The sequence below is a fragment of the Eretmochelys imbricata genome, chromosome 3, assembly GCF_965152235.1.
Source record: "Eretmochelys imbricata isolate rEreImb1 chromosome 3, rEreImb1.hap1, whole genome shotgun sequence".
In the NCBI taxonomy this organism is placed as follows: Eukaryota; Metazoa; Chordata; order Testudines; family Cheloniidae; genus Eretmochelys; species Eretmochelys imbricata.
In genome coordinates, this window is record NC_135574.1 from 167,911,371 (window position 1) to 168,199,728 (window position 288,358).

At 42.8% G+C, this 288,358-nt stretch overlaps 1 protein-coding gene across 1 annotated transcript; it reads right to left on the reverse strand.

Moving 5' to 3' along the window:
• Positions 1-2,640: 2,640 nt before the first annotated feature.
• HHAT (hedgehog acyltransferase) lies at positions 2,641-219,593 on the reverse strand. The gene is made up of 11 exons (XM_077812196.1): positions 219,492-219,593; positions 213,649-213,716; positions 203,889-204,002; positions 197,770-197,964; positions 193,554-193,766; positions 182,557-182,728; positions 160,168-160,318; positions 131,913-131,948; positions 22,889-23,090; positions 5,226-5,370; positions 2,641-2,939 (listed from the first exon to the last, which is right to left on the reverse strand). Exons 1-11 carry the CDS (start codon positions 219,580-219,582, stop codon positions 2,641-2,643), a joined length of 1,686 nt encoding a protein of 561 aa, XP_077668322.1. The 5' UTR covers positions 219,583-219,593.
• Between the last annotated feature and the right edge of the window lie 68,765 nt (positions 219,594-288,358).

Below are 288,358 nucleotides of genomic sequence, written 5' to 3' on the forward strand. Positions count from 1 at the left end.
GCGACCGGTCTCCTCAGTTCCTTCTCTACAACGGAGGCTACCCCAACTCCGAAGTAGAGGGGAGGAGAGGCATAAGAGGGAGCAAGTGGCTAGGAGCTCGAATGGTTGTTGAGTTAAGCAGGATAATACTAAATGAAGGTCCCATGGAGGGGTAGGAGGTTTAATGTCCAGGTATAGGGATTGGAGCCCATTGAGAAAACACTTGGCGATTGGACGAGCAAAAACAGAGGTATGGTCTATCTTGTCATGAAAAGTTGTAATAGCAGCTAAGTGGACCTTGATGGAGGTGAAAGAAAGGCCAGATTGCTTAAGATCTAATAGATAGTCAAGTATGGGCGGAAGAGGTGCAGAAGTAGGAGGAAGTTGTTTAGTTGAACACCATTGTGTGAATCACTTCCACTTTCTGAGATAGGTGATGTGAGTAGATTGTGTTCTGCTATGTAGCAGCACTCTTTGAACCTGCTCAGAGCACGCTAGTTCATTTTGGGAGAACCATGTAGGAACCAAGTTTTGAGGTGAAGCATGGACAGGCTGGGGTGAAGAAATCGGCCGTATTGCTGCGATAGGAGTTTCGGAGTGAGGGGCAACGAAATCGGTGAGTGAATTGACATTCTGGTGAGGAATGCAACCCACAGCTGTCTGGGCCACGATGGGGCAATCAGAATTACAGTGGCACAATCTGTTCATATCTTTGTCAGAACTCTGCAGAGAACTGGTATTGGGGGAAAAGCATACATTAAGTGTTGAGCCCATGAGATCAGGAATGCATCTCCTAAGGAATGGTTGCCCAATCCCACTCTGGAGCAAAATTTGGGACATTTCTTGTTCTTCACAGTCGCAAAGAGGTCCAGGGTTGGATAGTCCCAAACACGGAATATATTGCGTATGATTGTGTCATTTATCTCCCATTCGTGATCCCAGGGAAAACAACTGCTTAGTTTGTCCACAGTGGTATTCAGGGCCCTGGGAAGATAGGCGGCTGATATCCGGATGTTGTTTGTGAGGCACCAGTTCCAGAGCTTCATGGCTTCTGTGCAAAGCGAGTGAGATCAAGACCCTCCCTGCCTGTTGACATAGAACATGCATGCGATGTTGTCTGTCATTATCCGAACATGTTGGTTCTGAATAGATGGGAGGAAGTGACGGCCGGCATTGTGTATGGCTCCCAGTTCTAGGACATTTATGTGTAGGGAGGCTTCAGTGGAAGACCATAGCTCCTGGGCTATGTGGTGAGACATGTGCTCTCCCCATCCCATAAGGGATGCATCGGTAGTCATTGTGAGTGATGTGGAGTCCTGGAGAAAAGGGACTCCTGAGCAGAGGTTGGAGGGAACTGTCCACCATCGGAGGGAGTCTTTGACTCTGAAGGGTATGGACAGAGGCTTGTTTAGAGCGTGTACATTTGGTTTGTAAACTGTGGCCAACCAAGCTTGGAAGCACCTCATGTACAGGCGTGCATTTTTGACCACAAAAGTACACGAGGCCATGTGGCCTAATACTTGCAGGCAGTCTCGTGCAGTGACCTGGGGATTGTTGCGAAGTTTTGTAACCAGGAGTTTTATAGTGTTGAAACAATCAAACGGGAGAGATGTTATTCCCGTTTGGGAATCAAGGTGCACTCCTATGAACTCCAGTTTTTGGGTAGGAGATAAGGTGGGTTTGTTTTTGTTTATTTGCAGACCAAGGGAAAGGAAGCAAGCGACAGTAGCTGCATGGATCGAAGAGCTTCGTCGAGTGTTGAGGCTTTGAGGAGATAATCGCTGAGGTAAGGAAATATTACAACCCCGTTTCCTGAGGTGGGCAGTAACCACAGCTAGGAGTTTGGAAAAAACTCAGGGGGGTTCGATAGGCCGAAGGGCAACACTCTGTATTGAAAATGTGTCGAACCAATGGTAAAACGAAGAAAATGTCTGTGGGCTGGGTGAATATTCACATGAAAATAGGCGTCCTGTAGGTCGAGGGCTGAAAACCAATTGCTCTGCTCCAGTGCTGGGATTATGGTGGTGAGGGTAACCATTTTGAACTTTTGCTTTTTGATATGTTTGTTTAGCTGCCTGAGGTCGAGGATCGGTCACCATCTCCCGGTTTTCTTTTCTGTTAAGAAGTAATGGGAGTAGAAAACTTTCCCTCTGTGTTGTTCGGGTACGATTTCCACTGCCCTCAACTGAAGATGTTGTACTTCTTGGAGGAGCAGTTGCTCGTGAGAGGGGTCCCTGAAGAGGGACGAGGAGGGTGGGTGGGAGGGAGGCAGGGAGACGAAAGGGATAGAATCGCCAACTGTGACGACCTTTAAAGCCCACTTTTCGATGGTAATATCACGCCATTGATGGGAGAATGGGCGTAGGCGGTGACCAAAAATAGGGCAGGTGGTGTAAGCGCTGAAGTGGAAATATTGTTTTCTATACCCTCGACCAAGGCTTCAAATTTGCTTATTGGTTGGAGGGGGTTGAGACGCTGCCGAGGAGTTGGGGCGGCGGCTTTGGTACCTGGATCTCTGGCGTTGCTGTTGTTCGTGAGATCTATGGAATTGCTGGGTGTATGTGGGGTAGTGTGGACACTGGTAAGGCTGATATCTATATTGTCGTCTTCTGGTCATAGGAGTTTGAATTCCTAGAGACCGCAGAGTTGCCCTGGAGTCCTTCATGCAATTCTAGAAGAAGAAGAGGGCTGCAGGATGTCAGTTAGCTCATGCTGCTGTTCAGGAATTTCCTCCAGATTAATTCGTAGGTCATTGGCAGCTCTTTTAAACAGGTCTTGAAATTTTGAGAAGTCGTCCGAAGATGTCGGGGGAGGAGGAAGAAATGCTTCATCAGGCGGAACTGGTTCTAGCGGGTTAGAGGCAGGCCGTGCTTGCTCTTGTGGTTGTGACAGGACTGCCTGGTGTCTGGAGTCAATGGCAGGGTCATCAGCTGGTGCTACCGAGCAGGTCTCACGCCTGGCTGCATTGGTATAATGAGTGTGCTCCTGAGTATAAGGAGCCCATGGAGCCCAATATTGCCACTGTGGTGGTAAGGGCATGGGTGGTGCCATCCAGGGGTTCACGCACCATGGGGAAGGACCCTTGGAGTAGGATGAGGCAGCTTTTCTATGACCTCTCTTGACTGGGGTCTGTGGATGGGAGATCTGATAAGGTGAAAATTCTCCCTGCCGCCCAGATTCCTCATCACTGGAGGAAAGTGGTGTGGACCTTGCCTGAGGGTCCAGAGAGAAGCAGGTGTTAAGTAGGGGTGACTGCAAGATAGGGGACACCAGGAGGTCCCTTGAGTGTGTGAAAGGCGGTGCCGCAGTGCCTCTGTGAGGGGAGGGCTGAGCGAGAGGAATTGGTTGCGAGGAGGGATTCCTCTGCACCGGTGCCCCAAGTGTTCTGTCACTGCTGGCTAGTTCAAAGGCTGATGGTGCCAGGAGAGTGAGAGGAGTCTGTGGGGGGGTCAGGCAGGCTAGTATGCGTCGGCACCGCTTCCGTTGCGGTGCTGAACAGTGCCATGTGAGAGGTAGGCAACTGAAAGCCTGAAGCCTCGGCACCAGAGGTTAGTGTGACCGCCGCAGCCGCAGGTGACTTCCACATGGCGCCGGAGGAATCCAGGGCATCAAAGGAACTCATCCGGGGGAGCACAGGGAGGGAAGAAGCCTCGGAGAAGGCTTGTCCCTGCGAATACCTTTTGCGGGTGAGAGAGACTGATGTTTTTTTGAAGTTTTCTTCAGTCTCTTTGAAGCAGGGGGGCTGCAGTGTACAGCAGAGTCAGAGCCCGGGTCTGAGGCTGGTCCGAGAGATTTTTGCAGCAGCAGCCATTTTAGCCGCAGCTCCCTGTCTTTGCGTGCCCTGGATTTCAACATGCTGCAGTGGGCACATTTTTGGGGAAGGTGGGACTCCCCCAAACATTTAATACATTTAGAATGGCCAACTGAAAGAGGGATGGCATCATTACAGTTAGAGCAGTGCTTAAAACCTGGAGAAGGCATGTCAGAAGAGGCTGCGCTGACAGGAACAAAGTTTTGTTTTTTTTTAAAAAGAGAAGAGAAAGGGAAAAGGGAACCTAACTATTACTGGTAAGCTAAACGAAGTGGGGAAAAAAGTTGAACAAGGGAGAGAAGAAATTCTCTAACGAGTCTGCTGAGCATTCAGACTCGAGGCCTAATCATTATGGGCCAAATCCTGAAGTCCTTATACTCAGGCTGGGGATGGTAGAGAAGGAACTGAGGAGACCAGTCATGCACGTGTACTATTAAGGTACACTCAGAGCCGGGGGGCAGGCTCTGCGCGTGCGTGCCCGGTACGAGTATTGCTGTAAAAATCTCTGAGTGAAGGCACAGGGACGCACCAACACCTGGAGTGGAGCACCCACAGGGACACTCATCTCAAAGAAGAAATTTACCTATCTTCATGCAATTTGATTGAGTTTAAGCTTTGTGGATTAATTTCTTTTTTGGTTGCCTTTATAGAGAGACATTCACTGAACATCATAGAACCCCTGAAAACGTTCATTCTGTTAGGATGATTCCTAAGTGGGCTCTTTGAACTAAGCTGGGCCCTAAGCTAAGGTAAAAGAAGGGCAGGAGAAAACAGCACAGGGAGAAGCCATTTTGTACAAGTTCCAGAGAAGCAGGAGACATCAATGGTCTCACTGAGGAGCTTATGAGTGTAGGAACCTGTGGATACTTCCCTCACAAGAAGAATTATCCCTTTGTAAATATCAGCAGGACACCCAGCCAGGCAGATCTACCACAGAGGCATCTGATTATCACTGCTCAGCTCTGACTGTCTGGTAGCACTAGCTGGCTACAGAGCCTTGATCTCACTTTGTTCATGGGGTTCCTTTCATAGAGAGCATGCCCTGCACTGGATTTGGTTGGATAGTGTTTGTACTGATGTATGTGATATGTTAATGTTAAAGTTGGGGAAAAAAACTTCCAGCCTGGCCAAATGATCATGCCCTGCCTATTTGTTCATTAGTGTCAATTCACTTCTAGGCAAGCCTGGCACCCGGATAGGGGAACTATCTCCTTCAACCCCTGATGGTCGAGGAGGACTGATACCCTACGTGAAGGAGAACAACTACCAATCCACTTATGTTATTTAGATTCAGTGGGCCAGATTCTGATCTCTGTTACACTGACAAGAGAATTACTTCAGCTTTTCACAGGGGAATTGAGATGACAATCTGGCCTTGCAATCCCAAAGAAACATTTGAAAGCCTTATCACCTACAGCATGTCAAAATAACTTGCCTTCCACAAAGATCCTGTTCCAGTAGATTTTCCCAACTTGATTTCCTCCGAGAAACACTAGATTGGATAAAATCAACATTGAAGTGGAAACAGCTGCCAGGGCAGCGTGAAGTCGACGACAAATTCTCGGTGAGAAAAAACGATCCTGACAAGAAATGAAAAGAAAGACAAGGTTAACACAGAGTTAACACTCCAAAAATACAGAGAAGCTGTTGTTGCAGTAACATTTTTACAACTCACACTGAAAAATGCAATGTAATGATGGCAGATAAGCATTCAGACTCGAGGCCTAATCATTATGGGCCAAATCCTGAAGTCCTTATACTCTGGCAAAACTTCCACTGAGCTGATTGGTAGTTTTAACTGAGTAACAAATTCAGGATTGGCCCTACAGCTTTAACAATTATTTCAATGTAATAGATCATTTTTAATTTTCACTATCTTCCTTGAGGCATTTTGCTAGTGAGTTGAGCAGCAAACACACCTTCCTATATGGCCAATGGTAACCAACAGGTTCTAATAACCAATTGATTTCAAAGGACTAAAGTGATTCTGTCCAAATATAAAGGATTTAAAGAGCCACTTTTGATTAGGTAATAGCAAGTTCACTTTTGATTAGTTAATAAACATTCACTCAAAGATGCCTCAGTTAAATCAGAATTGTTTAGTACAATAAGTTCCCTTATAAAAATTACAAATAGTTTGATTGGAAAGTGAATTAAACTGTAAGTTGTGACATCACTGTTCATATTCATTTCAGAGGTGAACCTAGGTATTCTATAATTACTTACATTGGCAAGACAATTTTTGCCATTGGTGTTAATGAAGCATATAAGTCAAGTTAACCACCACAATAACCTTGGAGCAGACTACCGCACTGTAAATTAATACTGGCTGGACAATTTTAAAAAGTTTTGTCCTCCTTTAGGTTTCATGAATGACAAAGATCGCATTATGGTAAATCAGATTAAGAAAGCATACCGTATAGTTACAGTGTTGTATAAGGAACAACATATATTGTACACCACATTTTCAGGTTCCAAAAGTGTCTATTTGTTAGTCTCTAAGGTGCCACAAGTACTCCTTTTCTTTTTATTTAGGGACTCATCCTCTCAGAATCTGAATGCTTCTTGCAAAGTAGTGAACACTCCGAACTCCCATGGGAGTTAAGGAAACTATCCAAGAAGGGTTCAGTCTCTCACAGCTATTCAGATCAGGTCAGGATGTTGTGGCATAGGATGTTGAGTCTTTTATTGCTGTAGCACCAATAAAGAGCATTAATTTATTTATCTGTGATGGCTGTACTGGACCAGAATTAGTGCGCAGACACCAGAAACATGGAACTTGTACAAAATGGTCCTACAGATTTTACTAGGGAGGGAAGTAGCCTGCTGGCTTTAAAAACATCAGAACAGACATCTGCGGATGACTGAAAATGAAGGCCCAGAAATTTAAATAAATAAACAGGCCTAAAAATGTCATTACAATGAATTTCTGAACAGTAACTCTTTTGTAAACTGCATGTTTACCAACCTAACGTATGTCAGCACTATTCAACAAAGAAATGTTGGCATATATTCACCTGAAAAAAAGTGAATCAATACAGCACACACACAACAATGGAACAATGAGATGCAGTGTGAAATGTAAGCGATAATGGTGAATCTCCCACACAACTCCGGGGAAAATATGCACTGAATATAAAGGCTGGGATTTTCCTTTGAAAAGCTGAGCCCAAAATGAAGTAATCACAGAGGAAAGTGTGTGGACTACAACAATAACCCCAATCTGTGAGTTATTTAATAAAATAATATTTTAGGGCTGTTAATAATAGAATATCATTATTTAAATATTTTTGGATGATTTCTACATTTTCAAATATATTGATTTCAATTACAACACAGAATACAAAGTATACAGTGCTCACTTTATATTATTTTTTATTACAAATATTTGCACTTGTAAAAAACAAAAGAAATAGTATTTTTCAATTTACCTAATACAAGTACTGTAGTGCAATCTCTTTGTCGTGAAAGTTGAACTTACAAATGTAGAATTATGTACAAAAAATAACTGCATTCAAAAATAAAACAATGTAAAACTTTAGAGCCTACAAGACCGCTCAGTCCTACTTCTTGTACAGCCAGTCACCCAGAAAAACAAGTTTGTTTACATTTGTAGGAGATAATGCAGCCCGCTTCTTGTTTACAATGGCACCTGAAAGTGAGAACAGGCTTTCGCATGGCACTTTTGTATCCAGCATTGCAAGGTATTTACGTGTCAGATATACTAAACATTTGTATGCCCCTTCACGCTTCGTCCACCATTCTAGAGGACATGCTTCCATGCTGATGACACTAGTTAAAAAAACACTGAGTTAATTAAATTTGTGACTAAATGCCTTGGGGGAGAATTGTATGTCTCCTGCTCTGTTTTACCCGCATTGTGCCACAATATTTCATGTTACAGCAGTCTCAGATGATGACCCAGCACATGTTGTTCGTTTTAAGAATACTTTCACTGCAGATTTGACAAAACGCAAAGAAGGTACCAATGTGAGATTTCTAAAAATAGCTAAAGCACTCGACCCAAGGTTTAAGAATCTGAAGTGTCGTACAAAATCTGAGAGGGACGAGGTGTGGAGCATGCTTTCAGAAATCTTAAAAGAGCAATACTCCGATGTGGAAACTACAGAACCCGAACCACCAAAAAAGAAAATCAACCTTCTGCTGGTGGCATCTGACTCAGATAATGAAAGTGAACGTGCATCAGTCCTCTCTGCTTTGGATCATTATCAAGCAGAACCCATCATCAACATGAACGCATGTCCTCCGGAGTGGTGACTGAAGCAAGAAGGGACATATGAATCTTTAGCGCATCTGGCATATAAATATCTTGTGAGTTGGGGTGAGGAGGGAGGGCTCAGGGCTGGGGACTGGGGTGCGGGGCGGTGTTTACAAGGGGGGCTCTTCGGAAGAGGAACAGGAACTCCCCCCCTTCTGCTCCTAGCTCCACGTGCTGCCTCTGCCTGCAGGCACCGCCCCCATAGCCAATGGGAGCTGCAGAACGGGGACTTGGGGCGGAGCGGAGGCAGACGTGGAGCTAGGAGCTGGAGGTCGCCATTTCCCTTGAGTCGGATAGGGAACCTGCCCCAGCTCTACCAACCCTCCTCAACCTCAGCACCCGTGGTGCCCTCAGGGACGTCCCCCTGAGCTGCCCCCCCACCCCAAGTTTTAGTCAGAGGTATATAGTAAAAGTCATGAACAGATCACGGACTGTGAATTTTTCTTTACTGTCCATGACCTGTCCATGACTTTTACTAAAAATACCTGTGACTAAAACATAGCCTTAACCATGACTCCTACATTATGCTCTCCCTTCCTCCCTCTCTCTATCATTCTGCCCTCCACCATCAAGGGTGAAAAAATGCCAGTGGCTCAACAGCATACAGCAACCATGAACAGTAGTTTAGCGTGGGAAGCCAAGAAGTGTAATAGATCCTGATAAAACTGTAGGGAGACTTGAGGTAGGCAAAATAACACCCAAATTGGAATTTGGCCAAGGCTCTCACCGAAGTAATGCTCAGGCCCACTGCTGCCTAGCTTATGAGATCTGATAGGTTCACAACCCAAAGTGGCATGACTTTCACATGCATAACAACCTTCCTTAATTAAAACAAACATACAATTATAGGTTTGAGTTTATTTATAAATAGAAATGGATTAGCCTTACAGAAAGGAAAAATCAATAGTGCTATATGTACTACAGACAGCTTGTACTGTTTAAATATGTGTCTTTGGTCATTTACAAGATATAAGAGCATTTCAGCACAGAAACAGTTGCTTCATTGAACTCTCTGAGGGCTATGCTGTAGCTAATTTTCATTATTTTGCTAGGAATTGATCCACAAAGCAGTAAGATTTTCTTGGGAGCATTTCAACTTTCTACACATCTGTAACAAAATAGAAAAATCGAACTGTTTTTTTAAAATGTCTCATGTCATCCAGAAAAATTCAATTATGAAAGTACCTGAGCAGCTACTGTGTCCAAATTAACCTAGTGGAAGCAGTAATTTACCAGTGAGAAAGGACTGAGGTGAGTCTTGATTAACACCAATATTTGTGATTTAAATATTTATCACTTTGTTGATTGTTCTCAAGATCTGACAGTTTGTCTCCATGAAAGCTATTTCAAAAGCTCTTCTCTGTGCTGTTTCGCTCTATTCCACTGCTGCAAGAAAAATGCCAGCAGTTGCTGTAAGTTCTGACTTGAGCTGTATAGTTTCTTTGGAAGCTGGTGTTCAGTTGTGAAATCCTCATCTCCCCCTTTTTCCTGCTGCCAAGAAAAGTGGCATTTAATGAATTGTTTGATGTTTAAGTTACAAAACAGTTGTGGCTACTTGACCAAAAATCTTATATTTGCCTCCATGGTCATTGGCCTCTTTCATTCACAGTCTGGAGTCTATCACTGCCTGCCCTTACATTTGATTTATTTATCTATTTTTCCAATCTGTAAAGATAAACCTACTATGGTGTCTAGGCACATATACAAAAAACTACAATCCCACACCACTCAGATCCTCTGATGGGGCCCAGAAACACAAAGTGCAACATAGGAGAAGTGTGTACAAATGTTGCTTTAAGCGACATCTGCACTTCTGCAGATCCTCAGCAGTCTGTACTCCAGTCCCCAGTGTAAATAAGTGCAGCCTAAACCTCTATCTCAGCCAGTCACTGGGAAAGATGAACTACCACTGCACTCTGCTGTGTTAAAGTAATCTAAGGACAGCAGCTATTGCTAGATTTGGCTCAGCATAACTAGAGTTGCCAGGTGTCCGATTTTCAACCGGAACACCTGGTTGAAAACGGACCCTGGCAGCTCCGGTCAGCACTGCCAACCAGTTCATTAAAAGTCCAGTCAGCAACACAGTGGGGCTAACGCAGGCTCCTTGCCTGCCATGGCTCCACGTGGCTCCTGGTAGCAGTGGCATGTCTGTTCTCCAGTTCCTATGTGTAGGGGCAGCCAGGGGGCTCCGCACGCTCCCGCACCCCAAGCGCCGGCCCTGCAGCTCCCATTTGCAGGAAACCATAGCCAATGGGAGCTGCGAGGGTGGCGCCTGTGGACAGGGCACTGTGTGGAGCCACCTGGCTGTTCCTCCACTTAGGAGCCAGAGGTGGCACATGTTGCTGCTTCCAGGAGATGCTTGAGGTAAGCACCGCCCGGAGCCTGCACTCCTGACACACACACCCTCCGCCCCAACCCCCTGTCCCAGCCCTGATCCCCCTCCCACCCTCTGAACCCCTCAGTCCCAGCCCAGAGCACCCTCCTGCACCCCAAACCCCTCATCCCACACCCCAACCACCTGCCCCAGCCCTGATCCCCCTCCTGCTCTCTGAACTCCTTGGTCCCAACCTGGAGCAGCCTTCTGCACCCCAAATCCCTCATCCCCACACCAGAGCCCTCACACCTGCACCTGAATCCCCTGCCCCATCATGGAGCCCCCTCCCGCACCTTGTACCCCTCATTTCTGGCCCCACCCCAGAACCCACATCCCCAGCCCAGAGCCCTCATCCCCTCCCCATGTGCCAGCCCGGTGAAAATGAGGGAGTGAGTGAGGGTGAGGAGAGTGAGCGACAGAGGGAGGGGGATGGAGTGGACAGGGCCTCAGATAAGGATGGGGCAGGGCCTCGGAGGAGGGGCAGGGCAAGGGTGTTCAGTTTTGTGCAAGTAAAAAACTGGCAATCCTAAGCATAACCTTCTCAATAATCTTCCCTCCAAAAGGAAGGCTTATAAAGACAAATGATGAGCATCACAGTCCACCTCATTTAAAAGTCTGTGCTGGGAGAGGCTACAGCAAACTTCCATGTCAATCCAATATTGCTATTGAGATTGTTGAGGTGGTTAGAATGCTTTAATCAGGGCCTATTCCACAGGCATTAAATCTTGTCAATGTTTCAGGAGTCCTAATATGATTGAACAACAGCTATTTCCCACACTTGTTTTTTGTTACAAGGAACTGCCTTTCCGGAGACTCAAGAATGCAAGCACAAGATAAGAAAAAATTGGAAGCTATGATAAATACTGAGTCTTACACATAACAGAGTATTTATTATAGGACTGCGCATACAATGGAATAAGGATCTTACATGCCAATGCTAAGATGGGTGTGGTATAAATACATTATGCTTGACTCACCATTGCTGTGCTGCAGTTTTACCCTCCGTTATCTTCTAATTGAGCTGAACGCTTAATACAATTTTTGGGAGAGACGACAGTCATTTAGCTTTCTTGTTCACTATCTGGTCTGCGTGATTTTTTTTTTTTTCCTGTCAGCCACCTTATCCAGGACAATTTTAAAGTCAGAGAAAGGCTGTGTACTTTTATTCAGAATATATACTGCACGATTGCCTATGCTCAATACATGAGCAAAGAACTTTCAAGAACGGGACACATAATCCCAGCTTCATCCTTCATTTTCAACCACCAATATATGAAGGATAAGTGTGATTGCGATTTAAGATTGTTGAGTCTCTAGCATTTGAAGCTGATAAGGGATTTTAATAGAGGACTCAGGTTTGTAATCCAAATTATGTTGGAGTGGAACATTAAATGCATTCAGTGCTAATACTGATGACAGCCAGCTGACTCTCATTTCAGTTCGCCTTATTGTACAAATGTACAAAATAAAATATTTTTGCAATGTGTTGTTTATATAAAGGTCATAAAAAAGTTAGAAGGCAAAATACATGTGGACTGTTTTGATTAATTCATCAGGATTATAGTTGCACAAGTGGTATGAATATGTAACTGAAGATGAGACTTGGAAACTTGAATTTCTAACTCCTGGATCATGTACTGAAATTTTCCTTTTGCTAGCTGTCACCAGGGACCTGAGCCTATGTTCTCTCTCTATCCGGCATTATGTCCAAAGGATATTGCCAATAGCATGCTTACCTCTATGAGGCAGCAATACAAGCAATCCAGTTGTTCTGAGTAGGATTCTTGGGTTTTCCCCTTAAGAGATACACTTAGGAATGAGAGCTACCCTCCTCAAACCTCTTCCCCAGGCACTGCAATGATAATAGCTCTCAACAGCCTGAGGAGTAATACCTTGAAGTGTCTTCTAAAACTGGGTAATCTGGACTGTAGTTACGTGCCAAAAATAATGGCACTATATAAAACCAGGAATATGGGTGAAGAGTTGACTGAGAATGGGAGCGGATGGGATGTAGAGAAGGGAAAGGACATATTTTGACTAACGGTTATTGGTTATTTTATTTATCTGTAAATTAAGAATACTGAAAATGGAGGCTAGGGTGTGACTGAGCAGCTGGGGGACCATATGGGATAAAGGAATGGCTGGAGATTTTGACAAAGCTTTGCCAAACAATACAATTCATGTAATTTTTAAAGTGAGCATAAAAATGAAAATTGGGTGGGGTTAAGAAGCTGGGCAATTTTTAAAAACACATCAACATGTATCATCAAAGTAGAATGTTGACCAAATGGTGTCTGGGATGGTCTGGAAACAGAGTGAGTCCAGTGAGAGTGGATGATTCTCTTCTGAGGGGGAAGGAGGCACCCATCTGTTGGCCAGACATAGCATTCCAGGAGGTATGCTGCCTGCCAGGAGCCCGAATCCGAGCCATTAGGAAAGAGGAGACAGACTTATCGAAAGTCTCTGTGTAAGGATAAAAGGGGTAAAAAACAAGGATCATGTCATGGTAGGGGTCTATTACAGACCACCTAACCAGGAAGATAAGCTTCCTGGATGAGGCTTTCTATAAACAACTAACAAAATCATCCAAAGCAACAGGACTTGGTGTTGATGGGGGACTTCAACTACCCAGGCATCTGCTGGGAAAATAACACAGCAGGGCAAAAATTCTCCAACAAGTTCTTGGAATGTATTGGAGATAATTTTTTATTTCAGAAGGTGGAGAAAGCCAGTAGGGGAGATGCTGTTCTAGATTTGATTTTGACAAAGAGGGAAGAATTGGTTCAGAATTTGAAAGTGGAAGCAACTTGGGTGAAAGTGATCATGAAATGATGAGTTCATGATTTTAAGGACTGGCAGGAGGGAAAACAGCACAATAAAGAAAATGGATTTCAAGATGGCAGACTTTAGCAAACTCAGGTAGTTGGTAGGTAAGATCCCTTGGGAAGCTAGTCTAAAGCGAAAAACAACTGAAGACAGTTGGCAGTTTTCAAAGAGACATTATTAAGGTCACAAGAGCAAACTATCGTACTGCATAGGAAATATGGGAAGAGACCACCCTAGCTTAACCAGGAGATCTTCAATGATCTGAAACTCAAAAAAGTGGAAACTAGGTCAAATTACAAAGGATGAACATAAATGTAAGGACAGAATTAGAAAGGTCAAGGCATAAAATGAGATTAAACTAGCTAGAGACATAAAGGGTAACAAGAAAACAGTCTACAAATACATTAGAAGCAAGAGGGAGACCAAGGAAAGGATAAGCCCATTACTCAATGAGGGAGAAAAAACAATAACAGAAAATGGCAGAAGTGCTAAATTATTTTTTTGTTTCAGTTTTAACCAAAAAGTTTAGTAGCAATTGGACATCTAACTTAATGAATGCCAGTAAAAATGTGGTAGGATAAGATGCAAAACTAGGGAAAGAACAAGTTAAAAATTACTTAGACAAGTTTAGATGTTTTCAAGTCACCAGGGCCTGATTAAATACGTTCTAGGATACTCAAGGAGCTGACTGAGGAGATATCTGAGTCATTAGTGATTATCTTTGAAAAGTCATGGAAGATGGGTGAGATTCCAGAGGACTGGAAAAGGGCAAATATAGTGCCCATCTGTAAAAAGGGGAATAAGAACAACCTGGGGAATTACAGACCAGTCATCTTAACTTCAGTACCTGGAAAGATATAAGAGCAAATAATTAAGCAATCAATTAATTTGCAAACACCTAGAAGATAATAAAGTGATAAATAACAGTCAGCATGGATTTGTCAAGAACAAATGGTGTCAAACCAGCCTAATAGCTTTCTTTAACAGGGTACCAAGCCTTGTGAATGGGGCGAAGTGGTAGATGTGGTATATCTTGACTTCAGTAAAGCTTTTGATACTAACATGACTGTCTCATAAACAAACTAGGGAAATACAGCCTAGATGGAGCTATTACAAGGTGGGTGAATAACTGGTTGGAAAACCATTTCCAGAGAGTAGTTGTCAGTGGTTCACAGTCAAGCTGAAAGGGCATATCGGGTGGGATCTGATACTGTTCACTTCTGGGACAACTGATGGAGTTTTAATTGATTTGTAAAATCATATGGGTTCTGGCTACCCGAGCATCCTTCTCTCTCTTGCTCTCTCTCTAGGAGCCAATGGGATTGCTGTGGTCAGGTGGGCACTCTTCCTTATACTCCCATGGATTTGAAGGTGTGAGTACATCCGAGGTAGAGGGCTGTCAGCTCTGGACATCACTCCCTCATTTTGTCCTGCAGAATCCAAATGAATTGATCTTTGGAATATGATGTATGGCCCATGCATTACTCAGGCTTTTGTCTCAGGAGATGACAACACTGGGATCTCAATAAATGGCATCCTGGAGAGAGAGTCTAAGTTATATGTTTTAAAACTATGTATGTTATTCTAACTCTGTACAGCTGCTCAGAGACAGGGAAAGGGGGTAAATCTTCCAAACCTACAGCTTAAGCAAATACATAAATAAAATAGATTTCAGTCCAAATAAAGGGTCATCCATTACGCAGAAAATATTACTGAAAATAGCTTTCATTTATTAGAACCAATGTGTTTCAAGTAAAATGTGCAAGTACATACATCATTCTGTCATTTAAATGGGAAAGGTTTAGATACAGGCTCTTGACCTTCCTAAAGTAAGTGACAGAAAAATTTACATCCAGCAAATGAAATGATACATTTCCTGCATAATATAGGTCATCAAAGCTTAGTATGTGCTGGAAACTAGCTAAGAATGTCTTAATGTACTGAAGAGGCATGTGCTCATTAAAGACTTAATCGTCTGGGAGGTGCTGAGCTCCCTCAATTACCTGGATAAAGCCCTACAATGAGTGCGGGACCCATGTTGAGAGGATATAACTAAGTTTCAGATGCTGGAGGGGGCATGATAGTTACATGGTTTCATGACACACCTTATTTAATTTAGGTGAGTTACATTCCTAAGAATGAAATTTCCTTTCAAAAATGCATTGTAAACTATTTATAGCTGCAGGATCCAGTCAATGGGTGTCTTTCCATTGACTTTATTGGGTGCTGGCTCTGGCCTTTAGGCCCTGGTCTAGCAAACAGTTAACAAATGTGCCTACCTTTACTTGTGTTATTAATCCCATTGACTTTAACAGGACTATTCACATTAGTAAATTTACATTTAGGAGCAAGTGTTTGTAGGATAAGGCCCAATCCTGACAACACCTGTGCACACAAGCAACTTAACTCATGATTTTAATGCAAAACTTCCTGAGTATAGTTACTTGTGTCTACATCTTTACAGGTTCAGGCCATAAAAACTGACCTCGTAATGTCTGCAGATTTCTATAGCTCCAAGGTCAGGACTCGGAGATTGCAAAATGCACTGTTTTATTTAAACAAAATGAAAAAAACCCTGCTCTTAAAACTGCTAAAATAAAGCTCTCTCCAAAGCTGAAAATACGAATGTCACCATTCTTGCCTCTGGTCCCCAGTACTACAGGAGTTATTTTATTATGGAGATAAACAAGTGAAATTCATTTTTATAAAAAAAACTCTGCTGTGCTCTAAGACAATGGGAAAATATACGGAAATTATTACTATGAAACTGGCCCTATAGGTGCAAAAAAGAATTAAAAAGTAACTCACCTCTTTTCCGAAACCACAAAGAGACTAGTTCTTTGACCACTGACGCCATGTGTCAGAGTTATGGTACATTGAAATTGACTTATTATTCCATTTTACTGCAGTCATAAATGCAGATTTAAACACAAAACTTGGTGAAATATTTTATGCTTTCCAAAGACAAAAAGCTTGTATAAAGGGATAGCGCCTGTCATTGTAAAATAGTCAGTGTTTAAAATAAATGGATGATTCCAATTTGATTCACTTCTGTGCTTAGCTCTTTAAGGACAACATTTTTAGTTTTAGTTAATAAACCACAGGTTCATTAACTACAGTATTTTTTTTAAAGTTAAATTCCATTTAATTTTAGTTTGCTTCCTAGCTTGAGACACAAGTCTTGCAGTTTAATGTGGAAGAAACAGGAATGTAAATGTTATGGTTTCAATTGAGATTAAAATTTTTTAGCAGGAACCATTTAAACCCAAGAATGGCTGACAGCATCTCTTTACGTTATTATTATTTTTTGTAATCGAATTTTTGGAAACTGTCCAAAAGCTATAGTAAAGAACATCAAGTAATAAGTACCAGAGGGGTAGCCGTGTTAGTCTGGATCTGTAAAAGCGGCAAAGAGTCCTGTGTCACCTTATAGACTAACAGACGTATTGGAGAATAAGCTTTCGTGGGTGAATACCCACTTCGTCAGATGCATGTACATCTGACGAAGTGGGTATTCACACATGAAAGCTTATGCTCCAATACATCTGTTAGTCTATAAGGTGACACAGGACTCTTTGCCACTTTCATCAAGTAATAAGTTAGTTAAAATTATCTTTTAATGGGAGCCAACTCGTTATACCTTAAATAAATGCAAATGTATGGTTTATTTTCTTACTTCAAATAGAGCAGACTAAATCACAGAATCCTAGAAATCTGCTTTTTAAAATGGCCCGATACTGCTTTTTTCATATCAACAGAAATGCTGCCATTGACTTCAAATGGAGCAGGACTGGGACCTTTCTCCATGCCTCAGGAACTAATTTAGAATTGTGAGCTACAAAACTCTATTACTTTCTTCAGTCTAGTTTCAAATGTCCCAAGCAATGGTGTTCCTTTGAACAAGAATAAAAGAAATAAGAGTTGCCAAAAGCCTCTCTCTCTCTCTCTCTTTTTTTTTTTTTTTACTCTAATAAAATGCCCTGGATACTGACCAGCTTTCTTTGCACAATATTTATTACTGGTTCATCTGCTTTGAATGGAGAAATACAAGTGCTTTGATAAATGGATTAAAATATTATTGAGTTTCACTGTAGCTTCCCTCAGGGTATTTGTATTTTTCCATAAATGCTTTTTGATAACTTCATACAGCAATATTTCTCAGTGAATCACAAAAAGCAAACAGTACAGTTGGGGGACTATTCTACAGCTGGATGCATAAAGCACAGCACTGTTAAGGAACTAAAAGAAAACGGACCCGTTTCAGATCAAACTTTTTTTTTTTTTTTTTAATTAAGATCAGTTTCAACAAACTTTCGAGATGGTTTCTGTTCATGCAGTTTCACTCCCCTCAAATATTGCATCCAGGATAATTTAAGCCCAAATGGCGGAGTAAAACCTCAAACAAAACCATCAAATTTCATTCAGAGCTGTGAAAACAACATGTTTTGGATCACGTTTTAATTTCAATATGTCCAGTTCACTCTAAATCCAGTGCGACTGTACTTGTGTAACCAGGAAATATAGGGCCTGATTCTCCTTATGCCTATATCTAATCAGCACATGAGGAGCAACAACAGGCCAAAGAGGGATCTCAGAATGCTTTAGATTACTCGCAAAAGAGGTACAAAGAAAAAGTGAGACAATCCCATGAAAAAATGCCAAAAGAGGTGATTTATAAACTCTTGGTATTAACTCTGTATCAGTTCATTGTTCAGTAAACCACCACACACATTCAAGTAGTGCTCAGACTTTAGATTCCATGAGTTTTTTAATGCAATTTCAACTTGATTTTTATAAAATAAAAGTTTAATGCTCCTGTAAAACTGAACTCTGTAACACAACCTTAACTATAGGTTTCAGAGTAACAGCCATGTTAGTCTGTATTCGCAAAAAGAAAAGGAGTACTTATGGCACCTTAGAGACTAACCAATTTATTTGAGCATGAGCTTTCATGAGCTACAGCTCACTTCATCGGATGCATACTGTGGAAACTGCAGAAGACATTATATATACTGAGACCATGAAACAATACCTCCTCCCACCCCACTCTCTTGCTGGTAATAGCTTATCTAAAGTGATCATCAAGTTGGGCCATTTCCAGCACAAATCCAGGTTTTCTCACCTCTCACCCCCCCACCCCCATACACACACAAACTCACTCTCCTGCTGGTAATAGCTCATCCGAAGTGACCACTCTCCCTACAATGTGCATGATAATCAAGGTGGGCCATTTCCAGCATAAATCCAAGTTTAACCAGAACGTCGGGGGAGGGAAAGGGGGGGGTAGAAAAAAACAAGGGGAAATAGGCTACCTTGCATAATGACTTAGCCACTCCCAGTCTCTATTTAAGCCTAAATTAATAGTATCCAATTTGCAAATGAATTCCAATCAGCAGTTTCTCGCTGGAGTATGGATTTGCTCCAACCCCTCAGACAGAGACAAACACCTACAAGATCTCTATCAAGCATTCTTACAACTACAATACCCACCTGCGGAAGTGAAGAAACAGATTGATAGAGCCAGAAGAGTTCCCAGAAGTCACCTACTACAGGACAGGCCTAACAAAGAAAATAACAGAACGCTACTAGCCGTCACCTTCAGCGCCCAACTAAAACCCCTCCAACGCATTATTAAGGATCTCCAACCTATCCTGAAGGATGACCCAACACTCTCACAAATCTTGGGAGACAGGCCAGTCCTTGCCTACAGACAGCCCCCCAACCTGAAGAAAATACTCACCAGCAACCACATACCACACAACAGAACCACTAACCCAGGAACCTATCCTTGCAACAAAGCCCGTTGCCAATTGTGCCCACATATCTATTCAGAGGACACCATCAAAGGGCCTAATAACATCAGCCACACTATCAGAGGCTCGTTCACCTGCACATCCACCAATGTGATATATGCCATCATGTGCCAGGAATGCCCCTCTGCCATGTACATTGGTCAAACTGGACAGTCTCTACGTAAAAGAATAAATGGACACAAATCAGATGTCAAGAATTATAACATTCATAAACCAGTCGGAAAACACTTCAATCTCTCTGGTCACGCAATCACAGACATGAAAGTCGCTATCTTGCAACAAAAAACTTCAAATCCAGACTCCAGCGAGAAACTGCTGAATTTGAATTCATTTGCAAATTGGATACTATTAATTTAGGCTTAAATAGAGACTGGGAGTGGCTAAGTCATTATGCAAGGTAGCCTATTTCTCCTTGTTTTTTTCTACCCCCCCTCTTCCCCCCCCCCCCCCCGACGTTCTGGTTAAACTTGGATTTATGCTGGAAATGGCCCACCTTGATTATCATGCACATTGTAAGGAGAGTGGTCAGTTTGGATGAGCTATTGCCAGCAGGAAAGTGAGTTTGTGGCGGGGGGGGGGGTGTGTGTGTGTGTGTGAGAAAACCTGGATTTGTGCTGGAAATGGCCCACCTCGATTATCATGCACATTGTAGGGAGAGTGGTCACTTTGGATGAGCTATTACCAGCAGAAGAGTGAGTTTGTGTGTATATGGGGGGGGGGGGTGAGAAAACCTGTATTTGTGCTGGAAATGGCCCACCTTGATTATCATGCACATTGTAGGGAGAGTGGTCGCTTTGGATGAGCTATTACCAGCAGGAGAGTGAGTTTGTGTGTGTGGTTTTTGGAGGGGGGTGGAGGGGTGAGAAAACCTGGATTTGTGCTGGAAATGGCCCACCTTGATTATCATACACATTTTAAAGAGAGTGGTCACTTTGGATGGGCTATTACCAGCAGGAGAGTGAGTTTGTGTGTGGGGGGGGGTGGAGGGTGAGAAAACCTGGATTTGTGCTGGAAATGGCCCAACTTGATGATCACTTTAGATAAGCTATTACCAGCAAGAGAGTGGGGTGGGAGGAGGTATTGTTTTATGGTCTCTGTATATATAATGTCTTCTGCAGTTTCCACAGTATGCATCCGATGAAGTGAGCTGTAGCTCACGAAAGCTCATGCTCAAATAAATTGGTTAGTCTCTAAGGAACCTTAACTATGTTGCAGGGTTAGGGTCAGCAAACTGACTGTGTAAAAATGTCACTCAGACCTACTCTGCTCCCTGTGTTTATTCAGAATCACATCTGCTTATTTGTGTCACAAAAATAAGTTTTCACCTTTTACATCTATTAGCCCCTGGAGAGCCAACACAGCAAAGGGATTGAAAAATTCTAGGCCAGAAGGGAGCACTATGATCACCTAGTCTGGCCTCCTGTGTAACACACAGGCCCCAGAACCTTCCCAAAGTAATTCCCACAGCAGATCTTTTAGAAAAACATCCACTCTTGATTTAAAAATTATCAGTGATGGAGAGTCCACCAAAACACTTGGTAAATTATTCCAGTGATTAATTTACGATCACTGTTAAAATTTTATATCTTACTTCCAGTCTGAATTTGTCTAGCTTCAACTAGACTTCCTGTTATTCCTTTCTCTGGAAGAATGAGCTGGATTCTAGTCTGGTTTGTGCATCATCAACAGACTTCCAGCTGAAATAAAACCTTTACACCGATGTGCATCTCAATTTCACTTTGCATCTCAGTTGCACTGGAAGTACTTTTAATGCACACGTTTGAGATAGGGGTTCTGGTGCAGCTACGAGTCAGCACAAAACCAAACTGTTGTTCTTTGAGATGTGTTGCACGTCCATTGCACGTTAGGTGTGCATGCACTGCGTGCACAATTGCCAAACATTTTTCCTTCAATGATATCCATTGGGTCAGCACTGGTATCCTGTGATGCCACTTGCTCATGCACTGGTATAAGGGGTCCCGCCAACCCCAAACTCCCTCAGTTCTTTCTTGCCAGTCAACTCCGACAGAGGGTTAGAAGAGTGGGTTGTGGAATGGACATGTACAACACACATCTAGAAGAACAACAAGTTTAGTAACTATTTTTCCTTCGAGTGCTTGCACATGTCCATTGCACATTAGGTGAGTCCCAAGCAGTACCATAGGAGGTGGGATCATGGACATGCTGACTGCAACACAGCTTGACCAAACTGGGCGTCATCTTTAGCTTGCTGGGTGATGGCACAGGGGGATGAAAATGTATGTACCAACAACCAAGTTGCCACTTTGCAGATGTCCTGGATTGGCACCTGGGCCAGGAACACCCCTGAGGAAGCTTGCACCCTCGAAAAATGGGCCGTCACTATCACTGGTGGTGGCGGGACCCCTATCTGTTTGTAGCATGTGCTGATGCACAATGTGATCTGGGATGAAATCCTCGGAGCTGAAATAGAAAGGCCCTTCATCCTGTCTGTTACTGCCACAAGAGCTGCGTGGATCTAAGGAATGGTCTTGTGCTCTCAGTATAGAAAGCCAAGGTGTGTCTAATGCCCAGTGTGTGGAGATGTTGCTCCTCCCTGCTTGCATGTAGGTTCAGGGGAAAAAACGGAAGGAAAATAGCTCGATTACTGTGAAATTTCAAAATCATCTTTGGGAGGAACATAGGGTGAGGACAAAGCTATACCTTGTCCTTAAAAAAGACAGTGTATGGAGGTTCTGACATAAGGGCCCTGATCTCTGAGACTCTCCTGGGTGAAGTGATAGCCATCAGAAAGACCACCTTCCAGGAAAAGTACGACAGGGAACATGTTGCCAGTGGCTCAAACTAGGGGCCTTTGTGTTTTGACATGACCAGGTTTAAGTCCCACAGGAGAATGGGCTCCCGAATCTATGGGTGTAGTCTTTCTAGGCCCTGGAGAAAACAAATGGTCATCTCATGCAAAAAATACTGATCACTCATCCACCGGGCTGTGAAACGCCAAAATTGTTGCCAGGTATACTTTAACTGATGAAATTGCCAGACCTTGTGGGTTCAGATGTAGCAAATACTCCACAATGGTCTGCAGTGACGACCGGATGGGCAAGAGACCTTGCTGGGAAGACCAAATGGAAAAACGCTTCTACTTGGCAAGGCATGCAGCTCTGGTAGAGAGCTTCCTGCTACCTAGCAGAACCTGATGAGCTTGCTCCGAACAGGCCAGCTCTTCGGGATTTAACCATGGAGCTTCCAAACTGTCAAGTGGAAGGTGTTGAGGTTCGGGTGGAGCATTCCACCATGGTTCTGTGATATCAGGTCTGGGAGAAGAGAGAGCGGCATCGGAGTCACTACTGAATTCTTTAAGGATAAATTTGCTATCCTTACTCAAACTTTTGATGCCATATGATTCCCAGTACACCACACTACTGCATTTTGCTATGGGAGGCTGATACAAACACACTTACTTCAAGAGACGTAACTAAATAAGACACATTCCTTATTTATAATGACTATTAAATAGCATAAAGCAATCAAAATGACAACCCAGAGTGAAATTAGAAATCAGATGAAAAGCTACCTCCTAATTTTGATGACATATAAACTTGGCCATTGTTTGCTCACACTACGACAGCATAGAACATGTCTGCACTACTGCTAGCCCTCACAGTTTGGTTAGCTGACATACTGCACATCTTTAGTTATGCAGTGTAGGCAGACTGGGGAAAATGCACCAACCATTGTATCCATTAAGTACTAGGTTTAATCTACTCTAAAAAAAAATCCAAACTTGAATTTCAAATGAACATGAAGCACAAGGGGATTCAACTTACTATTAAGTCTCGAACAAATGAAACAGAAAGTAGCCTCTTGACTCCATTTTCTGCAATTATTCCAAGCCAGTTAAGTGCTGCCCAGAACCAAAGGTAGTTATGGCCCCCGTGCCAATAGCTTACAAATGAAAACGTGATTGCTGTGGAAAACAACATCCCATACACACTGCCATGGGATCCTCCCATTGGGATGTAGATGTACCTGCAGGGGAAATGATAAATAAGCAATGTTATTAAGACCTTATTAAAATCTTGGTAATGTATCCACTGCAAAATAAATTTGATTTTAGAGCAATGTTAGGATTCATTTGACTAATTACCTGACATTTTCCATTTGCAGAACTTGACATAGTTTCTACAAAGCAGCAGACAACTTCATGAAATGTTAACACACAGCATTTGTCAAGAAGATAGGTCTATGGCCAATGGAATTTTGCAGTAAGTGAACACACTGGCTAAACTCCACTCCCATTTCAGAAGATGGTTATTATTTAAAACTGGCGTAGAATGAAATCAACTTATGTAAGAAGGAAGTTCATATAACCAACCTACCATAAATTTACAATAATATTAAAGATTCTCTCAAAAACAATACAATTTTAAATACTTAACATCTTAAAACTAACTTGCTTATTCTTTACTTATACAATATCTGATGATTTTTCCACATACTTAATGGTTTTATGAATCAGTATTTCATAGAACTAATAGAAATTTTGGTTAGATATTTTTAAACAAAAAATAGCCTTTTCTCTACACAAAACTGTAGTCCAGTGGTTCCCAAACTTGTTCCACTGCTTGTGCAGGGAAAGCCCCTGCTGGGCCGGGCTGGTTTGTTTACCTGCCGCGACCGCAGGTTTGGCCGATTGTGGCTCCCAGTGGCTGCAGTTCGCTGCTCCAGGCCAATGGGAGCTGCTGGAAGCGGTGTGGGCCGAGGGACGTACTGACCGCTGCTTCCAGCGGCTCCAATTGGCCTGGAGCAGCGAACCACGGCCAGTGGGAGCCGCGATTGGCCGAACCTGCGGACGCAGCAGGTAAACAAACCGGCCCGGCCCACCAGGGGCTTTCCCTGCACAAGCAGCGGAACAAGTTTGGGAACGACTGCTCTAGTCTATCAATTTTTTGGCAACAAATTCTGTGAATTTTTTTTTTCAAAACTCTGCATAGAAAATACTTAACCTTTTCTAACTAGCTCTAGTATTTAATCCTCTTGATCATGCCCAGGTACCGTACGAAATAAAATAAATACATATTCTCTCTTGCTCGCTCTCTCTCTCTCTCTATATATATACTGTTTAAAAATATCAAAAAAAATTTCTATTATATATATATGAGAGAGAGTTTGAAGTAACTTGTACAAAGTCATTTTCTGTAATTCATGTGACTCTGGGATTTACAATCCACGTGTTTATTTTGTATTAAAATACCAAACATAACATAATCATGAAATTTGACATTGTATTTCTGAAGAAGGAAGAAAGAAAGGAAATGGAACAACTAAATCTTTCCATTACTGAGGTCCATCAACTCCCATTGACTTTAGAGAAAGGTAAATCCCTCTATACTCCCCACTTCGCAGGATCAGGCACAAATATGAAAAGACAGAGAGGACTCTCATCCAAGGAAGTTATGATTTCTGCTTGTGTATGTTAATGGCAAGTATACATTATAGCTACTTTTGTTTTTTTTCAGATACCATTGGCAACTCAATTTAGTCACCCTTCTTTCAGGGTGATGATATTCTGTACTAATCGATTTATATTGAGCAAATTAATCTATGGCACTTCTCCAGGGAAATTTTGCTGTTCGTTTATGAAATTCTAGGCCCAGAGACATTACAGTTTAAGTGCTAATTTTAAAGCTTATTAGATAGATGAACATAGCATTTTACTCTTAATCTTTGAAGTCATAGGCCCAATCATTGGATGAGAGGTAAGGTAAATGATAATAATTATTAACGGTAATATAAATGAAAAAAGTTATGCAATGATTTTCAAATGCTACCATGACACTAGACATAATTTATTAACATTAATATACCTTTGTGCATATATGGAGCACTCACTACAGAGAAAATCTTATTACATTTATATTGATTTTGCATTCAAACACATTCATAAAGTGTTTCTAAAATAAATAAAAATGTGTTTTCTGTCAATAGTCATATAACAGTTATATCTGTATATGGTATTTATTATTTTCTGCTCTGGTCCTGTCTTCTCTCATTACATACAAATTGTAAATTCTATTTTTGAATAATACACATTTGTAATTAAATTGCCTTGTCGCAGTATTCTGCCATATGTCGCCACCTGTTGCAGGCCAAAGAGGCATATATTTGGAATCTAAATAGAAAGATCCCCTGCGGGGCCTTTACTGCAACCTGCTACAAAAGATATAGCCACTCTCTGACTGTTTCAAACACTTCACATGTGTCCACATCAAAATCATTACAAAACAAAGGAGTACAAAAATAAGAGACGGAAGAAGGGTTTTTTCTTCTTACCCACACTTTCCAGGACAGACCGTCAGAACAGCTTGAGTGCCCTTTGGTCTCTCTCTATTTGGTGATAAGGCTACTGTTTATATACTCCCTTTATTTCCCATCATGCCTTGCTGTTAGTTAGTATTGCTAATTATGGTTTCCTCTGTGGACTACTCTTCTGGTTTTCAGACATGGACCATTGTAACCACCAACAGCCAGCTTCATCCATCAGGCTGGGAGAGAGAGGTGACTCCAAGCCAGCCAGCTCACAGAATGCCAACTTTAGGCCCTAAAGCCAGCATCAGCAAAGTAGATCTCTCTGTCAATCCCTGTTTTGCCAAGACCACCTCTTTCCCTTCACAGGTAGCATTCTCGTCCCGCTGGGATTCTTACAGGCAAAGCTGAAGTAGGGTTTTACTGGCTCAGGAGGGTTCCCCTCAGAACTCAAAAGGGAGCATATACCCTGTTACACCATCTTATGGAAGTGTGACATAATTTATAACAAACCCAGAATTACAGACCAATAAGGAGCTCAAGGACCTGACTTGTATTAAAGATCCAATTCTATAAACACTGACATCAATGGAAGCCTTTCTATTGACTTCACTGGGAGCTGGACTGGCCCTTAATGTGTAGATAATGATTAAAAATTTCCATACAACAAAGTCTTCTTCCTGATATTCAAGCAGTATGGAAACTGTTTTATAATCTCTTGTGCTCAGCTCCTAATGCTACTGTTAGCACAAATAATATCCATTTTTGTCAAGGTGGATATTACCAGCAATAGGCTTAGAAATGCCAGGTTTAATTTAAAAATGTCTATTTCAATTTCAGATTGGTTTACAAGGCCACAAATGGCTCGCACCAAGTGAGCATTCAGGTTGCTGTGCTGAGAAAAATGGGCACAGTTTTCCGAGTTTTACTGTTTAATGCCAGCAGTTGGTTAATTAGCAGCATTAGTTTAAATTTTGTTTAGAAAACTCTCCGGTGAATTTTCAGAGTCAAGTGACATTTTAGCTCTATAATTCCCATTGATTAAAGTGGGAGTTGTGTGGCTAAACCCTTGCATGCAGCTTTCAATATTACTTTTTAAAATACTGTGTCACCCTTGCACGTTGCATGAGAACCAAAAACTGTGTCTATATTTAGTAGCATTTAACCTGTCACTACAGAGCTGCATGCTGTCTACCTATGTGTGGGGACCAGGAAGAGAGAACAGAGCCTCTTCCTTCCCTAGCACTTCTATACAAGAGTAAGAAAACTGCTGACAAAGCACTTTCTGACTTCTAGTCAACATGTCTGGTAGTAAACCACTGACTTCCAGGTAGGCGGCATGACAAGGCCTCTACCCAAGCATTTTTAAGCAGCTGTTACAACAAGCAGTACATGCCGCTGATTGCTGTAGGACTCCTCCCAAGCTGCCTCTGCCATTTTGTCTGCCTCTCTTTTATGCAGGCTGAATCGCTTGTGTAATCTCCTCTAACATGCTAAAGAATTAGACCTTAGTTTGTTCAGATCATGAAAAACATGTACATAACTCACCGTATAGCATGCATAAATTACACTAGACCTATGTATTTGTATTTACACTTCACAATGAATGGTCCTGTTTGCACATTAGGTCATTCAGATAGCTCATCTCATGGCCAGTCCTGACAGCTCTACTCCAGCTGTTTTGTGCAGCTTTGATGAGGATAGTGGTGGCTTGTAAAACAGATACCACCATGAAAGTGCTTTTTCATGACCAAAAGTACTTTGCTTATTCATAAGCATGGGGATCATTAAGATAGTTTCTTAATTTTTCTCTACATATTTAAATCAGTATGTAAGGAGGAGTAAGCCAGTGAATGATTGTAACTAGTGCAGAGACTGAGGTGACACATCAGCTTCAGCCTGTGAACTAATCGCAATTGATAAGGAAATCCATTTACATCTAAGTTGTGAAAAAAGTTAAAAAAAAGTGAAAGAGAAAAAGTAACTGGCCAATAACTTACACTGCATTTACTCCAACCTAAAAGTGGATACAAGAGGTTCCTGGAGTGAAATCCAATACAATGCCAGTGCAGTGCAGGAAGATAAAAAGCTACATGTGCAAGTAATTTAAAAAATAGAACGGAGAACCTAGGGCCACCTTCTCTGTGCACCTACATTTCCTGTAGACTTGAATTTGGGGCACAAAAAGAATACAAGATCAGACCACCAGAATTTAATTGCCTGCTTTCTGTCTTCAGTTCTATAACAGATGCTCATTTTTCTATCATATCACTTTTTCATAGCTCTTCCACAGACTAGAAACTTGGCCTTAGGTCAAACTCAGTTGAGGAGAGTTTGATATTAGGCAAGCATACCCTAGCTATATAATATCTCACCTTTTCTCAAAAAGAAAAGGAGTACTTGTGGCACCTTAGAGACTAACCAATTTATTTGAGCATAAGCTTTCGTGAGCTACAGCTCACTTCATCGGATGCATACTGTGGAAAGTGTAGAAGATCTTTTTATACACACAAAGCATGAAAAAATACCTCCTCCCACCCCACTCTCCTGCTGGTAATAGCTTATCTAAAATGATCACTCTCCTTACAATGTGTATGATAATCAAGTTGGGCCATTTCCAGCAAAAATCCAGGTTTTCTCACCCCCCACCTCCCACACACAAACCCACTCTCCTGCTGGTAATAGCTTATCTAAAGTGACCACTCTCCTTACAATGTGTATGATAATCAAGGTGCGCCATTTCCAGCACAAATCCAGGGTTTAACAAGAACATCTGAGGAGGGGGGAGGAGGTTAGGAAAAAACAAGGGGAAATAGGTTACCTTGCATAATGACTTAGCCACTCCCAGTCTCTATTCAAGCCTAAATTAATAGTATCCAATTTGCAAATGAATTCCAATTCAACAGTTTCTCGCTGGAGTCTGGATTTGAAGTTTTTTTGTTGTAATATAGCAACTTTCATGTTTGTAATCGCATGACCAGAGAGATTGAAGTGTTCTCCGACTGGTTTATGAATGTTATAATTCTTGACATCTGATTTGTGTCCATTTATTCTTTTACGTAGAGACTGTCCAGTTTGACCAATGTACATGGCAGAGGGGCGTTCCTGGCACATGATGGCATATATCACATTGGTGGATGTGCAGGTGAACGAGCCTCTGATAGTGTGGCTGATGTTATTAGGCCCTTTGATGGTGTCCCCTGCATAGATATGCGGGCACAGTTGGCAACGGGCTTTGTTGCAAGGATAGGTTCCTGGGTTAGTGGTTCTGTTGTGTGGTATGTGGTTGCTGGTGAGTATTTTCTTCAGGTTGGGGGGCTGTCTGTAGGCAAGGACTGGCCTGTCTCCCAAGATTTGTGAGAGTGTTGGGTCATCCTTCAGGATAGGTTGTAGATCCTTAATAATGCGTTGGAGGGGTTTTAGTTGGGGGCTGAAGGTGATGGCTAGTGGCGTTCTGTTATTTTCTTTGTTAGGCCTGTCCTGTAGTAGGTGACTTCTGGGAACTCTTCTGGCTCTATCAATCTGTTTCTTCACTTCCGCAGGTGGGTATTGTAGTTGTAAGTTGTAGTTGTCATTATGCAAGGTAACCTATTTCCCCTTGTTTTTTCCTAACCGCCCCCCCCCCCCCCCCCCGACGTTCTTGTTAAACCCTGGATTTGTGCTGGAAATGGCCCACCTTGATTATCATACACATTGTAAGGAGAGGAGTACTTGTGGCACCTTAGAGACTAACCAATTTATAAACTGGTTAGTCTCTAAGGTGCCAGAAGTACTCCTTTTCTTTTTGTGAATACAGACTAACACATCTGTTACTCTGAAACCTGTCATTGTAACGAGAGTGATCACTTTAGATAAGCTATTACCAGCAGGAGAGTGGGGTGGGAGGAGGTATTTTTTCATGCTTTGTGTGTATAAAAAGATCTTCTACACTTTCCACAGTATGCATCCGATGAAGTGAGCTGTAGCTCACGAAAGCTTATGCTCAAATAAATTGGTTAGTCTCTAAGGTGCCACAAGTACTCCTTTTCTTTTTGCAAATACAGACTAACACGGCTGTTACTCTGAAATCTGTCACCTTTTCTCAGTATCTAAACCGTCTTGTAGCATAACATGCAAACTTTGCATTCACTGTAGCAGCTGGTGCTGAGTTTAATTTTAGAATTCAATGTTAGGTCTCAGATAAAACAGATACATCTGAAACTTGAACAAGAGGTATTGGAAAGCTTAAAAAATAAAGGAAGGGGAGACTGTTTTGTACAGTACTTCAGAGAACTGTAAAACAAGATGCTAGACTCTTCAGTTTACTAATCATTAAGGTTTCTGGGAAAGATATAATTGTTGCAGTTTTCATGAATAAAATGTAATTGTTTTTTATTGTTGTTATTGTTTTTTCTTAATTCTTCTTTAGGCTCTTGCTGTTAATCAAGAGGCAATGACTACAGCAATTTTATGTTCTAAGGATGTGGTTTTATTCACTTTTCACCTGTCTTCCATTCTGACCAATGTTTCTTCCTTACTAGAATCCATTCAATAGCCCTTCTTGATATCTAACACAAAATAGAAGGGGCCAATGATGGTTAGGAGATGCTACTGATCAGCTGCAGGAGGTTGACCATCACTTCTGGTTTTGTGATCAGGAATTCTGAGTCCAGTTCCACACACCTGTATTAATTTTATTCCAAATGTATCAGTACTTCTTCACATATGTGAATGTGTGTGTACACTCCAGTGTTTATACATGCATATGTACCAACGTACTGCAGCATGTCAGCCTTCTGTTTTACTGAGGTGACAACCAAAGTGGTACAATCTTGAATATCATTCTATGTTGAAGTACTGTACCATAGGAATAATATCACAGCCCCAGATTGTTACTTTATTTTCCACAAATGTTACATTTTACTCTAATATCCAAATATATTCATTAAAAAGTTAACACTTGCCAACAATTATCACAGAGTGCCTATAATTATTTCCTATTCTAAGGAGGGGGTAACTGGCAGCTCAGAAACCACTGTTTGGTGACTATTAGCAAATACTAACTTTTTAATATCAGCCACTGCACTTCCAGGTCTATATGACAAATCAATGTAGCTCAGAAGAACACATTCCAGACACGGTGTGTTAATGGTTTGTAACTGGAGTAGATGTTTACCATATGTATGCAAGGAGAAGGATGCAGACACATCTTAAAGTGTGGTTCTGCAATAGTTCAAACAACCTGCAGCAACCCTATGGGCTGCAAAACAATCCTTAGTGGATACTATATGATAAGCAAACAGCCGACTTGCCAGGCCAAAGGCTCCATTAGCAACACATGCAGAGAACTGGGCTTGCATGGAAAAGCAGAAAGCTCTCCCTTGAGTTTTTCTCACTGGTAAACCACATTCTGACCAAAGGGCCAAGGAATTACTATTCAAAGTTGAAAATATGCATGTTAGAACATCGACAAAACCTACTTAAGCAACTGGATTAGATCATTCAGAATCATTTCAGTTTCTCAAAAGAGTAGAAACTTCCACAGTTTTTTTTAAATCCAGCAACTGAATACTGAACCAATGTTAACGTTGTAATACAAGTACTAAGTATCATTACCGTTATTGTTAGCTGAAGAAAAACACAGGCCTGGGCTACACTTGCAGATGTACAGCGCTGTGAGTTAAACCTGCTTTCGTACAGCTGAATAGGGAAAGCATTGCAGTCTGTCCACATTGGCAGCTGCCAGCGCACTGTTGTGGCCACATTTGCAGCACTTGTAGCGGCCTTGGGAGTGGTGCATTATGGGCAGGTATCCCACAGAGCACCTCTTCCCATGATATCGAGTCGCATAATGCGTAGAACACGAGATTGCTTGTGGTATTCGTGGACATGCTCACCACCGTGGAACACCGCTTTGGGGCTCAGGAAACAAGCACTGAGTGGTGGGATCACATCGTCATGCAAGTCTGGGATGACGACCAGTGGCTGCAGAACTTTTGGATGAGAAAAGCCACTTTCATGGGACTGTGTGAGGAGCTCGCCCACACCTTATGGAGCAAGGACACAAGATTGAGAGTTGCCCTGACAATGGAGAAGCGGGTGGCTATTGCAATCTGGAAGCTGGCGGCTATTGCAATCTGGAAGCTGGCAACTCCAGACAGCTACCAATCGGTTGCGAACCAATTTGGAGTGGGAAAGTAGACCATTGGACTCATGTTGATGCAAGTTTGCAGGGCCATTAATCGCATCCTGCTCAGAAGAACCATGACTCTGTGTAACGTGCAAGACATTGTGGATGGCTTTGCACAAATGGGTTTCCCTAACTGTGGAGGGGCGATAGATGGGATGCATATTCCTATTCTGGCACCACCCCACCTAGCCTCCGAGTACGTTAATCAGAAGGGGTATTTCTCTGTGGCTCTCCAGGCACTTGTGGATCACTGTGGGCGTTTCATTGACATTAACGCAGGCTGGCCAGGAAAGGTGCATGACGCATGTGTCTTTCAGAACACTGCCCTGTTCAGGAAGCTGCAGGCTGGGACTTTTTTCCCAGAGCGGAAGATCACAGTAGGGGAAGTCGAAATGCCCATTGTGATCCTTTGAGACCCTGCTTACCCATTAATGCTGTGGCTCATGAAACCCTACACAGGGAGCCTTGACAGCAGCAAGGAATGGTTCCACTACAGGCTGAACCAGTACCGAATGACTGTGGAGTGTGCTTTTGGCTGTTTAAAGGGCCGCTGGCGATCTCTATATGGGAAGCTGGACTTGGCCGAACACAGCATCCCTGCGGTTATATCTGCATGCTGTACCCTCCATAATATTTGTGAAGGGAAGGGCGAAATCTTCACTCAGTCATGGACCTCTGAGGTTCAACACCTGGAGGCTGAATTTGCACAGCCAGAGAGCAGGGCTATTAGAGGGGCCCAGCGCAGGGCTGCAAGGATTAGGGATGCCTTGAGGGAGCAATTTCAGGCTGAAAACCACCAGTAATGTCTGGTGCCCTGCACAGGAGTGAAGTGCAGTGGTTCCAATGTTAGTCGGAATCTGTGTTTGCTAAGCTGACTTGCAGTGCATGTTTCTTTCCTGGGCTAAGGTATCTTTTACTTTATACAATAATAAAGAATGTTTTCAAAGCCAAAAAATCCATTTATTGAAAAGAAAATTCATTTATTGAAAAGAAACAACTGCTTGGGAAACAGAAAGGGCAAGGGGGTGGGGTGGGGAGGGGAATGGTTCAATCATAGATTTGCATATGTCCTGTTCTCATACTCAGCCTTCCTGTCTGGAGTGCTGTGCAATGAGTGCTGCACTTCAGGATGGCTATAATTCAGGATGGGGGTTGAGTGTAGTGGGTATGAGTCATAGTTTTCAGGGCTGGCTGGTGAAGCTACAGGTGTTGGAGGCAGCTGCTGGCAATAAGAACCCGGATGTTGGGGAAAGTGGGTTGGAGGTGACATGGGGGCACAAGGGAAAGAGTTTTGGGACAATGGCTGCGGGGGGGATGGGGGCACACGCGCGGTAGTGTTCCGCCTGCATGGCTACAAGCGCCTGGATAGAGTCTGCTTGGAGCTCCATTGTGCTTATCAGCCAATTGGTGGTTTGGTGCCGGAGCTACATGGTTTGCCGCCAGTGCACTGCATTTTCCTGGCGGATCCTGCTTTTGCTCTCCCTCCACTCCTGCACTTTTTGATTCTCTTTAAGAGATTGCTGCATCACTTCTTGCAGCATGTCTTCTTTGCTTTTTCGTGGCCTCCTCCTGAGTCTTTGCAGTCTCTCGGTCAGAGCTAACATGGACTGCTGAGATCTCAAGATTGCATCTGTAAAGGGAAAATGCAACACTTAACAGAGGCAGCATTGTTTATACCAGACAGAGTAATGATTCCCTCGAACTTAAGGAGGGCACACACGGTCTACACAAAAGCATAATTTTCCCATCCCAAAGAGAGCGCAGATAATCCACGGGAGCACCAAAATGGTGAGTAAGCACAGTGTCAAGGGGGACTGATTGTTTCACAGCTGTACTGTCCTCTGGGTTTCTGTGCCTTGGGGAGAGCCAACAGCTGCAGGGGCACCTGCACTGAACACTGTCCCAACATTTTCCACAGGAGTCCATCCTGGAAGATATCTCGCTGCTGAGGCTGACCTGGGAAGCAAGGGAGGGTCTTCTAATGCAATGCAGCTTCCGCCTGGCCCATATGCAGCTTGCCTGTGTGCAGCAATCGTCCCCCTGCCCCTCGCGGCACAGTGGTGGGGACACATTAGCCTTACTGGGACAAGGAACATAGTGGTTCTCCCAATAAACCTGCGCAAGCGCATTGCCCACATCTGGATGAGACTTCCGAAGAGATTACCGAGGCCGATTACCACGATGTGATAGACCACATCAATGTGCTATTCCACATCTAGGCATGCATGCAGCCCTAACCCTCCTTGCCCAAAGAGCCCGCACCGAAAAAATTCCTTCCCGAAAAAAAAGCCGCTTACCGGGAACCTGCTCTTCTGTTTGTCCTCCACCAAGTACCAGCCACTGCGACTGGCTACCTTCCTCCTGGCTTGAGAAGAGCTCCTGGCTGCATGCCTCCAGGGATTCCGGGGTGTCTCCCCTCACCCCAGCACCCTCACTCCCACTTTCCTCCTCCTCCTCCCGCTCTGAAGTGTCCATGGTGGTGCTCGGAGTGGAGGTGGGGTCACCCCCAAGTATCGCATCCAGCTCTTTGTAGAATCAGCAGGTCGCTGGGGGAGCACCCGAGTGGCTGTTTGCCTTGCGGGCTTTGCAGTAGGCACTCCGCAGCTCCTTCACTTTAATCCGGCACTGCAGTGCCTCCTGGTCATGGCCCCTTTCCCTCATGCCCCTTGATATCTGCCAGAAGGTATCGTAATTCCTACGGCTGGAGCGCAGCTGGGACTGGACAGCTTCCTCCCCCCAAACACTGATGAGATCCAACAATTCTCCATTGCTCCATACTGGGGCTCCCCTGGCACGTGGACGCATGGTCACCGGGAAAGATTTGCTGAGAGCACTCCACACCTGGCTGAGCAAACAGGAAGGCGATTTTCAAAATTCCCAGAGAATTTAAAGGGCGGGTCTGACAGCTGGTCAGGGCAATCTGAGGCCAGGGCAGTAGAGTTCGAACTGATTACCAGATTACTAGAACAGGCATCGTGGGATACTTCCAAATACTTCTGGAGGCCAATCAGAGCGCATTGGGTGGCCACACTGGTGCTGCAGTGCATCAGCAGCGGCGCAACAAACTTTATTCCTCTGGGGGAGGTGAAGTACCGGCAGTGCTGTAGCCGCGGAGACACAGCGCTGTACGTGCCTTGCCAGTGTGGACGGGGAGTGAGGTACAGCGCTCTGGGCGGCTTTATTGAGCTGTAACTCACAAGTGTAGCCAAGGCCACAGACAACACTGACATTGTCCTGAACGCGTGCTTCCCCCCTCACACAAGGGATTATATCTGTCTTTACATTACTTTTCCTGGCTTCTGACCCGATTTAATATTAGTATTTAAAATTGGACTTTATACTTTGCTCATTACACACAGGATTGTATAGTTGTCTCTTCCAAGAAACTGGGCACCCTTCTTTTAGTACAAGCCTGAACAGCTTAAGACAGCTTATCTACAACAGACAAGCCGCTCCATTTACACAGGATATCATAATTTTAACTCACTAGGCGAACATTAGTGAATTAGATAAAATATGTAAATGTCCCTTCAAATCCCTGCAGTAACACAAACACAAACGTAATTACTGAGGTATTTAAAAGTGACATTTATTTATGGAGAAAAAGTTTCAAAACCAATAGTCATTTCTTTAGTCTGTTAAAAGTGGCAATATAAAAAAATAAAGACACCACAATAATAAACTCATCCTCTTAGAATACATCTTGCTTTTTTCAAGCACTGTTTAACAACAACTGTAAACAAATTTTTGTTTGGATGACTCCAGGAATAGTTATGAAGAACATTTTCAACTCCTACAGGACACTTGACTGGTTTTATCCTTATAGGCCCCAATTCAGTAGTCTATCCCTATTCAGCACAGCACTTAAGTACGTGCTTAATTTTAGTCATGTGTTTAATTCTCATTGACTTCACTGGGACTGAAACATGTGCCCAAAGTTAAATATGTGCTTAAGTGATGTGCTAAACTGGGATGGGCTTCAGCTCATGCTTAAATGCTTTCCTGAATTGGGGCTGTACATCAAAACATACAGGGCATGTACTTGTCCAGGATTTTACTCACATGCAGGCCTTGGAATGTACTTACTATAGTTGAATGAATAGTAGAAACATATATTTGTGAGTATTTGTTTGAAATTGAAAATGTATTTTGATTAAACCTTATTTGTGAACCTCTCGTTTGCTGTCTGTGAACATTTCAATACTTGAGCTTTACTTGTGAGAAGTCCATTTTAAACCTGAATGCTCAACTATCTGGCACAAGTGAATTTTGAAATGTATGTTTGAAAGCTGAATTGGCCGTTATGAACTGTGCATTTTATTAATTATTATTATTTATAATGGAGGAGCACTTAGAAGCTTCAACCAAGTCAGAGCTAGGCACTGAACAGACTAATGTGAAATGACAATCCTTGACCCCAAAAGCTTACAATCAAATCTAGAGTCTAAAATTCAACATCTCTTGGCAGTTACATAAGCCATAGGATACTGTTTCTTTTCCTTAACTGGATGACTTATATAACGAACCAATACAACAAACCTCACGAGTAGCATTGTGTCAATTAGTTACAGAAATCATCCAATGAGATGAGAAACAAAACTCTGAATTGTAATTATCTCCAATTTGAAAATGATTGTCAGACAAAGTTTTATTTGATGAAGAAAGTAATTAATTTTGAATAATGAATACTGCACATTTGAGAATTTTGTGATCCATTCACAGACAATCTGCAAACAGAAAGGCAAAATTTACTGAATAATTTGCTGTGAATTATTTGCTTATCTCTAGCCCAGATACTTAATCTACAAGCTGCTATCCACCACCAAAGATATTATCAGAAAAATTTTTGGTTGCTGTGGAGAATCACAAAGCATATGGTCTATATTCAGGGAAGATTTTATTTGATGCTATTCTGATCTATGCAAACTGTTCCCATATACTTCAGTGATGTTTGCAATAAGCATAAGAATAGCTTAGATTTGGAAATGCCCTGTTTTCAGGTTGCATTACGCTTCCTTAAAATCAGTGAATGTTCCTCAGTAACAACTGTAGGTACCTAATGCTCAAAGTGAGCATGAATAGCTCTGATAGCATTGCTGGTTTTTGTTTTTTGGGTTTTTTTTGCCTTTTGCACTAAACATCTCAAATGTGAAGATGGTGAAAAAGAAAACAGTGCAGGAATGTATAGCTCTTCTTGAGGTCTATCAGCATGTTTGATAGACTCCTTGAGTAACCTTGCAGAGTCATGACATGATTAGTCATGGAGCTAATGAATGCGATTTGTTTCACATACCACATTGCAGAACGGATTCTTCCAAACCAAATCCCTTGGAACATTAGGCATTCAGTAACCATACGACATTATTTGTACTTGCAATTGCTGCTACTCCTCATTTTTTTTCTTTGTTTATTAAGAGCATTTGCTTTTCCTACATAGCTTAACAACAGCTTGTACCAACAAAAACAAAACTTTAAGAGGCAACCTCTAAGTTTGCTCACCCAGTATTTGCATCTGTAAGAAACCTTTTGCATGTGAAAACATCAGACATACATCCACAGATCAAAAGAATTTAAATTTGACCTTAACTGTATGTTTAAACGTTCCCCGTTTGGGGGTGAAAAATCATACTAATATATTTAGACTTGTGTTCTTGACTTCTTAGGGGTTCTACAAAGCCGGTATAAGACCAACAGCAGTTCTGTACCACATTTAAAAATGAACCCTCAAGACTTAGGGCCAAATTCAGAGCTATTGTAGGCAAGCAAAACCACTTTAGTAATTATTCCATAACTGCTACTTACAATAGGTCTGATTTTGGCCCTAAGGGTTTAACAATAGCACATATCAAAATACACATTAATACTAGAACTAACCCTGCTGCTGCTAATATTAATTAGGGTAATAATGAAACTATCCATCAAAAATTATTCAGCAGAGTTGAACCCTGGCAGGGACTCTGAATGTAAAAATTTATACTCCTTAACTCTGGATCTCTAGCTATTAGCAGGCAGGTATCCTAGGAGCAAATACAGTCTTTGTTGATCCACTGTGACACTAAACATTTCATAATATCTGCATGATAGTATCTCCACCACCTGCATTAGAACAATTTGATACATAGCCTTAAAGCAGGTTTGAATGAGAATGTTCACTTACTCCTAATTCTTGCCTATGTCACACACAATCACAAATGTACCTCTTTCTAGATTTTTTTAAAGTGGTTTTTACCTATTGAGATCTGGGAAGAAATACTGGGCTTAAGCATTTAAGACACTTCTTCCATCCCAGGATATTCACCCTGTCTTTTGCCACTGCCATATCTAAGCACAGATGGATTTGACCCAGTGGCTTTTATCTCTGCTTGCATGCTAGTTCAGTTCCAAGCTCAGTTAACTTTAACAGTGCCTACAAATAACCTCCTTAAACACATTTTTGGCTCTGAGAAGTCAGGATTAGTGTTCCATAAGTGGGTCAATCTCCAGCTTCAGCAGCTCTCAGAAGATTGTGACATATATTTGGACACAGAAAGTTCCCATGGTGCCATCAAGATTCTTGCTGAATAGAATGCGTGGGTACGGAAGCCAAATCTGTGATGCTCAGCAGGGCTGAAGCCTACATTTTATCCTTGTTATACTGGGCTTTTTGTTAGCAAGTTGGAGAACGTTTTCAGCTGATAAAATAAATGAGTATGCACCTTTTAAAAAATTTGGTTATTTAGTGCATCATTTTGCATTTACACTTTCTATTAACCTAATAACCTTTTTTTTTAAAAAAATAAAAGGGTATGTCTCTCCTCTGCACTGGTCTTTTCCCTTCATTCTATGTTTTACCCCTTTTCTCTACTGTGACCCTTCTAACTGACTTAGAAGCAGGGTGTAGGGCATCATCCTTCCAGTCTGCCTTGATTTGAAAGTGGATGGACTTACGATGAAGTCTTTCATGATAGCAGACCAATATAGGGGATAAGGAGAAGGATGATAAATTTTACATCTATATAGTGGTCACCATTAATGAAAATTTTAAGTGAGGGTGATTAACCATTGGAATATCTTAGCAAGGGATGTGGTGGATTCTCCATCACTTATAACCTTTAAATCAATCACTGACTGTCTTTCTAAAAGATATGTTCTAGTTCAAACAGAATTTAAAGGCTTGATGCAGGAATTCCTCAGTGAAATAGTATGGCCTTTGTTATACAGGAGGTCAGACTAGATTGTTATAATGGTCCCTTCTGGCTTTTAGATCTATGACTCAACCTTTGCCAACGGTTATCACATAATAAGATTTCAGATTACCACAGGATAAGAGATATCTGCAATAATTCTGATGTAATGACTGGCAAATATTCACTTTTTAATGGCTTACCCTATATGCAGTGCCTCTCATCTTGAAAAATCCCAGAGTACTCCGCAAATGAACCAAATTACACAGATCACTACTTAGTATTGAAAAGCCATTTCTGAGGTTAGACACTGAAAGTATTTAGCAGAGCCCAGCACCACTAAGCTTGCATTCAGCATAGAAAGTGAAGAATACACTAACCCAATTTAAACTACAGATATAGGGCAAAATATAACCTTATTCTTATTAAGAGTGTCAAGAGATCACAAGTCATTAGGATTCTGGTTTCACTTTTCACACCAAAGACCACACCTCCAGCAAAATAGTGTTCCCTTATACAAAGGTGGGGTATTGGAAGATGACTGATTCAGAATAAAGACTGCTTCCTAATAAATGGCTAAAACAACTTCCTGTAGTATTTAGATGCTCTTTGAGAGTCTTCCATCTCAGAATTGATTTAGCATGTGAGATCTGACAACATGGTAGCATAAAGGTGCATGGCTTCAAGTGTCCTGAGCAGTAACAGAACATGTATAAAACACTCCTTCACTAAATGAAATCTGAATAGCTCTTGATCGACTGACACATAGACAAGACTAAGATAAAAGCCTCAGAATTGGCCTCCACCTCCATCTCCCATGTTGAAAAGTACCACCACATTTTATTTTGAACTCATACCCCTTTGCTAGGAGAGGAAATGGGCAGAACTAGAAGAGACATCCTATGTAGGGCTTGTCTATACGGAAAAAGTTATACTGGTTTTAGTTAAGATGTGAATTTATACCAATGCATTCATATGGTATAACTCCCTGTGTGGACACTCTTTTTTATTGGATTAGCTTAGAACACTTTGAAACGTTGTGACACTCCATACCTCAAAGCAGCACCCTGAAACCCGCATATTCACCACCGTCATATAATTATGATTTTTTTTAAACAAAGTATGCCTTGTGAAGTATCGTTTTTAAAGTCTTGATCTCTTGAACATTAATATCCTCTTGGATTGTATGTGCTACCATTGTATGTGAAGTTATGAAGTTTTGAAGTTTTGTTACATGGGTTGTGAGGTTGGGAACACCCACAAACAGCCTTTCAGTTACAATGGAGTAGCCAGACAACGGTTAATGGCTCATCAACACCCATCAAGGAAAGAATCCACTATAGCAGGAAATGTATACAATGCCGATTTCTCAGAAAGAACATGTAGACCAGCGGTACGCAACAGAGGGCCCACGGGCCTCCCAGCCCTGAGGCCCCATGGCTAAAGCCCAGAGCCCGAGCCCCAGCACCTCCGTGGTGCTGAAGCCAGGACCCGTGGGGTTGAAGCCCCAATCCCTGGTGCCCCCTGCTGGGCGGAAGCTGGGAGCAGCGGGGCTGAATCTCAGAACCCCGAGCCCCAGTGCTCCCCACAGGGCAGAAGCCCTGAGCCCATGGGCAGAGTTGGGAGGAACAGGGGTGTTGCCGCCCTCGAAACTACACTGCAAGAGAAGGGCAGTCCTGGGGCAGCTACATACACGTGCACACACACACACACTCCTCCACCTCCTTTTCTCCCCACCCCCTGGCCAGGTCGGAGGCGGGACAGTCAGAGACCGGCAGTGCGGGACAGCTGCTGCTCTGGCTGGTGTCATTGAGCAGGCAGCCGCTGTGTTCCCTCCTCTCCTGCTGCTGCTGGTGCAGGGGGTTGAAGCTTCTCTTCAGCTCCCAGCTCCCTTTGTTCACGCAGCTGGTAAGAGCCACCTGGGCGGGGGGGACCCAGCTTCATGGCTGACAGAGGAGGGGAGCCCTCCCGACACACAGCCCCTAAATTCCCCCCTCCCTGAACCCTGAGATACCCCCCTTCCCACACACAGTACCTAGCTATCCCCTCCCTGCACCCTGAGCTACCCCACTGCCCGCACACAGCCCCTAGCTATCGCCCAGCCTGCACACAACATCTAGCTACCCCCCTCCCTGCACTGAGCTACCCCGCTGCCAGCACACAGCCCCTAGCTACCCCCGTCCCTGCACCCTGAGATACACCGTGCCCACACGTAGCCCATAGCTGCCCTCTCTCTGCACCCTGAGCTGTTTTCAAACTTTTTGAGCTGAGCCCCACACCTCTGAGTTACAATTTTTGGTGGCACCCCCCGCCCTCCCCCCACAACCCACAAAGTAGGTGGCCTGCTGAGGTGAGTCAGGGGGTGGAGGTGGTGCTCCCTCCACAGACCCCACTGTGCAGAGCTGACCTGAGCCCCGCCGACCCTTGCCCACCCTAAATAAAAAAGTCAAACTACAACTATGCCTGAGCCCCGCCCACCCCTGGCACAGAGCCCCGAGTCCTCCCCCTCCCATGCTGGGACCTGGAATTTTTTTAGCATGTTGTTGGGGGCCTCTGAAAGAAAAAGGTTGAGAACCCCTGATGTAGACAGTGGAGACTGCCTGACCAATGTGGACTAACCTACCTCACTGCGAAGATCTTTCGAGCAAGCTGGAAGAAACTATAAAAGAGAAGAAGTGACATCATCACTGCCCCCCCCCCACAACTCAACACCTGGAAACACATCTGGAGGACAAAAACTTTGAACTTGGGATGGATGGTCCCAGGCTGGAAGGCAGTCCCAGCCCGTGTATTGAGGATCTGTGACCTGTTTGTACCATCTGTCAGGGTAAGACATTGCTTGATTCAAATCCTGTTTAGTTTGTAAACTCAGACTGCAAATATATTTTTGTTTCTTAAGTAACCAACTCTGATTTCTGTGCCTGCTACTTATAATCACTTAAAATTTATCTTTATGTAGTTAATAAACCTGTTTTATATTTTATCTAAAACAGTGTGTGTTGGTTGAAGTGCTTGGGAAATCTCAGCTCAGCTAATGTGTGTCCAATCCACATTGAGGGAGAGGAGGACTGGGTAAAGAACTTACGCTGGCCAGGCTTCTGACCAGTGCAAGACGGTACAGTTCTGGGTGCAAGGATGGGGAGCTGGGGGGAATTGGCTGGAGCCTCTCTATTGTTAGTTCATGAGCTGCTAGGGAAAGGATTTATGTAACTCAGTGGGGTGTGTCCTTGCCTGTGGATGTCTGTGTAAGTGCAGCACCTGCCAGAGGTTTGTGGCTTGACACGGCATCACAGAGTGAGAGAGGGATACCCCAGGTTAGTAGGACGGAGGGCTCAGTGGTCCCATAGTCAAGGTTGCACCCTGCAGGCCCCGTCACACAGGTGTTTCAGCTAACCCCCAAAAAAGCCACTCTTATTCCAGAATAATTGTCCACACAGGGGTTTATATCAGTTTAACTACATCAGTATAAATATACCAGTATAACTTTCCTGTTTAGACAAATAAATAAGTCCTGAAATAATTCCATATATATTTGTGGCACCTTAGAGACTAACCAATTTATTTGAGCATAAGCTTTCACGAGCTACAGCTCACTTCATAGCTCACAAAAGCTTAAGCTCAAATAAACTGGTTAGTCTCTAAGGTGCCACAAGTACTCCTTTTCTTTTTGCGAATACAGACGAACACGGCTGCTACTCTGAAACCTGTCCATATATATTAGTTATCCTGAGCCAAATTTTAGCATCAATGAGAGATTACCTGAGCAAGAACTGCTAAAAGTCTTCACTTTCTGTATGATGGAAAGGGGAAGATCATGTTTGCACCAATTAAAATCTAAGCTGCAACATAAAAGAATGAGCTGTGTTTTCCCAAGACATGACACCCATCAAATGTGACAAACATATGTCACATTAATTAACTATGACAATAGCTTATCATGCAGCTGAAGTACAGCAGAGGTCATGCACTAATTTTATAAATTATAAATCACAATGCAGAAATATTCATACTGCATAACTGCTAATTTATGTTCGCAAACCCTATGCTACAACTCAATTTATAGAATCTGAAAATTACATTAAGAATATAATGCAGTTCTAGTAGTTTCATCTTTTACACTAAATCAGCTATTTATGTTTTTAAACATATTTTACTGAGGCTTTCAGATAAAAGAACAACAGACAAAAGCGAACAAGTAATACTAGCTATACAAGGTTTCTAGTATTTACCTGAGACATTCAGTTAGTCTGTATAAAACGAAGCTATAAGGTAAGTTTTATAGGGCAATAAGAACATACGTTTCTGTGACAGGTAATCTACCTATACATATAAAAGCACTGATATCCATAACAGGAGTTAGAAAAAAAATGAAACATCATAATTCATTTGTAATACACCCTATAAAGAAGAGGGGATGGATTTACCTTACAGTTAGGACACCCCCTTATGGGGGCAGGGGGTTGACAAAAATATTTATTTGGTTTTGTTTTCACTGAAAATTTTACAGAGGTTAAAAAATCATTTCACGACCAGCTCTAGTGCTAAATGTATGGGGCTTGTGTCTTCCCAGCTGCCATAGGAATAGGGGAGGCCATTGTGACTGTCAGTCAGGAGATCCCTCTGGCTGGTATAGCCAGTCAGTCTCCCACAGTGATCAATCTGCTGAGGAACATCCCTTGCTGACTCAGTAAGTCACAGGCTGCCAACTCACCCATATTTAGAGGGTAACACCCTCACAGATTCATAGGGCCCTACCAAATTCAGGGCCATGAAAAATGCATCATGGACCATGAAATCTGATCTTGTGTGCTTTTACCTTGTACTATACAGATTTCACAGGGGAGACCAGCGTTTCTTAAATTGGGGTCCTGACCTAAAAGGGAGTTGCAGAGGGGTCACAAGATTATTTTAGAGGTGTCATAGTATTGCCATCCTTACTTCTGCACTGACTTCAGAGCTGGGCAGCCAGAGAGTGGTGGCTCTCAGCCAGAGCCGGGCACCCAGCTCTGAAGGCAGCGCCCTGCCTTCCCCTATGCCAGCCCCTTGTCCTCTGACTCACTCATCACCAGCATTTTTATTGGGGAAGAAAGAAGAGAGAAATCACTTACAGTAAAAACAGCTGGGGGGTGGGGCGGTTTCCAAGGGTATTAGTGAGAATGAATTTAAACTTAAAGGAAGAAAAAAATATCTGAAAATTAGCCTGGAAGAACACAGAGACAGAGAAATAATCGAAAGAAACTATGTAGCAAGATAGGGAAGGAAAAGCAGAGAAGAGGAAGAGAAAATGGAAAGGAGAGGGTAGGAGAAAAAGGGAGACAAGGGAAAAGAATGGTTACTCGCCTTCTCACAACTGTTGTTCTTCGAGATATGTTGCTCATATCCATTCCAATTAGGAGTGTGCGCACAGCGCAGGAACAGTCCTCTGAAAGTTTTTCTCCTAGCAGCACCCGTCGGGTCGGCTGTGGAGCCCCCTGGAGTAGTGCCTCCAGAGCGCTCTATATATGACCCTGCCGACCCAGTGCCTCCTCAGTTCCTTCTTGCTGGTTACGTCGACAAAGGGGAAGGCGGGTGCGTTTGGAATGGACATGACCAACACATCTCAAAAAACAACAGTTACGAGAAGGTGAGTAACGGTTCTCTCTTCGAGTGATTGCTCATATCAATCCCAATTAGATGACTCCCAAGCCGTTCCAAGGCAGTGGGGTCAGAGTTATGGAACCGCTGATTGGAGCACCGCTCTGCCGAAAACTGCATCATCTCTAGCATGCTGGACGATGGCGTAATGAGAGATGGACACATGCATCGAGGACCAAGTCGCTGCCCTGCAGATTTCTTGGATCGGAGCTTGTGCCCTTGTGGAGTGTGCAGTAAGTTTTGGGGCTGGGATTTTGGCTAACTCGTAGCACATGAGGATGCAGAAAGTGATCCAGGAAGATATCCTTTGTGATGATACGGGGAGTCCTTTAATGTGGTCAGACACCGCTACTAATAGCTGGTTTGACTTTCTGAACGGCTTAGTGAGTTCTATGTAGAAGGCTAGCACCCACTAAACATCCAGAGAGTGCAACCTCTGCTTGAGGTTACTGGCATGAGGCTTAGGATAGAAAACGGGCAGGTATATGCCTTGAGTCATATGAAAATTACTTAGGAAGAAAGGCCGGGTGAGGCCTAAGTTGCACCTTATCCCTGTGGAAGACCGTGTAAGGTGGGTCAGAGGTGAGGGCTGAGATAATGGCGACCAGAAAGGCTACCTTGTATGACAGACAGAGGAGGGAGCAAGTCGCTAGCAGTTCAAATGGGAGCCCCCATTAGTTTGGAGAGGATCAAGTTAAGGTCTCACATAGAAACTGGCTGCAAAGGAAGGTTGCTACGACTGACGTGCACTTGGTGAACACTCGGGGGTGGGGGGACTGTCGACAGACCGAATGGGGAGGACCATGAACTGACAGTGTTTGTGGTCGACCACAAACCTTAGAAGTCGCCTGTGTGCAAGGCGAATGGCTCTGTGAAGTACACGTCTTTCATGTCAAGGACGGCGTACCAGTCTCCTGGATCTAGGGAAGAGATAATTGTGCTCAGAGACACCACGCGGAACTTCAACTTCACCATGAATTAGTTGAGTCCTCGGAGGTGTAGAACGGGTCTGAGATCCCCCTTTGCCTTGGGGATTAGGAAACAGCAGGAGTAGAATCCCTTTCCCCTCAGCTCCTGAGAAACCTCCTCCACCGCTCCCATGGCGAGGAGCTACTGCACCTCCTGGATAAGGAGTTGCTCGTGAAAAGGGTCCCTGAAGAGGGATGGGAAAAATGGGTGGGAGGGAGGGGAGGAGCAGAATTGGAGAGAATATCGTACTTCTCCAGCAGTCCGATGTTATTTGGGAGCAAGCAGAGTAGAAGAGGGATAGATGGTTCAGAAAACACAGGGAAGGATCCGGTGCTGAGACAGGTGCTCCGTCCTCGGGCGCACCTTCAAAATGACTGCTTTCAGCCCGACGAAGGTTTAGTTGGGACCTCGCCCTGCCCAGACGGAGAGTGGGAGGGCTTGCACCTGCCATTTCTGCCCCTGCATCTGTAGGGATCCTGCCTTGGCCAAGAAGGATATGACCACTGTTATTGTGGTTGGGGCTTAAAGGGCTTTCATTGGGTCGCCGGGGTGTGCATACCCAAGGATTTCATTGTAGCCCTGGAATCCTTTAGGCTATGCAGCCTGGAGTCCATCTGTTCAGCAAACAGACCCACCCCATCGAAAGCCAGATCCTGCATAGCTTGTTGAACCTCGGGTGGAAGCCCCGAGACCTGCAGCCATGAGCTACGCCTCATGGCAATTCCTGAGGACAAGGTGTGCGCCACCGAGTCCAGAGCATCCAGGGAGGCCTGTAAAGTGGTCTGTGCCACGACCTTGCCCTCCTCCACTATAGCTCCAAATTCCTCTTTGGACTCTGCTGGTAAGAAAACCTTAAACATTAGCATTGAGTTCCAGGGGTTGAAGTTGTATTTACTCAGGATTGCCTGCTGACTGGCAATCCTGAGTTGTAAGCCCCTTGTGGAGTATACTTTGCATCTGAATAAATCCAGGCGCTTGGCGTCCTTGGACTTAGGTACTGGGGCTTGTTGTCCCTGCCTCTCCTTTTCATTCACTGCAGCCACCACCAAGGAAGAGGGCTGTGGGTGTGTGAATAGGTAGTTGTATCCTTTAGAGGGAATGGAATATTTCCTCTGCCCCCCCCCCCTTGGTTGTGGGAGGGATGGAGGCCGGCGACTGATAAATGGTCTCTGTATTGGCCTGGATAGTTTTGATGAGTGGTAGAGTGACCCTAGATGATCCCACCGATGCCAGAATAGCTACCACAGGGTCCTCGGACTCTACCACCTCCTTGGCCTGCAGGCTCATATTTCGTGCCACCCTGCATAGAAGTTCCTGGTGAGCACGGCTATAGGGGGAGGCCTAGAGATGGAGGTGCTCACCACAACCTCGTCTGGGGAGGAAGACGAGGAGGCCAGAGGGGGAACTGGGTCCTCCTGGCCTTCTGGGTCCTCTGGTACCTGCTGTCCTGCCTCTAGTCCAGGGTCAACCACCCCAGGGTCAGGCTCAGGCTCAGGAACAGGGGTTGGTTCCGGGGGAGGAGATAGGGCAGGTAACTCCTCCACACCTCTCAGTGTGGAATGGCTGGCCGCTGCCTCCAGGACTCTCACCTCAGCTGCCACCAAATGGGAACCCCTGGAATGGGTGCCCTGGGCCTAGTGGTACGCCCCAGGGGACCAAAATGGCCACTGCTCTGGCCCCTGCCACTGTGCAGGCCATGGTGCCACGCTCATGTCTGGTTTGCCCCTTGCCAGCTTGCATCGGGCCCACTCGAAAACTTTAAACCCTGTCTCTGAGCCCGAAGACGCAGACTAGACTGTGAGAGCCAGGGCGGTGCCGAGTGCCCAAGTCTGGGGAGCAGTGCCGCGACGCTGGATAGTAATGCCGTGACCTAGAACAGTACTGTGACCAGGAGCGGTACCGCAAGTGCGGTCTCCATGTTGATCCTGAATGATGCTGAGATGGACTGCTCCAGGACCGGGACCTGGTGCGTGACAGCAGTTGAAGCCGCAAACAGTAGTGCTGGAGGGACCTGGAGAAGTGCCACAAGTCAGACTGGCACCACGAGTGCAACTGGTGCTGCAAGTCTGATCGCCGCAGGTCTGATTGGCGCCAGGATTCTGAGCAGCGCTGGAACGCCGAGCAGTATCTTGTCTCAGGTGCGCCGAGGGAGCCCCCTCTTCTCCCGCCGATATGCCTATGATCACAGTCTTTTTTCGAGGCAGCCCCCTCTTTGGTTGGTTGGGTATCAGCCTGCTTTTGGTTTTAGTTCTTATATCGGGGTGGCACCCGCCTCTTGCGAGCACGCCCCAGCGACTCAGCCCTCTGGCTGAGCTGCATACACTGTCCCCCCTCCTGGGGTATGTAGTCCCGAGTTCTTATCACGGCTCTGGTATGGGGCCGTACCTCCTGTGCTTCTTCCCAGAGACACTACCTTCTTCAACCACCCAGCTGGGTCCTATCTCAGTACTCTCAGCTAGTGTCTTTTCAGCAGCCCTCCCTTGGCTCAGTCTGCAACCAGACCAGCAGGGCCCATCGCAGTACCTTTGTCTGGTCTGGCCGGGTTCTGTGCTCAGTCCCCTAGGCTCAGCCTGCCCACACTGACCTTTTTGTGGTCCTGCTGCTCATTCAGCCAGCCAGGCACCCAGTCTTTGATGGCCTTCCCTGGGCTCAGTTGTCTGGTGAGGTCTCTGAAGTGAGCTATCCGCGGTCCTGCTGTTCATCTAGCCAGCCAGTCCTCTCTTGTCAAGCTCCATGCAAAAACTGAAGATCCTGCTCTGCTGTTTGCCTTTTATCTGACCCTTCTGGTCCCTTATTGGTCACTCCAGCAGCCCCTCTGATTGGCCACTCCTCTGCTGCCACTCTAGGCTCCCTGGAGGACTTCTTGCTGCTCTATTCTGGGGCAGGGTGACACAGGGCAGTGAGGCCTCCAGCCACAAAATATCTGACTGTTTCTCCAGCTCTGGATGACACCCAGAGCAAGTCCATATTAAGCTTGTGTTCTTCCCATAAGGTATGCCATGGTACTGGGTGGGCTGGAGTCTTAGGAAGACACAAGTGCCTATTTAGGCACTAAGATTCTCTCCTCAGGATCCCGTTGGGTCTCAGTGGTCACCAAGCTTGCAACTCTGATTAGTCATCTGGGATGCACAAGTGCCCAGGTTCTGGCCCTTAGAAGGTAGCTTGGACTGAGAGAGCAAAGCCATTTGAATGGAAATGACTCCAAACCATAAGTCAACAACTACACACATCAGAAATACTTATGTTTACTAATTTTTGGCCATTCTGAGTATGTCTACTCAGCAACTGAGCACCTTTGGGTAGCCCCTGTCAGCTGACTTGGGCTTTTGGGGCTCAGGCTGTGGGGCTGCAAAATTGTGGTGTATACGTTTGGTTTTGGCTAGAGCCCACAGAATCCAAAAGCTCTAACGTCTACACCGCAATTTTACAACCCCACAACATGAACCCCATGAGCCTGAGTCAGCTGACATGGGCCACCTGCTTAACTGCTGTGTAGACATACCCTCTAAAAATTAACTATAACATTTTGTAAATGGAATAGCTTGCAAGTTTTTATAAAACAACCTCACCTCACAGATAATGGAAGCATTTAACCACACATCAGTGCCAGGTGAGACATTAGGCTGAGGAGTATTTCACACCACACAAAACACTATGTGTGTTAGGTCATGATCCTGATTCCACTGAAGTTGATCGTAGATATGCCATTGACTTCAGTGGGAGGAGGATCAGACACCTTCCTTTCATAAACATGGCTAAACAAAAACTAAACAAGGCAATCTTCCAATAACGAAACTCCTCCTTTGATGCAAAATGAGTGGTAAGATTCACATAATTCCATTTGAAATATAAGCAAAATTAAAATTCTTTGAAAATGAGGACTTCCTTTGAAAATCCTGTATATTTGCTCAAGTGACTGAACTGGTATATTAAATCTGAAATGGATTTTCCAAACACTACCCCTTCATCACCATTGTAACATATAAACCTATGTCAGAGATGACACCTTTAGGGATGTTTAAAATAGGGAAAAAATACAGAAAGAATACTTAGGTTTCTGACTAAACAACTGAAGAAACAAAACACTCATAATACTTCTACTGGCAAATATATCATTATGTGGAAAACTAAGCCACAACTTATTCTGATATATATATAGGAAACTCTGCTTGCATAAGCATTTTTTCCCTAATGCTCTGTAACCCAGATGGACTTCATTTCTTACTAGAAATTCTTGTGGTAATTTAACAAACTTGCCTAACATGCACATGAGCTTTAAAATTTAAAAGGGTCATCTTTTATCAAGTGTTGTCTCCCACCACATTAAACTAGGGAGGTGAGAGAATTTTCTGGAGATTAGAAGTGTCAACACGCAGCAGAACTATTAAAGACTGAGTTGAAAACTGATTTTTAAAGTAAAATCATGTACCAGCCTCTCTCAGCGTAAATAATGTCAAACCCATTTAGAATATTCCATTCAATTATTCCCTCATTAGACTCCAGGTAGACTCAAGTTGTACAAATGTGGGCCTGAACCTTCAAACCCATACTGACAGGAGATGTTCCAGTGACTTCAACTGATCTACTCACAGAGGCCCCAGTCCTACAAAAGACTTATGCACACCGTTAACTTTGCACTGTATGTAGTTTTATTGAAGTCAGTATGACTACTCACAGGGCATAAAGTTAAGCACATGCAAAAGTCTTTGCAGGACTGGGGCCATGTGGACCACTCACGAGTAACAACTGCAGGATTGAGCCTGAAGTCTTTATGTTACAATCTGTAGTTTAGGCTCAAAATTGTGTTGTGATACAATTAAACAAAGAACTCATTTTACAAAAATTGATGGGAGTTCCCTGCAAGACCCACCCTTCCATCCCTACACTGTGTCCAAAACTCTCATTAAGGTACCCATTGAATCAAATTCAGAGATGAGGTAAATGGCCATTCAAATGACATTACTAAATTGAAGTGAATGTACAAGTGATGCCAGTGTACAGTACACTCATTCAGGTGAATTACACTGACTTAAAAACATATCAGTTCTGAATGTGTCCCTTTGTTTCTTTTGTCCACCCCCACTTCATGCCTATTTCGAGCAACTGGTTAGAACAGCTTCCCAGCCAACATTCACCAACGCCCTACTCTCTTCACCTCCCATAGCTTCTGGAACATACTGTCTGTGACGCCACATGACCACACAACACTTTCTTGTCCTTACTGTTTTAAAATCAATCATGCCTTCAGTCTGCAAGCTGCTGAGGGCAGGACCTCTGAGAGGCATAGGACATGCCTGTGGCACAGAACTTTGTGCATGTAGAAGAATGTGCCACATAATGGCTATAGTAGGGTGTGCCCCCCAGTGGCTCCAGCAGCGTTTTCTGCTCAGGTGCCCCCTGCCAACAGCCACTCCAGCCAAGTAAGGTTACCACGGGTCCTGTTTTCACTCAGACAGTCTGGTTTTTGGCTTCTATGTCTGGGTGCCATTTATGGTTGCCAGATGCCTGGTTTTCAGGGACCTGGAAACCCTAAATGGCACCTGAACCAAAAGTCCGGTTACCACAGGGCAAGGGGAGGCACCGGGTCGTTAACCTGCACCAGCCCCTGCTCAGCCGGGCCCACCTCCTACCTGCAGGCAGGCTCCTTGAGACAATCCAGCAAGTGCTGGGGGGACGGGGTGAGAGGAGCGAGTGATGGGGGCGGGGTCTTGGGGGGGAGGTGGGGCAGGGATGGGGCCTTGGGGGGGAGGTGGGAAGAAGCAGAGCAGGGCATCAGGGGTCCAGTTACCAACCATTAGAAAGGTGGCAACCCTATGGTCAAGTCATATATAGTCTCCCCGCTTCTCTTTTGGGGTAAGATGGACTCCCACCAAACAATAATCCAAACAAGTTCACATCAGGTCTTTGGCCTGACGGGGCTCAGTTGTCCTTACACCCCTTCTATCAGAGGGTTTTCAGACCACTTTCCTTGGTGGGCCAGTAGGGGAACCCAGGCCATGTCCCCAACACCACCACCACCACTCTGGGTTCTAGCCCAGGGATCCTACAGAAAGCAACTAAGGTTTACTTCCTCAGAGTCCTTGCTGCCTCCCTGGAACACTTTCTCCCTTGGCCTATCTCCAGCCCCTTTCCCCAGCCCCTTCTTGAGGCTCTTCACCCTTGCCTGGGCTCTGCAGAGTTCTTTGCCGCTCTTCTACAGAGCGGCACCTTTCAGGGTTTTCACTCTAGAGACCAGTAGCCACAAGCAGCCCCCCTTCACTTGCTCTTTCGAGTGCAGCCTGCAGTTTCCCTTTCAAGGGCAGTTTGCACAGTTTCCTATTATGCTGTTACAAAGCTACAAGCAGTGGAAATCCCCAGTGATGTTAGACACTTGCTTAAAGCTACATTGCTCTATATTACCAATTGTATTCATGCTTATGAACACGTAATCAACTAACATAAGGAATGAGTAAGATAGTGTGAGTGACAGCCAATGGCAAAGCAAAGAAGCAAATATCGCTTTTTATGGAACCATGGTATTATCTTGGTGAAGGTATAAATCTTCACCAAGGTGGCCAGGTCAAGGGTACCAACAAGGAAATATAACAGCACATTAAACTCAGGACTGGACCGGAAGCGTAGAGCCCTCCCGCCAATCCGAAGGGACTCCAGGGACTCTTGTCACCTCAGGCTGATCTCCGAGCAGCTGTAGCCTGGCCAGTCCCAGTCACCTGCAAAATCGAAACCAACACCCACACCTGCACCCTACCAGCATGAATGAGTTGTGTGTGTGAGTATAACTGCACAAATAAGGGAAGCAATAAATCAACCTTCAGTATTGCTCAAGTTCACCCTTTGTCTGTGGTTATTTCCTAGCTGGTTCCAGGAACAGGTAACATTAAATGGTGGAGAATGTGGGCAGCAAAGGATTAAATTGAACTCGAGCAGTATTTGACGGCCAGGCTTGGGAGTTCCCGGCAACCAGTTGCCATATGGGTAGGCTAGCGAGCCCAAGTAGTAGCGATCCCCGCTCTTACCCCTGAGTGCCCTGAAGGGTTGGTCGACAAGCCCAGGTAGTCTCAAGTATGAGGAGCAGAAGAACCATGCCAATGTTCGGGAAGGGTAAAGGGAGATGGAGGAAGCAGAAAAAAGGGAGTGGGGTGCTGTAAACCGGCCCTCCCCTTTCTTGGCATGGCTGCAGAATTTAGGCACAGATCCCTGGAGTCCCGTGGTGATCTCAGGAGGGGACACAATTCTGGACTTGGGAAATAATTTTGAGAAGTATTAAGCGTTGTACAAACCTGATAAAAGGGGACAGACCACGGCGGGAGCATGGCTTCTGTGGCAAAACTGTTGGGCTTGGCAAGCCGCCAAGGCAGAGTGCACTAGGAAACTGGAGGCACTCCGTGAGGACTTAATGGAAGCTCGGAGGGAGCATGACCTTTGGAGGGCTCAGGCTTAGACAGCCTTGGCGATTGCCACCTCCACTACCATATCAGCAGTGAAGCTGGAAGATAATCATACTAGGTCCCACGAATTGCAGGAGGAAAACAGGGATCTAAAGGCACATGTTACTCTCTTTAAGGATTTGGTGGGGTGACCTGGCCCCCCATAAAAGGACTCCAGTAAGGAAGTGGGGAGGAGAACTAAAATATCGCTTTTCTGTCTCCCCTCCATAGGTCACTCATAGGAGGCCTTCTGGGACTGACCATGATGAGGTGGGACCTCCAGCTCTACCCACCACCTTGCGAGAGAATGTCGTGATTTAATATGACCACTGGTCAATGGATTTTTGCAAACGCAAATTTGGTGGGAGGGTCAAGTGTCCCAAATGAGCAGTGGTGCAATTCCCCTTTGGGTCTGGTAGGACCCCAATCTGGACTGGGATTTTAGCCAGAGCCCCTCATGGACCTCAACAGGGCCAAGGCGCAGTGTGCTCTGCTTACAAATTTGGGATGGCACCAAGCCAGCTACTGTCCCGTGTTGGCTAGTTGAAAACCCTTGGCTGGTGGCGGACTGGTTATCACAGAATCATAGAATATCAGGGTTGGAAGGGACCACAAGAGGTCATCTAGTCCAACCCCCTGCTCAAAGCAGGACCGATCCCCAATTAAATCATCCCAGCCAGGGCTTTGTCAAGCCTGACCTTAAAAACTTCTAAGGAAGGAGATTCCACCACCTCCCTAGGTAACGCATTCCAGCGTTTCACCACCCTCCTAGTGAAAAAGTTTTTCCTAATATCCAACCTAAATCTCCCCCACTGCAACTTGAGACCATTACTCCTTGTTCTGTCATCTGCTACCACTGAGAACAGTCTAGATCCATCCTCTTTGGAACCCCCTTTCAGGTAGTTGAAAGCAGCTATCAAATCCCCCCTCATTCTTCTCTTCCGCAGACTAAACATCCCCAGTTCCCTCAGCCTCTCCTCATAACTCATGTGTTCCAGTCCCCTAATCATTTTTGTTGCCCTCCGCTGGACTCTTTCCAATTTTTCCACATCCTTCTTGTAGCGTGAGGCCCAAAACTGGACACAGTACTCCAGATGAGGCCTCACCAGTGTCGAATAGAGGGGAACTATCACATCCCTCGATCTGCTGGCAATGCCCCTACTTATACATCCCAAAATGCCATTGGCCTTCTTGGCAACAAGGGCACACTGTTGACTCATATCCAGCTTCTCGTCCACTGTAACCCCTAGGTCCTTTTCTGCAGAACTGCTGCCGAGCCATTCGGTCCCTAGTTTGTAGCGGTGCATTGGATTCTTCCATCCTAAGTGCAGGACTCTGCACTCGTCCTTGTTGAACCTCATCAGATTTCTTTTGGCCCAATCCTCTGATTCGTCTAGGTCCCTCTGTATCCTATCCCTACCCTCCAGCGTATCTACCACTCCTCCCAGTTTAGTATCATCCGCAAACTTGCTGAGGGTGCAATCATCACCATCCTCCAGATCATTTATGAAGATATTGAACAAAACTGGCCCCAGGACCGACCCTTGAGGCACTCCACTTGATACCGGCTGCCAACTAGACATGGAGCCATTGATCACTACCTGTTGAGCCCGACAATCTAGCCAGCTTTCTATCCACCTTATAGTCCATTCATCCAGCCCATACTTCTTTAACTTGCTGGCAAGAATACTGTGAGAGATCGTGTCAAAAGCTTTGCTAAAGTCAAGGACCAACACGTCCACTGCTTTCATTCATCCACAGAGCCAGTTATCTCATCATAGAAGGCAATTGGATTAGTCAAGCATGACTTGCTCTTGGTGAATCCATGCTGACTGTTCCTGATCACTTTCCTCTCCTCCAAGTGCTTCAGAATTGATTCCTTGAGGACCTGCTCCATGATTTTTCCAGGGACTGAGGGGAGGCTGACTGGCCTGTAGTTCCAAATGGCTCCCCCTTAGAACTCAATCCCACTGGACTCCAGCTTTGGGACACTTCACCCCAACTGTTCACTGCTCACAGGTTAAACTGCGTTTATCGGTTTTGTCCACCTGGCTCGGTGCTCCAGGATGCCTGCTTCTCCGAGCTGGGCCCCAAGAAGGAGGGTCTCTGTGTTTTCGTATCATTGCAAAATAGGGTCTCTGTTCTTAACATGGGACCTTCATCTATGTGTGTAACAACCTTGTGCAAAAACGTTTCTTGTTACTGGTTGCCCTCCGGCCAAGAATGTAATTTTACCAATAACCATACTCAATGTACCCACAATGTATACGGTGTTCTGGTCAATGGTGTGGGTGCCACCCCCACCCCAAACCATCGATGTTTTGGCTCCCACACCCGACCTGCCTGTTCCCCACTCCAAGAACTGGTCTATTTGGACCGAGCTCCTAAACAAGAGTTCCAATATGGCCAACAGACCAGACTAGTGGCCCAGTCCACGATAACCACCCAAATTTGTGTTTTAGCTAAAGGCCGCCAGATTGAAAAACTGGGTGGAAAAATAGTCAACCTAATCAAGCTTCACTGGTGAGACATTTTCGAGGGCTGGTCCCCCATAGCTTTGGGAATTCTGATGGTCTTAGTGCACCCCATTGTTGTCGTATTGATTATTCTTGGCATACTTTTCATTGTATTTTTATACGTATGTTGATATACCTGGTCATTGGTTCAGTGAGTCACCAAGCTCCACGAGCTGTTTTGGGGGGCCACTGTTCGACATTCCTTATTGTGATCTATTGATCAAAGGAGGGGAAATGTAGCCAGACGTGCCCCCCGCCCCATTTGTTCTTTCAAGTGCAGCCTGCACAGTTTCCCTTTCAAATGCAGTTTGCACAGTTTCCTGTTATGCTGTTACAAAGCCACAAGCAGCGAAAGTCCAGTGATGTTAGATACTTGCTTAAGATAGATTGCTCTGCATTACCAATTGTATTCATGCTTATGAACATGTAATCAATTAATGCAAGGAATGCATGAGATAGTGTGAGTGACAGCCAATGGCAAAGCAAAGAAGCAAATATCGCTTTTTATGGAACCATGGTATTATCTTGGTGAAGGTATAAATCTCGAGACAGGCAGCCAGGTCGAGGGTACCAACAAGAAAATGTAACAGCACACTAAACTCGGGACCGGACTGGAAGCAGTAGAGCCCTCCCACGGATCCGAAGGGACTCTGGGGACTCTCGTCACCTCGCATCCGATCTCTGGGCAGCTGTAGCCTGGCCAGCCCCAGCCACCTGCAAAATTGAAACTAACATCCGCGCCTGCAGCCTGCCAGCATGAATGAGTTGTGTGTATGAGTATAATTGTGCAATATGGGAGGCAAAAAATCAACCCTCAGTATTGCTCAAATTCATCCTTTGTCTGTGGTTATTTCCTGGCTGGTTCCAGAAACAGGTAACAAGACCCAGCTCCTGTCTGCCTTTCCCCATGCTGTGGATATGTCCATGTTTCTCTAATGGCCCTTTTCTAGAGCTCCTGCCTCAGGAGAGGATCCTAAGGCCTACTCTCCCCCTGAGACTCCAACTTCCAACCTTGACGTCCTTTCTTTATTAGTCAACCAGCTCCTCCCCAGCTGGGCCTAATACTATTTGAGTCTGGCTCACCCCACAGACACAACTAGGAGCATTAATTGCTCTCCAGCTCCAATTAACCCCTTCATTACGGTGTGGGGTTCACACCCCATCATACTGCACGTATGAAGTTATTCTACATAAATAGTAGCTGTGGCTGACATTTTGTTTTATTTTACTTTTGAATTTCAATTAAACCATTTTTAAAAAGCATTTGTTGTTTTTCAATGAACTGTAATGCAAACATTTTTATAGGAGTTTTTCTAACTAAACATGCCCCTGAGATGTTTGGAAAGCAAATATTGCAACACTGGAAAAGCTGAAAAAGAAATTCACAATGGACCTGAAGAGCTTCATTGTGCAAGCAGTGTTAAACAGATGCCATCATCTTAACATAAATAAAGTTACAATTTTCTCTGAAAATATGTTCAGCAGTACTGTTAAAGCAAATAGCTAAGATTATTATAACAAAGACATGAATAAAAATTCCTCCATTTCCTCCCAATTTGTGAAAACACTTTTGTATAGCAGTATTGCCAACCTCAGGCATTCAAAAATCATGAGTTAAATGTCAAACAATCATGAGATTGGCTTAAAACTCATGAGATTTTATAAAATTGTAAATTTGGAATTCTTCTGGTTTTGGAGCCTTTAGGGTTCATGTTTTCTAGCTTTTCTTAACAACTATGAGAGCTGGAAACTTTTTTTTTTTTAAATGAAAACTGGATTTTAATGTAATCAGATGACTCCTGGAGGTGGGACTTTAAGATAAACACCAAACACCACAAGATTTCTGATAAAATTGTGAGTTAGCAACAGTGGTAGGTCTCTCTCTCTCTCTTTCTGTCTCTAAGGGTTTTCTATAGAGATCATCACTATAGCGTACAAACATATCACAAATAAGTAAGATCTGAACAGCTAGGTCCATAATGGACTTCTTGCAGTCATAGCGTTTAAGGCCAGAAGAGATAACCAGATCATTTAGTTAGACCTCCTGTGTATCACAGGTCACCATGAGCACCCAGCACCCACAGCCAAGTCCTCTGGTCTTCTCCCTTTCCAGGTGCCAGAGAACTCTGCTAAGGGGGTTGGTGTCTGTCTCTGTCTCTTTCATACACACACTCTCACTCTCTCTCTCTAAAGGAAAATCACATTTTTTAAAGATAGATAAGGTTAGTCAACTTTCCCTATTATTTGTGTGGAGCTTTCACACAGTAACACAGGAGAGAACTAAAAAAAATAGGAAAGTGACTGTAAAATCAAAAACTGGTACAGCTATAGAGGGGCAGGTATGGTATGTAAAACCACATTACTTTTTTTTTCTTTTTTAAATGGATAGATTTCAAATTATGTCCCAATATGAAAGATAAACAGAGTACATGATGAAAATTAATTAATTTGTAAATCTATCTTAGATTGATCATCCAAGGTGCAATCAGTAACATGAGTAAGGAGTCTTAAAAGATTTTTATCTAATATCTCTTTACAATTTTTCACATGCATTTAACCAAATTAAGTACAATTCACATAAAGGTTTATAAAGAGCTTAGTGCTCTGAATATTTAAATAGATTTAAAAATTAATGAGAAGGGACAGAAAATTGCAACTCTGTGTTCTGAAAAATGTTACACCAAAATAAAAAATGCAAACGTAGTGACACTCTACCAGGTTTCAAGTTCAGCAAATGCATGCCCTTTAGTATTAGATGGGAAAGAAGTTCATTCCTGTGAGCTCTGTGCATTGTTCCTACTTTCCCTCTGAAGGCAATAAAACCCTCAAGCAAAGCTCTTCTGAGTCCAAGCACATAGCTCCCCTGTTTCAAAAGCTTATTTTTTTGAAGCAGAACAGAAGTTTTTAAACTTTTTTTGACTGTTTATGAAAACTGACTATATACTATTGACATTGGCACCTTCTTACTCAATTGATCTGTTCCTTGTGCGTATTCAGAGTCAGATTACGTATTTAATACCAAAAATGAGGTTTTACTCCTGTAAAGTCCTGACCAGCTCACTGAGAATGAAGTGGAACCTTTTGCTCCTAGGGCATCATCAAAAGAACTGTTTTCAAAATTCCAGTGAGTTAACCTGGGGTAAATCCACTGAAGACAATGGAATTGCACAGGCGTCACAAAGGACGCAATTTAAAGACAATGGATTTGCAAAGGTGTATCTTCTCTCAGGGTGAACCCAAAGGGTTGTATTAGATGCTTGTTCCTCCACATCCAGAGCCCTCAGATGCATAGTCCCACAGATCTCAATCCTCTTGTGAAGCCATTGGGAGAGCTGAAGAGACAGAAGGGGCCCAAGTGCCTGCATGATACAGGCAATACCCAGATCTACATCTCCTTTAGACTTCATGTAAACTGTTCCAACTCCCAGCCTTCCGAGGAATGCCTAGCCAAAATCAACACACATATGAAGAGCAGCTGAACCCTGATAAAATGGGGGTGCTGCTGAAGAAGAGGCAAGGTGTGCTTCCGAGAACTTGCCTCTTCTAAACCATCTTGCCTAACATAGATATGTTCACTTGCAACACTGGGGTCCTTTTGGGCTCCTTAGTGCTACTGGATGCCCACACAGCCATGCTGATAGAAACCAAAACATTTCTATCTGTAACTGGCCAGAAGATTTTGCCCTAGATTTATGCATTTGTGATCCTCTGGGACTGGATTTTTGCAATTCATTATATTTAGGAATAAATCCACAAACCTGGAAGGTCTCCAGCTGGTGCAAAATGAAGCAATACATCTGCTTAGAAACACAGGTCGCCATGACCACATTACTGCACTAGCTCCCTATTTAATATAGGGTCCAGGTCAACATTTGTCTTGATATTCATAGCCCTCTATGGGATTGGCCATACCTATCGGAAAGATTGTCCCTTCCTCTGCAACCAAAACTTCCCACAACAGTTATGTTCCACTGGATCAAGAAAGCGTCTCATAAAAAGGAAGGTACCTGAGCACAGAGACGGAACTTGCACAGGAGCTGGACCTATGCTATGAAATTCACTCTTGTGAGAATCACTGCTTTTAGAAGTAAATGAAAAACCTCATTTCTTTGATTTAGCGCCACTTCAATAATGTAGGCTTCACACCCTAAGCTCAAAGCAAGCTCTTTCCACTACTCTTCCTATTTTTCATTTCTTCCATGGAAGTTATAGTGCAGTTCTCTCAGATGTCCTAGCGGAAAAATATCCATCCAATTTCAAACTCCATACGAACATCTACAAATTATGTAATTGCTTGGATGCCACTTAAGTGTACCACACATGCAAGGCATCTCCATTTCTACTGCATGTCTATAATATCCATTATAATTTCAAAGGAAATTCAGAAACACAAAGGAATGCTGCCTCATGCCACCCACAGAACAGTGGGTAGAAAAGCTTGAAGATAAAGAAGACAATATCCAAAATAAGCTCATTATAGTGCATGAAACAGCTGCCTTTTCTGCTGTGCCTCTGACAGAGGAGCACGTTGAATGCAATACGCACATTAGGAACTACAATTCTACTCTCATTTAACAACAAAGGGAGGTGACGTGTAGCAGTGCAAGGTGACTTGCTGGGTACAAGAAAAGAAATTAAGTGTTCAGACATTACAGATTCCTTTGTAGGGGGATGATGATAATATTTTGCAGTTCTTCAGCACTTTGCATTCAAGGGTCTCAAAGCACTTTGCTAGCTTTCATGAATTAATCTTATAACAATCTGTGATATTGGGGTGATACTGTAATAAATAGCATTAACCCCATTTTACAGAGAAAGATAATGAGGTCCAGATATTTAATGTTAAGGGTATGATTCTATACTGTCTTTCACCTTGTGTAGCCATTTACCTCTGTGCAAACAGATTGCACTGGATGCAAAACATTATCATTCTGGCAGAGGCGAGATATGTGTGGGGGGCACACGGGGTCATGTGCCCTCATCCCCCCCCAAAAAATGTCTACCAGGGTTTATATTTTTCTTTCTTTTTTTTTTTCTCTTTTTGCAGGGAATGGGTTCAAAATATGTGCTCCCCACTATTAATAGTCACACATCGCCTCTGCATTCTGGTCTGGTAGCATTTTATACCCGTTTTGCAAAACTTGAAAATCAGCTAAGACTCAGTGTCAATCTTCAGGAAAACAGGCCAGTAACAAGGGTTTGAAGAAAGATATAACTGGTCATTGAAGTTCAACCCGGAAGAAAATAAGGATATGTCCTGTGGAAGATGCAGAAATATGAGAGAGAGGGGGACAAGCGGAAGAGCTGTTTACATACTGTAGGAAATGTTCTGAACATCAACAGATACCATCTAAATATGAAATGTCATTGGATACAACGTCCTTAAGGTTGTGTGAAACTTTAAGGAGTCAGCATATGATAAATTGTTCCCAAACTAAAGTATTCAAAAACAAATACTTTCCGTGGTAAGGTCATTCCTGCCTCACCCATCTCTGTTCACCCCCCTTAGAACATACAGGTGCCCTCTCAGTACTGTGGACAATTTATAATACTGCACAGGCATGGAGATTTCTAGGCAAACATAGCATCTTTCATACCAAAGCACCTTACAAACTGTGCAACATATAAAGGAATCACTTCTCACACCAATGAAATGCAACCACCTCTGGAGTATAACACAACAGCTACATAATAATGCAAAGCAACACTATCCAATTGTTGAGGATAGGAATTGAAAATATCACATTCCATTGAAAACGCAGGTAAAATTTAATTGGGCAGAATATAGTAATATAAATTTGACCAATCCCAAGATCAACAGCCCTGCTTTTATTAAAGTAGTATCTTTAATCAGTCAGGAACTCAGGTTCATCTCTCATCTGAAAGAAAGCATTATCACAGTTTTCTTTCATATGGTGTTGGAGCACTTGTTCTTTACCGACTCAGAGGGCTATTAATATTCATCTGTATCGGCAACATCATCCAGTATCTCCCATCCAAGCACTAACTGGGTCCAACTCTGTTTAGCTTGAGAGATCTAAAGAAATCACAGCCTTGCATGGCTTCAAAAAGATTTTAAAAGATTTTGGCAGCTTTACCACATTTCCCTTGCTTTTGTGTGTGTTTAGGTGAGAACCATAACACCAGTTAAACATTTGTTGCATGCACAGCAATGTTTTCAATGCATGCATATTTGCTTTTCTGAAATAGCATTTTCCAAAATGCTATGAATAACATCGTATGCTGTGTGCTCATCTTCCTCTAACACATCTTGCTGAAGACTTCTTATTTTTTAGTTCACTACCATGTCACATTCAACATGGTCAATTAGACAACTTTTGTTGAGCAATAATTTAAAAAGCAGCACCACATTTTTGAGTGTTTGTGTCCATATAGCATTCTGCCTTTTTGATATAACAAGCAGAAAAAAGAAATTTCAGAGGCATTACGAGCAATATTAGAGAGACTCTTTTTAATGAGGACAGTAACTTCTACTGCTTCAGCAAAAGCATTAAAAAAGCTAACTCCACATATCTTCATGTATTGAATCATACTGTGGTGTTGATAAACTTAAACTTTGTAAAATAGGTGGTGAAATTTGAGTGACTATTAACTGTTATATGATGCTAAAACAGACTTGAACTGAATAAAACAATCTCTTACAGCCCAAACCCACTCCCATTAAAGCCAATGGGATTTTTCACACTGACTTGTGGATCAGGGTTTGAACCTCTAATGATTTTAGCGGATCCAGAAAGACTCCCAACGTCTACTTCAAAATACAGATTCTATACATGGAAGGGGCCTGTATGTAAATCAGCAAGATTGTGGCAAGTCAGGGTAGAGGATGCAGTTGATAGCTTTTAAATTCATACATACTACAGTGATTTTAAAAAAATAAATATTTAAGATTTTATTTACATCCTCAAACAGGTATATGAGCCAGTTAAAATTGGTCCACGATGAGCTCAGTGAAGAAGACTGAAAACAGTTAACAGTTTAAATAGTCCATAAAAAACCTTTGAACGGTATAATTAAAAAAAAAATTATTTGAACATGACAGAAGCAAAATCCCAACACATATTTCGTTTTTATTCTAAACTGACTTTAGGCTTCTTCCATGCCAACAAATCCTTCTACAACATACATCAACTCTTCTAAACCACAGAAACATCTCTTCCTAAAATTTGTGACTAGAGCTTGGGAAAGTTGCTGGATTCACTGAGACTGATGTCCTCTACTAAAGTACCCACTGAACACGGGGACTACAGATTTCCACAGTGCAGTCTTCCCCACACATTGATTTTTTAAATGTTATCTGAAGAGCAAGGCAAGGTCTACTGAGTTAAGAACTCCTGAGTTCTAATCCTGGCTTTGCTACTAATTCCCTTTGCAGCCTAACAAATCACTTCACCTCTCTGTATCTATCTTAGGCACTTATATGGCCCTCCTCACTGTAGTATCTCAGTACCTCATAATAGTTAATGTATCTATCACCACAACACCTCTGTGAGGTTGGAAAGTGCTACTCTCCACATTTTACAGATGGGAAACTGAGGTGAGAAACTAAGTGACTTACCCAGGGTCACATATGATGTTTGTGGTAGAGAAGGAATTGAACCCAGGTCTCCCACAGCTCAGGCTAGCACTCTAACCACTGGGCCTTTTTTCCTCTCTTCCACAGCTGCAAAATGGGGCTGCTAATGCTGAACCATGTCCCTGGGGTTTTGTTAGGATTAATTAATGTTTGTGTATCAATGCTAACAAATTATTACATAAAACATAAGTATTGTTCAAAACGTAACACTGAAGGATATAGGCAAATATCAGATCCTATTACAAAGTTGACTTCTACCCTGATATTAAGTAACAATGTCATAACATGTCAATGGTACCATAGCTGATGTTATAAAGTGAGATTCCCAAGGAACCAGGTGCCAATTCCCATTCAAATTCAATAGGAGTTAGGTGCCTAAATTCTTTAGGCTACTTCGAAAATCCCTGCTATAATCACAGGCCATAGAAGTTAACAATTGGGATCAAATGGTGCTGGGAAAGAAGTTTAGACTTTTTCTAATAGCAAGATGGATGATTTTACTCTTAAACCAGAATCAGAAGCTTTCTCAACTGTATACACGTTCATCTTCACTTCTCAGAGCTAACAGGCTGAGAAATGACAGAAGAAATTATATCTTCAAGAAGTTAAAAGAAATAAAGACACTGAAGTGAAATGTCTGACCTGAAAAACCTCAAGAAATAAAAAAATACAGGAGATTTCTGAAGACAGATAGATGCACCAGTAACACTAAAGATAACTGAAGAATCACACAGTAAGGTTCAAATCAGAAACTGCCGTTTATCTTTGAGATTGCTGGAATTATTTGTCAGCCATCTATGGGAATGTTTTATTTGTTTAATGATCAGTTTCCATTTCTTTGAACTCAAGGATGCAAGATTTCACACGTGACACTAATATTCTCTCTCTAATCTTCTAGAGTTAAAGTGATGGGACTAAATACAAATGCAGAAAAGCAAAAATGGTTAATTAACTACTAACAAAATAAAGAAGCAATTTTCTTCTTTTTTAAATCACTCATTTTTGTTTCAATATAAATGTAATACCGCAAGGCAATGCTGCCTAGATGGAGGGATCCACTGCACTGTGCACTGTACCTTTTAATTATAATCAAGATAAAGACTTGTCATTTGACAAATGGCCTTTAAAATTTCTCTTAGAATTATTTCAAGTCTGTTTTCAGGATTTTCCCAGGTCACTTAGAATACTAAGTCCACATTTTTTAAAAACCAAAGAACACTAATTTCCATATGTAATTACACATATAACAAATCTCTTCAGTTACACCTCAACAACGGATTTAAAGCTACAAATCCCATTAAAGGCCAAATTCTAGCTTCCCCCTTCCTAACAATTGAATGTTAGAGTCTGGTAGCTTTGCATTTTACCTTCCGGGAAAATATTGGGTCCTAGTTCTCCCTACTCCACCCCATCAGGATAGGAGTAATTCCCAGTTTCTTCAAAAGTAGATATTTAAATCTGGAGGGGTTAGGGGTACATATAATGGACCTCTACCACTACAGACTCCTTGATGCCCCCGTCCTGATAGCAAATTTAGCTCAAAACAAGTTCTTCAGGCTGAAGGAGCTCTATTTAGCAGATGAAAGAGAAGGTTAAAGGGTGATTTGATCACAGTCTACAAGTACAAAGAGATTTTATAATAGAGGGCTCTTCAATCTAACGAAGGTATAACAAGATCCAATGACTGGAAGCGGAAGCTAGACAAGTTCAGAATAGAAATAAGGTACTGAAATTAAGACTGGTTGTTTTACTAGAAGATATGCTGCAGTTAAATTACAGCTATTGGATATGAAGCAAGAATTAATTCAAGGAAATCCTCTAGCCTGTGTTATGCAGAAGGCCAGACTAGATTACCACGGTAATCTATTCTGGCCTTTGCATCAATGAATACTGACAATAAATTAACTCCAATCTATCCCTTAGACCTTATCATGCAAACACTCACACATAGACCCATTGACAAACAAAATTATTATTACACTGTTTTGCAGACTATCTGTCTAAGGTACTTATTTGGTCCCCATCACCACAGTATCTGAGCAACTCACAATCTTTAATGTATTTATTTTCAACATCCCCTCTGTGAAGCAGGGAAGTGCCCCATTTTTACAGAAGCTCAGAGAGACTAAGTGACTTATCCAGGTTCACATAGGATGCTTGTGGTAGAGGAGAAATTGAACCTAGGTCAGCACAGCCCAGGTTAGTAGTCTAACCACTGGACCACACATTTCCTCTGTAGCAGACCACAGTTTTATCTCAGAAATATCTAGTCTAAGAGCACCCAATTTGTATGACAACAGTAAGCAACACACATTAGGGGTTCCGAAACAAAACTCTGACACAGACGAATTTATTCCAACAAAATGTACAATAAACAGAGTTCCAAAATAAAACAAATAATAATAAAGACTTGGAAGCATATAGCACTTTTCATCTCCTGAGCACTTTACAATCTAAAACTAAGTCTTCACAACACACTTAGATGCAGAGTGCATTGTAAAAACACAAGGTTTAGACAATATCTTAGGTAAAACCAGTGTTGGTAAAATTACTGTAGAAATAAAAAACCCAAGACTAGGCAGTAATCTTTATTTTACATTACAGAAGCTACACCTTTTATTCCCTCTTGAATCAGCCTTAGTTAAACTATAAATTTGTCTATTTAATTAGACTCTCATTACATTCAGGCTTTCATTTTTCATGAAGCTCTTTCACAAGTAACTTAAAAAGTTCTTTCTATTTTTTTGTACATGGTAGACCTATTTTGTGATTTTGTTTTGATTTTAAAGGTTAGCTGATTGTGTTGCAGAGAATTAAAAGTGCAGATGACTTTTATAGGATAAATCTGATCAACGTTTTAAAAAAAACCACACCAGGTTATCTATTTTTATACCTACATGCTCACATCACCATAGTCCCTGAGAGCCCAATCTAAAATCCCCTTATTCAGTGTATCCATACGCATAAACCAGATGACAGAAATTAATTCATATTGCTAAAACACTCCTAGTAGCAACTGCAGACCCGAGAATACCACCTTGTTTTTTAAAACTGGTTATACATTGAGAAATTACCCAGATATCACTGAGGGTTTTTTGGATGGATGGTAGCTAAGGCCAGTTCATCTGCTTTTAAGATAGCAGGCCTTACCCTACTTACACTGCTATCATTGGGACTTTTGCCATTCAATCCAATGGACACAAGATCAGGCCATCTATCTTCTCTTTCTATCTTGAGTCCTTTTCCCCCATGATTTTTGTTCTTCTTTGCTCCATCTTTAGCCAATCACCATTTCTACAGTATTTTGAGGGCAGGTTGATCGAGGCAGCAAGACTGCTTGTGCTTTTAATGATTTTAAGACAACAATCCAGCTTTTTGTTGGTTCAATAAAAAGAAAAATGTAATGCACAATTCTGTCTTTGTAGAATTATTTTTATGCATGTATACACTACTGTTTGCTTCACTTGGGTGCTCGAATATCTTGTGGGATTGGGGTGGGGTGTTCATTTATGAAGTATTTACATTTAGCAAGGCACTTAGACAAGAATATATTGTTTCATATATCACTGCCTTTGTCATTAGAATTGATTCAACAAAGTGAACTTAGCAGATTTAGGTTTTATTTCACAAGTTTAGTGAAAAAAATGACATATCTGTTTGTTAAACCTCTGAAGTACATTCATAAGGAATAATTATGAAATTTCCATTTTAATGGAAAACCAGTGCCTCATAAATGTAGAATTATGCTGTTCTCTGCTGAAAAGCCCAAATTTACATTGAGATACTACATATTCTTTGTTTCGTGGGCAGGGGAGGACCTCCAAAACAGATTTTAAATAAGCTGTCCAGTTTTTATCTTTTCTCACACATGATTATTTATACTGTATTCTCTCAGCTAGGACAGGTGAAATTAATTGAACAATTTAGCTATCAGCATGAATTTTCCACTTACGTATTAATTTAGAAGTGATTACTCTCCACAGACTGGGGGAACCATCAAGAAAATACTGTATATATAGTCCCTGAGAGAACTTACCTCATGTATACTGCAGTATTAAGACTGACTCAGTTGGATCCTTATTTTGAACATGCACACGATACCCCTCTAAGTGTTCTCATATACCTATAGAGGAAGACTTGTATTCAAATACTTCCAATAAGGTCTTAGGTGAAGCTGCTAATGAGCATTCTTAAAAAAAAATCTTACATTCTGTGACTATTCAACTAAAGATACAATTTAAGGGTGGTAGTAACTTGGAAGAAGACTTATGCCTTGGGAAAACAATGTTGTCAATGAAGAGGCACTGAGAACATATGATGTCAGGATTAATAATATATAGCTCTTAATGCTTTTCAGTCTTAGATTCCAAAATACTTTTAGCATCATTATCACCATTTTACAGATGAGGAAACTGAGGCACAGAGAGGTGAAGTGACTTGTCTAATGTTACCCACCAGTGGCAGAGCTGTGAACAAAATGTAGGTCTTCCGACTCTTGTCCAGGGCTCTATCTATGAAGCAGCACTGCCTCATCAACCCTATCAGTATCCATCAAGGCTACAAAACAGAACTGGGGTACAAAGCTACAAAGAGTTTGCATGATGTTTTCAATGGCATTTATGCAGTGCATTCAAACAAATAATATATTTTCATTTCCGATATTTTTACATGTTGCCTTAGCTCACCTAAACTGCATCTCGAAAAGCTACTGGCTAATGCTTTTGAAAATGTTACCTGTATACCCTGAGAAAGAGGCCCTTCCCATAGACAAGGTTGTGGCAATCTAAGAAGGATATTTGTCACTTCCCAGAAATTGTAATTACTGCTGAAAGCACTCAGTGGGAAATGGCCTGAAGGTACAGCTCTACACAATGTCACATAATCATATATCTGTATTATTGAGTTGCTAAGTAGCAACAACAATTAAGGTTGCAAATAGGGTACAATTATAAGCCTTATTTTCTGTCCCCTCAACTTCAGCAAGAATCCTCCTTGGGCCTGGAAATGGCATGCTAATTCTCAGGCTGGGAAAGACCTTTTCTGGTAGTTGTAAGGAACCTGATCTGACAATTTTTGAGTTAGAGGCAAGTACATACAGTATTTATACTGCTTTCAAATTTTAACAGAAGTATCCATAACTATAACTCAAAAACAGGTTTCAGAATAACAGCCGTGTTAGTCTGTATTCTCAAAAAGAAAAGGAGTACTTGTGGCACCTTAGAGACTAACCAATTTATTTGAGCATAAGCTTTCGTGAGCTACAGCTCACTTCGTCGGATGCATACTGTGGAAAATACAGAAGTTGTTTATATACATACAAACCATGAAAAAATGGGTGTTTACCACTACAAAAGGTTTTCTCTCCCCCTACCCCACTCTCCTGCTGGTAATAGCTTATCTAAAGTGATCACTTTCCTTACAATGTGTATGATAATCAAGGTGGGCCATTTCCAGCACAAATCCAGGTTTTCTCCACCCCCCCTTTTTTATGGAAAAAAAAAGGGGGGGTGGAGAAAACCTGGATTTGTGCTGGAAATGGCCCACCTTGATTATCATACACATTGTAAGGAAAGTGATCACTTTAGATAAGCTATTACCAGCAGGAGAGTGGGGTAGGGGGAGAGAAAACCTTTTGTAGTGGTAAACACCCATTTTTTCATGGTTTGTATGTATATAAACTGCTTCTGTATTTTCCACAGTATGCATCCGACGAAGTGAGCTGTAGCTCACAAAAGCTTATGCTCAAATAAATTGGTTAGTCTCTAAGGTAACTCAAAAACAGCTTACTTTCAAACCTTGACATTTTTACATGCTTATTAGTCCATGAAAACCATGGCACAGTCTAGCTTTTAAGAAAAATGCCTTAAAATTGGGGGTGGAAAGGGCTAGAGTTTTGTTTGTTTTTTGGCTAACTAGCTCCTTCTGTGTGAGCAGCTGCAGGGAGAAAACATTTTATCAACAACTTGGCAGCTAAACCATTAGGTGTCAGTGTTAATCTCAGGTTTCATTAAAAATATCATGTCTAAAGCCTTTTTCCTTGTCTTCACAATGTCAACTGAGCACTAAGGTTGAAAGTTTATCATAGTAATTTCCCCCAGATATCAGCTATTCTTCCAGATGTGTCTTGTCCCACATCCCTGCAACCTAAGCGCTGGCTGTCAAAGCTACTACTGTTCCTGATGGCTAGCATCTCTCTGTCCTGCACATACTGGTACCACATATGGGGAGGCAGAGAACCTAAGAGCCCAAAGAGGAAACAAGAGTCTCATTTCAGCAAATCTTAACCCTTTGTAAGATCCAGAGCACAAATACCACCTCTCTGTTCACATTCATTTCCTTTTAGTAATCCTACATTTACAAATTAACCATAAATTAGCGAGAATTAACATTCAGTGACAAACTTCACAGAGAATTTCCAGACTTCTAGGTATTTACGTTTGTTACTAGTATACAATGTTAATAAGACTGGGATTTTTCAGCTTGGAAAAGAGACGACTAAGGGGGGATATGATTGAGGTCTATAAAATCATGACTGGTGTAGAGAAAGTAGACAAGGAAGTGTTGTTTACTCCTTCTCATAACACAAGAACTAGGGGTCACCAAATTAAACTAATAGGTAGCAGGTTTAAAACAAATAAAAGGAAGTATTTCTTCACACAACGCACAGTCAACCGGTGGCACTCCTTACCAGAGAATGTTGGGAAGGCCAAGACCATAACAGGGTTCAAAAAAGAACTAGATAAATTCATGGAGGGTAGGTCCATCAATGGCTATTAGCCATGATGGGTGTCCCTAGCCTCTGTTTGCCAGAAGCTGGGAATGAGCGACAGGGGATGGATCACTTGATGATTACCTGTTCTGTTCATTCCCTCTGGGGCACCTGGCACTGGCCAGTGTCAGTAGACAGGATACTGGGCTAGATGGGCCATTCTTGTTATGTTCTTTTACCTTACTTTTTTTAAATGGGGAATAATTTAGTAACTTACCAACTTGGTGGGGGAGAAGAAATGGGTGTTATAAATATAAAATGCTACTTATTTGTTACAAATTGAAAGATGCAGTTATCAGTGGGACAAGACAACTGGAGGTTCCATGGAGGTTCCTATTCAGGATGTTAAAGCTCAGTTTGTGTTTAGGAGGCTACCCAGAAACCAAGGACAAAATCCTGGCCTCACTGAAGTCAATGGGATTTTTAGACTATGACTTTAGCGGGACCAGGATTTCACCCCAAGCTGTTAAATTTTGGGCCCAATCCTGGCCCCACTAAAGACAGTGGTAAAATTCCTTTTGATTCCAATTGGATCAGGCCTTTTACAAACTTACATTTCCCTTACCAACTGGCCCTATGAATACCCTAACATCTTGGCACAACAGGAAATGATTTCCCTTGCTGGTTGTACTAGAGCAACAGAACACAGTCTTGGATTCTAGACTTCCAAGATTGCATTGTTTGATATCTTTAATCAAGTTCAATTTTAAATATTAATACATCGTCTGAAAGAGGCTTACTCATCATCCTTTTGAATCCTGTTTTGCTGAGAAAGCAGAAGCTTAATCAATACAACAGCATTCTCTGTAATCTTGTACCTGCCATTTCCTTTGTTACACTCTTTCACTTCCAAAAGAGAATAGCAAGATAAAAAAGAAACCCCTTATTGTTCTGTGCTTGAACTTAGTGGTTTTGAGAGGAAGAGTTAAAAAGAAAACGCTCATAGTGATCAACATTCCTAGCATCAATCTTTAATGGTGTGAACACAACACATGGCAAATAACGTGTGTAAGATTTAGAAGAGACAAACTGGACATATAAAGAGCTGGTCAGCTACTACACATTAAGTTAAACCCATTAAGTCTGGCTACTGAATATGATAAATGTCCACAAAATAAAACCTTCCCAAGAAAGATCATGGTTGGTAGTATCAAAACAAAACATTTTTATTAGAAGGGTGGGGGGTTAGATTGCAGAAACAAACAAAAAGAAACATGGCTAGACACAGCACAGTATCATCCACATCTGAGTTTATAGTCTTGATAGAATGAATATTTCTACATGAAAATCAGATCAATAAATTCTAAGACTACATAGATAATGTCTCACAGTGCTTTAGCCCAGGGATGGCCAATCAGCCTGAGAAGGAGCCAGAATTTATCAATGTACATTGCCAAAGAGCCACAGTAATACGTCAGCAGCCCCCTAACAGCACCTCCATCCTGCTCCCAGTGCCTCCCGCCTACCGGCAGCCCCGCCAATCAGCACCTCCCGCTCCCTCCCTGCACCTCCTGATCAGCTGTTCCGTGGCGTGCGGAGGCTCAGGGGAGGGGTTGGGAAGAGATGGAGTGGGGGTAGGGGCTGTGGCAGAGCTAGGGGTTGAGCAGTGAGCACCCCCCTCCAGCACACTGGAAAGTCCACTCCGGTCCCAGAGTCAGTGCCTATACCAGGAGATGCATATTAACTTCTGAAGAGCCACATGTGTCTCCAGAGCCACAGGTTGGCCACCCCAGCTTTAGCCCTTCGCTTCTCTTCCACTGTTTCTCATCATTGGACATAAACAAAAAATATAAAGGAGTTTATGGTAACTTTTGCCAGCACAATCGTCTTTGCTTGAGCAGACTGCACTGGCAAAGCTACAAACAACAAACAAAGGGCAAATTTAGCAACTGCGACAGCCCTGCTCAAGCAAAGACAACTGCGCTGGCAGGGCCATCTGAGTAGGCTGGAAGACAGACACATACCCAAAGACATGCTATACGGGGAGGTATCGGAGGGAACAAGAGCAACAAGACATCCCAAGCTTTGCTATAAAGACACTTGCATGCGAGATATGAAGGAATTTGGAATCGATCTTGGCAAGTGATCGTAATAAGTGGCGCCATCATCTCCATCAGTGTATCAAAGTCCATGACAGAAGCTGGCTCCTATTGCTTGAAGAGAAAAGCGCACACAGGAAGTCTGCAGCTCCCAACAAGATACCTACATTTGCAATAACTGCCAAAGATCATGCAAATCTCGGATTGGCCTATTCAGTCATATGAGACATTGCAAACCATGTACATCATAGGCTGCAATTCCCACGGTCTCTTGCAAACGAAAGGATGCCAACATTGTAGCTTTTATTTACTGTGTGACTGTTAATGGCAATCACTATAAAACATTTCTTTTTTTTTAATAGAGATGTGCTTAATCAATATTCAGGTTACATCCAAATTTGAAATCCCAGTGTTCAGAAGTGATTGGACATGGTATTTCAATAGGACTCCATCTCTAGTGATTCAGAATGAAGATTCCTTTTAATCAGATGCAAAAGCTTCTCTTCCCAAAGTCAGTGTAACAAGAAATAAAGTTCAGTGACACAGAACAAACAGCTCAGTACTAAAAAGTGATAGAGCTGCAGATAATATTCAACACCAGATGTTGGCTTGTTGAGAGTGCTTGATATTTAAGATAAATCTGTCTCTTGTATGTATTTCAGAAGAATCTAAATGGTAGCACTGCTGTGATTTAACATTTTGACAGATAAGGAATAGTAACAGTACAAACACTGGTTTTCCGTTGCTGCTAATCTTCAAAGTCATTATAGGTGAAGCCAGATTTAGTAAGTTAAATTAATTTTAATTGTAACAACATGTTAAGTTTCATTGACTTCAGGGTAAGCCGGTGTTTAAGGGATTTTCTGAATAGGGTGAGTTTACTCATGTGCTTTAAAATTCTTAAAGTTGCAGAATCAGGGCCTGAGAGCCTATCAGAAAGTCCATTAAAGTCAATAGAAAGCCTTCCACTGACTACAGTGGGTCTAGGTCAGTTCTTTATGAATTAGGTGATAATTTATGCTCCTCGTTCATCATTTTTCACAGGCTGATGGACCACTCAGCTCTGGTAAGTTTTTTAGCATCTTTTATTAATCAAGTTTCATCTCAGTCATTGTATCTGAACAACTGTGAGAGCCAAAGGCCTGAAAAGCCTTGAAGACCATCAGTCACAAAATCTGAGGGCTACAGGCCAATTCAGTATTTACTGTAGCAGCACATGCAATCATCCCATTATTGCCTTTCACAGATGTCACACAGTAGGAAAATGCCACAAAGTACACAGTAAATCTCTAATGTCATCACAATTCAGCATCTCTGGCTGAACGCTTACCATATTTCTGCACTTTGGCAGAAGCCCAATAAGTTTTAGACAAGGTTTTATAGAATTAATCCAAGTCTCAGATGTAAAGAACATTTTAACAGGTGGCTGCCTATGGTGAGGGGGCGTGGATCCCACAGAGACTGACAGGGAGGAAGGTAAGTGGAGCCGGGCCAGCCACACCCATCCTGCCGGAAGCAGAGGGGTGGGGCAGGAAGCTTTAAACACAGGCCCTACAACTCAGTTGGAGGAGAGTTGGCCATGGAGACAGATGCATCCCGCCTGCTGCTGAGCCCCACATCTCAGGATGAGCCCTGCAGTGCCAAGGACTCTGCGGTTGGCTAACTGATGGGAGCATGGAGGAGCTACTTGGACTGCCACTGGCTGTCTACCCCACGAGACAGAAGTACACTGCAATGGGGTCATAGGAAGTAGCCCAGAGACACCATACAATAATTGGATTGTGAGACCAGAATACTGGTCAGCGTATTTCGGTGGGATCCCTGCTGACCAGGTGGTGGGCCCTCTGCCACTGTCAGGGCCCTGGGCTGAGACCCAGTGGAGTAGGGTGGGCCCGGGTCCCCCTACGCCCTGCAGCCACTCCACCCAAGTGGCTGCCGACCCACCTTACACTGAGAGGCCTTCATTTGTCTGCCATCTGCCTGAGCCTATTGCTCTGCCCCACCCTGAGGGTCAGACACCCTTTAAAACTGTGTGTTGTTCTGCCCTGTCTGAGGGCCTGAGCCCCCTAGACTGCTTACTGCTCAGTCCTGCCACAAGGCTTGAACCCTATAAACTATTTGTGCTCTACCCTGCCAAAAGGCCAGGGCCCCATAGACAGTTTATTGCTCCATCCTGCCTGAAGGCCGGAGCCTTGTAGTCTACTTGTTGCCCAGTCCCACACAGACAGTGAGAGCCTCATAGACCACTTTTGCTCTGCTACACCTAGGGGGTCAGAGCCTTGAGAATGCTAATTTCCCCTTAAGCTTTGTTGGACAGTCACACAGTAGTGAGAGGCATGGCCCCCTGCTGAGACTGAAAGGGAGGGATCACCACAGACCTCTACATATGGTGGAGCATGCTGGCACAGCCAGACCTATAACCAGCGGGTTCGTGGCACTCCCAACGTACCACCCATCGAGCAGCCAGAATTGAGTTGGATAAACTCATGAAATGGTGGTTACGGAGAGCCGGGGAATCCCGCACCAACCTGTGCTCTTTGGCCAAAGTGACCAGCACAGAGGGCCTGGGCGGGAACCAAGTGCCCACCCTCATGAACTCCAGCTGTGGACAGACCCTAGTGTGTCAACTACTCATCCCTGTGGCCAACCCTGCACTGGGAAAGATTAGACTTCTCTGCATCCATGTGAACTCAAAGTCATACTTCAGCACCAAGGTCCCACTGACTGCGGATGGGGTGATCCATTTAATGACCGTGGGCCTAGCCACGAAGCTGCTCTATCCTGTCATTCTCAGGAAGGATTGCCCGGGATTTGCCAAGGTCCTGCACATGAGCATTCAAGACCCCTGGGCACAGATGGCACTCGAAGGCAAGGCAGACGGACCCAGGGGAAGTGACCCCAGCAACCCAACAGCTCCATCTGGAGACCCTGGTGCTCCAGAGGGAGACCTACCACCTCTACCATCTGACAAGCAGACCCCACTAGAGGGCATGACTGACTTCAGTCAGGATCACAGGGAGGACCTGAGCTGTGCCTACGAACAACTGGTGTATATCGATGAGGCAACCATGGGTCCCCAGCGAGCTGCCCAGTGGCCACAATTTCAGTTGATGAGGGAGCACCTCTACTGAGATCCTCAGACCAAAGAATCCTGCTCCCAACTGGTCGAGCCCCAGTGTCACCAGAATGTGGTGCTGAAACTGGCCCATGACATCCCTGCGGCCAGCCACCTGGGGCAGGAAGATACCCTGGTCTGGGTCTTGGCCCGGTTTTTCGAGCTGGGCATGCACCAGGACATCAAGAACTACTGTGCCTCCTGCCCGGAATGCAAGCTAGTGGAACCCCCAGGCATACATAAAGCCCCCCTGGTCCCCTTACCAGTGGTAGAGACGCCCTTCAAGAGAGTTGCAATGGACCTGGTTGCACCCCTCACCAAGAGCGTCACCAGCTTCCGATACATTCTAGCGATGATAGATTACGTTACCCATTTCCTGGAGGCAATCGTGCTAAAGACTGACACTGTGCTCTTGGTAGAGCTCTTGAAGATCTTCGCTCAGATGGGCCTGCCTGGGGAGATTCTTACAGACCAGGGAACAAACATCACATCTCAGCAGCTTCGCTAAGTCTGCAGCCTCCTGGGGATCAAAAGGCTGCAGACATCGGTCTACCAACCCCATACAAACGGGCTGGTCAAGCAGTTTAACCAGACTCTCAAAGACATGCTCCAGAACTTCCCCTTCTAAGGACCTGCACCAGTGGGACCAACTAATCCCGGCATTACTGCTCGCCATCCAGGAGGCATGGCAATCCTCCACCAAGTTCTCTCCATTTGAACTGCTGTATGGATGCCAGCCCCAGGAGATGCTTAACCTAATGAATTTTGACTTCTGAATTAAGATGTTGAGTTGTCAAAGATCCAGAATGGGTCTCCACCCACTGTTCTTTTTTGAGGCCTAGGAAATACAGAGAATAGAATCTTCTTCCTCAATACTGAGGCAGAATGTGCTCCATTGCCCCTCGGTCCAACAGGGATTCTGATTCCTGATGAATAAGGCTGCAAGCCACAGAGATCACGGAAGTCATGGATTCTGGCTGCAGCAGTCTCAGGCCACTGTGCCCCCACCCAACCCCCAAAGCACCAGCGGCAGTTCCAGGCAATGTGCCACCCCGACCCCTTACCCCCAAGCACCAGCACCGCCCCCAGGGCTGCCCCGTGTTCCAAAGCACCTGCGGCGCCGCCGGAGGCCCACCCCCCTCAAAAGCACCCAGGATTTAGTCATGAGGATATAATATGAGTCATGGACAGGTCATGGGCCGTAAATTTTTGTTTACTGCCCATGACTTTTACTAAAAATACCCATGACTAAATCTTAGCCTTACTGATGAAGAATCACCTTGTGAGAGTGGTCCCAGAAGGGGGATCAGAAGGAAAAGGAACTCTATGGAGCATCCCTGATGGACAAGACCCAATTGCTCATCATGATTAGCTCCCTGTTGCCTCCAAACGTGACAGAAGAAGGGGCTGGTGTCAGGGATGGCAAGTGGGTCTCAATTAAAAGACCAAAAGTGGCTCCTAGCAGTGGTCTGGGAATGGGTCACACTCATGGTGGTACAAGGGACCAAAAAGTGGGCGCTCTGTGTCTTCTGTCACGTGTGGGGAGGCTCGGCAGGACGCTTGTAGTAGCACACGTAAGGAGGCAGCAGGGGTCTTGGCTTATAGGTTTGCCTTTGGTACTTCCTCCTTGGGGCTGATGTGTAGATCCTCAGGCAGAGAAGGGTACACCTTGAATCCTTTAATGAGTGGAGAGAGTCATCACTCTTCTCATTAAAGAAATTGGATTCATCCCAGGGAAGGTCTTGGCTAATATTCTGCACCCCTCTAGGGAATCCTGAGGATTGCAACCACGAATCCCTCCTCATAACAATACCAGTGGCCAAACTTCTGGATGCTGTATCTGATGAGGTATCTGTTACCTCAACTGCATCCTGAAGGACAGTTTTCACCACCAACCTGACCTCCTCTAAAAGGGAGAAGAACTGTGCTCTGTCCACAGAGGAAAGTTTGTCCTGAAAGACTGTCAGCCTAGCGTAGTTATTAACATCATATTTGGCTAGCAGGGCCTGGTAATTAGCCATGCTGAATTGCAAGCCCACAGAGGAGAAGACCTTTCTTCCCAGGAGATCCAGTCTCTTGGAGCTCTTGTCTGACAGGGTGGTCCTTAGGTATTGGGACCTGTTTCGTCCCATAGGAGTATGTACCACCAGGGAATTGGGACCAGGATGGGAGAAGAGAAATTCAGCTCTTTTTGCCGGGACTAAATTGTGCCTCTCAGCCCTCTTAGGTGTGAGGGTGCAGGATGCGGGGGGTGTGCCAGACCAATCTTGCCAGTTCCAATATGGCCTGTGAGGACTACCTTACATGGGCCCTGAGGCTGCAGAATGCTCAACAGTTGGTGTGGATCTTGGACTTCCTCCAGAGATATCTGGAGATCGTTAGCCACTCTTCGCAATAAGTCCTGGTATGGCTTATTGTCACCTGGTAGGGAAAGGGAAGGAAGACCGCCTTTTCAGGGGAAGAGGCGGGGATTCCTGTCAGAACTGTTGGCACCTGCGGTTCCAGTTCAACATCCTTCTCGTACACAGATGGAATAGGTTGTTGACACGTAGGAGAAAAGAGTGGAAAGACTCCTGAGTGGGTCCCAGACATCTGGTGTAAGGATCCCACAGCCCCCAGTAAGGCCAAAAAGAGGGGGCAACCATTTGAGAGGGACCCCACAGGATGGGGAAGCATTGGTTCCAATGGAGGTCATGTCCATAAGGATATTGACTCTAAGTTGTGGTTTGTTTGTCTGGGCTTGGCTCTCCCCATGGAGATGAAGGAGGCATGACAATTGCTTCTTTTGGAATGGCAGAGCCGTCAGTACCAGGGCAATCTTGCTGGACAATAGTAAGTGAGATGGTTCCTGGGACACCGAAGTAGTATCATCTGCCAGTGTAGTAATGTCCCTTAGGAGGGCCAGGCCAGAGAAGAGGGGAGACTGCAGGTAGGGGTGGAAGATACCCTCCCGTGCTGGGTAGGTCTCCGTGCATCCCAGTGTGCTGGGGGTTTAGATGGTCAGCACCGAGGGAACCAGAGTATCTTTAGTTGTGGTGCTTGCTTTGGGTGGATGAGTTGGTAGCACAGAGTCCAGAGCTGCACTCGTGGACGGGACGAGCAGATGATGGTCCCTATCATTCGATACAGGAATCACTGATGGATCCTTCTTCCTGTGCACTTTACCATCCAGTCTGGTGATTTTTTGCTGAACCGGTTTCTTAGGGTCAGTGCGTAAGGGCTCACCCAACCTTGATGGGCTCGGGGAAGGAGCACATCTCTTCTGGATAGTCCTTGATGGGGATTTGTCCTTGCACCCTTGAGAGTGTTCCTTGCTCTTATGGGAAGCCCTGGAGGAAGAGACCTTAGGCTTAGAAACCAAGGGCTCTGCTCCTATGCACATGCTCTGAGGGGCACTGCTCATTTGGTGAGGCTGATTTATGGGGCAGGGCAGAGGGTTTCCCTGGCCTGGATTGGAGAGCGGTCTCATGGCCTTCTCCATTGTTGTCTAAGGTGAAGCTCATGGGCTTCACAAGTTCTTGGTGGAAACGAGCAACAAATGCTGCACTTCACTGAAATATGTGTCCCACCCAGACAGGAGAGGCATAATTGATGTTCGTCACTGACAGAGAAGGATCTAGGGCAGGAGATGTAGTTTTTAAGCCTTGGACTCGGCATAATCCCCAGTGCTTTGCTTCACTCCAATGTTTCCAATGCAGAAAAAAATGAAGTTAAAAAAGAGTAATGGAGTAGAATCAAATGAAAGGAGAAAAAGGAAAGGAAAGAAACACAGGAGAAAAGAAGAAGGCCTTCTTTCTGTTATCTTTTAACATTTTTCTGTTCCCCCACAACTAAAGCACAAGACCAAACCTGCAAGAACAGGGGCAAGGATGAAATGGGACCACAGAGAGACAGATTAGATGTATATTAACAATCATGATAGAACTTAAATGGTTTTATCGCCCTCATAGTCATTGTTTTCAAATTACACCATAATTATTCAAGTGCAAGTGACCTGCTACATGTAAATTTTAATCACTACTCTTGTATTAGAGAAAATAAATTTTGTGTTTGTTAGATAAAAATTCATTGTCTACGTAAAACTGAAGCCTTGCATGCCAAAACAATAATGTGTTCTAAGTCAGTGAAGATGCACTAACAAAGGCAAGGCAGGATTAATTAAGTTTGTTCAGCAATTTGAAATTATCAAGCAGTATAATTACTAAGTATTACTATTATTGCTACTAATGTGTATGTACTCAACTGTTTATGGGTGGGAATGAACAAGGGGGCAAAACTGGTGGGAGTGCTTTAATGTCTAGACACTTCAGATTACTTAATTATCAGCTATGTGCTGACTCCTCTAATAACAAATACTGATTCTTGAAAATAATTTTCCCATGAATTTTTAGAAGCGAAATTCTTTTCTTTTAGGGAGAGGGCCATATGGGATTAACACATGAGAGATTTTAAAAAAAAACACACATTGGCATTAATATCAAAATACAAAAAGAAAAAGATATTCAACTATGATCTAATCAAGTTCAGCTGGTCCACGGTCTCTCACTAGGGTTCAATAAAGCTTCCTATCTAGTCTCTGACTATATACACAAATGCATCCTAACAAGGCAGCTAATGAGGCAAACAAAAGAAGCAATTAGTTTTGTCATGGCTCCAAAGAACAGAATTTGCATTTTTAACAAAATTTCTGCCTATCTTGCCATGGACAATAATTTTGTACATTTGAAGTTGAACACCATTTTAAAATATATCGGTCTAGTTTAGTTTCTATATATACCAAGAATGTTACAATCTCCAAACATGACCTGCACTTCTGTACAGCAAATCATTTAATGCTCTCAAAGTATGTTCCATTCTGTATAGGTTCTGGTACTAATCATTAAGCAACATGACTCACATCTGTCATATCTGATTTACTCTCACCCTCATCCTCTCCTGAAGAGGCTCTAGTGGCAGAGGTGCAGTTTCCCTTCACTGCTCATTGGGTGTCCCTGTCCAGCAGGATTTCAAACCATTTTAACACATGCCCCAGACCTCTCCCACCTTTCTCAGACAGGACAGCAATCTCTGATAGTTGTCAGAATTCCATGTTGCAGAGAGATCCAGGAGGATGATAATGGATGGCTCTCCAACTGGCAACATTAGCTCAGCTATCAGTGCTACTGAAGTTGTTTCAGTCTCCTGTACCAGCCTGGATCCTGATTGTGGTGGGTTTAGAATATTACCTTCAATTAGATGAGCCTCTAGTTGGCCTTTGGCTAGCTGTTCTATGAGCTTGCTCAGGAATGGGAAGTTTGATATTGACACTAGGACTGATGTATCCAAGGTGGGTTTCCTCAGTGTGCTGACTGGACTATTGTGTGTTTGAAGGATAGAGGGAAGATTCCCTCCTCAAATGAAGCATGCCTGTTTTGATCGTGAGTGGTACCAATTGCTCATGACTCTCTTTCACAAGCCAAGAAGGGCATATGTTGGCTCAGATTCACAGGTCTTGGGTCGAAATTCCTTTACGGAATTCCTATATGGTGGCAGATTCACAGGTCTTGGGTTGAAATTCCTATACGGTGGCTAGTACGTCTTGAAGAGGGAATCTCCTGAACTCCAGGAAGGCAGGCAGGTGTTGGTTGGCTAGTCCAGGTGAACAGGAACCATGCTGGTAGAAAAGCCCTCCCAAATGACATTTTCAGTGAAGTAGGATGATAGTTCTTCATACCACTTGGTGCTGGTATGGAGGCTGTAGGTACTCAGAACCGATGAAGCCGTTTACCATTCTGGATAGTTCCTTAGGATGAGACTTGGCAGCTTCAATGAAGACTAATAGGCATGTTCTCCTGGCATGTAATATAGCCTCAGCATAGGCATGGAGAATATTAATGACTTAATCCTCATAACATCCCTGTGAGAAAGGTAAGAATTATCCCTATTTTACAAATGAGGAGAGATATTGAGACACGGATTGGTCCAGGGTAACACAGGAAGTTTATGGCAGAGCCAGGAATAGAACAGAGACCTCAGTCTTGTGTATTAACCACAAGATCATCCTTCCAATCCAGAAATAATCCATAAGAGACAATAACATTTCTGAAATAATAAAGTACTTATAAAGGTAACAAATGAATACCAGGGAGATCCTCATTGTGACCAGCTGTTTTCACTGTTACCACAAATAAGCCAGATTTGGGTACAGACAACAAGTAATGAGAAAGGTTAAAAAAAAAAAAACCTACATATAACTGAACAGAAGTTGTTCAACTATCCAGTTTGCAAACATATGCAAATCCTACACATATTTTACATATTGGATTTATATGAGTCAGTACATGATCTCACTTATAGAGGAAGTCCCCTTCTTATATCATAGTCCATACACATGTGAAATACATTAAAAAAAATACCTGGTATACTATCTATAAATGTGAAACGTATTCTTTCCATGGGAAGTATGCATGAGAGTCCCTGCATTTACTAGAACATCTTAAGTCAAGGGGATATCAAAGAAAATAGAGACTGTAAACAATTAATTTCTTTCCTGTTGCCTTCACTGGAAGGATGAGGGACAAATACTCCCAAGGTTACCCTTCCCGTGGTGTAATTAATCATTAACAATTAGTTATTTGTAAATGCAGTTGTAACATTTTCCTCGAGATGGTGGTGAGCTTGTGAAACAACCTACTGAGGATATCACTAGCATTAACCAAAACAAATTGCATTTATTAATAACAAACAGGCAATGAAAACCATATGGGGACAAATATATATAGCTCAGTATAGTCAGGAACATTTTTAGTGAGGTGCCAACATATTCATCAAGAGCCATTGACACTTCCCACAGAGCATCCTTGAAAATCCAGCAAAAGTACAGGGATGTGACAAATACTTCCAAGCTAGTCACAATACACTATGGACACCAGTCAAACACACTGTCTCCATTCTTGCTAACTATTGTCTCCAACAAGGTAATACTCAGCTGGAGTTTCAGAGCTAAAGATGAAACATCATGTACAATGCAGAGTGTACTGTTGCTTGACATAGATGGGCACTGTAATTAACTTGAATTATTGGTCATCTTCAACAAAATAAGCAAAGACAACATTGTGAGTATTCAAGATTTTTTGGATTCCCAGTAATGAGGTGTAAGATTAAAAGGTTTGGATGTTTACAATTCACTACTTTCCAATAGAGTAAAGAATAAGGCAGTAAGAAAAAATATTTTGGATTTGGGCATTTTGTAAAATATCACACAACTATAAGCTGAAATAAGTAAATGTATTATGTCTTGTTCATAAAGTTCTAAAACATGTGGCATATGTTCAATAATTGCTTATATGTGCATAGGAAATGCAGCATGTGTTTGAAACTCAGATGGTATGCTCTTTTTGGAGCTACTGTGCATTTAAAACTATATGCAGGCATAGTGTAATTTAGAATCATAGAATTGGAGGACCGGAAGGGATCTCAAGAAGTCATCAAGTCAAGCCCCCTGCGCCATGGCAGGACCAAATAAACCTAGCCTATCCCTGACCGGTGTTTGTCCCACTTGTTTTTTAAAGCTTCCAATAGTGGGACTCCACAACCTCCCTTCTAAGCCTAGTCCAGAGCTTAACGACCCTGACAGTTAGAAAGTTTTTCCTAATGTCTAACCTAAAGCTCTCTTGCTCCAGATGAAGCCCATTTCTTCTTGTCCTATGTCCAGCAGACATGGTGGAAATTGATCATTGTCCTCTTTATAACAGCCCTTAACATACTGGAAGACTTATGCTGCCCCTCAGTCTTCTTTTCTCATGACTAAACACGCCCAGTTTTTTCAACCTTTCCTCACAGGTCAGGTTTTCTAAACCTTTTGCCATTTTTGTTGCTTTCCTCTGGACTCTTTCCAATTTGTCTATATTGTTCCTAAATAGTGGTGCCAAGAATTGGACACAGTACTCCAGCTGAGGCCTCACCAGTGCCAAGTAGAGCAGGACAATTACCTGCAGTGATTTACATACAAAAGTCCTGTTAATAAATCCCAGAATCACATTCGCCTTTTTTACAGCTGCATCACATTGACAACTCATATTCAGTTTGTGATCCACAGTAACCCCCAGATTCTTTTCCGCAGTACTACTCCCTAAACAGCTATTCCCTATTTTGTAGTTGTGCAGCATTTGATTATTCCCTCCTAAGGGAAGTACTGAAAATATTTATAAAAAACTTTTGCATTAAAGTATACATGTTTGCACATAAAATGTATATATTTTTATTAAATATCACAATCAGCAATGCAATATTGTATTCTCGTGTTGCATCACAAGGCTATGATTCAGAAATAAAACATTACGGAGAGATTGTACCGAAATAAAAGTCACCTATCTTTTCCAAGCACAGTTTTTTGGTTTTGGAATTTTCCATGTTAGTTTGTTTAACTCTCTCTCTCTCTCTCTATATATATATAATATATATAGGTAAGTGAAAACACAGGGCAAACTATTCAATATGCAATGCCTAAAGTTGGGCAACTAAATCCAGATTTAAGCATTTAATAAGTGGCTTGATTTACAGGAAGTGCTTATTATCTTTCAATTCTGTATCTCAGTGAAGATACTTGGAAAAGCCTGAGAAAAATAAGGAGAAACCTACAATAATTATATTGAAGCAACATGCAAACTTCTCAACTTTGGGCTCTTTAAATATACTTTAGAACCTTTAAGGTAAATATGCTATAAAGATCTTGCAACTAGGGCTATCAAGTGATTAAAAAAATTAATTGCAATTAATTTCGTGTTAAAAAGATTAATCGCGATTAAACAATAATTGAATACCATTTATTTAAATATATTGATTTCAATTACAACACAGAATACAAAGTGCACAGTGCTCACTTCATATTTATTGTTATTACAAATATTTGCACTGTAAAAAAGAAACAAGAAATAGTATTTCAATTCACCTAATACAAGTACTGTAGTGCAATCTCCTTATCATGAAAGTTGGATTTACAATTGTAGAATTATGTGCAAAAAATAACTGCACTCCAAAACAAAACAACGTAAAATTTCAGAGCCTATAAATCCACTGACTCCTACTTCTTGGTCAGCCAATTAATCAGACAAACAAGTTTGCTTACATTTACGGGAGATAATGCTGTCTACTTGTTTACAATGTCACCTGAAAGGGAGAACAGAGGTTCACGTGGCACTGCTGTTGCTAGTGTCACAAGATATTTACGTGCCACGTGCACTAAAATTCATATGCCCCTTCATGCTTCAACCACCATTCCAGGGGACATGTGTCCATGCTGATGACGGGTTCTGCTCAATAACAATCCAAAGCAGTGTGGACATACACATTTTCATTTTCATCATCTGAGTCAGATGCCACCAGTAGAAGGTTGATTTACTTTTCCGATCGTTTGGGTTCTGTAGTTTCCTCATCAGAGTGTTGCTCTTTTAAGACTTCAGATTCTTAAACCTTGGGTTGAGGGCTGTAGCTATCTTTAGAAATCTTACACTCGTATCTTCTTTGCGTTTCATAAAATCTGCAGTGAAAGTGTTCTTAAAATGAACATGTGCTGGGTCATCATCCGAGACTACTGTAACTTGAAATATATGGCAAAATGCAGGTAATACACAGAGCAGGAGACATACAATTCTCCCCCAAGGAATTCAGTCAAATTTAATAAAAGCATTATTTTTTTAACAACCATCATCAGGATGGAAACATGTCCTCCGGAATGGTGGCCGAAGCATGGAAGGGCATACGAATATTTACGTGCCAGATATATTAAATACCAAGCGATGTCGGCTACAAAAGTGACATGCGAATGTCTGTTCTCACTTTTTGGTGACATTGTAAATGAGAAGCAGGCAGCATTATCTCCCGTAAATGTACACAAATATGTTTGTCTGAGCAATTGGCTGAACAAGAAGTAGGACTGAGTGGACTTGTAGGCTCTAAAATTTGACATTTTTTGTTTTTGAGTGCAGTTATGTAACAAAAAAATCTACATTTGTAAGCTACGCTTTCACAGTAAAGAGATTGTACTACAGTACTTGTATGAGATGAATTGAAAAATACTATTTCTTTTGTTTACCATTTTTACAGTGCAAATATTTCCAATAAAAATAAATATAAAGTGAGCGCTGTACACTTTGTATTCTGTGTTGTAACTGAAATCAATATATTCGAAAAAGTAGAAAAAATCCAAAAATATTCAATATATTTCAATTGGTATTCTATTGTTTAACAATACGATTAAAACTGTGAATAATCGCGATTAATTTTTTTTAACCATGATTAATTTTTTGACTTAATTATGTGAGTTAACTGCCATTAATTGACAGCCCTATCTGCAAACTTTAGTATCTGTAATGTAAGAGAAGAATCAATCCTCAGCTGCACTGAGCACGAGCTTGGTACAGTTGAGGAGGGACAGGCACAGGTACCTCTAAAACACTTGTCCACCTCTTCTAATCATGGTAGCAACCAGGGGCTGAACTGACCTCTGACACAAATCAGAGCAACCTAAAGGCTGATGTAATTTATGCCTATTTGTAATGGCCCCAAAGAGGGAGATCAGCCAGAATCCCTGGCCCTACTACTGTCAGGCCCCCCCAAATATGATCCCTACATCAGGGGAGAAGAGAGGGAGTGAGTAGATGACACAGAGCCTTGCTTTATGCCTCCTTCGAATTCCCCTGTGCAAGTTGCCTCTTTAGGGCAACTTTCCACAAAGGCATGAGTTAGGATTGTGATAAGCATTTTTTTAATTATGACATCAGCACTTATTAAGTAATTAAGTAATCAAAATCTTTATGCTGAAAATAACCATGCAATGTAAAATCAGATCATGGTAAGTGTGGCATTCTATACCTTGGGGGAGCATACTGTAACCCCCATATTCCTCATTTTTATATGATCGTGATCTTACATATAAAACGTGCCTTGTAAGGTATCAGGGGAAAGGTTATGATCTGCTGAAAGTCATTTCTCTATCCATATATGTTAATCATTAATGCATATGAAGTTATGAGAATTGTGTTGTATGGCTGTCACTAAAACATGCTGTAAATTGGGGAATCAGCCAGATATTAGCTCCCCAGAGGCAACAGCAAGGAAAGTAACCAACACCTGGGCTGGGTTTCAAACAACCCATCAACAACCACTGTCCAGCAAGGGAGCTACAATTCAATGACTCACCTGCATGACACCACACCAGGGGAATTGCTCAAACCTTGCCTGGAGACTCAGCAATGCCCCCAGACATGCCTGGACTTGTGCTCCCCAAGCACATGGGACTGAGATTATAAAACAGACAGCGGACACATGCTTGGCCTTTCTCCTGCCCCCACCTACGCTGCAAGCAACTGAGACACTGAGAAGACGACAAGACTCAACAGAGGACATTGGCCCAGGTTTAAGGGACAAACCTGTATATTAAGGAATGCAATATCCAGTGGGGTGAGAAAAACTGCTTAATCTAGTTGTTGCCCATCTAATAGGCTTGAGAGTTTAGACTGCGTGCTTATATTTTATTTCTTTTGGTAACTAACTCTGACTTTTTGCCTATCACTTAAAAATCTATCTTTTGTAGCCAATAAATCTGTTTTACTGTTTATCTTTACCAGTGAGTTTGTTTGAAGTGTTTGGCAAATCTGCCCAGGTTTTGCAAAGGCTGCTGTATGTCCACCTTCCATTGCTGAAGTGGTGAACCAATTAATAAATTTGCACCGCTCATCTTAAGCAGTGCTAGACGGTATACTCCTGAGGTACAGTGCTGGGAGCTAGGTGGATTTGGCTCTGGTGCCTTTCTCTGTGTGCTTCATGCGTGGCTCTGGGAGCATTCAAGCAATATAGCTGGGTTTGGGTCTCCAAATGCTGTTGTGCTGAGTGACCACAGTGCCTGGAGGGACATGCTGCTTGTCACAAGCAAAGCACTGTGAGACACAACCCAGGCTGGAGAGAGTTAACGGGGCACAGCATAGTCCCAGACTGCACCTCTCGGGGATCCCATCACAGTAAGTTTCGCAACAAATTAACTCTAAATGCAAAATTTATGAAAATCTTCTGGCAGGATATTTTTATACTCCTGTTTTGTACTTAAAAACATTTTGATCTCCAGTTTAAAGCACAAAAAGTCAGTCATATGCAGTTTTTACTCTCTAAAAATTAAATTCTGGGAAACACTTACCACTTTGCTATCAGGCCATCACAGTTACAGATTCTTAGCCCTGCTGCTGGTGATAGGAATGAAGTAATAAGCCCCCACATTTTTGCATCCTATCCCTATGCGAGACATCTCATCCTTCGTACCATCTGGCTCTTCTGCAATGTCTAGAAGTAGGGTACAATGTGACTGTGTAACAGCCCTAGGGTTTGTGATTTGAGGGCTATGCCCACATAGCAGCCTCATTCAATTTGCTTTGTAGGAGCTTCATTTGTAGCCTCTGACATGACTCACACTTTGGATTGAGAAACCTCCTGAATATTGCACTTAAGGCAGTGAGGTAAAGTGGAGGAAATTAGGATCTGATACAGGGCAAGATATACTCTTGGGATTTTGGTGTGAAATACTAGAAGAAGTATTTGATTTGGAACCCGACAGCAAATTTCAAACCTGTCAGCATTTAGCATTAGATCCAATTAACTGCTTGGAATCTTTTAAAGATCGCTTTTACCAATCTTTAACAAGAGTTTCCTCTCTTTTTATCAGCGTGTTTCCTTACGGCTCCTCCTGTGGAAACAGTCCAGGAGAAAGCAAGACCACCCCACCAGTGCTCCCACACAGCAGTGCTTTACACATGATTATGTATTATTTGTACTGTGGTATACACAATGCTGAAAAGCAGCCTGAACATGAGCAGGATTGTAATACATAGCCAGAATCCTGGTCAATTTCAAATGGATGTAGGCACAACATGGAAGTACTACTACGTAGGTATGTGGGTGGGGCAACTCGCCACTGTAAATTTTCTTCTGCTGCCAATAGGATAAAGAGAAAAGGAGAAAGAATTGCTACCAACAAATGGCACAAAACCTGTGAAATTCCTATGTAAATCTTGATCCACCTGAAACTCTGACTCTCTCACCATTTGAAGAAAGACAGACACACAGAGACAGACAGACAGAAAGATGGCATCCTCCAGAAGAAAAATTAAATTAGTGCCCTGGTTCCTATGCTCCCAGGCAACCCAAAAGACACGTGTATGCCAAAAGTAATGATGAGAATTTAAAAGGTTTCAGAGTAGCAGCCGTGTTAGTCTGTATTCGCAAAAAGAAAAGGAGTACTTGTGGCACTGAATGCATCTGATGAAGTGAGCTGTAGCTCACAAAAGCTTGTGCTCAAATAAATTTGTTAGTCTCTAAGGTGCCACAAGTCCTCCTTTTCTTTTTGAGAATTTAAAAGACATCCCACATAACACAGATGGACTGCACCAACAGGCTGTTGAAATGTTGCCTCAGCAGCAAAGATTCATGTGGTGATACAAGGCCAACTGCACTAGCATCAGCTAATGGCCTGGTTCCAGTCACAACCACCAGCACAGCAGGGACAAGTCATCTCCAGAACAACTGAAAGAACGATGAGAAGTATCCTGTCTGCACTGGCCATTCAAGTGCAGTTCACTCAGCCTTGATATAATTTAACAGCTTAAAAGAATAGCAGCTGTGACTAAAAATGTGCCAGAGTGACAAAAACCAAAAGAATTTATTGCAATTGCAGTATGGACAAAGCTTTTGTATATTTGACACTACCAACATTTTAAACTCACTCCTTTGTTGTCAGATGATGCTGACTGAAAGTCACCTTTCTTGATATTGCTGTTATATTTACATCTTTGTGAAAAGTAAAATGCAAATATCAGAAGGCCCCAAAGTTAAAGAATTGTAAAGAATCTACTCTGTCCATTATTACCTGATGGAAACAGGAATATGTCAAGTACAAAGACTACATGACATATAAAGCACTTTAAGACAGCCTGTGTATCAACAATATTTACTTGGCCAGATGGCCGCCTTTAAATAAACTTAAACAGAGCAACGGGAGAAGAACTCTCTCAGTCCCTTAGAATTTCCAAACCACATAAAGAGAAATCAACTAAAGGGATGTAGGGGCTAAAAACAGAGTGAACAACATACACCAATCATGAATAGTAGTGTGTGATAGATGATGTTAGGGGCTTTATTCCTTCACCCGCTTACTTCCCTAGTCCTTCTCGCATGAACAGAGAGCAACAATACCCGAAGTCCAAAGGTGCAAACAATTCAATGTTTACTGGGGCGAACTTCCAGCAAGCATGATTCCAGTTTCCCTCCTTAGTGTCCCCCTTCCCAGCTCTGACATCACAGAGCCTTACCTGTGTCCCTGTTCCCATTCCCCCCCCTTAGCAAAACATGATTCCAATTTCCCCACCCCCCATTCCTTGTTCCCATTCCCCCCTCCCCCCCGCTTACTTCCTAATTGACTGCAGACTATATAGGAAAACTTGAGTTCTTCTTAGCTATACCTTAACCAATCATTTTACTGACATTTAACTAACCAATCCTAACATATTGTAACATGATTATTTAACCAATTATATCCCACCACCTTAATCAGTTTACACCCAGCTAAATTAATTATACAGCAGACAGAAACAATCACAGAACCAGACAGAGATTATACAGACAAATAATAGGGAAATGGGGACTACAATGATAGAATAACACAGAAATGAGGATTTCACATCCCAGCTATTGATAAGTGAGTTCTTGCCAAACAGGATGCTATCAAACTAAGTTTCCTTTTACATTTTCTAGGCACTTCCCTTTCCCTGGAGGTGACAGACATGATCAGGACAGGACTGTATTCCTAACAGCCCAATAGCACCTTATTTCAATGTGACTAGTCTGGGATGTGACCATTCGCTTCCCAGCTTACGGCTGCCTCTGCTGCTTAGCCAGAGGCCTTAGCCTAAGAACAGGGCCTCAGACTGTCACAGTGAGAAAAGGCCTTATAGAGTCAGACAATGATTTTGATTCTCTCTTTTGTACCTCTATAACTAGCTAAGTGATAAAATACACCTAAATTCTTAGAGCATAGGCCTTTACAGACAGGCCTGAATATCTATATCCTAACAGATGAGTGTCATTAATCAGTGACTTTATGTTTTGATACTATATTCCCTAGTGAATTAAGGAGTGCATATCCTTCATATATCATCTTTGCTTTGTTTGGGCTTGTCTTATGAGTCTCATTTGTGAGTTTGTGCAGTCAGTCATGGAAAGGGGTAAATCCGGGGCCCCTGTGCAGCTGCGTATGGCCCAAAACATAGCCAGAGTGCAGCATTCTTCTTGCCCAGGGATACAGGAAGTAGAGAGCCTGGGCAGGGGCACTCCTGGTGGGAGAAGGGAGAGTTCTAGCTCCAAGCACTCTGTACATAAGACTGCATATGAACTTTCCACCTGCAGTGCTTAGGGATGATGCAGAGGGAGCGTCAGGTAGCTGCTTTACAAATCTTTTGTACTGATCCTTCACCCTTCTCTGTCCAAAAGACACAATCACAATCAGGAGGAGTAAACTCTGATTCTAAGAAGACAGGGGATTATCCTTGCTGCCCTGTAATCTTCCTGAAGCAGCATCCTAGAATATAGGGAGACACTTCAAGTCCTTTCCTAACTCCTTCAAATAAAATAAAAACCCTCCTAAAGGATTCTAACCTAGCCAGGCAAATCTTAGTCCTGCATACCCTAAGAACATGGGCAGAAACCAGGCAAAACAATGCCCTTGTTTAAATTAAAGGGTCACTGGACCTTTAAGAAGAAACCTAGACGTACAAAGAACCACTTTGCTTCTGCGCAAAAGTAAGCAGAGAGGAATGAAAGAGGGCAGTTGTTTCCCGCACCCTCCAAGCAGGGGCACTCAAGTGTAGAGCCCTGTGTGGATACAAATTTATATCCACAGATGTAGATATCCAGAGATATAAATCGGTATCCACAGAATCACCGGGCTCTTCTGGGAACTGCAGTGGCAAAAGGAGCAGAACATGGGGCCGCCATTCCCAGGAGCCAGTGGAAATCACAGCGTCCTCCTCCTTGTATCATATTGTTTAGGAAACCATCTAGATATTTTTTATTAGAGGAAAAAATCAGACTTTTCAAAATATAGAAGCTACAAATAGGCAAAATAGATCAAATACAACAGCTATATTAATATATTGTATCATTTGATAGAGGACTACATTATATCCAATCTATAATCCCTCCCCAGATCACTAAGGAACTAACAAAGATGGATCTATACAATAAATAGCCGTGAAAGACTTATTAAATATGTTTACTGATCCTTTGGTATTTTTACTCTCCTCCTCATTCAGAAAATTTCTCAGTAACTACTTCTCAATAACACTCTTAGGATTTCCTTATTAAACCAAGAGCTGGCGAAGAGACTAAAATTCTGGTCTGTTCATAGTACTGTGTTTTTCAGGGCCCCAGTCCAGCATTCTAACATGCTGAGAGAACCACGTGTTAATGGTGATGTCAATGCAACTCCACCCAGGATTAAGGGCCAGATTGCAGGATTGGGGCCTATATCTGTGTCTTCTTAGCCTTTAGTAACGAAAAGCGTTTTTTTAACATTTCAAATGTTTACAGTTAATTTAGTGCTTGTGAAAGATGGAAGATTGATAACACTGGAAACCAACATCCTCATTCTACAAAGCAAGACAGCAATAATACAAGCTTATCCACATTGTCCCACCAATGTTCCTCATGCCTGATCTGAAAGCGACACCCGTATGAATCAAAGGGTGGATCAGGCTCTGTGTTCCATTAAACATATTTCTTGAACCATCCAGTGAAACATGAATAGCACCCCTGAGTGGTTCTGACTATATGAGAACCACTGGATTACATTACTTGGTGTTTAAGTTTTTCACGTAGTTCAAAGCTGGAGTTATTTGTTCACCCTAAACTCACAAAGAAGTCAGTGGGGTTTTGGCTGCTAAAGCAATGCAGTGGTATGGCCTACATGGTGCGACAATACCTGGGTAAAATGGATTGTGCTTAGGACTGAGTAACAGCTTTAACTCTTCTTGCCTTCGTGGTTCAAATCTAGACTCTTAATATTGCTCCCTTTTGTGAGTCAATATTTAACGTGGCACTACTTTAAGAGCGTGTTGTGTAGAGGAAGAAAAGGATACTTAAAAGTAAATAGATAAAGCACGAAATGTTCACTCAATAGCCAACATAGTCTAAGAATTTAGTTATTAAAAAAACCCCAACAACTGAGTGCTGTATTACCTTCATGGACAGCCATCCATTAGTACAATATTCACTATGCACACAAATTGCTTCAAATTTTTGGGGCACTCCCTTTCTGCAGAACGCCAGTTGCGCATTTGCTGTGAGGTCAGCCATATCACCGAGCCAGGCATCAATATCTGGCAGGAATTGAGTTTTCCATTTTTGCAGAATTGATTAATTTTTCGGCAACCAAAGCTGCACGTTGGAACCACACCACCTTGTCACCAAGTAACCCCCAGGTATCACAAATGTATCCAAGAATGAAATTTAAGGGGGAGGGCTCCAGTTTAACATCCAATATTAAATTGGTCCTTTGACCCACCTCACACCAGAAATCGTTTATCTAGGGGACACTCCCAAAACATATGAGCTAATGTAGAACGTAGGGAGTTACATTTCTAACAGCAGTCCAGACAGCAATTTTTAAAAATGAACCCAAGGCATAAGGAGGGTGCATAACACAAGACACATCTGGCGTTTTTGGTTTGGTTTTTTTTAGGAGATGCACGCATATTTTCCGTCTAGTAAATGCTTCATTTTCCATATATACAATTATCTGGATTGTTAAATCAAAAGAAGAGTGAAAACTGCCAGCACAAAGCTGACACCATAATATTTAGATACTAGTTCTAGAAATTGAGATTTAATTCTGTATCTGCTACTATACATAAGACAATGATAGTAACAATTGTCCTTAAAACTCTCTCAGAATTGGTTTCATATAAGCAATGCTTTTTATGGAGTAATTGCTTTTAGCATTCCCAATCCTGTTACTGACATGCATATTTTAATTCATCGACATTTTAATGCCATCTGCCACTTAGAAACCCAATCTGCCAAACTGTCAAAATTTATTCCAGATACTATGTACATCCTCCAAGTCATCTGATTATTCTCCTAGAGTTAGAGGGCCTGATTCTCCACCACCCTGTACCGTGTGTAATTATTTACACCTGGGCCAACTGGGTGTAAAATGCTCCCAGATCAGAATGACAGCATTTTATACTCACTTGGGACATCTGTAGATGATTAGAATAGGTGCAAGGCCACAGGGAATCAAGACCAATATCTTTTGTAAACACTGTTATTACAGCTTCTAGAGCCTTTGTGTACAGAATAGGAGTAAACCTCATACGGTCAACCTCTCCTTCCTCTCATGGGAAAACCTGTGAGAATGGGGACATGAAGAGAAAAAACTCCAAGGTTTCCACGCAGAGTCTCCCTCAAATCATTTGGTGGAGGGGAAGGATTTAGCACTCTGGAATTAGTTGTAGTTCCACCCCAAACCCTGCACATGTCAGGAAACTTTGCTTTCCACTTGCTCTGGTGCTCCTGGTCTCTCCACACCCACTTCCCAAGAGCACAGATCTACCGGTGACCCCCTTTCTGGCTTCTGCTGCCCACAAGACCTTCCCTCAAAAGGGCTGGCTCAGCAAAAGAGATTATTCATTCCACTTCAGGCTGTATTCCCATTCCTGGGAAACAACACAGGTCTGGGGAAGGGGTAATGTAGGTCCATTGTGGCCTGACCTCTCCAGGCCGAAATTCATCTGCTGCCTGCCACTTCCCAGCCCCACAGGATTTCAGGAAAGGGGTAGAGTATAGGGAAAGCAGTGTGGTCAAGCGGATACAGCTCTGGGCTGGGATTCAGGAGAACCTGGGTTCTCATCCTGGCTCTTCCACTGCCCTGCTGGGTGACCTGGGGAAAGTCACTTTCCCTTTCTGTGCCTCAGTTTCTCCATCTGTAAAGTGGGGGAAATGATACTGACCTCCTTTTCTAAAGTGTTTTGAGATCTAAGACTATAGAGATCTATATAACTGCTAGGCATTATATTATTATTATTATTATTATTATTACAGACATCTGACCACTTCCACCTTCTGCATGGAAAAGGGGCAGTAAGGGATTATCTCAGCCTAATCTTGATTTAATTAGAGAAAATTCCCATTGGCTTTAGGGTCAGCCTCTATATGACAGCCCATTAGTAGCTTCTTGCTACAATCGCCTGAATTTAAGATTTTGTTTTTTCTAGATGTGCCTAGTTCATTATCTATGCCATGGGGCTTAATAACAAGACATGACGCAAACAAGCCATCTAAACTGGTTTTTTCCCTTAATTATCTTGTGAAAATGTAACACAAATGTATTTGTCACCTACTGTACACTATATTCACTATAACCGCAGTTCACACAACACTATGTTGCTATCTAGATATTGATACAAAATAAACTAATAGCAATTCTTGGTCTTTCAGGCCAAATTAGCGTTTCAGAAACCTATTCTCCCACCAATTCAGATGCATTAATATGGTAAATTCACATTATTTGGATTATTTACACATCATGGATACTTTAGGGAAGGGATATAGTCCCTGAAGTATCCATTTTAAATTGTGTAAATTAACTTTTGTCTCTGACTACCAACCATTTGTTTCCTTTGCAAGTGACTCCAAGAAGCAAAGATGACAGGACTATAATTCTCTGAATCTACAAAAAGAAAAGGAGTACTTGTGGCACCTTAGAGACTAACCAATTTAATTGAGCATGAGCTTTCGTGAGCTACAGCTCACTTCATCAGATGCATACCGTGGAAACTGCAGCAGACTTTATATATACACAGAGAATATGAAACAATACCTCCTCCCACCCCACTGTCCTGCTGGTAATAGCTTATCTAAAGTAATCGTCAGGTTAGGCCATTTCCAGCACAAATCCAGGTTTTCTCACCCTCCACCCCCCCACACAAATTCACTCTCCTGCTGGTGATAGCCCATCCAAAGTGACAACTCTTTACACAATGTGCATGATAATGAAGTTAGGCCATTTCCTGCACAAATCCAGGTTCTCTCACTCCCTCACCCCCCTCCAAAAACCACCCCCATACACACACAGACTCACTCTCCTGCTGGTAATAGCTCGTCCAAACTGACCACTCTCCAAGTTTAAATCCAAGTTAAACCAGAACATCTGGGGGGGGGGGGGAGGTAGGAAAAAACAAGAGGAAATAGGCTACCTTGCATAATGACTTAGCCACTCCCAGTCTCTATTTAAGCCTAAATTAATAGTATCCAATTTGCAAATGAATTCCAATTCAGCAGTTTCTCGCTGGAGTCTGGATTTGAAGTTTTTTTGTTTTAAGATAGCGACCTTCATGTCTGTGATTGCGTGACCAGAGAGATTGAAGTGTTCTCCGACTGGTTTATGAATGTTATAATTCTTGACATCTGATTTGTGTCCATTTATTCTTTTACGTAGAGACTGTCCAGTTTGACCAATGTACATGGCAGAGGGGCATTGCTGGCACATGATGGTATAAATCACATTGGTGGATGTGCAGGTGAACGAGCCTCTGATAGTGTGGCTGATGTTATTAGGCCCTGTGATGGTGTCCCCTGAATAGATATGTGGGCACAATTGGCAACGGGCTTTGTTGCAAGGATAAGTTCCTGGGTTAGTGGTTCTGTTGTGTGGTATGTGGTTGTTGGTGAGTATTTGCTTCAGGTTGCGGGGCTGTCTGTAGGCAAGGACTGGCCTGTCTCCCAAGATTTGTGAGAGTGTTGGGTCATCCTTTAGGATAGGTTGTAGATCCTTAATAATGCGTTGGAGGGGTTTTAGTTGGGGGCTGAAGGTGACGGCTAGTGGCGTTCTGTTATTTTCTTTGTTAGGCCTGTCCTGTAGTAGGTAACTTCTGGGAACTCTTCTGGCTCTATCAATCTGTTTCTTTACTTCCGCAGGTGGGTACTGTAGTTGTAAGAAAGCTTGACAGAGATCTTGTAGGTGTTTGTCTCTGTCTGAGGGGTTGGAGCAAATGCGGTTGTATCGCAGAGCTTGGCTGTAGACGATGGATCGTGTGGTGTGGTCAGGGTGAAAGCTGGAGGCATGCAGGTAGGAATAGCGGTCAGTAGGTTTCCGGTATAGGGTGGTGTTTATGTGACCATTGTTTATTAGCACTGTAGTGTCCAGAAAGTGGATCTCTTGTGTGGACTGGACCAGGCTGAGGTTGATGGTGGGATGGAAATTGTTGAAATCATGGTGGAATTCCTCAAGGGCTTCTTTTCCATGGGTCCAGATGATGAAGATGTCATCAATATAGCGCAAGTAGAGTAGGGGCTTTAGGGGATGAGAGCTGAGGAAGCGTTGTTCTAAATCAGCCATAAAAATGTTGGCATATTGTGGGGCCATGCGGGTACCCATAGCAGTGCCGCTGATCTGAAGGTATACATTGTCCCCAAATGTGAAATAGTTATGGGTAAGGACAAAGTCACAAAGTTCAGCCACCAGGTTAGCCGTGACATTATCGGGGATAGTGTTCCTGACGGCTTGTAGTCCATCTTTGTGTGGAATGTTGGTGTAGAGGGCTTCTACATCCATAGTGGCCAGGATGGTGTTATCAGGAAGATCACCGATGGATTGAAGTTTCCTCAGGAAGTCAGTGGTGTCTCGAAGGTAGCTGGGAGTGCTGGTAGCGTAGGGCCTGAGGAGGGAGTCTACATAGCCAGACAATCCTGCTGTCAGGGTGCCAATGCCTGAAATGATGGGGCGCCCAGGAGTTCCAGGTTTATGGATCTTGGGTAGTAGATAGAATATCCCAGGTCGGGGTTCCAGGGGTGTGTCTGTGTGGATTTGATCTTGTGCTTTTTCAGGAAGTTTCTTGAGCAAATGCTGTAGTTGCTTTTGGTAACTCTCAGTGGGATCATAGGGTAATGGCTTGTAGAAACTCGTGTTGGAGAGCTGCCGAGCAGCCTCTTGTTCATATTCCGACCTATTCATGATGACAACAGCACCTCCTTTGTCAGCCTTTTTGATTATGATGTCAGAGTTGTTTCTGAGGCTGTGGATGGCATTGCGTTCCGCATGGCTGAGGTTATGGGGCAAGTGATGCTGCTTTTCCACAATTTCAGCCCGTGCACGTTGGCGGAAGCACTCTATGTAGAAGTCCAGTCTGCTGTTTCGACCTTCAGGAGGAGTCCACCTAGAATCCTTCTTTCTGTAGTGTTGGTAGGGAGACCTCTGTGGATTAGTATGTTGTTCAGAGGTATTTTGGAAATATTCCTTGAGTCGGAGACGTCGAAAATAGGATTCTAGGTCACCACAGAACTGTATCATGTTCATGGGGGTGGAGGGGCAGAAGGAGAGGCCCCGAGATAGAACAGCTGCTTCTGCTGAGCTGAGAGTATAGTTGGATAGGTTAACAATATTGCTAGGTGGGTTGAGGGAACCATTGCTGTGGCCCCTTGTAGCATGTAGTAGTTTAGAAAGTTTAGTGTCCTTTTTCTTTTGTAGAGAAGCAAAGTGTGCGTTGTAAATGGCTTGTCTAGTTTTAGTAAAATCCAGCCACGAGGAAGTTTGTGTGGAAGGTTGGTTTTTTATGAGAGTATCCATTTTTGAGAGCTCATTCTTAATCTTTCCCTGTTTGCTGTAGAGGATGTTGATCAGGTGATTCCGCAGTTTCTTTGAACTCTGAATACTCTGAATCTAGTTTTGCCTGCCCGGCATTGGAGGCATAAAAGCCATTTCGTAGATTTCTAATCATAATAAATCTCACCAGTCATAGAATCATAGAATCATAGAATATCAGGTTGGAAGGGACCCCTGAAGGTCATCTAGTCCAACCCCCTGCTCGAAGCAGGACCAATTCCCAGTTAAATCATCCCAGCCAGGGCTTTGTCAAGCCTGACCTTAAAAACTTCCAAGGAAGGAGATTCCACCACCTCCCTAGGCAACGCATTCCAGTGTTTCACCACCCTCTTAGTGAAAAAGTTTTTCCTAATATCCAATCTAAACCTCCCCCACTGCAACTTGAGGCCATTACTCCTCGTTCTGTCATCTGCTACCATTGAGAACAGTCTAGAGCCATCCTCTTTGGAACCCCCTTTCAGGTAGTTGAAAGCAGCTATCAAATCCCCCCTCATTCTTCTCTTCTGCAGGCTAAACAATCCCAGCTCCCTCAGCCTCTCCTCACAAGTCATGTGTTCTAGACCCCTAATCATTTTTGTTGCCCTTCGCTGGACTCTCTCCAATTTATCCACATCCTTCTTGTAGTGTGGGGCCCAAAACTGGACACAGTACTCCAGATGAGGCCTCACCAATGTCGAATAGTCCATAGTACATCTCACGGAAGTATCATAGTAATTGGAGTCCCACATTTTTCCTACTGTACTGCCCTTGGTCCAGTGTACCACGATGTCTGTTATCTGGTCTTGGGCATTTATATCCTTCTGTATCTTGCAGGCTTTTAAATTACTTTCTCATAATGGATAGCAGACATGTAAAATCAGCCTTGTTAAAAAATTTAAACACCCCCCCCCTTTCAAACCTCTGTTATTTCATGATCTGTATAAGGGATTTAAAAAAAAAAGCAGTCAACATCGCTAGCCAACAACATTACCATTTTATCTCCAACTGCACACAGCATATTGCTGAAAACAAAAACATTACAGATCCAGAACCTGACAGACCGAACAAGCCAAAGTCCTGCTCAGAATTGTACTCATTCTTTACACAAAGGGCAGGAAAACATGCTGGACTAAGCCAGGGTCATTGGCATCTGGGCACCACCAGTACCACTGGGAACCTAGACAAAGCAGTAAGTTAGAGGCAGAGTTGCAGGCGCCACACAGTGCAACACAGAAGAACAGAGGGACCAATGGTAAAGGAGCCACTTGGTTTTTAAGTTGTTAGTTGTGAGATCCTTTAACTTAACTGTATTGAGGTTTGCTGTATTCTTATGCTCGTGATCTCAAAATGGCTTCTTAAGCACGGTAATCCACTGGCAACAAAAACAGCAACTGCCAATGCTGTCTATAAAGCTCCTTAATACAGAGGTAGTATTTGTAAGGGACATACACAGAGAACAACAGCCCTATTGATTTTTACATTCCTGCAATGAACTTTACTTCAACTTTGAATATTAGATAACAGATGTGGAAAACATCCCATATTGATAGGTTCTGCTAGGGTGAATTATTAATCTTTCACAATTCACAAGTGTTTCATGTCCAAGATGACAGCAGCTTGCAAACACACACATTCGCAGGCTCATTTTACTTTACCTTATGTCTCCTATTCTGAGAGAATACAGAATTAGAAATTTAGTACATTGTGGTTACTTCCTAGGACCAGTCATTCATAACCAACCTTATGCTGCACGTAAAGAACAAGAAGGAAAGAAAGCAGGCATATGAATGAGAGAGAGAGAGAGAGATACAGAATTGTCCTGGACAATTAATATATGAGGAATAGATAATTTCTCTGCTGTCACCAGAAGTCCAAGCGCACCACTATAATATAAGATATACTAAATCAGAACACTTGCTACCACTGTCTAATTGGGCTGTATGCTGTGTCCAGGATTTATATTAACCCATGCCGGAATAAGGAGATTTGAGGATTTTTTTTTAATTGTACAGCTGTTTCTCAGCAAAATGTGATCAACAATGATTTTTAAGCCCATGGGCCTGGTCCCATCAACTTCAATATCAACAAAACTCTCATTGACTTCAGCTGGAGGAGGACTGGGACCTAGGTTCCTCTATTTGACATGACAAGTGACTACTCTTCTAGATGGCCTTACACTGGGGAGCAGCTTTGAAAAGGACAGGGGAAAAGGCTGGATTTAGCACACACCACTTGAATCAGGAAGAGACAATCAGTTCCAAGATGTGCACCTAAAAAAGGGCAAAAGATCATAAAAGTATTATTAATCAGTAAAAATGTAGCATTATCTTACAATAAAGTCAGCTGTAGTACTGCAGCTATACATCAGAAAATGCATATATCATGACACTATTCCCTAATCCATTTTCCCTCATTATGCTCCCATTATGAGCTTCTTCCCCCAATTTCCAACCGTAGAAATTAACAACATTCCCAACATTCCCCGGCTGCTCCAAGGCTCCCCAGCTTGCATCCTGCCACTAATTATTACTATTATGGCCTGAGCTGTCTCAAAGTCGGCAGAATTTTTGCTGAAATGCACAGTTCCAAAATCACAGGTGCTTGAGTATAATTATTTAATCGATACCTTTTTGTTTTTCAGCAACAGCCTCAAAAAGCACAGATGGACTGAAATGAAACTGAATCATAAATTAATTTCATATATACATATTTTATACACACACACATATATACACATATGGAGATCGCAAACTGTCACATAAAAATAACGCAAACTAGCTATATCTTCTTTAAAGTTTCATTGTCACTTCTTAATTTGTACAAAGGAATAATAAGCACAAAGATTAATTAGCTTTCCAAAATTGTATGGCTCATCAAAAATTACAGCCTAGATAGCCTAAAAAAATAAGGCGGAAGAGGGGGGGACCTTTTTCACTTTGTTTGGTTTATGTCTGAATAGAGACATTGGGATTCTTTCATTATCAACCTTTTCCATTTCCCTACTATCAGTACTGTTGGAATTATTGTTTATGCAGGGTATTATCACAACAATAAATTTCACCATAAAATTCCTTTATTAAATTCAAATGTGGAATGTTATTTATACAATTGCTCTAAACATGCCTAAAAAGCCTAAATAAGCAATTTGCTACAGCCAAACAGTAACAAAACATGTATAAGCATTTGATCAAGATACTTACAAACAGGCTAAACCAAGTGGTGCTTACACTCACATTGGTCAGCTCCAACATGGCCAGGCTGGTATTATAGCAGTGAACCCTTTAAAAGTTTACTTTTTTTTTTATACCCTTTAACAAACAAGCGATGCCATTACAAATTACCGATTTCAGCTAAAAACCAATTTGAAATAGTTCACCCTTATTTCAAGTTTTAATCCAGATAAGAGTTACAACTTCCTTTCCTCACCATCTCTTCCCCTCCTTCTTGCTGACCAATAAAGAAATTGAATCCTTTGCACCTAGGTTCACATAGGCCCTGATTTTTGAGATAACACTAATATGTGGGTGGGAAGGTTCACGTTGGCTCTTTTAAAGACAGATTCTCTGTTTTATTTAAAACCATCTGCAGTCATCTGTATTGGTCAGAGGTCTTCTTATAAACTTCCCCTTATTACATTAGTTATTCTTTGAACATGACATCCTCTTTACTTCATTCTTTCTGGCCTTATAACTCAATACTTTCAAGGCGTTTCTTTTACTTGCTAGTTAGGGCCTTTAAAACACATTTCTTTAACCAAATTTAAGCTAACTTTAATTCTCTAATGTTATATTTATTTTACAAGTACTAAATGAATTTACACAAATAAAGAGAAACTCACACTCCTTCCATGCAAACCAAACTATTTTTTTCAAAGCTCACACTGTAGGAACAACACACAAAAGTGAGGCATCTCAAACAGAGAATACAAGCATCAAACAACGCACATCTGCATAACAATATATTTGTATCTTTTGTTTTAGCACCACAGTATAATTCACTGAATGCCTTACAATCGGTTTTGTTTAAAAAGACAATTATCCATCTGCATTTTTTTAAATTTATTTTCAGCCTATTAATAGCTATAGAAAATAAAATCTGCCCCAGACTCAACTCAAATTAAAACCAGGCCTAGCAGACCTAGTCCACCACACAAAGAAGTGCAGTTATATTTGTAGGGCTGGAATGGACTTCATGAGGTCAGCTGCTGCAAGCCCACATGCTGAGGCAGGACAAAGTAAACCTAGACCAAACCTGGCAGCTATTTGTCTAATCTGCTCTCAATAACAGAGATCTTTGTGATGAATTATGTGTTTGAACTTTTAGTCTGTATATGCCCTGATCCTGCAATTGGGTCCACAAATTGCACGTCTCAGCCCAATGTCTGCATTAGCAGATGTGATGGCAGGATCAGGACTTTGGATTTTAAGATCCTTGGGGCAGGGACCTCATTTCCTTTACTTTCTGCAACAGGCCAAGTATACCTGCCTTAAATAACTTAAACAAACTTAAATAAAAAGCAACACATCTTTTGAAATTATCTCATGTGCTACCCCGAGAACCCTATGCTGATTGTAAGAGAGATAACAGTCAGTTCTCTGTATCCATTCAATGCTTGATAGCATTCTATGAGTGTATAACTCCACTGGAGTTATAACAACCTAGGCAAGAGTGTCTTGCCCTCAGGATGCTGACCGTCAAATCAGAGTTTATTCTGATGAGTTAATGCTATCTTGTCTTTCACTAATTAAATGATTTATCAGTCTGTCCGGCACAGGAGTTTTGTGGATACAGTTCTGGAGTGAGCAAGTATGTTCCAGCACACCTGTTTTTGTAGCAGAAGCATCTTACTAAAAAGCTGTTGTTACTTTTCTAACTTGCTTAACTCTTAAAGGGATGCCATCAACAACTGAAAAAAATATTTCTGTCTGAAATTATTTCACCAAGTCTCTTGTTATGAGTCACACTTAAGGTGACTATAAATGAAAGAGGTTGGAGAAAAATAATCTCTGTCTTCTGTATTTTTTTACTTTGGGAATTTGGCATCACTTTGTATTTTAGTCAGTTTCATGGTTTCCCACGTAGAGTTAGTCAGTTTTTTCTTGTTTGTGCAGTCTCTCACAACAACAGGAGAGAGAGAAACATTTTTAAATAGGAAAATGAGGTTGTAAAACCATAAAAATATTGGCAGGGAAACACAGGGGGATGTGCAGCACAGTAGAACACTGTTTACCCAAGCGTACTTTATCCGGCTCTCCATATTTACTGAACCGGGTGGCAGAGCTCAGACGGTCAGCCCCACCATGCAGGGCTCAGAATCCGAGCCCGAGCCACACCCATTTTTGTGATTATCCGAATTTTTGATTATCTGATCTGGCCCCAGTCCCAAGTAAATCAGATAAACTGGGTTCCATTGTACTTGAAACTAACTTTTTGAAACTGACTTGACTTTGAGTGGATAGCATGTCTTTAAAATATTATTACTCCGAGCACCACTCCTTTTTAAAGTATTGTCAATAAAGCAGCCAATGTTAATGTTTTGTAATAAGCATATCTACATCCAAGGATGGAGACCTGCAAATCATTACTGTAAACCAAATAGGACAATGCCTACTTTAAATACTGCTATTCTAAAATCTAAACATCATATTGCATCTTAAGGTGAATGGGAGTTTGATCTGCACATTCCATAGCTCTTTCTTTCATGTATGAAATCACGGTGCAGGCACAGATTTATTTTTTAGTAATTCAATCTCTGTCCTTTAACACATCATGTAGCTATTACTGAAATGATGTGTTGACTTAACTACTGAAGATGAATAGCGACTGAGAGTAATTTTATCGAACACCTTTGGGACCACGTAAATAACGGAACATCGGCCAGAGAGAAGAATTTTTTATAGACAAATAGGGCCAAATCTTTGTTCGTGTTCGGCTTGTTTCGTTTGCACTGTTGTGGTAGTGGCTCCAATAGCACCACACCTGCATTGCATCAGGACACTGGGTCTGGCCAGGGAAAAGCATGAGTGGGCAGAAAGCGTCTCTGGCCGGCCAATTCCCAGCAGCTAGAATAGTCCCTATGGGCCACTGGCAGCCTGCATAAAACAGAAGGCTAAAGATTTCTCTAATATTTCTCTAAACGTAGCAGAGACAGCACCCACTGACACCTGCCTCAACTGCAAAAGCCTTTGCTCCCCAACCCGCACTCTTGACTTGTGCAGAGACCTGTTCAGCCAGTCCAAAATGTCACCAAATCTTCACCTCCAGACACATTTATCAGGATCTTGCAAAAGATCTTGCAAATCTTGCTAAAATAGTTGATGTACATTTTAAACAACTAGAACTGCCCCCATTAGACTGAGAAATAGGTTGCAAAGAAAAGGGACAGAAGCTCCAACTCCTAAGACATTTAAAATTAGACTGAACAAAACAACAACATACTATAGGCAACAGCCACAGTGACCATCATGGGACAATTTAATAGCTATTTGCCATCTCTAATTTCTGAGATTCTAGTGATAATATAATTCATACAAAGAAAGAAACCTTACAATACATAATTATTGAAACTGTGTTAATTCCAGTGAATAGAATTTGCTTTTATACTACTGGTTTGAAATCATTTGGCTCATCTGCAAAACAAATAGACCATGGACTCCCCCTGCTGAATTTAAGATTGAAAATTGCCATACTAATAATATTTGAATCTTCTTTAACTGTTAATCTAGTATTAACAGAATTTGAAGTACCATCACAGTATTTTAACATTTTTCGGTTTGTCTTTGAAGCACTTAGACAAAATCAGTACTTTGCACTTATATTTATTTTGAAGGGTTTATTTCAATGTTTTGCAAGGGTGAGGTAATATCTTTTATTGCCCCCCTTGTCTCTCTAATATCCTGGGACTGACATGGCTGCTACAGCAACACTGCATTACAGCAGCCCTAAGGCTCCAGTAGAACAACTGGGGATCAGTTCAAATAGGGGGCATCCAAACCATTACTCCAGCCACACCCTTGTGCCAGCCACAGCAGGATGGGGTGTGGTGCCATAGAGATCTCTATTCCAGCTCTATGCCACCAGAGGATTCCTTTGCCCTGAAATGCTCTTCTCAAGGCTGGATATGCCAGCTCAGTGGCCAGAATCCAGTGGCGGGGCAGTGCATATCGGTCAGACCACATAGACTCTGGCCTTGAATATTCTTCCATTTTCATTGTTCTTTGAAAGTAATAGGAGAACCAGAAGCAGTGAAGTCAACTGACAGTGTAAGAGCAGCAAGGGAGTCAGCAACAGAACCAGAATTCTAGCTAGCTAGGCTCTTATACAGCACTTACCGTGGTATCTGAAAGCCTTGCAATTCTAGAATACTTGGATCTCTGTCCTATGCTCAAACCATCCCTCTCACTCTCTACAGCTCTCCACTCTCTTCATCTCTAGAGCTAGTCCCTCTTTGTCAGAATTAAGGCACATTGGTGGGATGCTGTAGGCTTCTACCCTTGCAACACAGCACATGCCCTAACTACTTCTGTGAAGAGGGAACAGGAGTCTGGGTGATGTTAGACTGGCACCTTTTGTGAGTGAATCACAAATCAAACATACACACAGAATACATATTAGTTAAATGGTACTCCTGAGGGAATTCTGCACCAAAAAATTAAAAATTATGCGCACAATATTTTAAAATTCTGCAAATTTTATTTGTCAATAAATAAATGTGGCTTCAGCATGGCAGTGGGGAGCACAGGCCACTGGCTGCATTGAGATGGGAGATCAGCCTGAAGCCCCCACCTCCCTCGGTACAGGGACTCGGCAGTGAGGCTGCACCTGACCCTGACACAGTGGAAGGGCTGCGCCTGCCCCAGAAGCACTCCGGGGCCCTGCCCCTCTGCGCCAGGAGCACCAGGTGTGGGTGGGCAGGCTCAGCCCAGCAGAACCCAAGTGTGCAGAGGCTTAGTGTGGTGGGGATCCAGGTGTGTGGTGAGAAGTTTCTGTGTGGGGCAATCTGGGTGCGGGCGACTTAATGGGAGATCTGGATGCACAGGGGCTCACTGGGGGGTTTCGGGTGCAGGGGCAATGGAACTCTGCAGGGGCCCCAGGTGAAGGTGGTTGGGGCTTAGAATGGGGGAGATGGGTGTGGGGAGACGGGGCTTGGCGGGTGGGGGGTTGGGTGTGGAGGTTCAGTGGGGGGGTCCGGGTGCTGGGGGAAGGGGCTTGATGGGGTGGGGGTCTAGGTGCAGCTGGTTGGGGCTTAGTAGGGTGGGGGGTCTAGGTATGGGGAGCTTGTTGGAGGGGTCCAGATGTGGGTGGGGGGGTAGGGCTTGTCAGGGTGAGAGTTCAATGAGCCTGCTTAATGGGGGAGCCCCAGCTGCTTCTGAGAGGATGCCGCATGCCTTGCTCCCACTTCCCCCTGCAATTCCTCTATCCCCTTTTCTTCTCCATGACCCTCCCATCACTCCCACATTCCTCTCCCCCTGCCCCATTTCACCCCCACTGCCTCTTCCCTCCATCCCCTCCCCTCCCCCATTTCCTTCACACACCCCTTACCAGCCCCACTGCGAGCACTCACTGCTGCAAAGAAAAAAGGAAGGCTCCTGTGGGTGTACAGTCCCGCATAATTTCCCCAGGAGTGATCACTTTGTTAACCATCTCTATGTTACTGTTTATGTAGTTTGAAAAACAAAAGACAATATAAACACAAGGAGATAATTAAGGGCTATACTACAACTAGTCTACCATACACCATGTCTGTTTCAACAACTAACTGTCAAAGAAATTTTAAAGGATGAAATTTTAAAGAATTTTAAAGGATCAACTGTTGATGCTACCAAGCACTACACTGCATAAACCTAATCCTCCATTATACATGCAAAGTGTTTCAAAAGGCAATGATAAAGTTGTTACCAGTATCTCATCTGTCACTTCCTTTCCATAGAGAGGCTACTACTCATTGTAAGAGCAGTAGCAGAATTTTAAATGTCTCACCATCGATCAGAGAAAGTTCTCACATTGCTGTTAAATTATAATTGACCACCAAAGTTGGCTCTGCATACTGGTGCAGCACCTTTGATCCTATTGCTCCTGGACTAAAGTTTAAATCCTTTTCAGATAGCTAAGGAGTTCTTCTCAGTTATGTACAAAGGCTTCAGTAAAAGGTTAAGGATTCTGCAATGCTGTAGTCTCCAGCAAAAGTCTTTTCTAAAACAGTTGAAGGTTTTTCTTTTTTTGTTAACACCTTAAAATCCTGCATCCTAGAATGATTTCTCATCCTTGGATAGAGGAATTAAAGACACAGCTCCATGATACTGCCAGTTCCAGATATGACCTCCGGTCTCAAAACCAGGAAACCCAAAAGTTACATAAAGACCCAACACTATAGGAATTTTGAGGATAATGTCTTTGTATCTTGACACAGATTTCTTATGGCTGAACACAGGAACATAGCTTATCCTAATGAAAGACTATCTTCAACCACTCCTTCACTGCTGCCCAAAATGAAGCATTATACCATCAGGGCTAAGAAGCTTTTTGAAGTGCCCTAGACGTTCAGTATGATTGTCTGTAATGATCAGACTCGCATTCCCTTAACACTGTGTTGCAAATCGGCCAAACTAGCCTCTTCGCAGTCTCGATTATGTTTCTATAAAGTAACTACCAATTTGTCTTCATTTCTTTAACATTTGTTTGCATTTTCAAGTCTTTCTTTTGAGTTTCTCTTTGTTCTCGTCACAGTGTGTTTCACTGGTTCCTCTAACCAAAGGTTTTTTTTCATGGTACAATACTCCTAATAGCATCTTTACTGCATCTACCTTCCTTCTACAGAATTCAGAAAAGTTGAATAGTGTTAAAATATCTGAGAAATATTAAACAAATACTTTTCCTAAACATTCAGTAGTATATAACAATTTTCCTCCTTAATTTCTGGGCAATATAGCTATAATCCAAAATAGTGTTCACAACTGATGATGATCCAGACAGTTCTTTTTTTCTTTATATATTCCATGTTGTTGAATTTCTCCACATGTGCATGTATTTTTTCCAGAAGTCTAGGGCACTTTACAAAACTGTCATGTATGTTACAGCTATTTTGGGGCAGAACATTTAGCTTTCTCCTCTTGGCTGCAGTGCACATATATGTGCATGTATGGGTTTCCCAATACTGCATATCCAGTACAACATCAGAGCATGTATTCTCTACTATGTTTGCAATAGCAGCGACAGAGCCACAGTGTCCAGATCATCAGAAGCAGAAGCAGAAATGGAATTAGAGACAGACTCATCTGGGACGGTCTTCCTGCCATCAGTATCCTAAGTATGTGACCTTGTCTCGCTAATGTCCTGGGACAAACACGTCTACAACAACATTGCATATCAGTATCCTACAACATTACTGGGTACAGCATTTACAGGCAGTAGAAGAACTGTATATAGTGTTGTGCACACCTGAATGTATGCCTTTAATCCTGTGAGTGCAAAGTAGGTGTTTTTACATGATCACATCTGTAATTAGGATAAGAAAGCACAGAGATTAAAGACCCTTAACATGATGGTATGTAGGTGCATCAACAATGATCAAGCAGGGATATCCTTCCTGCAGCTTCAGAAAGGATATTCAGTTATTCATCCTGATATACAAATATCAGAAGTATGCCTAGAGACTGATAACCAGGGATCATAGAAATCCATTGCCACAGAAAAACACCGAATTTGTGGGTTTTTACAGAGAATCTTTAGTTTTTACATTTTGTGAAAAAATAAAACCATATATTAACTACATTTTACTGACAATACCAGTGTCATTTATTCAATGTCTGCAACCTCCCCCTCTTGTGGATGATATTTGATTACACTTTAAATTTACATTACTGAAACATGTTTAGCTAAGTGCTTCCAGCGTACAGAGGTTACTTAATAGTATATAGGTGTTTGTGTTTTAATGCATCTGAAATGTCACTCCAGACATCAGTAATTAAAGCTATGAAAAGATGCCGAAAACTTCAAAATTCACCCCTAAAGACCATGTCACTGAGTTTGGCAAGAACAAGTTTCATGTTGAAGGTAGGCTTCAAACTTGCTTAAAAATAGTAAATATCAATAAAACACTGCGTTCAACTGATACCTATATATATTGTGGCTACGGAAACTAAAGTTCTGAGTTTCATTTTCATTGTGGAAAAACACTGGGGGTGGAGGGTTGTCTTTTTTTTTTTTTTAAATCAAAGAATTCTGGTTTTATTGTGACAAAAAATTAGGATCCCTGCTAACTCAGCCAAGTTCAAAAATTGCCTTCTATTCACAAAAGTACATTATTCCATAGCATGTAGCATGAAACACTGGTTTTGCTTATCTGATAGCATCTGAATCAAATTTTCCTACTGTATTCTGAACACTGGTTATTAGCCTGATGTTTTGCACCACTAATTGCAGAACTAAATGTGGATAAGCTACAGCTGTTTAAACTGAGGCATACAATTTGAATGCCAGGATAGAATATGGACTATAAACGGTACACTTACCATTCATTAGTCACACATAAGAGCTACATCAAAGTCCAGGATACAAGATATATGAAAACATCACAAAAAATACCGAATGCAAACATTAATTACTCTGTATTGGTTACTGCTTTCCAAAACTCAGCTATCCGTAGACAAAGTTGCTACCTAACCTCAAAAGCCCCTTTTCACAATCTGTCCAGTAGAAGAGATATTCTAGCTTCCATGACACTGAACATGATCAGGGTTAAGAATATAAAATGTTTAACACCTAAGTTATTAATCCATTTTATCAACATGCCATCGGTTAGCCCTGCACAACAACAGTTAAAATCCTATACTATCTCAATGCATTTCCCTGTGTTATATTTCGAAACAATGGAGCTCTGTTTCTTTTATGGAATAGGGTAGAATTCTTTTTAAATATCTTTGATATTTTCCAAAGTCCAAGGAAAAAGTGCAATTGAATAGAATAGAAAAAAAAGGCTCCCTATAGTTCACCAGCTCCTATATTCTTTTAATGAGCACAATTCTCTTGAAAGACAGCTAAGAGGTACGTGCATCTCCATTCTACCCCAAAACAAAGGAAAAGAAAAGAGACTAAGAACTTGAAAAGTATATTCTTGGGAAAATTCCTAGGATCAGGGTAATTAGATTGAAGGAAAAATAGGAAACGTGACCTATCCTAAATCTGATTTTTACACATCCACCAAACCACCCACCGAAATTTGCAAGGTTACAAGAAAGATAGATAAAATTTTCATTCCCAGTTGTCTGCTTTATTTTCAGAAACTGGAAGTCGGATATGCACTTATTCTTTTTTGCAAAATCACCCATCTGTAGGAGCAGCGGTGCTCAAAATAGGTATTAAAAAAAGATGATGCTCTGAATATTTTATCTTAGCAAATCATCCACCTCAACTGTGCTCTGATCTAGACCTTAAAGAGTTTCCAAACCTATTCCACCTCTTTGTCTTCCAGGGCACAAAAAGCATTTATTCAGCAATGCATCATTTTATCTATCTCATCTGAAATTTCTAGCAGGAAACCCCTCATGTCCATTCTGGTTTTATTGAAGGACCATGCTACTTTTGTCAGTCCAGCTGAATATTTCAAAATGTCACCCTATGTTACCCTCAGTCTGGGGTGAAAGTAACTTAAATAACTTACTGGTACACAGGGGGGCTGGGCTCCTGGGCAAGGTGGGGGGGCGGGGTGGCTCTGGGGCCCCAGAAAGGGCAGGGCCTTAGACAGAAGGGGCGGGGCCTCAGGCCAAAATCCCCCAGCCAGCCCTTCAGCGCTGCCTGGCCCGCACTGCCCAGGGCTCTGGCAGCTGCAGCTGGGAGATAATTTCAGTAGTGGCTGCCGGGAGCCCCAGGCCCTTTAAATAGCTGCCGGAGCCCCGGAGCAGGTGCCCCTTTTGCTCCCTCCTCCACCGCCCCCATCAGCGGCCCAGCTGGTACGGTCGGCACTTTCTTACCAGTACGCCGGACCGTACCATACCAGCTTACTTTCATCTCTGCCCTCAGTGAATCTTAGTCATCTAAGCATTGGTTTCACTATACCTAGATACAAGGAACCACAAGTTCAAATGCTGGCCAGGTAAACACAGTCCACTTTTGGGGGAGGCCATAAAAATGAAATTCTATCTAATCCATATGGATGATATGGATTTCATGGTGCTTCTCTTAATAGCTGTATTTGCTGCTGTATCCTGGGCCAAAAAATTCCTCCTTCCCAGCTGCTGAGTAGTGATGATTATATTTCTGACTATCACCGTCTAGTTTAGAGGCTGCTGCATTTCACTGTTACAGTGCATATGTATATTTATAAAGTAGTTACCCACTGTCACAGAGTGTGGGGGAGTCCGGGGCCTGCACCCCTCTTCCTGGGATTCACTGTGACTCTCAGTCAGCCAGTAAAATGGAAGGTTTATTGGACAATAGGAACACAGTCTAAAACAGAGCTTGTGGATACAACCAGGACCCCTCAGTCAAGTCCATTTGGGGGGCAGGGAGCTTAGACCCCAGCCCTGGGGTTCCCTGCGTTCCACCACCCAGCACCAAACTGAAACCAACCTCCCCCCCCCCCCCACAAGCAGGCTCTCTCCTGCAGCCTTTGTCCAGTTTCCCAGAGGTGTTACCTACCCCTCCCCCTCCTGGCTCAGGTTACAGGCTCTCAGGTCTCCCATTCCCAGTGAAACTCCCCTGCCACATTCCCAGGTCAACACTCCCCCCTCCCTGCTGCGTCACACCCACCAAGAAAGAACGAACTACAGGCAAGGTATCTGATACAAGAGTATCTATCACTGATGAAATTTTGTTTTTAACCCTTATAATAAAAAAAAGGGTTTCTGTTGCTCTGATTTCTTTTAGATGGACAATCTGTCTATCCAGGAATTAGGTGATGGCAGAGAGTTTCACCAAGACCATACAGAAATCTCATATTTGCAACTAATGTGAAAAGATGTTTGAATAATTCATAGTCCATTTTAGAGTATCACTGGTTCTTCTTTCCCATCCCTTTAGAAACTGTTAAATGTTAAATATATTTAAAAAATATTTTCCACACAACTGACAGGCCTCAAAGAAACACAACAGGAGGTTATACTTTGATCACCTGATAACAAATTATCTCCTTATCTTTGTTCAAATACTTAAGGTCAGTATTTAAAAATAGGATGTTTCATTAAATGGCTGTAAATTTCTATATTTAACATTTTAAAAGCAATATTTTAATCCTTCTTAGAAAGGCATACCCTTTTAGCATATCTGAGATTTTATAACAATCTTTAAAGTACTCAAGATTTCTCTGTAAAAATCGTGGACACATGGTAGTTCTTAGATACCATTACACTCACAGATAACTATTGTTATACTCAATGTTATAAATAATCTCACTAAAACTTAGGGAAAATTCACACAAAAGTAATAAAAATACCTACTACTTACATATACTAACCTGTTCTAAAACACTTTAGGCTGAATTCTGCTTTGTATCACATTGGTGTAAATTTGGAGTAACTCCACTGAACTCATTGCATCTTGCTATTTACGTAAAATGTAACACCCGATGTTGCTTGAAAAGCACAGATACTTTTCAGATGCTCAGCTGAGGTCTCCTTTTTTAAAGAGAATTCTCAATGTCCAAGTCATGCAGCTTCCATGGAAAGGTTGAGGCTTCAGGAAAAAGTAAATAAGGAGCTGTAAACCTGTGCTACAGCTGATAAAAACACAATCCTTTCGCTTCCATAACTTTAGCTCTTTCTTTACCACTGCACTGTAATTACCTCTAGGAATATACTCGGAAGCCTACACTGCTTTTCTTTGCCCTCCTACTTTAGACCTGTAGAAATAAACAGAAAATTGCAGTTTTTGACCTCTCGCTCCCAAAAATATGTCTATCAGACAATTGTCAAATTCAGTGTATTTCAAGTGGAAAGTCCTGTACATGTGACTTTGTTTTCAAGGGACCCCATTTCATAGTTTAAGACCAAAGTGTGACCTAATTTCAACAGTAGCTATTACAACTTGAAGGAGACTGTCCTCTGTTATATTATGTATCGTAGCTCCAACACTCTGCAAAGCCGGCATTGCCATGATTTATGCATAATCTGACCATTTTTTCTCATCTCCCTTTTTATGGTATTTCTCTATTTTATTTTTCAGAATTTGCCCTAGTAAAATGGTTTTCAATCTGTGGTCTGCAGACCCCTGGGGGTCCACAGACTCTGTCTAAGTTTTCCAAAGGGGTCTGCACTGCCATTTGAAGTATTTTGGGGATACGCAAATGAAAAAAGGTTGAAGACCACTGCCCTAGTAACCATGATGAGCAGTAAATATAGACTGTAAAGAAAGGATTGGATATTTCTTTTCAGTTCCCTTTCTTACTCTTCCTTTTTAACCTAAATTTCAGAGTGTGGTGGGAAGACTACGAGTTTGGCAGAGTTACCTTCTGTCCTGTTTCATCTTTCTACTCCTTCGGTCTTGCAATCACATTTGCATGTTTTAATAAAGAGCTCATAATAAATATTGATACCTAGCTCTTATATAACACTTTTTAATTCATGGATTTCAAAGCACTTTAAAAAGGAAGGTCATTATCCCCATTTTAGGAGGGTAAGTTAAGGCACAGAACCATTAAGTGACTTGCCTAAAACCACAGAGTTGGTCAGCTGAAAAGCTGGGACTAGACCTCATGTCTGATTCCCAGTGCAGTGCCCTGGACAACAGTATCTGTTTCACAACATCTGTTGCTCTTGAATTTCAATCAGTGATTTCTCGGTGCTTGACAAGTCTGAGAATCAATTCAGAGGGATTGTTTGAGATACAGCAGTTTAGTCAGTTTGCACATTAAAAGCTACCCTCTTATGCAGGCAGTACTAGTAAATGAGCGGAAGCAAAAGGAAGTCTTGCTTTTATAGCACACTATTGTGACAGAAATAGTGCTTCTTACAAGGTTCAAAACGAAAAAGCTGAGATCAATTCTGCAATTACAGAGGGGATAGCCCTTATTAATATTTACAGACTATTCCATGCTGTAATAGCTAGACAAGAGCTACTGATCTCATTCCTGTGTCTTGTTTATTTCTAGATTTGCACACACATGCAAAACCCCTCAAACCGGCAGATTGTACAGGTTGAGCAACCAGTCTGTCACCCTGACTTCCTGTCACTGTAACCCTTTCTTTCACCAAGTAGTTGCACCTTGCCCTAATTTAGATGCTGAAACAGCAAAGACTTATGCACATGCTTAACTTTACAAATTCATTGAGACTACTCACAGCGCCAAAATTCAAGTGTGTGTATTAGTGCTTGAAGTATCAGGTCCTTAGATTGTAAGCTCTTTGGGGTAGGGATCATCTCTTGCTATGTATCTGTACACCACACAGCCCCCTAGGGCCCTGATCTGATAGGGATTGCTAGGCAGTACTGGTATACAAAAAATAAGTGGCAACAACTATATCTATCTTTGGTATCTCTAATGCCCTCTTTACCATATCAGGTAGGTGCCCATAGTACTTACAAATACATACATGAGTAAAGGTTTGCAGAGTCAGGCCCATATAATGAACATCAGTCCCTCAAGTAACAGAATGTCTTCTTTTTTTGGAGGGCAGGAAAAGTGGCTGGCTTCCCACTGGGGCACTCCTTTAAAGAAAGTCATCTTATTTGACATTAGTTCAATCCATGGTGGAAGGAAACAGGTTGCTTAGAACATCTATTCTCAGAATCCTCCCCCATCCATGATCACACCCTTTTTTACATGCTGCCCCCTGCCTGAGTTGATATTTTGCAGAGAATAAAGACAGATATGTGACGGTGGTGGAGAACATGTATCAGGTCATATTTCCCTGGCTGCAGATTTCTCTCAGTGTGGAACAATCCCAAGAGGGGATATAGTCAGTGGTGAGCTGGAGCCAGTTTGCACTGGTTCGCTAGAACTGGTTGTTAAATTTAGAAGCCCTTTTAGAACCAGTTGTTCCACGAAGGACAACCCAGTTCTAAAAGGGCTTCTAAATTTAACTGGCCAAAAGTGGCGCCTTAGGCGCCGACTCCATGGGTGCTCCAGCCCTGGAGCACCCAAGAGGAAAATTTGGTGGGTGCAGAGCACCCACTGGCAGCTCCCCGCCCTACCCCCGGCCCGAGCTCACCTCCACCTCCTCCCCTGAACGCACCGCCCCACTCTGCTTCTCCGCCCCCCAGGCTTCCCGCGAAGCAGCTGTTCACGCGGGAAGCTGGGGCAGGCTGAGAAGCAGGCTGCAGCTTCCCACTCAGGCCCAGGAAGGCGGAGGTGAGCTGGGGTTGGGGATGCGAGGAGGGCCGCCCGCGCAGCAGCAGGTAACCTGCAGGGAAGAAGGGGTGCGCAGGGGAACCGCTCTCTGCCCCAGCTCACCTCCATCACCCTCAGCCTGAGCGGGAAGCCGCCACCTGCTTCTCAGCCCTCCCAGGCTTCCCGCCGAACAGCTGATTTGTGGGAAGCTGGGGGAGGGGGGCGGAGAAGCAGAGGGGGCGGTGCGTTCAGGGGCAGAGGCGGAGTGGAGGCGAGGTGATCTGGGGCTGGGCGCAGAGCTACTGGTGGGTGCTCTGCACCCACCAAATTTTCCCCATGGGTGCTCCAGCCCCGGAGCACCCAGGGAGTCGGCGCCTAAGGTGCCACTTTTGATGTGATCAGTGGGGGAGCAGCCGCTTCCCCTGCTCCCCCCCTAGCTATGCTCCCCGCCCCTAGGAGCCAGAGAGACCTGCCGGATGCTTCCTGGGAGCTGCCCCAGGTAAGCACCTCCGGGACTCCCCACCTCACCCTCCGGCAGGTGCCTCTGGCTCTTAGGGGTGGACACCCACTACGGTGGCCCATGAGACCCTCCTGCCCAGTTCTGGGGACAGTCAGGGAACAGGGGAGGGGGGTGGATGGGGCAGGGGTACGGGGGGGGGGCACGTCAAGGAACACGGGGGGAAGTTCTGGGGGGCGGGGGTGGGCAACGACCCCCTCAAGGGGTGAGGAGGGAACCAGTTGTTAAGATTTGGCAGCTCATCACTGGATATAGTCATCATTGTGGGCTCCTAGGTCACTCCCTAGAACAGCCAGTATACAGGGAGAGGTGGTGACAACTGGTGGGGTATGATGAATTGGGGCTTTCTCTCTACAACTAAAGAATTCTGACTGCTATCGTGGAGCTGTTCTATGAAACTCTCCTTTGTCATTAGTGCCTTTAGGTATGTGGATCCACCATTGCTGACATGTCCTGTAGTGTACACACCAGGCCACCAGTTCTCAAACTGGGGGGTCACAAGGTTATTACGTGGCGGCTGACAGTACATGCCTGCTAGCTAGTAAGTCTGCTGTGAAAAGCGTGTTTTTAATTTATAAGTGGGGGGTTGCCCTCAGAGGCTTGCTGTGTGAAAGGCGTCACCACTACAAAAAGGTTGGGAACCCCTGCACTAGGACAAGATACAAAGGGCCAATGCTTAGGACTCAGTGACCCCATTCAGGTGCCAACATGTGAACCCTTGGTGAGATGCATCCTTAGAAAACCAGTTTTAGCTTAACAACCCTGAAGGGAGGGCGGGAGGGAAGGGGAGGAGAGAGTGAGAGAGAAGAGGGGGACGGGCAACAGCTGTGGAAAACTACACAGAAGATAGAACAAAGGAAGTCAGGTGGGTTTAAATAGTGAGTCACATGTAAGCAGAGTCAGGGTGGGCTCCACCCTGACATCTGGTGGTGAGGTGTGGCAAGTTGTGGAAAAGAACTTCAGGGGCTGATCTCATTTGCATAGGCACACCCACCCCGCCTAGAATGAGGCCATAACTGCCAAATGGTCACTTTGGCTGTTGTGGGATCCCCAGTGTCTCTGTTATTGGGGCGGGAAGAATAAATTGTTATTACCCTGATTATGGGAACTGTGCTTGGAACTGTACTTGGCCTTTTGTTATGATGGAGGGACTCACCATCAACTGAGTAGCACTCGCTAGGCAAGAGACATGGGTTCCAAAACTCTGTGAATGGAGAGAGACTTGAGACAGCTATTAGTGCCTGGTGGTGTAGGCCCCTTTGTGAGGGCCTGAAGCACCAATTGCACCTCTGTCTCTCTCCACTGTGGAATGTCAGAGCTAATTTTGGGTCTATTAAGAGTCTTGTTACAGGTACTGTGCTGAATTCACTTTAGCCTTATGGTGCACCAGCACTAAGGCTCCCACTACTATGAGCTGAAATCACTGAGCACTGTGTCAAGTAGTGGGGAGCCGGAAGATCTAGTGTGCAGCGGTGCTATTCGTGAGACGGCGGGGTGAGCAGAGCGGAGCCGGTCGTGAGACAGTGGTGTGTTCATGAGACGGCGAGCTGAGCAGAGCTGTTCGTGAGACGGTGAGCTGTGCAGAGCGGAGTCGGTCGTGAGACAGCGTAGCAGAGCAGAGCCCTGTGGGGCAGTCAGCTTCAGGACACGTAAGGTGCCCCTTACCTCTTTCCCCCACACACAGGCACATTTTAGCCAGACTGGGGAGTAACGCTCTGCAGATGAACTTTTGAACTCTGGGGCTGGACTTTTTGGACTTTGGGTGATTTGTGGATTGCTGGACTCAAGGGACGTTTGGGTTCTGGGACTCAAGAACCCGAGGGAAAGGATGTGGCCCAATTTTTCTGGGGTGGGTCGTTGCTCATGGTTTGGTTAATGAACACTAGTCGTGGTGTTTCCCCAATTTAATGCTGATGTTGTTTACCTCATGTTATTAAAGATTCTCTACTACACCAAGACTCTGTGCTTGCAAGAGGGGAAGTATTGCCTCTTTGAGGCGCCCAGGGGGTGTGTAAGATTTTCCCAGGTCATTGGGTGGGGGCTCGAGCCAGTTTTGCATTTGCTTTGATGAGAGGGAACCCCTGTGTACTGAACCCGGCCCTTGCTGCTATCAACTTGGCCTGGCAGAAGGGTTACACACACAAGAATGGTGGGGGCAGGAAGGAGGCAGACAGGAAGAGGAAGCATGGGGCAGGAAAGAGGAAGGTCACAGAAGTTGGAAAGGGGCTCCATGAGGGAGAGAGACCAGCTAGCATGCAACAGCCTGCCTGAGTAGCAGGCACCCTGCCTGCCTGCTTTCCTCGGCCCAGACAGTTCCCCAAGGGCTCACAAGGATGAGAGAGAGATTGTTGTTTCAAATGTTTACTGTTTTGATGTCTAGTGTACTCTGCTGTGTTTTACATGATTAATTATAAAAGAGCATAAAGGCATTAGAGTGTGTGTGTGTGTGTGTGTGTGTGTGTTGACTGCTTCACAACTACTGTGAAAACTTATCTTTGAAAACTCGTGGCGAACGGGGGAAGTCCCGGATGACTGGAAAAAGGCTAATGTAGTGCCAATCTTTAAAAAAGGGAAGAAGGAGGATCCTGGGAACTACAGGCCAGTCAGCCTCACCTCAGTCCCTGGAAAAATCATGGAGCAGGTCCTCAAAGAATCAATCCTGAAGCACTTGCATGAGAAGAAAGTGATCAGGAACAGCCAGCATGGATTCACCAAGGGAAGGTCATGCCTGACTAATCTAATCGCCTTTTATGATGAGATTACTGGTTCTGTGGATGAAGGGAAAGCAGTGGATGTATTGTTTCTTGACTTTAGCAAAGCTTTTGACACAGTCTCCCACAGTATTCTTGTCAGCAAGTTAAGGAAGTATGGGCTGGATGAATGCACTATAAGATGGGTAGAAAGCTGGCTAGATTGTCAGGCTCAACGGGTAGTGATCAATGGCTCCATGTCTAGTTGGCAGCCGGTGTCAAGTGGAGTGCCCCAGGGGTCGGTCCTGGGGCCGGTTTTGTTCAATATCTTCATAAATGATCTGGAGGATGGTGTAGATTGCACTATCAGCAAATTTGCGGATGATACTAAACTGGGAGGAGTGGTAGATATGCTGGAGGGGAGGGATAGGATACAGAAGGACCTAGACAAATTGGAGGATTGGGCCAAAAGAAATCTGATGAGGTTCAATAAGGATAAGTGCAGGGTCCTGCACTTAGGACGGAAGAATCCAATGCACCGCTACAGACTAGGGGCCGAATGGCTAGGCAGCAGTTCTGCGGAAAAGGACCTAGGGGTGACAGTGGACGAGAAGCTGGATATGAGTCAGCAGTGTGCCCTTGTTGCCAAGAAGGCCAATGGCATTTTGGGATGTATAAGTAGGGGCATAGCAAGCAGATCGAGGGACGTGATCGTTCCCCTCTATTCGACATTGGTGAGGCCTCATCTGGAGTACTGTGTCCAGTTTTGGGCCTCACACTACAAGAAGGATGTGGATAAATTGGAGAGAGTCCAGCGAAGGGCAACAAAAATGATTAGGGGTCTAGAACACATGACTTATGAGGAGAGGCTGAGGGAGCTGGGATTGTTTAGCCTGCGGAAGAGAAGAATGAGGGGGGATTTGATAGCTGCTTTCAACTACCTGAAAGGGGGTTCCAAAGAGGATGGCTCTAGACTGTTCTCAATGGTAGCAGATGACAGAACGAGGAGTAATGTTCTCAAGTTGCAGTGGGGGAGGTTTAGATTGGATATTAGGAAAAACTTTTTCACTATGAGGGTGGTGAAACACTGGAATGCGTTACCTAGGGAGGTGGTAGAATCTCCTTCCTTAGAGGTTTTTAAGGTCAGGCTTGACAAAGCCCTGGCTGGGATGATTTAACTGGGAACTGGTCCTGCTTCGAGCAGGGGGTTGGACTAGATGACCTTCTGGGGTCCCTTCCAACCCTGATATTCTATGATTCTATGATTCTACTGCATCCCCCTGAGAGAGTTATATTGTAAACCCAGAGATTCACACCTTTGGGGTGGAATTCTGAGAGAGGGGTGTGTTTCAGTAACTAGGGTATCTTAGGGGGTCACCGCTGGTCCTAGGACCTAGGGCAGGTGGGCTGAGGAGCCCCATTTCCAAGAAGGTATAACACACAGAGTCAGTGCCCAGGAAACCTATCAGAGAGGCCAAGGGAGTAAACAGCGCTACAGTCTGTTGAGGAGCTAGAAACTTGAAATACCCCAGGGATGTAGGGCAACAGAGGCTTGCATTCCCCTCACAGAGTCCTAGTGGGTGTCCAGAAAGGGGCACTCGCTAGAATCTGCAACTGCAGATTATCAGGGAGAGGGTGTAGCTGGAGCATGCTGAGCTCCAGCTGACCCTCAGATGGTTCTTTGGAGTCCAGTTTGCCATTGTAAAACCAGAGCAAACCCCATGCTTCTCTCATCTATGCCAGAACAGGGACTCATGAAAATTTGGCTCCAGGATGGAGAAGCTGCAGCTGACTCCTTTACACTTCCCCTTCTCAACTGTGCCCACAGAAGCTGAGCATCTAGCCATATCTGTACAATAAGCTGCATACACTTATTCTCCAAAATGTTAATACAAGGGCCCCCTCTGCTGGTAATAATGTTGCATAATAAGTAAAGCAAATGCTCCTTAATAAAACTTGAGACAACATGGCTACCTCCTGAACATCACAATCTCAGACTCAGCTTAAAACTCACATAAAAAAACCAACAAACAAAAAAAAAGCATGCATGCCCCTCTGGAAAGGATACTTCACAAAAATGTTACTGATCAATGATTTATTAAAGCAATTGCTAGACTGTCAGAGAAAAGGCCTTAGTTGTTTAAAAATGTGTTATTTTTAGATGTGTTGAGAGAAATAGTACTAAAGGTAAATTATAACACATTTATCCTTAAAAATAAAGACGAAATATAAGCGTGGAAGCAATAGCTGTTGAGAGTATAAAGGTTCAACCTAAACCATGTGCGGGGTAAGACCTTGCCTATGGCAGATGCACTGTCTGGGCTTATTTACCAGAAGCTGAGAGTAGCAGACAACAGTATTTTCTTTCCACAGGCATTTTCTTTCCAATTATGTCTAAATCTCAACCTTGCCAGTAAACCATCATACAAATCTGACAAGCTGCTTTTTATATCTCACTTAAAATGTACAACTCTGCTCTCACATAAAATAATTGTGAAACCAATTGGCTGGTCTGATTTACTTTATGCCAACTGTGTCCTACTAATTGGAAGTAGTCACACAGCCTGCCAAAAGCCCAAATGTGGGCCACAATTTGTGAAAAACATCCAAACAGACACACAAAAGGATTAATCAAACCAGAAACTTAAAATCAAGCAGAATTCATTCATTCATTCAGGCCCTGATTCAGTAAAGCACTTAAGCACTTGCTTAGCTTTAACTGTAAGCATATGTTCAAGTGCTTTGCAGAATCTGGGGCCTGGAGTAACCTCTTATAACCACAGCTCTGAGATTCTGGAATGCAGTAACTTTGATTCTAAGAGATGTGATGTCCTATAAAATGAAGGACATTTGTAAACTCCAGGCCAAATCCTGCAGTCTATATTTAAACAAAACTTCCTCTGAAGTCAGTGGATCAGCATTAACCCATGATATCACCAGAGTTATTACACCACGGATGAGTTCAGCACCTTCACAGCCTCATCTCAATAAAGAGGGGTCAGCATATTCCTTCCCATACTACAGGAGAACTATCCCATTCCATCTAGCTCCTTCAAATTATCTAGTAAAACTGTTATTACAAAATGACCTGTACTAAATAAAAATCCATCTCCAGTTCAGCAAGCTGTATACTTGCTGCTTACAAGCAGTAGCTCGAAATAGTCTGCAATATAAACTAACTGTTTTAATTCACAGTTGAGGAGGCGCAAAAGCATGATGACAGCTGTACCTTGTTAATCCCAACTTCCCTGTTCCAACTGTTCTTCAATTAAATGTCAAATTTACATGAAATTTATATAAATATGTGCTTTTGTTTACACAGAGCCTAGCTTTATTTTTGTAACACACTCAATTACTAATTCATTCTAACACAAACAAATTATAGTCCACTACTCTAGAAATGGGATTTAGATTTAACTCTCTGATGACTGTAAAGGGAGTTTAGTAGCAGCTGAGGGATTTATCGTCGTTCTTCATTATTGTACCGCCAAGCTTTTTTTTAACAGCAATTTTGATTTTTCTATATGTTGCTCCACTTTACAATACACTTAAAATCATTATTAGCCAGTTCAATAATTCAGTTTTAATTTCACATAACCTACATTAGCAGAGAGTCAAGAAAAGCTAATTAATGTACTCTATCCAGCAAACGGCTGTTCAATGAGCCTACGGATGCTCCTGCTGAAATCCATGAGTGTTTAGCTGTAGACCTCAATGGAAGCCAGACACTTCTAGAGGTGTTCAAAGCTGACCCAACTCTTCTCTCTTTGAAGTCAATAGGAGTTTTGCCATTGACTTGAACAGGAGCAGAGTTAGGCCAACGCTGAGCACTTTTGAAATTCTCATTACATATGTCTACCATATAGATATGGTATCTTTAGAGTGAGGTGGACAATGGACTTCCTAGAGTCATCCTCTGTTCTTCTCCCCTCCCTGATTACAGGGGGCTCTGCTTGGGGATAACTTTTTAAATCATCATTATCCTTGGTATGGCGGGAATGCTTTTTCCGAGAGGTGGGTTTTACAACACAACCAATAAGTGGTCATATGCTGGATTACTCTGGCCACCTCTGGCAGCTTGTTCCACAGCTGAACCTCTTTGACTGAGAATACTTCACCTCCAGCTCTTCTAACTGGCTTCCTTTGTGGCTTTGTACTGTTCCAGAGGAGCACAGATATCCAGGAGGGTCAAAATTAGAGAAATGGTCCCTAGTGTAGCTATATGTAACTAGGGAAATACAACCTAGATGGAGCTACTAAAAGTTGAATGCATACCTGATTGGAACACCATTTCCGGAGAGTGTTTATCAGTGATTCACAATCAAACTGGAAGGGCATATCGAGTGGGGTCCCACAGGGATCAGTTTTGGGTCCAGTTCTGTTCATCAATTATTGAGATAATGGCACAGAGAGTACACCTACAAAGTTTGCAGACAATACCAAGCTGGGAGGGGTTACAAGTGCTTTGGAGGATAGGATTACAATTCAAAATGATCTGGACAAACTGGAGAAATAGGCTGAAGTAAATAGGATGAAATTCAATAAGGACAAATGCGAAGTACGCCACTTTGGAAGGAAAAATCAGTTGCATACACACAAAATGGGAAACATCTACCTAAAAAAGGAGTGCTGCAGAAAAGGATCTAGGGGTCATAGTGAAAAACAAGCTATCTATGAGTCAACAGTGTAACACTGTTGTAAAAAAAGCAAACATCATTGTGGGATTTATTAGCAGGAGTGTTGTAAGCAAGACATGAGAAGTAATTCTTCCTCTCTACTCCATGCTGATTAGGCCTCAACTGGAGTATTGTGTCCAGTTCTGGGTGCCACATTTCAGGAAAGATGTGAACAAACTGGAAAAAATCCAGAGAAGAGAAACAAAAATGATTAAAAGTCTAGAAAACATGACCAATGAAGAAAGATGAAAAAAATTGGGTTTGTTTAGTCTAGAGAACAGAAGACAGAGAGGGGACATGATAACAGTTTTCAAGTTCATAAAAAGTTGTTACAAGGAGGAGGAAGAAAAATTGTTCTCCTTAACCTCTGAGGATCGGACAAGAAGCAATGGGCTTAAATTGCAGCAAAGGCGGTTTAGGTTGGACATTAGGAAAAAATTCCTGTCAGGTTGTTAAGCACTGGAATAAATTGCCTAGGGAGTGGAATCTTCTTCATAGGAGATTTTTAAGAGCAGGTTAGACAAACACTTGTCAGGGATGATCTAAATAATACTTAGACCTGCCATGAGTTCAGGGGACTGGACTGGATGACGTCTCGAGGCCCCTTCCAGTCCTATGATTCTAGACTGTGCTGAAACACTGCTGGCTTTGAATAAATCGGTATCATGGTTTAGAACTGAGATCAGAAGCAGAGATGGTGCCAGAGCAGAGGATAAAAAACAGTTTTTGCTATTGCTTTAGTTTTAGACAGAAACATGCTTCACCAACTAGGAGCCCCTGCAATGCATATGTATCCAGTTCCAGGTACCATGAGTTATAATGATCCAGTATGAATGTGACAAATGTAGCAATCGCCATGGTTTAATTCCTCTCCAGGTGGGAGGTTAGGAAGTTTCCTAGCAAGCTACACAGGTAATAAAGCATATTGTGCTACTGATGCACATGATGGTTTAGGCTTAGTGATAAATCAAACAGGACCATGAAGCTTTGCATCACTTTGGTGGATAGGGTTGAATGCCAGCTGTTCTTTATTACAAGAGTTGATCTTTTCTAGGCATTGTGACATCCTTCTCATGGCACTGAATGCAACTGTGGAAAATGAGATATACAGATGGGCATTCATGGGCATAATGTTGGCAGTGGTGCACAGCTTCTTACTTTTCCAAATAGCCTCATGTAGACATTAAGAGAAGGGAAGAAAGGACAGATCCGTGCGGATTTCCAAAATTGGGTGCTCTTGCAGAAGAGGATTTACTTCTCTTGGTCCTTGTAGCGAGGCGGTGCGGCTCCCCGCTGCCCCGGAGAGGGTCGAGCCCCTCCAGACACCAGAGTGGGCAGAGCCAGGAAGCTCTGAGCCCACCCCTCAGAGGGACAGGCGGCAACCCGGAAGTAGAAAGATTTGACCCAGAAGTATAAAGGACTAGCTGCTGGGGAGGCCAGATACAGCCAGCCTAGCCTGCGACTGGGGAAACCCTGAGGCCCCAGGTCCCCACCAAGACTGGCCTGACCTGCCCTGCGCCTGCCATCCAGGGAAGTTACCGGACCTGCCGCTTGTCCACTGCCCCGAAGAACCCATGGTGCTGGACCCCCCAGAGAAGACCGCCGTGACCCAGGTACCAGAAGGAGGGGAGTTAGGAAGTAGCCCAGGGACAGCCGACCTCAGTCTGGCTGTAACTCTGCCAGAACCCATGTCAGTGTGTTGCGGTCAGGATCCCCACTGACCCAGCAGTGGGTCGTTGGCCGTTGCTAGGGCCCCGGGCTGGGATGCAGTGGAGTGGGTGGGCTTACGTCCCCCCTGCCACCCAACTCGTGGGTGGCAGTCTCCCCCTCTTCCAGGTCCTTGGAGGCCTGGGCTAATTCACACATGCTGTGTTGCTCGGCCCCTGCCTGAGGGCCTGAGCTACTGACTGACTGTTGCTCCGCCCTGACCCAGGGCCCGGGCCTACGGTGCTCATTCCAGTTACCGCAAGGGCTGCCGAGGGAGACTCCAGTGGCCGGACAAATTCCCCAAAGTCAACTGTGTGTAGCGAGCCGGTGTGGCTCCCCGCCGCCCCGGAGAGGGTCGAGCCCCGGCCTAGCCCCTTTACAGTCCTGTTTGAAGAGGAATGATTGGAGCCTCTATAGTGTTGTGCTGTCTATTCCAGCTATAATCATGTAAGAGTGTCAGTAACACCCTGTGGTCAACTGTGTCAAAAGCAGCAGAAAGACAGTAGTATTAGCATTGATATGTGGTCTCAGTCCATTGTCATGAAGAAGCCAGCTTTTAGTGGCACTTAGGCTGCCTCTCTGCTATGCCCCAGCATGAAGCCTGATTCAGAAGCATCCAGATGTTGACTGATGTCACATTCTGTTGGAGCACGGGGTCACTACATTCTCAAATATTTTGCCTAGGAATGAGCCTTTAGGCATGGCAATAGCAGGAGAGATTGTTTGCATCAGATGTTAGCCTTGAGGATTGGCTAGGCTACACTAGTTTTCGGGGAAGTTGGTAGGCTTGATTCTCTGACGGAGGCATGGAAAGCATTGTTGTTCTTCGCTGGCTTTCACCAGCCATGAGGGAACAGATTCCCTGGTGGTAGTACAAATATTTCACAAAGGCTCTTGAGCTTCAGTGAGTGGCTGTATTTCCCGGAAAAGTTGCAAGTGGATAGAGAATGTTAAAAGCTTTAATGAGGAAATCTGATGTCTTTTGGAGGGCATTGTGTGCAAGTGTAAGTGACAGAAACTTTTCTTTTTCTATTTTTCACAATGCTGATCCCCTGCTCGCCTTTTTGAGCAAACAATGGTGATTAATTAGGGACTCCCTCATTTTTAAATTCAGTGAACAAGCCATTTATCAACCCAGCAGATGGTTCATTATCAAAATGCTGTTAGTCTTTTGGTAGCACTGATATATGCAGGACCCAGTGGGAGTCCACAAAGAATGAAAATAGGAGATGAATAGACTGAAGAACAGACTTTCCCTTTTAATCCTCTGGCTCTTCATAACAGTCATATTTAGAAGTCTAAATGCCTCTTTTGTGTGGCGTCAATTCTGCCCTCAGATACAGGTGTCCTGGATCTCACCAAAGCCAATGGGAGTTGCACACACTTATTAAAAATTTGATCCTATGAGCCATATTATGGCTGGTTCCATATAAGTGTGGTAAAGAAAAGGATTAGGCTAGAACTCTTTCCCTCCTAGGACCTGAGAGGCATGGGGCTAGCAGCTAATGTGTTTGGCAGAGCTAGTGACTCCAGAAGGTGTATTTCTAGATGGGACTAGGGATTGTGGTCCTTCTGCTCTGTGCTTCAAAGGTAAAGAAAGAGCTCTTTCCTAGCAGCACTGAAGGCATTATGCCTTTTCAGAGGCCTGGTGTCTCCAGGTACTGCTGCTCAGGCAAGGCACCTCTTCTACCTTCCCTGGCACAGCTCTGTCTCAAAGGAGGCTTAATTTAGCATTATATGAGAAAACATTCTCACATGTTCACAATCTCATTTAATCAAATGCCCTGTTTTCAAACAGGGCTTACTTGCTTTATTTGTCTCCCCAACACCTTGACAATCACTGACATTATAAAACCGTTTAGTTAGGAGGGGGATCAGCTGAAGGGAAAGGAAAGTGAAGGGGATGAGGGGGAGAGGGCAGGGAAGAGAAGAGGGTACCAAGGACAGGTGTGGAGTGAAGCTGAGGTGATGACACTGTGAGAGAGAAGGCTGGAGCAAACAGTCAGCACAGGGCAGACAAAGTCCAGTCAAAACTGTAGAGAGTTCTCTAAATATCCAAAGGTCCCTGCTTTGGCTACTTCTGTGTCTACTGGCTAGAGTCTCCGGCTGGCTCCTTCTCTGAAGTTTTTTTCAGAGGGAAGCAGAGCTCTGAGTGGAGGGTCTCCCCTAAACAGTTTTGGAGGGGATGCCTGATGTGTGAAATGGTGGTCCCAGCTTAGCCCCATTTTGCCCTCTCCCCAACAGTGCTGCAGTCCCTGCTTTGGCTGTTCCTACAGACTGGAGTCTCTGGCAGTTGAGTTTCTCTCTAATGTAGAATGCACTCTACCGCAACCTCTCCCCCCACCCGTTCATTTAAAAGGAGGGGCTTTTATACCCCGTTTATCTTAGAACAATATCAAAAGTGCCCCTCAAGCACCCCTGCACCCACAAAAGAGAATTCCTTTTTTCAGACAACTTTAACTAAACATATTAAAGAATATTTGTGTGCCTGAAATTTCTGTGCCTTGCCTTTAAAAGGCAGGTGGCTTACTCAATCAACCCTACTGTGTGTGCACCAATGTTTGCAGGGTTTATTTTTCCTCTTTAATTAGCATTTTAATAAGTGATTAGGCACAGCTTGTCCTTTTAGCTAGGATTGATTTTACCTCTGCTGGACCTACACTTCTTGTTTTTCCTACATTCCAGCTGCACCGCAGTAGGCAGTTCTCACATTTAAAAAAATATTCAGAAGATGCTACTTTTTCTAATGCTTTCTGTGGCTATTTTTTATCATTTGTATTCCAGTAGTGCCTAGAAACCCCAACTGAGATTGGGGGACCCATCCTGCTAGGTGCTGTACAAACATATAATACGAGACAGTCTCTGCCCCAAAGAGCTTATGGTTCAGATGTCAGCTCGTGTGTCTTACATGCTGAAAGCAAAGAGAGGAATTGACTTGCCCTAGATCAAACACAAAGCTGGGAATAGTACTCAGGTCCCAGGTTTCCCAATGACCGGTCCGTGGACTGGCACCGATCCCTGAGAACTCCCTGACACAGTTTAGGAAGGCAGCAGGCTTCAAAAAAAGTTGAGAGACACTGCACCAGACCACACTGCCTTCCAACGGTCTAAGGCTCCAAGAATCAATGGTGTCTATCCTGTCATTAAGGACAGAACAACAAATTACTGAAGGAGGCCCTCTGTGCAGCATTAAAGAATGGGGCCTCAAACAAGAAAGAAAACTTTCAGCTCATACAAATTCAGTGGAAGCTTGCTGTGCCGTGATTCTACAAACAAATAGCAAACCCAATGACAGGTTTCAGAGGAGCAGCCGTGTTAGTCTGTATTCACAAAAAGAAAAGGAGTACCTGTGGCACCTTAGAGACTACCAAATTTATTTGAGCATAAGCTTTCGTGAGCTACAGCTCACTTCATCGGATGCATTCCACTGAATGAATTCCGATGAAGTGAGCTGTAACTCACGAAAGCTTATGCTCAAATAAATTTGTTAGTCTCTAAGGTGCCATAAGTACTCCTTTTCTTTTGGCAAACCCAATGTTACGTCTCAATGGGATGTAAAATACTGTTGTATATTTTTATAAGAGTAACATCTGATTACATTCCTCAGTATGAAGTAATTGAAAGTGACTCTCCTGTGACAGAAGCATTACTATTGACTTGTTTTTGATACATCTACAGTAGATGTGATAACAGTCTCCCTTATAGAAAAGGAGTACTTGTGGCACCTTAGAGACTAACCAATTTATTTGAGCATAAGTTTTCGTGAGCTAGAGCTTACTTCATCGGATGCATAAAAGTGGAAAATGCAGTGAGGATGTTTTTATACACACAGACCATGAAAAAATGGGTGTTTATCACTTCAAAAGGTTTTCTCCCCCCACCCCACTCTCCTGCTGGCAATAGCTTATCCAAAGTGATCACTCTCGGCAGCTCTCCAACACCACTTTCTACAAGCCATTACCCTCTGATCCCACTGAGGGTTACCAAAAGAAACTACAGCATTTGCTCAAGAAACTCCCTGAAAAAGCACAAGATCAAATCCGCACAGACACACCCCTGGAACCCCGACCTGGGATATTCTATCTACTACCCAAGATCCATAAACTTGGAAATCCTGGGCACCCCATCATCTAGGGCATTGGCATCCTGACAGCAGGATTGTCTGGCTATGTAGACTCCCTCCTCAGGCCCTACGCTACCAGCACTCCCAACTATCTTCGAGACACCACTGACTTCCTAAGGAAACTACAATCCATCGGTGATCTTCCTGAAAACACCATCCTGGCCACTATGGATGTAGAAGCCCTCTAAACCAACATTCCACACAAAGATGGACTACAAGCCGTCAGGAACACTATCCCCGATAATGTCACGGCAAACCTGGTGGCTGAACTTTGTGACTTTGTCCTCACCCATAACTATTTCACATTTGGAGACAATGTATACCTTCAAATCAGCGGTACTGCTATGGGTACCTGCATGGCCCCACAGTATGCCAACATTTTTATGGCTGACTTAGAACAGCGCTTCCTCAGCTCTCGTCCCCTAATACTCCTACTCTACTTGTGCTATATTGATGACATCTTCATCATCTGGACCCATGGAAAAGAAACCCTTGAGGAATTCCACCATGATTTCAACAATTTCCATCCCACCATCAACCTCAGCCTGGACCAGTCCACACAAATGATCCACTTCCTGGACACTACGGTGCTAATAAACGATGGTCACATAAACACCACCCTATACCGGAAACCTACTGACCACTATTCCTACCTACATGCCTCCAGCTTTCACCCAGACCACACCACACGATCCATTGTCTACAGCCAAGCTCTACAATACAACCACATTTGCTCCAACCCCTCAGACAGAGACAAACACCTACAAGATCTCTATCAAGCATTCTTACAACTACAATACCCACCTGCTGAAGCGAAGAAACAGATTGACAAAGCCAAAAGAGTACCCAGAAGTCACCTACTACAGGACAGGCCCAACAAAGAAAATAACAGAACGCCACTAGCCGTCACCTTCAGCCCCCAGCTAAACCTCTCCAACACATTATCAAGGATCTACAACCTATCCTGAAGGACAACCCATCACTCTCACAAATCTTGGGAGACAGGCCAGTCCTTGCCTACAGACAGCCCCCCAACCTGAAGCAAATACTCAACAGCAACCACCATACCACACACAGAACCACTAACCCAGGAACCTATCCTTGCAACAAAGCCCGTTGCCAACTGTGCCCACATATCTATTCAGGGGACACCATCACAGCGCCTAATAACATCAGCCACACTATCAGAGGCTCGTTCACCTGCATATCTACCAATGTGATATATGCCATCATGTGCAAGCAATGCCCCTCTGCCATGTACATTGGTCAAACTGGACAGTCTCTACGTAAAAGAATAAATGGACACAAATCAGATGTCAAGAATTATAACATTCATAAACCAATCGGAGAACACCTCAATCTCTCTGGTCACGTGATTACAGACATGAAAATTGCAATATTACAACAGAAAAACTTCAAAATCAGAGTCCAGCGAGAGACTGCTGAATTGGAATTCATTTGCAAATTGGATACAATTAACTTAGGCTTGAATAGAGACTGGAAGTGGCTAAGTCATTATGCAAGGTAACCTATTTCCCCTTGTTTTTTCCTACCCCCCCCCCCATTCCTCAAACGTTCTTGTTAAACTCTGGATTTGTGCTGGAAATGACCCACCTTGATTATCATACACATTGTAAGGAGAGTGATCACTTTAGATAAGCTATTAACAGCAAGAGAGTGGGGTGGGGGGAGAAAACCTTTTGAAGTGATAAACACCCATTTTTTCATGGTCTGTGTGTATAAAAACATCCTCACTGCATTTTCCACTTTTATGCATCCGATGAAGTGAGCTGTAGCCCACAAAAGCTTATGCTCAAATAAATTGGTTAGTCCCTAAGGTGCCACAAGTACTCCTTTTCTTTTTGCGAATACAGATTAACACGGCTGCTACTCTGAAAAAAGTCTCACTTATGAGATTATTTGTATTCTCAGGAGATCCCATTGTTCATAGTCTAAGGAGACAATCCTCTTTACACCTGTGACATATTTTTGTGAAAAATAACTATCAAATGATCAGTAGAAATGGCAATGCTGGTAGGAGTGTACGCATAAATACATTTGTAGAATTTATAGTGTCATCACAACGTACAATATTCTTAAAACTTTAACTGTGTACTAAAAATGCAGACTTGTTTAGTGATTTTAGCCATCTGGCTTCAGTGAAGAGAACAACCGTTACATCCAAAAAACTACATTAAGAACAACATTAAGGTTGCAAAGTCAAGCACTCAAGAGTTAGGACATGCCAGAATTAAGGTTGTCTGTGCCGCGTTAATTCAGAGCCCTTGTGAGAATGTCTGATGATAAAAGACTTTAATTACATGTTCACATACTGTTGTTTCCACAGGACCCACATCTCATTCAGTGATGGATGGTGCTTACTGAGCAGCTGTTCAATAATTCTGTTTCTCCTCAACTTTCAACATTTGGCCCCATGTATTATTTACCGCAGACTATTCAAACCCTGCTCTGAACCCCAAATTATTAATTTCTTCATGGGCTTTTCTATGGTGTTCATCATCATAGTATTTGAATGCTTCACAAACATGAATTAATTTATTGTCACATTCATGAATTATGTGAGATAATGCTATGAACCTCACTTTACACAGGGGGAACTGAGGCACAGATATAAAAGGAAGTGTCAACTGATTTTGGGTGCCCCACTTGGGACCCTAGGGTCGGATTTTTCAGAGTGTTTAGCATTATATAGCACTTCATATGTCAAAGGCACAGCTCCAATTCATTTCAGTTGCAGCTCTGAGTGCTTAACATTTCTGTAAATCAGACCTCCATGGTTTCAAGGTGGACACCCAGAAAATGAAGAACACACGACGACAATTAGTGGCCACCTATTACAAGTTCGGTTTAAGGGACTTGTCCAGCATCACACAGGAACTCTCTGGCAGAGGCAGGGACAGAAGTCAACTGTCTTAACTATGAGACCCCCTTTTCTCTTCCTGCAGTTCCCTGCATCATTCACTACACTCCTTCCAACTTCTGCAACAAACAAATCTGGGTCCTATAGACAACAGCCTCCTTCTCTATCTAACCCTGATTCATTGCCTGAACACAGTCTGTCTTATGCATTGACTAAGGCAGAGTTTTCACGGGGACAACAAAAGGCACATCCCTGCCAAAAAGCCAATCCCCTGTGAAGTTTCAAATCCTTACACCAAAGCATAGATACCCTGGGTCTTTTCAATTAAATAATTATAAGAACGTTTTTAACATGGCAAAACGATGCACGTATTGTCGTCTTATCTCATTCTCAAAAATGGCTGAACCATTTTTACTGAGATTTTCAAAAGGCACCCTGAAGCAGACACCCAACATGGAAAATTTCAGGCTGAACACTTACAGTCTGGCAAAGTTATAAGTAACCGAAAACAAGGTCTGATGTAAGGAAAATTGTCATATAGCTTTAAAAATAGGCGGCACTAGCAGCACTGCCTAAAACAAGAAACCCTGCTGCTCACTGGAGTTCTGCTGCCCTTTAATGATATCATTAGCTTACCTGATAAGAAAATGATGCAGTCCAACATCGAAACTTCTGTAAGAAAAACAATACAACATATTTTAAGTGCTCAGATACAACAGCGATGAGTATCCTAGAAACACTCAACCTCAACATAATCAAATAAATGTAATTAACTACAATAAAATTACTTCTACATACTATGAACGGCAATGCCTAAGATAGATCAAAGTAGTAGAACGTACAATTTCATGTGATTTATGCAACAACATACATTAAATGTCAGATAATCATCTAGAGGAAAGACTTGAATTCAGGTATAGTCAAGTTTGAGAATTTCCATGACCTGATGTCTGTTCAATAAGGCAGGGCCACGCAGGATGGTATAAGTTCATGGAGGCTATAAATCTGAGTCCTGGTGTTGACATTAATTTTTCTCTTACCCTTTTCATAACTAGTAGGTCTGTGCGCTTCATGCAGTAAAGAGCTGTAGATAAAGGCAGATCCTTTTACCTGAATTGCTACATAAAGCAACTACTCTTCTCCTCCTTCTCTAAGGCTGCTTTGCGCCATTCCAACAAAGCTGCACTAAAACAGCACAATCAGCCATGGTGATTCCCTCGCATCTTATATAGATGATGTAGAATAATCTATAGCAGCCCCTGTGCTACTCCCCTTACCCGCAGCCTGACTTATAGGGCATGTGCCTGGGAAAAGTACACCTGGAAGGGGATGCCCTGTATCCATCTGACATCCAGCTGGTAAAATAACCCTATGGACTACCGGCAGTCAGTACAAGTTAGATCAGCACCAGAGACAAGAGCAGTGCCTGGAGACCCCAGGACTGAGGGGGTACGTTTTCATAGCCCCAGAAGCAAGCCTCCCAGCCCGGGTAGACAGACTCAGGTTCATGCTATATTGCTAAAAATAACTGTGTAAACTTTGCCACTCAGGGAGGCGGAGGGACCTCAGAGTCCAAGCTCCAGCACAAGCCACAGCTTCAAAGCACTGTCTACCCAGCTATTTTTAGAGCACTACCACGAGCCCTGCTAACCCAAGTGTGTGGACCTGGGCTGAGATGTTTAGACATACAATGGTGGCTTAAAGCCATCTTTGTTCCCCTCTTCTGGATTTGCTCCAAAATACCCCTCAGCCAAATCTGGAGCATCCAGCCCATGAACTGTAGTTGACAAATCAATAAAATTGCAGGAAAACTAGTCATCTGAATTTTGCAAATCTACTTGGTATCTGCGTATACTTTTCTAAGGAAAGTAGGAGACCTGCAATACATTCCCAGACCAGCTGGATGTAAATAATGGCACAGCTATACAAATATTGTTTACAAGCTGGGTTAAACCTTGTTATGAGCGGAGTTAAAATCTATCGACATTGATGCATGAATACATCCTTTCTCATTTTAATATAGTTGTAAGAGACAGTTAAGGGGCCACATCTAAAACAAGGCCTAACAGAACCTGTCCAGAAACCAGCACCGTGTGGGCAATGGGTTCCATAGGTATTGTTCTAACCAGGTGGGTGGGCATGTCTATGGGCGAAAAAGACAAACTGGGAGGGAGGACAAGAGACAGAGAGACTGAAGCAGAGCAAGAAAGCCAAGCAACAGCTGCCTGTAAGCGTGGTGTGACCCTAGCCAAAAGCCCAGAGAGAGGTCTGTTCAGGGACACAGGCTGAAAGGAGCTTGGATCTGTCAGATAAGAAACAGCTCCTTTTGTTCTTGGTTTCTCCTGGACAAACAGGACTTTGTAGATTCTTTGTAAATACACAAAATTTCATCAAAGAAAATACCCAACTGCATCATCAATTTCTACTCCCAGCTGGAACAAACTACAAGGCCCCGAACTTTGACTAGCCACCTAGATCAAAAAGGACAACATTACATATAAAGGCTTATTTCTGGTAAGGAACTTAGTTTGAGATGAAGGGTATGTCTACACAGGGATAAAAACCCCAAAACTGGCCCAGGTTAGCTGACTTGAGCCATTGGGGCTCGGGCTCTGGGGCTGAAAAACGGTTGTGTTTGGACTCGGGTTGGAGCCTGAGGTCTGGGGACCCAGTGAGGATCAAAGGTCCCAGAGCTTGGGTTACAGCCCAAGCCTGCATATCTACACAGCATTTTTTTGTCCTGCAGCCTGAGCCCCACAAGCTCAAGTCAGATGACCTGGGCCAGCCACAGCTATGCCAGAGGGCTTTTAACATACCCTAACTAGAAAGGCTTAAATTATTTGCCATAAAATAATTGAAAGCCTTTTTTAAGCAATTAACTTTTGCTGCGCTACCTAATTCAAAACAACTGCTCACTCTAGCTGAGAACAACATGTAAACTTTTTTTAAATATAACTAATGCTTGACATGACCCACTGAATAGATGATTCAGCCAGGGAAATCAGTGATGCTGTTATCAGTATCATCCTGACAGAGATACATATCAAGCTTTCAAAAAGTATAGAATTTAACAGAAAATGGAATTACTTCCCATTGATTCAATGAAAAAAACCAAACTCCCATTCCCCCATGTAGCAGCTGTTAGCAATACTATTCTTGGAGTTTCTACCAAAGACTTGAGCATGGGCATCTTCAGTTTTATATACCCATACACACCGCCTTCTCCTGAAAGGACTCCCCACCTTTTACTTCGTAAAGTAACAAGAAGAGCATACTGGGACATTTCCAAATTCTTCCTGTTTCGACACACATCAAGATTTGCCTTCCACACTTCTCTAAAATTGTAATAGTCTTATGCAGTTATATTCTTCCATTTTAAATGGTGCACACAATGCATATTTAATTTTTCTGAAAGACTTTGTGGCTAGGAGTAAAAACTAAGTATCTGTATTGGAGTTCAGGGGTGAGAAGAGCACTCTATGGCTCCGGAGAATGGTAATAGGATAACCACATCTCTCAACATGAGGTCACCAATTCAAAAACAACAGTTTCAGTTATTACCAACCCAGGCTATCATCTGATAGCTCTTAGGTGTCCTATGTGAAAAAAAGCTGCAATGTCAGTCTAGTTTCAAGTGGATAGAGATATGCATCATAAAATGGCCACCACTTTTGACCCTGAATAGTCCCCACATTGGAAGTCTCAAGACAGAAGACAAGGACAGGAACAGACATGGAGACTGAACTGTCCTCATGCTCCTAGAAGCATCCCATCCAGAACAAGGTTAAGGCATGGAGGCGGGAAGACTGCTGTTGACCTGTGTTGTACCTATTCTATGGATAAACTGGAGGACTTTTAGCTTCCAATAGTCTCAAGGCAACACTTTTCACAACAACAACATGTATGGTGTTTAAAAGACATAGAACAGACACAACTCAACTTTGTTTTGTATAACCTCTCTCCTGTTGAGAGAGTTTACAGGTTTTATAAAATAGTTGCAAAGTTAAAATGAAAAATGAAAGCACAGGAAGACAGTATTTATTACAAAAATTGGAAAGGGAGAAAAAGAAGTCAGAATCTCAACTGGTGTAAATCAGCATAGACCCACAGGCCTTTGTAACCTTAATTTTGATCTTATTACACTAGCATAATTCCACTGACTGAATTCACACCAGTGTAAAGCAGGAGCAACTCTACCGCAGTAAGTGGAATTATACCACTGTAAGTAAGATCAGAATCCGGGCACTGTCTGAAAATGTGCCTGGTACATTTTTGAGCACATAAGAAAACGGAGAGCAAGGCTCTGCACACCCAAAAGCCTGAAGAGCTGGGATTTGGGGAGGCCAGCTTACGACAAAGATCTATGGTACTATGGTACATTTTGCTGTTCATGTATTTTTAAAATACTACGTATGTTTGCCTGGTTCACATCTGAAACAAACCAACCTGACTTCACAATAAAAGAGCAAGGGAAACACATACAGTTTATGTAATTACTTGTCAATGCGCACAAATTAAATGGGAAAAAGAGGAAAATAAGAGGACTATATAACAGCTCTTCAGTTTGATATTTGGCAAAAGTGAGGTAACTTCTGTAAATCACAAGGAGAGTATACGTAATCATACTGCACTGAATTAATGATATTATATCATCCTTGTTCAACACTACTTGAATCTAGCAATCAGACATGATACCATATGTAACAATAACCCCATGGTGCACAACCTGGATGCACTGCAAGCCACCATATATGACAATGTAATGATTGTTTCCATCCTGAGAGAACCACACCCACATCCTGTTGACAGCTGTTACATAAGTTGCTATAAACTTCATTTAATCCTCTAATAGAGACCTCAGAGGGCTAAGTGGCCGAGTGTGCATCCAGTTTCCAGTATCATGCCTTCCACCAGGAAAGTCAGTCCAGTTCCTAACCCTTGTATGGGGCTTAGCTTCAGCTTAGGGTTTTTAACATCCTTACCCTCTCCTTACTAGAGGGAGAGTGCGGTGGAAATGAAGCTTATGCCCCTCCTGCAACAAGGGCAGTCAGTAGGGAAGCCTGGGCCTTCCCACTTCATTGGGCTCCAATCCAGGGCCCTTTGAGAGCCAGTGTCGGCACTCTGGAGTGCTTCGGAGTTGCCTTCCTGGGTCACTTCCTACCCTCCATCTCCAAGTCCAATATAGGATAGGAAAGGAAAAGAAAAGACAACTAAACCTTCAGCCCCAACCAGGCTCAGCAGGCAGTCTGTCTTCCTCCCCAGCCTTTCCCTTCTAAGCTGAGTTACTTCCTCTTAAGCTTCCTCTCCAGCTAGAGCGCACTCGGCAGGTCTGGAGGGACGAGGCTATGTGGGGGCTCAGTATTGTCCTTTAATCCCTTTGGGCCCAGTGTGGAGTTTGTACACCCCATCACAAACCCCTTCACTGCCGTGTTTTTGTCAGAATTTTTTGAAGTTTCCATTGGGATTCTTGACACTTCCAGAGTATGTCCCAGTTACATGACCCCAGCATTGCCACTGTATTTTGGATCATGTACACAGAACACAACACACCAGAAATGAGCTTTTGAAAGAAAGGTTTTAATTAAACAATAAGAAAAATTCCCACAGTAAGATGAACACTCTAATATTGTCCTCTCTATAATATTCTGTACAATGCTCAGTGTTACTATGCTACTTGTATTCAGTACCATGGTATATTCTTTTGATTTTTAGAAGAGTTATGGGTGTGAATCCCATAAAGGATTACAGACCTCCTTCGAATGCTTCACAATCTTGCCCCACCAGTGGAAGAAATGACAAATGGAGATGTGGTTGTTTCCATTTCATAGTCATCTGGTTCACTGAAGATGATCTGATTTCATCTTAATATATTTAATGCAATATATATGAGGAACAGCAGGTACAAAGCACATTCCATACAGTTTTAATGCTGTTTTAATAAACAAGTTCTATCTACTGCTCTATTGCAATAAATTATTATAGTTATAAACCTTAACAGTCTAGGCTCTCTCTTGGTAGTACAATAAACTAAAACTTAGAACTGACCGGCAGCCTGTTTGTGCAACACTGACAAGAACTTTAAAACAGTTAGCAAAATGTAATCCTTGAAATCTCTAATTATCTGCAAATATGTATTTCTATCTTCAAGACATTTTAAAAATTAAAAAATTAATTTCTGCTTTGAAAGCTAAAGCTGCACAACATTAAGATGCCTATGCCTACAAATGTGCATTCAGCACATAGTTAAATAAGATCTTCATATGCAGAAGAAACGGGGAAAAGTAGGAATGCACTTATATAGGAAGCTAACCCTCAAAACGGAAGCATTAGCACATTTAGTGAAAAAGCCATGCTGCCAATTCTACATATCTAAAAACCAAACACGTGCAAAACAGGGATTAAGTTTCCATTTATGGTGCAGTCAGCAGTGAGCCTCTATTGTGCCATGGATGCTTTGAACTTACTTTTGACAGTTCTATTTCGTGTATCGAAATACCTTCTAGACTTTTTTTTTATTTTGAAAGCATACCCAGTTTGATTCAGTACTTGTGTAACTCGCCTTTCACTAAAATACTGTGCATCTTACCTGTTGAATTATATTTGCTTATTATAGGCCAAATCCTCATCTAGTGTAAATCAATATAGCTCTGTTGACTTCAGGGGAATTATGCTGATTTACGCCAGCAGAGGATCTGACCCTACTTTTTTGTTTTCCTACTACAATGTGTTACAGTTCTAGACTGTTCATTATTTGTATTACTGTAGTGATAGGAACCCCAGTCAGAGACCAGGACTCCACTGTACGAGGCTGAGAACCCAATCTCACAGAGAAATATTGGGAGATGATGAGCACCACTGACTTTCAGAGAATTGGGTTCTCAGTCACTGCAGCTCTAGGCAATGGAACCTGGGGGTGCTGAGCATCACTCTGGATTATGCCAATTCTGACAGGCCCAATTTCAAACTGTTAGAATAATAAACTAAAGTTCAATAACATATCCTTTAGCAGGATGACTGCATTACTCACATTAACAGACCCTGGATTCTTATGCTACATTTTTCAAAACACACTCTCTCTTGTTGAGAAACTACTTCAATTTGCTGTGAAAGAAGGATCACTAAATAATCATTTTCACTCAATTTCTCCCTACGACTGATGAGCTAGATGCTATTCCTGGAAACAAAATCAAAACGAGGTGCAAGCATAGCACATCTGGGAAGTGTTTGGCCAACCATAGTCTTCAACAAAGATGTCTATTATAATCAGAACAAATACAATCATTATGCAAATCTTTTCCATGGACTGAATATGTCCCACAAAGATAAACAAAGAAGCATCGCCTGACTCTTCTCACTTACCCCCGTGTAAAAACAGGGAGTAACTCCAGTGACAGCAATAGCGTTACACGGGTGGAAGTTAGATCAGACCGACTATAGTCTCATGGATGAGAAATGGTTACTTTCATCATGAGTGAGCTGTCTCATACCATCTGCTCATGTGCATGGTCTGGGTTCTGACACTTCTGATGGCCTTGAGCACTTCTTGATAGCTTTTGTTGTTAATGCCACTGAACATCCTCAGGTGATGAGGCAGAGGGCAGATGCTTGATCTTCTCATTCTAAAATGTGAAAAATCTATTTCTCTGCTCAAATGGCAGAACAAATGAATCATAAGGTCTCCATGGAACTGCAATCTGAAAAGTGGTTCTTACTCAAACCTACTCTCAGTCTGCCCAGCTATAATGTGCTGTATGAGGGAAATATGAAAAAACAGAAGACTGCTCATTTTCTTGTACTGAGATTACAATAAACGTGGACGTGACCTGAGACTGGCAAAGTATCCAAAACTCTCACTGACTTTAACAGGAATTGCAGATGCTCAGCACATCTCAATATTAGGCCATATGTTTGGAAAATAAAGATACGGGGGAAGGGCATACTTTCCCCTTATGTTAATGAGTACCATGTACATGTTGAATACTTTCGAGAAAGTGTTCAAGAATCGCCAATTCCTGTAATAGTATTACCTCTGAATGATAAACTGTACATTCAGTAACGATGTAGATTCTGTCCTAAGAGTTAGGATTGTGCACTTGACTTCTCAAACAAATTTCAACAGGCTTTTTTCAAAAGCAGACATTTTTTGCTTGTCTGAGCTAGTTTGGTGCGCGTCTTATGAACCATTTTCCAGCAGCTTCTGTACACTGACAACAAAACCACAGGCAGTCCTTTGCATGCAGAGGAGCATGTCATGATTTTAATTTTTGGTGCAATTTAAAAACAAATAGGGGTGGGTGGTTGAGTTGTCATTTGTAAAGAGGGCTCAAAATTAGCAGAAAGTGTTGGCAGGTAGGAAACTGCAGTATATAACATGTGTTAGGGAATACACTTCCATGGAGTTGTGTGGTATTTTAGCCAGGAGTCTCCCACTAGACCTTAACAGTAGTGCAGCCTCTGCCCCATAAGTGTTAAATGGAAAGTTGTAAATTCTACAGAGAGGAACAGATTTCAAATGTAACATTATCCCATGAGTCCCACTAGAGCAATCTTAGTCCTCATGTAATCAGGCACAACTCCATTTAATTCAATGGAGCTAGTTACCACTTACGGCAGTGGTGAATTTGGCCAACTGATTAGTTAGCATGTAACATATCAGTATTTTTCTCCCCTTCTGTGCATTCTGCTTCTCCTAGCAACTTCACCCCCCATCCCATTCATGACATTTCAGTAGCTGATTCTCCCACCCCACCCCTCCATTGTAAATGTGGGTAAAACAATGCCGCTCTTCTTGCACACTAGAAATCCTAACTAATTCACCTAGACTCAGAGGAATCAGCTTCAGTTTAACAGAAAGGCAACAGCCGCACAACCAGCGATGGTACATTTCCATAAACAGAATGTGTTTTTGAGACTAAATCTGGCTTTCTGCCAGCTGACTTGCTGACTAAGAGCCTCTCCACACAGAATAATGTGCATTGGCACCTGAAGTTTATTGAACTATAGCTGTTCTCAGTAAGACACTGCTCGTAATAGATTGTTTCTCTTCTCTTTCTCAGGGAGTGTCTTGCGGCAGTGATGCCCAACAGGCAGCACAAACAAGAGAAAAATTCCTTGACTGAGAGATGGATTTATCACTTCTAAAGTGCTTTTTCTTGCTTCTTCTGGTTTTGCTAATTTCCCTTGCAATGCTGCCTGTGGCAATCATCTAATTGGTAATCCCTGAAGAATGAAAGTGTCCAAAACATGAATAATTACAGAATTCTGAAAGTGTGCAACGTCAGTTGGGAACATATAATTTAGGGGCTTGTCTGCAGAAATAGATGACTGTGAGATGAGCAGATAATAAACCGGGATACGGAATTCGTTGTGGTCTGTTTCGTGTCCTAATGAATGGATTAGAAAAAACACCGGTGGAGCGGGCACTCCGGGGGTGGGAGGGGAATATATTCAAAGTAAATAATGTAAATAAACTCCGCCAATTTATTTTATCGTTATTAAATATAATTCTCAGAAACCTAGAATTTTAAAGGGACTTTTGCCTATTACCTGTATGAAATTAGAGAGAGGTTCCCCCCCCCCCAGATGTGCAACAGGGATTCAAATGTGAGACCTACAACTTCACTGCAGATCTCATCTGTCTGGTGACATATGGCATGGGTATTCCCAAATAATAAATAAAACAAATTATTTATAATGCACCTGCCACCTCTGCTAAGGCATTTGCACAGTATAACAATGATGATTACGTCATAAAATATATAATATAAAAGCCAAATAAACCAGCATCATTATAAAGCTAAGATAGTATACTATTTGCTGGCAGTCTTTACAATAAAAAGTAGCTCTGAAAAATGTGTTTCGAGTCACTGGTTAAAACTGGTGAGGCATCAGATGATGCAGATAAATTCATGTGAATCCGAACGCACACAGTAATCCTCAACAAGCATTTATCTAAATACAGGAATTATGTATTCAGTCTTTACAAATCCAATCTTTACTAAGAACACAGAAGTCAACGGAACTCCTCACAGGGAGCTGTGCTGGCAGATCTCAGCACAGGCTTGGGACCTATTAGAGCTTCTACTTTTTATACAGTCTTTACTCAGGCAAAACTCCCACTGAATGTTGCCTGAGTATGGATTTTAAGATCTAGCTCATCAATCTTTGATTACAGAATCTGTAGTATAGAAAAAAAAAATCACAGCTGATCTGTTATGCTTATCATGCTGTTCTAATATCATTTTCAGGGGCAGCAGGACCATCCCATTGTTATACCTTTATACAGAGCCTAGCACAAAGGGGCCTTGAGATACTATTATAAGTAATACAACAAAAGTTCTTTTGTCCTAGTCAGAAGAGAAATTTTTCAGACTTTACCACAAATATTTAAAATGAAAGAAAACATGATTTGACAAGGTGAGAAAACTCCTGCTTCAGGGAATTCACTGTACTTCTAAACATCAGGATCTTAAAAGTCAGCTTGAGCCTAGATCTCTAGCTTCAGTGGAGTGTCTCTTTTCTCTGCAAGTGGTGATCCCAACGCTTAAGGCATCTGCAATGCAGCAAACTCTGGTACTGGCTGCCTTCTTTTCTTCTCAAAGTAGTAAATGTAACCATAGGGGAAAGAAAAACAAAGATTGCCCAAAACTTTTATCTCATGTCCTTATCAAGCAATTTCTTGTTATGGTCATAATAAACAGGACTTTGAATACATAAGGACAACCTTATCATATTCCCTGACACATGCTCAAGGATTTACTGGAGTTTAAGCACTTCAGTTTCCTGGTAAACTCTTCTATTTAGAATTCCCATTCTATTTCTTCCCTGAGTGATTTAAAATGCCATCATTCAGTTCAGTCTGTGTTCAATATTAGAAAGCTTTCTCCCACAATAAAATTCTCTTTTGGTTTCCCATGTCCACAGAGCAACCAAAATTTCTTGTTTATTAAATTATGAAATTTTCAGGTATTCCTGATTCCTAGAGTTCACTGCTCTGAAAAATGCTATTCAGTGCTGTATGATTCTTTAGGCCCCCATGCTGCAAACTTTGATGCACGTGCTTAACTTTACACATGCGAGTAGTTCCACTGAGTTCAGTGCTGGAACACTGCAATTCACCCTGACTTTTCTCCTTGCAGATAAGCATTCTCTGAAATGGAGTCACAGACAGAAGCTGAGGCTTTTAATAGCAAGGTGGTGGGAACCCTGGGTGAAACACTGTCCTCAACTGAAGTCAATGGCAAACCTCCTGACTCTAGGCATGTGGTATTCTGGGAGATGTAGCTCAGTAACTAAGTAGTCATTTTGATGCAGGCATTTTCATTTGTGATTGGGTCAACAGATGTGATTTATATTTTTAAAACTAAAATACCAGGACGAGTTATCCGATTAGCTGCACCATATGTGATTAAGGAATTTTATATTGTCATTTTGATGAAGAGGAAGATTTTAATTATTTTGAGTGGAAAATCATTAGCTGCACCATATGTGATTAAATGATTTTATATTGTCATTTTGATGAAGAGGAAGATTTTAATTATTTTGAGTGCAAAATCGTTACCAATCTCCTCCTGCAAAGGAAGAGGGATCAGCTAAACTTCCCAGACAAAAATCTCTCAGCAAGAGTTAGTCACTGCTGGAGGTGGCAGAAGAGTAGACAGAAAACTGGCTCAAGTAATGAGTTTTATACTACAAGTTTACATACTTGTCTGTGATGCATTTTTGCAGATAACGCCTTATACTGATAGGTTTCAGAGTAGCAGCCGTCTTAGTCTGTATTCGCTAAAAGAAAAGGAGTACTTGTGGCACCTTGGAGACTAACCAATTTATCATCCGATGAAGTGAGCTGTAGCTCACGAAAGTTTATGCTCAGATAAATTGGTTAGTCTCTAAGGTGCCACAAATACTCCACTTCTTTTTACCATACACACTGTAACCAGAGTGATCACTTAAGGTGAGCTACAACCAGCAGGAGAGCGGGGGGTTGGGGGGATGAACCTTTTGTAGTGATAATCAAGATGGGCCATTTCCAGCAGTTGACAAGAATGTCTGAGGAACAGTGGGGGGTGGGGGAGGGAATAAACATGGGGAAATAGTTTTACTTTGTGTAATGACCCATCCACTCCCAGTCTTTATTCAAGCCTAAGTTAATTGTATCCAGTTTGCAAATGAATTCCAATTCAGCAGACTCTCCTTGGAGTCTGTTTTTGACTTTTTTTTTTGAAGAATTGCAACTTTTAGGTCTGTAATCAAGTGACCAAAGAGATTGAAGTGTTCTCCGACTGGTTTTTGAATGTTATAATTCTTGACCTCTGATTTGTGTCCATTTATTCTTTTACGTAGAGACTGTCCAGTTTGACCAATGTACATGGCAGAGGGGCATTGCTTGCACATGATGGCATGTATCACATTAGTAGATGTGCAGGTGAACAAGCCTCTGATAGTGTGGCTGATGTTATTAGGCCCTATGATGGTGTCCCCTGCATAGATATGTGGGCACAGTTGGCAACGGGCTTTGTTGCAAGGATAGGTTACTGGTTAGTGGTTCTGTTGTGTGGTGTGTGGTTGCTGGTGAGTATTTGCTTCAGGTTGGGGGGCGGTCTGTAAGCAAGGACTGGCCTGTCTCCCAAGATCTGTGAGACTGATGGGTCGTCCTTCAGGATAGGTTGTAGATCCTTGATAATGTGTTGGAGAGGTTTTAGTTGGGGGCTGAAGGTGATGGCTAGTGGCGTTCTGTTATTTTCTTTGTTGGGCCTGTCCTGCAGTAGGTAACTTCTGGGTACTCTTCTGGCTCTCAATCTGTTTCTTCACTTCAGCAGGTGGGTATTGTAGTTGTAAGAATGCTTGACAGAGATCTTGTAGGTGTTTGTCTCTGTCTGACGGGTTGGAGCAAATGCGGTTGTATCATAGAGCTTGGCTGTAGACAATGGAGACAGGCCAGTCCTTGCATTTGTTAGTCTCTAAAGTGCCACAAGTACTCCTTTTCTTTTTCCTTATACTGAGTAGTCAATGTTTCCCTTTTGAATTTTGCCAACCTTTTATAATCTCTTAAAACAAAGGTAACTTTAGTTACACCTCCCCTGTTCCTTCAGAAAACTACCCCAACCTTTCCCACGTAGTAGATGAAATCCTGGTCCCATTTGTGTCGAGGACAAAACTTCCATTGATTTCAATGGAGCCTGATTTCACACTCTTTCTTTTGTAAGGCTCTCCCAGTGCTTGTCAGATTGTCTTGACTGAGCCCTCTCCTTTCTAACAGAGGGTTTTATTAAAAGCTGTTAGCCATTTTCAGCATATTGTTGCCCCTTTCTGATCCAAGTGGCTAGTCAAAATTCAGGATTCTGGGCACGTTCCAGATGGAAATAGAAACATGGAGTCTGGTATTTTCTTTAATGCAACCTTGTTTATTTACATGTATAAAGTCCTGCTCTTCTGAACAAAGGAGGAACCAATAACAAAAGGAGCAATGTCTTAGCTTACAGCCCTGAGCCTCTTTAGCCAACATCAGACCTCAAAGCTCTCTCTCTCTAGCTTCTTCCCAGGTCACACTGTGCTCACGAGCTACTGCTTAGCGTTCTTGGTTTTGGCTTTTGCCTCCCTCTCTGTTCTCCACATGTGCACGCACACACACCAATACTCAACAAAACCCCTCCACTCAGTCCCACCCTCAGCATAACGCTGTGACCACTGGGAAGAGACAGAGCCCACGGATAATAAGTCTCGGAGCCCAGATCTACAGACTCAGAATCACTCATTGGCACTAACAACAGCTCTGTAGACATTCGGGCTCAGGCTGGAACTTGGGGTCTGAAACTCCAGCCCGAGCCACAACATTCATACACCTGTTTTTAGTGCGAGCCCACGTCTGTAGACCCAGGCTCTAAGACCTGCTGTTGCTGGTTTTAAAATGCAATGTAGACATACTCCTGAACTCCTTGGGGGAGCAGGGATTGAAGCATCAGGAAAATCACATCCATGCAGAGCCAGTGCCAAATAACTTAGCTGTGATGAACGAGCTCCAAGAGAGTGTCAAGTTGCAGGTGGTCCTTGGAATCTCCACATGTAGCTTCTACTGGGCTGGGGTTACTGGTGAATAAAGCTCATTGATTTCAAGTGACAGTAACAAAGCAGCAGCCACAAGCAAATAATTACAATAATTATGCCATTTGGAGTTGAGCAGCATTAGGTTCTTCATTATTACTTCTTTTTATATTCCAAAGAGATAAATAATAGATTTTTCTCTATTGAAGAGATTTAATGAGCCTTTCAAAGCTTTAATATAATCAGCAAGTTAAGCTGTACCGTAGGTAGGAAGAACTGGCGTGCACACTAATTTAATAGACGTCAAAAGCAGTTAACGTTACTGTCTATGTCAATGAAAATGACTAACCAGAGCAGAACAAAAATGGCTTTCATTTACTCAAATGACACAGTGCCTCAAAATAATGCTTTACATAGGAGAACTAGGTAATAAAATTTGATAATAGTACAGCAGATAAGAAATCAGATAAAAGAATATTATTTTCACTCTACTTAGAAACAAGTCACTATACTTTCAAAACATTGTACTAATTCTGTGACTAAATCTGCCATGCAATTTTAGGTACGCAGGTTGAGTATTTTGATACTGACAAGCTGAGATAATATTTGAAAGCTGTATTTATTTCACACTATCCCCGTACACCCACATGCTGAGGAACTGCAATTTCATAAAACTAACCTTTTTCTTTTTACATTCTTTTCAAGGCTTAGTCACATATGAAAAGATCCAGTAATGGTTAATGGAATTGGAAAACCATTAATATAAGGCTAGAATAATACCACCCTTGCTCACCTTCTTCACACCAGCAGTCCCATTTAGCAAAATGGGATTTGCTGGCATGAGTAAGATGAGCAGAATTTGGTCTCCTGTTCTAGTCTCACCGAAAACTTCTGAGTGCTACTTAAATCAGTCCTAGTTAAGAAACAATCTCTTAAAATGTATTTTGCATAAGCACATTCCAGTCAACAAAATAGTATTTAAATGGATGTATAACCTTGAATAACATGGAGATCGCATCCCAGTAGAACTTACATAGCATCTAATGTTTCCTCAGTCTGCAGTCTGAACTCTGGGACCCGCCCACCTTGCAGGGTCCTAAAGCCCAGGCTACCGCCTGAGCCCAAATGTCTACACCACAGTTAAACAGCCCCTTAGCCTGAGCCCAAATCAGCTGGCACAGGCCAGCTGCGGGTTTTTAATTGCAGTGTAGACATATCCACTCTCACTGAAGTAGCTATTAAATGATGCACCGTAAATGTATTGGGACAAATGATCATAGTCCATCTATGGATCTGCATTCTTCACAACAGCTTTCCATATGTTAATAGTTTTCTTTAATCTGACTATCTGTGGTATAATATTTTATGCCATGGAAAGTTATTCCTTCTGGTATATATGTAAATTACTAGTTATAAAGGCCCGCACTCACCCCTGGAGTGCCCCTGACAGCCAGGTTGCAGAACCCCAGTTGTGTGTCTGTCTCAGTTCCCCTTCCTGTGGTTTCACTAAGTCCAATGAGGTACACATATATTGAACTGTGCTCCTTCAGGGGTCTAGATTATTGAATCCAAAGGCAGAACATTTTATACAAGTAAACTTTCTCCCAGAGTCCTAGCTGGGTAGGGGGCAGGGCAAAGAAGGGAAAGAGGACCAAGTTAACATTTGTCCATCAATCCCCCTTAAGTCCATCTACCGCCTTGCTACTGAGGCCCTCTTGTCCTAGAATCATCTTCTGGCATCAGGACCTTTTGTCATCAGCTGGGGAAGGGTTCCGCATCTGCGTTCAAGGTCCCTGCAGAGTTCAAACCACAACAACCCTTCAGTGGAACAGAACATAATTCCTTTGTGATCTGGAGTTCCTGCTGCTACCTGGTGAGGTCCTCCTGCTTGGGACCAAGTTTCGCTAGGGCTGGTCATTCATAGCTTTCTTCCCTTTCGGAGTCTCTTCCTTGGATACCTTTCCTGGTGAGCTGCCTCATCAACTGCCCTGAGAAGCCCTCTCCCCTTAGGAGCGCTCTCTATCTGTGGTCTGCCCTCTGTCTAAGCATTCATAACCCTTTATAAGGCCCACGTGCTCCTTACCAAATTAATTGCTGCCCAGCTACTTAGGTAATTAAGTATCCCCAGGTGGGTCTGGGTTGGCTCATTCTCCTTAGCATAGCCTGTCACAGGTAGGCTAGGTGCCTGACCCCCTCATGGGCCAACCCCCATGACACTAGTTTTGTAATATTATTGCTCTGTAGCAATTCTGGATTTTTTCCACAGAGTTATTACAGTTCCAAAAGAATTTCCTTTAAAATATAAACGGCAGAATATGCATACGTATTCAATATTTTGAATGTCAGTGAGTGCTAATGAGTGATACTGATACTTAAATTTTTTTTTAAAACTCAACTAATTCAAGATAACCATCCCAGCAACATTCTGTCTAATTATTATTTAGCAGTCTTCCAGCTTAGTAGACACCTTATATCAAGCTTTTCATTAAAAAGATAGCTCAATAAAGCTCACTCAATATTGAACTAGCTGCAATGACATGCAGATCATTTTCCTGAGAGAGTCTAACTTGTAGGCTTCATTTCCTTTACCATTTTAAATGTTCCATGAGCCACCAACCAATTTCAGCATTCCACCATCTACTTCATTCTAATGTACAAATATTGACTTGATTTAACTGGTAGGGGTTTTGTTCGGTTTTTACATTTTCTGGCTAATTCACTGCCTTCTGAAAAGAAGGTAGCAATTGTCATGTCCATAATGACTATAAACCTGCAAAGAAACGTGTGATATGCGTTGAGAAATAAGGTGAAACTCTGGCCTCAGTGAAGGCATGGCAGTTTTCCATTACTTTAACGGGGTCAAGATTTCACTCCATTTATTCTTCCTTCTAGAAAAAACAATGTTTTCAAGATAGGATTTAGAGTAGGAGGGAGGGAAAGAGAAATGATGGAATGGTTCTGTCCTCAGCACACTACACATTTTAAAAATGGTAAATTTGTTTAATAACTTGGCTGAAAGCCTGAAATCTAATTAAATAGCAACCTGAAATTACTAAATTCATGGTTAGATTATAAAATTCACTTTTTCAGTGCATGTCCTTAATAATGCATTTCACCAGATATTAAAACACATACTCTCTTCACTAATGGAGTGATGCACTGTAACTTGAAGGATTACATTTCTGCCTCCAGTATGATAACAGCATAATGGAAGATTGTCTCCATCCTACCTCAGTAATCATTGTAAATGAGCTGAAAATCGCAAATGCTATGGAAAAGAAATGGATCTCAAGAGATAGGAATAATACCTGTCTCAAAAGGAATAAAAATTAATTGTTGTTCTTCCCTGAGCCAAACTTCTCCCATGAGTCAATTATGGTTCTTAAAAGGTCTTTGCAATTTCATTTAACATTTAACTAACAAATGGTACAAATACAGACTAGGAGTAATACTTTCAAAACCACCTAAGGGCCAGATTCAAAAGGCATGTCTGTGCTTAATGCCCATTGATTTTAATGGCAATTTGGTGACTAAATACCTTTAAAAATCTGGCCCTAAGTGACAAAGTCACTTTTGAAAATGGGATTTTAGCTGTTAAGTCACTTAGGTGTTTTTGACCCAAGGTTTCCTTTGCCTTTGAAGATACTACTCTCTCCACTGCCTTCCTACTACAGCTGATGTGAACAGAATCCAGAAGTTCACTATTCAACACCCAACAGCTGCCCATCTCAAAGAGCTCTAACATGCTAGCACACTCGTGGAACAAGCCTCCTCACCACCCAGATAATTTGTGGTCAGGTTACAGAAGGATTTGACATTTAGTTCTGCTGCCAGCTCAAACCAAACCAGCAGGTATTGATATGTTCCTCGGAAACTCAATAGGAAGGAAACAACTGAGTCTCCAGCACCTTTAAAGCAAATACTGACACTCCTCCTAAAAACCTAAACCAACCTAACAAAAAACAACAAAAACCCCTATAATTTGCATGCCAGCATATGATAATCTCAGAACAAATTTCAGAAACAGCAGATGTGGTACATTTCTTTCTTTATGACATCCTATTATAGTGTAACCCTTCTGCCAGGTGGTTAATGTCAGCAAAAAGGGCCAGTTTCAATATATCTAGAGTTCCTCTTGACAAATAACTAAACTGGATTGAGGCCCCATCAAGAAACTTGGAAAAATTAATGTAGCTTCAACAGGCAGAACTTCCACACTTGTTTGCACAGTCTTGGGGTGCTTACAAGAAAATCAGTGCAGGGGAAACAGAACACAGTCAAACTTGGGAAAATACAGCAAAAGAATATACATGAACATAAACAGTAAAATGCCCCGACCCGCCCCGTCCAACTCCCTGTCCATCTGCCAGCGCATGTCCAACAGGTGGCCACCCCACCTCATCTGTCCACTGAACCCCACTTATGGTTTGGATCAGCAGGCTTCCATAATTCAAGTACCTCTTTGCAAATCTGTCTCCAATCCCAAGGGACCTAGGCTGGTTCACCTGGAGGGATCACCATCTAAGCCAGTTACTTACTTAGTGTTAAAGTGATGGATAGGTAGGGCCCCACCAGAGCCCACTCAGCTCTGCTGCTGTCCTCTGCATCATCTCTCGCAACCAAGTCCCCCCAGAAGGGAAGCCAAAAGTACATAAGACCTTTAAGCAGAGTCCAAGATGCTTGGAAAAGAGCTCTTTGCAACAAGGTAAGAGCTACTTCCTTTTTCTGAGCCTCTCTGGGATCCCACAACCCCTCAAAATCCAAGTTCATGAGTTCTGGTGAATCCTCACTAGAGGATTGTTGGTAGGCAGCCTATGCAAATGAAGGTCTCTATGGCACCACTTTTCTCTTTTCAACAATACAGGAAGTAAAGAGCTCTTTCCCCTCTAGCTTCTGGACATAGGTCTTACAATAGGAACAATTTTCAAAACTGCAGGCATCTTAAAAAAAAAACCACCTGCATTCTTTAAACATATGCACACACAAGGTCTCCTTGGAAAACTGTTTTTTCATATATAGTTTCTACAGCTGATCTCAAGTCCATTTCTCTCTCTCGCTCTCTCTCTCATACGCACGCCCCTTATTGACTTCAGTGCATGTGTGCACAAGTCAGAGTTTAATGTGCTATTATGTGCTTAATGAGCTATTTAGAAAAGCTGGACGAGCACAAGTCCACGGGGCCGGATGCGCTGCATCCGAGAGTGCTAAAGGAGTTGGCGGATGTGATTGCAGAGCCATTGGCCATTATCTTTGAAAACTCATGGCGATCGGGGGAGGTCCCGGACGACTGGAAAAAGGCTAATGTAGTGCCCATCTTTAAAAATGGGAAGAAGGAGGATCCTGGGAACTACAGGCCAGTCAGGCTCACCTCAGTCCCTGGAAAAATCATGGAGAAGGTCCTCAAGGAATCAATTCTGAAGCACTTAGAGGAGAGGAAAGTGATCAAGAACAGTCAGCATGGATTCACCAAGGGCAAGTCATGCCTGACTAATCTAATTGCCTTCTATGATGAGATAACTGGTTCTGTGGATGAGGGGAAAGGAGTGGACATGTTGTTCCTTGACTTTAGCAAAGCTTTTGACACGATCTCCCACAGTATTCTTGCCAGCAAGTTAAAGAAGTATGGGCTGGATGAATGGACTATAAGGTGGAGAGAAAGCTGGCTAGATCGTCGGGCTCAACAGGTAGTGATCAATGGCTCCATGTCTAGCTGGCAGCCGGTATCAAGTGGAGTGTCCCAAGGGTCGGTCCTTGGGCCGGTTTCGTTCAATATCTTCATAAATGATCTGGAGGATGGTGTGGATTGCACCCTCAGCAAGTTTGCAGATGACACTAAACTGGGAGGAGAGGCAGATATGCTGGAGGATAGGGATAGGATACAGAGGGACCTAGACAAATTAGAGGATTGGGCCAAAAGAAATCTGATGAGGTTCAACAAGGACAAGTGCAGAGTCCTGCACTTAGGACGGAAGAACCCCATGCACCGCTACAGACTAGGGACCGAATGGCTCGGCAGCAGTTCTGCAGAAAAGGACCTAGGGGTTACAGTGGACGAGAAGCTGGATATGAGTCAACAGTGTGCTCTTGTTGCCAAGAAGGCCAATGGCATTTTGGGATGTATAAGTAGGGGCACTGCCAGCAGATCGAGGGACGTGATCGTTCCCCTCTATTCTACACTGGTGAGGCCTCATCTGGAGTACTGTGTCCAGTTTTGGGCCCCACACTACAAGAAGGATGTGGAAAAATTGAAAAACGTCCAGCAGAGGGCAACAAAAATGATTAGGGGACTGGAACACATGACTTATGAGGAGAGGCTGAGGGAACTGGGATTGTTTAGTCTGCGGAAGAGAAGAATGAGGGGGGATTTGATAGCTGCTTTCAACTACCTGAAAGGGGGTTCCAAAGAGGATGGATCTAGACTGTTCTCAGTGGTAGCAAATGACAGAACGAGGAGTAATGGTCTCAAGTTGCAGTGGGGGAGGTTTAGGTCGGATATTAGGAAAAACTTTTTCACTAGGAGGGTGGTGAAACACTGGAATGTGTTACCTAGGGAGGTGGTGGAATCTCCTTCCTTAGACGTTTTTAAGGTCAGGCTTGACAAAGCCCTGGCTGGGATGATTTAGTTGGGGACTGGTCCTGCTTTGAGCAGGGGGTTGGACTAGATGACCTCTTGTGGTCCCTTCCAACCCTGATATTCTATGATTCTATGTGGCTCTTCGACTTTCAGGTATTTGGGTTTGTTCCCTCTCAGTTTGGTAATATCTATTTCTTGTATTTATGGATTTCAAACACAACCTCCCTTTAATTGATGGATTAATTACTAGAACGAGAACATTTCAGCATTGTAAGAGAAATTCTTTCTAATCCACTGTTGCTTTGTAAGTAGTCCTTTGCTACATTTAGAGGATCATCTAATAGAGTGGAATTTTTGGTGCACAGGTAGTTCTGAGATGAACACTTTGTTAAATGAGAGGAGTGAGGATTCACTCATTTCAGCAGGACAGAAATTCAAAACCATTCTAAATAATTATAAAACAGTTTTATAAAAGCAGCATCTGTGATAAACTGGAAAACTTTCACCATTAGCCCTTGGCCATCAAAGACTAGAAACAGCCTGAAAATGACATTCATAATCTGTGGGGAACAGGGAAGGAAGCACAAACTTGTCTTGTCTTTTCTCATCTTTCACTTTCAGCTACTGGTTAAGTCCCATTGGAGGGAAGGAATTTCAAAAGAACAGAGGGCCAGAAATTAAAGGAAATTACCCAGAAATATCTGATCTTCTTGGAGAAAGCTGCTAGATCATTTATAGGGGTTCAAACATCGATTGTCTATTCAAAGACAAGTAAATTTTGTACAGTATATCTCTTCTGAGTCCCACAGGAAATCCTTCCCCAAGTCAAAAGACACCAGCACAGCTACTAATATAGTCTTTGGGATGCAGCTGCAAATGCTGCCCCAGTGCTCCCTTACAAAGTGGGTGGGGTTGGTGGGCAGATCCTAAATATGCTGGTCATATTCTCACCCCGCCCCCAAGCTCTTCCCCATATTACCACAGGAGGTGTGGCATTCTCCTATGCAGCCTCTCCATGACATGCAAGGGTAGGCAGAATTTGCCCCTAAACTGACCCTTGATCATCTCTTTCATATGGAAATTTTTAAGATGAATCAGTTACAGATGGGTTTTCTTCTTTTCCCGAGGTACATCCCAATTAAAAGTTATATGGCTACAATTTTCCACTGATCCCATGGAATTTGAGAGGCAAATTCTGTGAGAGGAAATTTAGCCCTGATTCTTCAATCTCTCAAGCCTCAGCAAAAATCAATTAATTTAATGAGCCTGTATCATGGCCAAAGAATGCTGTGGCTCCAAAAGAGAAATCCAAAGCATAATACAGGATTTTGTTACAATATAAACCTGTTATACCAATAAAATAAAAACCAGCAGGATCTTATTAAAGTGGAAAAGGCAAAATGCCACATTTATTGTGAATACAGAAAGAATCATAGTAAGCAGTTAGTTATAACTATAACAATCCATTCAATTTCAAATTTATTCACACACTCATTCATACACACACACAGAGGTTCTGCAAGGTTATCATCATAGTTACCAGCTTTAGAGTTGCTCGTGCCAAGCCACTGGCCAGGTGGCCTGGACCCAAGGAGGGAGCAGGGCCTTGTCAGATGCTCATCTGATGCTCCTGGAAGTTGGTTTGCAGAATCAGACCCCAAAGTTCTCACTTTCTAGAGTCCTTTTTATAGGAATTTATTCCTATGCCAGTCTATGGGAATTGCTTCATCCTGCTGTTGCTGAATCAATCAGCAGATGGCACGTTCCTGACGGCTCCGTGCTGCCAGATGCTATCTTGTTCTTGAGGCTGTTGGGTGGATTCCAGTCTGCCCTCCAGGGGTCCTCTGGCTGTTTCCACTTGACGCCTTCTTCAGCCGTTGGACACTGGATTCTTAGGCTGGCACCTCCCTGATCATTCATTTATTATCCACACCAAGCATCTATCTACATACATCCTCTATCTCTATTTTAAATCACAATTGTTAAGAAAGCGAGATAAATACAACAAAAGGGTGGGGAGACTCTGTGTGCTGTTTCTGTTGTTAAAAAGTATCGTTTTGAGTCTCTCTCTGTGTGAGTAGTAGTTGTTACAAAGTATTGCTTTGAGAACAGACTATGTCTTCAGATGTACTAACACAATTAGCAGCTTGCAAGCTTCACACAGAGGGAGAGAAACAGTAAAAACAAGAGACCTCTTAATTAGTAATACCCCAGAATTTAAACTATGGGGAATCAAACACATTTGTGATTTTAATACAGAACTTCTTTAATATGATCCAACACAACAAACCCTCCAATACTACAACTGCAGTCTATGCAGTGACATCAAATGTCTGAAGCAGAGCAGGCAGCTGATCAGTGACTGGGTTTCCAATTGTTTGTTGATCATCATTAAAAAGTTACACACAATCAAGCTGGTCTGTCAGGCTCACACTCAGGGCCTTAATATTTGAGTGTCTTGTCCCTTGAGTCAGCAGTATGAAAAGGAGAAACATTTTCTCATCTGGTCCTTTCTAGCAGACATAAAAGACAACTGGAGAGGTCACTGCAATGGTAGGAAGCCTTTAATGGAAATCGTGAGGGAAGGTAAAAGGTGGTATCTGGGGGAAAAAGGGGCAGGTACAGAGACATTTTACAGGCCAGTTTTATACTGCACATTTACAGCCAGGATTATTATTAACCTACAGCAAACTTCTAGCCCACAATTTACAATTCCCTAAGATCTAGTGTATATAATATACTCATCATATAAAGGCAAGTAATCCATTAACAATAAGGAGGCAGATGACCTAGATTGATCTAAACATAATCTCCTTCAAATCATAACCCAGCTGCAACTATCCGATGTCACCAAAATTTCTGTGGGATATTTTTAACATATTAATATTACACACACACAAACTCTGCTGCTCCTGGCAACATTTTTCTGTGCTAGAGTAGCTAGTTTTTCATCTCACAGCAAGTCAATGCACATTGTTCCAGCAACATTTTAGCTGCTCTGCTGGTAACACAACACAATCACAGAGCTTAGCTCCTGCCCTGCAGGCCAGCACATTCTGCCTCTAGGCAGAAGCATTTCCCATCTGCTCCATGCCATACCCCAAGATTTTTTGTCTTGAGGATAAGTTCCCAGCAGAGAACCATGTTTTCTCCCCGTGAGCAGGGTCTATCATTTGCAGTGGCACAAATCTTTCTGGAGACACACCACTTCAAACAGCTACATGGACAAGAATTAGGGTGCTAAGCATGGAATGCAACCTGGAATCTGTCACATGGCAGCTCAAAATGCCAGACCTTTCTCCATCCCCTTGCTCAACACATTAATGCTTCTGGCTGGGATTTGTTTCTACCGCTCTCCAATTACATTTCCTCCATTCTGGATGTACAAATCAGAAAGATATCGCTAAAAAAACCTGTCTCCGACAAACTCCTACCTACCCTTTCCTGGAGAGTCCTCATCTTCAAGGCTTCACTGAGCTTAGGCTAAAACAGTGTCTTAAAACTATTTTTTAAGAAATGTCTGTTCCCACCCACTCTTGCCTCCAAACTGTAATACAGTATTTTGCAGATGCCAGGATTGAAACATGTTTAAGTTTGGCTGTGAAGCCAGTAAAGACTGGACCCTAGATAATACAGAGTGGTTAAAGTAGATGGAAGCAGTAGGGGGAAACTCAGGCTGCACTATCTAAGGAGGATGGGGAGCTGTGGGGGAGCACCACTTACCCAAGAAAGGGAGAGGAGGAGGAAGAAGAGTAGCTGTGTTTCCCTGTCTCCACACTGTAGTCCCTAACAATAAAGGTCTTCCTGTAAGAGGGAGTTCATGGTGTTTCCATAGGATTTCAAGATACATTGATCATCTACTTTTGCATATGCATGTGCTCCATACTCACTGAACAAGTAGGATGGGCATATGAAAGAGAAACACACTTTTCTTCATAAACAGCATATGGGTTAATCAACATTTCTGGAAAATGTTTAACAGGCTGCGCCACTGAATTCCCCTGCAGGAATCATCCTCTGCATTGACACATTGAAATTAGCAGGTGTTGTAATGTATATTATCTATCTATTAAATCCCTAGTTTCCAGACCCTTAATCATCAGTATCCCACTAGGAGGGCACTTTTCCGACCAGAACTAATTTCCTGAGTATCAGTGTAAAGCTGTTAGAGCCAAGATGGAATTCAATCTCTTCTAGTTTTGCTGAACTATTTGCTTCTAGCTTAAGAATCTGTATAGCAAGCATTAGCCTAGAAGGATTTCTCTAAGCATTTTTAAGCCTCCAACAATACTGGTTCTTATCACATGTGCTTAGCTACCTTGATGTTACAATATTCTTGCTAATTCTCTAAATAAAAGGCAGTTTGATTCCCTGTGGCTGAAATTTGGAAATGCAGTCATTAAGAGCCAGTTAGACACTCTAGCCTGGTCTGTTACTGAGCTGTTGTCCCGTCTTGAATAAATCCAGAACTGGATATCACACTGTTTTCACAAATGCAGTTAGTTTCATTATTCATGATAATACTGCATAACGTGCTAGTAAAACCGATGACATCCTAGTCATATGAAACCTCACTGCCACACTGAGTAACTGTATCCTTGATGAGAGCTGGAGAGAGACTGCTGATTTTTTTCTGAAGACAAACATTTTTGAAGTAGTAAAATAAAAATCAGCAACAGTCTACTGTCAATAAACAGGGTAACATGACTCTTTATTACTGGCTTGGTTCATATGCATGCATTTTGCAATCGACACTGTTAGATAATTGTTTAGTGCCACATGGGGAGCACATGGATTGTTTTTCTGCAGTCTTCTTTGTTTCTTGATCTCTCCTAATATTTTCAACAACAGACCATGGCATTTTTCTTCCTGGTCTCAAGACGTTCTACATACTACATCACACCATGAACCAGGCCAGCACCAATCATTACTAGGAACTCCTGCATGACTCTGCAACCCAAGCACCTCTGGTTCTATGCTTTAAGGACACGCGATGCTGGTGTAAGAGCAAAATCAATCTGTCCAACCTACCTGGAACAGGACTTAGTGAAATATTTACTCAGTTGATATACTTGCTTTGCGTGTGACATTAGCATTGTCCTCCTAATCTCTATAGCCTCAAACTCTACTATACCTAGGGGCTGCATGTATCTATCAATGCACGTATCATCATGCTTTTAGACTCTCTGAATGCCATCTTTAAACTGCTGTTTCACTGACAGTGTCTGCTTGTCACCACTATACTCTATTCTGTATTTGTTTTATGTATTTTCTAATATTCTATTCCCCACCTTAGCCCTGAGAGTCTTTACCAGCCTCTGATTTTTATTGTTCCATAAAGCCAGATTCTGGTGCAAGTCTCCATGTTGCACACCATTAAGAGCAGGCCCAATCCTATTAATACTATAATTCAGACACAGTTGGTGAGGGTAGTCATTGATGCCAGGTAACACACGAATTAAAAACAGAGTTTGTATCAGAATTAGACAATCACTGTCCCCTAGACCTCACAATACAGACTATTTTGCTTTCCAACTCTTTTGATACCCTGGATGCAGCCAAGATACATTACTGAAATTCTTGATGGGATGACCAGGTACACCTGAGATAGTCAGACCTCTAGACTGCAAACAAAGTCTGTTATTCTACCTTCCACCTCTGATGGTGATATTTCTATATAAGGCACTGAACACACAAAAAAGGATTGCAGCCCTGTGGATAGCAGTGATTCATGAGTTTAACTTTAAGGGTATGAGAGAATCATAACTCAGGGGATACAGAGGGCAAGCTATGTGAGATTTCTTAGATAACTGAAATTGACCCATAATTCACTAGTAGCCATGGGAAATTCTACCACTCATATAGCTTTCATAGCAACACATCAAATCAGCTGGACGTGAAATGATTTCAATACACAAATCCTATCTGTGAAATATCATATTTAATTATTTATTACCATGATTGTTCCCTATGCACATCAGTGAATGAGACATTTTGGCAAAAAACAACAGCACATTTTTCTTCTACTGTAAGATTTCAAACCAGTCTAAATCTGGTTGCCTAGTGGAACAAAAGTTTCTATGATCTCATAAAATTTGAAAATTTTATAACTAAAATATTTAATATATATTTTCGGAAGTGTACTGAAATCTTAAAGAAAGGCACCCACTCTAACTTCACAGTCAATAACAATTCTTCCATGGTCTATTTGTATCAAACACAGTAATATCATCTGTATTTGTGCTGATGTTCAATTTAGTTTACACTTCGGGAGCAATGCTCAGATTCCACGGAGTAATAATTGACACAGCAGGAAAACACTGGCTACTGGTTCAAACTCTGCTTTCAAAGTCCAGCCACGCCAAAAGGCGTTGCTATCAGCTCACAGGCTGGCAAAAAACAAAAGATTTCTTTTTCAACCTGAAGGGTCAAAAGTTCAGTTCACAGTTTCAAAGGAGAATCTAATCGGAAGGGGTCTCTTGTTAAGTAGCTTGGATTTTTAATTATTTTAAAATGTCTTATTTATTTCCCTCCAACCTCAGCCACATAACCTATTCCCCTTTTGAATGTTTTCTACTGCCACAAAGCAAAACCCTGGTAAACGATTAGTTTTCTTTGTTATGGTTAGCTTCTGGCATTAAAAAAAAATCATCCAAATCAGTCCTGATAGTAGTGCAGCATGCAGGCCTACTAATTTAAAGAAAGGAAAAGGAAAAAGTTTTATTTATATTACAACTGTACGTAGAGTCCCCAATCACATCAAGCCTCATCATGAGGGCCCTACCAAATTCACGGCCCCTATTGGTCAATTTCACAGCCATAGGATTTTTAAAATTGTAAATTTCATTAGTTCAGCTATTTAAATCTGAAATTTCATTGTTGTAATTGTAGGAGTCCGGACCCAAAAAGGAGTTGTGGGGGGGAAGGGGGGGTCGCAAGGTTATTGGGGGCGGGTGCGGTACGGCTACCCTTACTTCTGTGCTGCTGCTGGCGTCAGCGCTGCCTCCAGATCTGGGCAGCTGGAGAGCAGCGACTGCTGGCTGGGAGCCCAGCTCTGAAAGCAGAATTGCCGCCAGCAGCAGCACAGAAGTAAGGATGGCCTGGCATGGTATTGCCACCCTTACTTCTGCGCTGTTGCCTAGAGAGCTGGGCCCTCAGTCAGCAGCCGCCACTCTCTGGCAACCCAGCTCTGAAGGCAGCAGTGCAGAAGTAAGGATGGCCTGGCATGGTATTGCCACCCTTACTTCTGCGCTGTTGCCTAGACAGCTGGGCCCTCAGTCAGCAGCCGCCACTCTCTGGCAACCCAGCTCTGAAGGCAGCAGTGCAGAAGTAAGGGTGGCACGGTATGCTATTGCCATCCTTACTTCTGCGCTGCTTCTGTTGGGCAGCTGCCTTCAGAGCTGGGCGCCCGGCCAGCAGCCGCAGCAGCCCAGCTGTGAAGGCAGCACAGAAATAAGGGTGGCAATACTGCAACCCCCCTAAAGTAACATTTTGACCCCCCCTGCAACTCCCTTTTGAGTCAGGACCACTAATTTAAGAAACGCTGCTCTCCCCTGTGAAATCTGTATAGCATAGGCTAAAAGCATACAAAAGACCAGATTTCATGGTGGGAGTCCAGATTTCACAGTCAGGGACACGTTTTTTTCATGGCCATGAATCTGGTAGGGCCCTACTCATCATGCTAGGCCCCGTACAAACACACAGTAAAAAACAAGAACTGGCACCGAAGAGCTGATGGACTTAATAATTTAAAGCAATTTCTAAGCTTCACAACCACAGTTTTCATTTTGACTGTCCGTCATGTTTACTCAGACCTAGGGGAGACCAGAATTTCATGCTAAAATATGAACAAATATTGCTTTTAACATGCTAATGCTATGGAAAGTTTTCATATATACAGTTCTCTTCCTATTTAAGTGTTATAATCCACAACTCTCCTCACAGGGTAACTAATCAAGTGTTTCTTATCCTTCTCTGAATGAATTTTCAAGTGAAGGGTGTTTTTTGGACCAAGATTGAAAAATGATCATATTTCATAAATATCTAGAAAAAAATAGTCAGCTTAGTGGAGTCAAGTGGCCTGGATCTAATTCTAATCATTAAAATGATGAAAATCCTGAAAGGCGGCTTCCCTTTATCTCTGTGGCATGAAAAAAGTAATCATCAAACTGAAGATCTTGTAAAAGATGAAAAGTGAAAGAATAGTTCAGAACACACACACCATCAATACATTGAAAAATTACCGTCATATATCAATAATAAATTAAGCTTACTAACCGCCACATTCCAGTGAAACTGTGCATTGTGCTCACACAGCGAGGTAAAGCTGGAGGTTTGAGTCCATCCATTCGAATAATAAGAGCAGGAATACCAAAGAGAACCAGGTATTTCACATAAAAAAACAGTACTTGAGCTAATGCCAGGCCACCTGAAAGAGAACATGCCAACGCCTTAAAACAATAAGATAATGAAAAATTTTTAAAGCATTTTTAAAAATCTTACTGATTTTTTCCTCAAACAATCCATTATCAAAAAAACGAAACATTTTTTGATTAATAAGCTCTATGATACATACATTTTATAATATAAGAGCTATAATACACTTAATATAATATCTATGACCTTAAATGTGCACACAATAAAGTGGTATTCTTTCTAGTACGGAGATGTAACAAAGCATCAGCAGCTCCACTTTCAAAATCTCCATTTGGATTTCAGGTCTGGATTGGTATGATAAGCAATAATTGACTTGTGTTAAGCTGAAAAATCAAGATGTATTGACCTAGGATATAAATATTTACCTCAAGGGACAATAAATCTTGATGTCTGCCAAAACAAAGTCAATACACAGTCTGTACAGTATTATTACATACACTCTTCACTTGTCCCTCCAAAATGGGTACAAATACTGTTACCTTTGTAGTATCCTGGCAGGCCCAGAGAGAGCCCACAATGTCAGACTTCTTGTGTGCACTAATAAATCAGAGAGAGAAACTCTATACAACCAAACATCTTCCCAGAATATTCCTTCCTGGCTCAATATGAACACAGACTGCAGTACTGGATCTCTATCGCCACCATTCAGTATTTAAACACATGCCTTACTTTGAGCACATAGGATTGAACTGCTCACATGCTTAGCGATGGGCACATCTTAAAGTTGTGTACATAGTTAAGTACCTTGCTGAATCCTGGCCTATGTGATTTCAGGGAGCCCGACCTAGAGCACAGAAGTTCAGCATCAGAATCCCAGACATGGATTTTTTTGGTTATGTGCGTACCCATGGCCCAAAGCCAGAATATGCACAAAAAGGAGTAATCCTCATTTACACTGGCGTGAGTTCAGACAGTGAATTCACGGGTGTCAACCATGCCAATAAGGGCTGTGGAACTGTTCCTTCCATTTGCATTTTTACATAAAAAAATGTATTGGAGGGAAGACGGGGGATAGAGGGTTATAGGGCGATAAGCCTGATTTAAATATAATAAAAGTTGCCAACTCACACAATTTTAATAAAAGTCTTGTGATATTTGGTGTTTTCCTTCTGGGATCTTGTGATTACGTAAGAATCTCAGCTTTCATCAGTTAAAAAAAGCAAAGTTTCTAGCCTACATGACTGTGGAGTAAAGCTTGAAAAGGGTTCTCTGAAGACTCAAAAACCAGGAGGCAAATAAAAAGAACCCCCAAATTATTTTCTTCAAATCTCACGATTTTGGGGTACAATTCATGAGATTTGAATGTTCATAACTGGCTACACTGGTGGCACATTATTCTCCTCATGATGGTTTTGCTGAATAAAATTTATTTGACCAAATTTCATGAAGAAACAAAGGTCAGTAATACTAAACACAGGGGCACAGATCTTTACTCTAGTTGGTATTTATTCCTGCATACAGTCTTATTGAATGTAATGAGATTAGTTGCATGAATAAATGCTTACCAACTTTTAGAGCATGGTAAAACCTATCCCACTGTCGTCAAATTTCTGTCATATGGCAGAGCAAAAAGAAAAACCCAACATTTCAAAGAAGTTTTCTTCCTTTTTGACGCATTAATTTCTTCCAGTGCCATTAACAATCTTGGTATTTATTTTACTATGAATGTAGTTATTTTACTGGAACTTTGCACCAGACTTTACTACGAGACTAAACTTTCTATATTGGTGTGATAGGGCAGGGCCCACCTGGGGTGCCTTCCAACAGCAGGCCAGACAGCATGACAGTTATAGGTGTGCCTGCCTCAGTTTCCTCCTGGTCCGGCCATAAGAGGAACAGTCTGTCCAATTCAAAAGCCCACCTCTAGGCATAACTTATTCTTGTACATGTACAACCGTCTATAGAAACCTCATGATAAAACCATTCTCCCAAAATCCCAAAGAACAACATGTTCACAACAGTTCTCCATGCCCCCTCCCGAGACAGCATTTCTATCTCATCCTCCCAAGAGTCCATCTCCAATCCATTCCCGTACCCTTTTGTCTTTGTCCCAGGGCCCCATTCTCCAGGCCCCCAGCCTGAGAGGTTCCAGATTCAATTCTCCCCCACAACACTTCTCTGGTAGTCCCAAGACAGGTCTTGCAGGATAGGGCTCCCAGCAGCGTTCCACTCACCCAGGGTTCATGGCCCGTGAGTCCTACCCCAGCTCAGGGAACTTCCCTTCAGAGTTCTGGGCTCAGATTCATGCAGTCCTCCACTCAGGCCTTCTGCCAGGGGATCCTCCTGCAAAGTTCCACTTTCCCAGGCCTCCCTGCGTGTGAGTCCTACCTCCTGCTCCTGGAATCCAGCTTCCAGCATCAACCCTCTTGGCTCAGTTTCCCCTAACCAGGCTGGTTCCTCTTTGGGTTCCTAGGGCCATTGCATTGGTCCTGCTTTGAGCAGGGGGTTGGACCAAATGACCTCCTCAGGTCCCTTTCAACCCTGATATTCTATGATTCTATGACATAAGCTCTCCTATAACTCAGCAGCAGTTCACCAGCACTAGCTAGTCCTCACCAGTAAATTTCTCCACCTTTTGTTCTTCCCAGTGGCTCTCTGTATCAGCTCTCCTCTGCATCTCCTGTTTCCCCCTGGGGCAGCTTTTACCTGCGCCTTTCCTGACTCCCTTTAGGTGCCTTCTGTTAGATGCCCCCAACTGGGAGGCATCTAACAAGTCACTGGTTCATTGGACCCTGCTCCTTCTTAAAAGTACTGGTAACCCTGAGACAAAAAGTGATGTTAAAGCTAGATATCAACCCAGGATTCTAGATTTCTATAAATAAAATGAAGACTACAGTATTTTCCTCATGGAACATAGTAGCCTAGTAGTCAACCACATTTTCAGCCCAGAGTAAAATAAACAACCAAATTACAGCTTGGCTACCAGCCAACTAGCAACAAATTAGATTACTATTAAAGTGATCTACAATGCTACCTGTCTGGTTTGATTCCTGTCTGATTCAATTTCTCATTTCTGATCTAACAGTTTTTATTTTAAGACCTAAGTTATGATTGTCACCTGCACAAACTGCTTGCAAAAGCTTCAGCAAATTATGCAATGTATCTTCAACAATATGTGCTGCATTCATAATGTATATATTATGAATGTAAATAATGGATAACGATGCATCCTACAATATCCTAATGTCTGCATCAAAGGATGCATCACAACCTCTTCATGAGCAGCTCTATTAGCATCGTTTTCAGAACAAAGCTGTCTGACTCCAGACAAAGTAAGATTAAACTAAATCAGACTGGGAGCTTGAGACACCCAAACTACATTTCCCATGAGGCACTGTGGCAGCATTTCCATATCAATATATTTTGATTTACAGATGAAATATTTTGATTTCCAGCCAAAATATTTCAGTATTCAAATTTCTGTCAAAAATCAAAATTAGTGCTCCTAAGTAACATAAAGCAGGCCGAAGTGTATTACCAGTGAATCTAACCTTAAAAGTTAAAATTAAAAAGTGATTCAAGGTTAATATTAAATACCTTCCACTCATTAGCAGTATCGTTTACCTTTGGATTTCTTGAGAGTAAATAAGAGAATGTTTTCTGAGTGCCAGGACTAAAAAAATCAAGGTGGTTTTCAAAGCACATAGCCCTTTTTTCTGCTTCATAAATCATCTTCAACAATGTAAGTTCAGGAGTAACTGGCAATTTTCATTGGTGATTCATGAGAAGAACAGACTTCCCTTTTGAACAGCTACATTGACCCTTGCATTGTCACCAGTTTAAAGCAGTTGTTTCTGTCAGTAAATAGGACAGATATGACTAGGAAGATACATATAGTGCAGATACATAGAACTGCAGTGTGGTTTGAGGTAGGGTATTTAGTATGGGCTGGTTTTTTTTAAACAAACTGACTTTCCAGAACACCACCACATTTTAAAGGAATACTGACATGAAGCGTAAGTCAAACAACAAACAGATTTTCGAACAGCTTTCATCTGGTGGCTAAAGTCTCCCAGATTCTAAATATAAGGTTGTTGGGGTTCCTCTGCGGGATCTTCCCCACATTCAATACACTGCTCCTCTCTCCTGGAAAAGCCCAAAGGAGGGGGAAAATACTTCAAAAAACTCTGTGAGGGTCACCTCATGGAGCTGGAGCCACATTCTCTCCTGCAAAGGTTTATGGCCTAACACAGTGAGGTGTGTGTGGTGGGACTGCAGCCTGTAAAAGTTAAAAATGAAAACCCTCACAGATAATTAGCTCACCCTTCCATGCATATCCCCTTTGGCATCAAAACTCCCTCCCTCTCTCTGCCTCCCATGACAATGCACTAGCCCCCATCTCTGAGGAGCACAGAAGTCATGGAGAGGAGTTCAACATAACTCTTAGCATCATTAACTGCCTCTTGGATTTTCACCTACAAATTCACCAGGCCCCCAATAAGTATACCACAGTGAACAGCCACTCCCCTGATATGTTTCACTGATCTAGGTGCATGTCAATTACTCTGGGTAAAAAGAAAACATGGTTATTTAATTTATATACTCAGAACACTGAAAACATGTAAATTTGTCCTTTAACCATAAGGCTTTCCAATATTAACCTTCTGACAGAAGTTAATAACTACTGTGGGCCTGATTCTCTACTCTCTTACACAGTTTTAGGAGATCAATGAAGTTAAGCTGACATAACATTGTAGTAACCCAATGGAGAATCAAGCCCTGGGACCTTAACAGAAAACTAATAGCTTCTTCCAAGGGATTTCCTCACTTGCTCCCTCACAGCTCATGCCTTGTCTTTCTTAACCCTGAGTCCTGTTTAACAGGAATCAGCAGTTTGGTTGTCCTGAGTGGGCATACAGTAGAACCTCAAAGTTATGAACACCTTGGGACTGGAGGTTGTTCATAACTCTGAAATGTTCGAAACTCTGAACATTATGGTTGTTCTTTCTAAAGTCTACAAGCGAACACTGACTTAATACAGTTTTGAAACTGCTTCAATTAAACTATGTAAAATAAAATTGTATTTTTCATTAATCAATATAGGGCTTACTTAGAAGAAAGCAGGACTGATTCTTCTCTCCGTTATACCAGATTTACACAATGCAACTCTAATGATGTCAGTTACCCCGATTTTCCCTGAGACCTGAAAAAGGCCCATCTTCTTCAAATTGTTAATTATTAAATCAAAATATGTAATTTACCAAGCTCCGAATGAATACAGTAAGCAGACATTTACCTTCTGTTCACATTGAATTTATAATGACAGTACAAAAAATGTTAGGACCTAAGTCCCCAATGCCTGAAACGTTACAAACATAAGGGCCTGTCTACACTTGAAAACTGTTTCAGAACAGACTGCCTTACATGCACACACAAGTATTTGTTTCAAATCCTCTGGCTTTCTAACCCACATCAACCAACCCACTTTGGAAGCAGGTTTACTGAGAATCAGGATGATTTTTTTCCACAACAAGGTAGGTGTAGACACATTCCCATTCTGAAGCAACTGTTTCGCATCTGGCAGTCCTCCCACTGCTATTGTACACTGCTTTGTCAGCCACCTGGGTCAGCCTGTTTACTGGTGTGCCGTCTACTGCTCCAGGGTCATCTTGACCAGATGTTACTTCCGCCATTTCAGTGCCGCCGAGCAGTCAGGTATCCCCCACCCCTTTGCAATTCCAGCTCATAGTGAGTTCACACCTCCAGAGCTGCATGCCGACTGGACAGCAGCCGTGCCCTATGTTTTCACATGGCACTGTGCATAGGACTTCCTTGCCCTCCCTCCCCGTGGAGAGAAGTGCATCCAGACCCACCCAAACAGCAATCACCGACTGGAATACAGAGGTCTACGAGCAGCTATCAAATGAAGGAGAGGTGGCATTCCTGGTGCATGAGCCAGTGCCACAAGAATGGAAAGAAGTTTCAGCTGAGTTATAAGAATGTTAGGGACAACGCCACCTGGGTGAGAACTTCACAGTGTGCCTACTACAGGAGCTGGGCCCCATTTTTTGGTAGAGGTTCCACCAGCCAACCACAGCTTCTTGTGAGTTCCACCTAGGACTCCCGCTTGGATGCCAGCCAGGATACAAAAGCCAGAGGTGATTAACCTTGCAACACAGGATCTTGTCGGCCTGCTCAAGCCAATGAACCCCTAGGCTCATACAATGCTGGAGACCCCCAAATCACAGTCAGAGGGCCAACTGAATCACAACAGAGACCTAACCTGGGATGAAGACTTCTTCCAGTAAGTATTATGTGATATAATACAGTATAACTGTACAGGAGGATTTAAACTACTTACTTCTGGGTACTGCCAAGGCGCCACCATGATGGACTAGCCTCTCTGCCTCCTTGGCTTTTAACACTCCCCCCACCTAGAGCTCCAAATGGCAGCTGTGCTGGAGAATTAAAACAGTACCATTTATTTCTCAGAAATAACACACAACCCCTGCTCAAGTGTCCCAGGTCCTCCCCATGCCCCACCATGCTGCTTATTGCTTCTGCTCCCTCCCAGTTCTATTCGAAATGGCCACACTCTGTGGGTTACAAATGAGATGCATTGAACAGTCACACATTTATAGTAGCAGCAGATACAAGAAAGAAAAAGCCCCAGAATTTTTTTTTTCTGGCTCATAGTTTCTCAGTTTTAAGAAAACTTGAGTTGTTAGGACATAAGTCACCCAAATCAGGCTTGAGAGACATTTCAAAAAGGGTTTCAAGGCATTCATTCAGCCCCTCTCCCCTCCTCCTTTTGGTTTACTGCGGAATTCTATTTATTTTTCACTTTATGCTGATCCACAGATATTAAAAAAAAAAGAAGAAGTTAAGGCAAAGACAATGCTCTGTTTTGGACACACAGATTGCACAGCAACGCAGCTCCCTCACCACTGCCCATATAGCTTGTGCTTCCCTTCCACTGCCGCACCAGCTATAGGGGCACCTTCCTGGCAAAAAGCAGCAAGGCGTATCTTCTTGGTTTGCCTATTGCCTTTTTGATCAAAATCCTTCTCTGCCTTTTAGGGACACGCCTCAGGGTAACATCCTTGAACAGAATTGGTGCACATGCAATTACTAGCCTTCCCGTGCTGCCCCCTGCCACAACCCACTGGTGACACACAAAGACACACATGCAACCACAGGCCTGGACCTGCTGGTGCTCCTTAGCACTCTCTGCCCACCAGCAGTCTGCATAGGTGCACATACAATTATTAACCGCCACACCTGGTGACCCAAGAACCACATGCCCCTTCCCACAATGAATTCAGGGATCTTGCACAAACAGGGAAGAATGTCTGAAAACATCTGATCTCCAAGCTCACCCCAGCTTGGGAAAAAGCATATGGGAATGGAATTCTGAAACGGAGAAAAAAAACATTGGACCATTACTGTCATGGAGACTAGAATTTGAACAACGGGGTTAGCTTTTTCTTTCCCTCCCCAGCACCTGACATGTTGTAATGACCACAGACAGGGGTGTTATCTCTGGGGGAACAGAAAGAGGACAAAGGGTGAGAAAACATTTACCACCTTGCATCTGCATGCCAGCAGAGGGAGCAAGATGAAGGAGTGGAGGGCAGGTTTCCTTAAACAAGATACAAAGAGAGGGGGATGACGACAAGGGACTGGCTAAGGGCCTGCAGCTACTGGGGGTGATGGAGAGACAAACAGTCCTGCTTCAGAACATAGCGGGACTATGTTCACCATCCTAACCTACCCATGTCCTAGGGTTGCCAATTTTGGTTGGACATATTCCTAGAGGTTTCATCACATGACATAATATTTAAAGATTAATCTTTAATTCCTGGAGACTGCAGGGCAATCCTGGAGGTTTGGCAACCCTATCATGTCTTGCAGTCCTTTCCCTCTGAGAGCCTGGCATATCAGAATACATCCTTGACTCCCACAACACCAAGACACAGGCCAGTGAAGGGATTCACGCCCTGCTGGGGCACATCCCTGCAGCTTTGCCTGCGGATTAGTTCTCTCCTATCTGGCACCCCACCGCCCCTTCAGTTCTCACCTTTCTCTCTCACTCTCGACTCTGGTTCTTCCAGACCAGCTGGCAGTTCCAACAATCCTGTGCCATTTCTCAGTGACTACTAGGGAAACTCAGACCTGCCCTCTACAATGGGTTCCAGCCCGGGGACCTAATAATGAGCAGCCAAGGTCTACACAGTCCCCTTTCTTACTGCAGTTTCCCTGGGCTTCTTCCTACTCTGTCTTCTCAGGCTTTCTTTCCCCACAACTCCTCTGGGGTTAACCGTTCTTCCATGACTTATTCTCCTTTTGGGTTTTATGCTTCTAAAGAATGATTGCAGACATTCTCCTTGCAGCTTCCTGCTCTCCTGGCTTTACACTCACCAGCCTGCTCCTGCCCAGCTGGGCTTCATACTCAGTTAAGCTTGGCTCTCCCGCCAGGTGCAGCCAGATAACATAATTGGCCTCTCAGGCACATTAACCCCCTTCAGGGCCTGCATGGGGTACGAGCCTGTTCATAATAAACACCAGGAAGACCGCAGCACTCTGTGTTTCCTCCATGCTGCTTGACTGCTCTTTGAAAATGGCACTGGCTCATGAAAACAAGTTTATTGGTGGGGTGAAAGGAAAGTGATCATGGGATTTATTTAGTTTGACCCTAAGTCTCAGAATTTCTGACAAGTTTCCCCACAGAGAAAAATCTCAAAAAGGGTAGAGCCTAGAAGAGGTTCATTGCACCATAAGATGTCTTCCCAGAATGCTGAGCACTTGTTTTGAAACAAAGCAGCACCATGTGGACACAATGATCCCAAAGAGAAGTGGCTTAACTCTGGATAGGAAGGTGGGGTGGAGGTTCACACCACAGTTGTTGCAGATCACAAAACAAAAATAAACAAAATCTGAAACTCCTTTCAAGTATAAACATGCCCTAAACCTACCTGCCCTGAGTCATCCCATTACATTTGGATGGTAAAAACATTCTGTAAATATTTGCAGGATTGAGCCCTAAATAACCAACAGTTAACATGTGAGTAAAAAAAAATAAATACAGGGTATTTGTGCTTTGTAATAAAACTGGGTTAACGACCAATATCTGCAAGATCCTGCAAGAGGCCTTATAAGAATTCAGCTTTTTCTTGTTTCTTTTTATAAAGCAGTGAACTGCTCAATGTTTTAGAGAAGAAAATCTCATTAAGCTTCCTGGTTTATGTTTGTATTTCCAGTTTTCAAAACAGACATCAGATGCCAAATATTTTATCACATTCTCCTCATCATCTTGCAGGATGAAAAAAAAAAAAAAACAAGCAAACAGATTACTTTGTTAGCATTTCATTACCATTTAGATGGATGCACAGACACCACCATTTCAATAGCAAAACACTGTGTGCTTCTTAAGAATGCACTCAGAAATTCCTTTCCTGTTCATGAGGTTATTAGAGACACCAGACACAATACTCTACCATCTGGTTTACACAGAGCATTATGTAGACGTCACTTTTTTTATTATGTACGTATGTGAGGTTTCACTCTTTAAGGCATCCAAAAAATCCTATTTGTAATAAACCAACTTTCAGATAAAATGTCATCATTAACCTCTTGTATTGATGTCATTCTACATTATTTTTATATAAAGAACTCACACTTGTTATGTACAAGGGAAAATCTAGTCAGGAAGCCTATTTAATAAGTATAGCAATGACAATAAATTAAAACTGTCAACTGTACAGTCTTCACTAGAAAAGATGGTACTGAGTAAAGACTAGTGGGTTACACCCACAGCTGATGTAAAGTGGCCCATAAAATGCAAAAAATGTTTTCAAATTGTATGTATCTATTGTGTATGCACGCACACATGTATATAATGGCAACCATTTCTGTAGATGCACAAGGGATTGAACCAGGGACCTGCAGGGTCAAAAGTCTGAGTTGTTACAACTTGAGTTAAAGAGCCATGTCTCCATAGCTCAGAACTGTAACAACTCATTTCCTCTGTGGATCAGGAACAGAGGGAGAACCTGGAGCACATACTCAATAGTGGGTGATGCATACGTACATTGAATATACACATACACACAAACGTAATCAAGTTAGCTGAAATAGAACTGTTTAAAAATTATATCATGGCTCTTTCCAGAATCTGTATCCCCTCCCTGCCATTTTTCAGTTGAATTTTGGCTATTGCTACCTCCTGTAGTTTGTGAGACTGATGTCAAGCTTTTATCAGATGAGCTGGAAAGGGAGAAGTATTGAGTCACCATTGTATGTACCTATCCTTTTAAATATAAAAATCTATAAGGCTAAAGGTGGAGTAGTGCAAGTATACAGAAATCGACACTTTATAACCCTGAGGTTTTAGAATTAGATAAGTAAAACACACATGAATGTACTAGTGAAGAGCAGCAGTCATGCCCATTTCATCAGAACAGCAGAAGCCAATATTAGTTTCTCCTACCTAGACAGGGACTATAGCAGCATAGCTATAGCACTATACCCCAACTGGAGATCATCCTCAAAGAGGGGAGAATGGTATAAGAATAGAGACCACATACAACACAAATTACGTCTCTACTCTTACCTTTATGCTTACAACAGCAACACGTGAAGAAACACTGAACTGGGGGAGAGATCCTGGCCTGGATGGTTCCAGCTAGTAAAGATTGTAACGAGCATATGGTGAGAAAAATCTTTGCTTTGAATCCATTTAGCTTTAAGTTAGATATGAATCTGCATTTTATCTTTTATTTTCTTTGTAACCAATTCTAACTTTTCTGCCTCATTACTTGTAATCACTTTAAATCTTTCTGTAGTTAATAAACTTGTTTTATTGTTTTATCTAAACCAGTGTGTGTTTGGATTGAAATGCTGGGAACCTCCACTTGAGATAACAAGGTTTGTGCATATCATTTTGCACTGATGAAATGATGGACCTTATATGAGCTTGCATTGTCAAGTGGAGAGCTGGGCAGTACAAGACGCACATTTCTGGGGGAAGGTCTGGGACTGGGAGTTTACTGGGGTTGCCCTGTATGCAACTCATGAGTGGCTGGCCATAGCATTCATGTCATTCAGCTGGGAGTGATTTTGCACGCTACAGGCTGTGTGTGAATTGGACTGGAGTGGTTGTTTTCACAGCAAAGCAGTATAAAAGGCACTCCAGATTGGAGAATTGAAGGAACCCAACTGTTCAACAGTCCAGATTGTACCTTAGGGTACATCTTGTCAGGATCCTAACAAGGGCAGTTGGGACCAAGGATCAGAGCAGGGTCAAACATGAGGCTGTGAGTAGAGGAGGAGTTTGTGGTCAGGTTCCAGGACAGAGTCGATACCAAGGGGTCAGAGTCCAAGTCAGATTTCTGGGTCTGGATCAAAAGGCAAAGTCCAAATCAAGCTAAGGTTGAAACTACGAGTTCAAAAACAAGAATGGTTGTACCAGCTACGGGAGCCAAGTGTGTCAAGTAAACAAACATTTCTGTACCTTTTAAAAGACAACTGATATGGCCCCTTAGTGCTACTTATTTTATGTTTTATACTACTCCAAGTATTGTAATCTAGAGATCCCTGTCTGTGGCATGTATCATGGGAAAATCCACAGTGCTTACTACCACCTTCTGGCTTTTTCTATTATTTCCTCCACAAACACACACAAAAAATCCTTAGCTCCGTTTAAGGGTTGCTCTACAACAAACACATGCTGCCTTTAAACCTATCGAGTTACTTTGCTGAATATACTTAATTAAAAACACTCATCAGGTTATTATTTATCCCATCCCCTCCTGCCCCCTTTGTTTGTCTCACTCAATCCCACCTCCATGCCTTCTTCTACACCACCCCATAAACCTGGGTCAGATTTCTTACTCTCCAAATGTTCTTCCTCTCTCCACTCAGATATTTTCTAAAACCCCAACTGCTCCACAGGAACTATATATGCTAACAACAACATGCAACATTGCTCTCTGAATTACTGCAGCACCTGTATGTGTTTTATACAAGCTCCTCAAGAGCAGAGATTTTTTGTTATGTACATTCTAGTGAAGCATCATGAAAATCTTTGGCTGACAGCCACCAGGAGATCACAGATCCACTCTCCCCCTCTCGAATTGCACCACAATGGGGTCCAGACCCTTTGAGGAGGACTATAATCTCTCTTTGGCTCAGCAGTGTTTTTTTTTCTACTCACTGATGTTACTGGGGAGGAACTGGAGGCAAGGGTTACTATGGGGATAATAGGTGTGGGTCTCTTGGGCTATGAGAGGTTACACCATATTAAGAGAGTGATGAGCTGGTTAGCTTTCTGAGCTTCCTTCAGCACAATTGATCATGAGGGTGTTGTTGGCACACCTATGGTCCCTGGAGGCCACACACAATAGCTCTTCTCCTGAGAGAACTCTCACATGTGATCACATAAGGTTCTCCTCCGCCACGCCTCTCATTCTATGTGTATGCTATGCAAAGCCATTAGGAGAGTCAATGAGGAGATACAGGCCAAAGAGTTTTCAATGTGACATTCACAGATGGCAACCAGATTCATGGCTCTTTCTCACCCAGCCCAAAGAGTGCAGCAAAGCGTCTTTCCCAGCATCTGAGCAAGACCGGGGTATGGATGGGAGCAAGATTGCGGAGACACAATCTGGAGAAGACTGAGGTCATTATGGTGTACTCGGGTAATTATCTGGAGGACTTCACAGAGGCTAAGTCACACCCTTCAGTTGAGTGTGTTTGAACCTGGTTTGTAACCAAAGTTATCAGCACAGAGATCTGATTAAAGTCTCAGCTGCTCTTAAACAACCTCTGTCCAGGAGGGTGCGACATTTCCCCTTGGACGTGCAGTTTGCCCCCATGGTTTGTGCTTTGCCACCTCTAGACTGGAATATAATAATGTGTTCTATGTGGGGCTACTCCTGACCAGACATGCCAAACCCGCAGAAAAAAAACGCAGAAATTGGGCTTGTTTGTGGCTTAATTGGCTTGTGAGTTGCTTGTTGGCTAGTTTTTGGCTTGTAATTTGTTTGGCTTGTAGCTTGTGCTTGTTTGGCTTGTAGCTTTTTTTTTTTTTTAAATCAGCTCCCGGCAAGCAGGAGTAAGGGGGGGGAGAGAGTCAGGGGTGCACAGCAGGCCAACCACATTCCCAGACTGCACACATGGGGGGATCTAGTCACATAGAGTGTTGGGGTTCTTAGGGATTGGCTTGTTTCGGCCTTGTTTTGAAATGGGATTAGCTTGATTTTTGGCTTATTGTGAAAGTCAGGGTGCTTATTTACCGCATGAAAGTTGGTAACTGTGCTCCCGACATGCATTCAAAGCAGCGTGAGGTAGCTAGCTTGTTAAATAGAATATCTCATTGTGATCACATGGCATTAGTTCTCCAGTATCTGAACTGGCTGCAGGAGTAGAGGTGTTTTTTTGGCCCTGGGACTTTCCTCCCTGAGACATACTGCTGCAGGTGAGATCAACAGAGGTACCTGTGCTGGAGTCCCTCTTGTATCAAAGAAAAGGGGCTAATGGCAGCACATTCTGTGGGAAGAACTCTCACTTTGAAATTCACTCCCCTTCCACTCCCCAGTTCAAAACAGCCCAAGCTGATTGGCCTTCCAGACATCTGTTTGAGCTGACATTACAGAGCTACAGCAAGTGGGATTTATGTATGGGAAAGAGCACACGGTGCAGGAGATTCTGATGTGTGTACTGACTGCTGGAAGGAATAGGGAAAGGACAAGTGCTGCTGAGTTGGGTTTCATAATGATTTTTGAATTGTATTTTTAGTTAATGGCAAAGACACATGAATCCCCCAGTGAGCATTCTTTTATATTGTTGTATTTAAATCCAGATAATTAATTAAAATTAATACAAATAAGGGAAAATATAACAAAACAGCCATAGATTTTGTGCAATTTGGTTAAGGAGCCTAAAGAATGAATTTCTGCTTTCCAGTTATAACAGATAAGGTTCCCTAAAAATAATCAATGTGAAAAGCTCAAAATGCTGCTGCCCAATTAGGGCAGCCCTCCAATAATCTTGCCTTTAAATGCACAAAATCCAAAGAAGAATGCAGAATGGCACTTGCTTTCCTACTTAAAGATTTGATGCACTGTGAAGGTAATTTGCTAAATCTCAAAGAAAGTTGCTGATCATACTATTTCAATAGCTCACTGATCCATAAGGCTCACTGCATTACTGCTCAGAGCTACAGTGGCTGCCAGGAACATTTATGTCCATAAATAGATGACCAGACATAAATTAGGAAGTGTCGGTGGAAGAGTAATACAGGAAAACAGTGAGGGAATGGAAAGAACGAACAGACAGGTTATTTACTTTAATCATCTATGCACATTTTCCAGTATTATTACCATCAATGTATTTAACCTAAAGTTTGAGAGTCACAAATATAATTGCAAGCAACAGTAATTTCAACAGAGATTTCAGGGCTAAATAAATACTCCACAGCACTTGTATTTAAATAACAATATCAATTCAAGAGACTTTCTGTGTATCATTGTTCATCCCATAGGCAGTCTTTATTAACTGATATACACTGCACTGATATACTTTTCTCTGAGTTTATTATTTTGCAATATGCAGCTCCAGATAGCTGAACAATTCTATGCAAAGAAACAGTGAGCAAAGTGCTCTGGAAACATCAGAACTACCATACCAGTTTAGACCACTGCTCCATCCAGTCACATATCCTTTCTCTGACAGTGGCCAGCACCAGATGCGTCAGACACACGTGTGGGAAACGCTGCAATAGGCTGTTATGAAATAATCTGCCCCTAAGGAAAGTTTCTTCTTAACACTCATTAGTTAGCGTTTGGCTTATGCCCTGAAGCATGACGATTTAATATCACTTCCAGACTTTTGGGGTTTCTCTCAAATCCTCACTAATGTGCAATTCTGCGTGTTCTAATTAGTCATAAAAATGTCCTATCTTTTTAAAAAATCTTGCTAAGCTCTTGGCCTTTATGATATCTTGTGGCAATGAGCTCCACAGGCTAATCGTGCATTGTGTGAAAAACTTTCTTTTTCCATTTATAAATTTGCTGCCTTTCAGTTTCAATGATCCCTTATACTTTCATTATAAGAAAGGGAAAATACCTTCTCTGAAGCCTTCATTATTTTTGTGTAACTTTATCATGTCACTTCTTATTCATCTCCTCTCTAAAATAAACTCTTCCAATATTTTCTCTCTTTCTCTCTCTCTGCATAGGGAAGTTCTTCCATCTCTGTAAACATTCTTGACACCCATTTTTGACCTTTCCACTATTTTTGCTATATCCTCTTGTAGACTCTCTTGCCAGCTTCCTGTGTCTGATATACTTCAAGTATTTATTGTTACTTGGTTTAATCCCCTTCAAATTCCATCGCAGCCCTGCTAATTCCCTTATTACATATTGACTGCTGTAGTTTATGCTCCTTTCTATTGGCTATGCTCACATTTTAGGGAGATGAGCTGGAAAAATTGGGTCATAGACATAAGAAAAGACTATTTTGTCCAGTACCTTGCTGAGGAAAGAGAGGCTGGAAACTGGAAGGTACCTAGCAAGTGAAAGGTCAAGCAAGGCTACAACACAGTTTGAAACCCTTAGATCTTCTAATGATTAATATTCTAGAAGTCCCACAGAGGGTGTGTCTACCCTGCAAAAAAACGACTCGCAGCAGTGATTCTCAGACCCTGGATCAACAATCTTGGGCTCATGGAGCTCGTGCAATGGGGCTAAAAATAGCAGCATAGACCTTTGGCCTTGGGCTCTGAGACCCACCCCCTTCACCGCTAGAGCCCTGCATGGATACAAAATGTATATCCACAGATCCGGCTATCCACGGAGCTCTACCAGGCTTTACCAGGAACCACAGTGGCAAAAACAGCAGCATGGTCGGGCCAACACTCACAAAAGCCAACACCCCACTGGGGCAGCTCCTCCGGCGTGGGGCGTGGCTGTCTCACCTCCAGCCCCACCCACTGGGGTGGGCAGCTGGCTCACAGGTGGCTGTCCCCAGTCGGACTAGTGTGTGCAAGTGGCTCGCATGCTCCCGGACAGGAGTCCCTTCCACGCAGCGGTCTGAGTATCCTGTCCGGGAGCATGCGAGCTGCTTGCACACACTAGTGCAACCTGGGGCAGCTGTCGGTCAGCCTGGTGCCCACCCCAGTGGGCAGAGCTGGGAGCGATACAGCCAGGCCGGAGGAGCTGCCCATGCAGGGTGCTGGCTCCTGTGACCGGCAGCCCAACATGCTGCTGCTTTCACCACTGCCGTTTCTGGTAGAGCCCCGCAGCTCCGTGGATATCCACCTTATATCCACAGACAAGTTCTGTATCCACACAGGGCTCTACTCCTCTGGTTTCATAGTCTTGGCTCCAGCCTGAGTCTGAATGTCTACACTGCTATTTTTTAACCGCCGTAATATGAGCCCAGCAAGCCAGAGTCAGCTGACCCAGGCTGAGACTTGCTGATGTAACTCCATTTTTTTTGGCAATGTAGACATAACCATATAGACAGGTTAGGTTAGCTCAGCGTATGAAGAGATGAGGTCAGTGTTGGCTTTCATGAAGACAGGTATGAGAGAGGAGAGAAATGGCTAAGGCTGTGGAGCTGCAAGTGAATCCAGAAGGAATGAGGTGGCTTAATCCCAGGAAGATGTAATGTGACAGTAATACAGCGAGGGTGGACGCTGATTTATAACCAAGAGCAGTGAGAGAGGAGAAACAAGCTCTGCTGAAGTTTCCACCTAAGCACATACCTGTTTGAGTCATACATGAGGACTCAGCCAACAAATCAGCAGATTTTAAAAGCAAAAGCACTTTTCAATAAATTCATTAACACTGAAGTGTAAACGCTTCTTGGTGTTGGATGGCATTTGAACCTTTAGCTTTGGGCTTCACAACATACTATCAGTGTGCAGGTATCTAGAACAGTCACATACCTTTCTGTGCATTATTTAGAGAAACTCACTTAACTAGTTTCCTGCTACAAAGGAGACAATATTTATCTTGATGATTGATACCTGCTCGCCCTAGGCGCTATTTTATTTCTTAGTTCTATGTATGTGTGAGGGAGTGAATAACGACAGTGAATAATGGACAATGTACTCCAGGTAATGTTAACATTTCTGTGCTGCTCTTTTGTTAGCTTTCATTTTTAAAAAACCCAAACTACCGTGTTTCATTTACAGTACATCTGTGACACAGCAGAAAATGGTTCATATTTTTAAATGCTTTGACATTTTTAAATTAACACTGTTACTATATAAACATTTTATATGCTTATAGCTGTACCTTGCAGGGACGTTATACTGAACCTTTTTATGACCAAAAAGCTATTCTGATTATGCTCCTCTTACACATACTTTTGACCATGGCAAAGCGTCCCCAAGATTTACCGAGTTACCCTTTGCTCAAGTTTTAAGATGCTGCTTTTATCCACATTGACGGGTTTCGTTGTATATCACTCCAAAATATTCAAGAAAAATTGGAAGGGCAATTGTAACATCCACAAGTTCTACATATTTCCATTACATGACCTAATTACAGGTTATTGCAATACTACGTCACACTTCGCTATGAAGTTTACAAGTTACTGGGGGCAGTGATGCAACACCTAATATACACAAGATGATACACACAGCTTTCAATCTGCCAAGAGCTAAATGGATATTAATAAAAAATGGGACACAAAAGAAAAGAGTGGCACAGGAACCTTAATATCCCATGTGGTTAATCCTTTAGTACAGTGGTTTTCAACCTGTGGTCCCAAAGGGGTCCACACCTCCATTCAAAATTTTTTAGGGGTCCACAAATGAAAAAAAGGTTGAAAACCACTGCTTTAGTATCAACCGTCTATTTCCTCAGTCCCTCTTTCATTTACGCAGTTTCAATACTATGGAACCTGAGATAAAGGTATCATTTGGGTCTGTACAAGGAACATTAAAGAGTATGTAAAGCTCTGTATAACTAAGAAAGGATCAGAGGAAAACAGATCTACTAAATACTATTTACAAGGACAGTCGTGGAATTTAAGCCTAAAATTTCCTGTGTCTTAAATCTGTTAATGTGATTTGACTTTAATGAGAGATGAAGCACAATTATTGTGATAAACAAATAGCCTCAGATTGTCAGAACTGGACAGAACTGAAGCACTTGAATGTACCTGTAAAAATGTCACATTTTTTCATCGCCTTGAAAACTTAACTGAACCCTACTGTTTAACTACCCATCTTCATTAACTACACTGTCACTTGTAATCCCTCTGTCCGAGTGTACCATCCCCCATTAATCACACCTCTTCTAAAAATAGGCTCTCCAAAGGACTATTATTTAAGTTCAGATTATCATATTTTAATCAGACTAGGGAAGTTTTACAGTACAGACTTGCTTTGAAATAGACTTTCATCACCTGAACTTATATTTTAAGCATTTTCTAATCACCAGCTCTAAATGAGTTTTAGTTATTGAAATGTGATACTGATTGCATCAAATGAATATATCAGCATCCTAAGCTGCTCCTCAAATAGTAATTTTTTTATTTACTGTTTTAATACTGTTGAAAATTTACACACACACACACACACACACACACACACACACACACACTTCTTGAATAGTTGTCCCTTAAACTTGGACTCTTGCATCTATTAACTGGTCAGCATTTGATTTAACATGTTCCATCACTTAACACTGCAAAGCTTTTACCCTCTGAATATAGAAGACGTCAGCAGCTACTGGATTTAACTGACTGAAGAACTCTTGTTTGGAACAGAAAATGCTAATTCAGAATCTCTTTTACAAATGCTGATGGAGTTAGGGGAGGGGAAAAAAGCTTGGAGGAAAACCTCTTATCTTTCTGTCACGTACACCAAACTAGCTTTGAGAGGCCATGTACCACTGCCCTCCACTGGAGGGAGCACAGCTTGCTCCCTGCGAATACAGATGCCATCTATTGGCCCAGGACTGTTAAAGACTGACATCAACTGCTGGGCTGAATTTCTGTTCATAGGTTCATAGATTCCAAGGCCAGAAGGGACCATTGTGATCATCCAGTCCAGTGGTCACCAACAACCGGTCAACTGCAATCAACTGGTCAATCCTAGAGAACCTCCCAGTCAATTGCGATCTCAGGTAGTGTAGTGTGGCTGCCGCTAAGGCAAACTCCCTGCCTACCCCATACCCACGCCGTTCCTGGAAGCGGCCAGCGCAGCCCCACGCCTGGGGGTTGGTGGGGAGAAAGAGGTCTCCCTCCATGCGCTGCTCCTGCTTGCAAGCACCACCCCCACAGCTCCCATTGGCCGGAAGAGTTGCGAGGGTGGTGCTTGCAGAGAGGGGCACTGCGCGGAGCCACATGCCCCCCAGCTGCCTCCCGGGGGCACGCTGGCCCCTTCCAGGAGCTGTGTGGGGCTGCCTTAGGCTCGCTGCGCTGCCAACCGGAAAGCACTGGGCAAACCCCCATTCCTGAGCCCCCTCCCAGAACCAGCACCCCAGAACCCCTCCTGCACCCCAACACTCTGCCCCAGCCCGGACCCCCCTCCCAGAGCCAACACCCCCTACCCCCTCCTGCACCCCAACCCTCTCCCAGAGACAGCACCCTGTACCCCCACCAGCACCCCAACACTCTGCCCAAGCCCAGAGCCCCCTCCTGCACCCAAACTCCCTCCTAGAGCTTGCACCCCTCACCCCTTCCTGCACCCCAACCCCCTGCCCTAGACTCAGCCCAGAGTCCCCTCCCACACTGTGAACCCCTCGGCCACAGCCCGCATGCCCTCCCGAATCCCAACCCCCTGCTCCAGCCCAGTCAAAGTGAGTGAGGGTGGGTGGGAGAGAGCGAGTGACGGGGGGGATGGTGGTGGAGTGGGAGGGGCTTTGGTGAAGGGAAGGGGTCTAGGGGAAGGAGTGAGGTAGATCCTGGTTTGCCCTTAGATTCAAAAAAGTGATTTGGGGCGTTAAAAAGTTGGAGACCACTGATCTAGTCTGACCTCCTGTATAGTACAGATCACAGATGATCAAAAATAAGCTATAGGACTGTACTTAATTAATGGTCTTGTGTACCACCGTACTCAGCTGGACAGAACTAGATTTTCCCTTATGTACTTACAGCAGTGTCACCTAACTAGCTGAGGTAGTGAGAGGCATCTCCTTTGCTTCAGTGAGCAACACGTCTGGCTTTACTGAGCCAAAGAGTTTGGGGGGGGGGAGGGGGGGGAAGTTCCCCAAAGGTACACATCACAGAGCAGCAGAAGATCTTAGCATCTGTGAATGTAACGTAACTACAGCTTGAATGTGACTACTATCAACATCTTTATACTGCACTCATTATAATATTTAGGCATCTATAATCAAATTATCATACAGCCACCAAAAAGAAGGAACAAGAAACTGAAAAAGAGCTGCGGAAAAGTTATTTTAAAATACTAAACATCTGTCTCTCACACATATATACACAATGATGGTGATCATCATGAACTAAACAGTACATACACAGATCATTGCCTTCCTGCCACCTTGTTTTCTTCCAGACTCCCTTGCTCTAACTCAGGGGTGGGCAACTTATGCCACGTGTGCCACAGGTGGCCCGTGAGCTGATTTTCAGTGGCACTCACACTGCCCGGGTCCTGGCCACCGGTCTGGGGGGCTCTACATTTTCATTTAATTTTAAACGAAGCTTCTTAAACATTTTAAAAACCTTATTTACTTCACATACAACAATAATTTAGTGACATATGAAAGACTTATAGAAAGAGACCCTCTAAAAAGGTTAAAATGTATTACTGGCACGCAAAACCTTAAATTAGAGTGAATAAACTAAGAATCGGCACACCACTTCTGAAAGGTTGCCGACCCCTGCTCTAACCTTTTGATCTATTTTGTCTTTTTAGAACAGTAAAACAGATTGGAGGGGGGAAAAACAGGGTAGGAAGGAAGAATTGTGAAAAATTTCTCACTATGTTTTTCCTTTTTCTCCTCAAAACTTCAAATAATTTCAATCAGCTCTGTAGTTGGCATAAAAACAGGGTGAAAATTTCATCTACATTTTTTCAATTTGTTTTAACTTTTGAATTTGAAAAATCACAAAATCATAGAAGTTTAGGGTTGGAAGAGACCTCAGGAAGTCATCTAAGTCCAAGCCCCTTCTCAAAGCAGGACCAACACCAACTAAATCATCCCAACCAGGGCTTTGTCAAGCCGAGCCTTAAAACCTTTAAGGATGGAGATTCTACCACCTCCCTAGGTAACCCATTCCAGTGCTTCACCACCCTTCTAGTGAAATAGTGTTTCCTAATATCCAACCTAGACCTCCCCCCACTGCAACTTGAGACCACTGCTCCTTGTTCTGTCATCTGCCACCACTGAGAACAGACAAGCTTCATCCTCTTTGGAACACCCCCTTCAGGTAGTTGAAGGCCGCAATCAAATCCCCCCTCACTCTTCTCTTCTGCAGACTAAATAACCCCAGTTCCCTCAGCCTCTCCTCGTAAGTCATGTGCCCCAGCCCCCTGATCATTTTTGTTACCCTCCACTGGACTCTCTCCAATTTGTCCACATCCTGTCTCTAGTGGGGGCCCCAAAACTGGACACAATACTCCAGATGTGGCCTCACCAGTGCTGAATCGAGGCGAATAATCACTTCCCTCGTTCTGCTGGCAATGCTCCTACTAATGCAGCCCAATATGCCGTTAGCCTTCTTGGCAACAAGGGCATACTGCTGACTCATATCCAGCTTCTCATCCACTGTAATTCCCAGGTCCTTTTCTGCAGAACTGCTGCTTAGCCAGTCGGTCCCCAGCCTGTAGTGATGCATGGGATTCTTCTGTCCTAAGTGCAGGACTTTGCACTTGTCCTTCTTGAACCTCATCAGATTTCTTTTGGCCCAATCCTCCAATTTGTCTAGGTCAGTCTGGACCCTATCCCTACCCTCCAGCATTTATACCTCTCCCCCTAGCTTAGTGTCATCCATGAACTTTCTGAGGGTGCAATCCACGCCATCCTCCAGATCATTAATAAAGATGTTGAACAAAACCGGCTCCATGACTAACCACTGGGGCACTCCGCTTGATACCATCTGCCAACTAGACCTCAAGCTGTTGATCACTACCCGTTAAGCTCGACAATCTAGCCGGCTTTTTATCCAAAATATTCAAATGGTCTTAATTATAATTTTTTTAGGGGAAGCAAACTCTGGCCTTGTGTGTCTATAAAACATTTTTTGGGCACTGATTAGGTAATGAATAAGTAATTAACAAGTATATTCAAAGTAAGTAATATTTACACTGACCTAAAGTCCAGTAGGACACTGCTTCCAGATGTGAAGAACTACTGTATATGGCATGGATATACATGAGATGAATCATCAGCTCTGCCAACCACCACCAAAAGAAAATGCGAACTATGCCCAGCAGTAATATGCAGAGGTTACTCTTCAAACTGCAGGCTTCTGGTCTCTTCATCTACAAGAAGAAATCAAAGTAAGTTACATTGTGTACAAATGACCAGACATTTCATTCAAATAGACTTTTTGATGCCAACTTTTAAAATTTAACTTCTTTTTATTTATCTGCATGATCAAGAGCACTATTTTCAGTGTGGTGTTTGGGGAATTCTCTATTTAACCTTTCAAACCAAGTCACAGTAATTAATCAAGTTAATGGAAACAGTGAGAAGGAGAATTTGAGTGATACGCACGACATGTTTTCAGTCACTCCCACAGGACTAGAAGCAGTATTGACAAGCACTCAGTTCCATTTTTGTCTGTTGAGGATCTTCCCACATGCGTTCAAATGGAGAAAAGGGACACTTCCCTTATATATCCTGTCTACACTACAGACTTGTACTTCTGCCAGTTCAAGCCACAATAGCTCAGAGCTTCCACATTAGCCATCCCGATTCAAGTGCATGGTGCACTGTCACCATACATGCAGCATACTTTGACAGCGCTACAGGCCTTGAATCTATCCCATGACGCAGCTCCCTGAAACAGGTGTATCATGTTTTCATCTGTCCACATTTTTGATTTGCTTTAATGGATGCTCCATATGGTTCAGTCCTGCAGGGGTATCTATGTATCCCAAAGAGGGCAGGAGATGATCACCCTATGCCCCCACATTATCAATTCAGATACCCTGTCACCCCACTGCCAGACAAATTCTGAGCCTGGGGGCAGCAAATATGTTGAATGCTAAAAGAAGGTTGAGGGGAGATATTGCTCCCTATAAATATATCAGAGGGATAAATACCGGAGAGGGAGAGGAATTTTTTAAGCTCAATACCAATGTGGATACAAGAACAAATGGATATAAACTGGTCATTGGGAAGTTTAGACTTGAAATTAGACGAAGGTTTCTAACCATCAGAGGAGTAAAGTTTTGGAATAGCCTTCCAAGGGAAGCAGTGGGGGCAAAAGATCTATCTGGCTTTAAGATTAAACTCGATAAGTTTATGGAGGAGATGGTATGATGGGATAACATGATTTTGGTAATTAATTGATCTTTAAATATTCATGGTAAATAGGTCTAATGGCCTGTGATGGGATGTTAGATGGGGTGGGATCTGAGTTACCCAGGAAAGAATTTTCTGTAGTATCTGGCTGGTGAATCTTGCCCATATGCTCAGGGTTTAGCTGATGGCCATATTTGGGATCGGGAAGGAATTTTCCTCCAGGGCAGATCGGAAGAGGCCCTGGAGATTTTCCGTCTTCCTCTGTAGCATGGGGCACAGATCACTTGCTGGAGGATTCTCTGCTCCTTGAAGTCTTTAAACCACGATTTGAGGACTTCAACAGTTCAGACATAGGTGAGAGGTTTTTTGCATGAGTGGGTGGGTGAGATTCTGTGGCCTGTGTTGTGCAGGAGGTCGGACTAGAGGATCATAATGGTCCCTTCTGACCTTCGTATCTATGAATCTATGAATGCCATCGTATTTGAGGTTGTTCAAGGAGGGCCTGATTTAATTATAATCCTCTAATTTCTAGAGAGCTGCCACACTTAGAAGAATACAAGTCCATTTTAATAAAACCTGTATCTGGCTCTGTGAATTGTACCCTAAGTACCTGATTCAGCAAAAAGTATCTGCTAACAAATAAACACAAGCTTCTCAAAGAGCATATGAAACGAAAACTTGATGTTTCTCTCAGCATGTATCTACCACTGACGTCCCTCATTTTAGTGTCTCTTCACGCATGGGAACACAGGAATGTAGGAACTGGCAGACTGGATCCGTCCCAAGTTCCATCTAATGCAGTATCCTGTCTCTAACAGTGACCAGCATCATATGCTTGGGTGTAAAGTGCAAGAACCCCACAGCAAGCAGAGGGACCTGGAGAACAGCCTCAAAACAAACCTACAGCACTAACATGTATTTTTAACCACACAAGTGTAACCATGTTATAGAATTTCCTCACTGATACAAGCTAACAGAAGTCACTCCAGGGAGATAAACAGAACTACAATATCTTCAATTAACAATCTATTCCCCTTTAACATCTGTTGGGTTAATTTTTTCCAAAGAAAACACTTTACCTTCAAACTCGTACAAAAACCCTGGAATTTAAAAATTCTGACAGGAAAAGCTACTAAAATAAAGCAAATTAAGAGACAAGAAATTTACTTTTCTCCTTAGTTTCTTTCAGTTCACCTTTAGGGGTAGGCTTTGAGTAGCTGTACAACATTTTGTTGTTCTCATAAAAAGGCATTAACTATCTTTGAAGCATTTAGTTAAATAGCCCTTGTAAAGGAAGAAATAACCTACCAGGTCATCTATTTTAAGGAAACCATTTTAATAAGAAAACCAGGCAGGGATCTTAAAGTAGATTTTTCAGTGCCTGAGGGACAGCTAGTAATAAAAATGTAGGGTTTTCACTCAAGGTGATCTCCCACAGAAAGCCTGACCCGAAGCCCACCGAAGATAATGGGAGTCTCTCAACTGACTTCAATGAGCTCTGGAAATAGGCTCAGAGACCCTAAACTCTATGGGCTCCTGACACTGTCCTGAGAGACTAAGGTATGCTTTAATATGCTGTGTAATAGGGCCAGGCATTGTCAAAGAACAATCATGGTATACACCAGAGGTGGCTGCATTTAAACCATCAAGTGATGCATATAAGCATTCATATATTATGTTTACAGTAACTTCCCTCTTAACATCCTCTTGCTTAATGTTGTTTTGATTTACGTTCCTGCTCAATTACAAAACACACTCCATTTAAAGTTGTGCAATGCTTTGCTATAACGTCGTTTGGCTGCCTGCTTTGTCCACAGCTGGCAGCCCCCCATCAGCTCCCCTACACCCCCGCCCCTCCGCACAGCACCTCCCATCTGCTGGCAGACCCTGCAGATCAGCGCCTTCCCCCATCTCCCACCGCTTCCTGCCCACGGCAATCAGCTGGCTTGCGGCGTTCTGGAGGGATGGGGGAGGAGCGAGGACACAGCGTGCAGGCTCCCCCTCCCTCCCCTGCCTCCTCCCCATGACAATCAGCTGGTTTGCGGTGTTCGGGAGGCAGGGGGAGCCTACGCACCAAGTCCTCGCTCCTCCCCCCACCTTCCTGCCCCCTGAACATTGCAAGCCAGCTGATTGCCGTGGGCAGGAGGGAGGGGGGAGGAGGGAGGACGCGGCGTGCAGAGTAAAGGGGGAGAAGGAGGGGAAGAAGAGATGCGTTAAGGGTGGGGGTTTGGGGGAAGGGGTGGAGTGAGCAGGCCGAGGGTTGAGCCCCCCGCCCCTGGTGCTTGCAGAGGAGGGGAAGCTGCCGCTGCGCAACGTGCTTCTCCTAGCCTACAGCATCCTCAGCCTCCTTGCCTGCCTCACTGTCTCCAGTGCCAGTGGGCTGTGCCTGTGTGGGGTAAGGCAGGGGACCCTCCTGACTATAGTACTGTACTGTACGGCAAAAAATCAATTTCCCTGGAACTAACTCTCCCCCCGCATTTACAGAAAGAATTTTAAGTTCTGGACGCATTATTTAAACGTAAACTGCATCTCTCCATAGTTTACCCATGATGTTGCTCTTGGATGCTGATGCTACTTCTTCCAACTGCAAAGCCTGCTGTGATTGTTAGTGGATCCCCCTGTACACATGCATCCGTGCACATATACATGCTCACATGCACTCCAAACCACTGGAAGGGCCCTGAACCAAGAGAACACCTGTGGTTCTGCTGCAGAAGGGCAGAGAATGCTATTTGCTGAGACTGACCAAGGGGTACACTAAGGAGGCAGGCAGGAGCCTCAGAGGCTACTACAGCCTTAGCAGAAGCAACTACTGGAGAAAGAGACAAACACTATTAGTTGTTCCCAGGCACTATAACCTTAAGAGAGTCCACATGTGAGAGACAAATTATAATCATCCTATATTTATCAATATCCTTAGATGCTGGGAAAAGCCAAAGGGAAGTAAAAACATTTTCCACATAGTGGCTATGGTAGTGGTAAATATTTGTTGAAGATAAGAAAGGAGAAGAGAAAAAGTAACAGTGTGTGATTTGAAACTCTCCTGTTTGTACCTAATACACTGGATTTATTGCTCAAAAACAATTTGTCGCACTAAACGCTTTACTCCTGTAACATTGCCACGGTCAGCAAGAGCTATGGCGATCTGCTGAGCAAGTGCTGGTCTCACAAGTTTAAGTTATATGGGGGAAGATTTAAATTTTGTAGTTGGCATGTTTCCCAGGATGCCCACCAAATTCTAGGACATTAACTGTATTAAATGCATTCATATACTAAGTCTCATTCCACATTCTCCCTGAAGTAGGTTAGAATATGATCTACTGTTTAGTAGGAAACCAGCATTGCCTTCCGGACTCACACACAATACAGCATGCAAACCAAAGAACACTACAGATGTTGAGCTTTAATTTTCAAATGCCTCCCTTTTGTGAGGCAGTTAAATTTTCACATGCATCTGTTTGTGCATGCAGAAAGCTACTAACAGAAGCCAACACACATTTACACACCTAAATCAGGTTTGCACATGAATATTTTGCATACTGTACAAAAGACAGACCCTCTGAAATTTTGGGTGGAAGGATCAAGGTTTCAACTGGCATCCACAAACGTATACAAATATGGGTGTTTGCATGTACAAATTGGGAAGTTAGGTTCTAATATGGGCTACATGTATTTGCGTACATAACACTCACAAATTCTGCAGGTGAATTTGTAGAGGCTGGTTGACATTTTTGACCTACTGAAACTGCCATGTCTTTGCAGGTGTTTGTACAGTGCCTGGCATAAAAGGGCCTATAATTATTGGGTGGGGCTTCTGGGCACAGCTGTATACAAAAATTAAACATTTTATTAAAGCTTATGTTAAAGTTATCTACAGCACGGATTAATAAAAAAGTTTCTATTCACCTGGGTAGAATGCTTAAATTATCCAAAGATAGCAAGTTTGGTATAAAAAGTCATAAAATGCACATAATCCATAATCTACAATATCCCAAATTAGGGTAATAAATTTAACAGTACCGTTTAAATATCAGTATCCATGGAAAGTCATACTAGAAATAACTTGTGAAAAATAAATAATGTAACAATAAATATAAATTGCCCCTCAGTAATTGAGAATTTAGGGTAAGTTATCCCTAAATAAATACGATCTATTAAAAAAATATTTCAGCTACTTTCCTGTTTTCTCTTCTCATTGGCACTCTGTCTCATTTCTCCTGGTGTTGCCGCTGTCTGGTGACATGTTCTAAATAAATGTCCCTTGACCACCTGATGGTCCGACACCATGAGTCGCCGCATCAGCCGGGCATAGCGCTGACCGATTCCGCATTCTCGCACTCTTTACTGGGATCCCTTGTGCCCACAGCTCCAACGATCAGTGCATATATTTGAACCTCATAACCCCCAACATTCAGGGCATCATCCGGTGGCGTATTTCTCCTTTTTTGAGCTTGGGGATCAAAGACGGCCACAGTCCTGTTCTCAAAAGGAACTGTGACATCCACTATGAGGATCCTCTTCTGTACCTTGTTAGTAATGACGATGTCTGGTCACAGGTGACTGTCCATTCCAGGGATAGTGGAGTTCACGCCACCCTTCCCCACAGGTAGAGGGACAGCCTTGATTAAGCGATCTTGGATGGTGCTGTGGCACAGCTGCCAGATGCAGACTACTATTAATAAAAGGTCAAACTATCCCATTTTTGCAAAGCAATTATAACAAAGTAAAAGCATTATTACTGAAAGCTCTCTGCCATAGTTTTGCTATTTTTCATTTTCTGCAACTCCATTTTCCAGCATGATAAACAGCAACATTCTTCTCACTCCCAAGATTAATAAAGTGTTTCTGCAATTCTCCTTCTTTTTTATAACAACAGCCATAAACATACTTTATACCTCATGCGCCTGGATAGAGCTACTGAAAATTGCTCATTAATTATCATTCAGACTCCTCTCTATATCTGCCAAGTCACTACCCCTCCTCATTTAAGTCGCTCCAACAAATGCAGTTCTTCTGCAACACCTACAAGGGAGTCAATAATATGAATTATTTAATAACCTTATCTTCCTTTTTAAATTTTGTTTAAAAATCAAATCTTGCAGAACCACCAAGATAGGCATATGCATACTTCAAATGAAATCATATTGCAGTAACCAGCATCCTTCTCTACTGTTTGTCTCTCCCCAACTCATTGTCTCATGCCTAAAATTTAGGTCTGTTTGTGGCAGGGACAGTGTCTGCTATGTTTTCTTTGAAATGATTAGCATGCTTTTGGAGCTATAAAATGATACATAATAAGGAAATATTTCCTCAGTCTTCATCTAAGCTAACATTAAAAGGTAAACACCATCTTCATTTGACTTTTCTCCCCACCAGTTTTGTTCTTCTCCTGAAAAGGGCTTTGTAGATGCACAATTGATTGCCTTGTTCTTAGTGAAGTCTAGAAAATTACTTGATAACTTGTTACTTCTTTCAATGAGTTTTCCAGATGCTATTGCTCTTCTGACTCATCTCCCTTAATGACATCTCACTGGCAGTGAGTACTTTGAAGAGACCAAGTTTCTTCAAAGTACTGAAAAATCACTTGACTCAGCCCCTTTAATTCCTCTGGCACTTCTGTCAGTCACAGTTCAATGCAGAATCAGTGTGTGTGTTCATTTTTCTATTCAAAGCCACAAAGGGGAACTGGACACCTGATTCCTATTCATTCTAATGGAAAATGAGTGTCCAAATGTCGGACATACCCACAGAAAAGAAAACAAAGCTGTGCACAGGCTAGTCTACCCACGCTAGCTTGAACCCAACAAGCGCAAACAACAATAGCAGCAAAGACACCACAGTGCGGGCTTCAGTGTGGGTAGTACAAGGCTGGCATGGACCCTGCGTACATTCTTTTCTCGCTAGCCTGCTCTGAAGGTTGTGCAGCACTGTCTTCACTGCTATCATTATCTGCACTAGCTGGATTCAAGCTAGCTTATGCTGGCTAGCCCACGTACAGATTTTGCTGTAGACATACCCCAAATTTAGGTCACTTCTACTGATTCTTAAAAGTGTAGCATATTCTACTTTTGTTAACTGTATTTTCATCATGTATCTCTTTAGTAAGGGAATCTTTTTCTCCACTGCACCAGGTGACAAGCATCTCTCTTCCTGTCACTGAGCCTGCCCAAGTTCACTCTAATGTGATTAAATTCATTTTAGCCAGGTGGGAGGAGGATGGAGACAGAGAGAGAGAGAGACTATCAGAAGTACAAGCCAGTCACCAAAAGTTAACCACATCCCTAAGTAAAGCGTTGGAGTAATATCTAGCTGGTTACAATGGCACTCACTTGGACAGATCCATGCACATTGCTTACAGTTATGGAGTTACCAGAACATAGAGGCAGTCCCTAGTATTTTCTTTCAAACCAAGCGTTAATCATTCCACACAGGACTAAATTAGTTTTCTGAGAGTACATGCTGCCTTGAGGTTCCATCTGCTCTATTGATGGTGGAGGCTATTTTATTATCTTGTCTTCCTTTGAGATGCACAGCAATTATGGATTCAGAACTATAACTATGCTAGACCCTGTTCTTGCCTCTGTTCAGCGTCCTGGTGTGTCACAAGTTAGCTTTTCATTGATGCAATCCCCATACACTGTAAGTACCTTGACTTTTATAAAATTTTAACTGCAAAGCATATCTCATTGCTGTATTTAGTGACCAGCTGGTATGTCTGTGCTACTATTGCACATGCCTTGTACCTTGAAATTATCAGTCCCTCACAGTACACCTACGCACCAAGTGCCTCGGGTAGAAATGTTCATTTGCAATGGTTTCTACAAATATAGTCTTTATTAAAGGTGGCTGATTGATAGCACTGAAACCTGAAGTCTATGCCTCTCAGGAGATCAGACACAGCATGCACACGCATAGCAAACGGGCAAGCTCACCCAGGCCATATCACCAATGTGACTTGGTATTGCCAGGCTGTGAGAGTATTACTGCCTTCATGCCATTTCTACTGAGACTTATCTAGGATGCCAATTGGTGCCAATAGTGGTGAAGATTTCTGTGGTGTGGGCTCCTAGCCATTCAGAGAACTGGACTGAGGTCATCCACTCATTTCATGTAAGCTACCAGAGAGACACAGGACACCACAGAGCCAACTAATGACTTTTGCTTACTACCAATCTAGGCTTTTATCTGAAGTGGTTGCCTAGAGGTGAAAGTCTCTGTCCTGTTACTATTCTTGCACTATCCAAGTCCGGGTAGCAATGTCCTGCATTTCTCAAAGTGAGAGGTGTGAATGATTAGCCAAACTGGATGCTCAATTTTTCTTCAGAGTCTCAGCTTTCATTTTAATTAAAAATTAGTCTTTATGTGTTATGGTTTCAAAGAAAAGCTTTAAACTATGAAACAAGTGTAACCAACGCAGAGACATGTCATGAATTTGTAGAGCACCTGAAACAGCAGTTCTGAGGTTTAAACTGCCATTTATTTGAATGGATAGTAACTCATATCCCAGTGATGATCATTTACATGGCAACATTGTTAGTTTTTTCACTGCTCACCAAAGCATAAGAAAGGAGAGAAAGAATCTTTTCATGAAGAATTACGACAGAGTCCCCTGGGAGAGGGGGGGGCATAGAAGACGAGCCTAGGAGATGTATAAATTAAGATGAGATGACCTTTAACACCACATGGCAGTGTTTCAGGCACATGATTGGTTTCATTTATTTATTTTTTTTTAAAAGGGGGTCTCAGCTGTCAAAAGTTTGGAAATAGAAGTTTAAACTATTTATCAGCAGCTTTCAAACCGGCGTCAGGGGAAAATGTGGTCCAATGAATACTCATCAACTGCCAGCTACGACACATTCAATGCAACAAAATGAAGGATTTGTGAACAGCTGAAGAAAGATTTTATCACTCATATACACATGATGACCCTATAATTTCTGTTTCCACTGCACCTGTGTAGGATGGTGGGAAGGGTTTACCTTTTCTTATCATTTTTCATATGCTACATATGGTAGAGTGCCCAGAAAACACAATAAATTAAGAATGTTCTCTATCTTAAGACCCCCAAATCTGGCACCTCCAAGACTTTCCTGTAATTTTGGCTTTACAGAACTTAAACACCTGGTTCAGGATAAGGATAAGCATCACAAATTTTCTGGGGACTAATACTGAAAATTCTTTCATTCTTATTTACGTGTAATTTTCTAGCTGACTTTCAACTTGGCTTTGTTTAGTGCATAAGCTTGAACTGAGTCCAAGCATCAAAATCTCTCTTACATTGGTATCTGCTGTTCAGGAAAACAACAATATTGGAACGCTGGAATTCCCATCTTTGTATGGAAGACAGTAGGGCTGTATTTTTGTTCAGCACTTAGATACTATGATGATGGGCATGTTAGAAACACAACAGGCATAGATGGACCTGTTGTCATGCAAGAAAAACTGAAAATGATAAAGAGCAATTTATTCATTTTCTGGTAACTTTATTTGAATAAGGTGTATTGCCTGTGATACACACAACAGAAAGATATCTATTAACAGTGTCAAAAGTTCCCTCACTGACTTGCTCAAAACTAACCTGTCTCTATATCACTGTTGTATACCTTGATGTTGTCAAATTCAGTGATAGATGTATTGTTTAAAGCAACTAAATTACTTTGTTTTTCTAAAGCCCACATGGAAATAGAAGTCCCTTACAACATCCAGGAAGGAGAAAATCATATATTAGACTCAGTTATGGACACTGGGCACTGAAATCACAAATTGCATGAATGAAAACTACTACATTCCCACTGTGGGTTTTCTAAGGTATCCGGTTGATTGAAAAAAAAATATCTATTTCAAAAAGGAACTAAGATATTCGTATCTCCAAGCATTCACAGCCTCATGCAGAAGATAAATAAAAAAATATATGTGGAAAACTAAAGCTCTGAGTTTAAATCAGCCCCATCTTTACCCCGATCCCTAGATTTTTAGACCTATTTGGACATTTTCCTTCAACCTGTCACTCAATCAATGAAACAGATACTCAGTTTTTAACCACTAGTTTTTTGTGAATTCAGTATTATTCTATGGCTGATGTGTAACCAGGTAATACCTAAGCTTGTGTTCTCAGTGCTCCCCTCTTTCCCGCATGCAATGTACTTCAAGCCATACTAAAAAGGGGAAGATGAACACAGAAAATATACTTAATGTTAGTGTGTTTGAAAATCTCATCAATGAGAATTTTTTTTCAAGTAGATAACTGTAAATGAAACTTTTAACTCAGACTCGTCTGCAAGGAGCATTTTAAAATATGTTATCAAAAGAATCATCTGAAGTAATGGATTAAAGGGAATTTTAGGCTCTGCCTATCCAAAATGTTCACCTAATTAATGACACCACCTCTCAAAAGATGAAAGAATCTGCTCTCCCACTCCCCCACCCCCCATCTCTTTCCCATTTTAATTTAATATAGCTTGAATACATACATCTGGCAGCTGGAAAGAGGTCACCAATTTGTTTAGCAGCTTTTCAGATGTTATTTTCAAGATATAGGCCTGAGCTTCAAAGTCTGGATCCAGAACCAAAATCTTCTGAAGTTTAGGGGATGTTTAATAATATGTAGTTTTAGCTCAAGACCCCCAACTAATTTTCACGCTTTTGTCTTCCTTCTTTCAGAGCCCATTCTGGCCAATTTATCAAAGTGCCCAGCGCTGTCAACCCCCACATTAAAGGTAATATGTTAGGGTGCTGGGAATCTTGCAGGAAGTGCACAGCACCTCAGAGGATTTAGCCCTCAGTCCACACCAGATGTATCAAAAACCAAGAGCTGAATCAGCTTGAAAGTGCCGTTACCTGCTTAGTAAATTCATTGAAGGTCATAATGGGTCCATTGTGGAACACAGGATAGTAGAACATGTAGGCCAGCATCCAAAAGAATGAGTAGTACCTCTTCTGGGTAGAGCCATGCCAGCAGTATTCAAGGCTGAAACTAGTGTAGTAGAGGCAGTGAACAGTCAGGGTGAAGAGCAGCAAGTAGTACTCATTTTCAGTGTCGTACCACCCTCTCTGCAAAACAAAACAGAGAATGGTGCGATAGCTACGTTTATAACATGATAGGATTTTGATATCAAACAATCAACATTCTTACTGGCACTCCACTAGTCCCTAGGCCATCATCAATAAAGGGCAGTTAATATAGACTATCTCAAACTATGGCGTGCGCCTCCCTGGGGAGGCACCAGCACATAGTGGGGCGGCACTATTTACACTTATTTCCTTGGCATATCAGGGTTTCAGGCTGAGCGAAAGCTGAGACTGGAGCTGCTAGATGATACTGCTGGTAGCCTCAGTAGTTATGACAAGACTGCAGTTCCGGCCGCCCCAACAGAGGCCGCTGCAGGGCTTGCTGGCTCCTGCAGACAGAGGCTGCTCCCTGCCTGTCTAGAGCGAGAATGCTGCAGCCCACATGGGCCAGTGGAGTAGCAGGAAGGTGTCTCAGTGGCAGCAGCTGCCTGCTCCTTTCGTTCTCCTGCACCGGGGAAGGGGAGACACAAAGGTGAGCTATGTATAGAGGCCAAGGGCAGGAAATTCTCAATGTAATTAACAGACTTTGTGAATGCCCACATGTCAGTGAACTGTGTTTGGACTGTAACATCTATATTGTAGTGGATTTGATAGCCCTCCACCCCATCCCACCATTTGATAAGATCCTGTCCTACTGCACCATGCATTGGAACCAAAGAGAAATGAGTTTGTCAGTCCTAATAAAAGTGTCTTTTGGAGAGAGGATAAATCTATTCACAAGCGAAGAACAGTTTCTTCAAATCCATAAGCCCGTGAAAGGAAGCAGAGGATGAAGATAGCAAAACGGAGTCTACGCCAGTCAGTTAAAGGATGGTTAGCGACCATTGTTTTGGCACAAATCCAACTGTTAGAGCAATAGGCTTCATTTTCCAATTCAGAAACCCACAGTCATTAAAGAGAAACTGCCAAGCTTGACTAAGCAACTCTGGGATATGAAACAAAAATCTGCATTTTGAATTAGAGCGAATACATCTCTCTTGAAGTAGAGAGCATTAGTGAAGCACTTGTTTATCATATATTACGCTCCATCAAAATAACCTTTATACATTAAGGCATATAATTTCATTTTGATGCACAGGGCTTTATGCACATAACACCAATCAGCATGACAAGGGATAACCCCCATTATTTCCCATGAATAATGCCATATTTCAAGAAGCAGCAGACATGCTGAATCTAATTTTGAGCTAGACCTCAAATCCAAAAACTCCAACAACTGGAGGTGTGGAAGGCGGGGGTTCACCTTTAATTTTTGGGGGGGTTTTTTTGTTTGTTTGTTTTTTACACACATTGCAAAAAAATTTGTAGGCTTCTTACACAAAGGGTTAGGTAGGTAATATACGTAATCATCCTCCTGATGGATGTGATGCAAACATATTCGGACCTGGGTGCCTCAGTATCAGAAATATGTTGACAAATTTGAGGGATTCAAAAAAGAGCAACAGAAATGATGAAGAGTCTCGAGGAACTAGCTCATGAATAAAAACCGAATACAGGCAAAACCAATTAAAGTATTCAAAGGGTGTAAACACCAGAGAGAGTGGAATGTCTAGGGTTTGTGCAAGGGATCGAACTAGGAGCAACAGATTAAAAGGAAGTCTAAATATCTGGAAGAATTTCAGTTATAGCCATTAGACTGTGGAAGAGGGAGTGGCAGAAAAATCCATATCATGAGGTATACTATAGGGTACCGCAGTATCAGTGTGGGTACCTACAAGGGACTATTTCTTCAACAATACCAAAAGGATGTGTACTAGTGTGCTTTAGGGTGTCAAAAAAGACCATGTTGATGCCTTGGATTACCATTAGCAGGGACCTGGTGGGAAGATTTCTGTCTCCTTTTCTTAGAGGGTGCCCGAGAAGGTGGCCACTTTTTATGTTCCCCAGAGGAATGATAGTGTGTGCTACCCTTGTCAGATAAGATTTCAGAGAAGGAGCCTCTGTGGAAGAAGTGGAAGAGGCACAAAACCAAGCAGTTGTAGGTGCCAGTGCATTTTTTGAAGACGACGGCTCCGAAGTCCAGAATGCCCAAATCTGAGGCCAGTCTCACATATTTATCTAATGGGAACAGCTTCAAGCGAGCTTCTCTCACTTATTTGAAAACTAAATAGAGCATTTGGACCCTCACCTAAACAAAACAAACTTTTAGAATGGCTATCATTAAGGAGAATGGCCATGTGGCACGAAGAGCAATATTTGAAACAAGGAGATTTCTGTTCAGCCACAGACATAAAAAATTATTTTAAAAGTTACACAGATGAAACCTAACTGTAAACAATACTTAAAACCTATGAAAAGCTAACCCTAGTACTACTGCTATCAACTAACCATATCCAGGAGTTACAAGAAAAACTAGGTAAATTAGGCTGCGGAATAAGGACACTGGTAATTCCTTCATCTCTCAGCCAAGGAAGGAACAGAGGAAGTTGGCCCTACTCTGTCCTTTCATGCCCTCAGGAGAGGGGCACAGCCATCGGTCAACACTGCTGCCCAAAAGACTACGATCTCTGCTACATGGGGCAATGCACATCAAGAGTTGTGTACGTATAAACAATCACTCTACTATAAATGTTAACTTTTTATGTCAACTACTGGTGCAATGTAGGCATAGAAGCAGGTCTTGGGCCCTTTTCAGGTGTGGGATGGCATCTGAAAGGGAAAGCATGATCAGAAAAAATTCCCTCTTGACTCCCTGAAAAGGCACCTGGCTCCTTCCAAACACGAAAATGAATAATACCTCTTTAATTTATTAAATTTCATATAGTCATTCAACTTTTTCTCAAGTCTTACTATATGAGTCTACTATCTCAACTAGAATCCCATTCCACCTATTCACCACTCTCTCTGCAAAAGGTCCCCAATTCTTTTTTAATATGTTCCCTCCTGCACCTAATTGTAAGACCTTTAGTTCTGGCTTGTTCACCAACCTCAAAAAGGCTATTCAGTCTTGATTTTATAACAATCCTTGACTAGTTTAAGTACGTCACTTATGTTGCCTTTTAACGTTCTCTCAGGACTAAATAATCCAGATGCTCCTCATCTGTAAGAAAAACAGGAGTACTTGTGGCACCTTAGAGACTAAAAATGTATTAGCGCATAAGCTTTCTTGGGCTACAGCCCACTTCATCAGATGCATTGAATGGAACATATAGTAAGAAGATATATATACACACATACAGAGAAGGTGGAATCTGCCATACAAACTGTAAGAGGCTAATTAATTAAGATGAGCTATTATCAGCAGGAGGAAAAAAACTTTTGTAGTGATGATCAAGATGGCCCATTTAGACAGTTGACAAGAAGGTGTGAGGATATTTAACATGTGGAAATAGAACCTCATATGTAAGACCACTCATTTCATTCATCAATTCAGCTGCTCTTTAGAATCCTTTGGGAGGAAAGGCATCATAACAAGGTAATTTGAAGACAATGACGACAATAATAAAAGCAAGCAGAGCTGTAGATAAATGGTTTTGAAATCCACAGACAGCAGTTTTAATTAAAACATAGCCAGGGCTTAAAGAAAGAGGGTAAATCAGATTAGTTTGAGCATACAGTATAGTTTATTGCATTCAGTGATTTCATCTATTGTTTAAAAAAGAACAAGGAAGCTGCAATGGAGAGCAAGGCTCTTCTATCTGCCTCATAGTTCTCCTCTCAGTTTACACCAACATGAAACTCTGTAGAACAACCTTGTTATGCATCTAGTTATCTTTTAGTACTCAGGGCCACAACACACCATGACAATACATATGAGAGACAGCCCACTAGAGGGAGTTCTCAGCAAGATTAACATTTCCAAATGAGATGCTACAGTCAAAGACTGTACCAACACCTACTGCACCTTAGCACCTAGAAAGTTCTTTTGAGCCCATCTCTGCCTAGGCAAAACTAAAAGTGATTTGGCTGATAAGGGTTTTGCAATAAAACGTTGTCCAAGATCATGATAAATAAATACCATACTTTGATCACGCTAAAAAATTACCTTTGCTTCTTCCACAGCTGGTACTCGCAAAGTTGATAACAAAAGTAGTGAGCACAGCCAAGTCAGGACTGCTGTCTGAAACTGAGCCACGGAAAATGAAATGGCTATATGTAGCAAAATCACTGCCAAGCCATTGATTCCTAATAGAAACCAGCAGGCCACCATCCCGTATGTCATTAGACACCAGGGTTTGTACTGGAACAAAAGAAGAGATTTAAAATAATAGAAGTAAAATATTTAAAATAATAGAATATTATTTTTAAATAATAGAAGTAAAAATTATTAAAACAGCCCCCCTAAAACATATTTACCTAAACAAACCTGTATGTTTTTAATAAATGGCAAAAATAAATAGACACAAAATACCAATCTGAGAATAGTACTAATGCCTAATGATCTAAATATCAGGTGTGAAATACAAGGACTCCCCGGAACCAGAGGTTTAAATTCTGATAGGATCAATTAATCGTTTTTTTCCTCTTCAAGTTAGAGAATCTGAGCTCCACACAGTTTTTTCTGTGAGGGCCCTTTAGATGAGACATTAACACTGAAGCATTCGCTGCTCTGCATGGACATTAAAGATCATTTGATGCTATTTATATGCTTAGAGGAATTGCCCCAGTGTCCCTGCCCACGTTTCTTTCCCCTCATTGTTTTATAGTTTGCTATGTGCGGGTGAGCTGTACTACTGCCACCTCCCACCTAACAGGTTGATTCTTGTATAAAACTCTTTGCCTCCACCATTTGCTACTATCAAAAATACTCAAAGAAGAGAGTTGGACATAACTCCTTCAGGAGCCAATCAGTGTTGCTCTGTGCATCAGTCATGGGACAGCTAGAGAAAAGCAAGAGTTGCTTTCTCCTCCACCAAGGACTAAGGCAGGGGTGCTGGAACTAGGGGTGCAACAGCACCCCCTGACTTGAAGTAGTTTCCATAATATACAGAGTTTACAGATTTGTTCAATGGCTTTCACCACCCCCACTATAAAAACTGTTCCAACACCATTATCAGGCCTGCCAGCCCAGGAAACTAGGGGACCAAACTTGGATCTGTCCAAACACAGACCACTAGGCCCAGTGTTTCCCTCCCAGAGAAAATCCAACAGAAGGAGCAGGCTTTTCTTGAAGCTCTGCATGTTCTCACAGATTTGCCCCTTATCCTCCCCTTTAACAGGAGGGATGTGTGTCCTTATGGAATGGGGAGGGCACACGACTAGCAAGCCTCACAGATCCCTGCTGAGCCTCACAGCTAAATGAAGAGCAATCAGCACCGGCACCTGACCACATTCAAGACCTTCTTCATAAGCCTCATCCTGGCAGGACCGGCACACTGACACTCACCTCATAAGGTTCCCACACGGAACACAAGGTCAGCAAGTGATCAAACTTTTGAGATAGCGCAGCACCTCGATTGTGGAATTTGCTCCCCCTGGATTTCTACCTCAGCCCTGTCCTCACTGCTTTAAAACTGAAAATCTCTCTGAAAAGCAGTGTTAATTTTTAATTACATTCAGACCAGTCTCCCCTCCACACCCCCTTTTCATTGTTAATGACACCAAATATTGTTTGCTTAATTATTTCAATAGGATTGTATTTTAACTTATTTGTGAACCACCAGGAGCACTTCAGTGAGGGCACTTTCTAATTACAATTATTATATGCCATATTGTGCCCTATCTAGGCTTTTCTGTAAGCAGATGGCTAGGCAGATACACATAAATGGGTGTGCATTTAAATCTGATCAGTGTGTTTATAACAAATGCAAAACACTGTATTAGTGTGTTAGGATTATGAATTTAAATATGCAGGAAATGTCTCAAATAGGCAGACCAGGAAACCTACAATAAGAAACTTTTGGTTTTGTTAGCTAAAATTTAATCAGCTTCATAGGTTCTAAGACAATTTGCACATGCACTCTCACAGTGCATTGCTGCATGGGTTTATATTAAAACACATCAGTATAGCACCAATGCTAAGCTCTTCAGGGGAAGGTTCATGTCCACCTATAAACATACACATACAGCACCTAGCACAACACAGCTCCCATCCTGACTGGGGTCTCTCCATGTTACCATAATACAAATAATAATCATAATAATAAAGTCTTATTTGTTCATATTCTTTGCCTTAAAATTTTGAAAAAATTAAGTTTGCCTGTATTAATGGCAATAAAAATATATTTTAAAAAAGAAATGGCAGTTTAAAATCCTGCAACATAACGTAGGAGTTTTATGGATTTTTCTGGGGTCTCTCAAGAGGGCTACAGGGTTTCTAAGGTAAGGACAGTAGTATGTGTAGTAAACATCTGAACTGAGAACATTATCCTGACATGTTCAACATGCATCAGCAGTTCCTTGAAGCTCTTGAAGTTGCTTGTCTGGATGTCTGTGTCTCTCTCTGCCTTTCTTTAAGCAGTGTTTGAGGCTGAAAATAACATCAACAAGGTGCTAAGAAGAAACTACTGAAGTGATTCCAACTGTGAAAAGAACCCTCTTGCTGCTTTTTACATAATTTGAAATCTAAACAATGCACATAAACTTATGTAATTACCCATTATAAATCTGAACTCAAAAAATGTAGAGAGAGTCGCACTGAGAATCACTTTAACACAACAGTAGCTGAGACCCCTCCACAAAATTGGGAAAAAGGTGTTCTTCTAGTGCATCTAAACTTTGGCTCCTCTATGAGCATTCAACTCAAATACTGATATGGAGCTTCCTATTAGTGTGACTGTTTAGTACAATTGTTAGATTCTCTTTTCTCTAGTTTTCCATATTTTAAATAATTTCTTCCTGCAAAGCATTACAAGAAAACTGAAATCCATGTCTCTAGGACAGGACATGACAATTAAAGAATCACATGACACAGAAGACCAGTGAACTATTCACCGCAAGACATGGGGCTAATAATTAGAAGTGAACAAATGTGACTATAAATTAGTTACTCAAATATTCCTTGATTATAATTAAGTTTATGGCTTCTACACTATTAGCATCCATCATATTTACACAAAATGTTAGCAAATAAATTCCATCGTAGATATTTACAAGGTTAGATCCTCTATCTCTTGTGGACAAACTGAAGAAGGGACTAAAACTGGCATATGTTTTCAAAATTATTCCTTCTAATGGGAACACAAGGCTTTCCAACCCCATGAATCTGCAGGATCCATGACTAAGATACCCCACACCCCGAAGATCTTCTGTAACACCTTGCTCTGGTTCCCAAAACCCTAGAAGAAAAGTCCCTGCAGAGCACCTGCACAGTGGTATGTATATGAATAAGCACAGTATATCTGCAGTTACACTAGCTTGGATAAAATTACCAGGGCCATCATTCTGAATGCTTAAGGGCAGAAACTGATCCTCACCTGGAGACAAAACATCATTTCCCCTTTACATTATTACACAATTAAGTACAGTGAAGATATTCTTAAATATTTGACACGTTGCACTCTCAGAGACAAGATGAATCAATGGCCTATTCAACTGTGATGATTCCTGTGAAGAACATTTTCTTATTATGATTACCACTACTACACTTCTTGCCCTTCACCTGCCATTTTCAAAAGACTAGTTCATTACATTCACCTTCTTTTTCTTACATCCACAGCATCAATGCTTTTAAGTTTACGCTCAATTTACAGAAGATCACCCAAGTTCTAAGAAAAAAGCTAGCACAAAGAAATAAAAAAAGTGATGCAAGATCACAGGCAGTATCATGACAAGATCTCCGCAGGGAATCCCCAGTGTTCAAATACAGATTCCATGGACCATAACTGCTGGCAGTCACATCTCCATCCTATCTGAGACAATCTCTTTAGGGACTCAAAGGAGCCTTATAAAACCTCTCAACTGAAACTGCTGAAATACCTGGTGTTACACACTCTGCACTGCCCCCAAAGCACAAATGTTTGGCATTCTATAAAGAAAGGTTTTGTCTTTATTAAAAAAACCGTCTGCATAATGAAGCAGATCAATAAAAGCAGAATAATAGGGTTATTAAATTATTCTTTTCTGAGATACAACATGATTATGATTCAACTTCAGATTTAAAGTTCCATGCAATTTCATCTCTGATTAATGCTAAGGAACTATAAGCTGGTCCCCTTCCTCTCTCTGTAAACCAAAAATATGATTTATTAAAGGACACCCCATTTTTACATACTAAATTGCTGAAATTATTATAGGCAGGGCTGGTAACACCACCTATTAAAGTTACATGACACTTCCCATTATTTGATCCTCGTTTTCAGTTACTTATATTTTTGCCAAATACTAACTGCGTGGGCTGAAATTTTTGATTCTGGACATCAGTCTCAGGCTGAAATTTTTGGGAAATTTCAGCAAAAATAATTCAGCCATATTCAAGAACAAGGAAAGATTTAGCGATGGAGGGTTGAATTAATTTGATGACAGGGACACTGATGGAGAGGAATTGAGCTAAGCTGCTATTGAGGAAGTTGAAAGTGATCGATGGCAGCAAGAAGGGCAGGATTTGTTTTCATGGCAGAGTAAAATGATAATATGCAGAGATAACTTGGGTGGTGTTAGCATAGAGAACAGGAAGAGCTGGTAGATGGACTGATTTGATACAGAGGATAGAAGCGATTGGGAAAGATGGTAAGAGTTTGTGATGGAAGGTATAAAACACTTCCCAAAATGGAAACGTGCCTGAGTGTTTGTTACTTCCTTATTTATCATCTCCTTTATGAAATTATGGAGGCGGGGAGTGAACAAATCCATTATATCGGCTCCAAACTTTGGCAGTCCTCAAGTCATTTCTTGCACTGCTACTGAAAATTAATAGGACCAGCACAACCACTGAGAAGTTTCATACAGCCTCTATTCCCCCGCCCCACCTTAAATCAACCTACCACAAAAAAGTTTCCTTCTTTTCCCCCTCATTTGTGGATTTTCCCTCCAAAATTTCAATGATCCAGAACAGGTAATATTCAGTCCTGCAAAAGTGCCTGAAATGGCATTCCTATAGGATAGGAACAAGAGTTTCAAAGCAGCTTTCTAATGGTTCTATATAGCCATAGAAGGTCCCAGATATTAGACATTAAAATTGCTACATTTTTATATACAGCTTAGTCACTTTATAATCCTCCCTGTCCTCTGAGTTCTGAAAATGTGGGTTTATGGTACTAAGGGGGGCTGTCTTTGCAGACTGAGGGAGATGAAAAATTTTCCCAGTTGAGCTTGGCCAGAAAACATAATTTGTATCCTCCAGGAAAGTCCAATATTTGGTCTTGTCCTGATTCAGGACCAAACAAGAAAAAAAAATATAATTTTTGTAGAATGAAATATTCACATGCAAGCGTTGAAATGAAATGTTTTGACACTGTGAAATTAAATATCTAAATGAAATGTCAATTGGAACAGACATTCTGAATTGACATTTCACTTTAAAAAGGACATTTTAAGTTGAAATATCAATTTGAAATTTACTGTTTCTATTTGAATCAACTCCTCAAATAGAAATGGTTCAGTTAAAATAAGCACCTAAAAACAAAGCAAAATGTTTGGATTAAATGATGCTTTGGAAAAAATTAAAGAATTCATTAAAATAATTCCAATATTTTCCAGTGTAAAATTTCAGTTTCAACAACTACATTTTCCAATGGAAAAAACCTACCTCGGACATCTCTTCTCCACAGCACATATGGGGGAACAGAGTTACACTGTACTAGGTCTGTGGTATAATTGCCCATCCATGCAGAGACATGCTGCTTTTGGCTATCATGTACCTGCACAACGTGTATCAGATTTGGTCCCAAATATCCTGCATATCCAAGTCCTCATTATCCAACATCACTTTTGAGTATTCTCACAGGAAAGTATTAAGTTCCTAAAGATAGGCCCAGTTCTCTCAACCTTACTCACAATGAGGTGTGCTTTATTTATGTTGATTTAAATGGGACTGCTTCCTCATTTGAGTAAAGGTGGCAGAACTGGGCCATAAATAATTATATCTCCTAGATACAACTTGTCAGAATTTTTCATTCTACAGAATATACTTTTCAACAATTTGTAATATAAGTGTTCTGTTTTCCAGGTCTCACAGCGAACTGAAAAAATATAAGGTGCACTCCTGCAAAACACATGCATTCATACCTTTTCCATAAAGAGCCTTGACATCTGAGATACCATTAGATGGCCAAGCAGAAGCCATATTATACGTTCCTTTCCCCATTCCATCCAGAAGCTCCACTCAAAGTCTGTGGGATCCTAGAATACATAGTGAATTGACTGATACATGTTTCAAAACTGGGTGCGGTGGGTGAGTGTACTGATGAAACAGAGGGAAAGGTTTGAATAGAACACAAAGGTTTATGATCCAATACCACAGAGTGTCGTCTGAAGGGAATCTACACATATTGTTAAAGTAGCAGGGTCAGATTTTCTGAGGTGATGAGCATCCATAATTCCAAATTCTTTCAATTTGTTTAAAATTTGTGGAACCATTTCTATTAGTCTTATATCTTGTAAAACCAAAATTTGGGGCCAAATTTGATTTGACGGTGACCCTCCTTTAATTTTCCCACCAAAGCATCAAACATTTTCAAACTATAAAATATACGCACAAGCACATAAATACATGTATCATCTCAGCACTGAAAAATGTAGATACAAGTGAGGAAGCACAGACTCAGCACAGAATAAGATTCCTGATTTTAAGGGCTCTCTCTCTCTATTCATCAGTATTTACTGAATACCTACGTGGTATGTTCACAGTAATGAGATTTCTCCAGGAGGCTTGTCAGAAACAATATGACAGTCCTCCACACATGGATTATCAAATGGAATTTTCAAACTACAGTAGTACGTGGCTGTTTACCAGTATCTGAACACAAGAGGACAATAGTGTGGATTTCAACTATGCAGCAAATAATTTGCTTTAAACTAGATTATGTTACTATCCAAACCTTAGTGCAACTGTATACTTTGCAGCTTTGGCGCCATGCCCAGTGCACCAGTCAGCAGAATTGAGCTAGCATGAAGAAAGAAGTAATCTGCATGGTAAAAAGGAGGTGCAGATGACTTTCCTGCACGGAGCAAGGAAGAAAACCACAGAAGGAATTATAATCGAGTCTGGACTGTTCCTGGGGCAGAATAGCTATGCACCACCCTTACTCATGACAAAACAAAGTTTCAAACTAACTCAGAGCAACACATTAGCTTTAGCTTAATTCAGTTTAATTACTCTGATGATCTTCCAATATTTGAATAATTTTATAAAATGCCCGATAATGGTTTTTACATGCAATTTTGGCTCCTAGCCTCCCACCCAGATTTGATCACAACCAACACTTTTTTGAAACACAACCTGTTTTCCTAAGTCCTGAGACATGCTCATACTACTGATCATAGTGTTTCTTGCTGAATTCACCAGCTTCAGTGGGACTACTCAGGGTAGTAAGCATCATATGCTCATGCTAAGTGAAGAAAGAGAATTTCATAAGGCAGCATAAAGAACAAGCTAAACAAGCTTCTACCCAGACCAAGTACATACAAAATTTTCAATAAACTGAAAGTTAATATGATTCTAAATAAGAAACTGCAAAACTTCCACTAGAAGGCTCATCAACCACAAAATACTGCAGCAGATCATAGTGACTGTTTTCAGGGACACTCCTGGAATGGCAATACAAATCACACCAGGATAAACTCCAGATCAATTTCCTGAAGCAAAATCCCACTCAAGCTTTTAGCTTCAAAAAAATATTACATAGCTCCTTCCCCACCCTGTGATTTGGTATCCCTGATATTCCAGTCTCTCCTCCAACTTTTCCACCATTCTCAATCATAGAACACAAGCCAGTCAACTAGAGCCAATTCTAATACTTCAGGATGGTGGTGAAGCACTGGAATGGGTTACCTAGGGAGGTGGTGGAATCTCCTTCCTTAGAGGTTTTAAAGATCAGGCTTGACAAAGCCCTGGCTGGGATGATTTAGTGGGGGACTGGTCCTGCTTTAAGCAGGGGGTTGGACTAGAAATCCTGAGGTTCCTTTCAACCCTGATATTCTATGCTTCTATAATTCTATGATTAACTTTTCAAGGAAGACAGGCTCATTCTTTTTCTACCTGAATGTTTTGAATTAGCTATTTGAGACCCAGTCCTGCAAGCCATCCCTTTAATTCAGTTTAAAGCAAATAGGAGGTCCAGGCTTGAATGGGCCCGTAAAACTGGAGTACTGCCAGAGACGCCATGGAAACCTGCTAGTATTCCAGAACCACACCCTAGTGAGGCTCCTATTTTGAATGACCTGCCCTCAGTGTAGGGCTCTCTGTTCTGCCACATTTTGTATCATTATCAGCTTTTGAAGAACATATGTGTAAAAGCCACTCTGAATATCACATCTCCCCCCACCTGTCCAGACCACACATATTTAAAAGACTAAGCCATTTCAACAATGGGAAAAAACAGCCTACATCAGGGGTTCTCAGACTTTTTCTTTCTGAGGCCTCCTACAACATGCTATAAAAACTCTAGGGCCCAGCAGGGAGAGGAGAGCGCTCAGGCATAGGTGTAGTTTGACTTCTATTTTGGGTGGGCAGGGGCCAGCGGGGCTCAAGCCAGCTCCACACAGCGGGGTCTGGGGAAGAAGCGCCACCTCCACCCCCTGACTCACCTCAGTAGGCCACCCAGCTTGTCTGGGTTGTGAGGGAGGCAACCAAACATTATAACTCAAAGGTGGGGGGCTCAGCTCAAAAAGTTTGAAACTTTGAAACCTGCACCACCTATTCCCTCCTCAGGGAGGACTTCAGAGAGGCTAATATAGATGGGGGAGCCTGTCATGGGGTCAGCCTCCAGCAGCAGAACAGGCATGCCTCCCTCTGGTTCCCCTCCTTCAGAGTCCGCAGTAACTCGACACAAGCTTCCTTGCCTCAACAACACCCCTCCTGGGTTCCAGTTTATTAGAAAAACAGTCTGAATGGTCCAGGACAGAAGTCCCAAAACATAGTCCATTTATCACCCCAACGCATGCAGTCCTTAAAATCCCAAGGTATCTAGTCCCTCAGTGCCTCTCATGCTACACTCCATCTTCTGTCTCACCTGGACTCTCTGGTGGTCCTCTCTAGTCCTTCTGCCAGCCCTTCCAGCTGGAATGCAACCCTGCTCTTCTCAGCAGGAACCCCCACAGCCTCACTCATCCTCTCCAGGGGAGCATCCCTCACTTCCTCTGGTCTTTTAACCTTTTTGCTCCAGAGAAGCCAAGAGGTAGGCCCTTCCACTGTTCCCCTGACTCCAGCCTCTCTGTCCTTCATCAGCTTCAGCTTCAATGTCAGCAGGCAACTCCCTCTGCTGCTGTCTGGCCTTCAGCCCTGGCTCTCAGGCATGGGAAGGTCAGCCAGCAAACCCCTCTGTTGCTGTTCTACCTACAGCCTTCCTCCAGGAACCACCTACAGCTTCCTTAAGAGACCTCCTACAGTCTCCTCGTCTCAGGCAGCTCTCACCTGCTCTATGGCCCAGGTGCCATTTTTTAAGGGCAAGTGGGGTCAGTGGACCAGTCACTATTAAGAGACCCACTGTCACCCTCTGACAGAGCCAAGCAATGTTTGAAAGAGCTTGTTTTGCAGATAGTCTTATTTCAGCTTTAGGTTCATTTTCCAGGGAACACCCATTAAACACAAGATTCTCTGAAGAAATTTATTTCAACACCCAGCGCAATCCTTTCTGCTAATCCAGTGGTTTTCAACCTTTTTTCAATTGCGGACCATTAAAAAATTTCAAATGGAGGTGCAGACCCCTTTGGAAATCTTAGACATAGTCGGTGGACCACAGGTTGAAAACCAACGTACTAGACGTAGTCCTGCCAGAAATCTCTCCACACAACTAGTGTTTAAGATTTCCAGCTCTTTCACTGACCAAGGGTAACAATTTTAAGTCACAAATACAAAATTAATAAAAATTAATTTTGGAACAGATTGAGACTTGGGCTAGGTGCATGCACAGAGGAGTAAGAACCCATCTTACATTGTTAAGTGGGTTACCCTGCACTTGGGTCCAGGCACACAGGATTAAGCTATGCTCTTGCTTACTCCATCCCTCCCTGCTGGGCAGGGAGGGATAGAGGAATGGTCAGAGCCTGGGCTTCCTCCCACTTCTCCCTGGCCTGTACAGATATCTAAGGTTCTTATATGATCTCCATCACCGTAGTACCAGAGCACCTCAGAATCTTTAATATATTTATCCTCACAACACCCCAGGAGGTAAGGTAATGAAACGTTAACATCCCCATTTTACAGGTGGGAAACCAAAGCTCAGAGAGATCAAGTGACTTACCCAAGGTCACGCAGGAAGTCTGTGGTGGACTTGACCCCTGGTCTCCCCACTTGTCAGCTAGTGTCCTAACCACTGGACCATCCTTTCTCTCTGTTTAGCCAGTGAGGCCCTGATCCTGCAATCAGTTCCATACGGGCAGAGCCCAAACCCTGCGCTGAGTCCTGTTGAGTTCAGTGAGGCTCCATGGAAGCACACAGGTCCACATGCACAGAACTGTTTGCAAGACCGAGACTTTAGTCCCCGATCTCACAAAAACTTAGCCATGTGGTTTACTTTATGCCCTATGAGCAGTTCCACTGAATAGTCAATGGGATCAGGGCCAGAGTTTGTTTCCTCTGTTGGGTGTGTGGGTCACAGAAACAGGGGAAAGAAAGTCATCCAAAATAATAGGAAAATGTGAGTATAAAGCCACAGTAATAGACTGGGGCACTGAGGTGCAGGTACAGTACCTCAAACTACTTTTAACTACTTTTTTTAGACTGCCTAGTTTTTAAAGTTACTGGTGTCCCTTTGAGCTCTTCCTTGCCTATTAGTTGAGAATTGTCCTGAATACTAAGACTGAGTACATCCTCAATGCTCCCAGTCTCTATTGATTAAAAGCTGACACACTCAAATCTCTTACAGATCTCTGGTCTTGCTCCTGGCCCGGTTCCCCCATAGGAACAGAATACAAAGTATAATCACCTTTATTTCTTGATATTAAAAAAATATTCTTGGTCTATTCTTAACTAATACTGTGATTTCATTGTGCATTATTACTCTATTTCTGCTGACCTTTGAAAAAGTAGAAATAGATTTATTTCCATGTGCTGTTAAGTTCAAACTGGGGAATCAACTGCTTTTATACTGCTTATCTGAGAGTTAATAAGAGACTTGCATTTATACGTTCCAATTTACAACTGCAGCTTTCTGTGAAGATAAGAATTTGTATTCTGCAGCTGTGGCTGCAATGGCCTCTGTTTTTTGTTGTATTGTATCCAGTTCTTAACATGTCAGGTAAGAAATCTAACCAGGAGAAAGGAACAGAAACAATGTTAGCAGGTAAAAACACAAGCTCTTCATGTTAATAAGAGCATCTCAACTAACTTATCCCCTTAAACTTTACACTTTCTAGTCTCTGGGTCCTAATCTCATTTATTTACTCTTAGTTCCTACATGACTGGAGGAGTCAGGATTTTGCCCTTTCGGCATCTTAAATAAACATCAGCATGAGGATGCATAGAAGGGTTTTGTTAAAGGTGTATTTTATTACAGTTCTGTATATGGACTTGAGAGTCAACTCCACTTTACAGATAATGAGATCTTGACCTAAACACAAATGCACAATTTAAACAAGCCCTTACTCAGCCCAGAGCACAAACAACGTCCTCAGTTGATGCTATGCCAAAAATTGCAACTACCTAAAGGCTGCATTAAAAACAACAACAAGTAACAAGAAACAAGAAACACACAAAAATTGGGGGAAATGAAACAGGGAAACTTCTTTGGAGCAGCAAGAACAATAGGAATAAAGACATCTCTTCTCTTTTCTGTAACCCCTACGGAAGAGATGGGTCTACAGCCAGGTCCACACTACAAAGTGTTCTCAGAATGGCTAGGTCAGTCATTGGCGTGGAACAAACTACACCCAATAGCCAACACAGCTATGCTAGCAAAATCCCCAGCATAGACACAATTATGCCAGCAGAAGAATGCTTCTGTCGGCATAGCTAATGTCATTCAGAGAGACAGCATTACTGTACAGAATAACTTCTTCTGTCAGCATAAACTGCATCTACACTAGGGGGCTCCGCTGGCATAACTGTATCAGTATAGCTTTATCGTCAAAGCCCATGTCATGCAGACAAGGCCTATATGTCTCTGTTCCTAAAAGCCAAATCCTGAACCCTCTCCCATACCTACAGCATTGAGGACTCTAAACACAGTGGAATGTTAAATAGTCAGTATAATACATACATAACCTATAGATCACACTACAATCACATATAGCTTCTTCTGCAGAAACAAATGTCTTATGCTGATGTAAACAGCACGAATCAGAGGAAGAATCCCTGCAGTGACAGATTGTGTTGGCAGTTTCCAAAGAGAGCAGAGCATGGAGAAGACAGCAAAAGCTGGCAGTGCCACAAAGCACATGCCTTTAATAAAGGACTAATTTTGTAATATACAGATGCTCCTAATTCAGAAAAGAGTATTGCAATGCACTCTACTTGGAGTGACACCTTAAAACAATGCAGAAACTGAAACTGGTGCTGAATATGGCAGCTCATTTGTTAAGCAGGGCATCTGGCTGGGAGCACATGACACCAGTGCTCTGGGGTCTGCTAGCTGCCTATTAGTCTCCAGGTGTAGTTCAAGGTGTTGGCCTTCACTTAGAGAGCTCTAAATGGCCTGGAACCAGTCCACATGAGGGATTACCTCTCTCCCTGTGCCATACTGGCATAGCTATGGTCAGCAGGGACACTCAAGCTGGATCCACCTCATTATTAAAGAGAAGGAGCTGCTTGTCAAGACCGTGGATCTTGCTCCCCATTTGAAACAAAGCAGTCTGGAGTTGAAACCTTCTAGGCACAATGCAAAAACCATTTGTTTGACAGGTTCTGGGGGAAGGTTGAGAACATGTTCATGGCAGGGGAAAAGGAGGTGTAAGGGGCTCTTCTGTTCCTTTAATTTATGGGCTGGCTAAATTAATCTGATACCTGTGTACAAGTATTTCATGATGCTGGGTGCTCAGCACTGTGTTACTTTAAGTATTATGACACCTGCAGCTTTTGTCTGAGCATTTACTGTCATTTAAATCTGAAGAAATAATAAAGCACTCCTTGCAGAAGGTGAGCATGAGGCCTATGGATCACGTAAGCCCTTGGCACAGAGTGATTTCACCCAAAGGCAATATTAACTTGACTCTATCAATCTTTGAGAGCAGTGTATTAAATATGAAGTGCGGACAAGAGTATGAGGACCACTATGCAATGAGGGTGTGGCCACGAATAGGTCAGGCCCAACCTTTAGGATCTGTATTTTTTAAAGAGGGGTGAAAAGCCCTAATATTAACAGAAATGTTTTCAGATTTTTAAATACTTTGTTCCTAGCTGGTAATTCAGGCAGCCTCCTCATGTCATGGCACAATGGCTCATTGGCTTAGCAGCAGCCCCTGTGGCTGTCACACAGACATGAAGCTCCTATTATTTTCATGTGACTTTGTTCCTACTGTTAACAAGGAAAAGGCTAATTTATGTTCAGCGATATCCCTACCTATATGCCAAACCATGTTACATGATTAAATGTGTTAAAAAAACTAAATTAGTCAGTCAATCTAAAAAAAATTGTTACAAGTAGCTTGAATTACTACATCAGCACCTGTATGCCCCAGTCTATTACTGTGGCTTTACATTCACATATTCCTATTGTCAAAGATGATTCTCTCTCCCATTACTGGGTGAAATTTCTGCACAAACAACAGAGAAAACTAACTATGGCCCCAATCCCACAAAGATTTATGCACATGCTTAACGTTCTGCTTTTCGAATTGCTCCCATTGACTTCAATGGAATTGGTCATAGGACACAAAATAAACCAAGTGTCTTAAGTTTTTGCAAGATTGGGGTCTGAAGCCTCAATCTTGCAAACAGCATTATGTGTATATACCCACGTGCCTGCACAAAGCCTCTCTGAACCCAACAAGGCTCCATGCAGGCACTGGGGTTTGCTCATGTAGAACAGACTGCAGGTTCAGGGCCCACCTGACTAAGAGAGGAAGGATGGTCCAGTGGTTAAGGTACTAGCCAACAAGTTGAGAGACCTGGGGTCAGGTCTCTGATCTATCACAGACTTCTTGTGTGACTCTGGGCAAGTCACTTAGCTTCACTTGGTCTCAGTGCTCCATCTGTAAAATGGCGATAACACTTCTCTACCACACAGGGGTGTTGTGAGGATAAATACATTTCAGCTTGTTAGATGCTCAGATACTACAGTTATGGGGGCCATATAAGAGCCTAAGATAGACAGAACAATGTAAACAATGAGAAAAAAATACACATTTTTTTCTTTTCTCTGTCTCAGCTAAAATAATATTTGGCTTTACTTGTAATAGTAGTAGAAAATTTTCAAAAAGAAGTGTGATTTTTAAATTAACAGTGTTTCTTTAAACATTTATGCTGCAAAAATTATTACCCAGCAAGCTAGACTGAAAACCAGTGTAGGGTGACCCGGATGCTCAAATATAAATTCAGTAAATTCATTAACAGAATTATACGATGGGGCTGCCTGCAATCGTGACGGACTGGACTTAATCTCCCTTCCAGTCCCACATCCTAAGAAAAGCCATTATCCAAACAATCAAATGACAAGCAAAAAGGAAAAGCGCAGCTGGGGGTGCACAGGGAGGCCAATGCTTTTTAGAATAAACGTTGACACCAGAGATTAAGTGATTCTGCTGCTAATATGTACCAAAGGACAGCAATCAAGAGAAAAACTATAATACGAATTTCTAGATCATGTCACTTCGCATCAGGTAAGCCATTTTTCCTCTTGAGGGACGGAAAAACTCGGGAGATCAAATTAATTTTTTTTTACACTATCGATTGAGCTTGCAATTCTAAATCAGTATCCAGGACTGGCAAATATCTCCTTTTGCAAATGTTTTATGTATTCCATGCCTGCCACTGAAAATGAAGTTGGAGAGGCAGGGCATGGAGAGGAAAGTGTGCTAGTAATGGACCACTTTTAAACTTATTTATTTTGATTAAAAACATTGGGCCAGAATTCCTTCCCTCCCACTGTGAAACCTGTGGGAAGAGCTGAAGGGAAGGAATCCTCCTGTCACATTGGAGGATGCACATTTCTATGTATTTTTACGCGTAGAAAAGATGCTTTACATCATTTTAGAGTTTTTTTAATATAGTGTATTTATACTTATTAGTTTCTCTCCCTCTGAGTTCTGTGTTCTTGGACTCAAAGTATTAAAGGTACCTGGCTTTACAGAGGGAGGGAGGCAAATAATAGGCTCCATAAAAATCTGAGTTACTCTTTAAAACACCTCTAAAATAATACTCAGCTGAGGAAAGGGAACACATCTTACAACACACAATAATTCACAGAATATAGCAATCCAGTGATGAGCAACTTTTGGCACGCAGCCCACCAGGGTAAGCCCCCTGACAGGCCGGACCAGTGTGTTTACCTGCCGTGTCCGCAGGTTCAGCTGATCACAGCTCCCACTGGCCGCGGTTTGCCACTTCAGGCCAATTGGAGCTGCAGGAAGCGGCACAGGCCGAGGGATGTGCTGGCCACCGCTTCCAGCAGTCCCCATCGGCCTGGAGTGGCAAACCGCGGTAAACAAACCGTGGTAAACAAACCCGCCCAGCTTGCCATGGGGCTTACCCTGGTGGGCCGTGTGCCAAAGCTTGCCGATCCCTGTAGTAATCTGTGGCAAGTGTTCTGCCTAGGAGCAGAACATTCTTTAATACAGTAATCATAAAAGTTGGTCACAATCCACTTGAAGAAGACTTCCACTGAATTGCTAGGGATATGAACTTACACGAAGCTTACAAATGAAAATGATCAGTAATATTCATTGACCTTACCTTTTTAAGTCCCCAAAACAGAGCATCTTTTTCCAGTTCAAATTCTCTTTCAAGTTCCTCTTCATATTCTGCCAAGAATAATACCCTCATTAATAACAGCTCACCAACAAAAATAAAGAGTGAATGGGCCTGCAGTGCTCGTTTTTAAACAGTATGAAATTCTTTGTATCTACCTGAAAAACATACACACAGCAAGTGGGAATAGAGGTTCTTTATGCAGGAAGAAATCAAGAAGGGTAAGGAGGACAGAATCCACCCCCAATCTTTAGGTCTGAACAAAATAGTCACTACTGTAGTCCCTGGTCTTTGATCCTTGCACACCCCCAATTTCTGGCTGATGTATGCATACAATCATGGACCACTGATGCTATCTCTGTCCCAACCCTGCATTTGATCCATGCAGGGCTGGCATGCACAGTAACCCAACTCCACCATACATTCAGCATGCTGTGAATTTCCATGTACTGACTGCAGCCACCCAATCCTCACACAGCGGAGCACACTGTTCTGCTGAGTTGGAAGTCTTCCACAGCCTTTCATCCTTAATGCATGTTTTATTCTATTTCTAAAGAAAACAAAGCATGAAAACACATTGGTTCATGGTCTGTTTCAGTGCAGACAATCACTTCGATGACCAAAATCTAAGCACCAGCGTGATACTATGCTGACCAGTGTAGAAAAAGATGAGTAGGAAGGGGAAGGATTTTTTGTCTTATATAAACAAACTATCACCACAATTGATTATTTAAGATTAAATACATATACATACACACACACATATACATATCCCTCCCTAAACACTATTTAAAGTATGAACTATTCAGTCATTGGTCATAAATACCATCAGAGACCTCGTTTAAAAAAAAAAAAAAAAAAAAAGGGTGGAGGGACATATATTCTGCAAAAAGCAGATATAACACATGAAATATCTAGCAGGTTCAGTTGAACTATTCCCACAAGTGCATCCCAATCAAACTAACTGTCCTCAAAGCCCTCTTCAGATTCTGGCTGGTGAGAGGCTGCCTCAGAAATTCAAGTGTTTAAATATGCTTAGTTGAGAAAAAGCTTGAAGTGAAAGGCTAAATCCCTGATGAATCACACCTCCGCTTTTCTGTGAAACTTCAATATCTGACTAAAGTTCAAGTTTCTGCCTCTGACTTTGTGACACACAAGATAAATTGGGGCGTGAGGGGGAGATGTAGTCTTTTCTTATCTAGGAAAATTTCCCTCTTAACTCTATGTATCAGGGGGTAGCCATGTTAGTCTGTATCTACAAAAACAACCAGGAGTCCGGTGGCATCTTAAAGACTAACAGATATTTGAACATAAGCTTTTGTGGGTAAAAACCTCACTTCTTCAGATGCAACCCTAAGGCCCTCCTAATCCAGTACTACTGGGTACAGAACACCTATGAAGATACTTTCACAGGTTGTACTGGAATGGGAGCAAGCTTCTGCAGAAGCAACATTGGAAATGTGCTGTTCCAGAGGTATACACAAAACCTGTCGTCCTATAACGATAATGCTTAGTATTTAGACAGCACTTTATATGTTCAAAGCACTGCATAGTCATTAAGATCTTAATTAATCAGTTCTTGCAACAACCCCCTTATTTACAAACAGGAAGACAGACAGACAAGTGACAGAACCTCAAAGCTACAGACCAAGTAAGTGAAAGAAGCAGGATTAGAAGCCACTCCAGTGAAACACATCAGCTTCCATTTGTTAAATCAATTTAATTAACTGACGAGACCTACAGTGTTGACAACATTCTCTTCAAACAGCTTCCCTATGATCTTCAGTGGTTTCTATTTCACCTTTTAATTACATCATATTCAGACTCCTAGAGAAACCATGAAGGAATAGATTATCTTTTTCTAAAACTGCAATTATGATCAAAAGTTACATTGCCCACTACTTGGCCATTAACTGTGCACACAACTGGCCTGTGTAACTGTGTGATCTTCTCATTGCTATCTTCCTTCTTCCCCCTATTGTTTGTTGCAACTACTTGTTGCATCTTGTCTTAATTTATACCCTGATCCTGCCAACTACTCCAAGCAGGTGAACTCTTGCGCCTTTACAGAGCCTCTAGCCAATAAAGCTTTGTGTGCAGGCAGGGGTCCACTCACACAGAACAGCTTGCAGGGCAAGGGCATTAGACCGTGAGTTGTTCAGAACAGGGATCTCATCTTCCTGTGTGTTTCACAATCGGGTGCTGATGCTGATTGGGGCTCTGGGTGCTACCATAATAGAAATAATAAATTAGAATAATAATTAAACAGAAAGTAAAGATTAATTGGTACCGTAGCAATTCACAAAGCAAGTCCTGGTCTACCTGAAGTTAATAAAGAGGCAACAAAAACACTCAACACAATGTTAGCAAACAAGAGAGAAAACAGCATGGTTTTATTTTAACCTCCAAGACCAGAAAAGCCACCCATGGGGCACATTCTGAATGCAATAGCAAAGGATTTAATTAAGTCTTGGCTAGTTTTCACTATCTTTCCATACAAAAGATTTTGGTGCTAGGAATTATCATCAAAAATGAAATTCTAATGCTATGATATAGGTTGGGTTTATTTTACTAATTATAAAATGTAAAGCATATACTGGTCTTCATTTCCAGTTTTTTTAAGCCTGTTTGATATCTCCCTCTAGTGGGAAAAATAAGACATGAGACTTTTATATGACACTGCAATAAAAATAACGATCTTGTAAGCCTTTTCAGAGAATATCATGAAGAATCAGTTTTTTTAAAGTGTTTCAGTTTACCATCTTGACCTACCACCTTACCATCAACTAGATCCTGCACACTCTTACACACAAGCTTCACCTTACTCATGTGAGTAGTCCCATTGATATCAGTGGAACTACTCTGATGAACAATATTAAGCACAGGAGTAAATTCACAAGATTGAGGCCTTACTTAGCATAAAATGCATGACTAATTAAAATGCAGTATCATTCAAGATTTATTTCTCTATAGCTATTTCCTCTAACCAGGAGTTACTTTTTAACCATTTAACTGTAAATTTGTTTACATTAAAATACCCAAAATATAGGAGCCAAATCATATTTATTATTTCTAAATGTTAAAACTGTACCCATCACTTGTCTTTCAGTGCACATACAACTCTAGATAATAGAAAGGCAACATAAAGATAGCTAAAAAATAAATTTCCCTCATAATATATGAGAGTATAAGTACATCTTTCTCAAGTGCTCATATAAAAGCTTTCATGGGCAGACACTGAAAGTTAACAGAAGACATTAATTACTGGGTTCACTGTCGTCTGCTGAAAAAACCCACTCACCCTTCCCAAGGTATTTAAACCTTAAGGATTCTTTAGTTTCACTAACATAAAGAAGCAGAAGCAGGAGTAAGGAAACTGACCATTCACTCTCCTATCTACCAGGGAGGTTGGGGCTCCAGGAGTTTTTAATATTAAAATCCTTCTTGTTGTAGTTTCATGAAGTGGTTTTCAAAACTGATCAAAGAAAAACGACTAAAAATGAGACCACTGCTCATTACTGTCAGTTGCTGATTTCCCCTGCACACAACGGAATTTAAAGCATTATTCCGCTCTCACATAAAATGGCTTCAATTTTAAATTGAAAAAACAAGCACACCAATGAACAAAAAGAAATCACACATCTCATGCATCAAGGGGTTGATGAAGCAAATGGATAACAGGGTTTCCTAAATACAAAAATCCCTGTGAAAAAACAGTAATAGCAGCAATATTGCAACCTGTCAAATCTATTTCGTTAGTTCCAGCAATTCATAGAGAAACCTCAACTCACTCTTGGTGCAACTGGATACATTGTGGAAGACTTGAAAAATGTTTCCTTGTTCAGAAGCAAGTAGGTGAGTACAGCTGTGAATGAGTATTATTCCAAGGGTAGAGCATGTCAGATGACACATTCCTGAACATCAAACCCAGAAAGGCCAATAACAAACTTATGTGCAATGGAACATTTTTATGCCAGTTCAAACTGCGAGTCCCACAAAGTCCATGGAATTTTTGCAGCAGCTTAGTTAAGGATAATAGTAAAGGGAGCAGGCGGTTTAACATCGGACACTATGTCCTTTAAATGCCTTCCTTATCCCTTTCACAGGTCAGAGGTCATCTGAGAAGCTTTTGCCTTCAACCAGTCTCTCCTGGAGCTGAGGACTGGAGGTCTCTCTCCTCGCTGGTTTGCCACCAACTGTACTATGCTCTCACCTTTTAAGTGCCTCTCTCATCTTTCAGCGTTATGGCAGGGTGGAGCTGACTGAGCTACCACTAGCTTGTTAGCCTTGATTTGCTCAGAATGTGATTTGTATACCCCCATCACAATGGGAAATAGGGACAGTTGAGTTTGCAGGAACAACAGTGAATGAAGAATTAGTTATAGACAAAAGGCCTCAATCTGCAAAGATAACGATCCTGCAAAGACTTAAATACATGGTCAATTTTACACACTATGAGTAGTCCCACTGACTTCAGTTGAACTATTCAAACGGAACGACTCACAATGTGCAAAGTTAAGCACATTCTTAAATGTTTTCCTGGACTGGGGTACAGACAGGCACGTATGAAAGACATTGGCATTGATTTTACAATACACTGTGCAAAATTTCAGGCTAATAGTAAAGATATAAGGAGGGAGATGACAATGAAACTACAGAAGAAATAGAAGCATTCCTGAAATATTCTATTCTGGCATTTTGAGAGGGAGAAAGTCCTGCAGCTGCAGTATTTATTGTATTGTAGGAAAAAAAGGATCATTAAAAAGTCCTATGCAAAAGTTGTTTCAGACTATTATATACAGCAACGTTTGTGGCATGTGTCCAGCGTTACATGATTGATGTCTCTCAACTCCAGCACAGAAGCTGTTATAGCAATTCCTTTTGGTCTACCTAACTCACAGATCTATATGGGCTAGCTGTCAATTACGTACTCCTTCCCAGGCATGGAACAGTTTGCCCCTCAGGTATGAAGCACTGACAGGAGAACACCGTTAATCTGAGGGATTACTCTAAAAGCAGGACATTTTATGAGAGAAAAATATAATCCCCTTTCCTCTCTAATTCTGCAATTTTTGAATTAGATTGGGCAACTCTCACTAGGGAGCATTTACTCACATGACCTCAACAGGCTTCCGATCAGGTCCAATGAGCACAAGTGTTTACAAAACTGAGGACTGAGTGACTTGCCCAAAGCCACAGGAATAAAGTGTCAGAGAGTAGAACTCAAAAGCTCCTAGATTTTAGTCCTGCGCCCAGACCACTCCTGACTCTCCAATTTTAATATGGGTCCTGATCTTGCAAACGTTTGTGCATGTGCTAAGCTTTAAGGACATCTATAGACCCATTGATTTTAACGAGACTACTCACAGGCTTAAAGTTAAACACTTGTGTAAGTATGCAGAAGATCAGGGCCTTATGTCTCAGACGAAATACACTATAAAATTATAAAGAAAAAACATATTTATTCCTATACATAGAATATTTATAATTTAATCTATTAAAGACAATATATATATATTAATGGCAAGTGTCAAGATACCCCTTTCCAACTGTCCTCCAAATACCATAAAACACCAGCTCTGAATAAGCTTTGACAAAAGACTCCTTGCACAGCTTGCCCCTCCTGCTATTTATTTGTATACTGTTGGTTCTCAGCTAGAGAGAGGATATAGTTACCTTCAGTTCAAAAGTCTCAGACGGAAACGCTGCTGGAGCCTGCCTGGAAAATAAACTAATGCATTAAATAATTCTAGCCAATAACTGATTTGCATGAACCTCAAAGGCAAGAAGCAATACAAAAAAATGAAATGGCAACCTTACAGACTTACCTCTGGAGACTTTGTATACCTCACAGAAGGAATAAAAGTGGAAGCCCAATGAAAGAAGCAGGTAAAGAAACATTTCCCATAGTGGCAGCATTACTACTTGCAACGTAAGTTTCTCTGGTCTCCAGATGATGTCCTTGTTGTTAACTTCTAGAAAACAGTAAGCAGAATTATACAAAATTATACAAGTAGCTCAGTATGGTATGTATTTAATAGCAACAACCAGGGACATAATGCAACAAAGACATATATATTTTTGGTGACCAAGTGACATATTCTGCAGTTTTCTGAATCCTTGCGTCGTTTTATATTCAGTATGAGAAAATGGCAGAGCACACCCACCAACCCAAAATGTCAGTTTGGAAATCCTTTCTTCCGATCAAGTCCTCACTCACATGCTATATGTTGGGAGTGGATGAGCCTTTCCAGAGCAACTATTCTTGGGCTTCAAGCTGAAACTTACAAAGCCTCTCAGTGTTCTGGCCACTTGCTTTCAAAGTTTATTTTTAATGCTGGCTTCTTTTTTTTTTTTTTTTGCTTTTCAAAAGGATTAATGTGGGAAGTAACTATCAGTCATTGCCTTTCTATACAAAACAGGCCAATGTATGGTATTTTAACGTACAACATAAAAAATAAAATATTTAAATCTTACTTTCAATTCAATCAAATACAGGAATCCATCAACTAAATTCCATAACAGAAGTATGCCATATAAAACAAGAACAGATTTGAGTGATAAGGGTAATCATGATACTTTTAGGACCCTGAAGTTTAAAAAAAATCCATACATACATAGGAAGACCTATGCCATGATCGGGGCTTCACCCACACATATGATCTTGCAGGATCAGGGGGTTCCGAATTCTTTAAGAGAGAGCATATGTTCACTATTAAATACTCCCAGCACAAAGCTTTAAAATGTATTGTATAGTAACAGCACTTCAAAACAGCTCTATGTAAAATCAGATCATAGCACAGTGCCCTGCTGTGTAATGGGTATATTGTTTCTACTACATTCTGAGGTGGAATTTAATAAGGGGCATTTTCTCTTTTCAAGGGCCAAATAGAATAAAAACATATCCAACATCTGTGTTGCAACAGCCTTCAGACAGAATAATAAGGTTTCTGCACTGTGGATGCTGAACCTACCTTTTATTGTATCCCACCTATATTTATCGATTACATAGTTAGCGGTACCTTTTTCAAACTTTTTAATGTTTCAAAATTCAGAATAGTTTTCACGCTGCTAAGGCAATCTCAGCTGAAAACACTGGACTATCATAAATCCAGTCTGATATACTGTGATCTGAAGTACCTATAAAATAATTATCAATCCCTCTTGGGATTTTTTTGGGTATAGTTCTCTTACTGTTTTCTGAGCTAAGACTGCTACATTTGACATTTTTTGCTTTTAAATATTTCTTAAAGTCATAAAGTCTCATTCTATTCTCTAAAGAAGCGCCCAAACTTTTTCATCTTCCTCCCAACTGCTTGATTCTCAGAGTGTTTCATTCTGTAGACACCAAGAAGAACACTGCAGGCCTGCGACTCTTAGACATTGGATGGCTGAAGGCTTAATCCAAAGCTCACTGAAGTCAATAGCAATATTCCAATTGATGTTAAACCTAGTCCTGAAAGAGAACCTCATTCAGATTACTACAACTGATCGTTTGAAGAATCACTTTAGCTCAATATTTAGATCAATTGCTTTTTGAAGTTCTTCCAGAGCAAATCCCAACAGATCAGACTACTCAAATCAATGCCCAGTTTGTTGTTCACACCCCCTTTGTAATAATGCTTTTTAGTAAACCCTCGCTGAAACAGTATGTGTAGTCTTCTCAGTATCGAGTGAGAGTCCTAGGCTTCAGTAAGCTTATGCAAGAAAATCCAGTATGGACTGAAGGTCATTCTCAGTGTGCGTGAAGATAACACAATCATCAGCACACTGAAGACCAGTAATGGACGCCCTGAAGACTTTAGACTTTGAGCGGAGACGTCGAAGATTAAAGAGCTGCCCATCCATTCTGTATTGAATGTCAATTCCACTGGGGAGGTGATCTTTAACGAGGACCAAAATGACTGATAACTAGATGGAAAACTGGGACAGGGCCATAACATATCCTTGCTTAATCCCAGTTTTGATGATGAAAGGTTCCGTCTCAAGGCCATTACAGAAAACCATGGCAGTCATCTGATCATGGAGAAGCTTTAGGACCTTAATAAATTTTGGAGGGCAACCAAATCTGGTTAGTACCTTCCACAGGGCTTTGCAATTGACAGAGTCAGTGGCCTTTGTCAAATCGATGAAAAGCCATTTACAGGTCCTGATTTTGCTACCGAGACTTTTCCTGGATACGGCAGGCAGCGTTGTATCGATTGTCCCATGGGATGGTCTAAAACCACACTGAGATTCCAGCAATATTTTCTCAGCAAGGGGAAGTAATTGGTTTAAGAGGATACGGACAAGAATTTCCCTCACTGTAGATAGCAAGGCAATGCCTCATTAGTTTCCACACTCTAATTTATCTCCTTTCTTAAAGATTGTAACAGTGTTAGCCTCTCTCAAGTCTTCTGGAATCTTCTCATTATACCAGATATGAAGAAAAAGTTTGTGGAGCTTCCCTACCAGTTCTTCACCTCCAAACTTGTAGACTTCAGCTGGTATGCCATCTGGCTCTGCTGCCTTGTTGTGCTTAGTTTGCATAATGGTGCGTGTTCAAATGGAAGGAGCATTTTGAGTTACTCCTAAACTGTGAGTCAACTGTCTCTGATGCCACTATCGAATCTATACCTCAACAACATGAAAGAGAATCTCTTGCTGACCCCCTGATCCTCAAAGAACATTAGCCGTTCAAATGAGGCACATGATAAGCCTTTGCAGGACTGGGGCCTTAATTTGTTACAACTTTAAAAGCTATTCTCTTTTGGTTTAAAGCAAAACTCTGGATACAAAGAAGGGCTAACACAAGCAAAATGTAAGTTGCGAAGACTCCACAAACTTTTGGTAAATAATCTGAAGACCAAGCATGATTCACTGCAGAACGCCTCAAATAATTTTGAATAATGAATAAATCTGATTTCAGAGTAACAGCCGTGTTAGTCTGTATTCGCAAAAAGAAAAGGAGTACTTGTGGCACCTTAGAGACTAACCAATTTATTTGAGCATGAGCTTTCGTGAGCTAAAAGAAAAGGAGTACTTGTGGCACCTTAGAGACTAACCAATTTATTTGAGCATGAGCTTTCGTGAGCTACGTAGCTCATGCTCACGAAAGCTCATGCTCAAATAAATTGGTTAGTCTCTAAGGTGCCACAAGTACTCCTTTTCTTTTTGCGAATAAATCTGAGAAATTTTCAGTCTGCTCAAAAACAATTTGGGAGGGAGGCAAAATTCATTACAATTTTACTTTGTGAATTATTTGTTCAACTTGATGTATAGCACCTTGAATGATCAATCAATGAATTAATTGCTTTGAATTCAGTGTTTAGCAGCAACAGACTCCCAGCAATACTTTTTGAAAGCAGAGTCCATACAGGACCTGATCCAAAGCCCACTGAAATCAACGGAATGACCCCGTTCACTTCCATGAGCTCTAGATCAGCACCTTGGTTCATCGGCTATGTTCCAAAAGCAAAAATAGAGAAATAAAAATTCCATTACCCTGGTGAGGAGCAAAGTGGAAAATCCCAAATCAACACAGATCTTACAGTCAAAGATCTGCATGAATCAGGGATAAAAGTCGTACCAGGCACAATGAGTTTAGCAGTAGTCAGAGAGGAAGATGAACTCCACCAGAGGAAGGAACAACAGTTTAATGTTTCAAGCTTTTCCCCAAAATGTATCTGCAGAGATTCCCCTTCTGTCAGGCACTGCAGCACCTAGGTGCACTCAACTAGATAAAGCCAACCCTATTCATTGGCGCTATTGCTTCGTACCTGTGCACAACTAGCAAATCTCGCTCTTTCGAGATTCATGCAGCTCCCTCTTGTGATTAACATTAAAGCAGTTTCCTAAAGGCCTTCCTCCTGCTACTTATGGGATCCCGCCCTTCGGCTCTGTGTATTTCAGTGGGGCAATGTAGGAAATCCCCCTCCTCCTTATTTTCTCTCTCCCTCTCCAGAGGGACAGTTTGAGAGCAGGGGCCGCAGCTCTTGCCCAGGCAACACTGGGGGAACCATTCACGGGGGGGCAAAGGTGCAGGCTGCGATCAGACCTTTGTTCCTCTTCTGGATCCAGCCCCCCACTGCCCTTTCCAGGCACTGACGCGTCCCCCGGGCTCGCCCCGCAATGCGCTCCCCGGCTGGGACACGCCTTACCCGCTGCCCACCCGCCTCGAGGGGCCGCGGAGCTGCAGCCACCCCTGCCCGAGCGGCTCCGCGCCTGGCAAGCCCGCCCCCCGCCACCTCCTTCCCCCCGGCCCGGCGGCGGCGGGGCGGAACAAAGGCGGCACCGACCTTAGAAAGCCCGCGCTCCCCGGCTCCCTGCACGGAGCCAGCCACGCCCCCGCGCTTCCGGCCGGGGCCAGCGCCGCCCTCCCCGGCCCGATCCCGCCCCCGGGGCAGGCGCTCCGCCTCCGGCTCCCGGCGGGCCCGCCCGCGCTGTGAGGCGGTGTGACTGGAGCGGGTCGCCCAGGGCCTGAATGCCAAGTGCGTGTAATTGATGCCCAGAGAAGGCGGGGGGCGGGAGGAGTCCGCTCCTCCGCCCCTCGCCAAGCCAAGCCAGGCCAGTCCTTCCTCCGGGCAGCGCTAGCAAAAGGACCAGGAGCGCCTCCCTCTGCAGGGCGGCCCAGGCCACCATGTCCCCTGTGTTCAGCCCGGGCGGGCACCGTGGCCCCTCCCCCACGCGCTGAAAGCCCCAGCCAGGCCCCAAACAACCCCCTTAGCTTTTAAAAAAAATAATAAAGGTTGGGTTCTTTTTCTTGACCCTCTGGGTTTTGGAGCCTTCAGGGGGCACGTTTCCAAGCTTTTCCTTGCAGCCATGAGGTCTAGAAAGCTTTTCCATAAATGAGAGCCAACAGGCAAGTGGCTGCTGAGTCACATGAGTCCTGGAGCTGGAGATTTAAGAAAACAACAAATATCACAAGACTTGCAATAAAAGGAGCTGATAATAGTGGGGCTTGACTAGCATTGCTTTCTTTGTCTCTGGCTCTAGATAGAGGGTAAAATCCTAGCTCCATTGAAGCCAATGGGAGTTTTGCCTTCAAACGGCCAGGGTGTCACCCTAAGGCCCCACACAAACTGGGAGAAACATGCTCTCTTTTCAGCAGGGAAAATGCAGAGAGTGCATCCTCCCTGCACCACTCTCTTTCTGGCTTTCTGTTCATTTCCAACTCCTCATCTTTAAAGCCCTCAGTGGTCCTGTACCTGGGCTATACCCAGGCCAGGCAGCTATGCTCAGAGCAAGCTGAAGTTGGAGGCAGGGCATTCTCAACGGAGAGTTCTTTTCTGCTAAATTCCTAATGAACTAGATCGGGGTAAGCCTACCTACCCTGCCCATTTTCAGAGTTCAGTGTGAAAACCAGCTTTTTTGCAGAAGCCTTCCCACATTATTAGAAGCTATAGGGAAGGGGGAACACACGGATAGACACACATACACACACACAAGCGAGCAATATTTCAAGTTTATGCAGATGAGCTCAGGCTAGCAAGAGTGTGTGTGGGGAGGTCACTAGGGACTTACCATCTTGCATAGATGTAAGTCCCCTTGTGATTTTAATCAACCATCTTAACTATAGAAATGAACATGTGTCTGACACAATTCTTGGTAAAAAGAGCACACCCCAAAATGGCTCACAATGGAGTCAGTAACAGCAGTGTCCATGTAACAGCACCAGAGTTGCATCAGAGTTGGATTTACAGAATATTTCCATGGGGTAGTAAAGGGATTAATGGCCACGAAGGGTCAGCAGAGCCTACAGGTTTCAGACAATACCAAGCTGGAAGGGGTCCCAAGTTCTCTGGAGGATAGGATTAAAATTCAGAATGATCTGGACAAACTGGATAAATGGGCTGAATAGGATGAAATTCAATCAGGAAAAATGCAGAGTACTCCACTTAAGAAGGAACAATCAGTTGCAAACATACAAAATGGGAAATGAGTGCCTAGGAAGGAGTACTGCAGAAAGGAATCTGGTAACCATAGTGGACACAAGCCAACTATGAGTCAACAGTGTAACACTGTTGCAAAAAAAAGCAAACATCATTCTGGGATGTGTTAGCAGGAGTGTGCTAAGCAAGCCACAAGAAGTAATTTTTCTGCTCTACTCCATGCTGATTAGGCCTCAACTGGAGTAGTTCAGTTGTCCAGTTCTGGGTGCCACATTTCAGGAAAGATGTGGACAAATTGGAGAAAATCCAGAGAAGAGCAACAAAAATGATTAAAGATCTAAAAATATGACCTATGAGGGAAGACTGAAAAAACTGGTTTCAGAGTAACAGCCGTGTTAGTCTGTATTCGCAAAAAGAAAAGGAGTACTTGTGGCACCTTAGAGACTAACCAATTTATTTGAGCATGAGCTTTCGTGAGCTACAGCTCACTTCATCAGATGTATACCGTGGAAACTGCAGCAGACTTTATATATACACAGAGAATATGAAACAATACCTCCTCCCACCCCACTGTCCTGCTGGTAATAGCTTATCTAAAGTAATCGTCAGGTTAGGCCATTTCCAGCACAAATCCAGGTTTTCTCACCCTCCACCCCCCCCACACAAATTCACTCTCCTACTGGTGATAGCCCATCCAAAGTGACAACTCTTTACACAATGTGCATGATAATGAAGTTAGGCCATTTCCTGCACAAATCCAGGTTCTCTCACTCCCTCACCCCCCTCCAAAAACCACCCCCATACACACACAGACTCACTCTCCTGCTGGTAATAGCTCGTCCAAACTGACCACTCTCCAAGTTTAAATCCAAGTTAAACCAGAACATCTGGGGGGAGGGGGGGGTAGGAAAAAACAAGAGGAAATAGGCTACCTTGCATAATGACTTAGCCACTCCCAGTCTCTATTTAAGCCTAAATTAATAGTATCCAATTTGCAAATGAATTCCAATTCAGCAGTTTCTCGCTGGAGTCTGGATTTGAAGTTTTTTTGTTTTAAGATAGCGACCTTCATGTCTGTGATTGCGTGACCAGAGAGATTGAAGTGTTCTCCGACTGGTTTATGAATGTTATAATTCTTGACATCTGATTTGTGTCCATTTATTCTTTTACGTAGAGACTGTCCAGTTTGACCAATGTACATGGCAGAGGGGCATTGCTGGCACATGATGGCATAAATCACATTGGTGGATGTGCAGGTGAACGAGCCTCTGATAGTGTGGCTGATGTTATTAGGCCCTGTGATGGTGTCCCCTGAATAGATATGTGGGCACAATTGGCAACGGGCTTTGTTGCAAGGATAAGTTCCTGGGTTAGTGGTTCTGTTGTGTGGTATGTGGTTGTTGGTGAGTATTTGCTTCAGGTTGCGGGGCTGTCTGTAGGCAAGGACTGGCCTGTCTCCCAAGATTTGTGAGAGTGTTGGGTCATCCTTTAGGATAGGTTGTAGATCCTTAATAATGCGTTGGAGGGGTTTTAGTTGGGGGCTGAAGGTGACGGCTAGTGGCGTTCTGTTATTTTCTTTGTTAGGCCTGTCCTGTAGTAGGTAACTTCTGGGAACTCTTCTGGCCCTATCAATCTGTTTCTTTACTTCCGCAGGTGGGTACTGTAGTTGTAAGAAAGCTTGACAGAGATCTTGTAGGTGTTTGTCTCTGTCTGAGGGGTTGGAGCAAATGCGGTTGTATCGCAGAGCTTGGCTGTAGACGATGGATCGTGTGGTGTGGTCAGGGTGAAAGCTGGAGGCATGCAGGTAGGAATAGCGGTCAGTAGGTTTCCGGTATAGGGTGGTGTTTATGTGACCATTGTTTATTAGCACTGTAGTGTCCAGGAAGTGGATCTCTTGTGTGGACTGGACCAGGCTGAGGTTGATGGTGGGATGGAAAAATCAACCTCAGCCTGGTCCATTTGCTCCAACCCCTCAGACAGAGACAAACACCTACAAGATCTCTGTCAAGCTTTCTTACAACTACAATACCCACCTGCGGAAGTAAAGAAACAGATTGATAGGGCCAGAAGAGTTCCCAGAAGTTACCTACTACAGGACAGGCCTAACAAAGAAAATAACAGAACGCCACTAGCCGTCACCTTCAGCCCCCAACTAAAACCCCTCCAACGCATTATTAAGGATCTACAACCTATCCTAAAGGATGACCCAACACTCTCACAAATCTTGGGAGACAGGCCAGTCCTTGCCTACAGACAGCCCCGCAACCTGAAGCAAATACTCACCAACAACCACATACCACACAACAGAACCACTAACCCAGGAACTTATCCTTGCAACAAAGCCCGTTGCCAATTGTGCCCACATATCTATTCAGGGGACACCATCACAGGGCCTAATAACATCAGCCACACTATCAGAGGCTCGTTCACCTGCACATCCACCAATGTGATTTATGCCATCATGTGCCAGCAATGCCCCTCTGCCATGTACATTGGTCAAACTGGACAGTCTCTACGTAAAAGAATAAATGGACACAAATCAGATGTCAAGAATTATAACATTCATAAACCAGTCGGAGAACACTTCAATCTCTCTGGTCACGCAATCACAGACATGAAGGTCGCTATCTTAAAACAAAAAAACTTCAAATCCAGACTCCAGCGAGAAACTGCTGAATTGGAATTCATTTGCAAATTGGATACTATTAATTTAGGCTTAAATAGAGACTGGGAGTGGCTAAGTCATTATGCAAGGTAGCCTATTTCCTCTTGTTTTTTCCTACCCCCCCCTCCCCCCAGATGTTCTGGTTTAACTTGGATTTAAACTTGGAGAGTGGTCAGTTTGGACGAGCTATTACCAGCAGGAGAGTGAGTCTGTGTGTGTATGGGGGTGGTTTTTGGAGGGGGGTGAGGGAGTGAGAGAACCTGGATTTGTGCAGGAAATGGCCTAACTTCATTATCATGCACATTGTGTAAAGAGTTGTCACTTTGGATGGGCTATCACCAGTAGGAGAGTGAATTTGTGTGGGGGGGTGGAGGGTGAGAAAACCTGGATTTGTGCTGGAAATGGCCTAACCTGACGATTACTTTAGATAAGCTATTACCAGCAGGACAGTGGGGTGGGAGGAGGTATTGTTTCATATTCTCTGTGTATATATAAAGTCTGCTGCAGTTTCCACGGTATACATCTGATGAAGTGAGCTGTAGCTCACGAAAGCTCATGCTCAAATAAATTGGTTAGTCTCTAAGGTGCCACAAGTACTCCTTTTCTTTTTGAAAAAACTGGGTTTACTTAGTCTAGAGAAGAGAAGACTCAGAGGGTACATGATAACAGTTTTCAAGTACGTAAAAGGTTATTACAAGGAAGAAGGAGAAAAATTGTTCTCCTTAACCTCTGAGAAAAGGACAAGAAGCAATGGTCTTAAATTACAGCGAGGGCGGTTTAGGTTGGACATTAGGAAAAACCTCCTAACTGTCGGGGTGATTAAGCACTGGAATAAGTTGCCTAGGGATGTTGTGGACTCTCCACCATTGGAGATTTTTAAGAGCAGGTTAGGCAAACCCCTATCAGGGATGGTCCAGGTAATACTTAGTCCTGCTGTGAGTGCAGGGGACTGGACTAGATGACCTCTTGCGATCCTGTCCAGTCCTACAATTCCCCCAGTTTTGTGTTTGCATTGCAATAGTATAGGATTGCTGTAGTTAAAGAAAAAGCCCTCTAGATGGCTGTATAATACAAGATGTGTTTCAGAGTAGCAGCCGTGTTAGTCTGTATTCACAAACAGAAAAGGAGTACTTGTGGCACCTTAGAGACTAACCAATTTACTTGAGCATAAGCTTTCGTGAGCTACAGCTCACTTCATACAAGATGTGTCATGCAAAGTATTGTAGCTTAATATTGTTCATGCAGCAAGAGAGCTATAGACAGTGAAATTACATTTAACCTTTTATGAGGGGAAGACTAGAAAATCCATGCATATATATTATAGTGGTGTCAGCCACTATTTTTTATAGATAAAAGCTCACTTGCAAGTTAATTGAGTCAAACACTGACCAACCCTGACAGTGGTCCCATCTGGAAGATTTTACTGTCTGGACTTCCAAGGTGGAAGAGATTTTTTTTCCTATTTAACCTATTTTGTATAGGGAAAAAAAAAACATTCAGGAATCCTAATGCATGAGCTTATTAGACTACCTATTAACTGACTGAAGTGAAATGTTGAACATAAATGGTACTGGAAGAATTTGGTTACTTACGCAATCTTTGCAATTTAAGATGACTCCTTTCCATGAGTTACATGTTCAGATGGTCTGCAAATTAGGAGGGAAATTGGTAAATTAGGAGGGAAAGTGGCTAGAGGGTGGTGGTTGAGAGCCCAGTCACTGTCCCACCTGGACCAATTGTGGTCTGAAGAGCTTTTGAAACCTTGTTCTGTGGTTATACTGGAGGTAGAGTCATCACCATAGCATCTGCTAAATCCCAGTCAGCATAAATGTTCTGGTTGGTTGACAACCTAGTTAAGCCTGTCTGTGTGCACCTGATGACACAGTTGAGTGTTTCATGCTCTGTGGAAATGTCAAATTTATTTCTGACTAAAACTGCTCTAATCTGGACTGGGGTATGTTTGTGTGATGATGGAAGTAATTCTTTTGGGCATCGGGAGGACACATCAGAGCTTTTACTGCTTGGAGTCTTGGCTAATCATACCTACAGAGCCTCGAGAGCTGAGGGGCATACAGACTACAAACGGTGGGATAGATCTATGTCATGCCTAGCTGGTGAAAGGAAACAGAGAGGTGTTTGATCCACTGTCAATGTGTTGGTGAGGGATAGGAAGGTGCCATGCCAGCTTCTTGTAAATAAACTATTGTAATCCTTGTTCATAACCCATCTCATAAGATGGCCAGTCCCCATCACTATCGCTTTGTCTTAAACCTCGTTTTGAAAGAACATTCAGGCAAAACAATTCCATCAATATCTAGAGTTCTCAATTCCTTGGACACAGTCCATTTGGTTTTAGGCATGGGTGTTGTATATAAACCACATTGGATTTGTTGGTTGGCAATCTGATGACAGATAAAGATTAAAGCAGCCTCCTGATTCTTTTAGATCTATCAGCTTCCTTTAATACCATTGGCCACAAGGTGCTGTGGTGTGGATCATTAGCAGGGATCTGTGAAGAGGGATAATTCTTCAGTGACTCCACTTCTTTTTGGGAGATCCCAAAAGGTAGCATTGGGCAATTTCTTATCTGCTTTAAGCCCAACGCCCTTTGTACAACCTGTATATGGCCCTTTAGAGACGGCTATTTAGGAAGTATTGGTTTTGGTACTTTCAAATATGCCTATGACACCAATCTATATTTCCATCTCTTCCTGACCCTGCCACTATGGTCTAGCAGAATGGGGCATGGATGAGAGCTAACTTGCTGAGACTCAATCCATACAAGACATAGGCTTGGTCTGCACTACAAACTTTTGTTAGTATAGTAATACCATTCAGGGTTGTGATTTTTAATACATTTTTATATTGGCAAAAGCCATAGTGTAGATTCAGTTATAAGAGTAGAAGAGTTCCCAGTATAGTTTATTTTGTTTGGGGATTGGTATAAGCTCTTCTGGCCAGCATAAGCTTATACTAGGAGTGTTTGCTGGCACAGCTACACTAGAAAACCCTTTTTAGAAAACCTAGAAAACCCTTTCTAGTGTAGACAAGGCATTAGATAATAGTTAAAGAATGGATGAAGCAAGTTTTGTAAGGAGCAGAAGTTGTATCAAATCTCTGATTGGTGGGGATTATCTGCTGTTTGTTTCGATACTTTGGGGTGTTTTTAGATCCCCAGCTATTCCTGAATGTCCAGGTAGTAGAGGTTGCTAGATATGCCTTATATCATATGCCCTTGAGATGAAGAGTCTATGCTTTTCTTTCAGAGGAGGACCTCAGCAAGGTTATTTATATTCTTGTCACTTCAGGTTTAGATTATTGCCCTCTCCATGGGTCTACATGTTCAAAGCATTTGGAAATTGCAGCTAGTACAGCACCCTGCAGTCTGCTTGTTAAGCAGTGTTGCCAGCCAAGAGTACATTACACATGTGCTCTCTAATGATTACTAGTTAACTTACAGGTGAAGTTTAGGGTGTTGGTTTTGCTCTGTAAAGCTTTTGGGTCCTTGCTATTTGTGAGACCAAAACAGTGAAGCAGTTGTGATTCTCAGGGAGACCTGAGCTAACAGCTCCCAAATTTAAATGGGATGAAAATGGCTGACAATCTTCAGAAAGTGTTCTTAATCTGGAATTTAGGTCTTGGCTGACCAGAGCCTGGATTTGGCAACCTTCATGACACACTGCAAAACACACTTGTTTTCCAAGGCTTTTGTGTGGTGAGGGGCAATAAGTGAAAAACAGTAAGGTGGTGAAATTGAAGCCATTCTGCAGCTATGAAGGTCTGTTATTTTATGATTTTGAGAAAAAATATTTTTATTGTGTGTAATGCATTTATCATGCGACTGAAACATCAAAATAAATATTTATGAATCCAGTTCTAGAGACCTTAGTCAAGCTAAAGAATTTCAGCATTGGGCTCTATGTTTTTTACCACTTTGCAGAATAAGTAAATCCCACAGGAAGGACAGTAAATTTACACCATAGAACTTTCCTTTTCAAGACCATAGAGGACAGTATTTGCTTGCGATTCCTGATTTTATTCATCCACCTATTATAAATCATACGCTAGTGCTGCATATACAGAGTGTCCAAACAATAGACTACAGTAAGCACCATTGTACATTAGAAGATCTGCAGAACACCCAGGAGGATTAGAGGTATATGTTTAAAAGCAAAGAAGTCTGAAAAGAAAACTTAATGTACCAAAACAGCAACGTTAAAGTGAGAAAGAGTCAGAAACGTAAAAAAGGTGTGGTGTTTAGGAAAAGAGCCAAGTTATTCATTGCAATAGCCAAGTTAAATATGACACAATTCATGTTAACTTGCACCCTCCCTCCTAAGCTCCCAAGCGTGGGGTTATGAATTTCAGAGGTGAAATGAACAAATTTGCCCCCTTTTTTTTTTTTGTCTTGTTTAACTTGGCTTTTGGAATGGCTAACATTTTACTAAACTGGCTGGTTTAACAGATAATCACATCTTTACATAGCTGTCCCTTCCTTCCCACCCCCAAATCTCTGTGAATGGCTAAGTGCTTTTGTCCATCACCTGTAGCTGTGTGTATGTATATCTTGTTTATAAAAAGCTTCTTGTTGTCATTTCTGTATTGCAGGTACCCTCACTTCTCTGGTTGCACTTTGATGTATTCTTCTTGTATCTTAGAGCACTTGAAGCTGGAGATGTCATGTTTCATGTTGGGAAAAATTACCGTTACATTTGTAGCTTGAGATTAGAAAATTAGCTAAAGGAAAAAGTGACACATACCTGGTAAATACAATAGTATAATTGAGCACCTTATCTTTGGATGTCTCCTGAACATTTCAGAGGTTTCCTCTTAAACATGCTACGTGGTCTTGTTGAACAAAAGGCTCTGAAAGTCATGTTTCCTTCCTTATCAGAACCTTCTGAGGGCTTTTCCCTGCTCTTCCCAGCCTACATAGCAGCAGCACATACAACAGCCATATGTTTATCTATTAAACACGAGTTATCCCTTTTTATCAAGACTTCTGCTTAGTGTTGAAAAGTTGCAGAGTGCAACGTCACATAAGATTTAAAAGATGGTATGTCAGCTGCTAAGTACCATAGACAGGATGGTGCAATACCATCTGATTTTTAGTAAGAGGTGGGAGGCACTGGTAGTGAAATATTTAAAAATATAGATATTTCATTATCCAAGGCATCCTGAGGTAGAAAAGGCTGGCCTTATATGAGAGCGAGACGGGGATTCTTCTGGGCTGCCACTATTCAAAAATATTTGTCATAACAAACTTTTATAAATATTAAGATGGACCTCAGATAGAAGGAAGTCCCAAGATTAACCCATCTGTAGTTTAACTTATTACAAGTTATCACAAGACTCCCACTGACTTTAATGGAACCAGAAGCAGGCCCTATATTTGACAAAATAAGTGATCTAACTAGTCTTACATTTAGTTTGAAAGTGTTAATCAGAGGCACAAAGCTGACCCTGATATATCTTTATCTTTTCCAGTCACTAAAGAGATGGCTCCGAATCTGTATCCTATCTGTATCTGTATACCATCCATAGCCCCATTTCTGAAAACACAGCAGTGTTTAAATAAATCCAGTTAACGGAATAAATTGATGTAGTAAAAACACAAATCTCAAATTATCTCATAATTAACCAAAAATGTTCAGACAGAAAAATCTCTCCCTGTATACTGAAAAGTAACTTTTTCTGACCCCTTCATTGTCAATAAATGTCATGTAAATAATCAACCGTGAAATCTTCAAACAAACAATGCATCCACCATAATCTCTCTACCACCCAGAGAACAGCTATACAGTCCCTGAAATCCAGCCACCAGATAATGATCAAACCTGCTGGCACATGTGGTGCTATCACAGTCCTCAATTGTGATGACTACAACAATGAGGCCAACAGATAACTCTCTACTATGAAGAACTCAGAGAAGACCTCTCCCCCCCTCCCCACAGAATACTATTCACACCGGAATTTAAAGATACCCTCAAAGCCTTCCTCAAACAATTCCAAAAAAAACTCTACAAACACAGCCCCCACGCATCCACTCCAAGGAGCTTCTACACGCTTCCCAAGATATACAAACAAGGGACCCAGGCAGACCCAGCATGTCTGGCCATGGCACTTTTACTGAAGGAATATCAGGACTCATTAAAACCATCCTTAAACCGCACAAAGAACCAGCTTTCTCCAAGACACTGCCAACTTCCTCCAGAAACTCCACAACCTTAACAGTTTCTGCCAGTACACCATTAATGTCATATCCCTTTACAATATCCCTTCCCATGATGGCATTGCTGCCTGTCTCAAATGCACACAAGATTTCAGAACACTCAGAAATCCACCCAAAACACCTCGCCAAACTCATCCATTTCATCCTCACCCAAAACAACAAAGAGTTTGTTCAAACCATGGGAACAGGCAGAGGAACTAGGCTGGCTCCCCAATATGCCAACTTATTCCTGGGCTACCTTGAGGAAGAATTTCTGGGAAAATGTACCACAAAACCAACGGTAGGCCTGAGATACATTGATGGTATTTTCTTCCTCTGGATAAAAATCTAAACTCCCTAAGATTTCTACCACAAGTTCAACAGCCACCAGCCATCCATCAAACTCTCTCTAGAACACTCCCACTCCAAAATCAATTGCCTGGACTCCATGTTCAGCTTCAGCAATGGAACCCTACAAACAACCATATACAAGAAACCCACCACTCACCACACTTACCTTCACAGAGCCGGCTAGGATGATCAATATCCCCAACAGAACACCTTTCAAGATTCCTGGGTCCTACACAACATGTAATGTGCCTCCTCCAGTGCACCAAATGCAACAATAACAACTAAGCGGGTGAAACCAGACAATCACTACACTCTCAGATGAACTCACAGAAAAATTATAAAAGTAACCACCCCAGACACTGAAAAAGAATCCTGACATTTGAGAGTTCTAATCTGAGATCATGAACAAGGCTTAATTTTACTTAGAAATTGTTGCAGTGAGGTCCCGTCTCCCACTTCCCAGGCTCCCGCTGCCAGCCTGGGAAGTGGGAGAGGGGACCCCACTGCAGCCCCCCCCCTCAGGCTGGGGAGGGTGAAGAACCCAAAGAGGGGCAGAGGTGAAGCTAAGAGGGCTGAACTATGCCCTGGAGGCTGAAGTGAGGAGGGTGGGGGGGCTGTATTGACAGTGGGTTCTGAGCAGATGGGGTGAGTGCTGGGAGGGTGAACTAAGGGCGGTGGGGGCTGGTGGGGTAGGGGGGCTGAACGGATGGGGTGGTGATGATAGGGGCTGGGGGACAGGATTAATTGCTGGGCAGGAGGCAGGAAGATGTGTGGGTGAGCGTTCCTGCAGCAGGGGCCAAAATCATCTTGTCCAGTACACTTGGGAGAGGGGGCAACACTGTCAGATGCACATACCCTGTGGATGGGCAGGGGGAGTTCAAACATCAAGAGACTAAAAATAACAATACAATTTTTTTTTTTTAAGATGTCATGATTTTTTGGGCCAATCTCATGATTTTGTAGGCCCGACTCAAGATTTTTGATCTCGAAGTTGGCAATACTGTTGTACAATTAAAAAAAAAAATGCCACTGCTAATTCTGGCTTATAACAGCAACGCGATATGCAAACACATTCAGTCGCTTCTTTAGGACAAGATACTGTGAGGTGCTCTTTTCATTCAACTCACAATATCTTCCCTGACAACTCTAAAGAGGTTTGGAGCAGGCCTCGAACCTTAATGTACATTGTTGTCATGAGCTAGGATATACCTAGCACCTTCATAACCTTAGCTAGTCTTCAGTGGTAGGAGAAAATTTATAGAAAGATAAATCAAAAACATTCTGTCAAGGCTTCTGAGTGATCGAGAAGTTTTAGACTCAAGGAGTGGACATTGCCTTTTTGGGAGAAATAACTGGACACCAACTGTGAACTGGACCAGACAATGAATTGAGTAAGTCTGCTAGTCTATTCACAGCTATTACAGTTCCTCCAGAATATAGTTTCCAGCAGAGATATTAAATAGTATAGAAAGGAAACTCGGCCTTATGTTTTCACAAATTGCAGCCAATACACCCATAAAAGTGCTTTTAAAAAATCAGTCCTGTTCCATTTGGGTTTGCTTTTGTTCAAGCATTTTTCCCTTGTGAAAGCTCTGCCTCCTGAAGCCACTCCTCTAACCTCACCCAGCCTTTTTTGTTTGTCAGACATGCTTCTATCTGATGTGTAGCCACTTTCCACCACAAAAGAAAAGCTTGAAGTAAAAGATGGTCCGTGACCTACACTTTTAAAGACAATGATGTGTGCTCTATCCTATTCGCTTGCTCATTGTTCCAACTTATTTTTAGTTGAAATATTCTGCAGTGGTTTTGAGAGTGATATTACTGATAAATAGATCTCTTTACCATTTCTGCTGCAATATTCTCATTGTAAGGTAACAGTTTGGAGTATTTTTGGTTTGTATTGCTCCTGAGCGTTCTCTGTTTCTCAGAAAAAGAAACTGTAGTTTATTCTTAGGGACAAGTTTATAAGCCCTGAGAGTTTCAGGCATTATTCCTTTAAAAATAACTGCCACAGGCATTTGATCTTCACTGCTTATAATATTATACAATGCAAAACACTGTTGCTTTTTTGTATTGAGCTCTTCATATTAATCCTAGCACGTATACTGCTTGTCATCTTCATGCATTAAGTTTCACAGTGTCCTGTTAGTTTGGCTGATAAACAAGTAAATAACATCACCATTTTACAGACAAAGAGATTAAGTAGCTTGCACAAGATCCTGGAGGGAATCATTGTCAGAGCTAGAATCAGCAGGCTTTCCATTTTGTGCTCAGAACAATACATCACGCCTCTCTTTCTAAACTTAATTTCCAGTAATAGTCCTACTTTACCAAGCAGCAGGCCATGCTGCAAGCTACATTTGCTTTCCTGAGATGAGAGAATGGGAGGATGACTCTGGTGAGAAATCCTAAATGTCAGAAGTCTTTGGCTGCTGGGTTAATAATTATATTAAGGTTTGGGCAAAGAGTTGCTTCTGGCATAGTCTATTTGGATAACTATGTTTCAGGTGACCGGGAGTGCCTTGAGAAAGGGATAGGTGCTCTTTTTTGCTAAATGCTTGTTTAAAATAAGTAAATAATTCATCAGTATTTTCTGTCAGTAACTGGTCTCATTTACATCCAACAAGGATGCATTTTCTAAATAGAGGCATATCAGCAGAAAAGAGTCAGATCAAACAACTGCAAGGTTAGACATACACCTTCTTGGAGAAATTAAATGAAGAAAGTGCACAAATTACTGCAGCTTGAAAGAAGATAATTTATAGGGAATATTTCTGAAAAGGAGAGTAAGTAGATAAAGAATCATGATATTACTGTAAAAACTGTCTAAGACAGGGGTACTTATGCTCCCTTTGAAAGAAACATTTGCTTGCTAAGGTTCCTCAGAGTGTTATTCTAAAGCGGAACAACATTCACACTACCTTCGAAGAATTGAGATTTGCAATGTATTATTTCAAGAGAATAAAATGTGATCTATTAGGCAGGAATATTTTTCAAACAAATAGGTTTTTTTTAGAACAAACCTAACATTAGCCCCTTTTTCCCTCCTTCATTAAAAAAATAGTCAATTTTTGTGACTGAAGAAAATATGAGGAAAAAAGTATGTTCACCCAATACTATGGGTTTTGGGAAAGTTTTCTGCTCTGCTACCTGTTTTGTTCCTGCTGCTTTTGTGGAAAAAAGCAACAGAACACTGCTTGCTACTAGTAACACCTTTAGTATCTGTGAATTTCAAATGTTCAGTCACAAACCCGGCATGAGCAAAGTAGGGCATTTCCAAATAGTCTTTTTGATTCCCGTTCAAAAAATCTGCACTCACTTAAACCTCGCCTGCATGACAGTGCACACACCCACATAAATGGGACATTGTTCTTTGTACATCATGCTTGGAAACCATGTATAAATTTCTACATAAAAAAATCTTGTGGATTTAGAATATCAGGGTTGGAAAGAACCTCAGGAGGTCATCTAGTCCAACCACCTGCTCAAAGCAGGACCAATCCCCAATTTTTGCCCCAGATCACTAAATGGCCCCCTCAAGGATTGAACTTGCAACCCTCTGCTTAGCAGGCCAATGCTCAAACCACTGAGCTACCCCTCCTCTTCTGAGTGGTGGCCCAGAAGCATAGTTTTGTCAACAGCATATATAGTAGGTGCACTATAGTTTTGTGAAGTGGGATAGACTACTACTACCTTTACCACTGCAACTCTGCCCTTATCACTGCTTTGGGAATTAGTGAATAAAAATGAAACAGGATTTATTTTTTAGGTTTTTTAAAAAAAGCTTTAGGAGGACATATTTTAGTAATCTTGGAATTTAGTTGATCTGTGGAACTATGCTATTGCCTCATCTGAACTTGACCCTGTAGGGTCAATGTCACCATTTTTATACTTGCTGGTAGCTGGAATATAGGTTGGACCTAGAGCAAATCAAACAACCCTGAAAAGGTTTTAGATCAAATGAGAGAGAGGAAGGATTCCAGTTTTACTGAGTAAACTATTATGTGTAACCAAGAACAGGGATGGATAAGTCATGGTCAATTGATCCAGACCCTGTGTCCAAATTTCGGATCCAGAGGTAGAAGCTGGGCCCTAAGGGGACTAGGTGCCAGGAGGTAGCATTAGCAGGGCAGGGAGACATCTTACCGCTTCTGTAAGTGGGGAGGGCTTTGATTTATTGTGAGACTGGACCCAAGTTCCATTGATTCTTAATAGACCGGTGCCCCAAAATGAGTGATCTGGACATGCAAGCACATCATGACCAGTGCAGTTCCATTTGAATTGGATGTAGCATTCCCATGCCCATTGTCAGCTCTCAATTAATAATTAGTAACATTCCCTCAGCCCACTGTGCCCTAAGATAGGCCAAGACCCAGATGAGCCACTCCCTAACTTGGGCAGGGTTTTCCTGGATACAAACAGTAAGAAATTGAGATTGTTTTCATATACACAGGCAGGAATGCTGTATGGGCTCAGATGGGGCATCTCTTATATTTCTAGTGCAGAATACAGAATTGCTTCTTCTCCCCACCCCATCTGGACAAAGCTATTCCTTAATCTTGAAACAGAAGAGCATTTTCTTGACCCAGACAGGAGAGGTAGCACTTCTGCTCACACAGACAAACCTACATAAAGGCGTTTTCAGGAATAATCAAGGTGTTCCCTCACACAAATAGGCCTACATGGAATGACCCACAAGTCTTCTCCTCTCTAGAGAACTTGATCTATCTCTTCTGGTTTATTAAATCATGACTAATAGCTGCCCGCACACCCTGAAAAATAATATTAAAAGACAGATTGAAAATTTCTGGGACTCCATTAATAGTTTAAAAGGTTATTTCATTTCCTGTGTATTATAAAAAGATTAAGAGGTGAGCACCAAGGAGTTTGTTCTTTCTTCAGACCAGCTTAAACTACTGCCACTGAGGAAAATGGGAATTGTTGTGTAAAGCTACCAAGGAGGTAATTCCCAACCAGTCCCTCCCTAATAAACAGGCAGCTGTGAATTTCAAGCTTATGAATCCATCAGAGGTGTCTATCCTATCATTAACCATGAAAGCAAAGCTTTGTGTAGCTATCAGAGCCCTCAGGTGCAGTTATAGAATCTAAAATGTATATTTTTTTTCCATTTTATATATGGAATTCTGGTTACATCCCCATAACAGGTTTCTGCTCACCCTTGACCCACCCATGAAGGCTGCCACTACTGCAGCTACTTTCTAGCTCCCATTCATTGGGCTCCTATGAAAGATGGAACCCTAGGAGGAGCCTTCTCAGGGGACACTTGGGCTTAATGCCTTCCCTTGGTGTCTTTGCTGTGCCCTCTTCCTACACAGCACAGCCCAGCCCAGGTCAATATCAACCTCCTATTCTTTGGTGGGAGGATGCACCTATTTCATGCAGGCACAAACTTTATGGCCCTAGGGCCTTCATCAAGGTCTGGGCAGGAATAGACCTTGTGATGAATCTTGGCCCAGGCTGATAAGACCCAGAAGTATTTGGCCTATTTTTATGCTTATTTGTAAAGTTTATCTAGTTCACTTTTAAAGGGGGGGGGGACCTCCAAAACAAACACTCCAGTGCTTATTTTAGGCCCCAGCTCAGCAAATCATTAAAGTCAATGGGAATTAAGCAAATGCTTCACTGAATAGGAAAGATTTGGCAAATTGGGACCTCTATCTGAAAAAAAGAACCACTGCCACCAGCCCAGCTCTCATAAGCAACCCTACAATAACAAATATCTGTGTGTGTATTATGTGTGTATATTCCTGGTGTGTGTATTATGCAAGGGGAAAACCACAAGGTAAGAAAACAGATTCCAGTTTAAATATTCCAACATGGTTTCATAGTGAGAATTTTTTTTAATTATGAAAGACTCCTTGACAGTGGAGTTTTAAGTAAATTCTCTACAAAAGTGTATTACTTATTTTTTACCATTTCCTTCATTAGATATTAGCTTTTTCAGAGGAAGCCCAACTTGTCAGACACAAAACATTATTTCAGATTTGCATAAGATCATTTATTGTTTCTTTCCTCTGAAGAGTATAAATGTGATGGGTAAAATATAAAGAATAATTAGTCCCAGTGGTGGGTAAACCCCAAACAATATGTCCTTTCTTTTCACAGTCTGTTGAAAAGTTTGCTGCATCCAGATGCAACTAATTTGAACAACAGTATGTGCAGGGGCCTGAGAACAGATTTCATGTGAGCAAGTGACAAAATTATAATTGAAAGGCTTTCCCTGGTACCTGAAATAAGATATAATAAGGAAAAGAGTTTAAACACTAAAGCAGAACATTTGAAAGTGATTGATTCTTGTCTGGACACTGTTGCTAAATAATGACCAAAGTTGCTGTAGATGGTTGGAATACCTAGTAATAAATACTAAGTAATCAAAGTGGCTTGTACCAATAACTTTTTCAGAGGAGCATTCACAACTAAAAAATCAGCAAGAACTAAAATTAACCACTGCTGCCTAGTAAAACATCTTCATAAGATCATACATAACCTTTCACTTGTTCACACAATGAGCAAATGAAACGTCTAAGTTACGTAGCAGAAAATGTACTAAATAACAAATTTTAAATGTAAGGTAGTGAATGATCAAATTCCAGTAGCATTGCACTTCTAGAATATTTAGCTTCAGGTAATAACGAAGCATAGTGATAAATTCAACTTAGATAAATACAAGCTAACACAGCTATGGAAAAATAATCCAAGACAAATATTTAATGAGAAAGAACTATCAGGAACAGTAATGCCAAGAGATTTAAGGTTGATCATAGAAAGTAAATTAAATGTGTGTGCAGTGAGATCACAAGAGACACCAATGCAATTTAGACACCAAGGGTATGTCTACATTGCAATAAAACACCCACAGCTGGCCCATCTGCGATCATTAATGATCTGGATGATGGGATGGATTGCACCCTCAGCAAGTTCGCAGATGACACTAAGCTGGAGGGAGAGGTAGATATGCTGGACGGTGGGGATAGGGTCCAGAGTGACCTAGACAAATTGGAGGATTGGACTAAAAGAAATCTGATGAGGTTCAACAAGCATGAGTGCAGAGTCCTGCACTTAGGAAAGAAGAATCCCATGCACTGCTACAGGCTGGGGACCGACTGGCTAAGCGGCAGTTCTGCAAAAAAGGACCTGGGAGTTACAGTGGACAGGAAGCTGGATATGAGTCAGTGTGCCCTTGTTACCAAGAAGGCTAATGGAATATTGGGCTGCATTAGTAGGAGCACTGCCACCAGACTGAAGGAAGTGATTATTCCCCTCTATTCGGCACTAGTGGGGGCCACATCTCGAGTAATGTGTCCAGTTTTGGGCCCCCCACTACAGAAAAGATGTGGACAAATTGGAGACAGTCCAGCGGAGGGCAACAAAAATGATTCGGGGGCTAGGGCACATGATTTATGAGGAGAGGCTGAGGGAACTGGGCTTATTTATTCTGAAGAAGAGAAGAGTGAAGGGGGATTTGATAGCAGCCTTCAACTACCTGAAGGGGGGTTCCAAAGAGGATGGAGCTTGGCTGTTCTCAGTGGTGGCAGATGACAGAACAAGGAGCAATGGTCTCAAGTTGCAGTGTGGGATGTCTAGGCTGGATATTGGGAAAAACTATATGACTAGGAGAGTGGTGAAGCACTGGAATGGGTTGCCTACAGAGGTGGTGGAATCTCCATCCTTAGAGGTTTTTAAGGCCTGGCTTGACAAAGCTCTGGCTGGGATGATTTAGTTGGGGGTTGGTCCTGCTTTGAGCAGTGGGTTGGACTAGATGACCTCCTGAGGTCTCTTCCAACCCTAATCTTCTATGATTCTATGACTCAGGCTTGAGCTGCTGGGCTATAAAACTGCAGTGTAGATGTTTAAGCTTGGGCTGATGCCTGGGCTCTGGTACCCCGTGAGCCGGTAGGATCCAACAGCCTAGGCAGCCCAAGCCCCACAAGCCCAAGTCAGCTGACACAGGCCACCATGGGTGTTTTAGACGTACCCCATGTCAGTAAGTAGCGGGGGTGAGATCTTCCCTATGGCTCTGGTGTCACTGACCCTGGTGTATTACACTCGGTCACATGCACCATTTTATTAGAGCAATATTGGCAAACTGGAGGAAGAGTATCAAAGTAGGGATTGAAAGAAAATATTTGAAGAGCATTAGCACTGTGTAGGGAGAAGAATTATTTAATATGGTATGCTGAGGTAAAAACTAAGAATAATGGGATGAAATGTAGAGAGGGACAATGTCACTTTGCCTACCCTCAACTAACCTCACCTTTAACAACAGTGCTTTCTAATCTGCAGATCTGAAGGCTGCTGAGAAATCAGATAGTATAGGCATGGAAATTTGACCTCTGACCAAGCCTAGAAGGTCATTGTGACACGGTATATCTGGCCTTTGTGGCTCCCTGTGGGAGGGCCCCACAGTCCTACTACACTCCATCCCAGGAAGCAGCGAGATGGAAGGAAAAAAGCAGCAAAAGTGGGTCTTCCAGGGCTGCCTAGAGAGGCCTCACTTGAGCCATCATCTTGGAAACCGAGAAACCTGGTCCTCCAATGGCTAAAAGGGCTAGCAACAGCTGATCAGGGCCCTGCTGACTCAGATAAAAGGAGCTGCAAAGGCTTAGTAGTTCAGTCCCTGGCTGGGACCAAAGGAGTTGGGCCTGGCCCTCTGGCCATATGAACTTGAGGGACAGCAAGAGCATGTTTTCTGGCTGCATTTTGCATAGGTAGGTTTGCAGGGGGAGAGAGGACCTGAGAAAAGGGTGAAGCTAAAGGGGCCAGGTGGGAAGTTACCCACAGAAGTAACAGCAATGAATCAAAGTGAGCGGTATCTGGCTGCTGTGTATAGGTCCCTGAGTTTGAACCCAGAGTAGTGCAGGCCCAGGTTCCCCCACTGACCACAGGTAAAGTGGCATCAATCCCAAGAAAGGGACCGAGTTTATCCAAGAGCCTGAACAAAGGGCTGAATTTAGAGGGCCCAGGGCTGAAGACCCGAATGAGGTCAAATATACTGTTTGCTTATTGGACTCTTTACTACCCCCAAAGGGATGTATTTGGACTTTGTGACTTGGCTGCCTGGCCAAGCCACTGTAGACCTACCATGGTCGGTCTGCAGGGGGCACCAGAGGTGAAAAGAGGACTGTGATACTGCACTCCACTGCTTGTGCTCCAGAGATTAAGAGGTGCTCCAGAGATGAAGGCTCCTTTACAGCCATCCAATGGTACCAAGAGCACTGTCTACAGGCCATCTTTTGTGAGTGGTCCAGGATACTGTAGGAGTTTAGGTGCAGTTGGGTTACTCAGGGACTTTGCTCAAGAATAGTAGGTTGGAAGTGGGGCAATAATTTGTGAGGTAGTTTGCATCAAGTGTAGATTTCCTCAAATTTGACTGGACTGTTGCTTTTTCCAGCCTTGTGTATTTAGGAGGTCTCCTTTCTTCACCTCCCTATGCAAAGAGATCCTTTCCTGGACCCCTGACATACCCCTTCCTGCATTTTTCCCCATCATGGGGCTCAAACTTAGTAACTGATCAGAGCCCGGCAAGGTTATTTTCAAATGTTGCCACTATTGGGACTTTCCTGAGGGCTAAAAGAAGCAACTGTTGGAACACTCTGATCTAGTGACACTCTGGAACTCATGAAAAGTGAAGGCAAGGCAGCAAATGGCCTTCTCTGCGAAATTCACAGAGACCTTTTAGATATATTTCAGCAAAGCAGAAAGTCTGCTGATGAGAAGGAAGTGGGTAGTTATCAGAACCAATCCAAAGTTCAATAAGTCTAAGATCCAAATAGATCAATTTGGATAATGGTCATGTCACGTTTATTTTTCTGAACTGGTTTGTGCCTATATTCATTAGCTTTTTTAAATTTATAAAATTGCTAAGTAAACAATTTGTAAAATATGATTACATGTGTAAAACAATTTTAACAGCCCATTTTAACAATGCAAAACATTTCACCCACATGTGATTATTGCTTAAATATATATTAAACGAACCTGCAGTTTTTAGGACCCTATCATCTGTTCCTGCAGTAAAATGAGTCCATTAATTGGAAAGATGTTATGATAACAGTCTCTTTGAAACTGATACAGCTCAAACAGAAAGCGATCATCCCAAAACCTTTTCCTGATCAGAGATGAGTACCGAAAATGTTAAAACCCTTTTTGTCAATCAGAAAAGAAAGTATTAAATTGAATTAAATTCTAGGTCCGGGGGGAGAAGGGGGGGGGGAATCTTGAAGTGTGCATCTTTCCTGAAAACTGTAAAAATGGTACCTTTCACTCTGTAGAGCTTCTGCCTTTGTGTATCCAAAGTCACATCTACTTGTATTACTGATTAAAATAAGGGTTTGTACTACTTTTTATGCCTGCTAGTTGCATTGGCTCGGCGATCTGGATTTGACGCTGGCTCCCATGAGAGCTATTAATTAGCTCTCACGGCAAAATCTTTAATCTTGGTAATGCATCAGCCCTTAGGTTGACTTTCAGATCTCAAGTTGAATGTGTGGGCCAGAAAGTTAGAAAGCCATCTTTGTACCTTCATGGGGAGCAGACATAGGTGCTGGAACTAGGGGTGCTGAGGATGCTGCTGGACCCTCTGGTTTGAAGTGGTTTCCATCATATACAGGGTTTACAGTTGGTTCAATGGCTCTCCGCAACCCCACTATACAAACTGGGAGCAGATATATTGTGGAAGTCCTAGCAAAAGCTATGGATCCCCAAGATGCCATTTTTACAGTGCCACTTTCTAAAGTCAAACAGAACTATAAGAAAAAATAAACATTTTGGATGGGCTCCATGAAGCTACTAAGTGCTACAGCAATCCCCAGAACTCCTGCTCAGCTGCTGCCTAACCCTGTGGGTAAAGTCTCTCAGTGCCTACGTTTTTAATATTAAAATTTCCCTAGGCACTTACATTTCTTCCTCTGGGCATGTGCACCACTACTTTCCTCTAGGCATCTGGGCTCCTACCTCCCACCTAAGCCCCAGAGCGATTCATGAACTAGGGAAGATACATGCTTTTCCACCTAAGTCACAGGCAGGGCCTGATCCAGTCAGCATTCTCAGAGGTCACCTAACTCCACACTAACCAAGGCATGGGGACAGGAAGAGGAGGAGGCTTCCCTTATAACTTTTAGCCTTGTGCTTAGGGCACTCAACTGGGATGTGGGAAACCCTTGGAAGAAGTCCACTACTCTACCTGATAAGAGTTTTGAACAAGGATCTACCACCTTGCCTCTGAATGCTCTAACCATTAGGCTATAGAGTTGTTTCACCTCTCTCTCTGACCCAATTATTCAAAATGAGACAACTTCAGTAGGAGCCCGAGGGAGCCTCATATCAGAATATCCCATAGTCCAGTGGTAAGGGCAGTCACCTGAGAGGTGATAAATCCCTATTTGAATCCCTTCTCATTGGTCAGGGGTGGGGTGGGGAGGACTTGAACTGCCGGTCTCCCATATCTGGAGTATCCTAATCACTATGATAAAGGCTATCAGGGAGGTACTCCTCCCCACCGCCCAACTACTTTGTGTGGAATTAGGTGGCCTCTCATCAGACCCACAAGCAACTTACATGGTCAAACTGATCTTCCCCTGGTTTGTGAATCATGAGCTGAGATCCACCCCTGGCCGCAGCCCGGACTTAAGCACTGAACTCCAAGAAGGGCTGGGCTTAGCACACACCACTCTTATTGGTATCTGCCATTAGCTAGTTTCAGCAGCTGCCTGTCTACAGTGCTGGCTTTGAAGATTGTATTCTAAGGTGCCTCTCTCTCCCCATTCATTGTATAGGAGTCTAGGCACCTAACTCAGGTTTTGTGGCTTGCAGCATTGTTCCTGTGGTTTTCTAGGAGCCTAAAAGATAGGCATTATAATATCACAATGCCTAAGTCCCTCTTGTGAATCCAGTCCTTTGCCAATTTTGTCATGCAAAAGCAGAAAAATCAGTAGGAGCAATGAAGCAAACTGCGTGAGCATAAAATTTTCACACACACCCAGTCAGATCCTCGACAGCTGTGAATTGGCAGAGCTCCACTGACGTCAACCATCTGAGAATCTTGCCCCATAGTCTCAGTATCCATCATGCGCTTAAGTGTTGCCTTGAACAGGGCCTAAATTAGTCAGAACATAGCAAAGGATGACAAAAGGGAATAGGAGAGGATTGGTTACAACAGTGAAGGATCGGGAGATATGCTCATTACACGGATATTGGAACTAACGTGTATTTGGCACTCTGTCTCTCATCTCCCATTAAAGTCAATGGGAGATCTGCTAAGGAAGGCCAAGAGCGGTGACCACTGAGGAGGGATTTGAAGGATAGGGAGGTTTCAAGGCTTAAGGGGAGGAGGAGGGTTGCCACCAGTCTGAGTTTTCCCAGGATCCTCCTTTTTTGAGGTAGCTATCCTGGGAAGCCTGTACACATGCTCTGTACACACTGCCAGCTCCAGATCATCTTGGATGTCCAGGGTTTTTTTTGTATCTCAGAGGTGGCAACCCTAGTGAGGGGATTTTCCAGGAATCGACATGCAGCCTGAGCGCACATGGAACCACTTAGGAAAAAGACGAAGAGAGAGTATCAAGACTAATTGAAGTGGCAGAGCATAGCTGGTATGGTGGGAAATAAGAAGCAGATAGATATCAACGGCAGCATGATTGATCTGTGCAGGACCTTTGAAGACCAAACACTCAGTAGCAGGCAACCAATCCTCATGTTAATAAGACTAAGGATGGTACTTAGCAAGAGGGTTACATTCTGTCTGTTAAGTCACCTACTGTAATCAACAGCAAATTTTGATACACTATACCAACTATTCAGGAAGTTGACTAAGCTTAAGTAACACAAGCTGCATACTGATATCAGTTTAGGATGATCCTTTCCAAAGCCATTGCATCCAGCCATTAGGGAAGAGGAAGCAGAAATTATAAAGGAGTTTCTGAGCATTGTTGTCCTAATCCACATTCCTGGAATCAATGCCAGGCTTGCATGGCTCACAAGGAAGCCTCTGTTATCCTTGTTATATGTTTAAGGAATTCATACTGGACTATCATCACTGAAAATTCCAGACTATGTATTAATATGAAGAGATGATAGGGTAGAGCATTGTACACCTGTGAAACTCTCATGAGATTATTTCCTTTTGAAATCAGACTTTAGCCTCTTTGCCTTGAGCCAATGAAGTTTCGTTATATCACATAAAGCAGGAGTCGGCAACCTTTCAGAAGTGGTGTGCTACGTCTTCATTTATTAACTCTAATTTAAGCTTTCGCGTGCCAGTAATACATTTAAACATTTTTAGAAGGTCTCTTTCTACAAGTCTATAATATATAACTAAACTATTGTTGTATGTAAAGTAAATAAGGTTTTTAAAATGTTTAAGAAGCTTCATTTAAAATTAAATTAAAATGTAGGGCCCCCCGGACTGGTGGCCAGGACCCGGACAGTGTGAGTGCCACTGAAAATCAGCTCGTGTGCCGCCTTTGGCACACATGCCATAGGTTGCCTACCCCTGACATAAAGGATGCCTTTTCTGCCCACCATCAACACCAGAGAAACAGATACCTTTTTGCTTCTGCTTAAAAGAGTTGGAAAAAGGAGCAAGTTTCAAGAGAGCTACTCATTTCCCTTTGTGACTGGGGACTAATTGCTGCAGCCACAGAAGCCAAAATGACAGGGAATAGAAACAAAAATCCTCACAGTAACAGTATTGGCAGCTAACATAACATAATTATATTATCTGTTGAAGAAGTCATGCTGAAAACTTGTTATATTCCAAAGCATATTTGTTTTTAATGGGTTAAGGCAACATCTTGCTTTAATTTTTCACCACAAATGTCAGAAAATAAATGATTTAAAACAGATGTACAATTCTGGTGCACATTTTATGGCAGCTTTGCTTTAACAGATGCCTTGTATTAATAATGTACAGTTGTGACAGGAAGTGCGGTTTAGATTCCTGGAAAAACATAAAAGCTAATTCTGTTACTCTTTTTCATTGTACCTACTTTCTCAAATGCTAAACTGGTTTTGATTATAGTGAAACCCTATAGTAAGAATAATTTTGTCAGGAGTATTAACTTATCTGTGCTTCTCTTTCTTTGTACATTACTCCACCCTCTGACCTACATTCTGAGCTACCTGCGAACAAATCTAAAGAGCACACACAAAACTATCACAGAACAGCCTGTAATACTATATTGTTCTATATGTTTCCACTGTTTCAATATATACTGTTTATTATCTTTATGAGATATTAAGTTGTTTTGTGGTTCCTCTCCTTTTCATGCTGAGTCACTCAGAATTTTCCCCATATCTTTCAGATTAAGAATATTTAAAAAAAATTCTTAGACTATAGTAACTAGATAAATCCTGGTAATAGATCTCTAGAGGGAATTTGTTAAAGGCCTAAGTACTGCACTTCCCAGAACACTGCTGTAATATGGATTAATTTAAACAAATGCTCAATTTGTTATCTGTATTTCATCACTTGATACCTTCTGAGCAACTGGTTTGAAAATGGCTTTTCTCCAGGAATACAGAAGCATATCTTGGTGGATTACAGAAAGAGTTGTAACAAATTAATTGCAGTTATACTGCATTGCCAGAAGATGCATACATCTTGTATGTCATTCTATACATAGAAAGGAATGGGAGCCATTCAAATAGATATAAATACAGTGGAAGCTCTTATTGTATCTAATGGCTTATATCCTACGTGCACCAGAAAAACTTCATTGAAAGTCCTGAATTCAAGAGCAAGAGACTGATGATTGCTGAAGCATTTATTAACCAAAGCAAGATAAATTAATTTATTGCCAACTAGAAATTGAAGGGATAATTTTGGAGAACAGCAGGCAATGGAATGGTCCAACACAACAGACGGTTAATATTGTGTTTGGCGCAAAAGTAAGTGACTGGAAGTGAATTAGAAAATTAGAAGAACTTAATAAGAGCTAACTGAACTGCCCATAGAGGTGGGGGAGACCTTTGTTTCCCAAAGTTCAGCCCTCTAAATTCTCCATCAGGACAATGCACTTTCTCTCTCTCTCGTGTAGTCTGTCAGTTCAACTATGATATTTTCATGCTCTCTCTTTTTGTGGATTCCAGAGTGACTCTGAAGTCCAAAGCATGACACGCATGCTCATGAGCAGATTGGGCAGACAAAGTCATTGGTGAGTGTCTTGGTAGCGATAGCAGTGGTATGATGCTTTTCCCTTGCAGCTAACAGTTGATTATTACTGTCCTCTTCAAAGGCTTGGAAAGCTCTGAGTGTTGTGTGTCACCGTGCTGATCTATTAGACGCAGCCTTCTCAAGATCATCCAGTTTTATTGCACCAAAGTTGATGCTGTTCTTGATGCTGTTCTCGTAGCGCTTTCTGGGGAGGCCTGGATTCCAATGTCCTTGTGCTGATTCTCCATAGAAAATTTTTCTGGGGAGTCAATGTTCAGGCATCCTAATGATGTGTCCAACCCAGCATAGTTGGGCTTTTAACAGCATGGCCTCAATGCTTGTGGTATTTGACTTCTGGAGAACCTCCAGGCTGGTAATTTTGTCTTGCCAGTGGATCCCCATAATGGTGCACAGAGACCACATATGGAAGGCCTCTAGCTGTTTGATGTGCCATTTGTATAACATCCAGGTCTCACAGCCGTAGAGGAGAGATGTGAGCACAAAAGCATTGTAAAGTTATATTTTTGTTGAGAGGGTTATGTTGTGGGATTTCAGGACTTTGTTATGTAGCTTTCCTAGTGACTGAGAAGCTTTCTGTATCCTGTTCATGATCTCTTTGTCAAGAGATCATCACTGGAGATGTTGCTGCCAAGATAGGTAAACCTGTCAACTTGCTTTCGCTGGATTCCACTAGTGGAGATACTCGGGGATGTGGCCTGGAGCGGTGAAGCTGATTGATGCAACACCACAGTTTTCTCCAGGCTGATTATAAGGCCAAACAATTTTGATGCTTCAGCAAAGCGATCTACGATGCACTGGAAATCTCCCTCTCTGTGTGTGTGCTAGGTGAGCACGATCATCTGCAAAGAGTACTTCTCCTATTAGTAGTTCTGTTAATTTTGTTTTTGCTTTAAGCCTTGTAAGATTGAGTACTGAGCAGTCGTGTCTGTATCTGATGTATATGTCTCTGTTGAGCCTGTTTGTAGCATGGTTGAGAACTTGGGTGAAGAAGAGTTTGAACAGTACAGGGCAAGGACACAGCCTTGTTTGACTCCATTTGAAATGGGAAAAGAGTCAATGAGATCTCACTTAAAAAGTACCTGACCTTGCATCCCCTCATGGAATAAACTAATTATCTTTACCAACTTTTTTTTAAAAGTAAAAAACCGCCCCAGGACCAACCCCCGGGGCACTCTGCTTGATACTGATTGCCCAGTAGATATTGAGCCATTGATCACTACCTGTTGAGCCCGACAATCTAGCCAGCTTTCTATCCACCTTATAGTCCATTCATCCAATCCATACTTTTCTAACATGCTGGCAAGAATACTGTGGGACACCGTATCAAAAGCTTTGCTAAAGTCAAGATATATCATGTCCACTGCTTTCCCCATATCCACGGAGCCAGTTATCTCATCATAGAAGGCAATCAGGTTGGTCAGGCATGACTTGCCCTTGGTGAATCCATGTTGACTGTTCCTGATCACCTTCCTCTCCTCCAAGTGCTTCAAAATGGTTTCCTTGAGGACCTGCTCCATGATTTTTCCAGCAGGCTGTTCTTTCCGTTGTTAGTGGTAATGCGTATCAGGGAGTTAAGTTATGTCTCACTCCACAGCTAACAACTGTGATTTTGAGGCATCTTATTACTTAGCCAACAATTCAGTGTTGATCTACAATGTCAAAAAAAAGCTAAATACCCAACTTCCTTTCCAGCCCTACAAATGCTGACTTTTTAGTCAAAAGCCAGCATTCCCAAAAGATGCCACAGTGGGTACATCTACAGTGCAGCTGAGAGCATGCTGCGCAGCTCGGGTAGATAGACATGCACTAACACTGCTCAAGTTAGCACACTAGAAATAGCAGTGTAGCCAGGAGTAGCACGGGCAGCAACTCAGGCTAGCTGCCTGAGTACAAACCCAACTAGACCCTTTGGGATGTACTTGAATGGCAGCCTAAGTCACTGCCCATGTCATAGGTGCCGACTCTATGGGTGCTCCAGGGGTGGAGCACCCACAGAAAAAAAAATAGTGCCCTGCCGATCAGCTCCTCCCTCTCACTCACAGTGCCTCCCACCCTCTGCAGATCAGCAGTGGGAAGGAAGCCCTGGGGGAGGGGGCGAAGCGAGGGCAGGGTGCGCTCAGGGGAGGGGGTGGGAAGAGGCAGGGCAGGGTGGAGCATGGGCAGGAAGAGGCAGGGTGGGGTGGAGGCTTTGGGGACGGAATGGAGTGGTGGCAGGGTCTTGGGCAAAGCGGGGATCGAGCACCCCCAGGGAAATGAGAAAGTCGGCACCTGTGACTCATGCTATCCCTGGCTACGCTGCTATTTTTAGGGCACTAGCTTGAGCAGAGCTAGAGCCTGGCTGTCTACTGGCAAGCATACCCACAGCTGAGTTGTTGACATGCCCATAGTAAATAACTGTGGAAACTCTCAGTCACCACCCTGTGGTAATTGTTGGAACTGTGACTTTCAATCGCAGCTATCTACTGTACTTAAAGAGGCTAACCCATAACTTTAACACAGGGTGTGTGAGGGTGGAGCCGCTGTAAACATGTTTTGTTGTTACATTTACACTGATTTTATGCAGTTTTATTATGTGTGGGAAATTCTGAGAGGGGAAACAGGGCTGAGTCAATCTCACCCCTTGTATTTCATTCTTGAACAATTCCATTAAGCTCGGACTGGCAAGGCATCACACACTGAGACAAAGTCATTGTCTGCATCTTTCATCATTCTTTAGACCCAAGGTAAATACAAAACGTTAAGAACTTTTTGAGACTAGCCTGAGGTATATATCCCAGGTCCATACAGAGAAGCAGTTATGCTAATACCAGGTCCTAGTAAAACAAAATAAAGCTTGTTCCCAGGCTTTGTACCAGGGACACCATTTCAGATTTCAACGGAGGGGGGCAACTTTCAGGAGGAGTCCAGGGGGCGCTTAGGCCCTTTAAGCTCTTGGATTTTTTGAAGGTTAAAAATATAGAAGTCAGTCTATTTCAGAAGCATTTGTTGTGATTATTTCCACCACCACCCAGCAGTGTTCCCCACCTCCACACAGCCCCAAATCATATGGAAGTGTCCCTCACCTAGTAGTGCTGCCACACCCATACTCCCCCCAAACAACCTGGCATTGCTTCCCTCCCCATTCCCACTGTACTGCCCCCAAATCACCTGGCAGTGCCCCCACTAGGCAGCTCCCCCGCCCCTCAAACACACATCCATGGCTCCCACGGACAGAGATAGCAGAAAGGTCAGAGACTTGCCGGGGGTTCACAAGGGGGTTCCCTGTTCCATACCCTGCAGGCACCCCACTCACCTAGGTCAGTGCTCCCTACTGCAGTGTGGGGGTTTCAGCAGGGGGAGCCCCCTTCAACCTCAGCTGTGGTGACTGACAGCACCATGGACCCATTACTGCTCTCCTGTGAGGGTAGGGCTCAGTGACACAACCCTGGGGTCCACTCAGAGAACCAGCTGCAGCCCATCCTCTGGACCGCAGTCAGCCTACACACAGTTCATTTACAACCTGGGAAAGGTGCACCATGGCTTGGCCAGGACTCCCCAGGATCATGAGGGGAGGCACATAAGTGCCTCCCCACCCAACCTAACTGGCACTACTAGCTTGTATTTATTTTTAATACCAGCTGACTCCGGTTAAAAAGCATGAAAATTAAAGATCAACCAATCACTTTATACAGCTGTCTTCATCTGAAGCCCAAAAGCACCATGATGAAAATCTTCATCGCTATCCTGGTCTCTTGGGCTGAGTCTACAATAGCTTCTCTCTTTCCCAAATTTCCCACTGTTGCTAACAGTGCAGCTCCACCAACGGTGGCTAAAATGGGAGCATTGGTGTACACTGTCCACTGCCATTTTAACCACCTAATCCAGAAGACATCCAGATAGGATGGTTAGAACCCAGAGGTGGTAATAGCAGCCCCACCATTGCTACCACTGGAGGAGCTTAAATAATGGTGACAATTGTGTAAATTTGAGGGAGAAGTCCTACTGTAAACAAGGCCTTGGACCTAGTGATGATTGAACTTGCTTTAAATTTCAAAGTATTATTTTCTGTTTTCCTTGTTGATGAGGTAATATATCTAGTCGTTAATGCAAGGGACTGGGATTTGGAAGGCCTGCCTTATACTCACAAATGCCACTAATGTGCTGTGTGACCTTCAGCAAATCACTTAGAATACGTCTACACTGCAATAAAAGACCCACAGCATGGCCACGGCTGGCCCAAGTTAGCTGACTTGGACTTGGTCTGTGGGGCTAAAACTTGCAATGTAGATGTTTGGGCTTGGGCTCTGAGACCCTGCAATCCAACCTGAGCATCTAAACTGCAATTTTTAGCCCTAAGAGCTCAAGTCAATCAACCCAGGCTCTGAGACTGGAGAGGCCATGGCTTATGTACTCAAAAACCCAGAATGCTGCATACTGTTTTTGTTGCAAACTCTTCCAGTCTAATGTTCCAGCCACATTGGATTCTACAGGAACAAAGGACTGGAAAAATCTGGCTAGAAATCTGGCATACCATAAGAAGGCAGCAAATCACCAGAGAGCATTCCATAGGTGGAAAGAGCTTGAGATGAGACTAAAGTTAAAGGCCACCATAGATGATCAGCATCAAGAGAAGATTGCATCAGAGTCTCTTTACTGGCAAAATGTTCTGAAAAGGCTCATTGCCATTGTGAGAATGCTTGCTACCCAAAACATAGCACTGCGTGGCACTTCAGATCAGCTGTATGTGCCAAACAATGGAAACGTCCTTAAAATTGTGGAGCTGAGTCTGAGTTTGATGCTCCACTCCAGGAGCATCTAAGAAAAGTCACCACCCAAGACATGTACACACACCACGACCTTGGAAAAACAATTCAAAATGAGATCAGACAGTTACTGGCAACAAAAGCCAAACAGAAGATTGTGGCAGATCTGAAATCAGCAAGATATTATTCTGTTATTCTGGACTGCACACCTGACATCAGCTATACAGAACAAATGACTTTAATGGTGCGTTTTGTAACAACAACATAACCTAATGAAAATGTCCCTGCAATGGTGACTGTCAGAGAGCATTTTCTAGAATCTATTGACATTGATGATACTACAGGAGCTGGCATGACAAATGTGCTTCTTAAAAAGCTGAGAGATATGGGAATTGCGATAGCTGACATGAGAGGTCAGGGCTACAATAATGGTGCCAACATGAGAGGAAAGAACAGAGGAGTGCAGACATGGATCCGAGAGTTAAACCCTCGAGCTTTTTTTGTCCCATGCAGTTCTCATTCATTGAACTTGGTGGTCAGTGATGCAGCATCAGCTTCTAGTGAGGCTGCTGAATTTTTTAATGTAATTCAAAGCATCTATGTATTTTTCTCTGTATCCACTCATTGACGGCAAATTTTGAAGCAACATCTGGGAACATCCTCTTTGACACTGAAACCACTGAGTGCCACACGATGGGAAAGTCGAGTGGAGGTGATAAAGCCTATCAAACACCAGATTGGGAAGATAGATGATGCCATAGTTGCCATTATGGAGGATAATACTATGACAGGAACTGTTCATGGGAGAACAGTGGCAGAGGGAAATGGAATCACCAGAAACATACATAACTTCAAATTTCTGTGTGGCTTAGCGTTGTGGCATGCCATACTGTTTGAAATAAATGTTGTAAGCAAGAGACTCCAAGGTGTTGACCTTGATATATCTGGAGCAATGGAACAACCGGACAAAGCAAAGTCATACCTACAGTCTTACCGGTCAGATGAGGGATTTCAAAACGTTCTGAAGAGTGCACAGAAGTTGGCAGAGAAACTTAACACTGAAGCTATTTTCCCACCCATTCAAGAATACAAGAAGAAGATGACATTTTGATTATGAGGCACGGGATAATCCCATAAGAGACCCCAAACAACAATTCAAAGTTGAATTCTTTAACCAGGTGCCTGATTGTGCAATAGTCAGTTGAAGAACGTTTCATTCAGCTCGAGGAATACAACAGTATATTTGGGATGCTGTATGATATTGCAAAACTCCTCACTATACCTGAAGAAGACCTACACCAGCAATGCAGGGCACGAGAGACAGTGTTGACACATGATGACATGCGCGATATTGATGCGAGTGATTTAGGTGATGAACTGAAAAGCCCACTCAAGATACATTTTAGCAGGATCAACTCCAAAGGCTGTTCTGGAATATATGTACACAAATAAAATGACCACTCTCTTTCCAAATGCTTTTGTTGCTCTGCGCATACTTCTAACACTTCCTGTAACAGTTGCCAGTGGAGAACGCAGCTTCTCCAAGCTGAAGTTAATAAAAACACATCTACGCTCCACAATGACACATGAGAGGCTGGTCGGCCTTGCAACCATCTCAATAGAGCATGGCCCAGACTGTGGACCTTCAGCAGGAAGCAGTTCAAATCTTTGCAACCAAGAAGGCACGGAAAGCACCACTTTGATTATTCAAACAGATAAAAATGCCAGTGTTTACTATGCAGACTAGAAAAGTTAACTTTCAAATGCCTGAACAGCAAATATAAGTGTTACTTAAAATTTTTGAACAAGGCATTTTAAGTTGTTAGTTCTCCTTTATTGGGGTAGGTAGCAGAGCAGTACCACAAGAGGAATAGAACAGGAAGAAGGCAGAATTGAGACCTTTCAAAGTTTTGGCCCAAGCGAGGGGGCCATTTGAGCTCCCCACCTCAGGTGCCAAAATGTTGTGGGCCGGCCCTGACCATGTTTTTTTTATTGCTGTGTAGACATACCTTTAAGCTCAAATTTTCAAAAGGGGCCACAAAAGTTAGGTGTCTCAGAGATTGGGTGCTCAACTTTAGAACTGCTCAGCATCTCCCCAAAAAAATCAGACTTTAGCTCTCTTGGTTTGGATACTAACAACTCAAGACACCCAAATTAGTGGGCATTTCACCATGTAGACCTTAATCTCTGTGCCTTAGTTTTCCCTTCTGTGACACAAGGATACTACTACTGCCCTTTAATGTCAAGGGCCTAGTATCCTTACATAAAAAGGATTGTCAGGGTTCCTACAGCATGGGGGACGCTGCCATTACTGGGTACAAAGAACTAGCCTGGGGAACTGGACAGTCATCTCAGTTGTCCACCAGAGTCTCAGCTTTTATTAAAGAGGTAAAACTCTAGCTTTTATGAAAATCTTCAAAGCATTAAGAATGTATAATTGATGCAGAGATGTTCACCTAAATTAGCAGAGAGCCTGAAATCATAGCTTTGAGTTGTGAACTGTCCTATTCAATTTCAATGGATGCTAACTCAGATGACAATGGTGATAATTCATAATGTTAACATTTAGAGTATTTCACTATTGAAAGAACAGAAAAAAGATAAGTTATATTATGAAGACTTACACCAGCATTTCCTAAAACGTAAGGAGCCCCCTGTTGGGGGCTGTGAAGGACTAGCTGGAGTGGCACAGAAGATGTATGTGTTAAGATGGGTCAACCTTTAACACCACATAGTGGAGCTGCAAGGGGGCACTATGGTTTCATTTTCCTGAAATGTAGCACTCAGATTTCAAAAGTTTAGGAAACATTGTCTTAAGTGCAATGTATTTTAGAGGGTTTTTTAATATCACATACACACACACACACTATATCTCAGACACAGACTCCCCGTAGGGAGAAAATCTGTGCACCTGCATGATGTTTGCTCGTATTCTTATTGACAGCAATCAAAATAGTTTGACAATTATTTTCTGCAGATTACTTATAAGAATATTAGGTTACGCCCATCACACTACATAGTGTTAGAGATAAACCATCCAGTTTGAGGATATTGGTTATCCTCCTAATTATTGGGTATATGGATAGTATTTTCTACCTATATCAATGTATTCTGAATTTTCTGTAGTACTCCGTAAAGTTCTTTGAGTAAAAGCATCATGAATATTTGGTAGACAAGTGTACATAGCCAATGAATTCATACAGCTACAGGTAGTGTTTGTCTTAGCGTGATGTGAGATACTTTTCATTGATTCCCACTCCATAATCATTCTCATACTGAAACACATGGGTATAGCATTAATGACAGATAGACTGTTTCAATACAGCTTGTAGAAGAGTTAACTTACTGCTAGTATGTCCTTGTTAGGGCTGGACATAGCACAGCAGGCTCTTCTCAGCGCTCCAGCTGAGTGACTTTGAAGTCTCTCCCCTTTATGTGCCAACTCAAACACCAAAGAACAGAACTTCTTCCATCCTCCTGTGCTTGACCCTGGATCAACTCTTGTCCCCACCCCTGGAACTCTGAAAACTTCCATCTTGCTTTTATTACAGAGTGCTGCCTCCCAAGTCTTCCTGGAATCACCCCTCCACAGGGGCTGCTGCAGGAGCCCATCCCTTCCTGCTGTCCCACAAACTCCAATCCAGACACACCCCAGGCTTTACCATCACTACTTCCAGTTTCTTCCAGACTCAGGACAAAATGCCTCTTGCCCCAGAACTTCCTCCTAGCTCTAGGGTTCTCTCTGCTTTGAGAAGCAGTGCAAGTGAAGAGGACTCCAGTTTGGCAGTTAGGGCACCCATGTGGGAAATCCAGGATCTGGTCTTGCTGCTTTAATGACTATTTATCAACAAATGGAAGAAATTTGAGAAAGACCCACCTCAGACTATCCCATATTTCAGTGGTTACAATAGGCTTCTGAGCACTGTGAGACCCCTGTTCAAATCCTTGCTCCCTTTCAGCCTCAGGGTGAATTTGAGCATGGGTCTCTCACACCCCCTGTGAGTGCTCTAGCTACTGGGCTAGAAGCTTATGGTAGGCACCACCACATCCTCCTCTCAACTCATTTTGCGTTGAGTGAGGCAGGCACCTCACACTTTCCCACAAGAATGAATTTAGGTGCCCCAGCTGCCTACTGCAGGAAAGGGTGTTGTGTTTGTGGAAGGAGATTCACTCGGGACCTCAGGAAGATCAGGTATAGATAATTTCTTACAGATTCAGCTCAGCAACTCAGAGTATGGTGCTTAGGTGGCTGTATTAGAACTGCCTGCAGTTCCTATTAATGTATCTATTTAGCTAAGCTGAATACACCCGCCCCAAGGTGCGCCACTTACCACTGGTCTGGCACCTGTTCTTGATCACTTTGGGGGATTAGCTCCTGAGTCAACACCCCCTTCTACACCTTTGCTGTCTCTCCCTCTGGTCTGCAGCCCCAGGATCCACAAGGCCCTCTTCATGAATCAGCCCTCCAGCAAGGTCACTCAGTATTCCTCCCTTCAGGGTACCGAAGTCCCTTCTCCCTAGGGAGTTCTAAGTGTTCATCCCTTCTACTGCCTTGATGCCACTCCCTCAGCGGCTGGTATAGGAACCCTAAGGTCACCCTCCACTCCAGAGACCCTCAGCTCAGCAATTCTAGGCTTTCCTCTCCCAACCCTCACTGTTCCTTCCCTGGCCTTCTTCCTAACACACATCTCCTTCTCTCTCTAGGTGTACCAGCTCCAAAGCCCTCATCCTAAAAAGTGACTACTCCTGCTATCTGCCTACAGCCTTGCCGGGTAGACCCTGTCTATTACTAACTACCTGGTTTTATATAGGCCCCTCATGTTACTGCACAGCTGAGCCTGCTTTCAATTAGTTCCCTGCTCCCTGGCTCCTCCTCCAGGTGCCGCCTGTGGAGTTAATTGGCCTGCCTGGGCACTTTAACCCCTTTCAATCCTGTTTCAGAGTGGCAGCCATGTTAGTCGCAAACAGAAAAGGAGTACTTGTGGCACCTTAGAGACTAACAAATTTATTTGAGCACAAGCTTTTGTGGGCTACAGCTCATTTCATTGGATGCATGCAGTGGAAAATACAGTAGGAAGATTATATATATATATATATATATACACACATACATATACACACACAGAGCACATGAAAAAATGGGAGTTCCCATACACACTATAATGAGAGTGATGCATCTGATGAAGTGGGTTTTAGCCCACAAAAGTTTGTGCTCAAATAAATGTGTTAGTCTCTAAGGTGCCACAAGGACTCCTCATTCTTTTTTCAGTCCTGTGTGGGGTGGCTGCCCCATCACAACCCCTTAAAGGGACATATCCTCACATCCTCCCTTTTCCAGTTAAGAATTTATGCTACATTAAGCAAAGCAGCTATCTATATATGCTTAAACTTAGCTTGTTACAGTTTTAACAATTCTCAGTCTGTGATGTTTTCTGTGCAGTCTGATTGATCTGCATGACAACAGGACTGTCTCCGCATCAGTCGGTTCAGCCAACTGCTACTCTGTCTCATGCGCCACTTCCCTTTCTGTTTTAGACATTGACGTTCCCTCCTTATCCTCCCTTTCTTTGGGAACATATTATAGATGTCTCCTGTTCCTTCTGTAAGTCTGCTCTTCAGGAGTGACCACGTCATGTGACCTTGGAACCACTGCACCCGTAACTACTGCCTTTTGTTCCCCGTAATTTCGATCATATATACATATATGCAGTGTATATATCTGCAGTATCCTGAGGCTGCAAAAGCTCTACTTGTTGTGACCCTCTGTCACAATACGGTTTTTGTTTTTCTATGTCAGCTTTCTGCAATCCTTTTATGTCATCATGTACATTTTTATCATTTTCTACAAAATTAGGTAGTCTGGTTTTTGGACATCTGTTAAACAGTGGCCTGCTAAACCCAGGGTTGTGAGTTCAATCCTTGAGGGGGCCATTTAGGGATCTGGGGCAAAAACTGGGGATTGGTCCTGCTTTGAGCAGGGGGTTGGACTAGATGATCGCCTGAGGTCCCTTCCAACACCGGTATTCTATGATTCTGTGATCTCTTCAGGAGACAACCTGTGTCTCAATGCTGCCCTATAGTTAAGCAGGACCAAGTAAGGATCTGAATTAGATTCTTTCACCCTTTTTAGTAGTCTCATTATTGTTTTTACATCATTCTCAACTAGGCCATTTGACTGTGAGGATCCAGGACTCGCTGTAATATGTCCGAACCCACAGTCTCTTACACATTTTTTGTATTCATATCCTGCAAATTGTTACTCCTGAGGACATTCTGCACCAAAACAATTCTGCACACAATATTTTAAAATTCTGCAGAATTCTGCAAATTTTATTTGACAAACAAATGTGAATGCTCCAGCATGGCATTGGGGAGCACAGGGCACTGGCTGCACAGAGGTGGGAGATCGCTGTGCAGCTCCCCTCCCTACCCCAGGACACGGACTCAGTGGAGAGGCTGCACCCAACCCTGATACAGTGTAAGGATCGGGCCTGCCCCAGAAACACCCCAGGGACCTGCCCCTCCATGCCAGGTGCACCAGGTCTGGGCAGGCAGGCTCAGCAAGACAGGATCCAAGTGGGGAGGGGGTTAGTGTGGGGGGATCCAGGTGTGGGTTGAGAGGGGTCTGTATGGAGCAATCTGGGTGTGAGCATCTCAGTGGGGGATCTGGGTGCAAAGGGGATCTGGATGCACAGGGACTTGTTGGGGGGTTCTGGGTGCAATGGTAATGGGACTCTGCAGGGGCGTCTAGGTGAAGGTGGTTGGGGCTCAGTGGGGGGTGTCAGGGTGTGGGGGGGATAGAGCTTGGCAGGGGGGCCTGAGTATGAGGGGGGCTGAATGAGGGGTCCAGATGCTGGGGGAGTGGGACTTAGTGGGGTGGGGATCCAGATGCAACTGACTGGGGCTTGGTGGGGTGGGGATCCAGGTGCAGGTGGCTCGTCAGGGTGGTCCAGGTGCAGGGGGAGTGGAGCTCATCAGGGGGTTTCTGAGTGCAGGGGGGTGAGGCTCAGTGGGAGGGTCTGGGTATGAGGGGGTCTGGATGCACAGAGGTTGGGTGGATGGGGGAGCAGCTCCCTGTACAGGGATCACTCCCCCTGCAGCTGAGGAGCAATGGGTGCAGGAAGCAGGGGGAGGGGGTGTTTGCAGAGCTTCCTGCAGCCAGGGGAGAAATTTGGGGGTGGGTCTGAGCCGGCCCCGGATGCTGTGCAGGGGAAGAGGAAGTGGCATCCTCCCCAGCCCAGCCTGGACTAGCAGCTAAGCCTGGCGCAGGGTAGGAGCCACCAGCCGAGTCTTCCCCAATCCCGCTTCCTGCCCCACAGTGATTTACCTCTCTGCCAACTGCCCTGGGCACCCAAATCATACTGTTGGGGAGAGTCACATGACTGCTCTTGTGGCTTCCCTTTGTTTCCCCATCAGAAAGTCATTTTTCTGTGGGGAAGCAAATAAATCTGTGGGAGGACATAAATTCTGTGCATGCGCAGTGGCGCAGAATTCCCCCAGGAGTAAAACTGTGAACCATTGTCTGACATTACCACTGCAGGAATATCAAGTCTAGAAGATATTGATATAATGCAGGTTATTACATGCTTTGCCAAGATATTGTCCATACAGCAGTCTTGGGAAAGTGTGAGCGACAGTCCAAAATCAAAACATAATCTTTGTCAGCATACTTGAATAGATCAATACCAACATTGTACCAAAGTTCTAAAACTTCCTGATGTACCAGCATAGGCTCTTTTGCAGGCATAGCTTGAATTTTTGACATATTTCTTAATTGTTTTTTCTATACTATCATTCATTTGAGGCCAATACAATATATCTCTGTACCTTCTTTTGCATTTCGCAATTCCTAAGTGTCCTTCATGAATTCTAATAAGCATGTCAGACAGTAACACTTAGGGGATGATCTATTGGTTGCCTCCAAACAAAATACCATCAATCACTGAAATTTTTTCTTTTGAAGTGAAAATATGGACTATGTATATGGTGCCCAAGCCAACCTACTGTTATTGCTTTGATCACTCTTTGCAAGGTCTCATCTCGTGATGCGGCTGCTGAAAACACAGTCCACATTGTCAGAGATTGGGTAGTTTTTCTTTATAAGGTTCACATGCTCTATACAAGATTCTGAATGATTTTCTGCTATAGTATTGTCAAAAGCTCTAGACAGAGTGTCCGGTACTACTGGTTTATATTCCTGGTTTATATTCCATTTAGAAATCATATAACTGCAACTGAAAAAACTGTCTCTATATTCTGGAAGGCGTGTCAGCCAGTCCTTTCTTTGCAACGGTTATGAAAAATGTATGGCTTGTTTCAATGATAACTGGTCACCCATAGATGAGCAGATGAACTTTCTTTCAACCATGCACCAAAGCTAAAACCTCCTTCTCAATTTGTGCGTACTGACACTCAGTTTTAATGAGTGTCCTGGAAGCATACATCACTGATCTCCAGTATTCATCACACTTATGTAATAAAGTTGCCCCTATGACTTCCTTTGAGGCATCTGTCGCAGAGGTGGATTAAGTTTTATTGGGGCCCTGGGCACAAAGAATATTTGGGCCCCCCGCCATGAGACCCCAACCCCTGCTCTTCCCCTTCCCCACAAGACCCAGCCCTCTGGCCTGGCCAGAAGCCAGGCTGTGGTAGAGCTACCCAGGGAGTCCTAGCCACTGTGAGAAGCCCTGAACCCTCCACCTACCCTGGGTTGTGTGCCCTGCGGGGGCAGGAACACAGGCCAGGGGCTGCTTTCAGGCACCCTGCACAAGGCAGGTGGAGGGTCCAGGGCTCCCCACAGCTGCCCAGGCTCTCTGGGCGGCTGTTACCACATCCTAGGGCAATGGTCCCCAAACTGTGGGGTGTGCCCCCCAGGGGGTCATGGAGGAAAGTTCAGGAGGGAGCACAACTCAGCCCTGTTCTGTCCCCAGCTCTGCTCAGGCCCCACCCCAGCCCTGCCCCCAGCCCCAGCCATGACGCTGCTCTTGACCATGGCCCCAGCCCCAGCTCCAGCCCCACTCCTGGCACCTGACTGCGGTCCCCAGTGCCCACTCCTAGCTCTGGACTCGCTCCTGGCCCCAGCTCCAAGTGGGGCATGGACTGGGTAAGGAGCGGGGCAACCAAAAGAGTTAGGAAACCCCTGGCCTAGGATGACCATACGTCCTGTTTTGGCCACGGATGTCCCAATTTTTTTGGCAAGACTGGGCATTTGTCCTCTTTGTTCTTGGCAACTGATCAACAACCCTGTGCGGGGGAGGGGAAGGAAGGGAGTGGGGCTCAGGCCAGCTCCACACGGGGGAGGAGGAGGAAAAGAGAGGGGTTCAGGTGAGTGGCTCAGCCAGCTCCATTCAGGGGGAGGAAGGAAGAGGGGCTTGGGCCAGCTCTGCATGGAGGAAGGAGGAGGAAGGGAGAGGGGCTCAGGTGAGCAGCTTGACTAGCTCTGTGGCAGGGGAAGAGAGAGGGGCTCGGGCCAGCTCCGCCCCAGGGGAGGGGGAATCATCACCCTACCACAGCCCAGCTCCATGTTTCGGCTTAACCAGGAGATGGGGCCTCAGGGGGAAGAGGAGGAGCAGGGCGGCAGAGCCCCAGGGTTTCAAGCTGTTTCAAGTTTTCAAATTCCTTGTCTAGACTGGCATCCCACGACCACTGATTATTTTTGTGCAAGGGTTCTCTAAGATTGCTGGTTTTAGCAGCCAAATTAGATACAAACTTTCCCACAAAGTTGACCACCACTAGGAATCTTTGCACTCCTTCTTTGTCGACTGTGGGTGGCATGTTTGTAATTGCCTGTACTCTCTTAGGATCTACTCAAACTTCATATTCTGTAAGTCTTTCTCCCAGGTATGTGATATCTTGAACCCAAAATTTACATTTCTGCTTGTTTAATTTTAATCCTACTGCTTTAGCCCTTTTCTATACTCTCTTTAACCTGTGGTCAGGTTCTTCTACTGTTCTTCTTCATATTTATGTGCAGTAGAACCTCAAACATATGAACACCAGAGTTACTGACTTACCAGTCAACCGGACACCCTGTGGAACCGCAAGTCCTCAATCAGGCAGTGGCGCAGACCAAAAAAAAAAGCAAATACTGTACTGCCTCGGGGCTTTAGCCACAGAGGCTGTAGTCATGAGGTGGGGGAAGGCTTCAGGCTGGGGTGGGAGCGCTCGGGGCTTCTGATGCTCAGGAGCACTGGGGCTCAGGGCTTTAGACCGTGGGAGAGCACTAGGGCTTAGGGCTTCAGCTCTGCGGCTCCATTCCTGGCTTCAGCCCCATGGGGGTGCTGGGGCTCAGGGCTTTAGCTATGAGGGGAGTGCCGGTTTCAGCCCGAGCACTCCCCCTGTAGTAGCTAAAGCCCTGAGCCCTGGCTCCCCGCACCCGCTGAAGCCGGGAGCAGAGCCGTGGGGAGCCCCAAGCCCCAGCACTCCCTGTGGGGCTGAAGCTGGGAAAGGAACTTACGGGGCTGAAGCCCCAATCCCCGGTACCCCCTGTGAGGCTGAAGCTGGGAGCAGAGCCATGGAGCTGAAGCCCTGAGCCCCAGTGCTTCCCCCAGGTCTAAAGCACTGAGCCCTGGTGCTCCTGAGGGTCAGAAGCCCTGACTCCCGCACCCCACCAGCCCGTAGCCCTAACCCCACCCCTCGCATCCTGCAGCTGCAGCTCCAACCCCACATGTGGCTGAAGTCCGTAACCTCGTCCTCAGAGTTATGGAATATTTCAGAGTTACGGACAACATCCATTCCTGAGGTGTCTGAGGTTCTACTCTATACCGTAGCACATTCTATACTTCAAATATTTGTTGCACTGTCCTATGAAATACCTCTGGTGCAGATCTTAACCCAAATGGCAGACTGCACAAGTCATATCTTCCATATGGAGTATTAAAAGTATGTAAACATATGCTACTCTCATCTAAGGGGATTTGCCAAAATCCCGCTGATGCAGTCAACATGGAGAAGTATTTAGCACCAGTCATTTCTCTAAAAATTTATTCCCTAGGTGGCATGGGAAAACATGCTCTTTTGACATACTTGTTAAGTTCTTTAGGGTCTAAGCATAACCTAACAGTTCTGTCTTTCTTTTCTACAATTACTAATGAATGAACCCATTCTGTAGGCTCTTCTAGTTTCATGATGATCTCTGGTGCCACTAACCTTTCTCTTTGTTTTTTCTCAGGTCTAGAGGAACATTCCCAGGGGAATGTATGATGGGACTATTATGTTAGAACATAAGAATGGCGCTGGATCAGACCAAAGGTCCATCTAGCCCAGTATCCTGTCTTCCGACAGTGGCCAATGCCAGGTGCCCCAGAGGGAATGAACAAAATAGGTAATCATCAAGCGATCTATCCCCTGTCGCTCATTCCCAGCTTCTGGCAAACAGAGGCTAGGGACACCCATCCTGGCTAATAGCCATTGATGGACCTATCCTCCTTGAATTTATCTAGTTCTCTTTTGAACCCTGTTATGGTCTTGGCCTTCACAACATCCTCTGGCAAGAGTTCCACAGGTTGACTGTGCGTTGTGTGAAGAAATACTTCCTTTTATTTGTTTTAAACCTGCTGCCCATTAATTTCATTTGGTGACCCCTAGTTCTTGTGTTATGAGAAGGAGTAAACAACACTTCCTTATCTACTTTCTCTACACCAGTCATGATTTTATAGACCTCAATCACATCTCCCCTTAGCCGTCTCTTTCCCAAGCTGAAAAGTCCCAGTCTTATTAATCTCTCCTCATACGGAAGCCGTTCTATACCCCTGATCAATTTTGCTGCCCTTTTCTGAAGCTTTTCCAATTCCAGTATATCTGTTTTGAGGTGGGGCGACCACATCTGCATGCAGTATTCAAGATGTGGGCGTACCATGGATTTATATAGAGGTAACATTCACAGGTTCTGTTACTTCTATTCGATATTCTGCTGGCAGTTTTCCCATGCTCGTAAGAACATCCTGAAGCTGTTCCTCAATACCTAAGTCCCCTTGCCCCTCTAATGAGTATAGTCTCTGTACTAACTCTGGAGCTTGACATATATTCAAGCCCAGTATAAGCATATTTTTTTCCTGGCAAAATTACAGATGTAAGCAGTGTCAGAATGAGCTCCACCCTGACATCTGGTGGTGAGATGTGGCAAGTTGTGGAAAAGAACTTCAGGGGCTGAGCTCATTTGCATAGGCACACCCACCCCGCCTAGAATGAGGCCATAGCTGCCCAAATGGTCACTTTGGCTGCTGTGGGATCCCCAGCGTCTCTGTTATTGGGGCAGGAAGAATAAATTGTTATTACCCTGATGATGGGAACTGTGCTTGGAACTGTACTTGGCCTTTCGTTATGATGGAGGGACTCACCATCAACTAAGTAGCACTCGCTAGGCAAGGGTCATGGGTTCCAAAACTCTGTGAATTGAGAGAGGTTGGGGACAAGTATTAATACTTGGTGGCATGGGCCCCTTGGTGAGGGTGTTACATGCTAATTGCACTTCCTCCTCTCTCCACTGTGGAATATCAGAGCTAATTTTGATTTCATTAGGAGTGTAGTTACAGGCTGCTGAGCTCACTTTGGGCTAATGGTGCACCAGCACTGAGGCTCCCCTATTACAAGCTGAATTCACCAAAGAGCTGAACTGACTAAGAGCTGAAATCACTGAGCGTTGTGTTAAGTAGTGGGGGAGCCTGAAGCTATATTGTGGAGAAGTTTGTCAGATGGCTGGAGTGCCTTGTGGATAGGCTGGTGGAGCAGGTTCATAGGACGGCAGGAGCTGCTGGTGGGACGCGGAGCAGTTCGTGGACCAGCTGGTGGAGCAGTTCGTGGGACGGCGGGAGCTGCTTGTGGGCCGCGGAGCTGAGCAAAGCAGTTCGTGGGGTGGCTGGTGGAGTGGAGCGGAGCGGAGCAAAGGCCTATGGAGCTGTGGGGCGGTCAGCTTCAGATCATGTAAGGTGCCTTTTACCCCAGCCCCCATCTCCACCCAGGTTGGGAGGTAAAGCTCTGCAGATAAACTTCTGAACTCTGGGGCTGCCCTGACCAGGGACAGAGACTTTTGGGTCATGGGACTTTGGGTGATTTGGGGTTGCTGGACTCAAGAACCAAAGGGAAAGGGCATGCCTCAATTTGCTTGGGGTGGGTTTTTTGCTCATGGGTTGTGTTATGAACCCTGTTGGTGGTGTTTCCCCAACATAATGCCACATTGTTTCTCTCTGTTATTAAAAGGCTTTTTGCTATACTCAGACTAGGTGCTTGCGAGAGGGGAAGTATTGCCTCTTGGAGGCACCCAGCGGGGGTGGTATATATTTGTCCCAGGTCACTTGATGGGGGCTCGAGCCGGTTTGCATTGTGTTATTGGAATGGATCCCCTAGATGTTGAACCCGGCCCTTGTTGCTGCCAACTCTGACGGGCAGAAGGGTTACACAAATATTATTCTTTCAATCTTATCTTTTAAAGTTACCTCTATTTCACACATGCGCAGAGGGTAGGAATGAGCTCTCCACTGCAAGCCCTTAACTTCACTAATGTGAGGTGATGAGTCGCTCCTGTGCTAGGCTCCAGACAATCCACAACCCAGGACCTGGTCATGTGATTCCCAGACCAGGTATATAAGCCCCACAGAAGGAACAGCAGCTCAGTCTGCTCAGTGTCACTTTTAGGGCTTAGAACTCTCTTCTGCCTGACAGTGACAACAGACTCCACAAGGCTTAGCCTACTACAGCCTTGCTCTTGCTCCAGCCCTGTTCCAGCCCTGCTCTTTCCACTGCCCTGCTCCTAGTCCTGCTCCAACCCCACCCCAGACTCCTGATTCCAGCTCCAACCACTAGGCCTGACCACTAGGCATGACCATCTCCATCCCAGTGTCTGACAACCTGTCAATGTATCCATTCTTTTTCTTCAGACTCTTTAAAATATATTGTGTCTAATTTGAAAGTCACAAAAGTTCCATTCATTTCCAAGGTAACAGTCCAATCATTTGATGCAGCTGCTTCATTCAAAGCTCCTAAAGAAAACTCTTCTTCTGGGCTGCTAGCACTGTTCTCCTCCTGGTACACAACATGCATATCTTGTTTCTTTTTGTGCACCTGGTGTTCTTGCTTGCACACGCTTGCAAAATGATTGAATTTGTTTGCACTTGTTGAGACATTGACCAAAGGCAGGGTATTGCCGAGGTCTTTGTTGGTTTCCGCACCTTGTGCAATTCTTTGTTGTCCTCAGTGAACTCCCTTCTTGCAAAATTACTTTTTGCAAGCTTGTTGTACATTTCTGCTCTGCACCGCCTTTGTGCTTTCACTTTGTATTGAGGGTTTGTAATTCTGCCCATCCAAGGAGTGTCTTGTTTTCCCTCAAAAAATGTCAGTCTGTTCTGCGTAACCTCTGCTTCTTGACATATTCTTACTGCCTTTCCAGGTTCATCTTCCAGCAGTCTTCAGGTAACCTTTGGATCTCAAACACCTTTATCACTATTATTGAATCCATGAGCTGTCCATAGTTACATGTTGGCTCAATAGTTTGAGATCCCAACATAAATTCTCCAAAGATTCTGAGTTCTCATATGAAATTTATATCTTTCAAAAGTTTCGTATGTTTTGGGTATGCAGTGGACTTCAAACTTCTGCATAACTGTCTCATAGCATGCTTGCTCTGCCTGACTTAACTGCACACTATTATAAACATTGAGTGCTTCTAGCCCCACAATATTTAAAAAATAGTTACCTTCTGCTTCTCTTCTGTCTCAATGAAGCCGCTTGCTCTGACAGGCTGACTCTCTGTTGAAATCTCTTTCAGGTATCTACTGCATTGCTTGATAACTTCAACTCCAGTGGCGCTCTCAACTGCTCCATTTTCTTTACCCCTTTGGTCTTGTACTCTCTTCTCCAATATCTCTTATCTGTCCACTCCGGATACCAACTGGTGTTTGTGGGTTTTCCTTAAGGAAATTCAGACAGGACATTAAGATGATCATAATATATAGTTTATTATAGATGGGCTACTGCATAGGTGGCTATATTAGAACTGCTTGTAGCTCCCGCTAATGTATCTATTCAGCTAAGCTGGATACAGTCCTTAAAGGGACATATCCTCACAGAGGGGCTCAGACTTGTGGATTGCAAGCAGCGTTAAATGCTTCCCTGCAACCTGTGCTTATCTCCATAAGAGGGGTGGGGCATAAGACACAGCCCTATTATCTGCAACTTTCATTGGCTAGTTTAGGCAGGGAGCCACCTAACATGCTGGCTTTGTGGATCACATTCTAAGGTACCTCTCTCTCCCGCTATTGTGCAGGGAGCCTAAGCACCTAAGTCAGGCTTTGTGGATCACAGTGTTGTTCCTGTGGTTTTCTAGGTGCCTAAAAGTTAGGCACTGCATCACTCAGCATTGCAACACCTAAGTCTCTTTGTGGATCCGAGCCTTAAAACCTCATCAATGCAGGTATGGAAAAATGTGTACAGAGGTGAAAGTAAGCTGGTCTGGTATGGCATGGCGTACCGGCAAGAGCCGGTATGCCGTACTGAACCGGCTTCCCCAACCCGGCGATTTAAAGGGCCTGGGGCTCCTGGCAGCAGCTGGAGCAGAGGTTTGCTGCATCTTGATTTAAAGGGCCTGGGGATTTAAAGGCCCTGCCTCTTCTGGTTGAGGTCCCTGCCCCCTGCTCAGGACTCCGGCATACCGGTAAGTCCTTTAAGTTACTTTCACCCCTGAATGTGTATTGACTAATTTATTTACACGAGTAATAATGAAAGCTTAATTAAAACTAAGTCTTTGGACAGGTCAATAAACTCTGCTGCAGTTGGTTGATTTCCATCCATTGCTACACAGATTTATTAAGACACTTGGCTTTTCTGAGAAAGGCTTGCCAAAGATAGTAGACTGTCAATTTTTTATGGTTTACAAAAATATTGACTCTAGGTCATTACAGAACGTGAAATTTCTTGTGAATTTCATGGACTTCCTGTTAAATCAAACTATATGTAGGATCCGGGAGTTGCTCAAAATAACAGATAGAAATTCGCTAATATAGTGCCTGAACACAGAATCTGATTTCAAGGGAGGCACCATGGGAGTTTGGTGAGGATTCAAGCACTATAGTTCCTAAATTAAGATAATGACACTGAATCAGCAATATTCTAAGAACAAAGAGAAGGAAAAGTTTATGGCCTAGAAGAGATCTTTATCAGTGCAGATTTTGCTGATTACATCTAAGGTTATACAGAACATATGAACAAAAAGGGGAGCTTTGCATAATTAAGGACAATACAATTTGGCACTTTGTTATATTATTTTTGTAAGAGAAGAATTGTAATGTTGCATTCCACCAAAGATTAATAGAGATGTTCTTTCTAGAGACAGGTAACTTGCCTAAGGAGGTATGCTTTCTCGTAAGGATTCTTGTACATTTTTTCTCCTGCTTGCTTGAGGATCTCCTATAACACATTCCTCCCACTGGGCCCTACTGCTTTCAGTAAATCTGTTTTGGCAGGAGAGGTACAGATCAGTTACCCTTTAGGCATTAAAGTACACCCCATTCCCATTAGATGTTAATTACATGGCTACCCTTAGAATCCACAGGTGCTGTTAAATTTAATATCTTCTCTCTGCCTTTGATGGTAAAGAGGTGGCTTCTAACTGAGGGCATCTTCTGATGAAGATATAGTATATGGAATTCTCATTGTACATACAGCTATTCTCTGTTGAGTATGTGTATTCTCTAAAGGCCCAATGCTCCTCTCGCACTAGTTTAAATCAGGGGTAACTCCACTCAAGTGAGAGGAGAATAAAGCCTATAGAGTGAAATTCTGGTCTCATCAGCTGAGAAGGTGGTAACAGGGGAGGTGCAGGAGACAGTCCATGGAATGATTATAGGGATGCAGTGGCCCTGAAACCTGTAAGTGGCACAGAAGGAATGTGGACTCAATTCTAGCCAGTAGGCTGGAGTGACAATGGTGAGGAGAAGTGCCTCTGCCTTACTCCCTGGTTCCATTCACCACCCATTCAACCAGCATGAAGCTCAGTTACTCTGCCTTTATGCAGGCAAAGGCGAATCCCAATGGCATTGACAACACATAGCATTCAGTCTTACCTCAAAACCAAGCAGAGCCATTCTAATGACAATTAACAAAAACATTATACCTGCTCCCCTTTACGGATACTGTGTATTTAGCTACTCAGATTTAACTGCTTCATAGGTGTGAGAATATAGAATGTTATTTTTAATGCAACAAAATGAAGCAACAATTTCCCATGGGGTGCTTTTTAGAAACTAAAGGCACAGGATTATCAAAAGCATAACATGGCACCTTAGCAGTTAAACACTAGTTGAAGTCAAAAGTACAATAGTGTCACGAGGCAAAAGATAGTCCTGTGTGGTGCTGGTATGCATGGAGGGCAAGAAGGTATAGAGAGCCTCTTGTGCACAGACTCAGCAGGTAGGAGCCATCCACAGTGCTAGCAGCAGGCCCAGCTGAAGTGTGAACCCAAAGACCACATCCTTAAGGTTCATGGTCTTCAAGGTAGGGAGCGTGTCCAGCTCCATAAACCAGCTGCAGTCAGCAGCAAGCACCTGCAGATCACAAACACACACCTTGCTCTGGCCCAGAGGAACAGCTATGCAATTGCATACCACAGTGTGGTACCCCAGCCCTCAGGATTACTGGGCTGCATCTATGCTCTCTTTCATTTTGCTGCCTAGTCCAGGATTTGGCCTGGTGTCCTCAATTTACTGTAATTTCATTTGCCAGTAACATCCTATACAGATTTTTCCCTTCAAAGAAAAGCTATTTATCTGTAGTGGCGCATGCAGACATTAATAAGAGAGCAGGTATGGTGGGAAACAGGTTTGCTGCACTGACTTAGTCAAACAGAATCACCTTGTCCTAAATTCACTGTAATTCCATTTCGTCAGAATGAATCCCCCATTTGTTCGCAAGTCAAGGAGTTGCTCTTGTACTCAAATATCCTCCAGTCCATCCACACTGGCCCTCCTGCTCCTGTCTTGCTGTGACAGGCAGCAGTAAAGTGTTTGAAAGGTTCTGCCACCGGTCTGCCAATAAACACAACACAGTTACTCAGATGCCTACTGACTGCTTCCTAACAGGCACTGTGCTCACAGAATGGGGTTTAAATTTAGACCAGCCAGCATCCAGCTCAAGCGAAGTGAATATAATCCAAGAACTGATAATGTTGTTAGATAAAACGTCTGAAAGCACCAAGCACAGTAAAAAATAATTTCTTAATGGACCGTGACTTTTTTTTTTTTAAAGAGAGATGTCTTTTTTATTATTCTCGTCCTTGCCAGAATGAGCTATCATAGCACAATATCAGGATATGCATGAAGAAACAAGAAAACCAGAATACACATATGCATGGCAATGTCAAGTCAAGATAGGGTAAAGGAAAACAAATGCTTGTAGAATTGTGAACAGAGTTATTAAGGAAAAATATCACCCATCGGACATTTGTAGAAACTATCCTTAAAGGAAATGTTATGACCTCCATAGATCAGTCCCTAGTTAGAGTATTTAATAGGAGAGAAAGGTAAACTATCCAATAACCTGAGTTCAAAATAAGAACTACACAAAGATACTGAAAATATCTCTTCCTGAGACTATTACAGCATCTTGGCATATTGCAGAGAAATGGAGGATGATTTTTATACATGGCCCTTCATCCAGAACAAGGGAATCCCAGGGCTAAGGGCCCATATAAAAGAAGACCAGACCTCAAAGGAGGGCCAGTGTTTGCCATCCAGGCCGCCATTATGGATCTACAAGCTCTTTCTCATTGCCACCCCACCTCCTGTACCATACAGTGAGCTCTCTCCTGCACTAGTTTCTCCACCTCCTGAACTCACTGTCTTTTTCCTCCCTCTTCTCTTCACTCCAAGCATAGAAAAGGAGCATTCCACTGGGCTTGGTCCACCCTCAGGATCAGCAGTATTTCCTTGGAGAAAGCTGCTGGTCTTGGAAGGTGAGATCTAGTTCCCCACTACTCTTTGTCTTTCCATGGGTGTTGCTAAGCACCGCTTCTTCTGGCACTGTTGTCTAGTCTATGCAATAGCCAGGGGCAGCCGTGCTTAGCATAATCCCTATTTGCCTCCTCCTCTCTCTGCCAACAAGCATCCATGTTCTGGTGGAGGTGGGCTGCAGACAAGAGGCCAAGCAGCCATGTCTCTCTCCTCCTATGCATCTACAGCAGTCCATGGGGGCAAAACCCCCAAAAAGGGTAAGCTTAGGTTACGCAGCAACCTGCATGTGAATTGAGGCCAGTTATTTGAAACTTTGGCCATACTGCTTGGCAGTCTGCGGCCTTGTCTACACTACCAGGGTAAGTCGACCTAAGTTATGCTACTTCAGCTATGTGAGTAACGTAGCTGGAGTCAACGTAGCTTAGGTGGACTTACTGCAGTGTCTGCACTGCACTGCGTCGATGGGAGACGCTCTCCCATTGACTGATGCTACTCTTCTTGTTGGAGAAGAGTACTGGAGTGCATTCTGTGGTTGATTTAGTGGGTAGACCCGCTAAATCAACCTCAGCTACATAGATTGCAGCAGCGTTGAAACCCAATAAGTGTAGACATGGCCTGTATATACACACATTTCTAGGGATCACTTCACCCATCACTGAACTTCAGTTGCTTCAGGGGAAATGTGGTGAACAACCTGACAGTTGAGAACAGGCAGCATAGAATACAGTGCCACTTACCAAGGGCTTGTCTACATTACCTGCAGGATTGACAGGCAGCGATCGATACAGTGGGGGTTGATCTATCGTGTCTAGTCTAGTCGTGATAAATCGACCGCTGAGCGCTCTCCCGTTGACTCCGGTACTCCACTGGAGCAAGAGGTGCAGGCAGAGTCGATGGGGGAGCGTCGGCTGTTGACTCACCGCAGTGAGTAGATCTAAGTACGTCAACTTCAGCTAATTTATTCACGTAGCTGAAGTTGCATGACTTAGATCGATCCTCCCCCACAATGTAGACCAGGCCCAAGTCTCCAACACCACTTAGAACTGTGTTCCAGGAAAGTTCTGGATTTTCAGGTTACATGCTTCTGTCAGTTTTAATCACCGTAAGTGTTAATTGCTATATTCAGAGGCCTGAAAGCTTTCTGACCAGCTATCTATACCTCATCAATGACCAAATTTCCTATGAGTTCCCTTCCTCTGTGCTGCTGGGGCTTGCATACATTTGTCAAACAGATATGAGACTACATTGCTTATTAATAAGGCCTATTTGAAGCAAAACAAAGCACACTAGAGGCCATATTTGAGGGGGGAAATGGACCCCCTCCACATAACCAAGCAGCTCCAAGTTCTGCCAACTCCGTAGGAACCACTCTGCCATTTGAGGACTGGCTAGAGCACTGTGTAGTCCAGCCCTACCTACTCCTCCCTGCCCCTTTCATGCCTTCAATATACCCCTATCTGAAGGGCTAGTAAAGCTTGCTATGTGAGGGGAATACTCAATTACCCCTGTAGAGCAGCTGTCTGGTTTCTTTGTGCTGCACAGTTGCCAGAGCAGAGGCCAAGAATCTGGCCCAATGTCAATGCATCGTCCCTGTGTTTCAATGGAATATGGTCTGTATGACCCAACGGGCAATCAGATTCCACCCCACCTTTTCCGTTAATTTAAAACTCAACTCCTGCCTGATATTTTTTGCAATATATTTGCATCTAGGGGAATTCCGTTTTGCTAACTGGTATGTAATTCTAGCATGCTTATACGAAGACAAATTAACACAAAATCCCCAAACCTCTTGTATTTCACACCACATGTAGAGAGAACCCCCCCAAACAAGCTTATTTGAAGCACTTGTGTCTATTACTTATTTAATTGGCAGTGACTGACGGAGCTCTCTTGGGGAAAAATGTTATTTGCACAGACTTTGGTTCTACTTTTGCCAGTTATACCCAAATATTTGAGTGAATTCTAGTCCTTGGAGGGTTTTCTTTTCCCCTTGCATATAAAAGACAATTGAAAGTTTATGAAAATGAGCTCCCAAGAAAAGTTACAAAATAAAGTTTTATTTTATAACAAAACAAGTATAAATATCATTTAAAAGCCTTCCAGACTTCTGCCATTGGTGGTACTCTAAATTATGGCGATGTTTGTTTGCCTTTTGGAGGGGTTGGGAGGAAGGCAAACGACAAACCAAAAATGTTTGCAGTGCTGTTGTAGCCGTGTTGGTCCCAGGATATTAGTGAAACAAAGTGGATAAGGTAATGAGGCAATATATTCTCTTGATGGAAGAAACGAGCTTTTGAGCTACACAGACCTGAAGAAGAGCTCTGCATAGCTGGAAAGCTAGTCTCTTTCACCAACAGAATTTGGTTCACTAAAAGATATTACCGATCTTGTCTCTCCAAACCAAAAATGATCACTTCCACATTCAGGAGATGACAAATATTTTGTGTGTGTTGAGTTCATATAGAACAATGCCATTTTTTGAAGATTTATATATGGTTGAATAGTGTGTGATGGACCTGGAGTTGTTTTCTGATCGTTTATGAACACTGTATGTTTGCTTGTTGTAAGGGGGTTTACTGTATGAATCCATGGGGTAAATGCAAGAAGAAGCTGACTGCAGGTAGGCAGGAAACAGTATATGGCTTCAGATAGCCACCCATCTACCAACACTTAATGGACAATGCAAGAGCCATTTGCTCTGAAATCTACCTCCGACATGCTGCTGAGCTGTTTGGGGCAGCAGGGCCAGAAGGCCCAAGAAAAGGAGACAGAGGGCTTCTGGCTGGATAAGAGTGATTCTTCCTAGGGAGGGGGCAGTTGTCTGGGATCTGTTTGAGGAAACAGACTGACACACACAACCCCCTGTTGGAGGGTCTGAAGAAACTAGGACTTCCTAGTTTGCCTTCACAGGATGGAATGGCTTAGGTAATATAGTTGTGTGTGTAAACTTTGTTGTTTTAACAGTAATTTCTCTTATGTTATGCTTCGTTCCTACTGTTAAGATGAAACAATAGTTGGGTGGCAAAGGCTGTCTAGTCATTATTTACCACAGGTCACAAAATCCCAAAGGGAAGGACTGCAGGTGCCAAACACATTCAGACCTGCTTGGGTAAGCAGGGCTGATCCCAGGGGACTGTAACCCAGGACCCAGGGATGAGTCTAAGAGTGGGAGAATTGTGTAATTCCACCCCAGGAGAGGTAAAGGCTTGAGGCCGGAGACCAAGGGGATGCACTCAAACCCGAGAGGAGTCAGAGATGCCACTAACCCTGTAACTATGACGTGGTATCTAGAGAGTCAGTCATTCAGATGCAGCCCGATCCCACTATGTTTGGGTAGAGTTAAATCCCACAGATTTCTTTTTTGTAGGAAAGTAATCTTGAAGTCTATCTTTGCCAAATAATTTCTTTGAAAAGGAGGTGGACATAAATCTTACAGACTTGTTCATCTTGAAATTTTGTTCCTACAAAAGCTTTAGTAGCACTGAACTTCAAGATGGCTCAGAAGTCTCCTGATAAGCTCGGGAGAGCAAATAAAGAGCCAAACTACCTTCCTGAGCAGTATGAAGTAGCAGTTTTTCAGAATACCTTTCAGTAAAGCATCTTGAATTTCCTCATACTCATCTAATTAAAAACACATGACTTCTGCATGTTTGCTATGGAGAAATCATCAGGAGTATACAGGAACTGTTCAGACTCTTAGTAACTATTTGTACTGTTTTCCAGAGACTATGTCAATGAAGTGAGTTAACATCCAAATCTTATAGACATCACCTTTTGCCACAAATTGCCTGCACCCTACTCTGTTAACTTAATTTGTGACAGAGAAATATAGGGACTTAACATACTGGCCCAGGCCTGGATTTCATCTTGTCCACCAGACCGTCGCTGATAGCCAGCATTAGTGAAGAAAGTACAATTGGGTTGTCAACTCTCCAGGATTGTTCTGGAGTCTCCAGGAATTAAAGATTAATCTTTAATTAAAGATTATGTCATGTGATGAAACCTCCAGGAATACATCCAAGCAAAACTGGCAACCCTAAAGTGCAAGAAGCGTTGCAGTACAATTGGAGGGAGTTCAGAGACTGGTGACAAGACTCCATCTCAGAAAGGATATTGCAGAATCAGAGGGGGCCAGATACGGGTATCATGTCAAACTTTTGTGACACATCGCTTGGATTGATTTATAAAATGGCTGGTGATAAGTATCTCACATCATGACCTGATTCATAGTAGGTTTTTGGAACTTTGCTGAATATCAGGCAGCTACTGTGCGACATGGTGTATTATTTTGAAGTAATTGGTAGAATGTAGGTTAACATTTGAAGGAAAAACTAGAGGCCGAGTAGGAACAAAGAGAATGAAACACAGGACAACTAACAACAGAAAAACAGACTGCCAAAGCCACCACTTACCGGGGCAATGGCTTCTGACATGCTTGTCAATTTCTGGCATGATGGCAATAGCCTTCCCCTTCCCTAGGAACTACCAAGGGACTTGCACAACATTGTGGATGCATGGGATACCCAATCAGCCTCCACTTCCTTGGGATATACCCTTGGGTATATTGTACAAATGTGACAGCTTGAAGAGATTGTCTGGTGCAGTCTGTTTAGGCCTTGGGATTATATAAGCCTACCACACCTTGTTATTAGGTGGGCCTGCTTGCATTTGGAGGGTTAGCACACTCGGGATTATTGGAGTACTGTACTAAGAGCAAGGAAAACTGGAAAAACTACTTTCATTTTCCCCTATTTAAAAATCACTGCCAGGATCTATTATCTTGTTAAAATCAGTTTAGTGAAGTTACAGCTCCTTGGCCATTTTATACATATTTTCATGTCTGTCCTCATTTTGTTTTGCTCTTTGTTTCTCCCCATTTCATTTAAAACTATTGACCTAATCTGTTTAATTTCACAGTTGCATAAAATTTGTGCTTTGTCTGACAGAGAATTGGGGAATAAACAGAACGTGTCTGTGTGTTACATACATAGTGCCTGAGCAAATAACTGGGGAAGGCTTCAGCAATTGTTACAGTAACTGGTGTTTATGATTAAGCTACTGCAACCACAATTCTAAAGATCAAATTGCTCCTTTTTGGGCTGAGCCTACACAGTTATGCTTTACAATGGACATTCACAGACAAGGGGGAGGGAATCATGCAAAAATGAGTGGCATAGGAACATGCAAGCTACATGGATTTTTTTCATGCAGTCTAAGTAATAAACACTTGAAACGTATATTTAATGTTCTTTAAAAAAAAGAGAGACCTTTTATTTGAGAAAAATTCATAAAAAGAACCGCTTCTTCTACAGTTAAGTGCGGCAGTTACACACACTTAATTTACACACATGCTTAGCTACCTGATTTGCATATACCAGGTGACTGGGTATCAGTGTATCCCAAGATTACCCCCACAAATGGAATAGAGAGATGGACAGTTTGGTACAAACTAAAAGGTGTTCATTTCACCCATAGTCAGACTGATTTCTACCTAAAGACCGTAGGCCATCTGTATAAAGTGAATCACAGATCATACATTAGGAAGTATGCATAGAGTGGAGATACAAGCATATACAGAACAGAAGCCGGCCGCCGTGGGGTGTTGGAAGGCTCAATCTCTTCTCAGTCCTGACCCTTCCTGCACCCACGAGGTTTTCCCTGAAGCTTTTTCTCCTTAGCCTTTCCTCATTCTGCATTTTCATACTAGAGAGTGTCCACCACCTCCTTCCGCAATGCCTTGTCACAGGAAACCCTGCAGAGATGGCCACAGTAGGACAGCCCACTAACACAGACACCTTACTGCGGGAAGTTCCAGGCAATCCAACTCCAGCCTCTGGGTTTAAAACAGGCTAGGCTTTAGTCTTAGCACCATACTGCTTCTTGAAATTGCTTCCTCCCGCTCAGCACTAATGACCTCTGTCAGACACACACACATGCACACACAGGGGATTTATGCAGTAAGTGCATGTAAATTAACATGGGCAACAGCACACAACTCATTTGAAAATATGGCCTACAATGTCTGCCTGATTGTAAAATTTTATCACAAAACTCAGTATTTTCTGGCCTCCAGCTCCTAGCTCTGCACTAAATAGAAATCACTCTGGTAACATTATATGCCCTAACATGACTATCCTCAAATTCTTGGTACAGAAATGCTATCCAGCACTCCATGAACACCTAAAATTCCCACTAAAATCAATGGAAATTTGGGCAGTGCAAGGACTGTAGAATTAGGCCCAAAGCTCTCTAAGGTCTGAATTGTGTCTTTAAAGCAAAGTGCTGTACTGGGGGCAGCGTGGCTCCACACTACGCTAGTGAGAGAGTGGGCAGGCATTCTACTTGATGGAGAATTCCTTCCCGAGTTCCCTGGCATGCACAAGGAGCAAACCTGCACTGAAGCCCTTCAGGGTGTGGAGCGTATTCCTGCTAATGTGCTGGTCCCTCCACAGACTACTGTGGAGTGGCAGATAGCAAGGGCCATGGCTGCCCCGGGAAGTGTGGAGGGCGAGTCCCTGCACGTCCCTGAATACCGGGCCTGCCGTTGTTCCTGGTCCTTATGCAGGCTGTGCAAGCTGTGGGAGCCCTCCCCCATCCACCCAAGAGCCAGGAACAATTTGGCCCTGCATTCTTGTGGCTCTTTAGGGATAGACAAACTGAGTCAGCTGAAATGCTGTCTGTGCTCCTGGAGCCTCCAGCCCTCAAGCCCAGCTTTGACTGAGGTCCCACATTTTCTAATTGCCCAACTTTTGACAGCCTGATTCCTTTGTATTTTTGATTATTTGAACGTCTCATTGGCGACTTACATTTTTTCCTGGCTCTAGCAATATTTTCAGAGAGTCCAATCTTGCAGTCGTTCCTCAGGACAGAACTCCCACTGACTTCAGCTGAATGGATAAACAAATATGAAAGCTCTTAATCTCAGTTTCTTCCTATTCCCTGTAATCCTGTTCTTACTTAATCACGTTTCTTTTTTGCCTATATATGGATCTTTATAATGTAATAGATACTGAATACCATGTCCATGAGTAATTTTGTGAGGCAATTTGAATATCAAAGGACAAAATATACTAGATTAGTAGCTGTTACTGTCATATTCTTTATGATGGATACTGTACTTCCAGCATCTTGTCTTTCACATTAATAGGGAGTGGGATTCTGTTTTAAGTGACTCATCTGTCAAGAAATTAAAAGTAGATGCTCAAGTCTGTAATACAAATGTATTTAAGTAAAAAAAGGATCTGTTTACAAATACATTAATGGGTGAAGTGAACAGTTCATTTACTCCTTTGACATTTGCCCTTATAACATTACAGCTAAAACTTAACACTGTTTAGCCCAGGATTTCCCAGGGGTAAAGGGCCAAAACACAATCCTGAGAATTCTGTGAATTGCTAAGGATATTAAACACTAAGTATAAGATTACAGAGAAACAATGCAGCCATTTTGAGCGGAGCTTTCCCACAGTGAGAGGTTCTGTGAGGCCCAGCTGGTTGTTTTGACTTCAGACACTGACTCAGGGATTGAAAAGTTGGACACCACGGGTGAAACAGAGAAACAGTTTGGCAGGCAGAAGAAATTTTTTTTTAACCTTTTCAGTCTTTGTGCTGCTTACTGCACCCGAAAGTCATAATAGAGTACAAAAACTTGGCTTAGTTCATGTATATCTTGGTTTTAATAACATTTATCTGATTTTAATGTTTCCTCCTGCCCCTCACTTGTTGTGTTTCATCCTAAAATGAGAGGTTATCTTTGGGTCAGGGATCGTGTCTTCCTGAGTGTTCGTACAGCATTTGTCATAATGGGGCCCGACCCCAGCAGAGATTTGTGGGTGCTACTGTAATACAAACAACATACAGGTATAGGAAATTATTATAGATTAAATCTGCGAAATACATCTACAGAATCTAATTTACTAAAATTCAACAAACTTAATTTTTCAGATTTTTTTCTTGATTTGTCGTTTTCATTATTTGGATTTTTCCACTGGTGACCTGACAGTAGATCGATAATCTTAATAAACTTCTTAAATAATTTAACATTTGTTCAATACAGCTCCCTTTCTGGATAAATATATAATTAGTCTAATAATTTACACCATACATAGCTTTAGGGTGACCAGATGTTCCAATTTTATAGGGACAGTCCCGATTTTTGGGTCTTTTTCTGATATAGGCTCCTATTACCCTCCAACCCCGTCCCAATTTTTCACATTTGCTGTCTGGTCACCCTACATGGCTTGTCTTCACTGCATTATTAGCTCAAGGTAGAATGTGAATGTTGCCCCTAGTCCAACCACTGTCCACATACAAAAATCTCTAGCTCAAGTTGAATGGTCTTTAAACCTCAAGCTGGCTGGCCATCAAAGTGTATGAGTTGAATTTTGTAGGTCAGGGGCATGGGTTGAAGCTTGAGTGCTACTGATACTCAAGTTAATAATGTTGTGAGAATGCAGCTAAAGGTTATAGCTTGAGTTAACACAACCCGTCAGATGCTAACACATTTACTCTACGCTGATTGCATTGTTTTGTAGTGTGGCTGCTTTTACATGAGTTAGGCTAGCTGGAGTGGAGTAATTTAAGATAATTGTTGCAGTAAAGACAACCTTCTACCTCCATTCTGAATATACACGGGGCAGCAATTTTAGAATTGCACACAGTTACTGAGATTACATATGCAGTCATGATAGCTGTGTGTACAAATAGACAAGAGACCAGACAGACACCTAACTGGTCATTTATATGCACAATTATTGTGCTTGTTTTGCACATTTGTAAAAAAACAAACAAACAAACAAAACAAAAACCAACAGACTCCTGGTGCCTGGAGTTTATTCCCAATGAAAGCAAGGGTAGTTTTATTCTCATTGGGATTGCAGCCCTGTAGTCAACCAGGAATGGCATCAGTCAGTGGCAATTAACAGTGTATTTTATCTGACAGTCAGTGTGGGCTAGTAGATGCAGAAAAGGACCATAAATCAGGATGACTGGGTAGTATTCCTTGCTCTGCCTCTTCCTTGCTATGTGACAATGGGCAAGTCACTTAATTTCTCTATGCCTCAATTTCCCCAGCTGTAAATTTGCAACAACAACAATTCCCTACCTCACTGGGTAGTGATGAGTCTGAATTTCCATTTGTAAAGCACTTTGAGGTGCTTGAGTGAAGGGTACCATGGTCGTCTCGGGATTATCAATTATAGAATTCAGCCTTGCCAGTATTAAAACAGACATTTCTGTCTTAACATATCTACTTTTAGGAGTGACATATTTTTGACTAGGGAAGCCTCAGAAGCCTTACTAGTGCTATATAAGTACACTGTGCATGTTTTTTCCACTTTTTGAGGTGCTAGTATTCAATGTTCTGTCACTATCCACTCACCATTTAGTGAGTACTGACAAATATTATCAACACTTCAAGAAAGAATAAAGCTCTGCCTAGAACCCTTTTGCTTTCTCAAGCATGTTGCATTAAGAAAGCTAAAAAAGAAGTGGGGGGGAAGGGGAGAAACAAGGAACACTTCCAAACATAACATAAAAGGTCTTGCCTTAAGACCATGGATTTCCTTTTTGGTACTTTCAAAGAATGTGTCTTTAGTTCTCTTTGGCTGTGGGACAACAGTTGCGGGGTGTGTCTGTGGTTGGTTTTTTTTCTTTTCACAGTAACTCTATTGTTCAGAAACTGCAGCCAATTTATGGAAAGAGGTGGAATGTTTATGTAACTTACTTTGCTTTAGACAAGAAATAAAAAAAAAATGACTGATGGAGGAAGGCCAGTCAAAACAGGATTTTTCTTCCTTTCTGGACACAGATGTTGGGAAAAAAACCAACTCTGTCTTCATGTTAAACTAAACAGCCCTTCCATTTTTAGACCCTTTTTTAATTAAGTAGGTCAGCAAAACAAAAATCGAGCATTTGATTAATGGTCTAGTTCTCGTTTTAAAATATGCCGTGTTCGAGAGCTGCTCTGTTGACATACAACACCATCAACTGGTAAATGAATATATTAGGGTTAGATGATACCAGTTTTGCCAGTACCTAGACTGTTGGGTCCCAAATGTACAGTTGGCCAGTACTGCTAGATCGCAGATGTTGAGTGTCTCTTAATAACGAGAATGGAGTTTCCTGCCATTTTCAGATTAGCTGGGCTACACAGAAGATTTACAAAATGAAAACCACGAGAAGCTAGCCAAAAATGACTCCCCCTAATTTAATTGCACCTTCTTTTTGTGATTACAATGGAGAAAAGTAAAGACCACTGACTGTCTGCAATTTGTTCTGCCCTACCAATACAGTATCTTGACAAGTGGCTCCAAGGCTTCTTTAATGCAAATATACATTTAATACTCTTTGGGCCAAATGCCATTTTCCTTAATTGAGTAAGACTCACATTGACCTCAGCAAAGAGATATTGCTAAACTAAGGCTTAAACAATTTGGAGCTGTAAGACTTAAAAAAATATTGAAATTTATTCTGGAATAGCTTGTATACCCAGGGCCAAGCCCTCTCTCAGTTAGACTGGCATAACTCACCTGAAGCCAGAAGTGAAACCTGATAGTTTGGGCCAAAATATATATGACAACTGCAAATCACTGAGGTATACGTCTACAGAACAGATTCTGCTCACATAAAATTCTGCTCAGCATGAAACTCAAGTGGTCTGTGTAGCCACAGACTGAGTTATAGTTTCAGTTCAGGATTTGGTCATATGTTGTTTCAAACAACAAAACATAGACCTGGCACTGGGACTGCCAACAGAGGTGGACTGAGACCACCAACTTATTACCCACAAGATCTTCAGGTACCCATGACTTTCAGTCTCTTCCATACTAGAGCAGATCCAGAGCAAAGGACTGTCTTCTTACCGACCCCTTGAGGCATTCAGTTCCATTGAAGACAGAAAGTTGTATTAGTGTAGTTCAGGAGAATTTTGTCCATTTTCATTAGTTATTCCGAATATAGTTTCCAGTTCATAATCAAACGTATTGGATTGGATGGTGGGGTATTGAGCCAACAGTCCAAATTCTAGTCAGACATTGCCCCTTGCAATCCAGCCAACTCCAGTGGAATTGCATGAGCATGAAAGCAGAGTCTGGCCCAATAAATATATAGAGGCTACTGAGCAGGCATCTGTAGGACATTTAAAACGCTTTTCTACATACAGGGTTGAGTGCTACAGTCATGCATTCCACAGAGACTCCGTTTGCAAAGGGATAGAAATAAAACATTATTTGGGTTTAGGTTCTTGGCCTTCATAACTGAAGTCTGAAAACAATTAAAGCCAGTGCCATACCAAATCAGCTATGCAGGCGTTACTGGATTTTCCCATGGAATTTTTATACAAGAACCAGGCTGCATCTGATGCAAACTAAAACACACAAAGAATTGTGTTGGTCAGAGTCAACCCAGCTTGAGGACAAGTTTTTGCAAATGCATACAAAAATCAATTACAGACACCCGGAAATACCTAGCTAAAGACTCTTCACATAAACACAGCTGGAATTTAGACAACAGCTTACTCACTGAGGCACTGAGCCTGCTTGCTAGTAAGGAGGTGTAGAGAGAGCTCTGGAGTTGCCCGCCATTCATGGGGGACACCTGCTGCTGTGCCTTTCAAATAGTGAAGCATCCTACCCCTTGTACACTAGGCTTGCACCGAACCACTGTGGATAGGGTCGGGGCACCGGCACTGCCCCTTCCATCCCATTTGCCTCCCTTTGGAGGGTGCTCTGCTGTGGAATTGGACCAGGGGAGCAGTCCCTGTGTGTTCTCAGAGAGCGTGTGGACTGTGATTGTGGCTGGCTGCTGCCAAGAGGAGGAGATTTCTGCAGAGGTGAGCAGTGTGGCCCCCAAACAGAATTGCTGTAATGCCACAACTAAGACTAACATGGAAGGAAAACACCATCCAACTGAGGTCAAGCTAGATGACCACAGTGATCCCTTCAGGACTTCACAATTGTGAATCAACTGCCACACCCTTCACTCGCATTACTATGGTAAACTCCTCTTGTTTTATTCCATCGAAAACCTGGTCATTTTCCGAGGAGGGGATTTTTGAGGTTCTTTTAGAATCAATACCTTTCATCAGTGCAAAGAGACAGTGTAGTCATTCAGATCCTCATGCAATAAAACCTCGATATTTTGCACTCACAATGGTGAGACCCATTGCAAGTTACCAGAGTTTGTGGATTAGCAAATATAGGTCTCTCCTTGTTTTTGCATGCCCTAATAGCATATCGAATACTGTTCTGCACTTTTGCCAATTCAGGCACACCATAAGACCTCCACCACCTCCTCCCCATTTGAGAAACAGTGAGTATTGTGGAGGAGAGTGGCTAAGATCAAGCGTAGTATCAAGCCTGACCCCAGATGTCTAGTACCTACGCTCTCGGGGGAAGGGATAGCTCAGTGGTTTGAGCATTGGCCTGCTAAACCCCGGGTTGTGAGTTCAATCCTTGAGGGGGCCATTTAGGGATCTGGGGCAAAAATTGGGGATTGGTCCTGCTTTGAGCAGGGAGTTGAACTAGATGACCTCGGTCCCTTCCAACCTTGATATTCTATGACTGTGAATCAGGAGGCTGACTCTCCACTGGAACTTTCACAGCAACCACTAGCCGTGCTGCCTAGCACAGAAAGAATGTTCCATGAGTTTTAATCCACTATACCTTTTCTGGTTAACTCATATTTTTTAATGAGCCAGACGTTTAGTCAAAAAATACACTGAATTAATCTACAGGGATTCCCCTTATAACATGAATCTTTAGGTGTGAGCTGACAAATGTAAATAACATTATTCTGCCAAGCTTTAAGTATCTCAGTGTCTAATCGCTCAATGGAGAAGGAAAAAAAAAGAGCACAACCGAAGTGACTTCCTGAGCACTGTGTTTATGCTCAGTTTTCATCAGATTTTTTTTTTAAACACAACCTGAAGTGCTCTCGTTGCATTTATTTTGGCACTAAAATTCACTCATGCTTTTTGGATCAAAGGGATAATTATGAAGTTGATCTACAACATGCAGCCTAACTTTGTAACTCCCTGTAACCAACTAATATATATATTGATATATGCAACCTGCACAGTGTTATCTTGTTACTGCACACAAAGAGAAAAGATCAGCTCAGCAGCTATTGGAGTAATACTACTGCATTTATCCTGGAGTTTTTTCTCTAGCAAGAGCTTACTTGCAACCACATTCTCCCACTAGAGGTTTGCCAGATTTTCAAAGCAATGTTATATTTAAACAAAGGTTTTACCACCTTTGTAACTCTAAACAGGGTTTAGCCTCTTGCATAAATGCTATAGCCTGTAAATCCGAGATGGCCCACACCCTACACATTCCTATGTCGCATACGAACAGCCTCTTCTTTAATTACAAGGTGTGGCATTTCTGGACAAGAGACAGCTAATCCTCCAGATGAATGCTATTTACATTTACCCTAGAATTTCTGCACTATGCAAAGCTTTGGATTTGAAAATGCAAAGTTTAAACCTGACTGACAAAATCTTTAGCTCATGGCCACACTTTGATGCCCTTTAGTATCCTGGTTGATTAGCAGTAGCATCATTATAAGGTAGAGGCGTGCTCCAGGTACTGAATTCGGATCCTGATCTAAAATCTCAAAGAGGTGTTTGGATGCTGCATTTTGATTCGTGCTCATATCGATTATAAGATTAACCATCTGCAAATCTACACATGTACAACAAGGGCCCAACTCAGCAAGGTATGCCTAAGTACTTGCCTAACTTTAAGTGCCTTGCTGAATCAAGGACTCAAATAGAAGTCATGGGAAAATTAAGCTAAAGAATATTCCTAAAGTTATTGGTATCGCATACAAATGAGCATAATTGAAAAAGACAATGGCAAAGCATCACTGATTCCTAACTCCTGCAGACAGGAAAGTCACATTGCACTACAGCTGCAAACTAAAGTGCAGTATATGCAGCACAAGAGTCCACCATCAGGCTCTACTGACGGAGCTAGACAGGCTTTATTGTCATTTATGTTTGTGCACAAGGGGATAGGATGCTTCTGGGGACTTGTCTGATGAAGATCACATTCAGATCCTGTACTTTTGTTAACGTCTTTGGGAGCCAAGAGGCATCTGATTCCACTTCGCGGGCTGCTGGGGCTTAATACCATTTCTCTCACACTATTAAATGGGCTTAACTTTGTTCTCTTCAGTGACTGTGCAGGAAAAATATGGAGTGAAGGACTCTTACTTGTTAACATAGTAAAGTGCCCACTTCCTCAGTTTTCCTTAGCAGACTGTTAAGTTAGCTGTCCAGCTAACCCAAAATTCCACCTCTACCTGGCTAATAAGAGCCAACATCAAAACACAGCAAATCCAAATCAGTCTTCACCTGGGTTTCAAGCTTCTCACTAGGGGGTTGCATTCAGCTCCCACTTAGGCGTGGTATGGGCTCAGTACCCTAAGAAGCAAGTAGATGCTCACTCTGGGCCTCCAGCCCACACTACTCCTTTGCCCAAGGCTGCTTCCTCCACCTTGTTCTCCCCCTCTGGGCTCCTAAAACCAGACCCCCCCCCACACACACACACACCAAAAGTTCCACAAAGCCAGTTAATCGAAACAGCTTCCTCCTAAGCTATCTCAGAGCCCCCTTCCCAGCATTCTTTACCTCCTTCATGAGGCTTCAGCGCTTCTTCTAGCTCCCATCATGTCATTTCAGTGGAAAGATCAAGCGCATCTGCTCTTTCCACGTCCTCTCT

Bases quoted from the DNA above. Each gene is read 5' to 3' on its own strand.
- HHAT (XM_077812196.1), bottom strand. From the start codon at position 219,582: ATGCTGCCACTATGGGAAATGTTTCTTTACCTGCTTCTTTCATTGGGC. The intron at 131,949-160,167 runs GTTAGTAAGCTT...TTTTTCTTACAG, and splicing joins AGTTTCACTGGAATGTGGCG to AAGTTTCGATGTTGGACTGC. The intron at 5,371-22,888 runs GTAAGTTGAATC...ATTTCTTGTCAG, and splicing joins CATTTGTTCGAGACTTAATA to GATCGTTTTTTCTCACCGAG.